Below are 234,319 nucleotides of genomic sequence, written 5' to 3' on the forward strand. Positions count from 1 at the left end.
ACGCTTTTGAAATCACGCATTCTTTTTACCTTGACTCCATGGCCCATGTCATCCAGCAGGCTGTAGTCGACAGACTTGCGGATGTAGCGCACAGGCCTCTCTGGATTGGCTGGGGCGATGATCTTGTGTGTGCGGGATGTGTTCTTGTTGGTGGTGAGGATGCCAATTTCCCGCCTGGCCACCTTCTCTTTGTGAATGTCCACCGTCTGAGTACATGAACATTTATTAACTTTTCTTTTATTTATTTATTTTTACATTGTTACAACCATAAATGCTCATTTGCGGGGACTGACCCTAAGCATTTTTGAGTGGTGGGCCAATGAACCAAGTTTTGGTGGCCCTGTAAGAACCTGTACTGGCCCAGTATATTCATAATATACGTTGTTTTTGTGATTATTTCGTATTTAGTGTCTTTTCACTTTATTATTTAAGCCCGTTTAATAAATTAGTCGTACAACTGCATGCATGGAAATGACTCTGTACTAACCTCAACAAAATCAAGGCATTGTAATTGCACAAATAAATAATGCTTAAAAGAATCCATCCATCCATTTTCTGTACCGCTTATCCTCACTCGGGTCGCGGGCGTGCTGGAGCCTATCCCAGCTATCTTCGGGTGAGAGGCGGGGTACACCCTGAACTGGTCGCCAGCCAATCGCAGGGCACATATAAACAAACAACCATTCGCAATTTAGAGTCTTCAATCAACCTACCACGCATGTTTTTTGGATGTGGGAGGAAACCGGAGTACCCGGAGAAAACGCGCGCAGGCACGGGGATAACATGCAAACTCCACACAGGCGGGGCCAGGATTTGAACCCTGGTCCTCAAAACTGTGAGGCAGTAAACCAATTACAAAATTATTACAAGATTTACTTAGCACTGACATTGCAACAACGCTTCGCTAATGTATAATTAGGGGTGCTTTGATCAGTGTTTTATGCTTATGGTGAGTGCTATTGGCGAAGATTAGGGTTTAGGGTCTAGCCCTTACCCTGCTATTGGCACAGAGTGAAGGCGGAGGGGATGTTAAACTAGGGCTGGGCGATTATGGAAAAAATAATCACAATTATTTTGATGACAGCGAAATCATGATTAATCAATACGATTATTCATTTACTTCAAAACTATTTATTCAACTACCAAAACTCAACTTCAAACATAACTTTAAAAAAACTGAAAATAAATTAGTAACAAGTAAAATAGTAATACATTAAAATAATGGAAATTGGGGGGGGATATATATAGCTAAAAACGTGCCAATACTTTTAGCCATGTGCTCTATTATATTATAAATCCTGTCATTATTCTGACATTTAGAAAATAGAAATAACTTTGGTCATCCTAACTGATTTAAACAGGAAAAATTTAGTCTGATTACAAGTCACAGTCAGGAAAAAAAAGTGTCCTTTTTTATACCTTGGCCTCTTAGAGTCAGTGTGGTGCGATGCATGCATGGAGCTACTCATTTACTGTAAGCTAAACAAATATATAACGTTAATAAACTCGTTTTTCACAGATTAGGTTAGATTTGTTACATTACCTGTCTGTATGTTACTACGGTGTTTGTGTGTGAATATTCGTTATTTGAAGGAAAATCCCTCCCGTTACCAAATCCTAATATTAACTAGCCTCTCAATAGGGTTTTTTCTGACTGTTAGCATTAATCTGCCATTTCCATAATGAAGTGTATCTTGTATTTCAATATAAAATGATGGTAATTATTTTTGTTGTGAGCTTAGTTTAACAGTAAACTCCAACTGGGTTGTCAATAAACAGCTGAAAGCACGCTCAGGAGTACAGAATAACATTCTACAGGCTGCAAAGTACGAGTTGCTGTATGAGGCAAGCGGCATGATCGCTTAGAGCCTAACCCGAATATGTACACTGTTTATCCAGTCAGGTGGTGCTGGTCGCAGTTTCTACTTGCATCGCAACATCCTGTCATGGATGGGATGTTTCGGTGATAAAATAATTTCAGACAAACACTGAAAATGCAGTTTTGGGCCATTTTTCGGTTGGTGAAAATTATTAGTTAATTAGAAATTTGTACTGGCCCAGTGTCTCTACCCACAGTGCTGTGTAAAAGTATTTGCCCCTTCTCAAATTCCCTCTTCTTTTTTTGCACAGTTTCCCCACTTGAATGTTTAAGATCAAGCAAAGGTAAATAACAGACAAAGATAATCCAAGTAAACATAAAATACAGATTTTAAATGGTGATTTTATTTATTAAGGGAAAACAAATCTATTCAGAGCTACCTGGCCATGTGTCATCAGGTGGTGGTAGTGTGACAGAGTCTGGGGCTGTTCTGCTATTGTAGGACCTGGATGACTTTCTGTGATTGATGGAACACTAAATTCTGCTTTTTACCAGAAAATCCTGCAGGAGAATATTTGGCTATCAGTTTATTACTTCAAGATGAAGCACTTATGGGTTCTGTAGCAGGACAATGATCTAAAACACACTACCAAGTCAACTTCTGAATGGCTTAAAAAATAAATTTTTTAGTAGTGGCCAAGTCAAAATCCAAACTTGAAACCAATTGTAATGTTGCGAATGACTTTAAAAAGGGCATTCATGCTCGAAAACCCCCCAGTGTTGCTGAATTTAAACAACTGGAAGAAAAAGTGGGACAAAATATTTCCACAGATATGTAAAAGACTAATTGCCAGTTATAGAAAATGCTGGATTTCAGTTGTTGCTGCTGACGATGCCCCAACCACTTATTAGGTTTAGGGGGCCATTACTTTTTCCACACAGGGTCAAGTAACTTTGAATAGTTTTTTTTCCCTTAATAAAGGAAATCACCATATAAAAACAGCATTTTAAGTTTACTCTGGTTATATTTGTCTGATATTTACACTTGTTTGATGACAAATAAAGTGGGGAAACTATGCTAAATATATATATATATATATAAATATAAGAATTTGAGAAGGGGACAAATACTTATTCACAGCACTATAGGAGGTGGCCCAACACAGCGGCCCTCGACCACTGTTAATGTCGGACCCTGGCCTAATGCAAACGCACTCCATTGTTTTCCTAAATCCTAAAGTTTTATTTTAGGAAACACTGAAGCTAAGCAGAATTTGGAAGAATTTGTAGAGCGAATGCCCAAATATTCACAGTTCGACTTTTGAAAATTCACAGATTTTTTTTTAGCCTGTCCAGCATTATTCACTGGCAAATGTGGATTTTCAACTTTCCTTTGCTGGCATCTTGTGGCATACAGGTAAGGACAAACCCCCTAGAGGGGGGCAATTACGTTTTTTTCACTATTCGTGGCAGGGCTCAATCCCTTTCCCCTGCAAATGCAATAATTGGAAATATCTGCATGTCAGCAGCCCAGTGCCCACCTGAGAGATGTGGTTGATGGAAGACTCCATGCGGCGTAGCTGCGAGGCCTGGATGTCCAGCATCTGCAGGACATTGTTGGCCAGCGTGTTAATCAGGTACGCCACGCTGGCCAGCGACTGAGTGGTGTAATTCTTGGTCTCCTCCAGGGCTCGCTGCTTATCTGGAGACTGTAGGAAGCAGTTTGACATTTTCACACTTGAATTGGCCAGCTGATCACAGGGCAGATAGACAAAACAATTTACATTCAAACCTATGGACAATTTACAGTCTTCAATTAACCTGCCATGTATGTTTTTGATAAGGACAAACCAATTATCGGCACCGGCATTCGGCATTTTGAAGCATAACGCCATCAGCCCTCTTTTAATCCGACGGACGATAACAGATCAATCTAAAACTAGGTATCCTTCAAGGAACTTTTTTTCTGGTTCCCCCCCCCCAGTTAACTTTATAATAGATGCTGCACTTTTTGTTTGACATAGATATTTGAAAGGTTAAAATTCCAGTTATATTGAAATTTTGGAAAACTATTTACTGTAGAAAACTTAAGGCAGCCTTTTGTTTAGTTCTATTTTAATTTAATTTTATAAAACGTTGCTGAGCCTGGGCGCTCCATGCACTATTCGTTAGAAAACATTTTGTTTCAAAACATCTATTGTCCAAGTCAAATAAAAAACCAAACAAACTAATATGTTGCAAACCTGAAAAGCTGTTTAATAAACACATTAAATGGCATTTAAACAAAGTGTTGGAGTTTGTATTATTAAAAAAATATATATTTTATGGCAATAGTTTCCATTGTGATGCAAATGAATATTGACTCCAAATCAGCCTCAGCCTCCTTGACAACTAATAATCCCTATTAGGTCCTGAAAAAAAACATACTGGTCTCTCTCTAGTTTTTAGAATGTGTGAGGAAGCCGGCATCCCTGGAGAAAACCAACACAAGCATGGGGAGAACATGCAAACGCCACAAAGGAATTCCAAATCTGATATTTGAACCTTGTCGGAACTGTGAGGCAGATACTATAACCACTTGATCAGTTTGCTGCCCAAGCATGAACATGACTAATTTTTCAAATTAATCTCTAAATTTGTGCCATAAAGAGTGGGAGATGTCGGCTTCAAGCATTTAAACACGACAATGTACTCTTCTGATAACAGGTAATAAAAACATCGAAACTAACCAGACAACAGTGCTAAAGGAATGATCGGAGGCAATTGGTCTGCCCATGGACATGGTGTAGGCATCCAATGGAAGCAGTGTTTCCACTTTCTTGCTGACACTGAGGGCAGCAATGTCAGGAGTATGAAGACAAAAAAGGGGAACGCCATCTCAGAAGATGCACATTATAAAACTGCCATAAATCAACTCCGATGCTACCGCCATGCTTCTCGACCCATACAAGTCACATTTTGTCACCGAGGGAAGTTCTCAAAGTAAAGCAAATGTACTTATATAGCGCATTTCATACACAAGGTAACTCGATGTGCTTTACATGATTAAAAGCATTTAAAAGCAAAGGGGGAAAACAGCTTAAACATTTAAAACAAAGAGCGAAAACAAAGAGGGGAAAAAAAGAAACGATTCTCAAAAAGTGATCACCGGGAAGTTAATCAGCATGGCAGTAACCGTGTAGTCCTGGGTAAAGCATATAGGGTATGAAAAAAATATATATAATCAGAGCAGCCTACTTAGCAGCGAAACCTGTCAGACCTGCTGTTCCAGGAATTTAAAAAAAGAATAATTAAAAGAAAAATCAAACCTTCTCAAAACCATTTCTGGCGTATCAGCACACTAATCATCGTGACGACATGCCTTTTACAATACGACTGATCGTCAATAACAGTACAGATTAGTTTTTACACCTGTCGGACATCAACAAAAGGCGGGGAGAGAGTTAAAACACAAGTGTATACACAAAGATTAAAATATCACGACTTGATTGTGAATATAAGAATTATGATTTTAACATAAACATGTCTGGTGAAAATAGGCAAAGTGACCACCCCCCTGATGAGTTGCAGTGTTTGTCTACAAGTACATAAATCAGACGACTGCCACTGCTATCACAAAAATCTGTCGACGAAAGCTGACCAGATATTACTCTCGCTTCTCGTCTTGCATCCACCCACTCTCGGTTCATAGGCGGCTCACGGTTGTATCACTGATCCCAGTGGTCAAATAAATGATCACCATGATGTTAGACGTTTTTATGTCTAATGGGCAGCTCCAAGCTATCTGGCTAAAGCGGTAGCCCAAGGCGAGTGTAAGTCATACATATAATTTGTACCGTGGGTACGACAGACATTTCGAGACCGTGTGCGTTAAAACACACTTCGGTACATCAGAGAAATCCTGTGAGTTGGACATAACCACTCGTTGTTGCTGTTTTTTTTTTTTTTTTTTTTTTGCTTTTATCCGAGCTTGGCTAACACCGCATCTCGTCGAAAATATTAGCAACAGCTACACGAGCAGCCCTTGTGGTGCCTGCGAAAACCCGTCAAGAAAACTGGTCTTTTCATACAGAAAACCGCTCACCTGGACATAGTTGCTCTCGCAATACTCGGCGACTCTTTCCAAATTCGTGAAACTATCCAGCAGAGCGCTTCGACCTGCTGGAATCTCCTCTTCCAAAAGCATTTGTAGCTCCGCCATTTTCACATCTTTAGCGGGGCAGCGTGGGTTCTCTGGCGCCGCCACGGTTGCGTGCGGTACTGCAGCAATCGCCATCGCCAGCTGACTGCTAGAGTTGGGAGGTGGAATGCCAGAAGTACAGTACAATGTGGCACGGTAAGTTTAGCGCTTTAATTTGTTATTTGTTGCATTACACTGCAATTATATGACATGTCCATTTAATAATAACTGGCTGATGCGTTCACCTGATATAGTGTCAAAATGTTGACCGTTTTCAGCGTATAGTGCACTAAATAATATGACAAAGCCTCGCCAGCCAAGAGAGGTCTCTCCAGCGTGTCCGAGGTCATCCCCGGGGCCTCCTCCCGGACCGATACAGAGTCCACATCACTGCAGACGCCGCACCGATCCGCATGTCGATCTCCCATTCCGTTCTTCCCTCACTCGTGAACAAGACCCCCAGATACTTGAACTCTTCCGCTAGGGGCAGGATCTCGTCCTCGACCCGGAGAGGGCCGACTGAGGACCATGACTTCAGATTTGGAGGTGCTGATTTTCATGCCAGCCGCTTCACACTGCGAAGCGAAAGTTTAAGATCACTGCTTGATAAAGTAATCAGAACCACATAATCTGCAAAAAAGATGATGGTCACCTGGTCCTTCACCTTGTCATCCATCCATCCATTTTCTGAGCCGCTTCTCCTCACTCTCCTCTCATTCCCACTCACATTCACACCTACGGGCAATTTAGAGTTGTCAATTAACCTACCGTGCATGTTTTTGGGATGTGGGAGGAAAACCGAGTGCCCGGAGAAAACCCACGCAGGCACGGGGAGAACATGCAAACTCCACACAGGCGGGGCCGGGGATTGAACCCAGGTCCTCAGAACTGTGAGGCTGACGCTCTAACCAGTCATCCACCGTGCCTCCTCATGTTGTCATGTTCTGTCCAATTTTGTGTTTTGTTTCTTGCTGATGCCTGTTTAGTTGTTTTTTCTTGTTTCCTTTCAGTGGCGCGGTGAAGAAAGTGAGGAGGCGCACAGCTGGGATCGACTGGTAATGAGTTCCCAGTCTGAAGCGCTGTAGGGACCCCAGGAAGGTGCCCAATCGTCCATCCATCCATCCATTTTCTGTATCGCTTACCCTCACTAGGATCGCGGGCGTGCTGGAGCCTATCCCAGCAATCTTCGGGCGAGAGGCGGGGTCCACCCTCAACTGGTCGCCAGTCAATCGTAGGGCACATATAGACAAACAACCATTTGCACTCATATTCACACCTATGGCCAATTTAGAGTATTTAATTAACCTACCACGCATGTTTTTTGGGATGTGGGAGAACATGCAAACTCCACACAGACGAGGCCGGGATTTGAACTCCAGTCCGCAGAACTGTGGGGCAGATGCGCTAACCAGTCGGCCACCATTCCCAATCGTTTCTCTTGTAATTCTGTTTGTAGCCATTTGCATCCTGTCTTGCTCCAGGAATAGTTAAAGAAATGCTTCTTGTTTTTTGATCGCTGTTCCGACAGGTTTTGGTGACGTCCTGGCGACCCTCCTTGCTCCCTCTTCAAGTCATCTTAAGCCACGTTTTTCAGTTTTGCCTTTTGTTTTTGCCTTGTAACATAGTTTTTCACTTGGTCTTTTCCTACCCGTTTGGTAGTCTTTTGTTCCCCAGTTTTTGCTCTTTTTTTCGTCAAAGGTTTTTTTTTAAATAAAGCCTGCTAAATCACCTCCACGCTCTGTTACTGCTTTGGGGTCCAACTTGTCACAAACCGTAACGTTTTCTTTAAAGAATTGTACCCATTACAAATTCTGCCCTGATAATCAAACATAAAAGCACAACTGTGTTCTCTCATTTACTAAAAGAAGGGGTGCGCATTTCAAATCAAAAGCAAGTAAATATCGAGGAACTTTGTGTGTGTTCAAATAAAGTGCATCAGAAAAATTTTTGTTTCACCTTTTCTGTTTGGTATCTGAATTGACACAGGTCTCAATTTTTTTTTACATATTTCAACAAATCTTAACCGCTTTCGAGGTTATGTTTGTTCAAAACCTTTTTGTTTCATAATGGCGTTTCTCTGTCTTTCAACTTCCCCGCTGAGTGTCTTTCTCTTTCTCCCTTGCTACGTTTCTCGTTTGTGTCTGACTCAGGGCTGCTCGCAGTCAGTGATCACCGCCTGAGATCTGATTTGATTGGCTGAAAGTTCATGCTAAACTCGCATGCGATTGGTCGGTACGGTTCGACACTACGGCAATGCCCGAAATGCTGCGCCGCTTAAAATAGAAGCGCCCTCTTTATCTTTCATCATAACCTTGCTTTTTTTGGCTATAGTGTGGGTCCGGACCCGGACTGCGATCCGCCAGTTAGTGACTACCGCTGTAAAGCATCATGATCATAAAGTTTCACTTTGAATCTTACCTTTTTAACAAGAATTCCTTAAACATTTATTGAAATGTTTTTCAAACACATGGTTTTACATTTTAAGCACACTGATCTTGGATTCTGAAAATTCAAAGAAAACAATGTTAAAATATGGACCACACATAACACTGATTCTGTGGCGATGCAACTGTGCAAGTAAAGTTGACCCGAGCCCTAACAAATAAAAAATTTACAGAACACTAATTTGAATTTCTCCTGCTGACAGTTATCCAGGTTTCATCCTTTGGCGCTGAAACCAGTTCTGATCTGACCTCCAGGACTTGACCCTCCAACCGGTGAAGCCTCAGCTTCCGCACCAATGTGCTGAGCAGGACAGTAGCTACCGTGTACGCAAATCTGTCAATAAATTATATAAAAAAAATAATCAAGTAGATTATAATCGTACATTTATGCTTTAATGCCGATCATTACCTGAGCTCTGGACATGTCTGATTACCAGAGAAACCAAGCAGACAGAAACTCTTTCTAGCTGAATCGTCCTCAAATCGATCGGGGTCAAATCTGAGAGTTCATCAAAAAGTAAATTTAAAATACTCAGTTAAAAAAAAAACAACAACAGAAAAACACTTAACTGGTCAACGGTACTTTGAATCTAGAAAACAATATGCCAGAATTTTTTTTTTATGATGAATGTCAGTCAATTAAGTAACAAACATGTCAAATGAAAAGAAAAACAGACCTGCTTGCTGCGCTCCAGGTGTTGGAATCTTGCAGCACTACACCCAATGCGTAGATCACTAGGGTCTGAAATACGACAGGATAGTTCTGATGTATGATATGCATCACTTTGTTTGTTTTTGAGTTATGTTGAGAACCTACTGCACAAAAATAAGGACCTTCTTCCTTGCACTTGGTGTGAATGAGTTGTGACACTCGTGGACATCAGGAAACAAAATACCATACCTCTTTTGGGATGACATGCTGATCTACTTTTCCATCCAATTCCTGACGTCGAGCAGCAATGGGGGTCAACTTTGCAGTTCTCACTGTCTCATTCAGTACCTGCTGGCAGTATCTGCTCAATGACAGAAATGTTACTATGTCCATCCAGGACACAAATCAACAGCTAACAAATGAATTGTTAGTTTAATATCCATGAAAGGCTTACTTGAGCTGAGGGATTTTGTTTAAGGAAATTGAATTTGAACCCAAAACATCTTCCAGCTCTTGATACAATTTATCCTGGACTTCTTCCGAGGTGGACAGGAAGTGAAGAACCCAGATACATACTGCCAAAGTAGAGTTTTGCCATTTATTTGGGAGAATGAAACTTGAGTATTGGTTTGCATGACATGTGGTGAGACGCAGCACGCACAGTTGGCAGTGATGACGCATCCAGCCAAAGTGAACACCATACAGTCCTCCATGATCTGAAACAAACAACAAACCTTGTGCAAATACTGCACACTAATCTTGTGTGCTTTCTATCAAAGTCCTTGGATCAGTACTCACCTGTCGCTCTGTGAGAGAGGACTTCAGTAGCATGTCCACAAACACCATCTGCTTCTGATTGACTTTTCTCTCCTTGGCCACAGACAGTAACACATACTCCATCTCTGACAGAGCTGTAAAAATACATTTATTTATACACAGTGGCATATCTTGTCCGTCCGTCTGTCTGTCTAGCTATCTGTTTATCAGTGAAGACAAATTTTTCTTTGGCTGGGGACCAACTCTGCCATTTGCCCAAAAGTCAACTGGGATAGTCTCCAGCTCACCCTAATGAGGATAAACGGTATAGAAAATCATCTGGGAGGGAGTCCCAGAATTTCCAAGTCTCCAATAACACCAGAAAAAGTGACAAATTTCATTTAGTGACTTATTTTTCTTTCTCAACAAGAGTTGCAAGAAGGGTCTAAATACTGTACTTGCTAAATATAACGACAAAGTTGCTTAATTGTCAACACTCCGTCACAATTGACAACACATTACAATAAATACAGTGGTAAAAATTGAAATGGCAAAACTAACGATTTCAAAATGGTATCTCAGTTTATTGGTAAAGCATTTCATCCCTGTACTTAACTAACTTTGACGACAAAGACAAATGTCAAGAGTGAGGTTTCCTCTTTTTACTTTAAATAAAAAGCTGAAAAACTAAAAAGTGAAAGTAGCAGTAAAGTATAACACAATAAAACATACACTCAACTTTAACCTTGATGTTAGAGTCCAGGACAAACAAGTTGAGGGAGGATTACTGTTTCAGAGGAGAGTCAGCTCGGCTCTCAAAGACTAAGCACAGTCTATTCAGTGTACATTCTATTCTTCTTTAATTTGTCTTGTCCACTTAGCCATATTCATATGATCAGCCAGAACAGACAAGTGTGTATACCACTTACGTTAAGGTTGGCTCTATGGTTGTTATGACAGCTTTGCATTTAGTGAGTCTTGTAGTGGCATGACAAAACACACACACGCGCACGCACAAAAGCCAAATAAAAGTCAAAACACCTGTGGAGTTAATCCTTTAAATCAGGGGTCAACAATATGGTGCCCGCGGCCACCGGGTGGCCCCCACGAACCACGTGAATAGCCCTCAGGCCTATTCTAAAAATAGCTCAGCAGTAATGAGACATTGTGATATTTCTGGAATGTTGTATGTAGAAGTTATCGTTTGAAAATGTAAACACTAGCAGAGAGTATAGAAATATGTAAAACATAGCATATTGATATTTATCTGTGTAGAAACCTTATTAAATCATTGTTGATAAATATTGTGAGAAATCATAAACATGATCAGTCTCTTCACATTGCTAAATATCATTAATAATAAAATACTGTATAAGGTCATTTGAGAAAATTTATTTCAGAAGTGCATATCAAACTGGTAGCCCTTTGCATTAATCAGTAACTAAGAAGTAGCTCTCAAATTCAAAAAGTCTGCGAAACCTGCTCTACGTGCTCATTGAGCTTAAGTCTGATCAGAAAAGTTGGAGTCTAGATAGTTTTGCTGAGGTCTGATATGTGCAGTGGCCTCATGTGACATTGTGCATAACATGACAAAACATATTTGTATGGCTTGAGATTAACTTTACAGGAAATTTTGGTTGAATTCCCAATTGTATGACTTTAAGGACATTTGACTTTAAAGTTAAACCGTAGACTCAAACTTGAGGGGGGAAAAAAACTCAAACAAACAATTAGCTCACTCACAGTTTGCAGGTAAATCAAGAGTAGGGTTCCAAAGGGTTGGAAGATTTCTGAAACGTTTTGGTTAATTTCCACTGGAATTTAAGAAGGGGAATTTTAGAAATATTCTAAATCGGAAACTTTCCATGGAAATTAATTGGGAATTGAGGGTAATTTAATGGAAAGGTATCATATTCAAGCACATACACAAACATTCTGTTTTGCCATAAGCAGACATCCATGCAAAATAGATAGCTCTCTTTGCCCACTTGGGAGGGCATTATAGTACCTTCATCGTGGGCGGCATGGCCCAGAGGGTAAGAGTAGGCCTTGCAACCAGAGGGTCGCCGATTTGTATCCCTGCCCGAGAGCATGTCGTCTTTGTGTCCCTGGGCAAGACACTTTACCCACGTTCCCGAATAAAAGGTAACCTTCAATTTTGTTAATTCTTGGTTTAATACATTTAATTCCCATGGAAAGTTTACAACTGAAAATTCCCAGTTTTGCAACCCTAATCAAGAGGAATAATCAAGGCAACTAAGTCAATGGTTTTGTAACTGCTGAAGAAATTGAAGACTGAGCCCCATGTGGAGCAACAGTGGTAGGTTGAATGATGCTCACCTGCTGGATAATGTGCCTTCTTGCTGATGCTCTTCTCCTGAGAGTCATCCAAGTAGCCTTTCCCTATTTCTGACCAGATCTACAGGGATGAAAACAAAATAAAACACATCTCCAGCTTTACTGAAAAACAATCATTTGTTTCTTTCTCCAGTGGACTAAGAGGTGGTTTAAGCTGCATTTCGCACCGCGTCATGGTTCTTGCGGAAGGATATGACTTCAGCATCATCCCTGAAGCGCTCGCCAAGGGCAAGCTGGGTGACGGTCTTCATGGAGAGACCCAACAGGTGGGCACATAGTGGCGTCTGCTGAGATTCTGGGAATGACACCCACTTTCCAACCAGCTCCTCAACTAGCTGGCAAACATAAGACAGATAAATGGCAGAATTTTGGGTGAAAACCCATGAAGAGCGGTAAGTGATATGTTTTAGCCTGTTCCAAAAGCCCAACCTTGAGAACCAGTGAGAAGTTTTTCTTCAGACTGTCGTTGATTGCATTGTCATACAACTTTTTTCTAATGACAGACTCATTGCCCCCACCCACTGTTTCTGACTGGTAACCGAGTAACGACTTCAGCATCGTTTCAAACGAGTCAGCTGCGGAGAGCAGAGGAAAACCCATAATGAAGAACAACACATATATCTGTTGTTCTAATGTTTATTGCACTTGTGCACCTACTTGTGTGGTTGGGGTTGATGTGTTGCCGCAGCTGGTTCACAGAGCCCAAGCTTACCACGAGCCGCCGACCGAACCAGAACGACGCCACAGAGCCAAACTCCTCATGTAAAGCCACTAAAAATTCATGCAGACTGCCTCTGTTCACAATGTCTTGCAAGTTGCCATCCCTGATGACACAACACACAAAGGCCCTCACTGACTTCTTTCAATATGTCTGCTATCAGATATTTTAAGACATAAATTTGATCGACATCATGCATGAAAGAACCAGAACAATGACAATCATGCAAGTTGCTTACTTCTCATCGGTGGGGCTCAGACCTGGGATATCAGAGGCTCTTCTGGATGACTGAAAACCGCAAGCCATTAGACTCCCGAATAGTCATCAACAGATCGACATTTAAAATACTTTCCACAAATCTCATACACATACTGAATTGTCGTTACACAAACTCATGCACACTGCATTTAATGCCCCAAATCAGGTTAACAATTATTCTGATGCGCCTATTCAATATCGTTTACTTATTTAAACTATTTTGTGAAAGGAGACATGCAAGTTAGAATTTCATTGCATGTTTTGCATCTTTTTTAAATGTGCACGTGACAATGAACGTCTTGATTGTTGAAAAGACGTTGCATGATTCTGTCCATTTTAATTAAGTTGTTTCTCACTTAAAATTTTAACTGGTGAACAACATTAACATTAACAGTTCTGTGCAGTCATATATAACAGGGATTCTCAAAGTGTGGTAGGCAGGCTCTCTCGAGTGGGATGCAAATGCATCACTGCCCAAGTACAGTTTAGTTCAATACATTTGGATTTATTTTTTTACTTTTATGTGCAATATATTTTAATCTAATCACTAAGTAGTTTTTTTCCCCCAATGTCCTATATTTAAGTGCAGTGTAAACGTTAAAACTGCATGATGTTACACAAGCTAACAATATTATTAAACATACTTTGCAGGAAATATGTTTTAAAAAATTTTATTAGCACGACTATGCCTTCTCCGCTACTATATTTTTGTCATTATGGTAATAATTGTTGTAAAAAGTTTGATAACCACTGTTACAATTTTGCAAAGTAATTATTCCCCATTCAGAGTTATGACAAAAAAAAAAAGGGGGGGTGGGGGGCGCGAATGTAAAACGTACAAGGTCGTCACGTGCTTATATTTCAAACTGTGTGAGCAGAAGAGACTCACCACTAAAGTGATTATTAACACGGGTACATGTGAATGCTGTAGGCTTGGCTGGGAGTTTTCAATTGGCAGTGGACACAGTACACTCGTACAGAACAAGCACAACACAACAGCTTCTTAGCATACTGTCAGCTAATTTCCAGCTAACTCACCGGGTACAAATACACAACTGCACCAACCAAAACGACGATAAAGGTCACAGCAAATATAGCAAAATCCAGCATGACTGTTCCCTTCTATAAGCAATTCTTAGGCAGGACGACCCACTCGAAGTGAAAACAGTCTCCACGTCAACACAACGCGTCAGTCGCTCGATGTTCGATTGGTAAAACTAAGGCTTAACTAATCCATCTCAGAGTGAATCGATTTACGAACAGGATACAGCACATATTTTAAGGATTTGTGTGAGGCGGATTTTAAGATTGAGGAACTGGATTCAATTTGTCTGAAAATGGCTCTGAACAAATCCCCAGGGACACATGGACTCACAAGCAATTTTTATAGAATTTTTTTTTGGGGTGGAGTTGAGAGAGTTTTTGTACACGGCATTGAAGTAATGTATAAGGAAAAGGGAATTGATGCAGACGATGAAGGTTTAATTACGTTAATTCCAAAGCCGTGGCGTTAAAATGACTAATAGGGTTATCAGGGTCACTTTAACACAGGAGTTCTTTCCCGGCCCAATTAGGAGAAAATGTATTATTAGGGAATATAAAACTCTTGATATTAAACTAATTAGAACTAGATATCGTTCATTTCCAGTTCCCCCCAAAATTAAAGAAGTACATTTCAAAATTCTAAACGAGATTTACTCCACTAAGGAATTTCTAAGACTAAAATTTGCGAATTGCTGTGTTTTTTGGGATATGGACATTGAAAACTTGGAACATCTTTTTTTGTTGTTGTTGCGAATCAGTACAGACCTTTTGGTTGGCTATGCAGAGCTGGCTTCACTCTAAAAATATTGAACTGTCACCTGGGGCGATGGAGTCCATTAAGTTTGGTGTGTTTGTCAAGGACAAGAATTCGGATTTTGTTATTATTAGGGAGGTTTTTTATTCACAAATCCAAATATCAAGATAAAACCCTGTTTAAATAATTTGTTTTGGAACAAATCTTTTAAGTTTGTAAAGAATAAGAAAGCCCTTAAACTTCTTTCTCTTAGTAGATTTAAAATTATTTTTCCCCCGATTCTACTGTGAAGTTCGACATATGGCTCATGATGTACAGTATGTGTGATATTTAAGGAATGTCTTACATTGTTCATTGTTTACATTTGTTCTTTCAATTAAAAAAAACAAAACAACTTCTAACGATCACATTGCTAAAACCGTGATACGAAAACGTGTTAACTCTATTCAACACTTCAAATAAACAGTTTGCAAAATGAGCAATTCATTTTCTACATTTTACATAAACATAACCAGTCAACAAAACAGAACAAAAACCGCTCACATTTTTTTTAGCGTCCCAAACATTTAACTGGTACCGCGTATCATAGAAAAGTTATAGTATTTGGTTCACCAAAACTGATCACCTAATTGTTGATTCATTGCTTTATTTGAAGAAAAAAAATGATGAAAAATGGCCTGTTAAAATGCAATTTTTTTGTGATGCAAAAAAATCAGACCAGGACAAATCATTTCAAAACATTTCTTTTACTCCCGCGACCCTCCTGACTACCAGTATTTAAAATGTGTCCTTTGTAGTGGACAATTTTAAACTTGAATACCTCCCACTTACTGCATAAACTGAGTTAACTTCTTTTAGAGGTTTTCACTGATAGCAAATGTGAAGGGGTGGGGCTTTGGTACATAAAAAAAAAAATGGTGATTGGATATTTTTTTTCCTCTGGTAGTCAGAAGGATATACATATACTATAACTTGTACACATCAATTGGAAAACAAATTATTTTAAGGGCAACAAAACAAACTGTAGTATATTTTAATAGTAACACAATCAGAGTTCCTTTGCACAGGACAAATGGTGGGAGACCTGTATTCACTCCAACTATCTTCTCTTTGTACTTCTACATCAAAGGACATCCTTAAACCAGTTATATGGATATTGGGGTTTCCTGCTCGTCCTTGACAGAAACCTGTCTGAGGTTTACAACCGGGGCCAGGTCTTCAAAGAGAACTGTTTTTCATTATCACAGCAAAGGGCCCCAGGGAGGGGGAAGATTGACGAGAGTAGAGACACCAGCAGGGAAATATGGTCATGAGGAAAGGCCATCTCCCGGGTGCCCCCAAGGAGGGGCTAATTCCACGCCCAGAGAATTAAACCTTGATAAACTGAGATCCAGGGTGTGTGATTCTAGTGTGTGTGCCACTCGATACAAGTAAAACTGACACATTCAATATGGCTGAACCACTGACGTATCCCTACCAATAGGCAACACTTTAATTACAGACGTTTCAAATCCACCGTACAAAAGATATCTTCGTTCGGCACAGTTTGCATGTTCAAAAAATAATAGGAGGAAGTAAAACCATATATCGACCTACTCCTTGAATGCAGAAAGCTTTAATGGATGAAATTGTAAAGTATATTCAAAAGACGAGCACATTTACAAATGAAGGATACAAAAAAATGCACAATACATTCAGATTTGTATCAATACAGAGCAAAAACGTGCAAAAATGACAGGTGTATAGTATCAGTCTGTGATAGTCAGGCGCTCATTTCTGATTTGTCATCTTTCTGGTGGGGCTCAATTTGCATGGTAATCAGATAACCTGAGGAAAAGAAAGAGAGTAAGACAAATCCATATAATATTATTACTGGATCTCCTCAATCTCTCACTTCCAGTATAATCCGTCTCAGGTCGGATGGCGATGAAGATCCAGGCCAGGCCCACCAACAGTGCCACCACAAGGTTGACTCTCACCCAAGACTGGAGAATTTGATGCTCCGAACCCGATAACCTTGAGAGGAACAAGATCTGCTAGAGACAACCTTCAGTTTTGTAAATTCCTGGTTTTCTCCTGCATATTCCCATTAATTCTCATGTATAAATTTCCAACTTTTAACATTTTGCAACCTGAGGTACCTTACCATAATGTCGCATTGGTGTCTGGGTAGAAGTTGATGCGATCACTTGTCATCTGTTGGCTGAGGGAGAGCACCAACGCTAAGAAATACACTGCAATGTTGAATGGAAACAGGAGGCAGAGAAACTGTTAAAAAAAAAGTGAGTAATTAACAAACAGAAGTTGAGGGGCAAATACTTACAAAATGAAGCGAGAGCCACTGGTTCCAGTGTGATCAACTCCTGCAGCGCCATGGAGCTCTTGGCTAGGTTGACTCTGACATCAAATGTTTACAGTTTTACTGAGGTTCCCATCAAGAGTTTGTGTTACATTATGTACTGTACATTGTCACCTTCCTAAATTAATGGCCTAAATCATGTTTTGACAAAAATAATTCTTGTTGCCAAAATCATCATCTCATAATGCTGACCACCCCTGCTAAAATCATTTACATCATCAGTTAAACAAATCGTGCAATTCCATCTTTATACATGAAATTATTACTAAATATATTCAGTGTTTGGTTTTCTGGGCAAAAAAATAATGGAGAAAAAAATATATATATTGGTTATTATTTAAGGAAGGTGACAATATATTTGAAAGGTGAGACTAAATGTAATCACAGGAGAATTAAATTGTAACATTACATATACAATACACAATTGTAATATTATTAACATACATTAAATTTAATTTTATTTATATAGCACCAAATTGCGGAAGGGTGGACGACTGGTTAGCACATCTGCCTCACAGTTTTGAGGACAGGGGTTCAAATTCGGCCTAGCCTGTTAGCCTGTTCTCCCTGTGCCTGTGTGGGGTTTCTCCGGGCACTCTGGTTTCCTCCCACATCTCAAAAACATGCATAGCAGATTACGTGAAAAAACTCTAACTTGCCTGTAACTGTGAATGTGAGTGCGAATGGTTGTTTGTCTGTGTGTGCCCTGCGATTGGCTGGTGACCAGTTCAGGGTGTACCCCGCCTCTTGCCCGAAATCGGCTGAGATAGGCGCCAGCATACCCGCTACCCTAGTGAGGATAAGCGGTACGGACAATGGATGCATGGAGAGCACCAAATCACAACAAAAGTCATGTCGAGGCGCTTGGAGACAAATGGAATTACGACAAATGTGAGTAGCTATAAATGCCTCTATGTGCTCATTATTGTACCATGGATACAGAAAATGAAACGGTTAAAAGCTCCGCCCACGGTGATTTTAGTAACAAAAGCACATTGGGCATTGAAATGCATGCGACAGACCGCTCCCCCAAAAGTGATTTCAAGTGGGGTAGTCCAAGTGGATCTTAAGTGTTAAGTGTTGAAATTGTTTATCCTGTGTATTTTGACCGAAGAATGCCATGGAGCTTTAATTAGGATGCCTGCGTATATAAATTGTCTCCTGCATAAGAATGGAAAATGCAACCAAAGCCCATTCTACTGAATGACCAGCAGGGGGCACCAAAATTTATATATAATACTTCTTTATTGTTAGCAGAGGGTACAGTGGGGCAAAAAAGTATTTAGTCAGCCACCAATTGTGCAGGTTCTCCCACTTAAAAAGATACGGGAGGCCTGTAATTTTCATCATAGGTATACCTCACCTATGAGAGACAAAATGAGAAAAAAAATCCAGAAAATCACAGTCTGATGTTTAAAGATATGGTGGAACATAACTATTTGGTCAATAAAGTTAATCTCAATACTTTATTACATACCCTTTGTTGGCAATGACAGAGGTTTTTTGTAAGTCTTCACAAGGTTTTCACACACTGTTGCTGGTATTTTGGTCCATTTCTCCATGCAGATCTCACAGAGAGCAGTAATGTTTTGGGGCTGTCGCGGGGAAACACAGACTTTCAACTCCCTCCAAAGATTTTCTATGGGGTTGGATTGTGGAGAATGGGTAGGCCACTCCAGGACCTTGAAATACTTCTTACGAAGCCACTCCTTCGTTGCCTGGGCGGTATGTTTGGGATCATTCTTATGCTGACAGACCCAACCACGTTTCATCTTCAATGCCCTTGCTGATGGAAGGAGGTTTTCACTCAAAATCTAACAATACATGGCCACATTCATTCTTTCCTTTTCACAGATCAGTCGTCCTGGTCCCTTTGCAGAAAAACAGCTCCAAAGAATGATGTTTCCACCCCCATGCTTCACAGTAGGTATGGTGTTCTTTGGATGCAACTCAGCATTCTTTCTCCTCCAAACACGAAAAGGTGAGTTTTTACCAAAACGTTCTAATTTGGTTTCATCTGACCATACGACAGTCTCCCAATCCTCTTCTGGATCATCTAAATGCTCTCTAGCAAACTTCAGACGGGCCTGGACATGTACTGGCTTAAGCAGGAGAACACGTCTGGCACTGCAGGATTTGAGTCCCTGGTGGTGTAGTGTGTTACTGATGTTAGACTTTGTTACTTTGGTTCCAGCACTTTGCAGGTCATTCATTAGGTCCCCCCGTGTGGTTCTGGGATTTCTTCTCACCGTTCTTGTGATCATTTTCTCCCCACGTGGTGAGATCTTGGGTGGAGCCCCAGATCGAGGGAGATTATCAGTGGTGTTGTTTGTCTTCCATTTTCTAATAATTGCTCCCACAGTTGATTTCTTCACACCAAGCTGCTTACCTATTGCAGATTCAGTCTTCCCAGCCTGGTGCAGGTCTACAATTTTGTTTCTGGTGTCCATTGGCAGCTCTTTGGTATTGGTCATAGTGGAGTTCGGAGTGTAACTGTTTGAGGTTGTGGACAGCTGTCTTTTATACTGACAACGAGTTCAAACAGGTGCCATTCATACAGGTAACGAGTGGAGGATAGAGGAGCGTCTTCAAGAAGAAGTTACAGGTTTGTGAGAGCCATAAATCTTGCTTGTTTGTAGGTCACCAAATACTTATTTTCCATCATAATTTGCTAATCAATTCTTTAAAAATCAGACTGTGATTTTCTGGATTTTTTTTCCCCATTTTGTCTCTCATAGGTGAGGTATACCTATGATGAAAATTACAGGCAAATTAAAATTACAATTGCTCTCTTGTCCAAAATGTGATAATTTAATCTGGTAGAAACCACGGAAAAACTAAAATTTTCAAGTGTTGAGTCTAGAATTAAACCCATTATACCCAAATTGTATGAGTCAATCTACTTATATTCAACAAGAAAGAAAGGAAATCCAGGTCTTGGTACCTGTCAAAAGCAGCCACGGTGCTGATGGCCAGCAGCATGTAAAACAGACACTGTGATGGGTAAGCCAGGCAGTTGTATTGCTCCAGTAGGTTGGACAAAGCTGTGAGGTGCTGCCCAGCTAACACGAACACCACAACTATGTTCCATACTGCAAATCCTGCCAGGAAGCCGTGACAGTAAAGAGCGAAAATCCTGAATCAGATAAAAGAGAAGAAGAATATGTTTGAGTCACACTTGAGCATTAAATTGCTTCAACATCCATCCATCTTCCATACCGCTTGTCCTCATTAGGGTCAAGGGTGAATTGAAGCCTATCCCTGCTGACTTTGGGCGAGAGGTGGGGTACACCCTGAACTGGTCGCCCGCCATTTGCAGGGCACATGTAGACAGACACTCACGTTTACATTCACATCTAATTCAGTCTTTAATTAATTTAACATGCATGATTTTGGAATGTGGGAATAATATGCAGTACTTGAGGGAAAAAAAAAAAACTGAAAACCCACACAAGCACAGGTAAAACATGCAAACTCCACACAGGAAGGCTTGAGCCCAAAATCGAACCCTTAATCATAGCTGTGAGCCGGGAGTGCTAATCACTAGAACACAGTGCCGCCTGCATGAAAACCATCCCATCTATTGTAGTTTCACCTGAAGCTCTCATGCACCCTGATAGAAACATCTCTGGTGGTCCAGCGAGGCTGCATGGGCTGGAAGTCGTTGAGGTTTTCCATCTGGTCACTAGTCTTCCTCCAGTTTGACCGCTCTGCTGCCTGGAAGCGCTCTGGACAGTACCATAGATACACAATCAGCAGTGGTGGCAAGTGTACAAATACCTGGAAGTATTTTTTCATATATCTGTACTTCACTTGAGTGTTATTTTTTTTGGGACACATTTTTACTTTTACTCCCTCCATTTGAAAACGGACTGTACTTTTTATTACTTTGGCAAAATAGGCTAAGTACTTTTTTAAACCTCCGCGAATGACAACATGACATAAAGACGGAAATAAAGAGTGGTTAAGTAATCTTGGTTGATCGAGATCTGAAAATACGGACAGCATTAAGCTTCATTATCGAGCATTAGAGCATTATCAGCATTTATAGCATACATTATACAGCAACATTATTGATTGATCAACTAATCAATTAGCAGCATAATTGATTAATTGTTCCGAGACCTTGTTTAACTTAAAATTGTCCAAATCCTCAGAAATCCAGCCTCTCAACAGTAAAACATTTTATTCATTATAATAATAAAGCAGTAAATAATAATAATTATATTGATTATAATTAGGGGTCCCGCGATCTGATCTTAAGAGATCCAAAATCGGTCCAATAGAAGCAAAAAAAAAAAAAAAAAAAAAAAAAAAAAAAAAAAGTATCGGTTCGGATCGGACTAGATCTAAAATCTCAGGTTTTACCACTTCTATACAAGCAGTCCATTCCATGCGCTGGTCCAGCACTTTTATCCAGCAACGCCTGGACAGCATGCAGAGCCCACGTGTTCACAACAAGAGGTTGCCAAGGTGCTAACATAGTAGCAAGCCGTAAGAGTGAATGTTGCTTGCTTAAAGTTGTTTACTGACACTCCAATTGAAGTTCACTATAAAACTAAACACATAAAATAATTACACCTACTGGATGTTCAAATATATCACAGACTTCGTGTCTTTGTTATCTTTCACAAAAATTGCTAGCTCAAAGCTAACGCGCAATGAATGAACAACAACATTGATGAGGTAACGAAAATTACCATCGAACTCGCAGCACTCATATCTCTCAAAATACATGTGGAGAAAGCAAATGCTGTTCCCACATATACTGACAGTATAAAATAACTGAACCTTTTTTTTTTTTTTGTCCTGTTCGGCTGTTAGGTCGAGCAGAAAGGAAGATCTGTATCCCTTTTATGCCGGAACAGTTTTACTGTGTCACAGTGGACTCTTTCTTTGTATTTCTTTGTATTCGGAGGGATATTTATTGAGAATTACGGTCGTTCAGTCGAACAGAACAAAGTTTTTAAATGGGAGTGACAGAAAAAACAAAGGGGAGCGAATGAAAAGGTGACTAAATAATATACAAAAAGACAAAGCACAACCTGTAAACAAGATGAGGAAAGTAAAGTATTATACAGTGCTATAACCTGTGAGGGAAGGACAGGACTTGACAGGGACTGGAGGGCAAGCATGCAGGATAGGGGTTGTGGGCCCGGCTCTACAGCTGAAGTGTGGTGGGAGTGGCTATGCAAATTTAAAACATCTGTAGGACCAGAGTATAAGGGAGGGGATCACCAAGAAATTTGCATAGTGATAAGCTATTTGTCGCAATGAGTGAGTGCCCCCACACCCAACGAATAAGTCCCAGGGGTGTGTGCCTGCGCACACATCCAGTGAATTGACACCGTTTTGCATGGACAATAACCCGACTGGCAGTCATTGGCCCTACCCCGTGTATAAGTGGCCCCTAAGTGGTGTGTGCTAACCCAAAAGAGCACCGAACTCGCAGCACTTATATCTCTCCAAATACACGTGGAGAAACAAAATGCTGTTCCCACATATACTGACGGTATAAAATAACTGAAATGAACTTTAATCATTAATTTGCATTTAAAAGTATAATTTGTATTTATTATTAATTGAGGTTATTTGTCATGATTTTCTAATTTATTGTTTTGTTGAACTCGCAGCACTTATACCTCTCAAAATACAGGTGGAGAAAGCAAATATTGTTCCCACCATATACTGATAGTAAAAAAAAAAAACTGAAATTAACTTGAATTATTTTGCACTTTAAAGTTATAATTTGTATTCTTTATTTATTGGTTATTTTTCATGATTTTCAAATTTATTTATTTTTTGTTTTATCTATTGAAATGTAGAATGTGTTTATGTTTGAGTTAAGGTATGTTTATGTTGCAATTTAAATGTTGTTAATTATGTTTAATTGATGTTATTTTTAAGGATTTTCTTACACAAGTTTTATTTATTTGAATCAATGGTAGTACATGCTTCTTTTGAAAGTTACTTTATGTAACCCATTGGTTAATAATAAATGGGTAAATTTTTATCATACCTACTGTTGCAGATTATTATTCTCTGAGTAATATCACTTGAGCAAGCCTTTTGTAACATTCCTTACTACAAAATAGTAAAGTATGTATGATTATTGCGGATATCGGATAGGACCGATATCGTTATCAGCCAGAACTCAAGGCTGCTATATTGGTATCGGATCGGGACATCCTTAATTATAATAATAAAGATGAATAATTATCTTTGTGTTTCATCAAAATGAGGCATTTACAAATTTACTTGGGAAAACAATGATCAACATTTTTGCCTTTCTGACATGTTATGGACCAAAACCATAAACTGAATCATAATCATTATATGGTTGTGCATTATTCTGCACAGTCAATTTGAAATAATGTCCTGTTTTTGAATAAAGGGATGGTTTTTGATTTTTCTATCCTGTTCATCGAGTAATTGAAAAAATAATTAATTAACGGATTAATCAATTACCGTAATTTCTCGTGTATAATGGGCAACCATGTATAATACGCACCCCCAAAATTGACCTCAAAATTCTGGAAAACCCTTCTACCTATATATAATTAATTTTTAGAATGCATGATTTTGCTTCTACCCATATGATCAAAACATGAAGTATTATCTGAATTTTGTTAAGTTTTTTTTCAAATAATTATTCTGAAGTTTAGCACTTTATTTGAACACGTAATCCTTTTTTTAAATTTATTTCCTTGCTCTTATTTTGAAATTAACAGCCCTACTTTTATTGAGTAAATTAGAAAAAACACACTTGTGCTCATATGTTTGATTACCCAGGCAGAATTTGTCAGAATTTTAATGGGATTCAAATTAAACGGTCAAGCATTTCAGAAAAGCATTATCATTAAACAAAACATAGCCATAAAGACATTAATGATGGTTGTTGTTCAGTCAGTCATATTTTAAAAAGCAATATTTCACAAACTTTGCCAGGTTATGTAAACTTATGAGCACAACTGTACATATATCCAGTCATACATTCCCCTATCGTATTGGAATGAAAGTGTAGGCTACACGTTTTTTTTATAACCACTAGGTGGCGTTGGCATATTAGAATGAAAGTGTACAGCTTTTTCATAACCACTAGATGGCGACATACATTTATACAATGTGATTTTTTCCCCATTTGCCCCTATATCTATGTATAATGCGCACTATTGACTTTTGACAATTTTTTTTGGGGGGGGGAATGCGCATTATACATGAGAAATTACAGTATTAAAATAATTGTTAGTTGAGGATGGCTTAACCAGTTTGTAGGTAAAGGGGGGAATTATTATTATTTTTTTTTTTTACATACAGGGCCAGGTAGTTTTGAATATCTTTTTTTCCTTAACAAATAAAATCACAATTTTCAAAACTGCATCTCTGTTTTAAAGTGGGATATCTTTGTCTGATATTTACATTAGTTTGATGACCTTAAACATAAAAGTGGGCAACCTATGCAAAAAAAATAATATTTTGAGAAGGGGGCAAATACTTTCTCACGGCACTTCTTTTTTTCCATTTTGCCATGTTGACCAAACGGATGACATAATTGACAGTAAACGTATTTTTACTTTCATACTTAAATACATTTCAGAGTGTACTTTAGTTTTAAGTAAAGGAGTTAAATCAGTACTTTTACCATTTTCTTGTTTTTAAGCATGAGTACTTTTGCCATCTCAGTGTACAGTAGTCTAAAAGCCATTCCATCACTTACTGTTCCGCTCTATGAAGACCTTTCCGACTGGCTGACTCTGTCCTTGTGGGGCAGAGAACAGGGAATGTTGTTGTATATGAGATGCCATGTCAGTGATAATGTCATCCTCCTCTACATCCAGTTCATCAGGAAGTGACGATTCCACAACTTTTGATTTCCTGAAATTATGGAAACAAGATAGGTCATGTATGCAACACCCATCCAAATCAACACAAAATAAGAACTACCACCGCATCTTACTTTTTCTTTTTGCTTTTTTTAACCAGTTCTTCATCAGTGGTCTGATCCACTGCGACCCCATTCACCAGGTCAGCTTGGTCATCTTTAAGATGTGGAAGCGAAAACAAAAACAGCTTGTCAATTTCCATTTCCTATCATTAAATAAGGAAATGAATTGTTGACGGCGGCCAGTGGAGCAACGCTGAGGTTGACTGATTGATTTGGACATAGAAACAAAAGCATATTTGAAAAAAAATAAAATAATAAATGTATTATTGTTATATATTGTTAAAACGAGGCAATAAATTACATCTTTTGGCACAGTTTATGTTCAAAAGGAGTAGGAGGAAGTAAAAACTTAACTATCCATATCCCTTAGTCTCTCAATATTTTTTATCTTATAATATCATATTAATAAATAAGTCATTAAGTCATAAATAAGTCATTACAAAATATAAATAGACAAACTGATATAGGCATTAAATCGGAATTAGACACTTGGCCCTGCAGTGTAAATCCTGCCTTAGAGGTGACACTAATTGAAGATCATTCCCCATATGACTCTACCTATAGTTGCTGTCTTTTTCTTCTTTTTCTTCCTCTGAGGGAGTGCATCTGTCGCAGTTTCAAGTGAAAGATGGTCACCGATCTGAGAGGTCCTTCTGCTGCCCAGGCCATCCATCTCCATTCCCTGATCTAAAAACGATGCATGCCACTTAAATTATGATTATAAATGAATAGTTTCCATTCAATGTGAGCACTGTGCGCACCGTCTGTGTCAAGTGCTTCGCTAGCCTGCTTTTTCACCCTCTTCTTCTTGTGTTTTGGCACTTCAGTGACATTGGCAGAGTTAAATCAAACTCATGCTTTCATTAAAATGGTCAATTATTTATTTTCTGTCAGGTCCTTACTCACCAGCTGCATCTTCACTTCAGTGTCCACATATATGAGAAAAGACAGGGCCAAGTTTGTCAAAGTAATGTAAACAAAGACGCTTTTTTTTTTTTTCTCCTTTCTTGATTTTAAAGAAATGGGTGTGCTTACCTTGGCACTGTGGGAAGAGCCCTTTGTCCTCGCTAAAGAAAGAGAGAGAACCACAAGTGAATTTACTTATGTGTATTTGTATCAATTATTGTTACAGACGATGAAAAGACAAGAAAGAAACTTCACCGGTGTCTTTCTGGGCATTCCACACAGAATCAGCAAGAGTCGAGTGAAGCTGTACATTACGTCCTGTTGTTAAATCCTCTGCTAAATGCTAAATCTGTGGTCAAGCATCTGCCAGGAGTAAGGATTACTCAGGGCACAGGTCAAAGCCTTTGATACTCTGAGTGTGTGTGGGTGGATTAGTGTATGGTAAAAGAAGTAACTACTGTAGTACAAGAGATCTCTGGTCAAATGTAATTTTGATCTTTTTACTTAATAATAATGTGGTGGCCGTGACTGATCTGGGGCAGCAGAACAGCTCACCTCCAAGGACTTGGGCTATGGAAACAGAAGGTCATGATTTGAGACCTATGATGGACATAAAAATGAAAAATGGCATCTAGTTGTAGGAGAGAAGCTAGTCTGCTTCCTGACTACTATCAAGGTGCCTGACAGAAGAGTGTAAACTGAATGTCCCCTCAAGGAATTATAATTAGAAAACTAACAAAATATAGAGCAAATCTCTGCAAACACAAGTAGTTACGACAGCTTTGTTTTGAGGTTTACTAGAGATTGCTATTGTTGAAATGGTGTGTGAATGCTGAAAAGCTGATGATGAACTGAAATACCATGCAATTAATTTGAGTTGTTGAAAAGTAGAATGTTAGATGTCAAGTTACAATATGTTGACTCGTTCAAAATTTGTGAAAGGAAGAGGTAAAGGTCTATGAATTGGCAAATCTTATTGTAAACATTTGCAAATTTGGGGAATGTGATAAAGATTGAAGAAGTTAGATTGGTTTGAAACGGTCAAGAAATGTGGACAGCATGGGTAAGATATCCATTCAATGTTGGACTTCATTTGTGAGAAGTGTGTACTTTTGAGAATGTGGAAAATAGTTCAACTTTAATTTGGAATGGGAACGATGCAGAGCTTTTTTGTTGCCCATCTTTTTCTGGGGGCGAGGGTGGATGCAGAATTCTGGTAAAACTGGAATTTTGGGAAAGTAATGTCAAACATGTCCTGAATAACGTATACAGAATGTGGAATTTTGAATGGTTTGAACTGGTGGAGAAACGTAGAACAGCGAAAACGGGACGAAGAAAAAGGTTTCTTCTATGTAGAAGATGTTTTTCCACCACTGACAAATTAATAAAGGCGAATCAATGGCTTTGAAAATAATAATAACAATGACCTGCGGCAGAGGTGGGAGCTCCCTGGGTCGCATTTCCTAAAAGGGAAACAGAGTACAAGCAATAGCTAGCATAGCCACACGTCACGTCACGTTTAAAAATCAAACGTACTGCACCGACGTAAACCATTTCATAGCGTAATGGTTAGCTACATTGCTTTCATCGAGTTAATTATGAGCCATGAACAATTGAACTAACGCTTTCAGTTTCAATAGCCGGCATGCACGCAATCGAAACTGAGGTTACTCTCTAATAGAAGCGTTACCTTCGAGAGCTCGTTGTCCATATCCAGTTTAAGCAGTTCTGCTGGAGTAAATTTTTTTTTTTTTTTAATTTCATTATCAGATACGGTGTGTGATAACCGCACACGTTGGAAGCCTTACTGGGAACATTTATTTATTATATATTTTTTTAGTTTTTTGGCTACGGCATCGAAGAACAACTATCGAAGCGCACGTGAGTACGACGAGAGGCACAGCGAGGATCCGGTGGGTGTTGTCGAAATAAAAGCGCACAAAAATCAGTCAAACTTGACAGGTTTATTATCATCACAAAGATTTCAAAGTACCAAATCGCCAACGTTGAATTTCACAATTTTTTTTAACAAGAATGTAAACACCAAGTTTTGTTTTGTTATGCGTTGTATGCAGCAACCCATTTTAAAATACAGTATGAACAAAAAACAAGCACAACAAATAAGATAATGTACCTCACAGTCCAAATTGTAAACATTGAACAAAACAAATCATGCTCCCGCAGGTAAGCATATAAGAATGAGAGACAGGAGGTGAAATAATATTACAATGGATGCAGCCATAAATTGGGCAGTGCGGTGATCTAGTGGTTAGCGTGTCTGCTCCAAAATTCTGAGTTCAAATCTCAGCTCCGGCCTTCCTGTGTGGAGTTTGCATGTTCTCCCCATGCTTGGGGAAGTTTTCTCCTGGTACTCTGGCATCCTCCGACATTTAGTTTAATTGAAGACTAAATTCCCCATGGCTGTGAATATCTATAAAGTATGTTCCCTGTAACTGGCTAACGACCAGTCCAGGGTGTAATCCACCTCTCGCAGCAAAGTCAGCTGGGATATGCTCTTTACATTGTTGTGCTGATCACAAAACATCTTTCACAGTAAATTGCTACCATGATAACAGGGGGTACATCTCTCTTTAACCTCTTACATTTTTGTCTATGTGCCTGTGGTGGGTTGTATCCAGTTGGTGGGAACCCACTGCGGCTCATCCTGCGCCTTCCTAACCGCTGTCAGCAACTGGACGCAGGACTCCTGCAAGTCATTGTTAATAATCACATCGTCAAAGAATTGTGAGTAGTGGGACTCCAGTTTCAGGGCGGCCTCCTCCATCTCCTGGAAGTCTTCATCCTATTGGATGGAGGGTACATTAAACACAATCCTCCAACTCTGTACTGTCAACATCTTGCACATAGATCACATGCTTACATTCATCCACCCATCCATCCATCCATCCATCCACTCACTTTGAAGGGGCGATTGACGTAGTAGTCAGTGGTTATGTTCGAGTCTTGTCTCGACTCTCTGAGTTGCTCCAGAGGCGGTGGCTTCACATAGATGATAAAAGCCCAGAGGTCATGTGTTCTCACAGTCGGAATGGCCTAAATGTGGTAAATGTAAAGAAATTCTATATCATTTTGGAAAAGTATTCATTGTTTTGTATGCAAGTATCGCCATCCACTTACATTTGGTTCAATGTCAATGACACAGATCTTCCCACAATTTAAAACTTCTCTCACAGTGTCTCTGCTGGTGCCATACAGATTCCCTTTATACTCGCTATACTCCAAGAACCTGCAGGCCATTGTGAGTGCAAACAAGAACAATTAGAACTTTCTCTTCTAATCTTGATAACTGGGTAAGGAAGGAGGTTCCAGTTGTGGAGCTGATGTTGAACAGATATTATGGTCCCTATACATACCGTGCCATCAACCATTGTCTTTGGTTATCTATGAATATATACAGTATTTGGAGTAATTTGTGGAATTAAATACGAAGCAGTCACACCTGCTTTTGTACACCATGTTTTCAAAGACCTCTCGAGTGATGAAGTGATATTCTCTGCCAGACTCCTCGTATCCTTTGGGTGGTCTTGTGGTGTCTGGCCAGGGAAACAGAAAGCATTAACATTTTGGTTGTAGTCTTTTTCTTTCACTCTGGATATCAACTGTATGTGTTCTTATACAAATATGGTTAATGGTTGGCCACATACAAGGTACTGCTCCTTGGAATGTGTTGGGATTCATTTCAATCAAGCGCCTGCGAAGTTCATTCACACCCACACCCGATGGACCTACGACAAAAGACTTGCATTTTCCAACACTTAACCAAAAACGTTTTTTGTGAGATGCAAAAAGTCATACCTAATAGGGCAATGAGGCGGTGCACATCGCTAGAACTGCGCTGGTAGTGCACCACCTCCTCATAGGCACAGTGGAGAGCACTGTTGCAATTATTGGAACAGTGAGTGGGGCAAGACGTTAGGGCGGTGCTGTGAAAGCGTCTGCGACATAGACGCAAGCTGCGCCTAAAACCAGCTGAGAAAAAAACATCACTTCTACACCACACAATTTCTAATGAACCATTATGTTGAAATGCCAATGAGAGATTGATTACATACCGAGGTACACTCCCTCAACGCTGCTGCTGAAATCATCACCCTCTGTATTGACATGAAAACAATTTAAATGGGAAGTAAATGGAAATATAGATTTCCATCCATCCATCCATCCACCTTCTACCGCTTATCCGAGGTCGGGTCGCGGGGGCAGTAGCTTTAGCAGGGACGCCCAGACTTCCCTTTCCCTAGCCACTTCATCCAGCTCTTCCGGGGGGATCCCGAGGCGTTCCCAGGCCAGCCAAGAGACGTAGTTTCTCCAGCGTGTCCTGGGTCGTCCTCGGGGTCTCCTCCCGGTGGGACGTGCCCGGAACACTTCACCGGGGAGGCGTCCGGGAGGCATCCGAATCAGATGCCCCAGCCACCTCATCTAGCTCCTCTCGATGTGAAGGAGTAACGGCTCTACTCTTGAGATCCTCCCGGATAACCGAGCTTCTCACCATATCTCTAAGGGAGAGCCTGGACACCCTGCGGAGGAAAACTCATTTCGGCCGCTTGTATCCGGGATCTCGTTCTTTCGGTCACGACCCACAGCTCGTGACCATAGGTGAGGGTAGGAACGTAGATGGACCGGTAAATCGACAGCTTCGCCTTTCGGCTTAGCTCCTTCTTTGCCACAACGGATCGATACAAAGTCCGCATCACTGCAGACGCTGCACCGATCCGCCTGTCGATCTCCCGTTCCATTCTTCCCTCACTCATGAACAAGACCCCAAGATACTTGAACTCCTCCACTTGGGGCAGGATCTCATCCTCGACCTGGAGAGGGCACGCCACCCTTTTCCGACTGAGGACCATGGTCTCAGATTTGGAGGTGCTGATTCTCATCCCAGCCGCTTCACACTCGGCTGCGAACTCGTCCAGTGAGAGTTGGAGGTCACGGCATGATGAAGCCAACAGAACCACATCATCTGCAAAAAGCAGAGATGCAATACTGAGGCCACCAAACCGGACCCCCTCTACGCCTCGGCTGCGCCTAGAAATTATGTCTATAAAAGTTATGAGCAGAATCGGTGACAAAGGGCAGCCTTGGCGGAGTCCAACCCTCACCGGAAACGAGTCCGACTTACTGCCGGATATGCGGACCAAACTCTGACTCCGGTCGTACAGGGACCGAACAGCCCGTATCATGGGGTTCGGTACCCCATACTCCCGAAGCACCCCCCACAGGACCACCCGAGGGACACGGTCGAACGCCTTCTCCAAGTCCACAAAACACATGTAGACTGGTTGGGCGAACTCCCATGCACCCTCAAGGACCCTGCCAAGGGTGTAGAGCTGGTCCACTGTTCCACGGCCAGGACGAAAACCACACTGCTCCTCCTGAATCTGGGATTCAACTTCCCGACGGACCCTCCTCTCCAGCACCCCTGAATAGAACTTACCAGGGAGACTGAGGAGTGTGATCCCCCCTGTAGTTGGAACACACCCTGTAGTTGGAACACACCCTCCGGTCCACCTTCTTAAAAAGGGGGACCACCACCCCCGACCACCTTACGGCCACAACTCCGGTCGGCCTGCCTCAGCAATGGAGGCGTGGAACATGGTCCACTCGGACTCGATGTCCCTCGCCTCCCCCGGAATATGAGCAAAGTTCTGTCGGAGGTGGGAGTTGAAACTCCTTCTGACAGGGGATTCCGCCAGACGTTCCCAGCAGAACCTCACAATACGTTTGGGCCTGCCACATCGGACCCGCATCTTCCCCCACCATCGGAGCCAACTCACCACCAGGTGGTGATCAGTTGACAGCTCCGCCCCTCTCTTTACCCGAGTGTCCAAGACATGAGGCCGCAAGTCCGATGACACGACCACAAAGTCGATCATCGAACTGCGACCTAGGGTGTCCTGGTGCCAGGTGCACGTGTGGACACCCTTATGCTTGAACATGGTGTTCGTTATGGACAATCCGTGACGAGCACAGAAGTCCAATAACAGAACACCGCTTGGGTTCTGATCGGGGGGGCCGTTCCTCCCAATCACGCCCTTCCAGGTCTCACTTTCATTGCCCACGTGAGCATTGAAGTCCCCCAGCAGAACGATGGAGTCCCAAGCGGGAGCGCTCTCCAGCACCCCCTCCAAGGACTCCAAAAAGGGTGGGTACTCTGAACTGGTGTTTGGTGCATAGGCACAAACAACAGTCAGGACCCGTCCCCCCACCCAAAGGCGGAGGGAGGCTACCCTCTCGTCCACCGGGGTGAACCCCAACGTACAGGCGCCGAGCCGGGGAGCAATAAGTATACCCGCATCTGCTCGGCGACTCTCACCGTGGGCAACTCCAGAGTGGAAGAGAGTCCAACGCCTCTCGAGAGGACTGGTACCAGAGCCCAAGCTGTGCGTGGAGGCGAGTCCGACTATATATAGTCGGAACTTCTCGACCTCACACACCAGCTCGGGCTCTTTTCCTGCCAGAGAGGTGACATTCCACGTCCCTAGAGTCAGCTTCTGTTGCCGGGGATCGGATCACCAAGATCCCTGCCTTCGGCAACCGCCCAGCTCGCATTGCACCCGACCCCTATGGCCCCTCCCACAGGTGGTGAGCCCATGGGAAGGGGGACCCACGTTACCCTTTCGGGCTGTGCCCAGCCGGGCCCCATGGGTGCAGGCCCGGCCACCAGGCGCTCGCCTTCGAGCCCCACCTCCAGGAAATATAGATTTACGACAGAAATTGACAATTTATGCATGAATAGTCAACCCCCCTGTTGGCCAAATGGATAGGATGTGACCGGACTAGTCAGTCAATATTTCTGACCTCCAAACCTTTAGACCCAGTCTAGACACCCCACTAAGAACGGGCTAGAACCGCCACTGCGCTCACTCTGCCCCGCTGTACTGCATTGCCAATGCTGAGTACAGAAAAGTACACAAAAGTCACTCGATATGTTTTTGCTTGGTTTTTGAACAATAGCTGCTGGAGGGCTCGGATGCAGTGCTATTTGTCTATAACTTTCCATAATATGTCCCCTTTAGGCAGCATGCCGAGAAGCGTAATAATAATAATTTCTGTCTTCCACAGAAACTGTGAAAATAATCAAAGGAGGGAAGGGTAAAAAGTCCTAAAACAATTGAATCCTTCAATTCCCATCTTGTAATTTATCAGGGACACTCTAAATTGAATTACACCGGACATCAGTTTAATAAGTTCAATGAATTGTAAATTATCCATTTGAATTTAGGTCAGTTTTGGTACGCTGGAGTTTAATCTCTCACCGTCTCTGAGTTCGTCTGTTGTTCCGAATTAGATGGCATGTGAAAAGAAGATGTAAAAGGCAACACATTTCACACATCATAACAAACCAGCACTGATTGAGTTCACAAAGATGTAAAATGGCAACACATTTCACACATCATAACAAACCAGCACTGATTGAGTTCACAAAGACTTACCTACCAGATTCAAAGGCCTCCTCATCTGGCAGAAAGAGAGAGAAAAAAAACACGGTGGAATTATTTGACATTTAATTTCACAGCAAATGTATTGGGTGAACATTTACCTGCTTCAACACATTTTTCATCAATGGCCATTAAGTCCGCCTCTGTGAGGAGAAAATTGAGATAAAGATGTCATACATTTGAACTGGCGAGTGTGTAATGTTACATTAAAATTGGTAACTAAGCCTTACCTTCCTCCACCGTGTTCACTTCAGCAAAGCAAGGGAGTGAAAAAACATTTACATGCATTTAGTATGTAGACGTGGCGCCTGATTCCAAGATCCCACATAGCAGGTGCTTTATTGTGTGTTTGCTCTAACAGATTGCGCATGCTTTTGGCAACAGTTGTAAAAGTGGTGGAGACTGCTGTATTTAAATAAGGGTTTTGCACTTTAGGCAGCTCTGATGGATTTCACCATAAAAGATTTGGGAGAGCAGTGGAAGTGCAAAATGAAGTTTGAAGTGATGGAATTGGAAGTGTTTGTGGAAGAGGCAAAGAAACATATTATTGAGTTACACAAAAGAAATTATTGCTCCGATAATTTTGGGGAAGCTGCAGACCGCAAAAAAGCCATGTTTCGTTTAACTTAACTCACCCCGAGTGTGTGGTAATTGGATGTGTCCTGCGAAACGTTGCATTTAAAATGTGAGACAGCACACCTGAAAAACTGCTCTGGGAGTGGCGAGCACCAATTGCCATAGTGCGCTGAATTGTCCCAGGCAGAAGAAAATACAGAGTTGAAAAGCATTTTGTCTTAGGTTATATCCCATGACTCCTTCTTGTGACTGGTTCTACATCACCCCATAGATCATTCAGAAGCTCCAAAATTGCACTGCCAAAGAGACAGTTATGCCACAATAATTTAGTTTCATTTGTAAAATTGTTTACACAAATGGAAAATATCCTCTCATTTTGCTTATGCCTCCTCCGTGCCACAGTTATTACAGTCACGTTAGGCACAGTTTGCACCTGCCTTTCAGACACATTTAAAAACGCAAAATCAGCCGTTGCAATTCTTCTTAGGTTTGATAAATTACATTGTGCCTGCTAAATTCACCTATTTGCATCTACTCCTTCTAGAACACATAAAACGAAGTGTGTGGCAATTTTTCCCGTTTGGCAGACATCCTGGGTGTGCCCGGTTAGTACATCAGTTACCACGTGTTTTCACATGCAATGAAGTTAGAAGCTTGTTTTTGCACTCGCAAACCTTTAGTAAATCCGGCTCATACTGTACGGGTGTATGATTGTTCAAATTGGGTGAACTCACGTATTTGTATTTGGATACAGGTGTGCGGCTGATAAGGCAACAAGTCCCTCTGCCTCCTGCAATAACATGCACATCCACGTTAGGCTAATTTAACGTCTTTGTCTAACATGTTAGAAGCAGAGGGCTGAAGTGACCGTTTAAGCAGTTTGCTGGAGGGAATAAGGCCTGCACAGGCCATGTCGCTGGGCAGTTTCTTGGCTTGCCACCACAGAGCATCTGTCTGATCTACGATTTCCAGAACATCGCCTTTCTTGAAGCTCACGCCAGCGTCTGTGCAAGGGATGGTGGGATCTTGTTGAGGGCTGTAGTCCACCATAGCTCGCACGTAAAGCTGATGGGTAACAAGATAATTTAGAGAAGTTAGAGGATGAGTCAGGAAGTGAGGATGGAAGTGGGAAGAGAGGACAACTCACCATTGTGTGGCTGTGAATCGGCCTGTCGGTGATGGGAACCACTTTGAAAATGATGGTTCCTTGCGCTCTGGCCTGCTGGTTGGAATGAAAACAGTGGAGGAGACTTATTCATACCTAAAGTTTAATGCCACTGCGATTACATCATTTAGAATTTGGCCAAATTTTCTGGGAGGAAATTTGGCATATGTTGCCAAAAAAGTTTGGAGTTTGAACCAACCATCTTTACGCTCGCATGATAGAGAAGGAAGTAAAAATTTCACTTAAAAATGTCCTATACAGTTAGATAGTTTTATGATAGTTTATGATTCCCATCGGAAAGGATTATTTCCGATGGGAAAAAATGTCTCAAAATCGGAACAAATCAGAGTCGATCGGAACGTTGTGTTCAACCTTAAAAGTTTAACGATACTTTACAACACTGACATGTTACTAAAAATGAAAGTTGATAGGATTGTTGTGTATGAAATCCACCAACCTACCACAACTTGAATGACTTGCTCTGGCTCCAAGCCGTCCACCGGAAATCCATTCACTTCTATGATCCGGTCACCCGCGTGAAGCAAACCTGCTCACACAAATCATTCATAATTTCACTGGGGCTTCAGTGACCTTCATGACCTGCATCATTAACACAACTAACTTAACCCTGATATACAGTACTCTTTATTTTCCATGCACCCATAGTATGTTTCGGGCCAAATTTGACCCAGGTGCAGAATATCCCCATCCTACTGTAATTGTTAGTACTGTATATTATGAGCTAAAGTTCATTTCAAAATGTATTAACAGTCTGTCTGACATTAATAAGTAAATGATTAATCCTTAATCAATGTTTCAGAGAAAAGGGAATAGTATTTGTATTTGCTGCATTGCAAATACATGTTTTTTGCAGGTGCACATCTTGCACCTTTGCTAAGGTACCCTATGACCTCGGTATGATTCCCGTTCCTTATGTTTACTACTGTATGTATGGTCATTCCTATGCTGTTTTACTCTTTCACTCTTTCAAGATTCCCCCATGACCCTTCAAAATCATCAGGTTTGAAAGTGTCAAGCTGTTTCCTGGGAACACAGGTCGAGACTTTCAAATTCGCAAGTGAACACCGTCCCATAAAACACACACACACACAAACAAACACACACCCACACAGATGATTTAGTCTTTTACGGTTTCGAGATACCTCCAATGACCCTTCAAAGACGAACAGGTGCATGTTTATGTGAGAACCTGTGAAAATGTGATGGAAACAGACAGTACCTGGGAAAGTGTCAAGCTCCCCCTTGAACACTATTACCACTTTCCCATTAAAAACACACATTTATGGTATGTGCAGTTTCAAGGTCCTCACTATTTTAATCACTGATGGTGTAGTGGTACACTCGCCTGACTTTTGGTGTAGGCAGCGTGGGTTCAGTTCCCACTCAGTGACGGTGTGAATGTGAGTGCGAATGGTTGTCCGTGTCTATATGTGCCCTGCGACTGACTGGCGACCAGTTCAGGGTGTAGTCCGCCTTTCGCCCGAAGTCAGCTGGGATAGGCTCCAGCGTCCCGCGACCCTAACCAGGATAAGCGGTGTTGAAAATGGATGGATGGATGGTTAATCTACAATGCATTTTAGTAGACATGGCAAATATTCACCCGGAACAGCCTGAGTGTACACAAAATATGTTGCAGCTTTACAAAACAATGACATTTAAAATTATGTTCACCTTTGTGTATTTTGGGTCACTTTAGGAAAAGTCATTATATTTCGAGGGGGGAATGAAATTTAGCCCTATAGTATTTTTATCCCATTTATTTTTTTTATTGCTGTCAAATGTCAAAACTCATAGATTTGACCTGAACAGTATGTACCTGTAAGAGTTAAAGGCAGAACTCACCACTGCGATCAGCCAGTCCTCCATGAATCACCCGAGCCACAAAGATCTCCCCAGTAACTTCGTTTCTCTTTATTGTTGCTCCCTAAAACAGAAAGGAGACCAGATAAGAAATGTGAGGTGCAGTTGAGGAGCAATGGCACAACCAATGGATTCAGTTAAATGAAGAGTCCAGAGTGGCTGTAGTAAGATGAAAGAAAGGGAGAAAACAAACACAAATGACTGTCAAGCAGAGCAGAGAGTGAAAGTGGAAATTAGAATGCAGGAAAACGATGAAGATGGAAACTTAAATGACCCAAAAAATATGCAACTAACACAAAGCAGCTTGAAAAGATCCAAGTGGTGGACTTTTTGCTGTCTTGCGCCTCTCACGTCACTGTCTTCTTCCCTTTCTTCCGCTGGTTGGAGCGACCTCCTCTTACCGCGAAGGAAGCTTCTTTGGCTTCTCCCAAGTTACCGTTAGTCAAAGGATGCGATGAAGGAGGATTTTTGGGCTTGAAGTGGGGCGATCCACGGCAGGATCCAGGCAGACAACTGCTAGCTCGGGAGGTGGAGGGCTTATCTGGGCAGCTGCTGAGGGAGCTGGAGGATGACGATATCAGCGAAGGCATGGAGGAAAGGGATGGACGCTGCACTTTGCTCTTGTTGGGCGTCCTTTGCTGCTCAGCAACTGCACATTTAGCTAGTTGGGGGCTCCTCTCTGTTCTGTTGGTATTGAGGACCAGCTGAAGCCGCTCTACAACCTGGCTGAGCAAGTTCAAAGCTTGGGAGTTGCCCTGGACTGTTTCAGACATGCGCTCTGTTGCAGTTGCCATCTTCTCCCCTAGGAGCTGGATGTCCTTGATGCTGCTCTCCATCGAGCTAGCGGCCAGCTGCACTGTGCTCCGCAGTTCGTCCAGACTCTCCTGCTTGGCGAGCTCCACAGGAGTGTCCCGAGGGATCTTTACCAGGCGGTGGGGGCACATGGGGCTGGGGGGCGCTGTGCGAATCTGCGGGCTCTGGTTTCTTAGCCTTGGAGGCAGATTTGGCTGTGGGTAGTGGTCCACGTTGGCGTAGTAGGGTATGGAGAGAAAAGGCGGAGACAGAGCCCATCGCTGGGGCGCGTTGGGGGCATGGATAGGCGGCGGAGACGGTTGATCCTCATTTTTGCCGTCTAACTCTTCAATGAAGTTGTCTCCCAAAAGAAAAGAGACGGACCCCTGTGTTACAATCATTGAACAGTGATGGCCAGCGTGATAGATGATGGAAGAGGACAACGTGGTTGAGGATGGATGATGGTCAGATAATTTCTTACCAATCAGGACCGACCTGTAGACTGAGGGAGCAGAGTGGTTCACATTCTTCTGCCAGAGGAGGTCGGCGTAACAAACCCTGCACTGGCTCATTGGTTTGCAAGTGCGGCTCATGCCCGTGTAGCAACATGGGCGGCGTGGCCGAACACTTGGGTGACACACCACCTCAGCTGATGGGTAACTGCCTCTGTGCACGCTACACACTGCTGAACCCTTCTCATCAGGGCTTGAGATGTGCCTAGACCCCATTACCCCCGCTAAGTGAAGCCTCTGTCGTGTTAGGCGCCTCAGAGTATCCCAGTGACTGCAGATCCCAGTGCTTGTTTTTTTTGCCACAGGAGGGTACATGGCAGGCAGTTGTGAACAAGTTCTCAGATGGTTGCAAAGCTGTGAGACAACAAAAGGACTCAAAGGACACTTGTTTTGACATTTGTTTCAAGCTGGTGGTTTCTGCTGATCACACCATCTGCAGGCTCACAACGCAATCAGGGTAGTGAATGTTAAGAATGATTCGAAACAGAAGCAAACATTGGAAAACACTAATGAATAAATTGAAAAAAGCTAGATTGCATGTCAAAGGGACTCATGCAGAAAACCTGTCACAGGGTGATCCCATCAAAATGTGACCCAGTTCTGCTCTAAATACTGAATCAGCTCAGAGCTCATCTGATTGAAACCCAACCCAAGAACAGTTTTCTCCTGGCAGCTCACCAGCGGCTGTTTGTTCTTGACCAGGCACACGATCCTTGTGGCCTCCTCCTCTTCATCTGGAACCTCAGCTGACATTGGCGGCAACACAGGCTCATAGTTATTTTGGGCCACGGTATCATGTGCAGAAAGCAGAGCCTGCATAGACAACGCAAAATGTTCATACAATTTGCCCAAAAACTAAGTAAATGTATGTAAATGAGTTGGGGTACCTGAAGGTGAGGCTGTCGCAGGAGTCGGTCAAGCTCCTTAGCCTCCTCGGAGCAGCCTGGCAGTGCCTTGATGTCAATCAGCAGCTGCAGAAGAAGGAAAAAATCAGTGTGGAGCAAACATCAAGCAACAGAAAAGCATCTGAAGCAAACTGGAGTGAAACCTGAAATGAGAGTCCGGAGGCATAGTCCAGAACTGCCGCTGGGGAGTCTCGCAGGTACCTTTGAAGACACTCATAAACCTGTTAAAAGTGTGACATCATCATTCCTGTGTTCATGTGGTGGACCAGATATTTCGCCTTCCTGAGTAGAAGGTGATGAGGTGGTGATGCTGAAGTAAGACTGCTGATCCAGTCTTGTTGAACAAAGAGAACTTTATCATCAGCTAGCAAGTATCAGTTTAAGACCTGCAGAACTTGAAAGAGGTCCATTAAGATGTATAGGTTAGTATATGTGGGTACTGAGCTTGGAAGTTCCTGAGGAACTTTCTCTATGAATGTGTTTGTGGTGTTATGGGCCTAGAATTAGAACCAGAGCTTAAAGGTATGTTAATGGGCAACATATCAAGCAGATACTGTACCTCAATAATGAAAGAGTATTTAATGTGTGCGCATGGGTGAGTGTATGTGTGCGAGTGTGCACCTTAAGCAGTGACTGCAGCCAGGAAGCGTTGAGCAGACTGTGGAGAATCTCTGCTCCATCAATGTCCTGATTCAGCGTACACCTCACCTCTTCTACTACATCTGTCAGGATCTGACGAAGGCCTGCAAAACGTGCCCGTACAACCACTCAGTTAGACACAGCTGGCGACAATACTCCATTACTGCGGACAAATATGACACTCTATTCTCTCTACTCACCCTGCTCTCCCAGTTCATAGTGGGGGCTTAACACCTGAGCCTCCACCTCCTGCCTCATGGTGACTGGACCACCAACCTTTGACCCTTAACAGCTGAAAAGTCTGCAAATTTTAAGAACGGAATAACATTTTCACAGCAATATCGAAGAAACTTCACTTCACCACCACATCCTCACAAATGCAACATATTAAATATAATTCCCACACGCCAGGTAGTGATCCTGAAACTTTTGGGGCCTTTCTCTGACAGCTGACCCCTTTATCTAATGGTAATCCATTCTTGAGCTGGTTGTTGGTGTGAAAGGTCATGGGTTAATGGCACACTTCACAGAGGTTACAACATCACCATGATACTATTATGTCTTCATAATAGTATCAGGATGATGCAGACCTCAATCTCTGCTTCATCAAGCACAATAGAATGAATCCAAATCTAGGCTATTTTTTTTCATTATGGGTTTTAATGTAAAAAACAGTACATTGTATTCTTATGCAAACAAGTTGTTTCAGCCTGTCATGTTAAATTGCATTTAAAATGACATGGTCATGCAACATACATTTGAATGTCTTTAACAAAGTGTATTTACCTGCACGTCCAAGAGGATAACAAGATTTTATCTTCCAGATGTTGTGCTCTTCATCACATCAATCCAATTGCATACACACATAAAATATCTGGCGGTAAATCATTCCCAAGCGACTGAACCAAGAACAGAACCCAGCACTGTCATCAAGCCATGAAGACTGACAGAGCTGTAATCTCTCCCGATCCCACTTAATCCCAGGCAAGTGAGCCTGTTGCCTCTGACCACCGGAAGCCAGTTCCTCCCTCACCGGCTGGCTCGTTTGCAGGGAGATGACAAATCTTAACTCTTTCGGAATCGGGTGGCACACAGGCAGAGCTACGCGGACGATTCAGGTGTCACATACTTTAGTAGCTCCACTACTTAATCATTGGTCAAGTTGATTTGTTTTGCCCAATTTGTTCAAGTGACAAGCATCTTATTTTTAAACACTTTAAAAATTAAAGAACAAAACATTTGACAATGAACAAGAGATGAGTTCTGGTTCATGTATTGCCCTTATGATTTAATGGGGCATGTGTTGGAAATTATGTAATAACAAACACGGCTCAACAAAACACATTTTTATTGTCACATCTCATTGGTTTCCATGAGAAAATTAAAGAGTGCTTCATGAACATGTTTGTCTTAAATAGGCCTTAAAATTCGTATTAACCAGAGCACTGGTAAAACTTTTCCTTCATGTCAGTGTTATATCATTACACATTAAATGGACACAAAAACACCCCTGGTCAAACTTTTGTTTTGTTTTGGTGATATAAAAAAATGAGAAAAGGCATTGTGACCTATAATCTATACAACAGACAATAACAACATCTCCAACACGTGGGAAATTGTGTTATGGTAGGATGAAACCAAGGTTGAACTTTTCGGCCATAATTCCAAAAGGTATGTCGGCACAAACATAACACTGCTCATCACCAAAAGAACATCCAGTGAAGCATGGTGGTGGCAGCATTACACATTGGGCTGTTTTTCTTCAACAAGGTGGAGCGAATTATGAAGTTCGAAATATCAGTGTCAGCACAAAACCTTCAGGTTTCTGCTCCAAAGCAAGGAAAATGTTAGGAAATGACTACTAGAACATCTGAACTTTATTTAGGGTTAATCAAAGGCACTTTAAATGTTGGCAGATGTGTGCTGACTCCCATTTAACATGAGTTTGAATGTGATTTGTTGATTCTGAACAAAGCTGCATTCCAGTTATAATAGGGTGTGCACAGAAAAACAACTTCAATTTTTTTGGACAGGTTATAGGTAATATTAATGGTGGAAAAAGCTTTGAAAATGATTTATCTTGGTCTCATTTTTTTTCATCAAAAAAATATTGCATTTAAACAGGGGTGTATCGATTATATCCACAACATGCATCTTATCAGTCGAGAAAGACGTGAACGGGAAATACTGCATCTGTTTTTAGTGTCATTCAAATAAAGGTCTCAGCAGTCGTTGAAATTACTTCCACTGTAAAATCGTCAGAGAACAAAAAGTAATCCCTCTCAAGCCCTTTTAGGACAAAGCAGAGATGCAAAGGAAAGGACACACGACAAAAAAAATTGTGCAGTGACTGCATTCAAAAAGATAATATTTGTGAGTGAATGTGCTTTTAAAACTGTTTGCATGCATCAGGTTTGATTTAGATGAGTAACGTTCCATATCCTCTTCAGGTCTCTTCAGTATGCTTTCTGTACCACTTTTTAGTACCGACAGTGTGGACCTAGACACTACAGTCCATAAATTCCATCATTTATTTTCTTCCCACTGCATTTCTGTTGAATGCAATGGGAAGAAAACAAATGATGTCTTTCTTCAAAGCTTGTCTTGTAATAGAGCCACATGCCACGAAAAAGAACAAATGCTGCATGTCCCCCTTGATTGTTCTTTCTTTACTTTTCCTCTTCTTTTGAATTCATTCGTGGGTGACATTGTGTCACAACAATCACCAATGTTTGCTGCTTGGAAGAAATACACCTTGAACTGTTGTATAGGGTGCAAATAATGTCCACAGAGAGCCTGTAGGAATAAAAATGTCTTCTGACATAATAATACAAACAAAAGCAGAATTACTATACTTAGAATTACTAATTGCACACTCTCAATTGTCGTCCCAGGTAACAATGCTGCCCACCTCCATATCCCACACAAAAAACTGAAGAGACGTCATGGATTCACATATGGACAGTTTGAAGTGGTTCATTTGTGGTGGTAACACTATCACAGCTGCTGACTGTCACAAAGGGGGGAAGGTGGTCTCCTATAAGCAGCAAATGGAATGCTGAGTGACCTCAGCTGAGTTCCTGTGATAGGCTGATGGCGGAGGAGGAGCCACAGCACACGCATCAGTAAAAGAGAAAAGAAGCTGCTGCATTAAGTGATCCTCTCATGCTGGATCTGGTAGTAACAGGCCTGCGGGAGGACAGGGAACATCTCAGTGGGTTGGAAAGATTTTCAGAGAGTGTCAATTAGTGTACAGTGGTACCATGACTTATGAGAGGCCCAATTTGAGTTTTTTGAGATACTAATGCTACGTCCTGTGAGAGAAATCTGACTTGCGCGTCAGCTTCTACCATGAGACGGCGGCAGCAAAAATCACAACATTCGGTCACCGCGGTTCTGAAAGTACAGGTAACTTTTGGTTTAGGTATTTTGCCAAATGTCTTTTACGAACCATGGGTCATAAGAAAGTAACTTCCGAGAGGAAGTGAACTGGGAGAAAAAAGTATCAATTAAGAATACAAAAAATAGATTTTTTTCTGATTTAGAAAGGTTTTTGTGGAATTTTTTTGTGGGGGTGGAATAGAGTTCGACATTAATTTAAATGGGCAAAGTTGATTTGACATACGAATAAATTAAGAGCATCTGCACGGAATTAATTCAACTCGCAAGTCAAGGTACCACTGTATTATGGTGTGTCATGGTTACCTTTAGCGTGGTGAACATGATTCCGTGCTCTCCGTGCTGGATGCAAGGATCCATCAGGTCTTCGATCAAGTTGACCTCTGACCCAAGGTTCCTGATTCTTGTGTTTTAGGAAATCGAAAATATTTAGATGTATGTCTGTCTTACAATTAATTAATTAATTATAATGAATACAAATTTGCAGCTAACCGAGCACGCAGCACCACATAGAGGAAAACAGGAAATAGGTCATCCATGGACCACAGGAAGACCTGCTTCAGAAGTGACTGCACTTCCTTTGTGATCTCCTCGAAAGTCAGCTGGATCACGTGCAACTTGTCTGATGGGGTGAATGTTGTGCTGAAAACAATGGACAAAGTAAACAGCACAAAGGTGAATAAAAAGCAGGAATACAGGGGGTCCTCGGTTTACAATGGCGTTCCTTTCCTACGGCAGCAATGTAACCCGATTCTAGTCTATCGCATATCGCTAACCTACACTAATGCAGTAGCAAAGTCATACAGTAAAACCTTTGTTTGAAAAACACTTCTAGACCATAAATATAGAACAACAACATAAAAAAACAGTAGGCTCAGTGGTAACCGAGCACGTCTCTTTGTGCGATGTGACGATGAATTCTAACACCACCCGCACACTAGTTCATTGCGCACCATTTGCAACCTCAAAATGTCATATGTTGCGACTGCTGGAAACCGAGGACTCCCTGTTGGTTGAATGTTGGAAAACGAAGTAGCGGTGGTACCTTGACTAATGAGTGCCCCAACTAATGTTTTTCGAGTTATGATCCTTCGCTTGTTAGTTTTTTTTGCTTTGTTTTGATCTGATTTAGGAGCGGGCTTCAGCTACCTCGTGGCCAACCTGAGCTGGAATCAGAGGCCACGACCTTTAAAGCCACATGCCAAAACATAAATACTACTCTGTGTGACATTTAGCTTAATTACGTGTATTAAAACAAGTTTATTTCTTTACATTCTCTTTCCTATGGTTTTATATTTCCATTTTGCAATATGGTGCAATTTTGCTTAATAGAAAAACTAGGGCTGTCGCTAAAATTTCTTAATCGCGATTGATCACATGATTTCCATAGTTAACTGGCATTTAATCGCATAGCACGCATATTCCACCTGTTCTAAATGTACAATAAAATAATATTTTTCAAGTTTTTAATATTCCTATCAATATATGAGTGAAAAAAATATGCTTACCTTATGGAAATATAAGATAGAAGATAGGCACGTACTGTAAAACTGTTACTGCACTCTACTGTACCGTTATTGCAAAAGTAAACAACAAAAATAATTATATACATTGTGTACATTTAAATACAACACTACATAAATCGGCATCTTAATCCTGACACAATGTAAAATCCCACTGACGGGCTAACAGAAATTAGCATTGAAGTCTAGGGATAGAGTCATCCATCCATTTTCTGATTTTTTAATGTATTTAATGGCAAATTATGGTGGAAAATAAGTATTTGGTCACCTACAAACAAGCAAGATTTCTGGCTCTCACAGACCTGTAACTTCTTCTTTAAAAGGCTCCCCTGTTCTCCACTACTTACCTGTATTAATGGCACCTGTTTGAACTCGTTATCAGTATAAAAGACAGCTGTCCACAACCTCAAACAGTCACACTCCGAACTCCACTATGGCCAAGACCAAAGAGCTGCCAATGGACACCAGAAAAATAATTGTAGACCTGCACCAGGCTGGGAAGACTGAATCTGCAATAGGTAAGCAGCTTGGTGTGAAGAAATCAACTGTGGGAGCAATTATTAGAAAATGGAAGACAAACAAGATCACTGATAATCTCCCTCGATCTGGGGCTACACGCAAGATCTCACCCCGTGGGGACAAAATGATCACAAGAACGGTGAGAAGAAATCCCAGAACCACACGGGGGGGACCTAGTGAATGACCTGCAAAGAGCTGGAACCAAAGTAAAGTCTAACATCAGTAACACACTACACCACCAGGGACTCAAATCCTGCAGTGCCAGACGTGTTCCCCTGCTTAAGCCAGTACATGTCCAGGCCCGTCTGAAGTTTGCTAGAGAGCATTTGGATGATCCAGAAGAGGATTGGGAGAATGTCATATGGTCAGATGAAACCAAAATAGAACCTTTTGGTAAAAACTCAACTTGTCGTGTTTGCAGGAGAAAGAATGCTGAGTTGCCATCCAAATAACACCATACCTACTGTAAAGCATGGGGTGGAAACATCATGCGTTGGGGCTGTTTTTCTGCAAAGGGACCAGGACGACTGATCCGTGTAAAGGAAAGAATGAATGTGGCCATGTATTGTTAGATTTTGAGTGAAAACTTCCTTCCATCAGCAAGGGCATTGAAGATGAAACGTGGTTGGGTCTGTCAGCATGACAATGATCCCAAACACACCGCCCAGGCAATGAAGGAGTGGCTTTGTAAGAACCATTTCAAGGTCCTGGAGTGGCCTAGCCAGTCTCCAGATCTCAAACCCATACAAAATCTTTGGAGCGAGGTGAAAGTCTGTGTTGCCCAGCGACAGCCCCAAAACATCACTCCTCTAGAGGAGATCTGCATGGAGGAATGGGCCAAAATACCAGCAACAGTGTGTGAAAACCTTGCGAAGACTTACAGAAAACATTTGTCCTCTGTCATTGCCAACAAAGGGCATATAACAAAGTATTGAGATTAACTTTTGTTATTGACCAAATACTTATTTTCCATCATAATTTGCTAATAAATTCTTTAAATATCAGACAATGTGATTTTCTGGATTTTTTTCCCTCATTTTGTCTCTCATAGGTCAGGTATACCTGTGATGAAAATTACAGGCCTCTCTCATCTTTTTAAGTGGGAGAACTTGCACAATTGGTGGCCGACTAAATACTTTTTTGCACCAGTGTATTTGTGACCCGGAAATATGTCAGCTCCATTCTCTGCCTGCATTGCGCCACAGCGCCAGGAAACAACAGCGGCCAATTCTGGAACTAACAGACTTTGTCAACGGCATTTTAAGTGAAAAATGGAAACTATTTTTGGACACATTGTTCAGCCTCGACTGTCTGTTTTATCCGATATCCGTTATACCGGGGTCTGTTTTATCGAGGTTCCACTGTACTTAGGTGTGTTGTGTGCATGTCTGCACCACACTGCCCCTAAGAGGCCAGGCACAGCGCACAGACACACGCGCGCGCACACACACACACACACACACACACACACACACACACACACACACACACAGTACAATGCCTATGAGGGTTGTGCATTAATCGAGCATTAAAAAAAATTATTGCGTTTAAGCAAATTTGCGTTAACGTATTATTTACGCCTTAATTTCAACAGGGATGCTTAAAAAAAAAAAAAAAAAAAAAAAAAGTGCTTTTTTTTTTTCAAGGGGGCTGGAACGCATTCGTGGCATTTGAATTAATTTCAATGGGGGAAATTATTTGGTATACGAGTAAATTGAGTTACAAGCGTGGTTACAGAACAAATTAAACTCGTAAGTAAAGGCACGACTGCAGCAGTGAGTGCTAAACAAGACAAACCTGATTTGCTGGAGTGTGTCTACTGCAGAGGCAAAGCAAGTATCTTTGGTGCTGGACAGAACCTGGATCAGACACATGCCCAGACAAACACTAGTTATTACATTTCTGGAAATGTTATCGAAGAACCAAAAACAAACAACCTGCAGGTTTTCCGCTGCTGCTGGCATAGAGACTGAAACAGGCCAAAACTTCCTGAAAGAAAATGAAAAAAAGATTTAAAAGCGCAAATAAATAACTTCTGTAGTTATCCAGTTACATTGTGAGACGTACTGCTGGACACCCAGAAAGGCGAGCAGGGCCAGGTCGGGTTGCTTGTTGAGGCGGAGGACACACTCCCAGTAGACATCATCCTCTCGCTCCTTATCGAGAGCGTAGAGTGTGAAGAGCGGCGGATAGAGGCGGGGCAAGAGGACAGGAAGCAGCAGAGCCAAGCCGCTCACCACGTGGCTGAGGTGGGACCGCTCCATATTCAGGGTTATGTTCTGTTTCGAGGTCTCATGCTCAGGCGAGCTTTCAAATTTCACGCCTGACTCCTCCTGAAGGTCGGCTGGCTCGCGAATTATACCGCCATCTTCTGGCAAGTCTGGGAACAGAAACCTGCACAGAGTTCACATGCAAACCAAGAAAGAAAATAAAACCACACAAAATAATATTTCAAAACAAATTCTAGTTCTGTTCTGGCGTTGGCGACAGTGACGTTGGGAGCAACCATTATCGTCGTCGTTACTGTCATCATGGGACTTTTACTGTTGTTGATATGGATTTTGTCAAACCTATTGCTCTCTTGTTCTTCCATGGTCACGCAGCCCCTCAATCCTCTTTTCTCTATCTATCCTATTTATCTACTCTCTCCATCTCAGCCCATCTAGCAGAGACAGGCAGTTTACCCACAGAGCCTGGGTTCTGTTCAAGGTTTCTTCCTAAGAGGGGGTTTTACTTGCATCCATTACGAAGTGCTTGCTCGTGGGGTTCAGCTGGTTTTATTTATCGTATGATGAGTGTGGTACTTGACCTGGGGGGTACTCCAGCAAGCAGGTTCAAGATGCTCTTAATCTAAACCTGAGTTCCGACTTTACTTTCTCTGAACTCAAAAACTGGGGTCATTCAGGTCCAGAACAGCTGATCTGAATTAGTTCAATGAAGTCTAAGTACTCACCTTGATCTGAGCTCATGGACTACCACAACCAAAAGACATAATCAATGGAGCCCCGATATGTCGATTCACCATGGATACCGATAGAAACATGTCAAGTTACTTACTACTGGCCCCTTGGAAATGGAGGTGCTAATGCGGGTGTTTAGTGATATGAAAATGTAATCTGTGTACATTATTTTTTTTTGTGTAAAAAAACAAAAAACAAAAACAAAATAAACGAGTAACACTGCTGGAGCAGTGAAGGAAAGAGAAGCAATTGATGCCTGAGGGAATGTGGAAGTTTTAGTGCATTACTATTCAATCCATTGTCTTAACATCTAACCACACTTTAAATTGCAGCATATGGGAATATGCACTACATTGTCAAAGGTATTTGCTCACCTGCCTTGACTCAGATATGAACTTAAGTGACATCCCATTCTTAATCAGTACGGTTTAATATGACATCAGTCCACCCTCTGCAGTTATAACAGCTTCAATTCTTCTGGGAAGGTTTTCCACAAGGTTTAGGAGTGTGTTTATGGGAAATTATGACCATTATTCCTCAAGTGCTTTTGTGTGGTTAGAGACTGATGTTGGACAAGAAGGCCTGGCTCTCAGTCTCCTCTCTAATTCATCCAAAAGTGTTCTATAGGGTTGAGGTCAGGATTGTACAGGCCAGTCAAGTTCATCCACATCAAACTCTCTCATCCTTGTCTTTATGAACCTTGATTTGTGCACTGATACACAGTCATGTTGGAACAGGAAGGGGCCATCTCCAAACTGTTCCCACAAAGTTGTAAATGTCCAAAATATTAGCCCATGAGCTCCAGTGAAAGGGACTCTGAATGCTTCAGTATACCAAGGGATTTTGGACAGTCAAACAGTTTGGGGCTTACCCCGTCCTGTTCCAACATGTCTGTGCATCAGTGCACAAATCAAGGTCCATAAGGACATGGATGAGAGAATTTGGTATGGATGAACTTAACTGGCCTTCATGGAGTTCTGACCTCAACCCAATAGAACACCTTTGAGATGAAGTAAAGCAGCGATTGAGAGCCAGGCCTTCTCGTCAAACATCAGTGTGTGACGTCACAAATTCTGGAAGGATTTGGACTCAAAAACTCTCATAAACACACTCCTAAACCTTGTGGAAAACCTTCCCACAACAATTGAAGCTGTTATAGCTGCAAAGGGTAGACAAACATCATACTAAAACATAGACTTAGAATGGGATATCACTTAAAATCATACTGTATGTGAGTAAAGGCAGGTGAGCAAATACTTTGGGCAATATAGAGTATTTTTAATAATGTGATTTTCATTTATCCTATGTGCAAGCCAACGTCTTAAAGCGTACTTGGAAGCAGATTAATGAAATATAAAACATCATTCAGGCAGGATTGGATGCAGACAGGATGCAGCATTCAGGCATACAATATTTCACTGGGCCATGATTGGTCCTCACAAAAATGTATTCATACTAACTGACAATAATATAATAATAATAATGATAAAGTATGAATCATTTAATAGTCAACACCTTTTTATTTACGTATTTGTGTCATTAATTTGTAGAATCAAATGTAACCGTCTATATGAATATACAGTTACTTAAAAAAATAAGTTAACAGTTGATTCATACTCAGCTAACAGAAAGACATTTTGTGCAGAAGCGGTGATGGAATATGCCTAAAATGTCCCATTCACGTCACATTTGGAAGCCAAAATTACATCCAATCAGACTGCATGAGGGGTCCAAACCTTTTGTGCCCAAAGCGCTACATTGTATTTTTAAAAAGGGCAGATGGGCCAGGTCATTTGTAGATGAGGTCAAAAGAAGCGCTAATATGAATAAAAAAATATTTTCCCGAACAATAAAATAGTGTTAGTTAAAAATAGTTTTATTTTATTTACTATAAATCAATTAACCAATTATTTAGATAAATTAATATAAACAAAATTACATCCAATTAGACTGCATGAGGGGTGCAAACTTTTTGTGCTCAAAGGGCTGCATTGTATTTTTAAAATGGACAGGTGGGCCAGGTCATTTGTAGATGAGGTCAAAAGAAAGCTAATGTGAATCAAACAAATATTTACTCTAACAATAAAACAATATTGTGTTCTTTAAAAATAGTTTTATTTACTATAAATCAATTAACCAATTATTTCGATAATACAAACAAAATTAAAAATTAATAAACGAACAATCTTTAAACAACATTATCCATTCCCATTTTAAATTCTATCATTTATAATTATTTTAATAATAATGAAGCAATTACTGAAATTCTAAAATTTCCAATCGATATGTAAAATTATTTTAGTAATCTTAATTTATTTTATTGAAAATAAATCAATTAAGCAATGATTTAATTAGATAAATGAATAAAAAAAAAAAAAAAAGAATAAACATGAACAAATCCTAACCAATAAAATAATTGATTCCCATTTACAGTTTTATTATTTATATTTCAATGTTAATGAAGCAATTGTTGAAATCCTAAAAGTTCAAATGTATATGTAAAATTATTTTAGTAATGTTAATTTATTGTCAATAAATCAGTTGACCAATTATTTAATTTGATAAATGACTAAAAAGTAAATAATGATGAATAAAAATGTAAAATGGTTTAGTTTTACAATTTATTTTCATTTTAAAATGTAATTATTCATAACTAACAAGCAATTATTTCTCAAAAATAAACAAAACATTGTTAAATATACTGTATATGTATTTAATCGTATTAATATTCAATCAATAATAAGAGAAATGATGACAAAATACATAAAGTACATTTAATCCCAATTTTTAGGAAAACTGGCTTAATGCAAAAAACAATTGTGACTCTTGACAAATGCTCCAGTGGTCAGATTAAACAACGGAGACCCCACTGTACTTTGCCCACCCCTGAGTTAGACTGGTCCCAGTTTGAGCCCCAGCATGTCTCTCATGATTGAATAAATCATAAATTATTATCCATCCATCCATTTTCTGTACCGCTTATCCTCACTAGGGTCGCGGTCGCGCTGGAGCCTAACACAGCTATCTTCAGGCTTGAGGTGGGGTATACCCTGAAATGGTCACCAGCCAATCGCAGGGCACATATAAACAAACAACCATTTGCACTCACATTCACACCTACGGGCAATTTAGAGTCTTCAATCAACCTACCTTGCATGTTTTTGGAATGTGGGAGGAAACCGAAGTACTCCGAGAAAACCCACACAGGCGGGGCAGGAATTTTAACCCCGGTCCTCGGAACTGTGAGGCAGATGTGCTAACCAGTCGGTCACCGTGCCGCCATAAAATATATTATATTTAGATAATTTTTTTCTCAATCAATCACTTGCAATCCTCTGGAATTATTTTTCTTACACCATTACAGTTAACAGCCCTTTAACTGTGACAGTTACTTTTCTTATTAGCGGACACATCATTGCACAAATTTTGTACCAACTTCAGCGCAAACCCATCGTGTTGACTGAGTATGAAAAGCAATAGTTTTTGGTCTGAAATTAGTCTGGGAATACCAGCATATTTTAGATCTATAGTTGTGCTTCAATTCCGATCGGATCACAGAGAAACAGACAAACCGTGTTTGCTTCAGATGGGAGAAGACGCGTAGAAAGTCAGGATTGAGCATAGCTGTTTACGGACTCTGTTACCGCGGTGACCGAGTCGGAACTCCTCTTCCCCAGCTCTTTGAAATGGATTGATAAGGCTTCCCCCATCTCAGGGTTAACCTCCTCTGAGTTTTCACATAAACTGCTTGCTGGAATACCCCCCCCCCCTGATCATGATATAAAATCTTGAATTGGCGCTATATAAATAAAACTGACTCAAGTCCACTTCAGGGTAATACAGTACCTTACGATCCGGAAGATGCGGTTAAGATAAGATTTCAACTCGCTGACAGCCTGCGGCAGGAGCCGGCGGTTGGCTCCGACGCCAACATATGTCATCCTGTAGACCGCCACCAAGGCTTCCACAAGACGGCCTAGTGGGTGCAGCGGTGTGTCACATGCCTGAGAAGATGACAATAAATGTTTTATGCTGGTTTGAAAAAAATTAAGATTTTTTTTTAGCCTGACTTGGGACAATTTTTATCTGCTGAATCCAAATATCAAATTGGTTTTGCTGAATCAGGTCAACTTTATGAACTATGGTCACATGTTTTTGTCTACATGTACAGGTATTTTCGCTTTTGAGGTTCAAATAAATGGAGATTCATGCCCTGAATTTTGAACAATGATGACATAACATTCAATTGACAGGTACTTACTTTTATCAATGTCTACTATTAAATTTACAGTAAGCAACGTTTGTAAAATTTGATGAATAAACTTAACAACTTGGCATAAAAAACATCCTGAACAAGAGAAACTGATGTCATTTTCAGATTCAGCAATGCAAAACTGTCCTCAATCAGTTGGAAAAAAAAAAAAAACAGACAACATTTTTTTTTTGTAACCCAGTGTTATCAGTAGTGTTGCAAAACTAAAGGCCGGTCATATTTTGAAGGTTTTGGTCTTGTTTCGGTTTCGGACTGCGGACTGGATTTTCCATTGAGAGCATATGTTTCTCCAAAACCTCTATGTACCTTTCAGCATTAATGGTGCCTTCACAGATGTGTAAGTTACCCATGCCTTTGGCACTAACACAGCCCCATACCATCACAGATGCTGGCTTTTGAACTCTACATCCATAACAGTCCGGATGGTTATTTTCCTTTTTGGCCCGGAGGACACGACGTCCACAATTTCCAAAAACAATTTGAAATGTGGACTCGTCGGACCACAGAACACTTTTCCACTTTGCATCAGTCCATCTTAGGTGAGCTCAGGCCCAGAGAAGCCGGCGGAGTTTCTGGGTGTTGTTGATAAATGGCTTTTGCTTTGCATAGTAGAGTTTCAAGTTGCACTTACGGATGTAGCGCCAAACTGTATTTACTGACATTGGTTTTCTGAAGTGTTCCTGAGCCCATGTGGTGATATCCTTCACACATTGATTTCGGTTTTTGATCCAGTGCCGCCTCAGGGATCGATGGTCACGGGCATTCAATGTTGGTTTTCGGCCTTGCCACTTACATTGCAGGCATTTCTCCAGATTCTCTGAACCTATTGATGATATTATGGACCGTAGATGATGAAATCCCTAAATTCCTTGAAATTGTACGTTGAGGTACATTGTCCTTAAACTGTTCGACTATTTTCTCACACAGTTGTTCACAAAGAGGTGAACCTCGCCCCATCTTTGCTTGTGAATGACTGAGCAATTCAGGGAAGCTCCTTCTATAACCAATCATGGCACCCACCTGTTCCCAATTAGCTTGTTCACCTGTGGGAGGTTCCAAACAGGTGTTTGATGAGCATTCCTCAACTTTCTCAGTCTTTTTTGCCATCTGTCCCAGCTTTTTTGGAACGAGATGCAGCCATAACATTCTAAGTTAATGATTATTTGCTAAAAACAAAGTTTATCAGTTTGAACATTAAATATCTTGTCTGTGTAGTGTATTCAATGAAACATAGGTTGAACATGATTTGAAAATCATTGTATTCGACTTTTATTAATTTTTAACACAACGTCCCAACTTCATTGGAATTTGGATTGTACATACCGGTAGACTGATTTATTTCATTGGAAGAATTTAGTGGAAAAAATTTTTTAAGATTTGAGATTTTTGCATGGTGTGTCCATCCATCCATCTTCTACCGCTTATCCGAGGTCGGGTCGTGGGGGCAGTAGAAAAAAAACCTTTAAATATTAAAGGTTAACCTTTAAAATTTTTAAAGGTTAAGTGTAAAAATGAGTTCAGGCACTGTTCACAGTAGAACGTAAAAACAATAAGACACTCAACCTTAAAGGTCCCATATTTTACCGAACCAACTTTTTATAATATTTGGGATGTTATATTGGCTCTATGGTGCCTCAGTAAACATGTGAAATATGAAATAAAATTGACCACGCATTCCTGAGATACAGACGTTTTTCTGCCGAGAGGCCTGAAATTAGGTCATTATAATTTCTCGAGCTTATCTACGTCACTAGCAAAGAGCTTTGCCTTCTTTTTGAGCATTCTTCCAGGAGCGCATTTGTGAGGTGGCACACTGATGTTGTACGGGAAGGCCTGGCTCTCAGTCTCTGCTCTAATTAATCTCTTTTGGGTTGAAGTCAGGACTCCGTAAAGGCCAGTCAAGCATAACAAACGTGTGCTCTCACAAGTCGTGAGGGTTGGGTCTTCTACACAGAGGCAACCAATCAGAGGAAAGGGAAATATGGACAGCAGATACAAAACTGGGTCAAACAGAAGTAGCTGTCAGAGGGGTCTTTTCTGGACACTATTATGACAAAAACAAGTTTTTTTTATTTTTTTTTATTAAATTGACACTTTTAAACTAAGTCCATGTTCGAAAGTCACTCTATGGAGGTCAAAATAGCCAAAATATGGGACCTTTAACCTGTACCTCTTAATTTGCACTCATTTTTCAAATATGACCAATGTGCAATGTTAGGCATGCAGTGGTGGGAAAAAGTGCTTGCCCCCTTCCTGATTTCTTACTTTTTTTGCATGTTTGTCACTCTTAAATGTTTCCCATCATCTCACAAATTTAAATATTCATCAAAGACAACACAAGTAAACACACAATGCAGTTTTGAAATGAATGTTTCTATTAAGGGAGAAAAACCTACATGGCCCTGTGTGAAAAAGTGAGTCGCCCCCATTAAAAGATAACATAATTATGGTCCTATTTCTCTAGCCACACCCAGGCCTGATAATGCCACCCCTGTTCTCAATCCAGAAATCACTTAAATTGGGCCTGCCTGACAAAGTGAAGTACACCAAAAGATCCTCATAGTTAGAAATAATGCCGAGATCTAAAGAAATTCTGGAAAAATGAGAAAGAAAGTAATTGAGATCTATCAGTGTGGAAAAGGTTATAAAGCCATGTATAAAGCTTTGGGACTCCAGCGAACCACAGTGAGAGCCATTATCCACAAATGGCAAAAACATAGAACAGTGGTGAACCTTACCAGGAGTGGCCAGCCGACCAAAATTACCCCAAGAGCGCAGTGACGACTCATCCCAGTGGTCACAAAAGACCCCACAACAACATCCAAAGAACTGCAGGCCTAATTTGCCTCAGATAAGGTCAAGTGTTCATGACTCCCCCATAAGAGACTGGGCAAAATGGCCTGCATGGCAGAGTTCCAAGGCGAAAAGCACTGCTGATCAAAAAGAACAGAGGCTCATCTTACTTTTGCAAAAAAAACATCTGAATGATTGACTTTTGGGAGAATATTATATGGACTGACAAGATGAAAGTTGAGCTTTTTGTAAGGTGTATGTCTCGTTACATCTGGTGTAAATGTAGCACAGCATTTCAGAAAAAAAACATCATACCAATAATAAAACATGGTGGTGATGTGATGGTTTGGGGCTGTTTTGCTGCTTCAGGACCAGGAAGACTTGCTGTGATAAATGGAACCATGAATGCTGCTGTCTACCAAAATAATCCTGAAGGAGAATGTCCAGCCATCTGTTTGTGACCTCAAGCTGAAACAAACTTGGGTTCTGCAGCAGGACAATGAGCCAAAACACACTAGCAAGTCCACCTCTGAATGACTGAAGAAAAAGAAAATGAAGACTTTGGAGTGGCCTAGTCAAATTCCTGTGGCATGACCTTAAAAAGGCAGTTCATGCTCGAAAACCCTCTAATGTGGCTGAATTACAAAAATTCTGTAAAGTTGAGTGAGACAAATTTCCTCCACAGCGCTGTTATAGCAAACACTTGATTGCAGTTGTTGCTGCTAAGGGTGGTCCAACCAGTTATTAGGTTTAGGGGGCAATCAATTTTTTTACACAGGGCCATGCTGGTTTGTAGTTTTTTTTCCACCCTTAATAATAAAAAACACTTTAAAACTACATTTTGTGTTTACTTGTGCTGTCTTTGAGTAATAAATGATAAGGGGAAACATTTAACGGTGAAAAACATGCAAAACAAATAAGAAATCAGAAAGGGGAAAACACTTTTTCATACCACTGTACATAAACAGTTTATACACTGTTCGTTAGTGCTTGGGGATTTCACTGCACGTGACTGTAGTGTCAAAGGGGCCTGACCTTGATGAGGTAAAGATGGATAGCATGATATCGCTCCATAGTAATGGGGCCTATATGGTGAGGGATCACCTCTAAACTCTCCAGAGTTCTGCTGTGACTTCGAGACAGCAGTTCTGGACTGAGAGAAAAACAAACATTGTGAGCGTTAAAATGTGACAATGTGACAAATCTAAAGCATCGGAGCCTCATCAAAACAGAAAGTGACCACGCACCTGTCCTGAATGTGTCGTCGGTTAGTTGTGAGGGCCACTGCAATATTGTCCCATGCCTTGCAGTTGTTTCCATGGCCGGGTGCCTCACAGCCTAGTTGGCTCCAACACTCGTCAAATACTGCCTGCCACTTCTCCTCAGCGCTCACACACAGACGGCCTAGCTTCCTGACCCGTTAAAAACACACAAACGCATAAATTAAGTCAAGTCAGCGACTGGGAGAGGGATGAGAAAACAATGGTCAAAACAAGAGCCATACTAACGACAGCAATAGTCAATTTAGTTTTATTTATGTTACACACTTGGCAAGTTCAAGTAATTTAAGGAGAACTTACACAGGACGAGTCTTCTCCTTGTCTGTTTCAAAAAGGTGAGGCTTTAAGTAGGAGCCAGTTACTTTGGGACCAGCACCCCATTCACCATGGAAGGACCCCTCCAGGTAGTCGCCATTGGCCATCGTCAGCACTCCCTAAGGTCACATTTGTGAACATTATGATTGTCCTGGGATTATATTAAGTAAAATGGAAAGGAACAAGAGACATCACAAGTAACATCCACCAAATGATCTATTATGGTATGCTTGAGAAAAAGTAACAGTAGGTGTAGTGAGTATGGCTCGAGAAATAGGAACAGTGTGCTTGATGTCTGTCTCAGACAGAATAAGAAAATATGTTTGAAAGGAAGAGAAAAGGGCACAGCCATAATCCAAGACTAGATGCTACATGCTAAATTACAGTATTAAGGAGGCGGCAATGTTAGGAAAATGCTACGTGATTTTGATGGGAGATTGGAATAGTCTTGTCGTAGAAGGCAGGGATCAAAAACAAGTTGGAGAATACGGCCTTGAAAACAGGAATGAACTGGGGTGAAAGATTAAAATTCTGTACGCACCATAACCTTGTAATAACAAACATTTGGTTCAAACAACACAAGAGAAGGCGGTAAACATGGAAAAACCCTGGCGATACTGGACCATATCAAATTGATTATATCCTTGTCAAACAGCAAAACAGAAATGCAATAAAAATGCAGAAATTTACACAGCAGGTGATGTTAACTAAAACAGTAATTTAATTGTTATGCATGAAAACTACCTCTTTAACAGATTAAAAAAACTACCAGGAAAAAGTGAAAATGTAAATAGTAAAAGAAGAAACTGACAGAAATTTGAAGAAAGGACGAACAAAATATTGAAAAGTAAAGAAGACAGCAAGTTGAATTAGGTTGGGAAAGGGTGGGATAACCTGTAAGTGAGTATAGCGCAAGCTGCAGAGGAAGAAATTGGCAACAGTAAACAGGAACCCCAAAAAACATGGATTAAACATGACATGCTAAAAGCAGATGCACTGGAGGTGTGGCTTTGGAGAAGGACTTTAAGAAAGGGAACTGTAACCTGTGTACCCCACCTCTCGGCCAAAGTCAGCTGGGATAAGCTCCAGCTCACCCGCAACCCTTGAGAGGATAAGCACTATAGAAAATGGATGGATGGATGCTTATTAGTCACCTTCCCGTTAAGGGTCCAGTCATCAGAGAACTCCCCCTCATATGTTGTATCATCCTCGGACAGAAGGATTCCAGTGCCCTGAAAGACAAAATCCCTCACCTTATTCCGAATCTCACATTTTTGTTATCACTGGTTAACATTTTTTTTTTATTGTAGGAAATCAGGTAACAGTGAGACATAAAAAATAAAAAAATTGAATGAATGAACACTTGTGAATGTGCAAGTGGGTGTGCGTGGGCAGGGACATAGCCATCAATTCAGAAGAAGGGGGGGATTGTTCAGGATCATGCCAACTTTTATGAGCAAATGATCATCCTGTATTTTGGCTATTCATACCTCCATGGAGTGACTCTCTAACTTAGTATAAAAGTGTCAATATAATTTTTAAAAATGCCTTGGTTTTGTCATACGAGTGTCCAGAAAAGGCCCCTCTGACAGCTACGTCTGTTTGACCCAGTTTTGTATTTGCTTTGTCCATATTTAGCTAAGACTGCCCCCTTTCCTCTGATTGGTTGCCTCCGTGTAGAAGACCCAGTTGTGAGAGCACATGTGTTTGTTATGTTGACAGCTCTGGCTCGGGAGCAGAAAGGGAAGGCAGAGATCTTCACTAGTGACATAGATAAGCTCGAGAAATTCAAATGACCTGATTTCAGGCCTCTCGGCAGAAAAATGTCTGGAATTTAGGAGTGGATGATTTTCATTCATATTTCACATATTTACTGTGGCACCATATAGACAAGACTACATTCCAAATAATGGAAAAAGTTGGTTTGGCAAAGTACTTCCCCTTTAATTTTTGGAGACGTCCTGTGGTCTGAGAAAACAAAAATTTAACTGTTTGGTCATAATGAGTATCATTATGTTGGAAGAAAAAGAGAGGGAAAATTACAAGCTTGAGAACACCATCCCAACTTTGAAATATGGGGGTGGCAGCATTATCTTTTGGGGGTTGTTTTGCTAAAGGATGGACTGGTGCACATCACAATATAGATACTATAATTAAGAAAGAACATTATATGGATATCCATAAAAAAACATCTCAAGACATCAGCCAGTAAGTTAAAGCTTGGGCGCAGATGGGACTTATAAATCGACAATGACCCGAAGCATTCTGCCAAACTGGTTAGAAAGTGAAAGGATAACAAAGTCAATGCTTTGGAGTGGACATCGCAAAGCCACAGAAAATGTATGGGCACCTCTGAAAAGGCATGTGCAAGCAAGGTGGCCTACAAACTTGGCTCAATTGCCGCAGTTCTGTCAGGAGAAATGGGCCAAAATTTCTGCCAACTGTTGTGAGAAGCTTGTGGAAGGATAAGGTTTGACCCATGTCATACAGTTTAAAGGCAATGTTTCCAAATACTGAAATGTATGTCAACTTTTGACTTTGAGGAAAGTTCAGAAAAATTGTCAAAAAAATCCTTCTGTCATTATTATAGCATTTAGCAAATGCAAACAATTTTGGTTATTCTAATATACCAACAACAAAAAAGTTGGTCTCATTTCACGACAGACAGTGAGAAAAAAAAAAGCCCGTGTTTTTTTTTAAACTTTATATATGGTGAATGTTAACTTCTGGTTTTAATGGTAAATATTCAAACTGTCAAGCTCTGGTTGAGGTAAAACACAATGACTGCAAAGTATGTAGCAATTGCAAATCTGAACACCAAAACAAAAACATGGAAAAGGCAGTGCAAAGGATTTGAACCATTACAAATATAATTTTAAAAAGTCCAAAGCCTCTGATTTCAGCCTCTAAAATGTGAATACTTTCTAATTACTCCTTCGCCACTCCAACCGGCCCCTGGCACCACAGGCCACGTGTCACGCATCGCCCCTCAAAAAATGTACGTATTTAGAGTGTGTGGTATATTTTATGTTACTATATTGGTTTGATTGGACATGTGACATATTAAATACAATTTCATTGGGAAACGTATGATTTATCATCCTCTCATCTTTCTCCTACCATCATCTTATTGTCTTTGAAGGATCCTTCGTAGTAAAGGCCGAATTGCGTAACCACAACCCCGGTGCCTTGTCGCATGTTGTCTTGCCACATGCCAATATACTTCTCCCCTCTGATGGAGAGAACACACACAAAGCTCTTGCTATGAATCTAAACAGGAAACTCCGAGACGCTCCTAAGGACAGTGCAACATACTCAGAGACGCTCCTAAGAGCAGTGCAACATACTTGGTGATGTCGTCAAAGACGCCATAGCCAGTCTTCTTGTCATGTACCCACTGGCCGATGAAAACGCTAGGTGAGGAGGTGTTGAGCTTGCCGCTGCGTAGCATCCCATGGCCATGTCGCAGGCCTTCCTGGTAGGATCCATCGTAGACCTCGGTGTTTGCATATCTGAGCATAACAAAAGCTGTAGTAAATATGCATACTATACAGTAGTACCTTGACTTAAGAGTTTAATTAGTTCCATGGCAAAACTTACTTTGAAATTAATTAAAATGACTATCTGCTCCAGGCCCCAAAAAACTAAAATTGTTACATATTTTTAATAAAGAAATGTAGTACATTATTGTCAAATTTACAAATAAAAACATAAAACACAATAAGAGAATGTAAAGAAATAAAGTGCTTTAAGCCAACTCCGATGGATTCAAGAATTATAAGAGACAGAGAAAGAGTTTCAATTGGATTTTGTGATTGCACTGTGTAATTCCACTCTTGTTTCGCGTTAGTATGTGTGGATCATATTTTAGCTGCGTCTTTTTTGTTTGTTGTAACCCTTTTGACTTTGTGCTGCCGTCTTGGCCAGGTCACTACTGGAAAAGAGGTTTTAAATCTCAATGAGTTTTTTTACCTGGTTAAATAAAGGATACTGACTGATTGACTGATTAGCAAAAACTCAGACGCACTGTAGAACATTCGTGTGTTGATGTGTGGGCTAGTGCGCGATGACAGGAGCTTCAGTCACACGGTTAGTTTAGTGTTAGCTTCTGCTCCATTCTCCTTGCAAGTATTTTCATTTTGTATTTGTATATTTGTTTGTGATGGCTGAAAGTGCATCAGCAACTTTTTTTTCACTTCAGTTGAGTGGCGGCAAATCTTTAGCACACAATGTATCTAAAATTTTGCCTTGCAGCAGAAAGCTAAATATTTGATCAAGTGACGGCTCATAATTCGAAAACCCGTGAGTTGGGGCACTCGTATGTCACATTGTGTCATGAGTAGTGACAACCTGCTGCTGTGCAATTGCATTTTTTTTTGTTTCAGGAGAAAAGAAAGAAAAAAAAACACACACCCTGATAAACATAAAAAAATAAAAACAGATTATTAGACAGAATTGGTGCCAAACGTGATATATTTTGAAAAATATTTTTAAAATGTTTAAAAATTTTAAGAGGCACATATGCACTACAATATAAGGCATGTCCAAACATGACTGGTGCTTGGAGACAATCTGATTGTTTTTCGTGTGATTTACAGTACATGTTAGAACAGCAGAGTGTAAATTTAAATTCTCCTTGGGGTATTATAATAAATATGAAAAATTTACTTGATATGCATATGGACGGTGTTGCAGCAGTATTAATTTAACAATACTGTATGTTTATTAGTGTTGTAGCTTGCACTAATAAAGCACTGCAGTGAGAGGTATCTCAAATATTCTGGGTATTGAGCTACAAATTGAAGAAACAGAGATTTTTTTCAGAGCTCTTGTATATTGAAAACTAAAGCAGAAGATGCCCACCTGTATGTTCCCACACCATGCATTTTTCCGACCTTCCAGAAACCTTGATAGTGATCGTTCTTGTTCAGGGTCTTATTTGGAGCCACAAATTCACCAAAACTAAACAAACAATATATGTTGAGGACAGCATATCACACATAATCTAGGTTTATGTTAATGGCGAAAACTCACCCATCCTCCTGTGCATTCTTAAATGACCCTGTGTAAACCCTCCCATCAGGCCACTTTATCACACCTCTGAAAAGAGCAACAATGCCAATCACCAATCTTGAAAAGCCTCGCTAAAATTTAAACAGAAAAATAAGTCCACGTCCCACCTGCCGTGTGGTTTTCCGGCGAGCCAGCGACCCTCATACGTCGCCTCTTTCAGCCGTCCATCCTTGTAAAACGTGTAGGTGGCGCTCCGACATATGGGAGGTTCAATCTTTTGTCCCTCACCTAAGCTCAGGGCCTGAGCAACCGCTTGGTTAATGCAGCGGATCCACTTAGCCTGCCAAATGAGCACCAAAAATGAGGACTTCCACCACCTCTTCATCTGCATCATTAATTAGTCACAACAGCAACAGTCTTTTACTTATTTATTTCATCTACCTTCTCCATGGCAGAGCTTGCTAACAGGGTAAACATCTCTTCTGGTGTGATCAGTTTCAGCCCGTAACTCCTCCAGGAACAAAGCAATGTATAATTGCAGGGAAACAAAAACATCTTTGATCCTAAATCTACACTTCAAAATAAATCACCCACAGGCCAGTGTCGTCCTCTGGAATAGGCTCAACCCAAAGCGTGGCCAATGGGAAGACATGATGAGTGGAAAACTGGGGGGGGAGAGAAATGATGATCAGCCAGATAAAAAGCATTGAGTCATGCCACACAGACATGCTTTTCCTCATGCTCGTCATACAGGTTCAGGTGACTGCTGTTCGGGTGTTTACCAGAACCCTTACAGTCCTGCTGACCATTATCGGCAGCCCTTCATTTTTTGCAAAGCCTGCATAATATCTTGAGATGTAAATGCAAACGTTGTATCAAACATATCAGGATCGTTTAAATGGAGGTCGAAAGTAATTTAACAAAGACAAAAAACAAAAAAAACAAAACAATGTGCAGCAATATTCACTTCTTCTTTTCCTTTCGGCTTGTCCCGTTAGGGGTCACCACATCGTATCATCATTTTCCATGTAAGCCTATCTCCTGCATCCTCCTCTCTAACACCAACTGCCCTCATGTCTTCCATCACAACATCCATCAACCTTCTCTTTGGTCTTCCTCTAGCTCTCTTTCCTGGCAGCTCCATCCTCATCATCCTTTTACCAATATACTCACTCTCTCGCCTGGACGCGTCCAAACCATCGAAGTCTGCTCTCTCTAACTAGGTCTCCAAAACATCTGGCTGTCCCTCTGATGAGCTCATTTCTAATTTTATCCAATCTGGTCACTCCTAGAGTGAACCGCAACATCTTCATTTCCGCCACCTCCAGCTCTGCTTCCTGTTATCTTTTCAGTGCCACTGTTTCTAATCCGTACATCATGGCTGGCCTCACCGCTGTTGTATAAACACCTGACACCTTCCTCCACCTGTGCCAACCTGCATGGACCAGTTTCTTCACTTCCTTACCACACTTATCATTGCTCTGGACTGTTGACCCCAAGTATTTAAAGCCCTCCAACCTCGCTATCTATTCTCCCCGTAGCCTCACTCTTCCCCCTCCACCCCTCTCATTCATGCACATATATTCTCTTACTTTGGCTAATCTTCATTCCTCTCCTTTCCAGTGCATGCCTCCATCTTTCTAATTGTTCCTCCACCTGCTCACTGTTTTCACTGCAGATCACAATGTCATCTGCAAACATCATGGTCCACGGGGATTTTAGTCTAACCTCATCTGTCAGCCTAAGCATCACCACTGCAAACAGAAGGGGCCCACCTCCACCTTAAACTCCTCTATCACACCTCACCACTGTTCTGCTGCCGTCATACATGTTCTGTATTATTCTAACATACTTCTCTGTCACTCCAGACTTCCGCATGCAGGACTGCTGCCCTGAAACATAAAACCATACTGTTGCTCACAAATACTCACTTCTGTCCTGAGTCTAGCCGCCACTATTCTTTCCCATAACTTCATCGTGTAGCTCATCAACTTTATTCCTCTATAGTTCCCACAGCTCTGCACATCACTCTTGTTCTTAAAAATGGGCACCAGCACACTTTGCCTCCATTCCTCAGGCATCTTCTCACCCGCTATAATTCTGTTGAACAAGCTGGTCAAAAACTCCACAGCCATCTCTCCTTGATGCTTCCATACCTCCACAGGAATGTCATCAGGACCAACTGCCTTTCAATTTTCCATCCTCTTTAATGCCTTTCTAACTTCGCCCTTACTAATCATTGCTACTTCCTGGTCCACCACACTTGCCTCTTCTACTCTTCCTTCTCTCTCATTTTCCTCATTCATCAACTCCTCAAAGTATTCTTTACATCTATCCACCACACTACTGGTACCAGTAAACACATTTCCATCTCTATCCTTAATCACCCTAACCTGCTGCACATCCTTCCCATCTCTATCCCTCTGTCTGGCCAACCTGTATAGATCCCTTTCTCCTTCTTTAGTGTCCGACCTGGCATACATGTCATCATATGCCTCGTTTGGCCTTTGCCCTACGTCACATCTCAATGTATTCCTTTCTCTTCTCCTCGGTCCTCTCAGTGTCCCACTTCTTCGTAGCCAACCTCTTTCCTTGTAGGATTTCCTGTACTTTGAGATTCCACCACCAAGTCTCCTTTTCTCCTTTTCATGCCAGAAGATACACCAAGTACTCTCCTGCCTGTCTCTTTAATCACCTTGGCTGTAGTGGTCCAGTCTTCTGGAACCTCCTCCTGTCCATCGAGAGCCTGTCTCACCTCTTCACGAAGTCGCACAACACTATTCCTTTCTCAGCTTCCACCACATAGTTCTCTGCTCTGCCTTTGTCTTCTTCATCTTCCTCCCCACCACCAGTCATCTTACACGCCACCATCCTATGGTGTCTAGCCACTCTCTCCCCTACCAATACCTTACAGTCAGTAACCTCCTTCAGATTACACCATCTGTACAAAACCTGCATGCTTCTACCTCCGCTCCCATTCTGTCTACCCATTACATCTTCATCACCCCCGTTTCCTTCACCAACATGTCCAGTACAATCTGCACCAATCACGACTCTCTCTCTGTCTGGGATGCTCAGAACTACTTCATCTAGCTCCTTCCAGAATTTCTCCTTCACTTCTAGGTCACATCCTACCTGTGGGGCATAGCCACTAATCACATTATACATAACACCCTCAATTTCAAATTTCAGCCTCATCACTCGATCTGATATTCTTTTCACCTCCAAACATTCTTAGCCAACTCTTCTTTTAAAATAACCCTTTCCACCGGGTCTCCTGGACACACAATATATCAACCATTCTCCTAATCATTATGTCAACCAACTCCTGATATTTTCCTGTCATAGTCCCAACATTCAAAGTCCCCACATTAAATTCTAGACTCTGTGCTTTCCTCTTCTCTTTCTGCCTAAGAACCCGCTTTCCACCTCACCTTAGTCTTCGACCCACAGTGGCTGACTTTCCACCGGCGCCCTGCAGGTTAACAGTGGGCGGACGTTGTTAACCCAGGCCACGACCGATCCGGTATGGAATTCTTTGCCGGATGCCCTTCCTGACGCAACCCTCTGCATTTATCCGGGCTTTTGTCTTGCTGGAGGACCCATGATCTTTGCTTCAAACCAAGTTTTCTTACACAGGATAAGACATTTTGCTCTAAAATGTCTTGATAATTTTCTGATTTCATGGTACCTGTGATACAGTAAAGGCCTCCAGTACCAGTGGCAAAGCAGCCCCACACCATTATTGATCCTTCACCATGCTTGACTGTTGGCAGGGTGTTCTTTTCCTTAAAGGCTTCATTGCACCGCATGTTAACATACTGTTGGCATGCATTGCCAAAAAGCTCCATTTTTGTTTCTGTCCATAAATGTTGTTCTATGGACTCAAAGTTCTCTACAGAAATATTTTTTTTCACTTGATTCCTTTTCTTCAGGAGATAGTCCACATTTAGTACTTAAACTCCATGGGTGTCAATAATGGTGATCAGGACTGTGTGTTTAAGACTGACAAGGTATGGGAGGAAGGAAATGACACCAATAGGTAAAGAAGGGGATGTGCACAAATCACCATCTCTAACAGTGCTTTTAGGAGCATTTTCCACATGAAATCTTGTGCCATTGCTTGGCCACAGAGGTACGACTAATATCCCGAACCCATAAGCAAATAAAAGCTTGAAATTGGCGGCATCAACTGCAGGGTAGCTCAGTTTAATTTTGTCAAATGACTATAAGCTGTGGCATTACACAAATACTGTATAGTGTAGTAAGGTATGAAACAAGGATTTTGTTCACATATGTCTTTGCTTTTCTTCCAAGTTGAGAATTGTATGACAATTCCTTGAAAAGAGGCTTGGAGAAAAATGGGCGCTATTCATTCCAATGTTTTTTTTTTTTTTTAAATAGACCAAAGGTCAAAACATTCCTATCCTTCTTCCTTCCACACAAACAAACACACACAAAATCATGACCCAGAGCTTCATACTTACGAGGTTTTTACAAGGCGCCATGCCCTGAGAGCGTGAGGGCAAGCACACACAAATGCTTGAAAACATACCGGGTTACAATATCTGAAAGAGTGTATGAGTATGTATGTGTATGCATGTGCGGAGCTGACCTGTGCATGGACAAGAGCATCATTAAAAAGGATGAACCAGTTGACGGAGAACCTTCCAGCATTCTGCAGCGTCAGAGCTTTGTTGCTACTCTCGCAGATGAGGCGGCGGTGAGGATTTCGTAGAGAGTCCTAACAATGATTTCAAAAAATAACAACAAAAACACCATGAACCAAACCAAAAAAAAAACAGGCGTGTTCGGTCCATTGAAGACTTTAAACAGCCCATGGGTGTGAATGTGTATCTCTCCAGCTTTTACAACAATTGCTATCTCAACAAATACTTGGCTCTCCAAGTACCACAGTAAGGACCAACATTAAAAGACAATAGAATAATAGGCAAAGGTTTTATTCCTAAAAGTATATTTAATACTATTGTAAGCCACTGTAATATTATGAACAGTGTAAACATTAACACTACAACTTGAAATAGAGTAAAATAAAAAATAATAATGATTAAATGAAAATGTATTGCGCTTTATAGTTCAATAAAAAGTTTACCTAAAATACATTTTTAAAATGAGAACCAGTTTAAAGGATTGAATGCAATGTATTGTACTTAAAAGATAAATACAACTGAACCGTACTAAACAAATGTACTGTATTGGATTAAAAATGTTTTTTAACCCACTGCAACATTATTGAGAATTTCAATATTTGATTGTGATTCTTTCATATACCACTAGAGGGAGACCGCGTACCACACTTTGTGAGTCAGTGGTCGAACAGTACCAGTCTTATGTGTCCTGTGATTGACAGGTGATCATCCACGGTGGACCACACACCTCATCCCAAATCAGATGTGACAGAATCCAGGAATGGATTGATGTATGCACGCTCACTGTGTGTGTGCGTATGTAAGTGTGCGCGTGTAGTCTGTGGACAATAGATGAAATAAATGTAAAAGTGAGGAAATAAATTAATAAGGCTATCAATCAATTCAATTTATTAATCGCATGATTTCCATAGTTAACTGCTGATTAATCCCATGTTAATCGCAAATCTGTTCTAAATGTACAACGAAACGATATTTTTAACGTTTTTAGTACTCTTCTCAATATATTAATGTTTAAACATGCTTTTCTTATGCAAATATATGTATTATTATTATTATTATTATCGCAATATTTAAAACTCATGTCCAAGAAAAGATAGGCACGTACTGTTAAACTGGTACTGTACTATACTGTGCTCTCTACTATACAGTTACTGTAAAACAAAATACACGACAAAAATAATTACACGCATTGTACACATTTAAATAGAACACTACTTAAATCAGCAGCTTAATGCTGACACACACACACACACACAGACACTGTAAAATCCATTTGATGGGCTAAAAGAAATTTGGGTGGATGGATATCTATCAGTCTGGAAAGGGTTACAAAAGCTATTTCTAAAGCTTTTAGGATTCCAGCGAACCATAAGGAGAGCCATTATCTTCACATGTAGAAAACAGAACAGTGGTGAACCTTCCCAGTAGTGGCTGGCCTACAAAGATTACTCTAAGTAAACAGTAATGACTCATCCAGGAGGCCATAAAGGAACTCAGGACAACTTTTAAACTTGCCTCAGTTAAGATCAGTGTTCATGACACAACAATAAGGAAGAGACTGGGCAAAAATGGCATCCATGGCAGAGTTCCAAGGCAAAAAACATTGCTGACCAAAAAGAACATGAAAGCTCATCATACCTTCGCAAAAAAAAAACATTTGAACGATTCCCAAGAGTTTTGGGAGAATATTTTATGGGCTGACGAGATGAAAGTTGAGGTTTTTGGAGGGTGTGTGTCTCATAACATTTGGCGTAAATATAGCACAGCATTTCAGAAAATGAAGATAATGACAGTCAAACATGGTGATGGTAGTGTGATGGTCTTGGGCTGCTTTTCTCCTTCATGAGCTGGACAACTGTGATTGATGGATCCTGAAGGAGAAACTTCAGCCATCAGTTTGTGGCCTCAAGCTGAAGCGAACTTGGGTTCTGCAGCAGGGTAACGATTCAAAACATACCAGCAAGTCAACTTAGAAAAACAAAATTAAGGTTTTGGAGTGGCCTAGTCAAAATCCAGACTTGAATCCGATTGAACTGCAGTGGCATAACCTTTAAAAGGCCGTTCATGCTCGAAAACTCTATTTTTGTTGAATTCAACCAATTCTGCAAGGGAGAGTGGGCCAAAATATCTCCACAGAGACGTGAAAGACGCATTGCCAGTTATAGAAAATGCTTGAATTTAGTTGCTGTTGAGGATGGCCCAACCAGCTATTAGGATTAGGGGGCCATTTCTTTTTCACACAGGGTCAGGTAACTTTGAATAGTTTTTTTTCCCCGTAATAAATGACATCACCATTTAAAAACAGCATTTTAAGTTCACTTGAGTTATAGATGTAGCCTAACGGCTGGCATACTACCAAGCCTAGCCTACCAACGAGTGGCTCTTGGTGACTAATGCTGTTTGACTTAATATCTGTAGGCGATGGTTATGGTAGATTGTCTATTTCCATCATTTTCAACACCGCTTATCCTGGTTAGGGTCGCAGGGCACTGGAGCCTATCCCAGCTGACTTCGGGCGAAAGGCGGACTACACCCTGAACTGGTCGCCAGTCATTGGGCAGCCGTGGCCCAATGGTTAAGATCAACGCCTTCCACCGTGGGGGACCTAGGTTCAAGACCCCGACTAGACCATCCACCAACATCCCCCGGACTCACGGCTGTGGTGTCCTTGAGCAAGACACTGCTTCAGCTGCCCCCTGCTAAAGTGTGTTCCACTAACATGTGTATGTGTTCACTGTGATGGGTAAAATGCAGAGAACAAATTTCGTGTGCATGCATGCATGTTCATGACAATAAAAGGTGATTCTTCTTCTTCAATAGCAGGGCACATATAGACAAGGACAACCATTTGCACTCACATTCACACTGTCACTGAGTGGGAACTGAACCCACGCTGCCCACACCAAAGTCAGGTGAGTGTACCACTACACCCATCAGTGACTGTGGACTATTTCCCTGTTATCTAAAATAAGAATGCTATGATGGCTTTAGCACAACTGTGCTTTTAATGGCACAGATGTACTCCTTTGATGCTAAAATGGATAGGACGATATTAGAGTTGACATTAGCTAGCAGGCTACCCATTGTGTTTTGCTGAATTACTCAAAGATAACTCAACCAAACATTTTATACATGCATACTTGTGAGAAAATGCCTTCCAAAACCCCAATGATGGAGGTTTGGTTCCCAGTGGCTACTCCAACACTGGGCAGTCTTGCTATTGACTCTGTACAACCACATACTGCATTTACGCTGGATTAATACAGATTTTTCTAAAAAAAAATGTAAAAGGTAATTGTAAAACAACAAAACTTTAATAATTATTATTATTTTCAATGTTCATTTACCGTCATCTTTCCAGGGAAGCCTTTCCAGAAGAGAAAGGTGTATTCAGCTTCCTTCCTCCTTCTCTTCAGTAGCAGATCCAAAGCTTCAAACTTGGAGCAGCTCTCCTGCAATCGCTGGTAGTCATTGGAGCACTGAGAGAGCGAGTGTGACAGGCAGACAAACAGACAGAAACATTTTTCATCTTTCAAAATCAAACCGTTTAGAGGCCACAAATTTCCTAACCGTTGACCTACCACTTCAAAGCATGTGGCCAGTTTGAGCAGCAGTCGTCCATACTCTTGGAGATGAAGTGTTGGGAGGCAGAATAGCATTACCAGGAGTTCCACCACAGTCAAGTTCCCTTCACAGCACTCTGCCAACCTCTGGAGCAGCTCAGGGCTCTTTCCAAACAAATCTCTTAAGAGAAAAGGAAAACTCATTAATAGAAATGTACCAAATCAGTCTCAAATGGCATTTTTTCTTTACTGTCTGTAATTTTCGTACCCACTGTATATTGCACGCCTTTTAAATCCCTTGCACCACTATCACAAATCACATAACTCAGGAAAAGACAGATGAACACCTGTCACCATTAATATGTCACTTTTAAAAAATTCTTATCATCTTAAAAAGTCTTATTGTAAATGACCAGATTTTAGACCACAAACCTGTCTGTTTTTAACTGAAACCTGGCTGGGTGCAGATGCACTCTCACTGAGGCCTCACCACCAAATAATTGTTTTTATTTTTCTGTGCGGGATAGTAAGAGGGGAGGTGGTACAGCGTCACTAACTACAAACACACTGGCCACCACACCTATTTTAATTGATATCTACACCACCTTTGAACACCACTTAATTTTGTTAAACAGCCCACCATTTGTATGCATGACACTGTACAGACAATCCAAACAGTGCAGTTTTTATTACCGAATTTGTATCAATCATTCATAAGTAAGTAGTGTGCATATGTATGGCATGATTATTTTAAAGGTCCCCAGCTGCAGAGAACACTGTTTTTAAGAACAGGCTAAAAGCCCACCCTTTTAACTTTTAGCTTTTAACTAATATTTAATTTACTTAGCTTATATTTTGCTTCCATTCTTTAATTAATATTTATTACATTTTATCTTCATGCTGCTCTAATATTTATAGGTCCGTTAGTTCAGTCTGTATAGTTTTAGGTCTGTTAGTAATGTTTTAATTCATTTTAGCCAGCATTTATTTTATTGTTTAATATTTTGTAGTATCTGTTCATTATCTTTAGTGTTTCCTCAGAGGGACCCATCTACACTGGGAGCTGTGACCATGATCTTGGCTCCCAGGGTCCTTAGTCGTCGTGTGTGGCAGTCGCTGTACCACTGCACTGGCGACATCGTGCTGGTGACTAGTGGTGGCAGCTTGTGACCTGGTCCTGGTGGAGATGGCTCCTTGAGTTGGTGTTTCCTCACCTGGATGATCAGTAGCTAGCCGCACCGTAGGTCATAATTGTTTTTAACCTGTATGTGTTAGTGTGTCTGTGTCATTGTGGACGAGTGGCAGGAAAGGTTGACTTTAATCCATGTAAAGCAATATTGCATTTTATATATGAAAAGTGCTGTATAAAAAAAGTTTGATTGATTTGACTAATTAAAAATTGTTTTTTTTACACTCAATTAAGTGAAGATGGACTTATTAGACTATATAATGATGTACATTTCTTGGGACACAGTCTGTTACTTCGGGAACATGAATCACCTGAACATATTCATTTCCTTGTGATGATGTACTCACAGCGAGGGTTTAGTTAGGGCCAGGAAGCCTCCCATCACCTGGAAGTAATCCAAAGTGCTGCAGTATCTTGAAAGATGGGAGCATAAAAACACCATTATTATTATTATTCATATATTTTATACCAATTATAGTTTTGAACAAGACATTAAGGTGTCAATTGTTATGATTGTTAACACATACTCATCATAGGTGTCCAGGAAGATTCTGGTGTGGTTGAGGACAAAAAGACTTTTAATACTGCGGCTGTGCCGAAGGTTGGCAGTGACACTGATTGCATGCTGCCCAGTCAGGTGACACAATTGTCCAAACTGACTGGCAAGCGTCTGCAGGAGCCTGAGGATCATGGGGCCAAGGTTGGAACTCAGAGATTCTAGAATCAATCAATGCAGGAAAATCATTTAACCATCAGATCAGGGGGAAAAATAGTTTTCTTGCATGTATCACTCTTACCAAGCTCAAGCAAGGGGCTCAAGACCTGTGTCTTGATGCTACACAGTTTGCAGTAGAACTTCCTCTCAGCTGATGCCAGCTCATGGAAGCTGGCAATGAAGCCCATCACGTTCTTGTCTGAGAGCGCCACACAGTGTCGGCCACCAGCAAACACGCTGCTCACAAATCCCAACTGGGAAACACAAGCCACACAAAGCGTTACAAACCCAGGCAGTGGCCACTACTACTAACTTTATTTCTATAGCCCTAGGCCTGTCACGATAAATTTTTAGTAGACTTTACACTGATGAAATAGTTTCCAAAAAAATCATGAAAATGAAGGCCCCGCCCTCGTGCTGCAGGACTGTGTGGTCCGCTGGAGAAGACCCCTTCACCTCTTAATCAAATATGTTACCTGTATGTCAACTACTGGCTGAATAAAGTGTGCTGCTGAGGTTATGGTTAATAAACAGTTAACTTTCCCGTGTGTGTGTGTGTTAATTCAGGACTAACACACAACAGCTCAAGGCACTCACGTTTTAAACGATATTGCCGGGGTGTTTTAAACGACATTGCCGCGGTGGAGCGAGACGTTTAGCTCCTCCTCCTCCTCGCTAGCTTGTTAGCTCTCGGGCTAGCGAACATAAATAAACAGTTAACTTTCCCTTAAGTGTCTCAGTTGTGTGCTACGTGCTGCACATAGAACAAGTCTGTAGAGTACTGGACGGAGCCAACACTAGTCAGCCGAGGCACTGACGTTTTAAATGACGTCGCCGCAGTGGAGCGAGCTGTTTAGCTCATTAGCTTGGGGCTAGTGAACAAATAAACAGTTAACTTTCCTTTAAGTGTTTCTCTTGTGTGCTACACGCTGCACATGGAGGAAGGCTGTAGAGTATTGGACAGACGGTCCGCCGGCGTTCCACGAGCCCACTAGCGGCTAATGACACGACCTTCCAACTCGCTATTGCCCCACCACAACAATGACAATTTATCCAGTCCAGAAAACCTATCGTGTCTATTTTATTTATCGACGATAAGTCGATACAGTAATTATTGTGACAGGCCTATATAGCACCTTAAAAACACAGAAACATGAGTTCAGGTATGTTACTAACATTTTCAAAATACCTGTATGTCAAAATAGAAACCTGTATTTCAAAATAAATATCACTGGCTAGAGGAGTAATATACAAATAAAATGAGCCTTAGTTTGTAAGAACTGGATATAGATTAAGGATTATATGCCAATTTTTATGTCGTAAATCGGCCCAAATTTTCTTGCCCAGAAACCAATATAAATAATTTGGAAATTTGTGACCAAAACCATGACTCTTTGGTAGAAAAATGCCAGTATATTAGTCGTATTAGTTTAAATGTGGTTTAAAAAGGCCATTTTCCGATTTTTCAATGGCGGTGTCCGCTCGAGCCATCTCATTTTCACGGTTAAACTGAGAGCAAGCGCAACATCAGAATTACTTCAAACGTCACAGAAAACGTGATTTTCGATGCCGAAATCGAGGAACATTTTCATCTTTGTCAGAAGAGAAACAGAAAATCTCAACTGAATTGCAAATTTCAAAAACGAGGTAGTAAAGAGATTTCCCAACAATGTAATCTGAAAAGAAGAAGTGCTTTGTGTGAAACCATGAGATAACGCAATTTTGGTGGACCTCCGCTAAATTCTTGTGCCCAAAATTAGGAAGAGCAAAATGGAAAGAAAATGGCAGCTGTTTTTCTGGATTTAGTAACATACCAAATGAGTGCATGAATGAAAAAAATTACACACAACCACAAGCACAGAAACCCAAACAAACATTAATATTAACTGCCATAGGACCTATAACATAAAACCCATTGAGGAAACCAGGCAATAGAAGAACCCAGCAACATGTACTGAGACCAGGAGGGCTGACATAGGTTGGTATAAAGCCATTCTGAGAATTATAAAGTCATTTAAAATAACACTTTGTTCTTACATTCATGCAGAAGGGAAGCAGCACCGGCTGCTGGGTGTAGCTGTCATATAGCTCCTCCTCCTCTTTCTTTATCCTACTCTTTTGGGTGTCCTCCTTCACCTGTTCGCCACTGTAATAAATTATGGGCTGGATGCAGTCTCCATCAGCAAGCAGGAGAGTGTGACGCTCTCCGGCGCTCACATCCCAGACCCGGATTCCCTCTGACAGCTGTGGTGGGAGGCAGTAGTGTGTGGTGACACCCAGACTGGCGTTCGATGGAATATGAATAAGAAGTAGCTTCCTCACCTTGGCGAGGCGAGGGACTGTGCTCGGGGACTCCATGTGGCCCAGTTGACCCTGGCTATTACTTCCCCATGAAAACACCTTTAAGACAGACAGTGACTAATAGACAAGCAGCCACATTAACACTTTCACTTCACACTTTCTTCCTGATGGCAAAAACTTGGGGGTTCCCCAATGGCACCACTAGTAAATAAACCCTTAAGTCATTTGACCAATGCAGAGTGATTTAGAAAATAGGGTCAATAGCTTGAATTATGATTTTAGCCTTCTTCTCCAACGTTATTGTTTAAATGCGTCAGTCAAAAAGAAGATGTAACGTGAGGTAAATTGCTCTTCAGGGAGACGGAACAGACATAATTTTCATTTCAACTGGTAAGTTGATAAAAAAAATAGGCATTGTGGAAATTCAGGGATAGTTAGGATAATCCTTGATGGAATCGTGCAATGCCTTAACATTGGTCACGATAGATGTAGCCTAACAGCCAGCATACTACCAAACCATCTAAATGAGCCAAGCCTACCACTGAGTGGCTCTTGGTGAATGATGCTGTTTGACTTAATATCTGTAGGCGATGGTAGATGGTCTATTTCTGTAATCTAAACTAAGAAGGCTATGATGGCTTTAACACGACTGTGCTTTTAATGGAACAGATGTACTATTTTGATGTTGAAATGGCTAGAGTGCCATTAGAGTTGATGTTCGCTAGCTATTGTGTTTGCCGAATTACTCAAAAGATACCGTAATTTCTCACGTATAATGTGCATTCCCCCCCCCCAAAAAAAAATCTTCAAAAGTCAACAGTGCGACCTATACAAACATATAGTCAAAGTCAGAAAATTAATTCAGTGAAATGAGGCATATAAGTAGATGCGTTTTAGAACAGCCATATATTTGTTTTAAAGCTGCAGTGTTAAAACTAAACACTCGGTGTGCCACAATATTAAATATATTATTAAAGAACAGGTCAACCTCAGTATTAAAAATATTACTGATCAGAATTGATTAGAAAAACTAATTAGGAGAGGTGTGCCACTATGTCTATGTCTGCTGACCGTAATTACAGGATAAAAATATGTAACAACCCATTTAGGATGACAAAAAAATACAAATTTACAGTTAAAACAATATAAAGTGCTCCAAAGAAGACACTTTACTCAATATACTATGCATAAAATGGGTTTCTCTTCATCTAATATATGCACGCAATGCACTAAAAATACTCCAGACACCTATTTTCATGCTATATGGGAATGCACATCAATTCAAAGCTTTTGGACTTCGGTAAAGCAGAAACCCTCATACGGTCCCCTCCAAAAGTATTGGAAGGGCAAGGTAAATTCCGTCTTTTCTGTTGTACACTGAAGACCTTTGGGCTCCACATCAAAAGATGAATATGAGACAAAAGTTCAGAATTCCAGCTTTTATTTCATGGTACTTACATCTAGATGTGTTAAACAACTCAGGACAGAGTACCTTTTGTTTGAACCCACCCACTTTTCAAGTCAGCAAAAGTATTGGGACGTGCGACTGATGGGTGTTTCTAGTTGCTCATGTGTTGCCTTTTAGACGGATTGCGTAAACATTAAATAGTGATTGTTTTTGGCCTTGGCTTTTACCTATGAAAACTGAATTTGCTGTTAAGCAAACATGAAGACCAGAGAGCGGTCTATGGGGGAAAAGCAAACCATTTTAACACTGAGAGAAGAGGGAAAATCGATCAGGCCTATTGCACAAACATTGGGCATAGCCAATACAACAATTTGGAAATGTCCTGAAAAACAAAGAAACTACCAGTGTACTGAGCAACAGACATCGAAAAGGGTCGACCAAGGGTATCAACAGCTGTTCATGACAGAAACATTGTGAGAGCTGTGAAGAAACACCCAAAGACAACAGTCAGTGACATCCCTGCCAACCTCCACATGGCAGGGGTGAAGGTATCACAAGCCACTGTTTGAAGAAGACTTTGAGCGAAGAAATATACAGGCCACAGCACAAGATGCAAACCACACATCAGCAAAAAGAATCGGAAGGCCAGATTGGATTTTGCAAAGAAGTACACAGAGATGGGCCACAAATGTTTTGGAACAAAGTTTTATGGACTGATGAAACCAAAATTAACCTCTACCAAAGTGATAGAAAGGCCAAAGTATCCATAAAGAAAGGATCTCCTCATGATCCAAAACACACAAGCTCATCTGTGAGGTATGGTATGGTAATGTCATGGCTCTCAAAAAGAGAGGGTCACCACTAACATTTATTGCATACAAATATAATAGATGAAAAGGTCATGGCTGCACATTATACATGGGAAGAAGGGTTTTTCTGATTTTTTTGAGTCAATTTATACTCAAGGGTGTGTTATAGACGAGAAATTACGACAACTCAACCAAACATTTTTTACAAGCATATTTGTGAAAAAATGTCTTCTAAAAGCCCGGTGATGGAGGCTTGGTTCCTAGTGGCTACTCCGTAACCAGGCAGTCTTGCTATCCTGTCAGTACAACTACATATTTTCACTTTGGGATACCTGGTGGCACAACCCCTAAACACAACACATTTTTGTCATTAATGTATCCTTGCACCCTATTGTTTACAAACATTCTGAAATGCCCTATGTCCCAGTCTTGTGACTGCAGCTATTGACTGACCTGTGATTGGGCAGTAAGAGCGAGGGAATGATGAGCACCGGCTGCTACTCGCACCACCTCCTTTCCATTGAGACTTTTGATGCAGAGCGGCTGGAATCTACAAACAGACTTTTGGTGTTATGCAGAGGTTTGTTTACATAAATGCGCTCACGAACGGAATTCCCTACCTATCCAAGTTGTCCCCATGGCCTAGCTGACCATGTTCACTATGGCCCCAGCTCCACACCTCTGTTTGCAAGGAGGGCAGCACCTCTTGATCTGCCGGGGCTGCCATTCCCGATGACGTCAGCAATGTGGCCCCTATCTTAGAATGCCCAGCCTTACGTAACAGCCGTGGGGACACTGCAAAAACACTAGTCCATCTTCAAACTGATAGTGTGAATTTGTACTTAGTTTTAAGTGTTTGATCACTGCACACTGTGTTTGATGATGGCAATCTGCAAATAAAGTGAATCACTCTTCTGAAAACATCTTACATGCTCATGAATCTGAATTTCCTTGTGCAAACCTCTACCAAAGACCAGGCCTTGTGATTCCCTTTATTGAAAAAAGTCATGACGTGACTCGTGATATTGTTCCACGCCAAGCTTGTAAGTGGTGGTAATGCAAATTATAACATGTTTGGCAGCTGCCACACACAGTAAGCCTTTTTTTAAAACCACACTTTTATGGGTCACTGCCCCACTTGGCCTCATGGCAAAGAGTACAAATCCCACACCTTTATCAGGATCTGCACCAGTATTATGATTTTTTTTTTTTTTTACCCGTGCGCCACCCCTATATTGTACCACATTTTGTGATTACCGTAATTTCTCCTGTATAATGCGCACCCCCAAAGTTGACCCAAAAATTGTGGAAAACCCTTCTACCAATGTATAATGCATTTTTTTGTTTTTACAATGCATGATTTTGCTTCTACCCATATGATCAAAACATTAAGTATTATCTGTATTTTGTTAGTTAAGCACTTTATTTGAACACGTAATACTTTATTTTTATTTACTTGCTCTTATTTTGAAATTCACAGCCCTACTTTTATTTAGTAAATGAGAAAACACACAGTTGTGCTCATATGTTTGATTATCCAGGCAGAATTTGTAAGATGTGTACAATTCTTTAAAGAAAACATGAAGGGCCAGGTGAAACACATTTAATTTTATTTCAATTTGACTCATATTAAACTTGTCAAGCATTTAAGAAAAGTATCATCATTAAAAAAACAACAACCAGAAAGAAATTAATGACGGTTGTTGTTCTGTCATCAGTCGTATTTAAAAAAATAAAATATTTCACAAATTCGGTCAGGGTATGTAAACTTATGAGCACAACTGTACATATATGTAGTCATATGTACCCATGTCATATTGGAATGAAAGTGTAGGCTACACCTTTTTCATAACCTCTAGGTGGCGGTGGTATGTAGGAATGAAAGTGTCAGCTTTTTTATAACCTCTAGATGGCGGCATAAATTTATAAAATTTGAAAGTTTTATTGCCGTTTTCCCCTATACCGATGTATAATGTGCACTATTGACTTTTGACAATTTTGGTGGGGGGGGGGGGTGTGCATTATACACGAGAAATTACAGGATGTACTTGTTTCATCATTCTGCCAACTACCTAACAAACCAAAACCATGGTTCCACCAAGTGCTACCATTCAGTTCAGGTCATAACAGTAAACCCGTCAAGGTTGTGCTTCTACTGCATGGGAAGTAGGCGAGATGGCGTGACAGCATGTAATTCAACAGTTAAAGAATGAAAATAAACAATACGTGGTACAGTACTCTGTGCTACAAGGACCTGAACATAAACACAGTCATACATGCTCGACTGTGAGACAAGCAGGCTAACCGCATGCTTCACTATGTCACACTGTTTTCTTCACATTCAATTAAATTCTAGTAATACGGAACAGCAACTATGTTGGCCTTTCAACAGACAACAGTGCATCTAGCTCCGTCCACATGCAAACTTAAGTGTACCACTGTGACTGGAACCCCATTAAAGAGGTACTGAAATGGGGGACAGTTTGGATATTTTAGGACCCTTAACACTGGAAATGCAATAAAATATGTACCATACCGAACAGAAACTAATTAAAAGGTTAAATGAAGAAAAGTCTGAACCCCATAGTGTGTGTATAAGGAAGTAAACAATGTTATTCTCCGCTGTCTGTTCAGTGAATGCAACATGACAAAAACAATGAAGTGTGACGAAAACATGCACGGGCACGAAGCGTACTTTAACAGCAGTGCTTACGAGGAAAAGAGGTGAACAGCGTATCTACCCTGTGAGAGGAGGCCCGGGAGCGAGAGGCGGCGGTGCATGTGTTCCGCCTCCTCCTCGTGGATATCCCCTGTACTGGAACTCTTCTTGGCCTGCACAGAGTCTTCCTGTCGAACACGCTCGGTGGTGTTGTCACCCGCTCCGGGAACAGCCCCCGTTAGCCTGACTGGCCCGCTTAACTTGCTTGACAATGCTCCAGTGGGAAGATAGAGATTCATCATTTTTTTGAGGGACAATGCCTCATAGGTGGAGGCAACTCTTTCACCAACTGCTGAAGCGCATGAGGCAACCAGGTTGTTGAGAGGGTTGTTGGATGAGGCGCTGATGATTCCGGCTGCTGAAGGCTAAAAGAAACACAAGACAGTTGGTAATAAAACCAAAGCAGCAATGTCTGTAGGACAACCTAGAGATACCATTTGCATTCGTTTGTTTTCTAATACTTATCCTGTTCAGCTGCTTATCCTATCTGGCTTTAGGTGAGAGGTGGGGTACACCCTGAACTGGTTGCCAGTAATTTATAGGGCACACCTGTCAGGGGTATTTTAACCAATATATAAAAAAAATTTCATCAAAACCTCATACAATTTAGAGTCTCAAATCAATACAAACTTCACACAGAAATATACAAAGAAGGTTGTTAAATAGCATTAGTTCAGGGTGTTGTCTTCCTTTCGCCTTAAGTCAGCTTCAGCTCCCCACAAGCCTGGACAGGATAAGCGGTATAGCATATGGATGGATGGATTTTACTCACCCATCCATAATGTAAAAAGCAGGGTTTTCTAATTGCAACACTCACCAGCAGGTTGTGCAGTCCTCTAATTGTCACCTTTGGCGTTCTTTCAGCCTGAGTGTTATCTGAGAGCTTCTTCAGGTAATCTTTGACTGCCTGCTCATCTGGATAAGGTGAACATTTGACACTTGTGGTCTCACTAGACTTAGACCCTGAGGGGTCAGAGTCTGAAACAGGCAATTTCTCCCCAGCCAAAGATGACTCCTGAGTCTCCAAATTTTGACTGTGGTAGGGGTTATTGTTATTGACAGGTGCTGGAGACACCAAGTGAGGGGGTGATCCAGAGGTTTTGGAAGAAAGGGCTGGCTCTGATGGAAACGTCTTGAGCCCAGGAGCTATAGAAGGTGCTTTAAGCCTCTCCTCATCCTTGGGATGCTCCAAGCAAGGCAGGCAGTAGTGACTGTCAGAGATGATGACATGATCCTCCTTGTCTGTCATGGTGTACAGCAGCTGCTTACATTGCCCACATTTGTCTGGAGGGGGCCGTTGGATGTCCTGGGAGCCCAGGCAACGCACCAGTGCCAGGCTGTGCGAAGCCCCGCAGGCCACCTGAAGTACAAACCGGCCTGCCAGGAGCTCAACCTTTTGAGGTTTCCAGACAGGAAAAACTGTGGCACTGAATCCCAGCTGACAACCGCTGCCCCAAGCCCACACTTCCTGCTGGAGCGAGAGTGCCAACGTGTGCTGCTCCCCGCAGGCGAGCTCCACTACAGGCACCGTCAGCAAGGAGCTACAGTCAGAGTCTGCCAGAACGATTGGAGTCGGGTTGGGGACAGTGCTGAGGCCCGACAAGCCACACTGTCCGGCACTGTTGTCGCCCCACATGTGGACGCCGCCGTCCTCTGTGACCGCCCCACTGTGCAAGCTTCCAGCAGCTACAGCGACAACCCGCTGTCCACTGAGTGCACTCTCCAAAGTGGGCGCCTCAAACTCTGCCACTTGACTCTGCTTCCATGGACAGTGCCCAAAAGTGAACACCTGACCACCTAATTGTGCACAACAAGGGCATTAAAAACAGGGACATGGTTTTGAACATTGCAAACATCACCATGCGTACCTTGCACCAGTAAAACGCCATGATTTTTGCCCAGAGCTACATGGAGAACAGACTTTGGAAGGAGCAGTTTCTCGGGGATCACACTGTAAGAGTAGCCCTTCCAGATATGGAGCAGGCCGCGCTCTCCTCCACCGTCATCTCCAAAGCTGCAAGTTATTAGATACAGGACATAGTTGTAATGGGTCAGGTCACTTAATTGTCTAACGTTGTTTTAGGAGGGCTGTTTCAAAATTCTATGAATTTTCAAAGGTGGAAACTTTCCATGGGAATTAACAAGAATTCAGGAAATAAACCAGGATTTTACAAAATTGAAGGTTAGCTCATCATAGTATAAATAAATATATATGAAAAAAATCAATTTGCGCATAATCCTGATTTCATGCAATTACAGTTGAATATCTATATGTATATCTATCTATCCATCCATCCATCCATCCATCCATTTTCTGAGCCGCTTATCCTCACTAGGGTCGCGGGCATGCTGGAGCCTATCCCAGCTGTCATCGGGCAGGAGGCGGGGTACACCCTGAACTGGTTGCCAGCCAATCGCAGGGCACATACAAACAAACAACATTCCCACTCACATTCACACCTACGGGCAATTTAGAGTTGTCCGTAGGTTTTTCGTAGCTTCGTTTTCGTAGGTTCTTAGGACCCAGGGATTGAACCCGGGTCCTCAGAACTGTGAGGCTGACGCTCTAACCAGTCGGCCACCTTGCCGCATGTATATCTATATCTCATATAAGACTTTAAAGGGAGCTTTGTTGGTACTTTTGGATGACTGTTCTATTTTTTAATGATTGGGTCAGGGGAATGAGTAATACTTAACATAGACACATTTGTTCTTCAATCAAAGAATTGATTGTTCAGAGGCATCGTAACAGGGAAGGCGAACCAGGCAACTCCCTTGGGCTCGAGCTAAATGGGGACCGGAGAGACAGCTGACATTGGCCCATATCCGTGTGTCCCCCCCCCCACAGATCAGAATCATCTTTATTTGCCCATAGGTCCAAAAAACACACAAGGAATTTGTCTCCGGTAGTTGGAGCCGCTATAGTACGACGATAGACAGCCAATTGACAGACCGCTTTTTAGACATAAAAACATTGAGAACAGTCACTGAGCAATAAAGGGTTGCGAGTTATCTGGTAACGCCGATATAAATTTTTACAAACATACACACACACACACACGCACGCACGCACGCACACACGCTCACACACACACACACACACACAAACTTTTACAGCCACTTTTACAGGCTTGGTCCCCCCTTGCGGCTTGAGGGGCCCAGGCCCACGTTTCCTCAATGTGCCGGCTCAGCAACTCCGTACACCAGTTGACCAACATGCATGTGATATGGTGTTCAATCACTAATAAGTTCGATAGACACGCTTTAGGCTTTCATTGCTTGTGCTGGGAGCACTAATAACAACACAGGTCATACTAACATATCCACTCACAGGTTCTTACAGGTGTTTAGACACTACAAAGAATCCCACCGCACCACTCGTCAGTAGCACTGCCTTGCTCATTTCCCACATCCTGTCTTTTTCTGTCCTCTCTCATCTTGTTCTCTTGGTTAGTCATTGCATGTCCTTACCGGGTGTGCTTCCCCCCCAATCCACAAATAAGAACACGATTTGACTGTTGTAACATTACTTCTGCTCAAATTTCTAGACTGTCTAACTATTGTTCTGCTGTGGTTCGCACCCCTATTCCCCTTGTCCACGCTGTCCCTCTGTCTGTCCCCTAAAACCCTTTTCTGTCCGGCTGCATTTTCAATAAAAATCTGAATAATTACAAAATTTAAAAATGAGCAAAGGAAGTATTTCAAACTTCCCTGCTGCACAGCAAAACTGTTCCATCACAAAAGGCATACAGATCCACCATTCTGCAAGGCCATGCAGCTGAACAGGACAGGTTATAAAAAAAAATAAAAATAAATCCTAAGCATACAACCACACAGTTGAGGGGCAGATATCATACAAGGACACCATAGATGACTCATCAAGGAATGCTAAAAGGCAGAACTTTTACAACAACTAAACGAAGATGAGTGTTTCTGAAAATGAATGGATGTATGGAAATAATCTAATCCTTAACATAAAAGAAACAATGCCAAAATGACTACCTAACGTTCCTTTAGGTTTTTTTCTTTGGTGCAACGCATGATTTGTGATTTTTTTACCCCCCCAGTCTGTTTCAATGACTAATTGTTCTTTGGTGATGCTGTATCCGTAATTACTTATTATTCCATATATTTAAAAAAATATATATAAGATCCAATCCAGTGTATTTTTCATTGGGGTGTGTGTTGATGTATGGTTCGGATACAACAAAATTAGGGACAATAACACGAAATTGGAGACTGTTTTGTATGACATCAGTGTTCACCGTTATCTTGGTTTTAAATATCTTTATTTAACAACAATATGAAGACATAAAATACGCTTTTAATGTGAGCAAATAAGACTATTTTTGTGTAAATACTATACTGCAGTCACGCCCCATGAGTGATCACATGGTGATCACAAGCAAACATCACATTAATCCACCTTACCCCATCCTCTCGGTTTCCATCCGTGGGTTTGAATTCGCCATGAGCGTGTCCTAAAACACTCCGTCGCTGCCCGTCAAACTGTCCAGAGTGCTAATGGTCTGTCGGCGATGAGAAAATGTGACATGTCAGTCAGTGCTCCCAAACCAAACACGCACTCTGACGTCGGACAGGTGTCATCCAGTTAGCCACCGCTCGTACAAAACACTAGCCGGCTATCAGTGGCGAACTCGTTCAACTAAAAAGACGCAAGCACATACTTACAGGGCTCATCAGAGTATATTGTCACATTTTAATAATCATCCTTACCAGCTCGTTCTTTTCTTCGTTTTTGTTAAACCGGAAAACGTTTGTGTAGCATGCATCTGCTAAAGTGGAAGCTTGGCGAGCAGAGTCGGAGCCTCTTCGTCTGTTGACAAGGCGAACGGCAAAGATCGTCTATAATAGCACAAACTCTGAAGGAACGGTCCGGAGAGGTAATATGAGGTACCACTAACGAGTATAATTATTGTATTTATTTACATTTAAAGCCCTAAATTTAACTTCTTACAGAAGTCTTTGTGTTTGTCTTTGTGTTTCCTTTATTATGCCATGTCTTTTAATGGCGCTTTAGGCAAATAAAACCAAATGTACATAAAGGAAACACAAAGACAAAATGCGTTATCGTTGAGAAAATTATCAGATAATTTATATTGAAATGTGGATAAGAGGCAGGTAAAAATGTAAGGCTGGCGTTGTGTTAAAATCGGAAAACAAAACCCCAACATAGAAACTGAGTGAGATGCTTCGTTTTAGCGAACCTCTTATACTCTTCAAATACGGAAGCCGAAGAGACACGTGAAGTTATAAAAAACACAGCAAATAACCTTATACGACAAATAACCTTGTACGACAATTAGTACTATATAGTACTAATTATACTACTAACTACCATAGTACTATATCCAAACACCAACCTATAGACAAACGAGTCCAATTATAATTATACAATCCATTATAAAATATTCCTCAATTGTATCAGTATCAATCTTAGTCCAAAAATGTAAATGTTGCAGTTATGCTGTGGCCCCAGTTTGAGACCATTTTCATCCTTTAAGCGTTTTATTAAGCCTGCATTTAGTACGAAATGCTGCAGCAAGACTTTTGATGAAGACAAGAGAATTTGATCAGATTACCCCTATCCTGACCAACTTGCACTGGCTTCAAGGTTCTGTTACTTATAAAATATTACATGGCTAGAACCTTCCTACGTTGCTAAATTAGTGGTACTGTGTGTTCCATTCTGCAACTATGCTCGCAAAATGCTGTTCTTTATGTGACCCCGAGAGCTAAAAAGAGGTCTAAAGGTTCTTAAGAATTTTCTTTTGTGTGTGTGTGTGTGTGTGTGTCCTGTTTGGCTGTAAGGTCAAGCAGAAAGGAGGATCTGTAACTTCTTATGCCGGAACAGTTTTATTGTGCCACAGTGTCGTTGGTTCTCGAGCATTCTCTATTCGGGCTTGAGGACTGGAGTGCCCTACCTGCCTAAATTAGAACAGCTTTCTGTGAAGAAATTTTCAAATCTCGACTTACTTATTTTTACACTTTAGCATTTATTTCAACCAAACCTAGTATGCAAATTGCCTTGACATCTGGACAATAGTTAGTTAAGGTGGACCGCTTCCCTGGTGGCATTACTGTGGAGGATTTTGTATCAACCCACTGGGTCAGATTTTGAGGAAGAACCACTTTGCCCGATGTGTCTATCTGCTGGCGTCATCTCATTGACTCTAAAGCTGTTTTAACTAACATTTTACTGCACTATACTGTATTATATGATGAATGTTGCCCACTCGGCATCCATTGCAGCCTGCTCATCCTGGAAGGGGGATTCCTCCATCCGTGGTCCCTTCTTAAGGTTTCTTCTTTTTCCCCCAAATGGGTTTAGTACAGGGGAAATCACCAATCTTTTTCAACTGTAGGCCTGTGAAGCCCTTTTGAGACTCTTTTGTGATTAAGGGCTACTGGAGAACGGGGCAATATGAGTCATTGTGTAATGTGGGTAACCCCCTGTATCTCGCCAACATAACACGTTTGTGGCCATGCGACTACAATCTTTTCACGCCCCTTTCATTTCACCTTAGCCATGAAGAAGAGGACCTCATGGTGCTGTGGTATGTATGTTTTTTTCCCCACAAAAATATATATAAATATTTTTTTAACTTGTGAACTTTAACTTGTGAAAGAAAGCTTTCTTGCTTTCAACTCAATCAATTGCTGTATCAAAGCTAATTAATTCTGGTAGAAAAACTACATTACCACACTAACTAACCACGCTATATAAAAAGACGCTTTTTCTTCTCACTGTCTTGACATGAAAGTAGACCAAACCTTTAATGTTTTAGGTCAATTAGATTACAAAAATGTTTATTAAATTGGAAAAACCCAGATGATGATGATGAGGTAATGTCTTTAGAAGCTTCTGATTGACAACATTTGGTTTAATTAGAAACACACCAGTGGATGTATTTGAAGGCACACCTGAAACACATTGTTCTTTGTCTAACATAATGGGAAAAGTCACCTTCCAATAAGGCAATGACCCTAAGCACACAGCTAAAATAACGAAGGAGTGGCTTCAGAACAACTCCGGGACTGTTCTTGAATGGCCCAGCCAGAGCCCTGACTTCAACCCAATTAAGCATCTCTGGAGAGACCTGACAATGACTGTCCACCACCGTTCCCCATCCAACCAGACAGAACTGGAGAGGATCTGCAAGGAGGAATGGCAGAAGATCCCCAAATCCAGGTGTGAAAAACTTGTTGCATCATGGGCTGACATGGGCTGAAAAGCCACTCTGTCAGGAAGAAGCCATTACTCTAAAAGAAACATAAAAAGACCGATTACGGTTTGCAAATGCACACAGGGACAAAGACCTTAATTTTTGGAGACATGTCCTGTGGTCTGACAAAACTTTAACTGTTTGGCCATAATACACCACCCCTCGCCCAGAGTAAGCTGGGATAGGCTTCAGATTTTGGTAATCTTAATTGACCTAAAACAAGAAAAAGTTTAGTCTGATTTCATGTCAGACAGTGAGAAAAATAGCATATGTGACTTTATCTTCTGATTTAAACTTCACATGTTGATGAATGATGAAGTTTTAATGTGGAAAAAGTCATTTTACCCCAGGCTGGTTTACTTTACTATTGTGCCATGTACATCATCGGTAGAAGTTCATGCTCAATGTTTATCTAATAACATGAAACAAAACATCAACAAGAAATGACATAAAATACATCATACTCACCATAGATGCTGATTATTAAATGTATTCATGTGCACAGATTGCAACAGATGTGGTTTACTAGTCGAAGTTGACTTAAGTTTTGCTTTGACCTAATGAACTAATGAGCTGAACTAATCAGCGAATGGAAAAAGGCTGACGTGATCAAGGGCTACTTCTCTGGCCTGGTGTGGACGACTTTGAAATGTGATTGGACAAAAAAAAAAAAAAAGTTACATTTACAGTATGTACTCCAAGTGGTACAGCCAAGAGAAATGCTACAAAATGAAGAGAATAGGATGTTAGGAATAATGCATTTATAGAATTTCACAGAACAAATAATTAATTTGTAAATGTTGGTCAGCGCAGAGAAGGCCTTGATGGCCCTAACCTCACACTACTGATCAAATATTAGGTTAAAGATTTAACCAAGCTTTGAAGCTAAACTCACTATTTATTGTGCACAAAGTGCATAGTTGAGGTTGTAGAATGTCTAGCAACTGGAAAGGTTCTGGCTCATCTCCTAAACTTGTACATATTTTCTCCCAGTACAGATTAGAACATCCACCAGTTTCTGTGGCTGTGCTGTTAATCAATCCTCACATTTTGCCACTATTCTTCCTTCAACTTTTTTTTACTTTTGACCTTTAGTCAGGAGAATAAACATCTGAAATGTACTCGGGTAAAGAAAATGATTTTTCTACAAATCTCATACTTTCACACTATACCATGAATGGAGGCTTTATTTTCATACTGACCATGTTAAAAAAAAAAAAAGAGGTCTAAAGGTTCTATCGGCGAAGTGTTCATTATCAGAAAAAGCCAGTCATTTTTCAGAATTTGTTTGGAAAAATCTGTCTCAGTGTTATGGTTACATAAAAAAATGAAAGCTAATCTCAAGGCTCGAACAAGCACTAGCAATTTATTTTTGCTCCCACAGATTACACGCATCACAAGAGCAGGATGTCAAATTGATTTCAGGAAAACACATTCTGATAATAGGTATTCTGAACATAGTGATACATTTTTAATACACAAAAGATGCAGGCCCATCGTAAATGGTTTATCACGTTTATCAGTCACCCCAAGAGAAAAATGTCCATATATTTTTTTTAATAAAAACACATAACATAGCATATACACATCTACAATCAGGATTCTGTGGCATGAGTGATGTTGGAGTGAGGAGGTCATACACAAGAGTGCCCCAAGCAGTTTGCTATCTTGTGCAAGAGAGACAAATGGCCATATGTGAAATTAAGAACATTTGTCTTTGTTGTTTAATGGGCATTTATCTTAGGATTCAAGACTTATTTTTCTTAATTTGTATACTGAAGCACCTTTCTCCAAAGTCTCCGAAATAAATAGTTTCTCTTTTGCACATCTTTTGCTTAATTCTATGTGACATCGTCTTAAAAGAGGTTTTCTACTAAAGCTTTATGACATGGAGATGATTACCGAACAGAACGTCATTTACACATCATTTGAGAGTTAAATAAAAACAATGAAAAGTATTTTCCTACTTCACATACAACATTTCTTTTCTTTTAGCATACATGGAACTAAAAGAAAACACAGAGTCAGTGAGCGCAGTGGGGAGCAAAAGGTAGAGCTGGAAGCACACCCGATCCATGATTGAGACTACCATGTACCTATGTCTTGGGTGAGGGGCTGTAAGGGCATGCAGCATGGCAGTGATGACCTTGTCTGCGTTGCTGAAGCCCATCTTGCATGTTGAGACAAAGTACTCGATGGCCAGCTCAATGTAGGCTTGGTTGAAGATTTGCTTGCGCTCATCATCGAACTTTACCCAAATATCGGACAGGGTCTTCATCTTCACAATGTTGGTGGCTTGGCAAAAGTTCCCTGGCTGAATGATGCTAACCTAAGAGGGGAAACATAGTTGAGGGTTCAAATTTTCTATTTATTCATCTTAAGGATACATTTGTCTTGGAGCAAGGCAGAGCTGCATACATAAACACAAACAAACATACATAAACACCATATATATTATGTATTACATCAGTGCAATAGACATTGTTATCCCTGTCCATTCATATTTCAAATAGGTTGTTCATGTTGATGAATTTAATTGCTTATTTCCGTTAATCTTTGTTTAGCTGTATTTTTTATCTTTGGCCCGATGTTACTTGTTTGCTCATACACAGAGTTCAGTATTCATGCAGGGGATCTAATTGATTATTATTATTATTATTTTTTTTTTTTTAAAGCTTCTTTTACAGCTTCTTGTTCAAATGTTACTTGAGGGGTGGTCAGAGGTGTGGGCATACTCATGATCCGAGATCATATGATTTAACTGTTAGGTTACCAAACAAATTGGCAATCCCATAGCCTAAACTAAACCTTCTCATAGCCCATGTGGGTGTCATTTACCATAAAAGTGATACAAAGAGAAATGTAAAACATTTTAATAACGCTGGTTCTCCACTCACACGCCAACAACAAAAAAACATTTGTGAAGCTATGCCAAATTTTTCTTTCCTCAAGGTCGCATGATTTGTTTGTGGTTTTGGTTTGTCAAAGTACCTTCACACCAAAGCTGGCCATTTCCACCCGTAAGCAGTCGGCAAACGCCTCCAGTCCTCGCTTTGACACGCTGTAACTTCCCATGTTCAGACAGTTGAAGAAAGAGAAGATGCTCGACACGAAAACCATCCGGCCTGTGAGTAATCAAGATGAACAATAGGGTAGCACGATACGACTGTGATTGGTGTGGTCTTTACCTTTTGCAGCACGCACCAAAGGCAGGAAGGCCACAGTCATTCTGATGCAGCCAAAGAGGTTGATGTCCACCATGTGGCGGAAGTCTTCTATTGTGCTCCACTCTATCTCTGCCCAGTCTGAGATGCCGGCGTTGTTAACCACTGCCCACAGGCCTGGAGATAAGCAAGTTAGTTTTTTCTTTTGGTAAAAATAATAAAGATGCAGTGTGGTCTCAGAATTGCTCTTTGATGCTCTCCATTTCAAGAGTCAAAAATTAAATAAAATAACATTTTCGTACATAATCATGTTTTCGCTTCTCACCTTTTTCTGGTAGGTTCTCCTTGACAATCCTCTTTGCCTGCTGCACATCTGCATCACTGGTGACATCCAGTTTGAGGATTTTCAAATTACCGGAGCTCTCTCTGGCCAGGTTCTGGGCATCCATTCCCTGTGGAAACAAACAGCCGGCAAAGACCACAAACCCCTTGCGGTCCAAGCATCGAGCCAGCTCGTATCCAAAGCCGCTGTCACAGCCGGTTATCAGCACGGCGGAGCCATGTCCATCTACTGGAGAACGGCACTGCCGGCGGGATAAAAGTTTACCAAAGGCAAGGAGCAGGATAGCCAAGACAGGCATGATGCAAAGGAGTTGGGAGGTGGATAAAGAGGCGTTCATGTTGGCGAGGCGTCAGTAAATCATTCTCTGTGAAGCATCTGTTGGTGCACCCCATCAGCCAGTTCTTTATACTGGTGAATGTTATAACACAATTTGTTCAGGTTAGCATGTGACTTCTGACACCTCATTGCCTCATATCTGGTATTGCATGTGAAATCAAACAGACATGCCTATACTGTACATCCCTTACAACACAATTCCAATAAATAGAGTTGATCTTATCTCACTCAAATGTTTTCAGTGATGTATGTGTGTATGGTGTAAAAGGTCAAGCAATTCCACTGTTAAATGCTTTAAAACTGCTCGTTCACAGCTCTAGTGTTTTGACAGTGAAAACGTAACAGTTCATGTACAGTGATCCCTAGTTTATGGCGAGAGTTATGTTCCGGACCACCCCCGCAATAGGTGAAAGCCGCAAACTGGTGGCCATGTTTTTATTTTTTTAAATTATTTTTTTAGACATTTTAAAGGTGTATGAATCTCCCCAGTCCCACACTTATTAATCTTTCCCACACTGTTATTAAGCTCTACCATACTCATAAACATTTCCTACACGCTTGATGACTTTTTACAGTATACTCTTAAACATAAATAATACTAACAACAAAGTGAAGATGAGCGGAAAACTGGATGGATGGCTGTAACATTTTATAAGGGTACTCAGCGTTGAAGTTGATGCCAATTCTGAATGCGTTGCACAGCTGGAAAGAGCATTACAGCTGTCACTCAGACATAATTTCCGTTAATTTATTTATGGAGCCGTGGCCCAATGGTTAAGATCATCGCCTGCCACCGTGGGGGACGTAGGTTCAAGACCCCGACTGGACCATCCGCCAACATCCCCTGGACTCACGGCTGTGGTGTCCTTGAGCAAGACACTGATACCCCGAAATGCTCCCCGGGTGCTTCAGCTGCCCCCTGCTCCAGCGTGTTCCACTAACGTGTATGTGTTCACTGTGATGGGTAAAATGCAGAGAACAAATTTCATGTGCATACATGCATGCATGTTCATGACAATAAAAGGTGATTCTTCTTCTCTTCTTATGGCACAAACCTCACTTCCTTCATCAGGTCGAGAAGGTGCATCTTTACTGCTAGTTAGCTGTTACAGGTCCCAGCCTCCTCTGCTGCTAACTGTCAGGTACCTTGGCTGGAACAGAACGTTTGGGCGGGATCGTGGGCTTAAAATAAACTATTGTAACATCTTCCAATGATATAGGCCGCAATGTTAGTCGATTTATCTCACATTTATTGATAAAGTAACGAAACCAAGTTACTGTGAGACGTAACTTATGGCATCAACAAACTCCGCTCCCCCACCCCTTGGTTGCCCTCACGGGCATGCAAAGCGATGCGTTCAAAGACACTCGGAAATCTCTTAAGTAATTTTCATTTGGTTTTATTGTTTTAAGCTAGAAAATGTTTATTTTACCACGGCAATTTAAAAAGTATATAAAGAAATACTGTTATATGGCGAAATTAATATGATTACAAAAATCTGCAATTCACTGAATCCATAATAGGTTACCCGTGATATAGCGAAGGATTACTGTACGTATGATTTTTTGTTTTTGTTGCTATTTATAAGTACATGTTTGAGTAAAATAAATTGTTTCTATAAACTACTGGAAACATTCCTCCCAAATTTCAAATACTGTCATTTTGAGAATTTACTTACAGAAAATGAATGATGTTAAAAAATAAATAAATCTGTTCCAGGACAGTGGTCAACGACCAAATTATTTGGGCTTCCTAATAAATGTAAATTATAAATCAATTCGTTAATTTCAGGGGTCAAACTGTCCTTATCCGAATACCTTGATTAACTATAAAGACAATGTTTTAACCATCATACAAGTGTGTAGAGAAGTTAACCACTAAACCTAATTCAAAATGCAAATAAAATTAACCCTGGTGTATGCGTATTGGAGAGTTAATAATTATGGGAGGTTTGGTGCAAGTTAGTCTCCTTCATTCCTTACACTTCTAGTCAATAACAATGAATTTAAGCTAAAGGTCTGGGAACTGGGTAAATGTTTAAAATGTAGTTTGAACCCATCTAATAATTACTTTATTCTTTGTGCAGGAAGGTTGTTTATGCAATTGAAATTGAACTTATGGAACTACACATATTAAGCAACAAAGAGCTCATTTAGCTTAAATAGCTCCTAGTCAACAAAGTTTTGGTTTTATGTAGAAAAAGTGAACATCTGAGGTAGCTGCTGACCATCAATGGTGCGTTGTTAAGATCCGTGACACATTTACTTTAATGGTTTGTTTTGTTCATGGAATTTGAAACGGGTTACATGACGCTTCTAAGGAGTCACAGCAATTCATAGAATTCAGGGAGGCGTGAGAACAGCTTTAATACTGAAACTATTTTATTTCCCCGTATACCGCCTCAAGTGTAAACTTGCTAAAATATTTTGTTGACAGTTTTTTTTTTTTTTTTTTACTGCATCAGTACTGTATCAGTGTGGAGGACTACTCACCTCAAACTCATTAAGTCAGGATGTAGTGGAAGGATGATTCATTGAAATTTAACAGGCCTACTCATAAGATTGAAACCAACAGTGACATCACATGGGTTTTTTAACTAACAAAAATTTATTTGAGGTGATTTTTTTTCCCTTTAAAACGGAGATTTCATGAAAGAGCACGGTTCATTGGGAAAATGTTATTCATCAGTATTATAATGTGTAAACTGAAGAAATAAACAGGCTCACGTACTACTAACGTATCGCAACCTCAGTCAAAAGCCCTGTTTAACAGACAACAAAAAGTTATAAACCCAGTGCCAGGTAAATACTGTATGTATATTTACAGTGTTTTGAGAAATAAAATATTTTTAATCAGCAATGTGGCTTGGGTCAAACAGCTAGTCTGTTCAAAATCCATCTGCACTTTTATGTGCAACGATCTCTTCTTGCCTACCCACGCAAAAGTCTTGTGGAATTCAGTTGCAGTTTAAAATAAAGGAGCACACCCCATCAGATATGTTAGAATACCTTGATTTTCTTTCAAAATCACTCTTTTCTATGCCAGAAGACAATTCTACAAAATACCCCCACAAGCATGGATTGCAAATGAGATTTGTCAATGTGCGCGCACACACACACACACACACACACACAAATATAATGTTTCTACTAAAATTATTTATGTTGCAAAAATGGGTGGATCCCTATGAAAGTCTGGCCAAGTTACATTATAGATATAAAAAAAAAAGTAATTGTCAACGATTAGCTTAAGTCATAAAAAAGTTGGGAAATTGTTCTTGTGTTTACTGTGAAATGAAAGCTCACTTTTCAAAGGGAATACTCATTTACACAAGAAATTATGAAAAAGGAAAGTTACATAATAATAAACATTTACTGATGTGCCCAGCATAGAGCATGCACTCCCTCATGTGGTCATGAGGATTTTTGCAGATAATGCTGCTTTCTCTCCAAACTTTGGGCTGTTTTAGAACAAGTAGCCGCTTGCTTAGTCGCAACGCCCTAGCTCAACCCCCAGTTCCCATGGTAATGAAAGTCCATTGGGCCAGTATAACAAGGCTGGGGAAGAATGACTAAAACATTTGATAAAACAAGTGATTTCAAATCGAGTCTGACAAGTAAGTAACACTATTTTGACTGAAGAATGTCACAGATCTTTTATTTACACCCAGGGAACTGTTTTAAATTATGAAAAAATAATTCATGTCTTGTTTAAAAACAAATTACAAGAAAAAGAATACTGCACAATAAAATGGACGAATGTAACTTTTTTTTCAAGGGATCTAAGCACATTTAATATGCTTGTACATAAGCTCATGGTGAGCAAAGGAAAACAAAATTTCACCACACTTCCACGAATTTGACATAAGTCTATACGTACATTAACACATTTGACAGCATAACTTTGACAAAATATAAATATTTTAGTCTAAATATTACACACGTCTTTCTGCTTCCTGATTGCAACCACATTCCACTGATTTTTAAGCTGAAGTAGTTTTTGGATATGACGAGGAGTCGGGTACATTATTTAATTATACGTTTTATACACCTCTGCAATCATAGGCACTCAGTTGTGCATATTGTGAAAAAGCAACTACAGTGCAGAACATACCATTATAGTCCAGGAAGGCTTTTATGACGAAGGCAGCAGTGAGTCCCAGCATTGCTGGGAACGTGGCGGATGTAGAATTGTGAACAGTGTGAGGTTTTGATGATTTTTACCCTTAAGGGCGTGGATTCCCATCAGGTTTCCACCTTCCCATAGGTGCCGTCGGGTGGCCGGTAGTGTCTCGGGAAAGCTTTGAGTTGCAGGCAGTTGAAGGCGTACTTTCTAGAGCCCACGTTCTTCACAGTGTTCTCACGTCTACAGCCCTCGCTGATGAAATAAGAAACATATCACAGGTCACGAATAAATCACTTACTCTGTGTGTGCTACAAATAGTCAGAGGACATCAACTATTACCACATTAATAGGAAAAGACAGCCTCTTTTCTTTGTCTTAAGCAAAAAGACTTTCCATCTGATGTTTTGTCTGGGGATCCCAATAGATCTTGCTCTTGTGGAAGAAAAGGAAGGACTTTGGACACAGCAGGATATTATTGCAGCTTTGATTCAAATGAAGGATGTTCGTTTCGGGGAAATGCTGACAGCTCAGTTTAAAGTGCATTTTGTGTAATGAGCAGCATTTCACAGCAAAATTCAACATTTTGACTGTCTGAACTGGAAAAATAAACAGCTGGAATGAATTGATAAGAGCGTCATCTGGTGATTTGACAAGCTCACCATTCACAACTAACAAAATGAGTAGGAAAATATTTATGCATCTGTGAACATGACAACTATCTGATTAGAGAATGAGAACTAATTTCATTCTCAAATGTGGCAAATAACAAAAACATCATATAATGGAGCAATAATACAGTCAGCTTTATTGCATAAGCATCATAATACAGCTATCGATCGTATATACATATGAGCATATACTATGTATATGTTTCAAATATACTGTGTTTCAATTTAAATACAATTCTGGAAAACAGCACAAGCACTTTATAATCAATGATGTTAGTGTTGGATAAATCAACTACATTATTGTTTGTTTGTTAGTCTTTTTAAACAATTTAAGGGCAATCACTCAAGTGTCATAACACCTGTAACAAAAGAGATTATAAATCCTATGCATGAATGCACGCATGCATTTACGCAGACATACACATTGTTTTACTTGATTCCTTTGTATTTTCATGGATTTGACACAAACACCTAAAGTGTCTCTCAGAGGTAGTTCAGAACAACCGAGCAGACAAACAAGGCCCACTCGGGTGCTCAGAAATATTTAATTTGGACATTTCAAATGAACGGAAATACTGTGTATGTAAAGAGCAAGATCTTAACCTTTTAGGATGGAGGCAGCTGACGACAAATAATGTTGACTTCCTTTTGCATAAACATACATTAAATTAATTCATGGGTCAAACTTAAAACAAAAAATAAAACCGAGTAAATTCAGCAGTGGCAGTATGTACACAGAGCACAGTGGAATAGTAAGTAATGCTCCCTCTCACTGTCAGGAAATGTGAGTTAGAATCTCTGTTGGCTAGCAGTATAGAAACTGAATGGATGGATCAGATGGAAGCAGATGCTCAATATCTTAAGAGCAGGTTTTCAGGCCACCTATTGGAGGAAGAACACCCTACTGCAACCAAAAGTGCAACTAAATTGCCAAGTTGAACTATTTTCACTTTGAACCTTTGATTTACTTAACTTTTTATTGGTGGAGGTCAGTGTTGGGAAAGTTTGTTTTCTATGCGAACTAGTTAAAAGTTCAGTGCGCCGTTCCAAAAAAGAACTAGTTCAATTCATACAGCAATGCAACATTTTGAACTAAATTCAGCATTTAAAAAAATGAACGAGTTCAGTTCTTTCTCCCTCAGATGCTGATGGAGCGGCACATTGGACGACTGGTTAGCACATCTGCCTCACAGTTCTGAGGACTGGGGTTCAAATCCCAACCCCGCCTGTGTGGAGTTTGCATGTTCTCCCCGTGCCTGCGTGGGTTTTCTCCGGGTACTCCGGTTTCCTGCCACATCCCAAAAACATGCATGGTAGGTTGATTGAAGACTAAATTGCCCGTAGGTGTGAATGTGTGTGCAAATGGTTGTTTATACTGTGGGTACGGAAAGTATTCAGACCCCCTTAAATTGTTCAGTTTGTTCATTGTTTGTTTTATTGCAGTCGAATCATTTGTTCATTTCCCCCCTCACATTAATCTACACACAGCACCCCATATTGACAGAAAAAAAAAGAAAAAATAAATTTTTGCAGATTTATTAAAAAAGAAAAACTGAAATATCACACAGCAATAAGTATTCAGACCCTTTGCTCAGTATTTAGTAGAAGCACCCTTTTGAGCTAATACAGCCATGAGTCTTTTTGGGAATGATGCAACAAGTTTTTCACACCTGGATTTGGGAATCCTCTGCCATTCCTCCTCGCAGATCCTCTCCACTTCTGTTAGGTTGGATGGTGAACCTTGGTGGACAGCCATTTTCAGGTCTTTCCAGAGATGCTCTATTGGGTTTAAATCAGGGCTCTGGCTGGGCCATTCAAGAACAGTCACAGTTTTTCTGAAGCCACTCCTTCATTATTTTAGCTGTGTGCTTAGGGTCATTGTCTTATTGGAAGGTGAACATTCGGCCCAGTCTGAAGTTCTGAGCATTCTGGAGAAGGTTTTTGTCCAGGATATCCCTGTACTTGGCTGCATTCATCTTTCCTTCGATTGCAACCAGCTGTCCTGTCCCTGCAGCTGAAAAACACCCCCACAGCATGATGCTGCCACCACCATGCTTCACTGTTGGGACTGTATTGGACAGGTGATGAGCAGTACCTGGTTTTCTCCACACATACCGCATAGAATTAAGGCCAACATTTTCTATCTTGGTCTCATCAGAGCAGATAATCTTATTTCTCACTATCTTGGAGTCCTTCAGGTGTTTTTTTTTTGCAAACACCATGCGGGCTTTCATGTATCTTGCACTGAGGAGAGGCTTCCGTCTGTGCACTCTGCCATAAAGCCTCGACTGGTGGAGGGCTGCAGTGATGGTTGACTTTCTCCCATCTTCCGACTGCATCTCTGGAGCTCAGCCACAGTGATCTCTGGGTTCTTCTTTACCTCTCTCATTAAGGCTCTTCTCCCCCGATTGCTCAGTTTGGCCGGACGGCTAGCTCTAGGAAGGGTTCTGGTCATCCCAAACGTCTTCCATTTAAGGATTATGGAGGCCACTGTGCTCTCAGGAACCTTAAGTGCAGCAGAATTTTCTTTATAACCTTGGCCAAATCTGTGCCTTGCCACAATTCTGTCTCTGAGCTCTTCAGGCAGTTCCTTTGACCTCATGATTCTCATTTGCTCTGACATGCACTGTGAGTTGTAAGATCTTATATAGACAGGTGTGTGGCTTTCCTAATCAAGTCCAATCAGTATAATCAAACACAGCTTGACCCCAATGAAGGTGTAGAACCAGCTCAAGGATGAGCAGAAAAAAATGGACAGGACCAGAGTTAAATATGAGAGTCACAGCAAAGGGTCTGAATACTGGCTGGAATACTGAAAATATCACAATACTGTGTGATATTTCAGTTTTTCTTTTTTAATAAATCTGCAAAAGTTTTTTTCTGTCAATATGGGGTGCTCTGTGTACATTAAATTATTTTAGCAAATGGCTGCAATATAACAAAGAGTGAAACATTTAAGGGGGTCTGAATACTTTCCGTACCCACTGTATGTGCCCTGCGATTGAATGGCGACCAGTTCAGGGTGTATCCCACCTCTCGCCCGAAGATAGCTGGGATAGGCTCCAGCACGCCCGTGACACTAGTGAGGATAAGCGGTACATAAAATGGATGGATGGATGTTGCTGATGGGCTATTCCCTTAAAATACTGGCATTTCATTTCCCCATTGTTACCACCCATTCATTCCACACTAGTAGCCAGCTGCAGCTTTCACCCCACAATCGCAAAAACATGAGGAAAATCGTGTTGCTTGAATGGTCTTTTTTTAAAATGAGGAATTCAAACAAAAACAGGACTTTTGTCTTTAATGTGCAAACAAAAGCACGCAACACAATATGACATGAGCAAAATAACTGCATTCCTTGCCGCTCTGGCTGACTATATTAAAGAATAACTAAAGAATCTGATACAAATAATTTTCCTAATAGGCCGAATAATTTTTTCCAATTATGTACTGCATTAAAAAAGAACCACTGAAGAACACATTCACTCCCATTTATGCAGTGTCCCTGAACGCACCTCATGTTCTCACGCAGCTGTAAAGTGCCTGTCATGAATGGCGGCCTACACTGCACTGAATCGGTTGCCAAATACAATGTTTATCCACTGACATATAAAGGCTCGTATATAGTGTGTTCAGACGGGTTTTCCTGGAAGTCCGTAACAAAACCTTGCACTCTTGAATGAAAATGAACGTTCGTTCGAAAACCGTTCTTTGACGCCAGAATGACCACGTTCTCAATTACGTTCATAAGGTAGAAATGAACTAAGTTCAGCTCAGTTGTGCCCAAAATATGAACTGGCTCATGAACTTTTGTTCATTGAACTCAATCACGTACAACACCGGTGAAGGTGTCAGGTGCCCGTAAAAATATTTTTTCCTTTTGGCTTGTCCCATTTGGGGTCGCCACGGCGTGCCATCCTTTTCTATGTACGCCTATCTTCTGCAGCCTTCTCTCTAACACCAACTGTTCTCTTTCCTCACTACATCTATCAACCTTCTCTTAAACTCTCTTGCCTGGCAGCTCCATCCTCATCATCCTTCTACCAGTATAGATCTATCTATACAGGGTGTTTCAAAAGTTACTCATGGGTTTTTATTTTGTATTGAATATTTAATTGAAACATAAAGTGGATGAAATTCACAGGATAAAACCTAAATTAACTGAATATTTGTGGTACCATCTTTGATTTGGAATGTTCACCCGTAAGTCAGTGGTACACTTCGACGTATGCACCACCTTTTTCGTAGCAATCAAGCCACTGTTTCTGACCAACATCTGACAACATTTCGGGAGTCACTGAAGCACATGCGTTTCTGATGCATTCTTCTCCTTTCCAGCGCATGCTTCCACCTTTCTAAATATTCCTCCACCTGCTCCCTGGTTTCACTGCAGACCACAATGTAATCTGCGAACATCATGGTCCATGGGAATTCCAGTCTAACTTCATCTGTCAGTCTGTCCATCACAATTTCAAAGAGGAAGAGGCTCAGAGCTGATCCCTGATGCAGTCACACCTACAGCACAACGCACCACTGTTATGGCGCCCTCGTACGTCCTGCACTATACTAATAAACCTCTCTGCCACTCTAGACTTTCTCATGCAGCACCACAATTTCTCCCTCTCTCTAGCTCTACAAAGACAGAATGCAACTCGTTCTGACCCTCTCTGTAATTCTCCGTCAACACCCTAAAGGCAAATAATGTATCTGTGGTACACTTCCCAAGCATGAAAGCATACTGTTGCTCACAAATACTCACTTTTGTCCTGAGTCGAGCCTCCGCGACTCTTTCCCTTAACTTCATTGTGTGGCTCATCAACTTTATTTCGATATAGTTTCCACAACTATGCAGATCACCCAGCATTCCACCAATAAATGAGGGTATTGTTTTAAAATAGTATCTACCGGGCTAATACTGCATTCTATACGTCCTGTGAAATTTAAACTTTAAACTACATTATTCACAAAAGGAGTATGATAGACAAACACAGAGAAAGTTCTAGAAATTAGGCAGAATGGGCAAAACTAATGACCTGTATACCTAACCAATCTCCACATAATGTAAGATTATCTTTAATACTGCACACGGAACCCATGTACAACATATGGAAAGTGTCCACGCTATATTTGAGAGACCGTTAACATCCTAACAACAGAGTTCAAATTTTGAACGTACGTAAGAGTATATCTAATTAAACAGATCCAAGGTAATTACAGTTACAGTACTTATTTTATTGAGGGGGAAAAGGGATGCTTCTTCAACAGATGATCGATTCCACTACTCTGCCAGGAAACATTATCTATCTGCTTGCTGGCTACTGTCGAGGTTCCCTTGAGCTTCGAGGATCCTCCCGACCACACCAGCTCAAGTCGTGCAGCACTCTTTGCGCACTTTTATTCTGAATCCCTCCTTGCATGCCTGCATGTGTGTGATCTGGCTCTTGTGTGGTGTCCAACAACAACAACAGAAAATAGTGTACAGTTGAATTTCCTCTTGATGGAAATCTTTCGGCATAATAAATTAAAAAAATCTAATTGACAAAATTCAAATTATTAAAGATTTCCAATTATAAGACACAGACATTGAAGCAGACAAGATTACTCAAGTTTGTTCTATGCACAACTATGCATCATCAATACGGTATATTTTGTGACGGCACAGTGGTTACCACATCTGCTTAAAAGCTAAACCTTCTAGCTTGGGGTGGGATGTGGGTTCAAATCTCCACTTGGAGTTTTTCCTGTGTTTAGTCTGTTTGTTAGCCTTCTTCCCAAAGTCCAAACCCTGCATGTTAGGTTCATTAAAGACTAAATTGTAAAAAGGTGTGATTTTAAAAGTTTGTCTGTTTCACTGTGTCAGTCCTGTGACTGACAGGTGATTTGTCCAGGTTTTACTCTGCTAACGCCCCAGATCAGATGGGATAAGCATCTGTTTCGCTGTGCTCTTGGGTTTGTAGGTGGCATACATACACCATGGTCATGTAATTTAGTTCTCTCTACATATTGTTAGAGTGAATTCTTAAGTAAAAATAATTTAAGGTGCAGTTATTTAGAACAACAAACAATTGCAGGAAAATGTAGTTTCATAAAATATATCTACCCACATCTGGCATCAACGTAAACCTCATCTTGCATGGAGGTTATGAGCAAAAGCGCATGAGGACAAGACAAGTAGCTATTTAAATGCCTAAATATGAATTTTGTGCAAACATATTACTTTCAATGTGAGTTACTTGCCAGTTTTGGGCAGTCTTCCAACAAGCCATACGCAGAAATTCTGTGATCCACAACAATCCATTAAGGTCACTTGACATCATTTCCTGCATGCTGGCAATATCCAAAGTGCTTTACAAAACCACAGTGGACCCACAAAACAATTGTGAGCACGACCACGGGTAACTCACAGAAAATGACCACACTCTGACAGTAAATAACTACTGTATATTATTTATACTAAGATCTGTCCAGTAAATTTGACAGGAAACAGGATAAAGTTTCTGTAGATGAGGCATCAGTCGAACATGCAGCAGAGTTAGCACAGGACAATGGCACAGATCCTGAACCACATCAACCCACCCTTATGCTGAATATTATTTTCAATTACAAAGAATTGGGCCAGGCGCTACTGAACTAACGATTTTCAGCCACTCAGCTGCAGCGGAGTCTTGCCAAGATAAAAGTCATGCTGAGGAAGATCCAAACCACCAGGAGGTTGGGACTGAGGGCCAGCAGGGGCAGCGAGTACAGGAGGCTGGGGTCCATGCGGAAGTCACGCACCGGCAGTAAACCGCTCAGGTTCTTCTGGATCACACCCTCCCTTGTCCCAATGCTGAGATGTTGGGGGCAGGAGTGGTAAGGACCAATGAATCATGAAAAGGTGTGGGAGGGGTGAGGAAAGAAGCGGGAGGTGTGGTATGGGAGGTGCAAGAAGTGAACGGGAGGAGAGGACACAAAAATAAACATACACCATGTACATACAGGGAGGGGATGCAATGACAAACAACAATGCAAGAAAAATAACAAGAATGTCCATAACGTATCTCAAAAAATGGGTCACACAATAGTTAAACATATAGGAAACAGGAAGTGGGAAAGGAAGAGAGAGAAAATAAGAGAAAATTCAGAAAGATGAATCTTAGTAAATGTAAATATATTGTACTGGTGAGATTTTCTATGTTTATATACCCCAAAAATGTGACGAGAGTGTGAGAGGCTCAAGCCCAAATTTTTTTTATGCTGGGCATCTGATGAGCCAATGTGAAGTAGGGTTGAAGTAAAGGAGAGGGGTGTGAACAAAACAGAGGTGTCGAATACAAAATCAAGATACACAGATTTCCAGCTAGAACACAACATCCTCCTTTTTAGTGATACCAAAGTACAGTGAACCCCTGCTATTATTATTATAGTGAAAATCCGTAACTAAATCATGGTCCCCCTAAAAGGAGTTTGTAATTTCCAGAGGTGCCACAAGATGACGGCAAAGCAGTTAATTCAGAGAGTGGTATGCCATTTGCATTGATTGATTTACTATGGTCTGTTACAACACAATGATCAAAGCATCAACACCATGTATCTAGCATGTACACGATCATGAACCCATGTTACATAAATAACTAGTCAGTAGTCAGTTTCAACAGAAACAAACCACCTTCACACTTTACACAAATCATTAAACTCACCTTTTGGTATTTACACACAATAATACATGTTGGCAAAGTAGATTAAACCGGGAATTAGTAGCTGCATCACGAGAGAAGCAAAAACATACTTTCATTTTCACTGACTGGGCACAAGGTACATTCAAGGATCACCAACAAAAAAGGCCATCTCAAAACTAGATGAAAAAACAATGAATGAATCCTAACAACAACACCAAAATTCCATAAAATGGTACCAATGTAATCTTTTTTTTGCTTTGGGGGTCTGGGGGGGTCCAAGAGCCCCCCCCAGAGAATGTTTTTGATTTTAACATAAATGAAGCAATCTGGTGGACTCTAAAGAGTACAATACGGCAAAAAAATGTAAACAAATAAAAAGTACATGTTGATGTACAAATTTAAGATTAAAAATAAATTTGCCTCATTTCTTTGCTTTTTTGTTCTGGCCTCCAATTTGAGCCAGGCCCATCTCCACCTGCACCTGATGCCACACGAATAGCATCCTCCTCTTTAAGCACTCTCATTCTAGAAAAGAATTCACTAAAATCATTGTCTGTTTCACTTAATTTTTCACTATTAGCAACTTTCAAAGGGTAATCCCAAATATATATTTTTCTGTTTTTATTGGCCATTTCTGAATTTGAAGTTAGTTAATTCTGTGTTGTGACATAATCCTTAACATCGGTCCATCGCTTAATACATTGAACATTAACATCAGTAAACTAATTGTGTGTTGCACAAACTAATTCTGTGTGTTGATGGTGGATGTGTGGAATGGCTCTAGCTGCCAGCGTTCAAGGAGTACGAAACGGCCTATGATGTCAGTGAAGGCGCCCCCCCCCAGGAAGAACTCAGCGGATCTATAAGAGTTACATAAATGGCCTATTTTGAGTTCAAAACGGCCAAATACGCCAAAAGGCGACTGATTTGCATATATGACAAAAACAGTAACGAGGCAAGGTTCTCAGCGAGTAATGGAGGATACGTTCCCAGATCATTTGCAAATATGCCAATTTGCAAATGCCAAATACGCGGGGGTTCATTGGTTTCCTCGTTCAAATCCACATCGGTGATTGCAGTCTTCACTGGGCATGTGAGAGTGAGTAGCACAATAAAAAGCAGGAGTGGAGGAGAAAGTAGGATACAAGGGATTGTGGTAGACAAAAAAATAGAGCCTGTGACAAATCCCCAACAGCAAAGCTCAACGATATCTTTCAGTTTTACCGACTGTGCATGTGGTACATTCATGGACCGCCAACAAAACAGGACATCTCAAAAGAATATCAAAAAACAGCAATTAATTAAACCTAACAACAAGACCAATATTCCATAAGATGGCACCAACATAATAATTTTATTGCTTTGGGCTGAGCACAAAAACTGAATGGGTGAGTTTTTGAGTGAATAACAGAGTATAGGTTCCCCAAAGATTTGCATATATAACAATTTGTGAATGCCGAATATGCGAGGGTTCACTGTTCAATAATTGTTTGCTTGTTCAAATCCACATGGGTGATTTCAGAGTCTCACTAGCACAATAAAAAGCAGGAGTGGAGGAGAAAGTAGGAAACAAAGGATGGTGGTGGGAAAAATGATATAAAAAACCAAATTTAAAAAAAATAAAAAAAGAAGGCCCGTGCCAGATCCCGAACAGCAAAGCACGACAATCGCGACAGAAAAAAAGCGTCATACCTCCGCATACAGTCGAGCGCCTGAGTGAAGACTTGTGGCGCCATGCCATGCTCATGCTGCAGGATCAGACATTGCTCCAGGGTGACCGACATGGCTGTCCGGTCTTTGGCGCTTTTGCAGCTGGTGAAACGAACCCCATTTAGCCGGCGACAGATCTGAGATCAGCAGAGAAGATTGCCGGTAAGAGGAAAGGATCCAGAAAGTCTGATAGCATTGGAAGCATATAGATAGCACACTATTCCACCCAGGAGCAGAACCATTGTGTCCATCAATAGCATGATTAAAGGAATATTTAAAACAGGAAGTTCACCTCGGCAGCTTGCCACAGGATGTCCACATTCTTGTTTTTCCTCGCTTCTACGTTCTTCCCCAAAAACCTGAGCACCTCTGGAAGACAGGTCTGAGAACGAGACCTCGGGAGGCCTGCGGGTCAGAGGACATTTTATTGGCGTCACCATGTTGATGGATTGTGCGGTGTCTTTATATGTATTGCTTACAGTCCTCAGGCAGGACTTCTTTAAACTGTTCATAGTAAGAATTGAGCCTTGTCAAACTCTCCATGTTGATGAGCTCCTGAAGGGACGTGTCTCCAAACCTGAAACATGCACACACACTTTTTTTAGTCCAAAGTCACAAAACAAATGAGGCGCTAGGACACATGCTACTAGACGCATCCCTGTTCATGGCCTTTTTATTTGCTTTCTTCCTGTGTGTCAGCGGAGTTCTTTGATGCTGAGTTAATTGATGGCTGTTTGGCTCTGTGAGACTGATGAGAGCACGGCTCCTTAATAAATATGCCATGCTTGGCTAAATATTTTTCTGCATCATCTATTCATCCAAATGCAACGTTGAGCTGAAACAACAACTTTCCACTGTAATGCCATTTCCAGTTGACTACCGTAAGTGTATCATTCAAGAATTCAGTCCGTCTTGGCTACGCTACGTTTTCAGAGAATGGTTGCCAGCTCCCAAGCTACTAGCGGCTAGAGCAAAACACAGGCGAAAATAATCATCCAGGGTCGACCGGCACCAAACAACCAAACTCCTGGTGGACCATCGCTATACATCTCATCCAATGCTGTAAATAATCGTGCCGAATTGCAAGCTACTCCACTATCACGAACAGCACTCGGGCACTGAACTGTAGCTACTGCAAATACATTCTTTTTACTTCACTCAAGCGGCAGCATTTCTGAAGCACCTCGAATCTTAAATATTGTCTCACAGCACAGAGCAAATATCAAACAAGCGACGGCTCTTCACTTGAAAAACTTCTAAGTTGGGGCACTAGTAAGTTATGGTACTATTGTACAAACTTTTCTCAGCTCAGCCGCCTTACTCACTTTTCCGCCAGAGTCTGCTGCTCGTTGATGCCGACGTTGAAGTGCACCGGCTGGACCCTCAGCAGCATGCCGCTCTGGATCTCCCGTGGCAACGCATCAAACATGGTTCCCGGCAAAGGTATGCGGACATTGAAACCGTCGCGGTTGCCCGTGATGACTGGCAGCATATCGAGGGCAGAGCTGCCTGTCGCCTGTGTGACCTTCAAACACAGTTTTTTTTTTTTTTTTATATATAAAATAGCGCTTTTCTAGACACTCAAAGATGCTTTAAAATTGCACACATTCCTTCACTACACAGTCATACCTGGTGGTGGTAAGCTATTTGTGTAGGCACAGCTGCCCTTGGGCAGTCTGACGGAAGCGTGGCTGCCATTCTGCGCCTACGGACCCTCCGACCACCACGAAACATACCACCACATTCATTTGTGTTGGTATTTGTCATGTGGGTATGTGGCGAACACATATGAGGGGCCATCAAGGACATCATTTAGGATTACCTCTCACAACATACACAACTCAAATACACCCATACACACTACAGAAACACCCTCACACTAAAGGCCTCTTAATATTCCCGCGTTCGCGCTGCCGACAGCACCCGCATTGGATCACGTGACCGTCGCATTGGGCCGCACGGCCCCTCTGCGGCACTTGACGCGCACACGGCACAAATTGTCGCCAGGCGCAGAATGCTGCGGTGATCATCTCTCATGATTGGTCCATTTTTGTCACATGCTGTGATGACGTACTCAGCTTTCCCCTCTGTTCCGCATACCACCGCTGCCTCTGTCTTCTTGATCGAGTTTGCAGTATAATTAAACGTATCATCTGGTCATCTAGGTCCATTTGTTCTAGCAGACACTGTTCCACGGTCGCCATTGTTACTGCTTTGTTCCTTGTTCCGGAAAGAAAAGTAAAAAAGGCTACTGGAAATGGCCATAAAATACAGAGGAAACTCCACCCTGTGGTGTTGACCTTGAGTATAGAGGCAAATTGTGCGCGTGATAGCCACAGTGACGTCAGCACCGTCGCGAGTATAAAGAAGCCTTAATTAACTACTACTGAATTGTTATTCAGTTTACATACACATACATACATACATACACACTGCTCTTACACACAAACAACAAACATTTTCACACGCACTACTGAATCACTCACACACACACACTACTACTGAAAGGCTTCTTACACACACTACTGATTTTTTTGCTCTCGCACACCACAAAATCACTCTTAAATGAAATACTGAAATTCTTATATACATATGCTACTAAAACACTCTCATGAGCACGACTGAAACGCTCTCATAAACACTACAAAAATGCATATTTCAGTTTACAGCGCCGTGAAAAAGTATTTGCCCTTTCCCTCCTCAAATTCTTATTTTTTTTGTTTTTGGATAGTTTCTCCATTCTTGGTAGTGTGTATGAGAGCTTTTCATTTTGTGTGTGTGAGAGGTAATCCTGAATTATACCTCTGACGGCCCCTCATAAACACCAGTCACCCTACCTTAAAGGTAACATTTCGCAGATCCGTGATGCCGACGCTCATGTCCTCCAACATGGCCAGCTCCTCACCTAAAAACATTATAAAACTTACCAAACAGGGTTTATACACTTTTTCATTGAAGCAGGTTTAAGGTAAAGTTTCCAGCTTTTATAGCACCTTATAGCTGTGAAAAATTTATAAGACAAGACCCAGCAATCATAAATATGAATTATAACAAATAATTATGGCATGTCAGGTGATGTACAACTAATATTCTGTAGGTGCTCCTAATGTAAAATGCAAATAAGCAAAAACCCTAACCAATCCTAATTTCCCGCAGCACACTTGATGATCTCTCACGACACACTAAAAAAGACTTCACCCCCACACAGAAACACAGGGAAGGCCCAGATAGAGCGCTTCAATGTCTGGCAAAGTTTATTTTGCAGTCTAACAAAGCAAATGATTCAATCCAAAAGCTATTTGTTGTAACTACAACCCCAATTCCAATGAAGTTGGGACGTTGTGTTAAACATAAATGAAAACAGAATACAATCAGAATACAAATCATGTTCAACCTACATTTAATTGAATACACTACAAAGACAAGATATTTAATGTTCAAACTGATAAACTTGATTGTTTTTAGCAAATAATAATTTACTTAGAATTTTATGGCTGCAACACGTTCCAAAAAAGCTGGGACAGGTGGCAAAAAAGACTGAGAAAGTTGAGGAATGCTCATCAAACACCTGTTTGTAACATCCCACAGGTAAACAGGCTAATTGGGAACAGGTGGGTGCCGTGATTGGGTATAGAAGGAGCTTCCCTGAATTGCTCAGTCATTCACAAGCAAAGATGGGGCGAGGTTCACCTCTTTGCAAGTACGTGAGAAAATAGTCGAACAGTTTAAGGACAATGTTCCTCAACGTACAATTGCAAGGAATTTAGGGATTTCATCATCTACGGTCCATAATATCATCAAAAGGTTCAGAGAATCTGGAGAAATTACTGCATGTAAGCGGCAAGGCCGAAAACCAACATTGATTGCCCGTGACCTTCGATCCCTCAGGCGGCACTGCATCAAAAACCAACATCAATGTGTAAAGGATATCACCACATGGGCTCAGGAACAGTTCAGAAAACCAATGTCAGGAAATATAGTTTGGCGCTACATCCGTAAGTGCAACTTGAAACTCTAGTATGCAAAGCAAAAGCCATTTATCAACAACAACCAGAAACACCGCTGGCTTCTCTGGGCCCGAGGTCATCTAAGATGGACCGATGCAAAGTGGAAAAGTGTTCTGTGCTCCGACGAGTCCACATTTCAAATTGTTTTTGGAAATTGTGGACGTCGTGTCCTCTGGGACAAAGAGGAAAAGAACCATCCGGACTGCTATGGACACAAAGTTCAAAAGCCAGCATCTGTGATGTTATGAGGCAGTGTTCGTGCCAATGGCATGGGTAACTTACACACCTGTGAAGGCACCAATGCTGAAAGGTACATACATGTTTTGGAGAAACATATGCTGCCATCCATGCAACGTCTTTTTCATGGACGCCCCTGCTTATTTCAGCAAGACAATGCCAAATCACATTCTGCACGTATTACAACAGCATGGCTTTGTAGTAAAAGACTGCGGGTACTAGACTAGATGTAAAATACGACAACGGACACCCTGGACTGTTGAACAGCTAAAGTTGTACATCAAGCAAGAATGGGAAAGAATTCCACCTACTAAGCTTCAACAATTAGTGTCCTCAGTTCCCTAACATTTATTGAATGTTGTTAAAAGAAAAGGTGATATAACACAGTGGTAAACATGACCCTGTCCCAGCTTTTTTGGAACGCGTTGCAGCCATAAAATTCTAAGTTAATGAATATTTGCTAAAAACAATAAAGTTTATCAGTTTGAACATTAAATATATTGTCTTTGTAGTGTATTCAATGAAATATAGGTTGAACATGATTTGCAAATCATTGTATTCTGTGTTTATTTATGTTTAACACAACGTCCCAACTTCATTGGAATTGGGGTTGTATTTCAATCACTTTAAAAAAAGTCACACATTTTCCAAAAGCTCAAACACGCATGGGAACCATGCTGACACAAGAAAATGCATGCGTTGCATGCATGAATGTACCGTAGGTGCTGAGTAGGGACTCAAATTGAGCCAGCAAGCCAATGGTGTACAGTTGCCGGAGGAATCCATTATCACGTAGACCATTCCTCAGTTTGATAATGAAGCCGCAGACGAGAGCAGTGAGCTGCAACAGAAAGACACGCACGCACACACACACACACACACACACACACGGCAAGTTGTTGTGTATCCGTGCATACACGCCACACACTTGAACAAACAACTGACCGTCTGGCAGAATACAATGTCACGGCGGTACTGCAGGGACACGTCCATGGCGATGGTCGGGGCAATGTCCTGCATCAGTAGAAAGACCATGGACCTTTTGGCTTTGTCGCTCATCATGGCAACACAGTCAGTCAGCGTGGCGAGGAGAGGGTACAGCACCTCACTCCACTCTCCTGGGAACAACAAATTTAGTGACCATTTCTACCACTACAAGAACTTATTACAGTCAATCACCCTTTTACTTTGTACTTTATTACTGATTGTAATTTTGGGTTTATATGTGGAAATTATGCATACAGTCAGGTCCATTAATATTGGGACATCTACACAATTCTCATCTTTTTGGCTCTAAACACCACCACAATGGATGTGAAATGAAACGAAAAAGATGTGCTTTATCTGCAGACTTTCAGATTGAATTTGAAGGTTTACAAATCAGATTAATGTCGTAGGATTTATAACATTTTGCATATCCTGTATGCCTCCGACTTTTTCAGGAACCAAAAGTAATGGGACAAATTAACAATTATAAATCAAACTAACTTTAAGATGCTGGATTTCTTCCCTGGTGATGCTCTGCCAGGCTTCTACTACAACTGTATTAAGTTCTTGTCTGTTCTTGGGACATTTTCCCTTCAGTTTTGTCTTCAGCAAGTGAAATACATGCTCAATCGGATTCAGGTCAGGTGATTGACTTGGACATTGCATAACAGTTCACTTCTTTGCCTGAAAAATCTCTTTGGTTGCTTTCACAGTATGCTTTGGGTCATTCTCCATCTGCAACGTGCTGTAATATGATTTCTGAAGCATGCCACATGTACGTTATGTATTTCGGACTGCACTTCTTGAAGAATAAATTATCTTCGGTATTGCTGAAGGGGGCAGCACGGTGGTCGACCGGTTAGAGCGTCAGCCTCACAGTTCTGAGGACCGGGGTTCAATCCCCGGCACCGCCTGAGTGGAGTTTGCATGTTCGCCCCGTGCCTGCATGGGTTTTCTCCGGGCACTCCGGTTTCCTCCCACATCCCAAAAACATGCATGAATTGGTGACTCTGAATTGCCGTTGGTGTGAATGTGAGTGTGAATGGTTGTTTGTTTGTATGTGCCCTGCGATTGGCTGGCAACCAGTTCAGGGTGTACCCCGCCTCCTGCCCGATGATAGCTGGGATAGGCTCCAGCACGCCCGCGACCCTAGTGAAAAGCGGCTCAGAAAATGGATGGATGGATGGATGGATTGCTGAAGGGGTAGGATTTAAGTTGTAACTTCTTCCTACTCCAATTCAGATTGTCAGTACATGACAGGATATTTATCTTTTTTTCTCATCTTTTTTTGGTACTTTGGTAAATAAAAGGTTTAATCAAAGGTGAATTCAGAAGGAACAGAGACAAGACAAGGACAGCCATAACAGTGGGTTGGGGTGTGCTAGTGATCCTTAAAGAAAGTTGTTACCTGGGTATGCTTCCTCAACGTTGGGGCTTCCATCTAGAAGATGGGATGAGGTGCAACAGGCATGATTAGCGAGCACTGTAAGCCACAGAGATGCACACAAAAATCAATGTGGAGCAGAGACATATCTACAAGGTTCCTACACATTTGAGATTTCAAAATTGCATACTGTTTCCAGACCCTAGTTTCCAGACTTTGTAGTAAAAAAAATAAAATAATTTGTGAAATTTGAGTAAATAGATGTGGATCATTCAGATTCTTTATATGACATTATCTCACCAAATAATAAACCGACACACAGCGGATGATGGTTGCCTACGCAAAGTCTATTAATCCCTGATAACTGTACACAGAAAGTTTTACTCAATTTCTTTTCCCTTGCAACGCCTGAGGATTTGACTTTGAAGAGTTATTCCAACCCCGTACCTTTCTAGGATAATGTAAACACTATTCAGTATTCCAGCATATACATTTTCTAGTTTGACAATGTTAAATAACAACCACATGTACTAAAATAAAATAAAATCAGTTGGTATTATTACACATAAATTCATTTTATAATGTCATGTACTTCCTGCGGCTTCTGAGAAAGCACAGCCTGCCACAGGAGCTGCTGAGGCAGTTCTACACAGCGGTCATCGAATCAGTCCTGTCTTCTTCCATCACAGTCTGGTTTGGTGCTGCTACAAAAAGGACAAAATCCGACTGCAACGGACAATCAAAACTGCTGAAAAGATTGCCGGTACCCCCCCCTACCGACCCTTGAGGACTTGCACGCTGCCAGAACTAAGACAAGACCTCCACATCCCGGTCACTAGCTCTTGCAACACCTTTTTCCCCTCTTCTTAAACAGCTAACCTACAATGCCATTGCAACATGCTGCCAATTTTTTATTTATTTATTTTTTTTACTGTTTTTCTCAAGGCGGCACGGTGGCCGACTGGTTAGAGCGTCAGCCTCACAGTTCTGAGGTGCGGGGTTCAATCCCCGTCCCCGCCTGTGTGGAGTTTGCATGTTCTCCCCGTGCCTGCGTGGGTTTTCTCCGGGCACTCCGGTTTCCTCCCACATCCCAAAAACATGCATTAATTGGAGACTCTAAATTGCCCGTAGGCATGACTGTGAGTGCGAATGGTTGTTTGTTTCTATGTGCCCTGCGATTGGCTGGCAACCAGTTCAGGGTGTACCCCGCCTCCTGCCCGATGACAGCTGGGATAGGCTCCAGCACGCCCGCGACCCTAGTGAGGAGAAGCGGCTCAGAAAATGGATGTTTTTCTCAATGTCTTTATGTCTCAAAAGTGTTCTCTGTCAATTGACTGTCTGTTGTCGTACTAGAGCGGCTCCAACTACCGGAGACAAATTCCTTGTGTTAATTTTGGACATACTTGGCAAATAAAGATGATTCTGATTATATTTATATGTGACAGTTGATGCAAGCTCTCAGGCTGGCAACGCTGCACTCTCGGTCGGTCTTCGTTGACTGGACAGTGGCATAAAATTGTCACAGGGTTTCATTCAAGACATCAACGGGGAAGTGTTCAGTTCGGATTTGTCAATTTTTGCACCAGGAAGTGTCTCTGTGTTTTAATCGCCTATTTTGTTGTTTTGTTTGTTTTTGATTTTTTAAAGTTTTTTTTTTTTCTGTAAACCAAAAAAAAAAAAAAAAAAAAGTTCTACAATCCTGAAAATAAACACTATGCATTATTTCCTATGTTTAATAATATATTTATTCGACAGTCAAATAGTGTTGGATTGTTTGAACTTTGGTTTCACTGTACATGTGCAAACTGTACAAGGACTGTATTTGAAAATACTGTATGTACTGTGTTGAGAATTAAGAATTTAGGTCTTTTCAATTGACTCTGGTTCACTGGGGAAAGGCTGAAGATCTGGCAACACTCTAGAGAGGTGACCTCTCAGTGACAGATTCCAGAACAGCTCAAGAGGGCACTCGGATGAGGTGAGGGAAACTTGGGAATAGATACACGCATATTGCAGATGCAGAACAAGCACACACAAGTGTAATAAACCTACAGCTGTCTTGTTCAGGGTTTGGAGGGCATACAGATGAGAAGGTAGGCAAAGAGGATGATGATGATGAGGATGATGATGATGATGGGGGAGGCAATGGTGATGATGAGCAAGACGATGATGGAAACCCTTTCGATGGATTTCCTGGATTGATCCAGAACGCTTGTCTTTTTCCATCACCTTTGCACAGCCACATGGGGGAAAGTTAATGATGCCAGAGATTTTGTCATAACCAATTTATTACTTAAAGGAGACATATTTTTCAATTTCTTCAAACTTTAAATCCGTTCCCAGTCTTAATAAATGTCTGTGACAGACTTTCTTCAAAAGACAAGAATGATGCCAAGAATCAAGAATTACAAGACATTTAAATCACAATTTTTGTCTCACTGAAATCAAGCTGTTTTTTTATGAGGGGCCGTTAGGGATATTATTCAGGATTAGCTCTCACACTTACTATTCAAATGCTTTCACACACACATACAAACTACTGAAAGGCTCTCATCAACACAACTCAAACACTCATTCGCGCCAGTCTTGTTCTCATAAAGACTACTCAAATACTCAACACTACTCAAACACTCTCATACGCACGAGTCTTGCTCTCATAAAGACTACTCAAACACTCATACGCACAAGTCTTGCTCGCATTAACACTACCCAAACACTCTCATACACGAGTCTTGCTCTCATAGCCTACTCAAACACTCTCATTAACACTACTCAAACACTCTCATATGCACGAGTCTAGCTCTCATAAAGACTACTCGAACACTCATTAAGACTACTCAAACACTCTCATATGGACGAGTCTTGCTCTCATAAAGACTACTCAAACACTCTCATTAAGACTACTCAAATGCGTTCACACGAGCACGTCAATCACATCCTCGCTCGCACACGTCACTGGCATTCATGAGTTCATGTCAATAATGCTCACGCACATGTCGATTATGCTCACACGTGAATAGTGTATATCTTTTATTAGGTAGTTCAATTCAAAAAGTGAAATGATAGAGATGCACTGCACATTGCACACACTCAAGAGTGAAGTATTTCGTATTTAAAATATGTATTATTTTGATGATTATGGCACATAGCAAATAAAAAAATCCCCCATATTGAGAAACTAAAATATAACATCAAACGAAATAGTGAATTAATTCCAGAAATAAAGTGTTTTTTAAAGTAGAAATTGGGCTGGAATTTGCCCTCTGAAAAGTACTTCAGGTTTTTAATCACTGAGTACTGAAGAAAAACTTTTCAACTAAATTCTGATTTATTGAGATGTACCTATATTGAAAAAAAGTCATGAAATATTTGACTCTGAGTGTGTGTAGTCTGGAGTACATATCTATGACACGAGTTTCACTACGACAATTAAATTCCTTCATTCCCTTTGGCCACCTCATTAGGTAAACCGGCGCAGGGGAGCTTAAATGCGACTATACGGCAATCCTGCCTGCAACGAACCGTATACGTTTCAGATTGTAACGCAGCGGTGTTGAAACTCTGTCTTTAGTCCAGTAGTAAAAACACGTCCACTGCGCTTTAGCCCGATTGATTTTATAGTCACTCGTGAAGGCAGCACTTCATCAATAAGCCGCTTACTTATACTTGACAACTAGTGTTCAGATTTGTCTATGTGGTACATGCAGGTGACACATCGCCAAAGACCCATACTCCTTGCCGCCATGTTGTCAACTTTGGCGAACATTTAGGTATGTAACACTTATCAGAAGCTAACATTGATAACTTTATTAGCTAATGCTAATCGGTGCGTCCAACAAAACTCACGCCGGCTCTGCTTACCATTTGGCTTTTATGTATATAGTGTTTTAGGTCACTGTCTGCAAGTGGCAGAGCTTCGCTCAACCTAGCTGCCAATCTAGCACTAGTTCTATGGCTACTGCTGTGGCAAATTGGACTGTATCTATACTTTATTATTTATTATTTGCTAAGGCCCAAGAAGCAACAACCTTAAATCTCTCTTTTTCTTCCTGCTTAGATTATATGCTACTATTCACTGGGTCCCCCTCAAATGCTGCGTTTGTATTGCTTTTTTCTCTTTTTACGTACTCCTACTTTTTTGTTGGCTTAATGGTGAATATTGCTACTGTGACAATCTCTCATGGGATAAATAGTGTCAATCGATCTATCTCTCTCTCTCTTGATGGGCATTTCGAGAATCTCGACAAAAAAAATTGTTGCAAGTTGCTTGATTGAAAAGTGGTTGAGGCATTGGACAAGTTGCTAAATATAGTGACAACGTTGCTAAATTGGCAATACTGATGTGGGGGCGGTATTATGTAAATTAGAATGGCTTGCTTGGAATTAAAAAAATGGGCAGTTGCCAAGACATTTACTTGATTGTGTAATTTCACACTTAATGGGTGGGTAGTGTCGGGTGGGCGGCCAGGCTACACACATAAGCAATGGTACAAAAAGGTTGTAATTGGCATATGTGGCTGGGTTAATGTGATTGAGCTTAGCCCCAGTTTCAATTCCTGGTTCAACCACCAGAGGTCGACAAACCAAATTAGATCGTAAGGAAAGAGTCGCCAGGTCAAGCATAAGTCTTCTTACGTATATCAATACTATTAAAACCCCTTGTCATAAGTAAACAAACACATACTGAGGTCAACTGCTTATATAATCAATTGCTTGATTTTATATCCTTGAGATAATTTTAATGATTCTCTGTGATGTTATAATTTAGATGATCTTTTGGAAATCAGTGATAAAAAGTACATCAAGCCTAATAAGGCTGTTATATATTATTTTGATTTTTGTATTACTAATGTACAAAGCTTTGGAACAGCTTTTATGCAAAGATTATGACCTGTGCAAGGTTGTCTCTCTCAGGCAACGGAGCACACGAATGCTCTACGAAGTAAGCACGGACCTGTTGAAATGCATGAGAGAATTGTATTCACATGAATGTATAAATATTAACTGATAAACATGTATTGCAGAATGCTTAAAGAGATTAATGAGAAGTGATGAAGTGTATTGATTGTGTTCAAGACATGAAATATGCTTGTCATTGAATGGATGTATTATGTGTGTAGTCAATAGTATTTACTGTGAACCTATTTTGGGTGAGCAAAAGGGGGAAATGGGTACTTTCCACTAGGATCATGTCAGGACACTGGATGAGTAATGGAGAGATAGGTGCTTTCCACTTAGGTCAAGTCAGGACACTGAATGAGTAAGGGAAAAATAGGTACTTTCCACTCAAGTCAAAAAGTTAGGACGCTGAAGGCGGGAACAGAGGTTATAAAAATCCCTCACACGGACAAACGGGGCTCCTGAGTCTCTCGAGATAGGGAGACACACGTTCTTTTTTCCCCTCGCAATGCTCAGGGACAAGCTGGCAGGAGGACTTCATTTTTGAATCTCCTTCTCATTTAATTGGGTAAGACAAAAAAGTGTATTATAATAAGGTAACTAGTAGAACCTCTATTGACATTGCGCGGAATAAGGGAAAAAGGGCTAGTCAGCTGTTCAGGTGTTCTGATGTCCAAATTATCTTATTATTAATTGGCGTTACGGCTCCGTAGGACTTGATCACTCCTTAAAAGCTCACTCAAAAAGGTAAATACTTATTTTGTGATTTATTACTTTTGAACAACTTCTATTTCTTTCTATTTTTATTATTCTTATTATTGTTCATTATATATCGCAAACCCATACTGTCATATTATCAATCTAACCTTGTGTAATCACTGAAATAAATACCTTGCTTTAATTCTATTCTATCTTTGTCATTCTTATAAATGAGAATTAATCTCGACCTTAACACTCAACCTCTTATAAGTGATTGAACTTCGACGATACCCCTACCACCGGGTCGTATTACTATTCCTAAAAAAAGAGTAACTCATCCAAAATCGCCTTCGGCTCGACACCAACACCAATCCGTACGGTCCTGACAAGGACTGTTAAATTTACTAGGTCTTTAACAAATGCCAACGATTTATAAGGGATGGAGCTGCCGTAAAAACGGAGTACTCATTTTAATTATCCTTTCACTCGGTGCGGTTACTCATCAAGGGGTGATTAGTGAGGGCAGACCGGATTGGCTCCGTAAAACTAAAGGCAGTGAGCGCACCTAGGCGAATTCATCTCGACACCGGCTTGACAGCTCCTCGTCCCCTCGCGCTCACGGCGTTGGTGCCGGCCGGGGGAGCTCGACCCTTTAAACGGAGAGCCGGTCAGGACATTTCTCCCGATTAGTCCTGCGGGTAAGCGAAATCTGATATGTGGCGCCCAACGTGGGGCATGTTATCGATTTTTATGGAAAATCGGGATCGATAATAGCCCAAAAAAGAACCCGAGTAGTGGCTTCCTAAAGTAATGGGCACAAGGCTTGGGAAGCGATACTCGTTGACAAAATTTCATGTCAGACGACCCTGAACGGGCACGAAAGTAGTATCTTTGAAGAACATTGATTCATGAAAAAGGACTCTTATGTACGGGTCTAGAGTGTACTCGTAACAAAGGAGATAGCACTGTTTCGTGTCTAAGAAACGACAACCAGCCCCCCTCAGGATATCTCACACTCTAGAGTGAGTGGGAGAGGCCGTTCAAAGTGAAGGGACATTATCGGCGACCTGCTGCTCTGGTCGGCCGTGAAGCTACTCATAGCAAGTTTGTTAGAGCGTGCTGCGAGGCGCTCAAGAGAGGGAGGGGCTGAGTTGGGGGATGGAATAAGCAACCGGTTTAGAAAAAACAGGGCTTATGGTTAAACTGTATCCAACCAACTAACCGAGAAAGAGAGACTAACCAAGACACTGGTTAACTTTAGTACTAGTCTTTCGAAAGCTACCTAGTGGTGAACTAGATTATGAGTCTGAACTATGCTCTAGGATATCTAGGTTTCCCGTGGTGGCTGCGGATACCCATCGTTTGTGTAGGTTACGTTAGATTTCCATTTTTGACTCATTTCCCTTATTCCTTGTTATCCTACTGGGGCGTACCTGTGAACATTTATCGCCCTTTTTCCATAATAGGAGACACTTTAACCCAGTTAGTCGACTTTGGTATTCCCTTGCCGAAGTCCCCTTTTCCCTTACCTTTCCTTTTAGCCATGTTGGACAGATTTTGATTTTTCTACCAACAAGAATCACTTTGGTTTTTCTTCGAAAATGGACAGATTTTGATTTTTCTACCAACAAGAATCACTTTGGTTTTTCTTCAAAAGTGGACAGATTTTGATTTTTCTACCAACAAGAATTACTTTGTTTTTTCTTCAAAAGTGGACAGATTTTGATTTTTCAACCAACAAGAATCACTTTGGTTTTTCTTCAAAAATGGACAGATTTTGATTTTTCCACCGACAAGAACTACTTCAGTTTTTCTTCAAGGATGAACTGAAATTTATTTTTCCTTTTCTTCAAATGAGACTGGACTTCGACTGAACCATACATTAACAGGGTGGGTCCCTGAACGCAGTGAGTAACCATCCCATCGTTTAGTAAAGAATGTTAGTCAATGGGGACAGGTGAAACACTCACGGCTAATTATTCTAAGTGTGTAGAGGCGACGCTAGAAGAGCGGAGCTGAGTAACCAGGAGCTGTAGTACGAGCCCATGACCCTATGCGCTACTGGGGGGTGTCGGAAATAGGCAGCTCCACTCCTACAACAGAAGCGGGCTACGGCCAAGTTAATACGCTGAAGAGTAGCGGGCTACGGCCAAGTTAATACGCTAAGAAGAAATGTTTATGAATGCGGGAGAAGACGAGACCACGGGCCCCTCAGAAAAAAGAGAGGCAGTGGAGGAATCGAAGACCCGACCTCTAGGACAACATGAAATACCAATAAGACTCGTGCTATATAACGGGGGCTTGGAAGAATGGCCGCCCGGAGTAAGGAGAATGGTAGAAACGGAAAATCCATCCATACAACCCTTGGAACTCCCGACAACGGTGAAGAGGGCCGTTAAAGGACAAGGCCAGTTTAAAGCAGAGACAGCAGAAGAAACTGGAGTAATGACAATAATAGTAGACCACCCTAGAGAAGACTACAGTCGTAGAGAAGCTCCCCAGTGGATGGAGTGGTGGATAAGGATGATGGAAAGATACAATGTGGTTGAATTGGTCAGCACCTGCGTTGGGTTAGACCCCATAGTAAAAATGCTGGCGAATACAACAGAGATAAAATGTAAGCTGGTGGACGGTGAAAGGGCAAGGGCAGTGCCCAGATACCAGGAACACCGAGATTACGTTCAGAGAATAAAAATGCTTGCGGAAAAAAAGAAAGTGCCGGGTCTCAACACCTTGAGTGAAGAAGACTCATCAGATGTAGATCTGGACACGGTCGTTATTCCCCAAATGGAAGAGTACCATGAGGAACAAAGCAGAAAGGCAAGGTTGACATGGCAGATGACTCCTCTGATCAGAACAGAATCTTTGCCACCTTTGCCGAAGGAAACCAAGAAATGTAGAGCTGGAAATGGGGTGACTATATGCCACCATGTAGGGAGCCCTTGGGACATTTGCGGAGATGCCCTGGTGATATTCACAAGTAAGAGACTGAGACCCTATAGCAAAACATTTTGGACCGAGTTAGACCTTACAGCAGGAGAAGAATACATAACAGAGAAAGAACTAGAATTACAAAAAAGAGGATCAGACTCGAAAGCAGTTGTGATAACCAGTGGGGGAGATTCATCCTACTACATGATAGTACATGTCCCGGGGGAGAAGTGGACGACAGAAATAGACCTAACACAGTATGTGGAAGAAATGACCGAAGCGCTGGAAAGAGGCATTGACAGAGCTTTGGAAAGCGGAGCCGCTCGAATCGTAATAGATAGAACCATTCGGACAACCGTTGACACCCGAAGGAAGGAGTGGAAACGAGGGGGACCAAGAGGAGGAAGAATGGGTGTGTGTACCTCTCAGGGTCGAACCTGAAGCCGAAGGAAGGGAAGAGGATTTGGAATCACTGACTTCAGAAGCAGCTCCTAAGGATCCTGAGGACCGGCCTCCCAAAGTTGTTACCAGACCAACACATAAAGGAAAGAAAAACCCCCAACCAATATTTAATATATACAAAGCCTCAGAGAAACTCGCCAGAGATTTACAATTGGGATTTGTCCAGACTCAGGATGGAAGAAAAACTTTCGTACCAGAAGCGGGGCAAAAAGAATATCTATACCCATTTGTCTGGCTAGAGAGAATGGATGAAAACATGACTTTAAAGGTAAAAATCACATATGGCGAAGCAGCAAATATTCTGCAAACCCCAACGTATCATACGTTGGTGGGACATATGGAATTCACAAAGAATTTCAGAGAAGGCTTCGTGACAATAATGTATGATATGCTACTCAGAAAACTTAAACAAGCGGTATATCAAAGAGCGCAAACTGAATTAAGAGCTGAAGAGGACTTGGAGGAAGACGCGGGGGCAATAACAGCCCCTGTTCACCCTGCACATCAGCCCTCCCAATACATAATACCGCTAGGAATGACAACGGTTGGAACCAACTCCATGTATCAACCAAACAGCACGGAAAGAGATATGCAAGAATTTAGGGCTTTGAAGGAATTGGTCCGGCCAAAGACTCAGAAAGAAACAGCCAAAGACTATTTAATAGAGATGTGGCCAATGGTCAGAGAAGCTCCGGGAGGAGAAATAGCTAAGAAGATAGGGCTACAATATATTATTGCCAATCCCATAGGACCCAATGAAACATCACAACAAGTCTATGAGAGATGGGTGGATGGTGAAGATGAAGACGAAGAAGCTCACATAGTAAGAGCTAGAGAACAACTCAAACAAGGGGTCACATTATTAAATGTATGGCATAAAACAAAACAGGTCATAGCTCCAAGCAGATATGTTAAAGCGCTACGAATGATTGTGAAAGAAATGGGAAATGAAGCAACTTTCGTGAAAATGGCACCGGATAGCACGGCCCAAAAAATTGAAGCGTCCATTAAGCAGTGGGATCGACTGACTAAATTCTACGGCGAAAAGAGGAAAGCGGCACCAACTGACTACCGCTCGCGCGGGAACAACCAGCAGTCAAACCAGAGAGCGACGCAGTCTTCCCAAAGAACAAACGAAAGTCAGAAACCAGTTTCCCAGGCAGGACAACAACAAACGGAGAAAAAGAAAGAATTTGGAGCGTATATACCAAAAGAAGAATTCCTTAAAATGACACCAGAAGAAAGGAAGGCCCATCTTGAGGCTCGCAAAGCTGCCGCCTCAGGGGGGCCCAAAAAGTGATGGAAACCGAGGCGCGGGTCACCCTGGAAGGAGTCTATCGGACAGGGGATGAGCTCTATGCAAAGCTGGAAGGAGTGCCCTATCTGGTGGACACCGGGGCCGAGGTGTCAATGACCCGTAAAACCTTGAGAAAAATTGGACACCTAAGAGTGAAAGTAGCTGATGGTTCTATTACCGAAATGCCAGTTGGAATTTGGAAAGGAATTGTGTGGATCATGGGACCATACAACCTATTAACACTGCGGGATTTAGAAGGGCTGAATAAGCCTAGGAAAAAAACGCCAAACCGCGAGAAAATTATGGAAGAAACTGAAATTAACAACAGTGAGGGTGGGACCCACCAAGATGATCCCAGAATATGAGTGATATAAACCAGTAGATATCCCGGCAGTAAAGACCCAACAAATTCAAGAATGTAATTTGTCGCCAGAAGGAAAGAATAAGTTAAATGAAATAATGGAGGAAGCCTCCGTAGCCCACTTTAAAAATGACTGTGGAGACCTAGGAACGAAGTACCTCCACACAATAAGTGGAGGAGTGCACCCGGCGGTGAGACAATACCCTCTTAACCCGGGGGCAGTGGCTGAAATGGCAATGATAGTGAAAGAATTATTGGCGCTTGAAATAATTCGTGAAGAACCAAACCCAATAACCAATAGCCCCATTCAGGCTGTCAAAAAGCCTGAATCGGTAGGAGGGGGATGGAGGCCAGTTATCAACTTTAAAGCTCTGAACCGCCGAACGGTGGCTAATCGAGCCAGCCTCATAAACCCCCAAGCGTCCTTAAAAACGCTGAGAGTAAAAAAGTATAAAACATGCATCGACCTGGCCAATGGATTTTTCTCCTTAAGAATTGCCAAAGCATCGCAAGGGAAGACGGCATTTACACATAAAGGAAAATCATACGTCTGGCAGAGACTACCCCAGGGATACAAAAACTCCCCAAATGTGTTTCAATCAGCAGTAATGGACATTTTGGAAGGATTGCCAGTCACGATTTATATAGACGATATATTTATCGCAAATGATACAGAAGAAGAGCATTTGAACCTCTTACAATCTGTAGTTCGAAGAGTGACAGCAGCGGGACTGAAACTCAATCTGAAAAAATGCCAATTTGCAAGGTTCCAAGTGGATTACTTGGGGTTCCAAGTGTCAGAGGACTTGGGACTTTCGAACGCTTATCGGCAGAAGATTGAACAAATCCTACCCCCAACGTCCGAAAAAGAATTACAGAAGATACTCGGACTATGTAACTATGTTCGGGATCATGTCCCCCATTATCAAAAGTATGCAAAGCCCCTTTATGCCCGTCTGCGGAAAAATCCCGAAGAAGAAGAGAAGTCTAAAAACTGGGATTGGTCAGCAAAGGACCAAGAGAACTTAGAAGAATTAAAGAAAGCAGTGAGAAAAGCTGTACAACTAGAACCAAGGAGTTTGGAAACGAGATTGATTGCCAAAGTGGAGTGTGATGAAGACTCAGCTATGGTGAGCGTCAGTAACGAAGGAGCTGGCTTGGTGACTTTATGGACTTATACCCTGAGCAGTGTGGAGAAGAAGTTTCCCCGGGAAGAAAGGGAACTGGCAGTCCTAGCCAGGTACTGGGGTACGTTGAAGGACTTGGCCCAGGGACAAGGAATAAAAGTCATCACACAAAGCCAAGTCCATCGTTTTTTACGCAAAGACACCGTCGAAAGCACGAAGGCAACCAATGTGAGATGGGGGAGATGGGAAGATATCCTACTGGACCCCGATTTGGAAATAGGACCAATAAACCCCTCGTCAAAGAAACGAGTGAAACCAGAAGTAAAAGTTGAAAAACCATACGAATGGATTCTCTATACTGATGGGTCGAAAAAAGGTGAAGACCAGTCTGCCCACTGGGGCTTCATTCTTAGACAGGAGGGAGAAGAAAAGTGCCGTCGCAAAGGCATAACCCCTGGCAGTGCCCAAGCCGGGGAAGTTACTGCAGTATTAGAAGGACTGTTAGAAGCCGTAAGGCTACACGTGCGACGAGTGAAAATAGTAACGGACAGTCACTATTGTGCACAAGCTCTGAAAGAAGACCTGTCCATTTGGGAAGAAAATGGATATGAAGGAGCGAAGGGCAAATCAGTAGCCCATACAGAATTATGGAAAAAAATAGCCGAGCTGAGGTTAAATATGAAAATAGATGTTGTCCACCAAAGAGCCCACGTCAAAGACGGGGCCCATTGGAGAGGAAATGATGAAGTTGATAGATACGTCCAAGAGAGGAGATTAGTTGTTGTAGGAGCAGACGGATGGGACAAGACCCCTGGAGGAAGAGTGGTCCCAGACGAGTTTGTGCGTGAGATTACTACGGCCGTACATGAAGCGCTAGGCCATGGAGGTACCTTACCCACAAGAAAAGAACTGGAAAGACTGGAACTTTGGATCTCAGATAAAAAAGTCCGAGCCGTATTGCGGGACTGCGAGCAGTGTAATAGATACAACGCAGGACGCCGAGGAAAGCGAGCTGAAGGATTAACTATCAAAAGCACTGTGCCATGGGCATCAGTCTCCATGGACGTGGCAGGCCCCATGGGAGTGAATGGCGCGAAAGGAGAGAAGTACCTAATCGTGCTGGTGGATTCGATGTCAGGACATTTTGGATTAAAAGCAGTGCGGAAAGCTAATGCTAGAAGTGTGATAAAGACATTAGAAGAGGGATGCATGTGGCTAGGAATACCAAAAGAGCTAAGGACTGATAATGGAACACATTTCAAAAACGCTGCGGTGGACAGGTGGTGTCAAAAATGGGGAATAACTAGAATTTATTCACCGCCTTACACCCCCCAGGCTAATGGTGTAGCCGAAAGAACCATTGGTTTAGCTAAAAATTGGCTAGGAAAAAATGCTAATGGGAAAGAATGGAGTGAAAGATTAGTAGAATTAGTTAAGGACTTGAATGGGAGGAGCAGGACTGGGAGGCCATCCCCCTCAGAGGAAGTGAATCAACGCCCCTTTGTCGCCCTCGACATTGGCAGAGTGAAGGAAGAGACAAGTCCCCAGAAAGAGAAATGCCCATTACAAAAGGGACAGCGAGTATGGGTCAAGTCACATTGTGCATCTGACGAGCAAGCAGTGAAGACCAAATATGAAAATCCTGACATCGTAGAAGAAGTATTGGACAGAAACACAGTGCGCCTCAAGGAGAGAGGGATCCAAGGGGTAGAGCAGCTTAAACCAATACCAGTCGATTCAGCTAGAAGCCGAAATAGAAGAAAAATATGAGTACTGAAATGGAAGAAGGAGTTCCGCCTTTTGTCAAGTTAGCCATGATGAAAGGTGTTGTGGTCACACGGAGGACTACGAGTGGAATAATGGCTGGAAGAGCATTGAAACTTTTAGATAATGCTAAAAAAGGATATCTATACGAAGGAATAGAGAGTTTGTGTTGGCGCCAGGTGAATCAAGACTGCGTGGCCTGCGGAAGAACCGAATCACGGGCGGACAGGAGACATGAGATGAATCGGAATTGGACCGCAGGATCCCCGACCTTGGAGGAATTGGGACCAGCAAAGGTACTTGACGCTTACATTTGTGAGAGATGTAGCGTAAGAGATTTGCCGAGGCTAAAATTCTATGCTCAATGGGATTGGAACCCGCAAGGAAGCGAGGAACAGAAAAACTGTGAATGTTGGTGGAATGGAGCAATACTACTACATTGCGACCATTGCTGGAGGAGAATCCAGACAGGAGCATTGATATTAGCTGGTAAAGCAGAGGGATGGCAAGTAACCAAAGCGGAGACACCAATAAGCTGGTTACCTCCCATCTTAATGTCCCCAACAAAAAAGGGGATACATAACAGGAAACTAGATATGGGACTATCGAATCTACTTAAAATGAATTGGCCAGAGTGGGCAGAAGACGAACGCCCGGCAAAAGTAGTAGAACACTCGGTACCAGTAGCAACTAAGGTACAATTGGATCCTCAGTACACCTCAAGGAGTGGAACGTCCTGGGAAGTGATAATAGGTAATATTCTAGCTAATGAACATATCCCAATAATCTCCTTGCCCAACATTTCACACGACCGGGAAATGGGAGGAAACGGCTTGTATACCCATCTTACGCTGTTGGACGTAGCTACCAAAAAATTAGAGTATAAAGAAAAGGTGGCCACACTCCAGATGAGTCCCGCGACACCGCACCTGGAGGATCCAGGCCAAACAGCAGTGAAATGCTGGGTGGAAGTCAGAGTTAGGGTAGCCATGGTACCCTATGAAGGAATATACTCCATAGGAATGGAGTTGTCAGTAGGAACAAATGTCAGAGGAATGGAAAGAGATTTAAGAGGGAACCCTACGAGGGTATTAAGTGAATTAAGCAGAAGGACAGAATTGTTAACGCTGGCAGAAGAGGCAACAGCGAAATTAAGAAATTGGCAAGAGCCAATAGAGGCTGCCTTAGACGATTCAGAAGAGGAGATTAATAGTTTAAAAGAAAACCTTGGGGAAAAGAAGACAAGGTGCCCCCACCCTGGTTGTAAGGGGCATCAGTCGCTAAGAGGATGCCCAAGGTATAATGAAAAATGGCCCAAGAAATACCACAGTCCGAGATGGAGGAAAATAGGGCAAGTAATGGAAGCAAGGAAGAGCGCTTCGAAAGAAGACGAGGATTGGACGCCAGAAATGACCAAAAAGAATAAACGACGGAAACCAAACGCGAGGAAATCCTCCCCAAAAAAGGAGGAGGCACAGGAGGCAGAGGAAGACAGCCTAAAACCAACGAGTGAGGTTAGTGAAGAAAAATCTAAGAGAAAGCTCTTTCATCTGTGGAAAAGGCCAAGCGACGAGTTAGATTCCTCGTCAAAGGAAAATAAAATAAAACTAAAAGAAGAAAATTAAGTGCGTGACTCGGGAGATCGTGTAATTAGATTGGAAAGGCAAAAGGTTATATAAAGAATGTAATTGGGGGAAAGTTGTTGACAAATTGCAGGAATTATACGATAAAGAAGAAATAATTGGGTTGAAGACAATTGAATTATAAAAGCTACCCCTTAAAAGGGGAGGGGCCTATGTGGAGGTGGATATGTATAATAGAATCGACGCTACTTGACTGGTGGCAAAACCCTAAAGAGGCACAGTCCCACACAGCAAAAAGAAGAAAGAAAGGAATGGATCAACTGAATGCCCTAAGTGCTCGCACGACTGACTTAGAGGAACAAGCGTCAAACCTGGCAGAAGCGTTAAGACTCACGCTAACCGCACTACAAATAGTACAAAAAGGACAAGAGGAGATAACAGCTCTCGTGCTACAACATCGAACCGCATTTATAGAACAGAAACCCTTTCTCACCACTTTGGAAGAATTTACAGAGAAAACAACTGAAAGGATGAGTACTCTAGCAGCCGAAACAACTGACCTGGCCCACAGGATGGACGAAGTAGAAAGACAACTGGATCATTGAAAGGGATATTCGCCCGATTTCACGAACCTAACAGACATTCAAATCATAAAAGATAGAGCCAGATACCCCAACCAAGGAAGCAGAAAAAGGTAAAAAATAATGGTTTGCTGGAACATATAAATATAAATGAAGTGGATTAATATCTTTATGTTGCAAGTCCTGTTCCAGCCATGTCTTCAGGTCATGTTAACCACCACTGCGGAGCAGACCTCTTATAAGGCCGAGTCGGGAGGAAGTGTGATAATGGGCTGTAGATTCTTCCCCTTGTCTCAGCATCCCTACGAGGACTTGACGGTGTCTTGGCACTGGACCTCGCAGGCTCGGTCTCGAGAAGTGTACCAGATGGAAAAAGGACAGGAGTTGAACTCCTCCCAGCATTCGGACTTCCGAGGTCGCACCAGGCTGCTCATCAAACAGATTGAAGATGGCTGGGCGAAGTTGCAGGTAACCAGGCTTCGTATTAATGACACGGGAACCTACCAATGTAAAATAGGAACAACGAATGGAGCTGACTATAAGGATATTAAGTTATCAGTGACTGCACCGTTCAAAAAAGTGACCAAAGACATTGTTAAATCAGGAAAAGAGGGTGAGCTTGTGCTAACCTGTCAGTCTGAAGGCTACCCTAAATCTAAGGTCACCTGGGAAGACAATCACCGGCAAGAACTCAACGCCAGCACCACCGTTGTGGTGACGGAAGACGGCCTCTTCAGAGTCACCACTCAGATACGGGTGGCATCATCACAGAGAAATAACTACACGTGTAGCTTTAACAGTAGCGGCTCTTCTAGGTCTTTTTTCATTCCAGAAGATACACAACAACAGAAAGGGAATCAACGCAAGGTAGCTGTAATTATTGCAGCAGTAGGCGCAATTATTAGACTTGCACTAATTGGCTTATTGATAGTGCTAATTCACCTACACAAAAAAGGCTTTGGAAAGAACATTGAGCCCGACTGGGCTTCAAGGACAAGACGAATATTCAAGTTACCAGAGTCAACCTCGAACTCGAGGGCGGAGCGAGTGTAAAAAGGAAGTGAGATTGGACCAATTTAAAAGGAAGGACTGCTAGGAGAGAGCAACAGTCACACCCAAGAGCAAGCATGACCGAACCCAAAGCTGAGGCGAATTCATCTCGACACCGGCTTAACAGCTCCTCGTCCCCTCGCGCTCACGGCGTTGGTGCCGGCCGGGGGAGGAAATAAGGGGGGAGCTCGACCCTTTAAACGGAGAGCCGGTCAGGACATTTCTCCCGATTAGTCCTGCGGGTCAGCAAAATCTGATAGTAGGCATTCCAGAGACAACTATTTAAATATAAGCAATTAAAAAGTCCATCAAGCCTTAAATTTTCCATAATGCTTTTTTTCATGTCACGGGTGAGCTCGAGTCTATCCCAGCTGACGTTGGGCAAGAGGCGGTGTACACCCCGAAGTGGTCCATTAAAAAGTACATTTTCCACAATATGTCCCCTTTAAGTGTAATATCTGTCTGTGTGGGCATGTGTTACCCTTCTTAATGCAAGCACTCTGCAGGTCCGTGTGGACTCTGTCTTGAATGGCGTCGTCTGGCTTCCTTTCTTTCTGGAGCAGTTTGTCTACACGCTGGATGATGCACTCCAGAGACTTGTCCACATTCAGCCACACTTTCTCCTGACAGCACATGTAACGAGGCAGACAAATATATCATGCATTTGCCTGCTCATCTTTGAATCCAAAGAGCAACATTCAGTTACATAAATGTCCCCTCGGGGTTAAACTCGAAGCAAAATGGAGAGATGACTCACATCTATATCAGACATGCAAACACTAAAGGCATGAAAAAGTTGACCAAAAAAAACCCATTGTCGGGGGTGTCTGGGGGATCCCCCGGGCCCCCACAGAGAATTTGGGGCAACATTTAAATCATTGTAATGAAGTAAAAGTACCGTTACTTCTTAACAGCAGAAGCAGCTGAAGTTTTTTTCCTGGTCTCGTCAACTCCTGTTACTTGTCCAAAGCAGGTCACAAGCACACAAGCGGAACCTCAGGCCGCATATTAGTCCGCCGCGGAGTAATATTCACAATTAAATCTGTGTGTGGATGGTGGATGTGTGGAATGGATATAGCTGCCAGCATTCAAGGAGTACGAAACAGCCTATGACGTCAGCGACGGCGACCACCCTCCCCAGGAAAAACTAATTGGAGCTATACCATTCACGTAAATGGCCTATTTTCAGTTCAAAACGGCGAATTTCGCCTAAAGGCTGGGCCTACCACAATTGTTTTGTCAAAATGTGGATGGCTGATTAATTTGGCCCACAAACTGCACTCATATGAGAAAATATCCCAAGAGAATATCTTTGAAAAGCATAGCCTGAGAAAGCAGAAGACTAAGCAGGATTTTTATGTAACATAAATACTTAACTAGCTTCAATAAGGCCATGACGAGTAAAAAAATGATTTTTCTATTAAAAAGAAGGCTAATGGAAACACTGACTGAACATTGTGATGGGAGGAATTCATTATGCATTTCAATATGCTTTTCTATGTGTGTTTACTGATCAATTTGTTAAAAGAATACCTGTATATACAGACTGCTAATGAAATGCATGTGTGTTTTTTTTGTTGTGCCACGCACCCACTCCTCCTCATGCCAGTCTACATGTAGCGACGATCGACTGCTGTTCCCGCTCCACTTGGCAAGTAGGGTGTCCTGGTCATTGCGGAGTACTACTTGATCTGAATCAGCAGAAGGAGACGATTTTGAGGCGATGTACTCGGGCCGTGCTGCTTTCAGGGCCTGAATGGCCGAAGCAAGCAACTTGCAGTCGCATACTGTAACCAGCTGTCGAGTCTGAGTGGCAAAATATGATGTGGTCATGTTATCATTTCATCGTGGGTGCTAACAAATAATAGCACGTCGATCAAACACCTTATCAGCCAGCATGGCAAGTGTCCTTTCCAGTCCGCTAGCAGACCGGTCCTTCGCAGCTCTAGAGAGCCTCTCGGCATAATAATTGACCTGCGTCTTCAGGGTGGTGATGTGGGCGATGATCTCTTTTGCACGAACCACGTCCTGAGGAATGAAGACGATGGACTGCGAACTGGAGACGGCGCTGCTGCAGAGAGCAAACATCTGTTCTTAGCAGCTTGTTTGGGACTAATGGCATTGATCTAAAGTATAATGTACTTAGAAACTATCGCAAGGGTGTCCAAACTATAGCCCTGAGGCCATTTTCAGCCCACAGTCTATTTTTTTTAGTGGCCGTAACATAAGTGGAATCTCGATAGTCTCGACTAATCAGGGCAGGGGGCGCCCGAGGTAGCTGATTTGCTGTTACGTTGAAGCGTTTTTTTGTATTTTTAATTTTTTTTATTAGGTGATACGTACCCATTTTACTGTACAGTACAAAATTATTGTTTTGTAGTTTTCTTCCTGGCCTAAAACGCCCAGTAGAGTACAAAGTTATTTTAAATAAGTATTTAAAAAAGATTGAAAATGGTTGAAAGTTTCACATTTTATCCAAACATACCACGCCGGTGTGCTTGGTCATGGTGACATTGTTGACATACACTACTCATCATAGGCGAGTCCCATTCATGAGCTGCAAGGAATTAGTGTGCTTCCTAGTTCCAAATGCGTTGCCAAAGGCAAGACTGTACCCAAATAGCATGTTCCAGACTCCAGAGACTTGTGTTTGTATTCCTCAGAGTTAACATTGTCGCCACGCTGGCTCGCTCTCGTGCTCAGAGTCCATGTACAGTAGACAATAAATATGTCCATAATGACATGGCCAACATCAATGCCCCACATTTAACATGGTCACCACGTTGGCACGGGAGGCACGTCTATTGGAATTGGATCTATTTTTTTTTTTATTTTTATTTTTTTTTTAAATGTGACACATAAATCAGTCCCATTCTCTGCCTGCATTGTGCCACAGTGCCAGTAAAAAAAAAAAAACAGCTGGCAATTCTGAAACTAACAACAGCAGTTTAAGTGACAAATGGAAACTATTTTGGGACACATTGTTCAGTCCCGACGGTCCGTTTTATCCTATATCTGTTATACTGGGGTCCGTTTTGTCGAGGTTCCACTGTACTCAAAATATCATTTGGCATGGCCCGCAAAAGAGTAAAAAAATATATAAAATAAATAAATGGCAGGGGGCAGCGTGAAAAGTGTGGGTGTCAAAAAAGTATAAAAATTTCTCTTCATAATTGCAGAAACAAAATTGGTTTGCTCCAATTTCTGCTCTGTTTCATGGTACAATTTGTGAACATATTACATTAATGATCCTCAAGTAACAGTTTTAAAAATTGGCAGTTTAATACAGATTGCTCTTGTTTTGGTTCTGAATGTGGAAATGTGATTCAGCTGCTGCTTAGAGCAGGGGCAGATGTATTCTAGTGGGATACAGAGCCACGGGCAACCCCAACATCCTGAAAAATCCTCTAAACTACAACCCCAATTCCAATGAAGTTGGGACGTTGTGTTAAACAAATAAAAACAGAATACAATGATTTGCAAATCATGTTCAACCTATATTTAATTGAATACACTACAAAGACAAGATATTTAATGTTCAAACTGATCAACTTTATTGTCTTTAGCAAATAATCATTTACTTAGAATTTGATGGCTGCAACACGTTCCAAAAAAGATGGGACAGGTGGCAAAAAAGACTGAGAAAGTTGAGGAATGCTCATCAAACACCTGTTTGGAACATCCCACAGGTGAACAGGCTAATTGGGAACAGGTGGGTGCCATGATTGGGTATAAAAGGAGCTTCCCTGAATTGCTCAGTCATACACAAGCAAAGATGGGCGAGGTTCACCTCTTTGTGAACAAGTGCGTTAGAAAATAGTCGAACAGTTTAAGTTAACAGTTTTCCTCAACGTACAATTGCAAAGAATTTAGGGATTTCATCATCTACGGTCCATATCATCATCAAAAGGTTCAGAGAAAGCAAGTACAACTTCTTGCCTTATCACCTTTATCAGAAAGCTGTGACATAGGAGTAAAAAAAAAAACAACTATTTAATATAAACAATATTTACGTAATTGCTTGATAGGTTGGATTTTGAGTGTTTTATGAATAAAAGGTGAAGAAGGTCAAAGTTGCCATTGCATCCTTCAATTTTCCTCTATGTGGCCCCCTAAGGAAAATGTTTGGACACCCCACATATATTATATCCTCACGTTAAAAAAACTGAAGCTACTCGACATCTTATACTATCCTACAAAAATGCAATTTATTGTCATTTGTATTTCTGTTGCAGGCACAAAAGATGGCATGCACAGCAATCAAGAGAGTGCAACAACAATTCAAACAAAGACACTTAAATTAGCCTAATTTTAACATAGTTTTAAACATGTATTTGATTTATCATGGGCCTTCCTATTTGGCTTTCTCACTGGTGTTCTTCCCATGGTAGAGGGGGTTTTCTCAGGGTACTCGGGCTTCCTTCATCATTCCAAAAACATGGCAGGTTAACTGAAGACTAAAATGCCCACAGGAGTGACCGGGAGTGTAAATTGATTGTTTTTCTATAATGGATGTGACCTGCAATGGACTGAGATCAGTCCAGGGTGTACCCCACCTCTTGTTCAAAGCAAGCGGGATAAGTGCTCTATTCAACAATCATTTCAACAATAATTTTTATCAGTGTACTAAAACTAGTGAGTCACTTGTGTTGCCTTGCTGATGGACTGTGTCTGAATGTGGAGTGATGACTGAAGAGATGCTTGTTTTTGTGGCACAAACACAGAGAAAAGCAGAGCAGTGCATCAACTCACCAAACCTCCTCATATGCGCTGACCACAAAAGTCACAAAAACAAAACTATTAAAATGAAGCTATAGAATAAATAAAATGCAGAAATAATGCAATAATTCATAAAGGAATTATGACTGCAGTCAAATTATAGATTAAGTGAATATATATATATATATATATATATATATATATATATATATATATATATATATATATATATATATATATATATATATATATATATATATATATATATATATATATATATATATATATATATATATATATATATATATATATATATATATATATATATATATATATATATATATATATATATATATATATACACACCTCTCTCACCATGAAAAGAAAGTCTTTTGCAAACAGTTTCTGAACTTACTGTTTCTTTGCCTCGTCAAACTTCTGAGAAAGTTTCCTCAGGCCACCAGTTTTAAACCCCTGGCAGTGTGCAGCCGGCGCTCCAACAGTGATTATGTCATACGTGTGCTCTAGGAGCCAAGGTAGGAACAAATGTGAGTAGTCTACATGAGTACACAGTATTGATAGCAAGTATAGAAATGCGAGCTTAGCCTAACCGAAGCCCAAATTATCCTGCACCCTCATCCTCTGAATGTGCAGGTTGGTCGGCAAGAACTCCAGCTTCTTGTCGGCCTTCAGGCTGCTGGCTTTGAATGACGGACCTAGTGGGGAGCGGGTAGAGAGAATGTCAAGAGTGGGTACAGTCATGGTCTGTTCATTAAGCAAAATTCCTGACTGATTGCAACTAAATATTGTGGAGGGATGGGGCATGGGCCAATGTATTAAAAAGCCATAAAATTGTAGTGCTGATCCAGACAAAACTGCTGCTTAATTTGATGAGATTTGTTAAAATGGCAAGGAGCATCTTTTGGGATTTTTCTTAATTTCTCTGTGAAGAATGCTGAATCTTCATGACAAATTCCAGATATATGCAGAAGATTGGAGTCTTAGGGCCTGATTACCGTATTTTTCGGACTAGAAGTAGCAGTTTCTTTTTCATAGTTTGGTTGAGGGTGTGATTTATACTCCGGAGCGACTTGTATGTGAAATTATTAACACATTATTATATAATTTCACGTTATTTTCACACTGACAACCGCAAGAGGTTTGCTCTAGGCCTGTGTATCTGTACCTGCAACTGACGAGTCTGACGAAAGCGACGTAGAAGAGGAAGCGGCACATCGTCTACATCCGGAGTTGGCGGAGTGGTTTAGAAGTGACACAGAGGATTGAAGATTTCATTGGATTTAGTTATTTGGAGTGACACTGATGGTTTGGTAAACTTGTTAGCATGTTCTTTATGGTATAGTTATCTGAATAACTGTTAATGTCACGTTAACATACCAGGCACGTTCTCAGTTCGTTGTTTATGCGTCATGTAACGTTAGCTGAATGTCTTACTTTAGCATACCGTACATCTATTCAGCCTGTTGTTCTCTATTCTATTTTTATTTTAAATTGCCTTTCAAGATGAAATGTCTTTTCTTGGTGTTGGATTTTATCCCCCCAAAAATGCGATTTATACTCCAGTGCGACTTATGTTTTTTCCTTCTTTATTACGCATTTTTTGGCTGGTGCGACTTATACTCCGGAGCGACTTATAGTCCGGAAAATACGATAATAAAGGTCAGAGCAAACTTGATTTCTCACGCAAACATATGTGAAAGCCCATCTCCTAAGCGGGCACACCATGGATTGTGTCGGCTCAACGGTTCACTTTGCGCGTTCTTGGAAGAGTCTATGCAAATAGATTGTTGGAGGCGCAATGTTACCTGTATTTATCAAACGAGATGAATTGCAGTGGCTTATTTTGCATCTTTAAATACCGCGTCTGAAAAAAAAAAAAAAAATCTATCTCTATATCTATATATATATAGATATATATCTAGATATATATATATATATATATCTTTCTCTCTCTCACAACATATGGTCCATTCAGCGATGGAATTTTGGAGATTCTGAATTAGCTAAGGGCTGACTTTTTGTCATGCCATATCACCTATGGCAAAATTCCTTTCATCACTGCATTTCCTTGCATTTGCATGGGTCATTTCGGTGCACAGTGGCCAGTGTTGGGAAAGTTCATTTTCTACACAAACTACTTCAAAGGTCAGTTCACCATTTAAAAAATTAACTAGTTCAGTTCACATTTCATAATTAAAAATTTTGAACCAAGTTCACCTTTCCAAAAATGAACGAATTCATAGTTTTTTTTAACAATGTTGCTGACAGGCTCTTCCCCTCAAAATACTGGCATTTCATTTTCTCATTGTTGCCATCCATTCAGTCCACATTAGTAGCGAACTGCAGCTTTCATACTACAATCTCAAAAACATGAGAAAAAACCTTGTTGCTTGAATAGTATTTTTTTATACTAAATTTATATTAAATGAGGAATAAACTAAATAACTTCCATATTATGACAGTGTTATCACACAGTGTTTTAACTGAAGCACAGGGATCTCGTGATGTGCGTCCCGCGGCTGTGACGCACGAAATTAGCAGGGACACATAAAGCACATTAATTCTGTGTGAGCGTGCGTACATGTATTTGTGAAGAGCTTCCACACACAGCGAATCAAAAGTATGAATCATTGGTGCTAGCCAATCAGAGGCAGAGTTGGACGGGTTATCAGTCCATACAATGGACACCGGAGTTTTTTCTGGACTCAGTAAATTGTCATTTTTGTAGTAACACCCGCCGAACCGCTCACAATGCAGCAAGCTGCTGACAGAACAGTGTTTGCAACACAATCACAATTGGGACACTTAGGCGAAGTTAACTGTTTACTACATTTGCTAGCCTGCGAGCTAGCAAGCTAAGGGCTGGAGGTAAAAAGCTCACTCGACCGCCGGGACATCGTTAAAATACCAGCGCTCGGAGTTGTGTGTTCCCCACATAACACACACACACACACATATGGGAAAGTTAACCATTTATAAACCATAACAACAGCGGCACACATCAATATTCAGGCAGCAGTTGACTTCAGCGAGCCAATTTTTGACATCATTGGATTGACAGGCAAAGGTCTCACATCACAGTCCAGCAGATCGAGGGCAAGCCTTATTTTATATTTCATTCTTTATTTAACCAAGTAAAAGCTTATGGAGAGATAAAATCTCTCTTTCAAAAGCCAAGAGCCAGCATAAAGTATACAGGCAGCTGAAATTATACAGTACATAACAAAAACATCCATCCATCCAACCATTTCCTGTACCGCTTATCCTCACTAGGGTTGCGGGCGTGCTGGAGCTTATCCCAGCTATCTTCGGGCGAGAGGTGGGGTACACCCTGAACCACCCAATCGCAGGGCAATCAACCTACCACTCACGTTTTTGGGATGTGGGAGGAAACCGGAGTGCCCGGAGATAACCCACACAGGCACGGGGGGAACATGCAAACTCCACACAGGCAAGGCCGGGATACATTCATCCATCCATCCATCCATTTTCTGAGCGGCTTCTCCTCACTAGGAGCCGCTTCTCCTCACTAGTGCTGGAGCCTATCCCAGCTGTCATCGGGCAGGAGGCGGGGTACACCCTGAACTGGTTGCCAGCCAATCGCAGGGCACATAGAAACAAACAACCATTCGCACTCACAGTCATGCCTACGGGCAATTTAGAGTCTCCAATTAATGCATGTTTTTGGGATGTGGGAGGAAACCGGAGTGCCCGGAGAAAACCCACACATGCATGGGGGGAACATGCAAACTCCACACAGGCAAGGCCGGGATACATTCATACAATCAATAAAAATAAAGACTAAAAAATAACAGTAATACTAAAATGTATGGCATCTGATTTAAAAAAGTGACAAAGCCCAAATGCTTTTGAGTATGTACGGTGTTTTTTTTTTTTTAAAGTAATTCAAATTTGGCTTGCTTTAAGACATTTTTTTGGGTCTCTTCAGTTGGTTAATGACTCTCTACCGATGTGCCAAATGCATTTTTTGTGGACAGAGCCTGAGTCTGATTTATTTATATTGTTTATTTATCTAAGATATTTTATTGATTGTTCTACATTACAATGCCAATGTTCAATGTTCTTTAGAATTGAAAGTTAATTGCTCTTAAAAAGGATGTACTTGAATTATTATGCTTTATAATATAATATCAGTGGCATAAAAACAACAACAACAAAGATACTTTCGTTTATCACGATAGGGGAATGATTGGGGAAATATATTGTCCTCGGATTTTTGCTACCTTGGCAGGCTACAACATAATATATTGAGAGAGAGTAATAGCAATGGATAACAAAAATACTGTACAAATGTACAAAAAAAAATAAAAATCTGCAATATAGTGGGACCGCGAAGCAACAACCGTCATATAGTGGAGGATTACTGTATCTGTACCCCGTGATGATAAGTTGCAGGGACTCATTGTTCCAGTGATAGGACTCATTGTTTCCAGACATGTACATCCTGGGACTCACATAGTGTCAAGTGTAAAATGATCTATGAAGCCTTCTGATACAAATAATTTTCTTACTAATCAATTTTTACAATGATTTACTGCATTACAAAACAACCAAAGAACACATCCGGTCCCATTTACACAGTGTCCCTGAACACATCAAAAATAAAACAAATACGGCGTTCATGGCCGACATATGAAGACTCATATATATATATATATTCTATATATATATATATATATATATATATATATATATATATATATATATATATATTATATATATATATATATATATATATATTATATATATATAGAATATATATATATATATATATATATATATATATAAAATGCAGCCCTATGGGTGGCACAAGTCAGTGCAAACTGTAGGCCGGTCCCAAGCCCGGATAAATGCAGAGGGTTGCGTCAGGAAGGGCATCCGGCTTAAAACCTTGCCAAACAAATATGAGCGTTCATCCTAAGAATTCCATACCGGATCGGTCGTGGCCCGGGTTAACAACGTCCGCCACCGGCACCGTCAACCTGCGGGGCGCCGTTGGAAATTCAGCTACTGTGGGTCGAAGTCAAAGAAGAAGAAGAGGTGGAAAGCGGGTTCTTCGGCAGAAAGAGAAGAGGAAAACAGAGCCTAGAACTGAATGTGGGGACTTTGAATGTTGGGACGATGACAGGAAAATCTCAGGAGTTGGTTGACATGATGATTAGGAGAAAGGTTGATATATTGTGTGTCCAGGAGACCAGGTGGAAAGGCAGTAAGGCTAGACGTTTAGGGGCAGGGTTTAAATTATTTTACCATGGTGTAGATGGGAAGAGAAATGGAGTCGGGGTTATTTTAAAAGAAGAGTTGGCTAAGAATGTCTTGGAGGTGAAAAGAGTATCAGATCGAGCGATGAGGCTGAAATTTGAAATTGAGGGTGTTATGTGTAATGTGATTAGTGGCTATGCCCCACAGGTAGGATGTGACCTAGAGGTGAAAGAGAAATTCTGGAAGGAGCTAGATGATGTAGTTCTGAGCATCCCAGACAGAGAGAGAGTCGTAATTGGTGCAGATTGTAATGGACATGTTGGTGAAGGTAATATGGGTGATGAAGAAGTGATGGGTAAGTACGGCATCCAGGAAAGGAACTTGGAGGGACAGATGGTGGTAGACTTTGCAACAAGGATGCAAATGGCTGTAGTGAACACTTTTTTCCAGAAGAGGCATGAACATAGGGTGACCTACAAGAGCGGAGGTAGAAGCACACAGGTGGATTACATTTTGTGCAGACGATGTAATCTGAAGGAGGTTACCAACTGTAAGGTAGTGGTAGGGGAGAGTGTGGCTAGACAGCATAGGATGGTGGTGTGTAAGATGACTCTGGTGGTGGGGAGGAAAATTAGGAAGACAAAGGCAGAGAAGAGAACCATGTGGTAGAAGCTGAGACAGGACGAGTGTTGTGCAGCTTTTCGGGAAGAGGTGATACAGGCTCTCGGTGGACGGCAGGAGCTTCCAGAAGACTGGACCACTGCAGCCAAGGTGATCAGAGAAGCAGGCAGGAGAGTACTTGGTGTATCTTCTGGCAGGAAAGGAGAGAAGGAGACTTGGTGGTGGAACCTCACAGTACAGGAAATCATACAAGGAAAAAGGTTAGCTAAGAAGAAGTGGGACACTGAGAGGACCGAGGAGAGGCGAAAGGAATACATTGAGATGCGACACAGGGCAAAGGTAGAGGTGGCAAAGGCAAAACAAGAGGCATATGATGACATGTATGGCAGGTTGGACACTAAAGAAGGAGAAAAGGATCTATACAGGCTGGCCAGACAGAGGGATAGAGATGGGAAGGATGTGCAGCAGGTTAGGGTGATTAAGGATAGAGATGGAAATATGTTGACTGGTGCCAGCAGTGTGCTTGCTAGATGGAAAGAATACTTCGAGGAGTTGATGAATGAGGAAAATGATAGAGAAGGGAGAGTAGAAGAGGTAAGTGTGGTGGACCAGGAAGTGGCAATGATTAGAAAGGGGGAAATTAGAAAGGCATTAAAGAGGATGAAAAATGGAAAGGCAGTTGGTCCTGATGACATTCCTGTGGAGGTATGGAAGCATCTAGGAGAGGTGGCTGTGAAGTTTTTGACGAGCTTGTTCAATAGAATTCTAGTGCGTGAGAAGATGCCTGAGGAATGGAGGAAAAGTGTACTGGTGCCCATTTTTAAGAACAAAGGTGATGTGCAGAGCTGTGGCAACTATAGAGGAATAAAGTTGATGAGCCACACAATGAAGTTATGGGAAAGAGTAGTGGAGGCTAGACTCAGGACAGAAGTGAGTATTTGCGAGCAACAGTATGGTTTCATGCATAGAAAGAGTACCACAGATGCATTATTTGCCTTGAGGATGTTGATGGAAAAGTACAGAGAAGGTCAGAAGGAGCTACATTGTGTCTTTGTAGATCTAGAGAAAGCCTATGACAGAGTACCCAGAGAGGAACTGTGGCACTGCATGCGGAAGTCTGGAGTGGCAGAGAAGTATGTTAGAATAATACAGGACATGTACGAGGGCAGCAGAACAGAGTTGAGGTGTGCTGTAGGTGTGACAGAAGAATTTAAGGTGGACGTGGGACTGCATCAGGGATCAGCCCTGAGCCCCTTCCTTTTTGCAGTGGTGATGGATAGGCTGACAGATGAGGTTAGACTGGAATCCCCGTGGACCATGATGTTTGCAGATGACATTGTGATCTGCAGTGAAATCAGGGAGCAGCTGGAGGAACAGTTAGAAAGATGGAGGCATGCACTGGAAGGAAGAGGAATGAAGATTAGCCGAAGTAAAACAGAATATATGTGCACGAATGAGAGGGCTGGTGGGGGAAGAATGAGGCTACAGGGAGAAGCGATAGCAAGGGTGGAGGACTTTAAATACTTGGGGTCAACCGTCCAGAGCAATGGTGAGTGTGGTCAGGAAGTGAAGAAACGAGTCAAAGCAGGTTGGAACGGGTGGAGGAAGGTGTCAGGTTTGTTATGTGACAGAAGAGTCTCTGCTAGGATGAAGGGCAAAGTTTATAAAACAGTAGTGAGGCCAGCCATGATGTATGGATTAGAGACAGTGGCACTGAAGAGACAACAGGAAGCAGAGCTGGAGGTGGCGGAAATGAAGATGTTGAGGTTCGCTCTTGGAGTGACCAGGTTGGATAAAATTAGAAATGAGCTCATCAAAGGGACAGCCAAGGTTCGATGTTTTGGAGACAAAGTTAGAGAGCGCAGACTTCAATAGTTTGGACACGTCCAGAGGAGAAATAGTGAGTATATTGGAAGAAGGATGATGAGGATGGAGCTGCCAGGCAAGAGAGCTCGAGGAAGACCAAAGAGAAGGTTGATGGATGTCGTGAGGGAAGACATGATGGCAGTTGGTGTTCGAGAGGAGGATGCAGGAGATAGGCTTACATGGAAAAGGATGACGCGCTGTGGCGACCCCTAACAGGACAAGCCGAAAATTTAAGTTCTTGCCTGTACGTCGGTATTTATATATATATATATATATATATATATATAAAGTAAAGACTTCGGACGTTCCGCGGCCATGTGGTTCACGGAGACCTGGCTTTGCGACGCCGTACCCGATGGCGCCGTCACGCTTCCCGGCTTCAACATTCATCGAGCGGACCGCGACATGGAATCATCGGGGAAAACAAAGGGCGGCGGGATATGCCTCCATATCAACGAAAAATGGTATACGGACGTCACGGTGCTCAGCACACACTTCAGCCCGCATTTGGAGTCGCTGTTTTTGAACTGTAAACCATTCTACTCGCCACGTGAGTTTGCATCGTTTATACTGGCTGGAGTCTATATTACACCTCAAGCTAACACGAACGCCGCATTGCTAACGCTCGCCGAACAAGTCAACGAAATTGAAAAAAAACACCCGGACTCACCCCTCATTATTCTCGGGGACTTTAACAAAGCTAAACTCAACCACGAACTCCCTAAATACAAGCAGCACATCGACTGTCCTACCAGGGAAAATAATACTTTAGACCACTGCTACACTACGGTAAAAAACGCATACCGTGCTATACCTTGTGCAGCCCTGGGCTCGTCTGATCACTGCTTAATTCACTTAATACCGACGTACAGGCAAGAACTTAAATGTGTGAAGCCTACAGTGAAAACAGTCAAAAAGTGGACCAATGAAGCCAAGATGGAACTTCAAAGCTGTTTAGACTGCACAGACTGGAGTGTCTTTGAAAATTCAGCTGGCAGCCTGGATGAATATACGGACACTGTCACATTACTATATCAGTTTCTGTGAAGAGGTTTGTGTACCAACAAAATCATTTTGGACATTCAACAACAACAAGCCGTGGTTCACTGCTAAACTTAAGCAGCTTTGCCAAGCTAAGGAAGATGCATATCAGAGCGGGGACAGGGCCCTGTATAATCGAGCGATATAAACCAGCTTACTAAAGAAATTAACATTGCAAAGAGGATCTATGCAGCAAAGTTGGAAAAACAGTTTAGCGCGAACGACTCAAAATCAGTCTGGCGTGCATTCCAATCGCTGACTAATTACAAGCGACGATCCCCCCAAGCTGAGAACAATAGCACACTAGCCAACGACTTGAATACCTTCTACTGCAGATTTGAAAAGGACAGTTTCACTCCACACACCCACCTGGCCGCACCCGCGACCACAACCACACCTGCATTAACCATCCATGAACAGGATGTGAGACGCATCTTCAAACAACAGAAGATTAACAAAGCGGCAGGACCGGACCATGTGTCACCATCCTGCCTCAAAGTCTGCGCGGACCAGCTCGCTCCAGTCTTCACTCAGATCTTCAACAGATCTTTGGAAATGTGCGAAGTTCCATCCTGTTTCAAACGCTCCACCATCATTCCAGTCCCCAAGAAACCTGCAATCTCTGGTCTGAATGACTACAGGCCTGTCGCTTTGACATCTGTGGTCATGAAGTCCTTTGAACGTCTCGTCCTGGACCACCTCAAGAGTGTCACAGGTCCCCTGCTGGACCCCCTGCAGTTTGCCTACCAAGCGAACAGGTCTGCGGATGATGCAGTCAACATGGGAGTGCACTTCATCTTAGAACACCTCGATCCTGGTCGTGGACTTCAGCTCAGCGTTCAACACTATCATCCCTGAACTCCTTTCAACCAAGCTTCTCCAGCTCAGCGTCTCACCTGCCATCTGCCAGTGGATTTACAGCTTTCTGACGGGCAGGACACAGCAGGTCAGGCTGGGGGAGGCCACCTCATCCTCACGCAGCATCAGCACTGGGGCGCCCCAAGGTTGTGTCCTTTCTCCGCTGCTCTTCTCTCTCTACACGAACGACTGCACCTCAGCGAACCCGACTGTCAAGCTCCTGAAGTTTGCAGATGACACCACTGTCATCGGCCTCATCAAGGACGGTGACGAGTCTGCATATCGACAGGAAGCGGAGCGGCTGGAGCTGTGGTGTGGCCGACACAACCTGGAGCTGAACACGCTCAAGACTGTAGAGATGATCGTGGACTTCAGGAGGAATCCTTCGCCACAGCTGCCCCTCACGTTGTCCAGCTGCCCTGTGTCAACCGTTGAGACCTTCAAGTTCCTGGGAATTACAATCTCTCAGGACCTGAAGTGGGCGACCAACATCAACTCCGTCCTCAAAAAGGCCCAGCAGAGGATGTACTTCCTGCGGCTTCTGAGAAAGCACGGCCTGCCACCGGAGCTGCTGAGACAGTTCTACACAGCGGTCATCGAATCAGTCCTGTGTTCTTCCATCACAGTCTGGTTTGGTGCTGCTACAAAAAGGACAAACTCCGACTGCAGCGGACAATCAAAACTGCTGAAAGGATTGTCGGTACCCCCCTACCCACCATTGAGGACTTGCACGCTGCCAGAACTAAGACAAGGGCGTGCAAAATCCTCTCGGACCGTCTGCACCCCGGTCACCAGCTCTTCCAGCTCCTAGGCGCTACCGATCAACGCAAACTAGAACTAGTAGACATTCCAACAGCTTCTTCCCTCTTGCGATCAACTTCTTAAACACCTAACCTATAATTCCATTACAACAAGCTGGAAAGTTTTTGACTTTAGTTCGTTGTCACATTTCTGTGGGGCCAATTATGTATTACTCGTGCACTCATTGTCGTTGTCTCGCCATGCTGCACTATTTGCATATACTAGCCACTCATGCCAGAGTAGCACCTGCTCCATTTGCACACTGATTGAGGAGTATCTGTAACATTTGCACAACCATCATTGTCCCAGATGATCGCACTACTCGTCACTTTAAACCGCATACACTCCTTGAAGTCTCAGCGCCCTTTGCACAATGGTCATTGCACCGGACTATTGCAATATTAGTCATTTGAACTGCTCTAAGTGCTAGAGGACTCTGCATCTTTTTGCACAATTGTTTTTTGTCAATGTCTTTATGTCTCTAAAGTGCTCTGTAAATTGACTGTCTGTTGTACTAGAGCGGCTCCAACTACCGGAGACAAATTCCTTGTGTGTTTTGGACATACTTGGCAAATAAAGATGATTCTGATTCTGATTTCAAACTTAATTCTGCACTTGGTGTTCTCTCAAATTTTCCATGGTGAAAATCACCATTTTAAATATGGCTGTATCCACCACTTATACACCTATTGCCAACAGCGTGCAGAATCTGTAGTTACAGAGAGTAATTATGCAGTTTAGCACTTTTTTAGGCACTATTTGCATCTTACTAAAAGATCGCAATCTTATTCAGTCACGAAAAAGTGCACAATTTGTTAGAGTGAATGCAATTTCGCACCCGATTTTTGGGACCTTAGTAAATCAGAGCCTTAATAAGTACAGCTTGGTACTGATCGAAATTAGGATTGGTCAGCCTTAGTCGAGGTCTGCATTTGAAGAGTGCCTTCAAGTTTTACATGTGAAATGCAGCTGCTAATTGGGTTCAAACCTCTGTAGTCACTGAGGTTAGACAGTGTATCCTGGTACGAGACTATGACTGTTTGGTAGTGTGAGACGATCTGTCGCCGTAGGTTTTCCCAGCAGGGTGACAACTCTCCCAGCTCCTCTAGCTCACCAACCCTGCAGGGAAAGCATCTAATGTTAAGGCCGAATATAAGACACAAAACAGTATTCAAGCATCTTCATGTATGCGTGTGTCTTTGTACCGGGCTGCATCCTCCTCTAGCAATAATTTGACAAACTGTCTGGGGATGTTCAGGGACAGGATGCTCTCTGCCATCTGCTCTAGCACCCGTAGGTGGTTGGCATCAGTTGTTGGGAAGCGGTACATTCTGGACATTGTGCCGCCAAATACTGAGGAGAAAAAAATTATAATTTTGATGTGTTCTTCTTAGAACCTAATCATCACTTAAGTAAACACATCCCTGACACTCACAGGAGCAATCAACATGCCTTCTTGATCATATGATTTGTGACGTGACATATTCATCCATTACCAAGCGTTTGGGACAGATTGAGGACAGCAGGGTAGCAATAAGAAAAAAGGAAATTCATCTCAAAGGATCAGGGTGAATCCAGGATTGAATTCTGATGTAGCCAGAATACAGAAACTGGAAAAGTTATTGGGGAGATAATCGTGCTCTACGGCAAAGCACTGCCACTCCGACATCTCTCCCTTGCCTGCATACCCATTGAATCATTTTGTGCATGTGTGTGAAATAATAAGATGATAAGAGAAACATTTCCACTGACTGGTTGCCTAAGAATATCTTTATACCTGCACGCAGGAGAGTGTCTCTGCACAGTGAGGCATACTTGATTCGTAATCCCATCGCCTCTGTTAAGCTCTCGTCAACAGACAGCACCGTCTACAGGGAACAATGAAGGTGCTCAATAGCATGAGGAGCTCAGCTTCACAATTCATGATGAAAACTGAAAATTAAATGATTGCTGTTTCTGAAAATACAGTCTTACCCGGCCATTGATGTTGTCTGGAAGGCGGCTGACCACAAGTCTCTGATCTGCTTTTTCCTCCATCTGCCAAGCGGAAACAGAGATGTTGCCCACCTGCTTGTTCTCTGCTGACCTGTGTGTTGAAATCAATCCAGAAAGAACATAACCAATTCAGTAGCCTGAGCACTTTTGCATGAGGAAGAATGTGTTGCATGTGTTACCTGAGTTCCATCTCTAATCTGTGGTCTTTGTCCTGCAACAGCTCCTTCACAGGGAAAAGTGCTGAGCCCAACATGTACATCTGAACAGACACAAAAAAAGAAGTGTTTTCAGTTCCATGTCAAAGTAGAGATGACTGACAGCATAGATGTCACACCGTGCCCTGGGAGCGGTCCTTCACGTCGTAGACAGCCAGTTTAATTTGTGTCTGATGGTTGATGTTGGAATCATGAAAGAAGGCGATGCTGCTGAGGAAGATGGGGTTGCTGGTACCCTGTTGACAATCAATGGTGATATTTTGTACAATGTGTATAATCTGTACATAACCTTCACCTTCTTGTTCACTGGGGAAAAAACATGCTGTCACAAGTAACTTCCTGTGTGTACAAGTTTCACCTCTATGACTTCTGTCTGGGCATGCTTGGTCCAGAAGGCTTGTGGTGGTGTTGTGCAGCTCACTGCTACAAAACTGTTGGGCTTCCGATCCAAACTAGGATTCAGCAGGTCTGTGCAGGCTGCCCAATGACACACACAGTCGACAATTACCCCACTAAACTAATCAATCATTAAATTTTAGTTGTTTTGCCTCACCAATGCTGAACTCAAGCACAGGTTCATCTGGGTCTTGACTGTTTCCTGTAACACAATGCAATACCTCACAACAGTGCAGCTGCAGATGGTTGCTTATTTAAAATTGTGACCAAAATTGCATGATGGCCACAGCAGGACTAAAACAATGTGCAATTTATGTGCAAAGATAATTGCAAACATTGTTGAAATGTAATCAAACTGAGCATCTTCCTCATTTAGCACATTTATCAATTATTAAATTTGGAATATAGGTAACCCCTGCCTATTCACAGATTTTTGGGGGAACCGTGGCCCAATGGTTAAGATCATCGCCTGCCACCGTGAGAGACCTAGGTTCCAGACCCCGACTGGACCGTCCGCCAACATCCCCCGGGCTCTCGGCTGTGGTGTCCTTGAGCAAGACACTGATACCCCAAAATGCTCCCACGGGCGCTTCAGCTGCCCCCTGCTCCAGTGTGTTCCACTAACGTGTATGTGTTCACTGTGATGGGTTAAATGGAGAGAACAAATTTCGTGTGCATGCATGCATGTTCATTACAATAAAAGGTGATTCTTCTTCTCCTATCTGGAAATTGCTGAAAAACACATGCATTGCTTTGGCACTATCAAGTGGCATCTTAGTGTCAAGGAAGTACTTTATGTGGAAGTGAGAAGAAAGTCCGATGACTAAATAGGACTACAGAATTGAACCAATCTTTCTGTAAGTGTTACTCGAAAACGGAAGAACTATCGGCTGCTACAGTTGCTTGTTTACTTTCAAACTCAGCTTGTAGCAAACGTCAGTGACGTCATGCACGCTGTAATGGCGACATCTATGATCTAAGCGCCCTCATAGTGGTCAATGGAGATTTCAACCTTGCTCTCTCTCATCTCTCACAGCTTCACACTATGTGCAACAAGAGGGAATAAAACTGCACCTCCTGTATGCGAAGTGCCAACGTGAAAGGAGCTACAGCATATTTTGATTGGAGATTTTGATTGGTTATTTATGATGATGTTGTGTATGTTTAGTTATTTTATACAGTGCTTTGATACAGATGTGACTGTTTTGAAAGCATTATATAAAGGCGTTTCATTTAGACGAGATGAGTTTTGAGGCGTTTCATTTAGACGAGATGAGTGTTGCTTTGCTGTCCCTTTTATGGGGCGTTAATTACTCGCAAGAGGGCTCGGTCCCTATCCCCCACGGATAGCTGGAGTTCACTGTAATGTTATATTTAACGTGCTTGTTTCCAACATAATCTTCTCTTCCTTACCTGCTAGGGCCAAGCCAATCATCTCACTGGACAATTGGAATGTGTTCGCCCGGTAGACTGACCATGGCCTCTGGGCCCGGCCAGTGCGCTCTCTTTCCCCTGCCATGCTTTTTTGGGAAGAGGGGGCAATGGCTGAAGGCCTGAACACACAGCCTTACGCTCGGACTGTCACACAGTCCCATGTGACTTGGTCTCGCCCTCTTTCAGGATCCACAGTTCCTCATGGAAGCAGATCACCTTTGTACACAACACACAAGACAAAAAGAACAATGCTGTTGTTGCATGTACTTATGAGCACATTTAAAGAATCACAGTTCCACTCTCAAAGCTCTGTGTCTACTTGCTGTGGAAAAAAAGAGGAACATGTTAGACCACAAAAGGAGATTTCGTCAACAAAAAAAAGAAGAGCTTGTGAAACTGAGATACAGAAAAAGATTTCTTTGGATCGTGGCATTTTGTTGCATCTTTTTGAGAGCTTTTGACTGACTTCCTTTTGTCAGACAGATTCTATCTAAGTGATTTCTTGATTGAGCAATTCTGGAGGTAATCAGGCTTGGGTGGGGTCAGTGAAAATTACTGTAATTTCTCATGTATAATGCACACCCTGGTATAATACGCATAACATAATACGCATGCATAATGCTGTAAAAATGCATTATACATAGGTAGATTTTACTTCTACCCATATGATCAAAATATGAAGTATTATCTGTATTTTGTTAGTTTTTTTTCAAATAATTATTCTGAAGTTAAAGCACTTTATTTGAACACAAAATACTTTCTTTTTATTTACTTGCTCTTATTTTGAAATTCACAGCCCTACTTTTATTTAGTAAATGAGAAAACAGACAGTTGTGCTCATGTATTTGATTACCCAGGCAGAATTTGTAAGATGGGTACAGTTCTTTAAAGAAAACATGAAGGGCCAGCCGAAACACATTTAATTTTATGTTAATTGGATTCAAACTGTCAAGCATTTAAGAAAAGCATTATCATTAAACAAAACATAACCAAAGAAATTAATGATGGTTGTCAGTCATATTTAAAAAAAAAAAAATATATTTTACAAATTCTGCCACGGTATGTAAACATATGAGCACAACTGTACATATATGCAGAAATGAAATGAAAGTGTGAATGAAAGTGTAGGCTACACATTTCACACATTTCTCATAACCTCTAGGTGGCAGTGGCATATTTGAATGAAAGTGTACACCTTTCTCATAACCTCTAGGTGGCGGTGGCATATTAGAATGAAAGGGTCCAGCTTTTTCATAACCTCTAGTTGGCGGCATACATTTATAAAACGTGAAACTTTTTTATTTTTCACCTATACCTGTGTATAATGTGCACTATTGAAATTTGACAATTTTTTGGGGGGAAGCACGCGCATTATACATGAGAATTTACGGTACCTCAGCTAAATTGCCCGTAGGTGTGAATGTGAGTGTGAATGGTTGTTTGTTTGTATGTGCCCTGCTATAGGCGTGCAACCTATAGACGTGCAACCAGTTCAGGGTACTGGTTGCACCTCCTGCCCGATGATAGCTGGGATAGGCTCCAGCACGCCCGCGAGTGAGGAGAAGCAGCTCAGTAAATAGATGGATGTTCTTCTATTTATGCCAGTGAGTCATAGTGACAGACAGAACAAATAAATGCTCTTCTATTAGATGTCAGGAAGTATATACAATAATTAATGTATCCACTTTTTGTGACATTTTTGTTTGTTGGTGTGCCGTGAGATTTTTCTAATGTAAAATATTTGTCTTGGCTCCATAAAGGTTGGAAATCACTGTTCTAGGTTAATAGTTGGTGGCCTACTTCTTGATAACCGGTCGACGCTGATCTCTTGGCGGTGGCTGACTTGTCCCAGTTTGAGACACACAACCTACATTTGTCAAGGCAATTGGACCTACTGAAAAGCATCACTTGTCTTATTTTAGATGAGAATCTTCTTGGTACACATGGATATTTGGGTCTAACTGGTTAAATGCTCACAGTCATCTCATAGTTGGATATTTCCGCAAAAATTCATTTGAAAATGCATTTCATGGCAACAAGCATGAACTGCAAGTGCTACATGTGTCAAAGTGAGGTGGTGGTGAATCAGGGAAAAGGCTAACTACTGAGTACTTTTTGGCTGATAGTAAAAAGGATTTTCTTGTGAATGACATATTTCGAGACCTAAAAGAGTTTACATGATGACTAGGCAAGGCCAAAATGCATTGAAAAATACATTTTTAAATATAACTGTTCAATGGACAAAATTATTCCATGCTAAGGGAAAAGACAAAAGTCGCCATACAAGGGAGCTTCAAATCTAGCTCCTTGTGTCACGTGTGTGTGTACCTTTCAGAGTTGTGTGTGTGCACAGGATTTACGGTCAATGGAAAATCTGGGACAGAGACTCCTGACACAATTAATTTATTTTCTTCCGCTTATCCTTTACAGAGTCCAGGGTGACCCGCAGCCTATCGTAGCTTATTGGTCGGCAATCACTTGCAAATATAGACAACCATTCACGCTCACATTCACACTTATGGTAAACCCATGCAAATATGGAAAGAACACGCAAATCAAAATTGCGATTCATTTATTCTTTTAGAGGTCATGAAGTTTCTCCCTTCTTAATCTAATTTGTTTGACTTTATGAACCTGGTTTGTGACTTCAGCGCTCATCTCATTCATGTGTGTGAGTCGGTGTGTGTGTCTGTCAACTGTCAAGTGTGTTTGGAGCTGGTCCAGTTGACCAAACATGGTAAAGGGACTGGGGGGTTGTCTTTTGCCAGTTGGCAAATACACAAGTTGATTTTTTTTAATTAGCTCAAATCGCCACTTGGATTGTTAATTTACAACAACATTTTAGTTTTTTTTCTCTCTCGAGACAGATGAAATAAGTGTGTCAGTATCTTACAATATTGAACAGCTTATGTCCTTCTGTGTGGCCTCACAGTCTTTTTCAGGGTCTTGAAACAGGATTGTGAGGACAATTGATGAAGCAGGGGGTCACAATCTGATGAGAAAAGACAAGCAAAGATTTAGAGCACATTAGCTTGCCATCTTACATTGAGACAAAACTAAAACTCTGGGGGAGTGGGGGGGGGGGGGGGTGTTTCCCCCAAGAAACTAATAATAGCAGTGTGTGTGTGTCATCTGTGAGCTCATTACAATAAAGCATTAATAATGTCTTGAGACATGATAATGACCATCACCAAGCTCCAACCTTTACTCTCAGTCATATTCTGACTCTCTGTAAAGGACCCCCGTTCAACTGTAGTTTCCATAACGCATGGATTGCTCCTGTTCTCTAAAAGGGAATATCTTGTTTCTTGACATGTATGTCTTGTAGTTGTCTGTATTGCTCTAGATCGCAGCACTTCCTTTCGTTGCAAAAGGGCTGTGTGTATGTTAGAAGCCTTGGTCTGCAGAAACACTAGATGCCGGCAATATCAGTAAAATGCTTTAAGACTTGAGAGCATGTTATACTAAATGAATGCATTTTTGGCATAGAATATTTCCTTGCTTAAAAAAAAAAGGAAATACACTGGCACACATATGCACTGTATAATGAAGTCCGATTAGTATTTTTAAGTCGTAATGATACATGCAATAGCTGTGCTTATTGGAGATAAACAAACTGCCAGGTCTGAAATAAATAAATCAATGAAAAGTCACTTGCCTACAGCTGCTAGCACACACCATGATGTTGCACTTTCCTTAAAATGCCCGAACACAGCTCAGCCTCTACTGTCCGGATGCCAACATGAGGTCATAATCAGTGTTGCATGGCAGCTTCAATTTCCACACGTACCTGAGGATGCCTACTTTTGCTGCGTATGCCATAGACGGATGTAAACAAAGTCGCGTTGCTGAGAGCATCACGACGCAAAGACACAGCTGCAGTCTCAGCCCCTCTCCTATTTCTCTGACACTCCAGCCTGTTAACTCTTTCACTTCAGTAAAACAGCATCACATCTACAAGTACATCTGTCCTGTTGCGACTGCTTACACATTACACAGTACCAAAGTCGTATAACACAGTAATTATTTGGACGAAAACATTTCGAGAACATACAGTATTATTAAAGTTATATTTAAAAAAATTATAAAATAAAGCATATATAAATTGTTTGATTAAATACACTATACAATACTTGTGGATAGTCTACACTTACATGCACCTTTTTTTAATCAAAGTGAGGCACAGTTGAAATATTACAATTGTATACAGTATTCCCCGCTATATCGCAGGTAAGTGCACTGCAGATTTTTTTTTTTTATATACGTCAGTGTAGTGCAGTTACACACCTGCACATCTTTGATACAGTTAGCTTATATGATTAGCTTAGGTATATGATTTTAATATGGCAGCAATGACTTACATAAGGTCAATTGGGCTCTTATTCTTAGTAGAAAAAGAAACCTTACTGAGTAATCTCAACTCATACATTTGGTAAATCACCAAATTATTTGGCGATACAAAGAACATGACTGAAACGCCTTTGTTTTAAACACAAGCCAGAGTCAGAGTTTTATGAAATGAATTCACAAATACCAACATTAGCCCGAGGACACACCTCACTCATAACAATATCGACAGGAAAAAATGCAAGACCAACTTTTAGCTTCATTTTTTACAACTACAATACTATAATTAAAAAACATCACTCTAATAAATTCTAGGTTCCCATAATGCCTTTAGCTGACTACATTGCCAAGACGGTCAGTGTGAGGAACAGTGCCAATGCTTAAGTCGCCAGTGTACACACCATGTCTGCATGAGCTGTTGTCATCTGTCAAGAAGAGCACACCCGCCTTTAATAGGCATGTGCTTGTTTACTGTTTGTGGAAGGTGACCTCAGGTGGACAAATAAAATTCCATGCACTTCTCTAAAGTATCACAAATTGGCATTGAATTGCAGAAATGAATCTTATAAAGTTATGTAACAAATAATTGGTCACTACTTTGCAGATTTCATTTATTGCTGGGGTTTTGTACTGTAAACCAGATATTCTGAAAGTGTAGTTCATGTAATAGTGGAATGCAGGCTACCTGTCATGGCACCCAAAATAATCACTGCCTGAGTACAGTTCAGATGCATCTAACTTAATACATTGCATTTAATCTTTCAAACATTGATTCACATAAAATTTTTATTTCACCTTAAAGTGCAATATAGTTTAAATGAATTGTCATAAAATACAGATTTTGTTTTGTATTTGAGAGCAGTGGTAATGTTCAAATTGTGCGTAGTACAACAGTGGCTTACAATAATATGAAATATACTATTGAGGAATAAAACCAGTCTTGGTTTTTGATGAACACTACTAGGAGACTGTATTTTACTGTTGGTGTTAATGGTGGTACTTGGAGAGCCAGGGATTTTTAAGAGGTACTTGGTGTAAAAATAAATTGACAACTATTGCTGTATACTGGACAAAGTATTTCGTTTAGTGCATATAAACACACTGACAGAATGCTTCACTCTTGGGACCACAGTAACCTCATCTTATTATGAGCATCTACTCATTTTCCACACAAGCCACAGGAAGGCGGCACGGTGGAAGACTGGTTAGCACATCTCCCTCACAGTTCTGAGGACCGGTGTTCAAATCCCAGCCCCGCCTGTGTGGAGTTTGGATGTTCTGCCCGTGCCTGCGTGGGTTTTCTCCGGGCACTCTGGTTTCCTCCCACATCCCAAAAACACGCATTAATTGAAGACTCAAAATTGCCCGTAGGTTTGAATGTGAGTGCGAATGGTTGTTTGTTTCTATGTGCCCTGCAATTGGCTGGCGACCAGTTCGGGGTGTACCCCACCTTTCGCCCGAAGATAGCTGGGATAGGCTCCAGCACGCCTGTGACCCTAGTGAGGAGAAGCAGAACGGAAGATGAATGAATGAATGAAAGTCACAGGAACATCTGGCAGTTCATTTTGTCCAATCTTCAGGGGATGCACCTATCTTTGGCACACATGACAGAGTGACCTACAGGAACGAACGCACACGCACGCACGCAAGCGCGCGCACACACACACACACACACACTCAGCTTTCACTACTCTTTTTTTAATCTACCTCCTTTACCCCTGACGCTCATTAATGATTCATTATACTGGACCCTGAGAGATGCAGTATCAGTGCTCCAGTGTGTTTCTGTGTCACACCCCCTCAGCTTATAGACGTCTTACTTTAAGTCTTGATATCTGTTTTGGGAAATCTTTTTCTGACATAATAAGTAAGGAAGCAATCTGGTCTTTGTGGGTTTTTATTACAAGAAAGAAAGAAATGTATCTTTTCCTCTCTTTTCCAAAGAGAGGAAAAGATACAACTCGTCACGAGTTGTTACCCCTTATTGAAGCGCAAGCAAAGAATCACCTTCGTTGTACAGAAGTGAGAGAGACATGAAAAAAAAAAAGAAATACACTCCTCTCATTCCCACAACATTCTCAGAGAATTAGGTTCTCCCAGCTGCACTTAAACTTATCTTTATGGGAATAGGTGCATGCAGAGGATGAGAACGGAAGAGAAAAACAGGGAGTAGTCAAAACAGTCCTGAGCACATTTGCAAGGACACAGAATTACTATGCTAAGAGCTATGGCACAATAAAACATGCAAAGGTTAGATAAAACTAATGTGATATATCCATCCATTCATTTTCTGTACCGCTTATCCTCACAAGGTTCGCGGGCGTGCTGGAGCCTATCTCAGCTATCTTCGGGTGAGAGGCGGGGCACACCCTGAACTGGTCGCCAGCCAATCGCAGGGCACACAAAAACAAACAACCATTCACTCACATTCACACCTACGGGAAATTTAGAGTCTTCAATCAACCCACCACGCATGTTTTGGGTATGTGGGAGGAAACCGGAGAGAACCCACGCAGGCACGGGGAGAACATACAAACTCCACACAGGTGGGGCCGGGATTTGAATCCCGGTCCTCAGAACTTGTGAGGCAGATGTGCTAACCAGTCGTCCACCATGCCACCCTAATATGTGATGTACTGTATTTTCACGACCATAAGGCGTGAAAAAATCTTAAATCTTTTCCGAAATGGACGGGGCGCCTTATAATGAGGCGCGCCTTGTGCGTGCACCGAGTTCCAAAATCTGTAAATTATGTTGTGTGACTTTGATGAACGCTCCGCTTGACTGACTGGGAGCATTTCCTGCCGACACCCTGCTTATATAGAGGAAAGGCGGACGTGACTGAGGACAGCATGCGGACGTTAAAGGGGGAAGGATGCGCGTGAAAGAGGACGCTAAAGGTACGCCCCCAGTAGGTATATAGTGCCGGTATGTGCATTGTGCAAAACAACATCGGTTTGGCTAAGGACCCCCAGAAATGGCACCTACAAAGACACACGTTTACGAAGCACAGTTTAAACTGCAAGCTATCAGTTACGCGGAGGAACATGGCAATTGAGCAGCCGCGAGATAATTCAAGGTCAACAAATCCATGGTTCGCAAGTGGAGGAAGCAGGAAAACGCCAGCATCATTGCTGAACAGCCCCCTGGCAACGAGACTGACTCAGACAATGACGTGAGGGAACCTGGCATGTTTGATGGAGAACATGCCCAAGTGTTCATTTCGGATACAGACTTTGATGGATGTGTGGATGAGGATTGATTAAAAAATAACATGAGTACATTCTTAAATACTTCAATTAAGTATAACCGAACTCACGGTTTACATTGTTAAATACTTCAATAAAATACAACCAAACTCACTGTTTACATTGTTAAATACTTCAATAAAGTACAACCGAACTCAGTTTTGCTCCCACTGTCTTTTTAAAAGACAGTGGGAGCAAAAGACTAGCGTATGTTTTAGCGTGCATGCATGCTACCGTATGTTTTAAGATAGCATATGTTTTACCATGCCTGTGCCCAATAATACGATGCGCCTTATGTATGTGTTAAATACAGAAATAGACCCCGTAACTGATACTGCACCTTTTAATAAATACGGTGCGCCTTATGGTCACGAAAATACGGTATATATGAAACATGCATTTTCCAAATCATATCTTACACAGATCCTTATAGTTATGTATTTAACAGCTAAGATAAATCCATAAATGTTTTGGAAGCAAGTAACAGTAGGTTGAAATAAATGAAAAAATAAATAATGTCTATGTAATCAGAGAAAAAGATATATCGTTACAGTTGCATATCCCTGTAACAACCAATACGAAAAAGTTAGCATTTTATATTTCCTTCAGGCAGTCATAATAACAATCAATACCTTTTTAAATATGAGCTCCGACCAAATGGTTGGGAAGTCACTTGATGGGAAAAAAAGAGCATAATAATGGCAAAAAGTGGAAGAAAAGTTATTGGAAAAAAAAACAAATAACCCACTCAAACAAAGGTATTTTTGTATTTTTTTTATTTTTATTTCTATCACTATTTTTTTTTCCACTTCATGGAAATAAATGATGAAATATTACCATTGTGACTAGCTCATCTGTGTAGGATGCTAAAGAACACCTTTATTTGAATTCTACAAAACGTATTATAAATGTTAATTCATTCCTTTAAAAACACAGTTTATCAAACAGTTGAGCTGGCATCTATGGTTCTTAATGTGCTCTACTGAGTTGTCGAGCGGGTAGTTAAAGGGATATGAATGTTTTCCATTGATTCTATTGTTACGATCCATTTCAAGTTATACTGTGACAAAACTAAGTCATGACCTGCTCGGTGTGTATAAGCAGCATCCATCTCTTCCTTATTATGGAAGATCAGTTTATAATTTCCTCACCCCGTTTGTTAGCAGGCAGACAGGTGAGCGGTCACACAGCTGAAAACATCTGTCACACGCATGCTTCCTGTCTGTGGTGACAAACAAGATTTTCACAAACTCCTTCTGTTCAACCCTCAGTAGCAGAGTAGCAAATATGATGAGTGCCACAAAGCATCTACATAAATATTAATGATTTCATAAGTGTATGTTATAATGAGTTACTCTGATGATTTAACGAGAAAATTAATGGCCCCCTAAACCTAATAACTGATTGGGCCATCCTCAGCAGCAACAATTGAAATCAAGAGTTTCCTATAGCTGCCAATTAGTCTTTCACATCTCTGTGGAGATATTCTGGTCCACTCTGCCTGACAGAATTGTCTGAATTCAGCAGAAATTTAGTTTTTTCGAACATGAATGGCCTTTTTAAGGTCATGCCACTGCATTTCAATCAGATTCAAGCCTGAACTTTGACTAGGCCACTCCAAAACCTTCATTTTGTTTTCTAAGCCATTCAGAAGTGGACTTGCTGGTGTGCTATGGATTGTTATCCTGCTGCAGAACCCAAGTGCGTTTCAGCTTAAAGTCACAAACTGATGGCTGAACATTTTCTGTTGAAGAGCAGAATTTATGGTTCCATTATTCACAGCAAGTTGTCTAGGTTCTGAAGAAGATAAGCAACCCAAGACCATCACACTACCACCACCATGTTTGACTGATGGTAGGATATTCTTTTTCTGAAATGCTGTGCTACATTTACACCAAATGTAACAAGACGCACACCTTCCAAAAAGCTCAACATTCATCTCGTCAGTCCATATAATATTCTCCCAAAAGCCTTGGGAATCATTCAGATGATGTTTTTTTTTTGCAAAACTACGATGAGCCTTTATGTTCTTTTTGGTCAGCAGTGGTTTTCACTTTGGAATGCTGCCATGGATGCCCAGTCTCTTCTTTATTGTAGTCTCATGTACACTGATGTTAACTGAGGCAATGGAGGCCTACAGTTCTTTAGAAGTTGTCCTGAGATCCTTTGTGGCCTCCTGGATGAGTCATTGCTGTTCTCTTGGGGAAATCTTTGTAGGCCGCCCACTCCTGGGAAGGTTCACCACTGTTCCATGTTTTTTCCATGTGAGGATAATTGTAAAAGCTTTAGAAATGGCTTTTGTAACCCTTTCCAGACTGACAGATGTCAATTACTTTATTTCTCGACTGTTCTGAAATTTCTTTGCATCATGTCATTTTGTTGCAGCTTTTTTAGATTTTTGTCCGACTTGATTTTGTTGGGACATATTTCTTGATTGAGCAGGTCTGGAGGTAATCAGGCTTGGGTGTGATCAGTGAAAATTAAACAAAAATTGCGATTAGCCACAATTAATTAATGATTTAACAAGGGAGGGTAATTACTTTTTCCACACAGGGCAGCAGGGTAACTTTAAATAGTTTTTTTTTACTTAATAAATTAAATTATCATTTAAAAACAGCATTTCAAGTTCACCTGGGTTATATTTGTCTGATATTTACATTTGTTTGTTGATCTTAAACATTACAGTGGCTAAACTATGCAAAATATAAGAATTTGAGAAGGGGGCCAGTGCATTTTCACAGCACTGTAAGTGCAATATAATGAACAAGAAGTGTGCAATGCTATGTGGAAAAAATGTGCAATAGCCATAGGAAAATAATCGAATAACTAGCCCTACTTTTAATGTGCCATAAAATTAGTGTAACTTTCATGACGCTCTCTGACAGACGTAATCAAAACTTGTATAAATCCAAACTAAGTCACCAGAATGACACTTTTATTTACAACCCCAATTCCAATGAAGTTGGGACGTTGTGTTAAACATAAATAAAAACAGAATGCAATGGTTTGCAAATCATGCTCAAACTATATTTAATTGAATATACTACAAAGGCAAGATATTTGATGTTCAAACTGATAAACTTTACGGTTTTTAGCAAATAATCATTAACTTAGAATTTTATGGCTCCAACACGTTCCAAAAAAGCTGGGACAGGTGGCAAAAAAGACTGAGAAAGTTGAGGAATGCTCATCAAACACCTGTTTGGAACATCCCACAGGTGAACAGGCTAATTGGGAACAGGTGGGTGCCATGATTGGGTATAAAAGGAGCTTCCCTGAATTGCTCAGTCATTCACAAGCAAAGATGGGCGAGGTTCACCTCTTTGTGAACAAGTGCGTTAGAAAATAGTCGAACAGTTTAAGTTAACAGTTTTCCTCAACGTACAATTGCAAGGAATTTAGGTATTTCATCATCTACGGTCCTTAATATCATCAAAAGTTTCAGAGAATCTGGGGAAATCACTGCATGTAAGCGGCAAGGCCGAAAACCAACATTGAATGCCCGTGACCTTCGATCCCTCAGGCGGCACTGCATCAAAAACTGACATCAATGCGTAAAGGATATCACCACATGTGCTCAGGAACACTTCAGAAAACCAATGTCAGTAAATACAGTGCGGCGCTACATCTGAAAGTGCAACTTGAAATTCTACTATGCAAAGCAAAAGCCATTTATCAACAACACCCAGAAACGCCGCCGGCTTCTCTGGGCCCTAGCTCATCTAAGATGGACTGATGCAAAGTGGAAAAGTGTTCTATGGTCCGACGAGTCCACATTTCAAATAGTTTTTGGAAAATTGTGGACGTCGTGTCCTCTGGGCCAAAGAGGAAAAGAACCAGTCGGACTGTTATGGACGCAAAGTTCAAAATCCAGCATCTGTGATGGTATGGGGCTGTGTTAGTGCCAATGGCATTGGTAACTTACACATCTGTGAAGGCGCCATTAATGCTGAAAGGTACGTACATGTTTTGGAGAAACATATGCTGCCATCCAAGCAACGTCTTTTTCATAGACGCCCCTGCTTATATCAGCAAGACAATGCCAAACCACATTCTGCACGTGTTATAACAGCGTGGCTTTGTCGTAAAAGAGTGCAGGTACTACACTGGCCTGACAGTCCAGACCTGTCTCCCACTGAAAATGTGTGGCGCATTATGAAGCGTAAAATACGACAACGGAGACCCCGGACTGTTGAACAGCTGAAGCTGTACATCAAGCAAGAATGGGAAAGAATTCCACCTACAATGCTTCAACAATTAGTCTCCTCAGTTCCCAAACGTTTATTGAATGTTGTTAAAAGAAAAGGTGATGTAACACAGTGGTAAACATGACCCTGTCCCAGCTTTTTTGGAACGTGTGGCAGCCATAAAATTCTAAGTTAATGATTATTTGTTAAAAAGTATAAAGTTTAGCAGTTTGAACATTAAATATTTTGTCTTTGTAGTATATTCAATTAAATATAGGTTGAACATGATTTGCAAACCATTGTATTCTGTTTCTATTGATGTTTAACACAACGTCCCAACTTCATTGGAATTGGGGTTGTATGTTCACCCCATCGGGTCATCCAAATGACCTTCACTCATGCACAATGAAACCCACTGAAAGATCAAAACCCGCAGAGGTACATCTGTATACATGCAAAACCGCACACGGTCTCATCCAGCCCACACGCATACACATAATGTCCAATATACACTAATTAAAGCGTGTTGCATAGCATTCCGAGGGTGTAAAATGAACTATAATTGCCACCACGCACACACAGAGAGCAAGAGAAAGTGAGAGCAATGTCTCAGGAGGATAAAACAGTGTTTCCCAAATAAGTTACGTAATGTAGCTCTGACTGTAACCTGGCTGACACAATGCAGGCACAAACTGCAGACTTGAGTCATTTCCTGTCAGAGACTTAAGACCATCTTCCAGGACATTTTGATCCATGTGTGACCTTCCATTCACCTAAGTTAATTACGCAAACGCCATGCAGCAAGAGAATATCTTCACGTGTTCCGTAAAAATAAAAAATACTGAACTTTTCCAAAAAGCTCGTTGTTCCCAAGATGTAAACACCAAAGTAACACCATAGGAAAAGCGACGTCACGTCAATTAAGATATTACTTTAGTCAGAATACTTGTTGTATGGGTATTACTTACATAGTCTGTTTCGATACACAATAGAATATCCACTTACGATATGAAAAAAGACAACCATTCGTCGTCAGAATGTCTTTGCAACTGCAGCAAAAGTAACAGCAGAACAGGCTAGTTCCGCCTTCTGCGTGACATCACGGTGACGTCATCACGCCCGCCTCCGTCGCTTTCTTAATCTTTGACTGGGAGAGTAGCCAAATATTGTATTCAAGTAAGAGTACTGTTACTTTAGAATATATGAATATATGTAATATATAATAATGTAATGTGTATACATACATATATATATATATATAAATCATCATCATCAGTCATTATCTATCCACTGCAGGATGAAGGCCTCTTCTTCACGTTTCGAACTACTACGACATTTTGCAATATAAGTATCCATCCATCCATCCATTTTCTGAAGCGTTTCTCCTCACTAGGGTTGCGGGAGTGCTGGAGCCTATCCCAGCTATCAACGGGTAGGGGGCGGGTACACCCTGAACTGGTGAGAAGCGGCTCAGAAAATGGATGGATGGATAATATAATATATAAGAAAGTACTCAGATAAAAAACTACAAGTACTGAGTAACAAGTGAGTAACTTCTGATTTATTTTTAAAATAAGAGCATGAACATCATTAAAATAAAATAAAATATGAATGTGCAAATACAGATATTACTGAACAATATCACTTATTCTAAACCAATTCATTTTCCGTAATGCGCATCCTCACTAGGGTCGCGGGCGTACTGGAGCCTATCCCAGCTGACTCTGGGCGAGACCCGGGGTACACCCTGAACTGGTCACCACCCAATCGCAGGGCATAGATAAACAAACAACCATTCGCACTAACATTCTCTTCAACGGGGGCAACGTGCAAACTCCACACAGGCGAGGGCAGATTTGAACCCAGGTCCTCAGAACGGTGAGGTAGATGTACTAACCAGTCGCCCACAGTGCCACCCAAATCTAAAGCATAGTTAATGAAATCTTTGTAGAGGAAGGCAAATTCAGCTCCAATAAACATTCTTATATTACATTGTTTCTACTTAAACAGCACAATATTGATGGCTCACCAGGCAGATTACAAAAACAGGAACAAGGATGCAGTGAATATACAAAGTGTACACACTCCTGTTCAAATGTCAGGTTTTTGTGACGTAATAAAATTTAGACCAAGATCAATCATTTTGAAACTTTTTCCACCATTAATGTGCTGCTCTGAGGACCCGGGTTCAAATTCGGCCTCGCCTATGTGGAGTTTGAATGTTCTCCCCGTGCCTGTGTGGGTTTTCTCCGGGTACTACGGTCTCCTCCCACATCCCAAAAACATGCATAGTAGGTTAATTGAAGACTAAATTTCCCGTAGGTGTGAATGTGATGTCATGATCCATGCCCCGCAGTACCTCCTTTGGAGCTTGGGTGGCACCTTGCGCCTTGCCTCTCGCTCTCCACCTCGCTCTCTCCCAGCAATCAGCATCACCTGGGCTGCGCACCTGTCTTCAAGCATCACTCATTACTACCAGGATTTAAAGCCTGTCAAGTCCTCCAGCCTTTGCCCGAGTATTAACACATGTTTGTGGCTCACCGGCTGGTCCATGTACTTCCAGGTTTTGTGGTATGAAAGTAGCTATCCCATGACCGGCATCTGTACTCACCCGATTGTGTTCTTCTCCGTCTCCAGTGTTCCTTCTGTGCCTTCCTCGTCTCGCTGACTACACCAGCCACACTGCCAAGCTACCCCACCTGCTCCCGTTCCCGCTTTCTGCTCGCTCTTTGTTCCCGACGGTCCACCACCTCGCCTTGGATATCCTTACCATGAGCCAGATTGCAATTAACCATTCTAAATGTACTCCCTTGCCTCAGTCTGCTCTTGGGTCCAATCCAACTCACATCCGACTTTGCACCGTGAGATGTGAGTGCGAATGGTTGTTGGTTTATCTGTGGGCTGTGATTGGCTGGTGACCAGTTCAGGGTGCACCCTGCCTCTCAGCCAGAGTCAGCTGGGAGAGGCTCGAGCACGCCCGCGACCCTAGTGAGGATAAGCGGTTCGGAAGATGAATAAATCTAGTTGCACAAAGAGGCACTCCCTCTTATCACCGGCGTGTGGGTGTGTTCAGAAGTAACTGATCACATTCAAACTCATGTTCAATGGGAGTCCACACACACCTGCCACCATTTAAATTTTTAAGTGCCCTGTATAGCACATCCACAAGGCTTTAAGGAAACATTATTTGCTTTATCCACTAAAATGACTGAATGAAGAAGCAGTTTGCTGAACAGACTTATTGATAAAGTGTGTGTGTGTGTGTGTGTGTGTGTGTGTAAATGTGTATGAGGGGAGAGAGAAAGAGACAACAGAATGTAGCCAGAAGATGCATGTTTTACAGTTACTTACAAGTGTAACCATAAAATATGTACAGCCAAAACGACAGTAAAAACATCTGCAACTTACTACAAGGTGTTTTCTGAAATTAGAAGGGGGGCAGTGACAAAACTACGCCGCATGTTTAAGCTGTTGTTTTTCGTAGTTTGTAATGTAAACACGACTCACTTTGATTGGCCCGCGAAGCCCAATAGACGACTTTGTGTGCGGACTTTCTTGTGTCGTTTGGTGAAACATTGTCTAATGTCACTGTGGTAATATTGGATTGGAGCAACGCTGGCCGAAATGAGAGTCTAAAAATAGATCGTAACTATTGCTAAATAAATTATTATTGATAAATAAAAGTAGAGAGTTGCACGTAGATCATTGTAACGGAGTAAAAGTAGCCCTTTCTTCTCAACATAAATACTCAAGTAAAAGAAGAAGAAGAAGAATCATCATCTTTATTGTCATGAACATGCATGCATGCACGTGAACTTTGTTCTCTGCATTTTACCCATCACAATGAATACACATAGTGGTCCTGGCAGGTTGGGGTATTGGCACGATAAAATAAAGGGCATAAATTGCCCCCGGGGGGTAGGTTGGACACCACGCTGGAGGACAAGTGCAAGGTGTGGCCCATATTGAGTAAATGTGGTGCACAGAAAATGGATGAGGACCCGCAAATAGCCCCCAGGCCATCGGTTTGACACCACGCAAACAAAATTGTAATTACAACCCCTGTCCTAAACTCAACAGAAAATGATCTACGGCCTTTTAAATGTAACATTCACAGGACTTAAGAGTCCCACCATAATTACCAACAATACATACAGTAGTGTAGTAGGCCTAAGAGTTCATTACCTTTTTTTTCCAACACCCGCATTTACTTAATATAACCTTTGAGAAGCTTTAAAACTCCTCTGACAAGTCCAATTTATCCAAAATGTTACCTGAGGAAACGTAGCTGAGTAAATGTAACGCGTTGCTACCCACCTCTGGAACTGATGTAAATAATTTTGTCAATTCAAAATTTTAACCCTCAGCAGAAATAAATTTTAGGCATACACTTTTTGGATTTTCCAAATTTGACAAACTTGAGAAAGATAATATATATGTTATTCATCTTCTCTTAATTTGGGCAAAACTTCATATTCACTATGTGAAGTTTCCAACTCAACGTCTACATCTTTTTGTGCTTAAAACATTACTATTGTTATTTTTGGATGACACAAGTTCTTCTTTCAACCCCAAGGCTGTTTGAACCAGAAGACTTTGTAAAGACTGCAATTTGTATTATTAAGGAAATAATCTCAACCCTTTTTTCTTTTTTGTGCTGTTTATTTGTTTACATGTAAGTAGAGTGTTCACCATTATATTCTGTATTTTTCTTGTATATTGTGTTGTATTCAATAAAGTTGTTTAAAAAAGCCAGACAGAAAAAAACAAAAATAAGCAAAAATAAGCTAAACTGAAATACAATATAAATATCGCGTCACTGGCAGCCAGTTCCATAAAACAATAAAAATAAAACCTAACAATTATAATAAATTAGTGATAAATGCTATTTTTCCACCAAATGAAATGCTTGTGATTTCAGTATCAGTGGTTCTCAAACTTTTTCCAACTAAGTACCATAGCATAATTTTTTTTTTTTTAGCTCTCCAAGTATCACCACCAGAACCAACATTAAAATGCAGGAAGATAGTAGGCCTACTGCAAATGTTCTTTAAAAGTTCATAAAGTTCATTTAATATTATTGTAATCAACTGTAATATTATGCAAAGTGTGAATATTAATATATAGGAAAAGTTTAGAAAATGTACTTAAGGGCGATATTGAAATATTTTTTAAAGTAACTTTTTGTCATTCTTGTTAAAACCGTCAGTATAAACCTGACAGTAGTACATTTGTAAAGTGAGCTGTTAAAAAAAATAAAATAAATAATCATCTCTCTCCGGCCTAATCCGTCAAATTTGATTTGAAGGAAACCACTGTGCTGGTGGCAAAACAACCAATTAGATAGAAACGGTGTGACCTACAAGATGTCAATCATTTGCCGTGCACTCGCAGGCACCGCCCGCCTCTGCAGCCTCGTACCGACTGAAGTTTTAGGGTCATTCCCGATTCTTCCCCTTAGCTTTCGTCTTTAAATTAGCCCTCTGTTTGCAGGGCCAAGATGAAGGGTTAAAAAATGCCCCACAGGTAACTTGACTACCCAACTACATTTGTATTTTTCTTGCCATAGGTTGACAAGGTATTTTCATTCGTTCTAGAGTATGTTTGATTGCATTTAATGCATTTTCAAAATTTATATTTAATGCTTAAATGTATTTTATTCTATTTGTATTGTGATTTCTTCACTTATCACTAGAGGGAACACGCGTAACACTATTACAACACTTTAAAAATCAGTGCAATACATTTGCCGGTTTGTCTTGCTTTCCAGTAAATCCTCTTTGAGTCATACTAATTACGCTCCTTTAGCAGCATCCCGTGGACAGAGCTTAATTGGTGTCCATGCTTGATGCAGTTTTGTTAAGGCTTAATTTAAGACTATTTGAACAGACTGTGAGCTAGAGTAGCCTTTGAAATCAGGGAAACAACATAGACTAGAAATGTCACATTGGTTTGCTCCACCCAGTAGGCAAGGCAGCTGTGACAAGCAGGTTGAACAACAGTTGAAACCAGAATTGCATTTAACCTGAGAGAGCTCAGAGAGAGGAGTTTACTTTTTCAATATTCTATTCAAAATGCAGCTATATTATTTGAGTTATTACATGAATGAAAGAAGCACAAATGGGGAATACCGGCTCATTTTGTGATGGTTTTATTTTTTAATGGTTACAGTCGTCTGAAACGGGCATTTTATTTCTTCAAACTTGTGATCTGTTTCAACCTGTGGAAATGTGTGGCCTGATTTTATCTGACAGACCAGTCTTCTTTGCGCTCCTTCTTTTGTCACTCTGCTTCTTTGGAGGGAAATGCGAGGTCCAAAAATTAGAACCTTCAGCATCAACCAGCCTGGAGAGCGTCAAACCTTTCCACAATGAAATTGATCAACCCCAGGCCTTCCCTGATGAGGAGCGGGCCAGTCTTCCTGTTTTTACAATGGACTATCCTCGGATACAAGTCCCCTTTGAAATCACACTGTGGGTACTGCTGGCTTCCTTTGCCAAAATTGGTAAGTTTAATTTTTCTTTTTACACTTGTATCTGTGTATTTAGCCTTGAACACAATGTTTTAAAACAATGTTGATCACCCTTCATATTATTTGTCCTGCATCTCCAGGTTTCCATATTTACAATAAAATCACAATCTGGATCCCTGAGTCCTGCCTGCTGATTTCCATTGGCCTCATCGTTGGCGCCATCATGCACTCTGTTAAAGAGGAACCGCCAGCTGTACTCACATCCAATGTCTTCTTCCTGTACATGCTCCCACTCATCGTCCTGGAAAATGGCTACTTCATGCCCACCAGACCCTTTTTCGAGAACATTGGCACGGTACTGTGGTATGCGGTGGTAGGAACTCTGTGGAACAGCATTGGCATTGGCCTCTCACTCTTCGCCATCTGTCAGTTTGAGGTCTTTGGAGTTCAAGATATCAACCTGCAGGTTAGTAATGAGAACAGGAAGCAGGTGAATCACAACAGAGGTCTATTTGCATACAATAGTCAAAGGTTTAAAAAGCTTGATGCAATAGTGTACGGTAGACTTTTGTCTTTGTTAAAATGAAGTTTTTGCTCACGGCAGGAAAATTTGTTATTTGCATCCATCATCTCTGCTGTGGACCCTGTGGCTGTGCTCAATGTGTTTGATGACATCGATGTTAATGAGCAGACACACATTGTCATATTTGGAGAGGGACTCTTCAATGATGCTGTCACTGTGGTGAGTTTTGCTTTTTGTTTAGCAACAGTGTAGCTTTGCTATTTATTGTCAGTGACACAAAAATATTTTCCTTAGTTCAGTCTGGCAAATTCCTCATTGTCTCAGAGAGACTAAAAAGGTAATCTTTACTCTGGCTGAGTTTCCCTCAAGGAGCTTCCCATTGACTTTCACTGGAATTCTTCCTTACATCCCTTTAGCTCTTGGTCAATTTAGGGCAGAATCCTGAGACTATTTGACTTGGGGAATCATGCAGCTTCATGACTTACTGTCCATTTAAACTTGTTTATGTGAAACCCTTTTTTTTTTGTCATTACAGGTACTTTACAGCATGTTTTCCTTTGTGGCAGACATGTCAGCCTTTGAATCCACCGATGTGTTTCTGGGTGTGGCTCGGTTCTTTGTAGTGGGGGCTGGGGGGCTCCTCTTTGGCCTTGTATTTGGCTTTGTTGCAGCATTCACCACACGCTTCACCCACAGTGCTCGACAAATCGAGCCCCTCTTTGTCTTCATGTTCAGCTACTTGGCATACCTCGCGGCCGAGCTGTTTGCCATCTCAAGCATTCTTGCGTAAGTACAACAAGCACACCACACACAGATCTGCATCTAACAAGTGCAAAAATCCATGCCAATATAATCTGAAAAGATGATGGCAGGAGGGGAATGCAGGAGACCAGAGAAATATTGTTTTCCTAAATATTGAAGATTCCAACCAATTTATTGTCCCACTAGTGTCACACTACTAGTACAATAACGTTTGCTGCAGTATTGAATGGTTCAAGAGATTGTGATGTATGAAACTCCAGATTCTTGTGACCTGACAGAACATGCCAAACTCGCTCTTCCTCTTTCAATAAGGAGAAAGTTCAATGTGATTTGTGAGTGCTGCTTAGATTTACAGTACATGACTAAACATGCACTGTTATGGTTTAGTTAGGTTTTCTTTGTTAGTTTGTTTTGCCCTGCAGTATACACCCACTGGCCACTTCATAAAGGACACATGCAACATTTTGATGGCATCCACCACAAAAGCTGCGTTAAAAACAATTCCCTTTCACACAGAAAAATGGTGCTTTTAATGGCAGAATGTTTATTAATGTTTGTTTGTATTGCACAGTAAAATGATCACTCCTTCTTGTAGTTAGGTATGATACTCCGTAGAGCATAGACCTCAAGTTTGAACTGTGAACAAGAGTAAAAATGTTTATTGGTTTGTCCGACCACATCTTGCAATTTGAGGGAAGTATTCTAAGAGTTAAGTAGACAAGAGACAGGAGAAGCATTTTGAGGATAGTGAGAGATATAGTTTAATAAAATCTTCTATGCAAGGAACTAGTTCAAATACACATGGTGACTCTAAGAAGTGTCTCCCCTATTTCTCCTTATCATATTTTCACACATGAACAAACAGTTATCATCTGCCGTTTATAACTGCCCCCCCCCCAACCACAGACATCTTGCTTTGTCTCACATCAAAGTTCTAATACAATTTTGAGAGAGAGAGGAACAAGGTCTACTTTCTTATCCTTGCACTAAAACAACATTTTAATTAATATAGAATACATTTTCTAAGTGCAAAGGCATATATTTTTCAAACATTCCACAATCACTAATGTGCAGTCTGATGAGTATTAGGTAGATTAATATTTTAATAACTACTGGTGTTTAAAATCTCATAATTAAAGTCAACAAATAATAAAATAATAACGACAAATTATAACCTGTTGTACATAGAGTATGATTTAAGATAATAGGACTGTATTATTATTATTATTTTTGGGTGGGGGGAATCTTCAATCATGAAAAAACAGCAAAAAGAGAAAATATTGTTTGTTTTCCAATAGGGCAGTACATCTGCCTCACAGTTCTGAGGACCTGGGTTCAAATCCGACCTCACCTGTGTGGAGTTTGCATGTTCTCCCTGTTGCCTGTGTGCGTTTTCTCCGGGTACATGCATGGTACATGCGTGATCGATTAATTGAAGACTCTAAATTGCCCGTAGGTATGAATGTGAGTGTGAATAGTTGTTTGTCTATGTGTGCCCTGCGATTGGCTGGCGACCAGTTCAGGGTGTACCCCGCCTCTTGCCCAGAGTCAGCTGTGATAGGCTCCAGCACCGCCGCGACCCTATTGAGGATAAGCGGTACGGAAAATGGATGAATGGATGTTTTCCAAAAAAATCAACATCTCCTCCCTTTGTGGAAACTGCAGCTATTGCATGAGTGTATTTCCCTGTGTGTGTCTGTGACCCTGCAGGATTATAACATGTGCAATAACCATGAAGTACTACGTTGAGGAGAATGTGTCTCAGAGGTCCTGCACTACTATCCGCCATGTGATCAAGATGTTGGCCACCATCTCTGAAACTCTCATCTTCTTCTTCCTGGGGGTTGTGACCATTACGAGTGAACACGAATGGAACTGGGCCTACATCCTGTTCACGCTCCTGTTTGCGCTCCTCTGGAGAGGAATTGGTAAGCGCAGGCTGAACACATGGACTCATTAGTGTGGCCAATCATATTTTAATGATCTGTTTGAACATTTTATTTTCCTGCAGGCATCCTGGTCCTTTCCCAGATCGTCAACCCATTCCGAACCATCCACTTCACCTTCAAGGACCAGTTCGGTTTGGCCTATGGAGGTGTTCGAGGGGCCATCTGCTTCGCTTTAGTCTTCACTCTGCCTGACACCATCAACCGGAAGAATTTGTTTGTCACTGCTTCTATCGCCATAATCATATTCACTGTGTTCATACAGGTGGGGGCTGTAGTTATGGATAGCTGTTTGACTGCTGTTACTGTGAATACGCAGTAAATGTATAATTGTAAATCATAATAAATACTGTATATGTTTTTTTCCTCTTGGAAGGGTATCAGCATTCGTCCCATCATAGAATATATAAATATCAGGAGGACCAACAAGGATTTGGGCACTATTAATAGTAGAAATACACAACAGGGTAAGAATTGTCTGTTAGTTCCATTACACATAATCATAATCATTTGTCTGTTCTGCTTGTTTCACATGATGTTATATTTTGCCAAGGTGATGGAGCACATTGTTTGCGGCATTGAAGACTTGTGTGGGCAATGGAGTCACTACTATTGGAAAGACAAGTAGGGCTGTAGAAATACATAATAAAGGCTGGAATCTTTTCAGTGATAAAATTCACCAATAGTTAGCTATTCATTTCAATCTGTGCCTCAGGTTTAAAAAGTTCAACGATCGCTTTTTGAGACGCATCCTGCTTCGAGACAACAGGGCAGAGTCCAGTATCGTGTCGCTATACAAGAAACTTGAGCTGCAAACAGCCATTGATTTGCTGGACACACCTGTGGGTGACCTGAGTGCAGCACCATCCATTGTGTCTCTTCAGTAAGTTGAGAAAAATACTTATATTGCAACAGTAATGTCTTGAAAACATCACTGGTGAGCTTAATTCAAATATATCATATAAGGTGTTTACTAATAATATTTGACATTAACTAGTACTGTTTTTATTTATTAATTGTTTTAATGTAATAATTGTATTGCATTACGAGTAATCGACTCAATGTCAATTTTGCAATAATGAGTAACTGTCACTAGTTTATAATTTTTCTCACCAGCGACGAGCGGAAGAATTCTTCTCGACCAAAAAAGAACTTCCTGACTGGTGATGTGAGGAAGATGCATGACATCCTGTCAAAGAACATGTACAAGATAAGGGAGAGGGTAAGCTCAGTGATTCCAATTTACAATTCCACTGAAGACAATGTTGACTGTTACTCTGACATACAGTACCTGGTTGCCCCCAAGAACCACATGAGTCGCCGGTGGGCCTGTATAATTGTGAAAAACAATTTACATGATCAGTGTGTTCACATACAGTAGCTGATTATCGTTAATTATTGATAAAATCACATAATTAAAGGTGATTTGAGAAAATGTATTTTTTAGCAGTGTGTATCAAACTGATAGTCCATCGCATTAATCAGTACTCAAGAAGTAGCTTTCAGTTTCAAAAAGGTTTGTAACCATGGCAGTCTACCTGCTTCCCGTGCAGACGATGGCTTACACCAACAAATTCAACCAGCCTGAAAATATCCGAGCCAGGGAGATTTTGATTCGCCGACATGCGAGCATCAGACGCAGCCTGCGGTCCACAAGTTTCCGTGAGATGGTGGGTTTGTTTTTCAAAGAGAAAGACACACACCCAAACACCCACAAACAGTTCCACTTTATACTGTTTTGATTCTTCCTCTTCTAGCCTTCTCAGAATTTGCCTAAATCCCAGAAATACTACTCCCTGCAGCCCGGAGTGGATCCAGAGATTGCTTTTGCTCTCAGAAGACGAAGTCATGGTGAGTTCATAAAGTAAACATACTTTCCCCAACAGTGGCGTTTTTGTGATCCTGAACATGTGTTTCAATAGGCAGTGGTGAATTCGGCCGCCAACAGCCACACTCGTCATCCCGCTCCATAATTCCTATGAGAAGGCTGAGACCCATCAAAGAGTCGACACGTGCAGTAGGTCAGCCTGATTCATCCCCTGAGGTGGATGTTTTGGATGAGAGACATCCAAGGGGTCCGGTTGCAGCCCCGGGGAGGCTCAACTTTGAGTGGGACCAGCCTCCAGGGGAAAGGGAAGAAACTGTGGCTCCTCCCCCATTACCAGTGCCTCCTGGCTGGGTTCCTGACAACCAGAACGCCAGGGAAAATAGGGCTGGAGATCCACTCCTTCGACACTTGTCACAGGAGTCTCAAAACTCTGGGAGGTCATGAAAGGTCGGACTTGGTTAACTTAAGAACCTCTACAAACACAGATTTCAACGGAAACAACTGACAAATTTCAAAAGAGGGAATATGAAAAATATGCCTGTTATATTTGTACATCTTGAAAAGAAAGTGTTTGATAATGAAGTGCGACCATAGCAAGTAAGGAAAAGAAGATTACATTAACTACTGAACAGTGTCGAAAACAAGTACGTCAATTCTAAATGACATCACAGTAAACGGCCACTATTCACGGGGGATATGACTGAGCGCTGCGAAAATAAGTGATTGATGCCTCCCTATAAAGGTTTATAAATGCCTATAGATGCCACAAAATGGCGGCAAAGCGCTGCTTATGTCAAAAGTACTGGTATTCAGTACTAAAGTAAAAGTGCTGAAGCCACTCCTTTACTTAAGTAAAAGTACACGCTTATAAATGTACTTAAGTAAAAAAGTAAATCGACATTTTTCAACCCAATAATAAAATACATGTAGTGAGATTTTTGTATCTCTCCAGATGGTTGGCATGTCTTCTCGTGGGGGCAACAATGACAAGACAAACAAAATTAAAAACATGTAGGCTTAATGTGTCAATTTGTAAAGCGTCTTTGGGTGTCTAGAAAAAGCGCTTTAAAAATTGAATGCATTATTATTAATATTATTATTATTAAATGAAAAGACAAGCATTTATTTGTACTATTAAAATAAAGTTATATACAGTGCAGTACAACATAAATAGTCAAAAATAAAAACGGTAGATAGGGAGGGGGCGCAGGGCTGACTGAAACTAGTTGAAAATTAGAAATTCTGGCCATTTTCAGTTTGGGTTCTTTACCGTTTTATTTTGGCAGTGGCAAAATAAATGTGTTGGAAACATTATGTTAATGCTCCAACGTGACATAATTTACTGCCAGCGAGCCTCAGCTAGAATTCAACAAGCTGGCAAGTGAACGTGTGTATGTCTCAACTCACTTCAACATACTTAGTTGACACCAACATGCCATCAGATGTCGCCAAAGCAATACTGGGTTTGCTATACTGACTTCACGAATACCAAACCTTGAATATGCAGGGGTTCACTGTAAAACATTCAATCCTACAAGAATGCCACCAAATAGAGTGCAGACCTTCACCAAATCCAAGCAGTCCAAAAGATGGATACCGTACCGGAATGGTCATGATGTCCTGTTGATTGTATTTAGTTTTTGTGGCTGTTTCTCAGCTCAATGAACAGATGAAACATTTCAGACCGGTGCTTCACTGTATTTGTACCTTGGAACAACTGGACACCCTATGAAGGCATCTAAAATTGTGGAAACTAAGTACAAATGAACACAAAATCAGTTCCAAGATCAGTTCAAAATACACAGAGGCATACAACTGTCTTTTTATAAGTGTTAAGAAAATCACCGAGTGCCACTTGCCAAGGGAGCTACAGTAATCTAATATTCAAGACTTCAGCTTTTCTTCTTCTTTCTGTAGCTTTAGTCTGTCCTGGACATTGTCTTGAGATTCAGGACTTATGGTTCTCTACTTTGTGTTCGGAAACTCCTCTTTCCAAAGTCTCAGGGAGAACTGCTTTCTCCTGGGACCTCCACCTTTAAAAAGATTTGCTAATAAAGGTGTATGACTTTGAGTTGATTGTGTAAGAACAGATGCTACTTAAACTATCTGCGGATTCACTGCCTCATTTGGCACCATTGCAAGTGGACTGTAACAGCGAAAAGTGAAAATTAATTCCTCGGTCCACATTGTTATCTAGATACAGTAGGCACCAAAACGTGAACTAAAATAACACATGACGATCAAACATAATCTCTTTTGTTACTTTTTCTGCTCTTTGCAAAGATAATAATTGGATCACAAGTGCCCTCGACAACAGTTTCACTGTTTCACACTAAATTTGGAAGCTAAGTGGGTGTACTAACCCAACTGGCTGAGACAGATGGTCACCCCACAGAGTCTGTTGGAGGTTTATCCTTGCCTGCATTGCCAAGTGCGGAGGATCAGTTAGTTTTCTTTCATCTATGAGGGGTGTGGTTCTTGTCCCCACCTGTGTGGAGTTTGCATGTTCTCCCCGTGCCTGCGTGGGTTTTCTCCGGGCGCTCCGGTTTCCTCCCACATCCCAAAAACATGCATTAATTGGAGACTCTAAATTTCCCGTAGGCATGACTGTGAGTGCGAATGGTTGTTTGTTTCTATGTGCTCTGTGATTGGCTGGCAACCAGTTCAGTGTAAATGGATGGATGGATGGATTTGACTTTCTCGAAGTCTGTTGGGATAGGCACTTGTTACCTGCGTCCCTAATTAGGAAGAGCAGTAAAGTACAGTAAATGGACGGAAGGACCTGAACCTGACCGAGTTTCTTATTGACTCCAGCTGCCCCCAACCCCACCATTTCTAGTTAATTTCATTTACTGATAAGAATACAACTGAATGTTAGTCCTTGTAGATTGTAGCTTCTCCCTTTGCAATCATTGTTTTACTGATATACAGTCAATTTAATTAACTATGTAACTATAATTGTCATAAAGCCATGTAGAGTTCACAAGGTCAAACACACACACACACACACACACACACACATACACATTCACAATCCTCATACATTTTTAATGACAATGACAATACTGGAGCTGTTTCCTGTAACATAGTAGGACAAAAGAATCCTAGAAGCATGGAGCTTGAATATTTTTTGAATGTTCTGTCCTTACATTTGACAAATTTGTGCTTGTTTGCTTCTTTTCTTTTAGCTTTCTTCAACAAAACAAAGAGCATCTGGAGTCTGCAGGTCAAACACTTTGAATGCATCACTGTGAGGTTTTCATTAACAGCACATTAGTAACACATGCTGCTGAAATGCATTTTAAACAGGCATGAATCCTGCTGGGAGATATTCTTTCTCAAATGTGTGGATGCCTGCAATGTTTTTGCCTCAAGTGTACATCCTGATCAGAGGCATTTCCAACTGTACGTGGGAGGCTTTGGCCAGCCTTCTGAGTTTTACTCCACATGAACACAAAACGGGAGGGAGGCTGTCAAGTGACAACGATTCACCACTAGAAGGATGGAAGAGTCTGCATTTTGCCTCTGATGTAGCTTAACGACAACATCAGTGGGAAACCTTCAGACCCCGTAGCAGACATCAGACATCTTGCTTTGGTGAAGGAAGAAAGGAAACCTCAATTAATTGGATAAAGTAGCCGTCCATGTGTAATGTGCCAAGATGAACCAAACTGCATCCGTCTCTCATCAGATTGAGTGTCACTCCACCAAGGATCTCAAGGTGGGATGCTTTGTTATTTTCATCCATGCTTATTTTCCAGCCTGTGAAGCACATTTAATCTACTGTATCAGAGGAATCTGTAATGTGCTAAATATCAAATGAGTGTCAGTGTAATTGATTCGATTACCGTAACTGGTGTACAAGCACTGCAAATTTAACTGTTTGGCACTTGTTGCAGCTTCCTCATTATGTAAGACGGTGAGCATCAACATGCTTGATTTATTTTGGGTGTGTCTGGCCAGCGAGTCACGCATTTTTAAAACAAAATAAATTGGTCCAAAACTAAAATATAAAGGTCCAATATTAATGTTGCTCTCCAAAATACAGAGGGTTCCCCAAAGACTCACAGTATTGTAATTCAGTGTCGATACCTGTGAGATACACAGCAGAACATTATTACAATGCAGCTGACCTAGCTATTAAAATAGAAAAAATAACATATTCAGAATCAGAATCAGAATAATCTTTATTTGCCAAGTTTGTCCAAAACACACAAGGAATTTGTCTCCGGTAGTTGGAGCCGCTCTAGTACAACAGACAGTCAATTTACAGAACACTTTGGAGACATAAAGACATTGACAAAAAAAACAATTGTGCAAAAAGATGCAGAGTCCTCTAGCACTTACAGCAGTTCGAATTACTAATATTGCAATAGTCCGGTGCAATGACCATTGTGCAAAGGGCGCTGAGACTTCAAGGTGTGTATGCGGTTTAAAGTGACGAGTAGTGCGATCATCTGGGACAATGTTGGTTGTGCAAATGTTACAGATACTCCTCAATCAGTGTGCAAATGGAGCAGATGCTACTCTGGCATGAGTGGCCAGTATATGCAAATAGTGCAGCATGGCGAGACAACTACAGTGAGTGCACGAGTAATACATAATTGGCCCCACAGAAATGTGACAACGAACTCAAGTCAAATTTTTTTTATAAAATATTTAAAACTACATATATATTTTGTTCCAGAATTTCTCCATTGCATGATTGATAAAGGCTTGTTCTATATCTTGAGTGAAAAATAGACAAAAACAATTGAGCAGAAAATACATTATACAAAAATACAAGCTATGTTAACCAATCTGGATTTTTTCCCCCCAGAAGTAATGAGTGCATGGTGGTCAACAACAACTATTTATGCATTCTCCAATTTTTAATAAGCGTTATGAATGGTACAATGTACCATAAAGGATTTTCACCAACTAATTCAGTTTACAAATTACAGGTCAGCTCAAATTAAGCTAAAATAAATAAATAAAATATTTTGAGTGGCATTAACTCAGTGAGATCAAAGGCATACCATATTTGTCTGATGTTAAACTCTCAACAAAAATGCAGTGTGATCCAAATGAAACTGTGACTTGTGTTGTACTTGCAAAAAAACAAAAAGTGAATTTACACAGCCCACACTGCAAGCTGGTGCATCATTGCCAAGTTAGAGAAGTGTGACAAGAATAAAAAAAAAAACGTACTCACTTACATTTATCACATTTTAGAGATCAACTTTTGCACACAGACTGTAGCATTTCAACTGGCATCTCATCTACTTCTAAAAGCCATCTGCTTCTTGTTTAAATTTGCTGCAGACAAACACAGTGTGCTATTACAGCTACAAATAAAATTAAGCCAGACCCGGGTTCTCTTCCTCAAAATATTATTATCATAGAATAAAATAATATTTTCTAATGACTGTAACATCTGAGATCAGAGGCAAGTCAACTTGAACCCTCCTTCTCGTGGCTGTACTGTACATGAGTTATTTTGCAACACTAGAGGGCGTTCTTGTATAAAGGTTTCAAATGTATTTTTTTTGTTTGTTTGTTTTTGCTTTTTGTGTACTGGTATACAGTATATGAACAGAAGCATTACTGTTAATCATTATGTTCAGACGTCTGGATTGGGCACACTGAGGGAAGCCACTCATCTTTTCACAAGGACAAATATGCAAAATGGCTCAATCTTCTGCAGCTACTTTGAGCAAAATCTGACATAGAATCTGAAAAGCAAGTCAGCTTGTTTTACTTGTCAGCATCCAACTTGAATGCAGAGGAATGTAAAAATAGGGGCGGACAAAAATAAGGAAAGGCAAAACAGCTCTGCAATATCACGGACAAACAAAAGCTTTTTCTTAATCAACAATGAACCCTATGATCCATGGTTGGTCTCCAGGGACTAATACAAAAGATTGCAGAATGTTTTTATTTTTTTGTGTGTCAAGGTTGTAAAAAGCTCTTATCATGATTGATACTGTCATTTAAAGGCTTATCTTCTATTATAGAGGAACCTTTTGGTTAAAGTACACCTGAAGAACAAAGATGCAACAATTACTACTCATCAACGTGTTACATTTCACATTGAACAGTCTTTACTGTGGACAAAGTCACCTTGTGCTTTTGCTGGGTGGTATTCATCTGCAATATCTGACCTCACGTACCACTCCAATTCACTGTCTCCTTCAGTGCAGCAGCAACTCTTATTCTATTTGCTAAATTAGCCTGAGCACACTGGGTTGACTTTGAATGCCTGCTGTAAGTCACATATGACGTCATGTTTGATTCATTCCTTCTCCACCAGACTCCTTCATCTCCATAAATCTGGATTTATTCTGAGTTAAGCAGCTGAAAACAGTAGCTTCCAGATGAGAGTCTTTATAGCTTAATTTAAATAGTAAGTCAGTTAACTTCAATGGGCCTCACATGGCAATTCCCCTCTGACACAGAATTGGATCAGACTGAGGATGCCAAGTGAAACTGGGTTGACTGATTTTACTCATGAATGACACCATTTTTTTTTAAAGTAGTAAAAGCAGCATCGAGCAGGAGGGGTTCTCCCGTGTGTTTACCGAAGGAAGAGCTCGACAGATGCCAGTAACGAGAGCAGGGAGCTTCTGCTTTTCTTTTCTCTGTCATTTTGGGCTTGTGACAAAGGAGGAAAAGAAGAATTTCTTGAGTGCTTCTTGTCTGATTTGCTGGAGACCAAGATGATGGAGCCAGAATTGAGATTCCTGGAGGTGAGGTGTCACTCTGACTTTTTTGTTGTTGCTAAAATGGTAGTTCTTTTTTAGTTAAGGTGTCTTAGTCGTGCAAATGAAGTGTGCCTACTCTGAACCCATCTGAGACAAACACCTCCTCTTGGCTCTGCATACGTCAGATCAGCCGGATCAAATATGTTTTTATGAGATTTGAAGTGGTGCACCAGGAAACTCTCCTCTGGCTTTTGTTCACGGCAGACAGATGTTTTTGCAAGCGAGGCTTAGTGCCTCTTTTATTCAGCAATAAATATGCGAGGAGGTTCTGTACGCAGGTTTTCAGCTTGAAGGATTTGGGAAAATGTGCACATTTGCCTTTTTGTGTTGTGGGGAAAAAGCATTGAATTGTGCCATTCTGGGTAGCTGTTCATACATTGTCCTAGTTTCTTGACACATCTTCTGGGCTGTGATCCCAACATCTAATCTCCCTAGAAAAGCTCATCATCAAGTCTGTTCTGGACATGGCTTCCAAGTGCTTTCTCCAACAGCCACTTGCATAAATCCTAATCATGTTTGACCTCCATAGTTGGGAAACTGTTTTCACGTTGATTAGAAAACAGATTTACAAGTATCTGCACTTTCAGCCTGAACCCCTGCACATGTGTTGCTAATATTCATGAATACGCAAAGTATAATCATGGATGTGGCCAGCCAGTAACCTTTAAGGGTACAGTATACAACTTTCATGTTTGGATTTCGATAAACGAATATTTAAGTACCTGTTGTGCCTTTCCGGTCTAAGTGGTATGAGTTGATGAAGTGAGTCACCATTGATGCTAATTTCCTACAAAGATATTTTGTACCAGGATGAAACTAAACCTAAAGCTCTGTAAAAAAAAAAAAAAAAAATTGAGAGACCAATGCAAAATTAAACAAAAGACAAATAAGAGGACTTCAAAATCAAGGATGGACTTCAGGAGTCAGGACCAATGCTGCTTACTATGCTTGTGTCACAATCTTTTACAGAAAATGACATCAACACTTACAAATAAACATTATTTGCACATTTTGCAGCTGAATAACTATTTACTGGCATAAATTTCAAATTTTGCAGTTATCTTTTATTTTTTTTCTTCAAGGGCTGTTCTGTGTTTTCATTCAGGTGATGCAGAAAACACAGGAAGCTTCTATTACTACATGGGAGAAATTTCACTATATTTCTGTATTAAATAATAAAAAAATACATTTGGAAGTTTTAGTTGGAGAAAATTTATATAGACGTGACTCCCTTGTGATTTTGAGTTGCATCTCTAATCAAGTCCTGACCTGAAGCGCTTAGCATTTTTCTTATCAATGTGACGGCTTTCCCAGAAAACGTCTGCCTTTAGCTTTGAGCCCCTCGGGTCTCCGTCCTGCCCACGGGTTAATTACATTCACCTGCCATCCCAGAAAGAAACCCATCTATTCTTAGGTGGCAGGAGTAAATCCCTGATGGGTTTGATTAGAGAGGTTTTACTACAATTAAGAACCATGTTGCTAGTGTGGTTATATTCAGGTTACTAACATATAAACAAGCTATATAACTTGTCATGAATGTTCACATGGATCACTTCACTTTCCTGCTCCCTCATGTATTTCTACACCTTCTCCATCACCTCCAATTGCTCCCTCTACTCTCTTCAGAGACTTTGATCTGTAGCCATTTTGCTCCCTCTTCCTCCCTCGCTCGCCCTCCTCTTCCTCTCTTGATGCTCTAGTTCAGCTGTTAGTCACAAAGTGAACTGGGATAAGGTCCAGCTTGGCTTTAGCTCGGCCTTCCACTTGCTTGCATATGCCCATGATACTGACACACATTGAATCGTAAATCAATAAGGAGGAGAGAAAACAGGTGAGGGGGCAAGCAGTCAGAACCAATGATTGGCAACCATTGTCCAGGATATATAGCTGCCACCACCATGCTTCAATCTAGGTATGGTGTTCGTTTGGTAATAAACAGCGTTGGTTTGCGCTGCCTGTGTGGAGTTTGCATGTTCTCCCCGTGCCTGCGTGGGTTTTCTCCGGGCACTCCGGTTTCCTCCCACATCCCCAAAAACATGCATGGTAGGTTAATTTAAGACTCTAAATTGCCCGTAGGTGTGAATGTGAGTGTGAATGGTTGTTTGTTAATGTGTGCCCTGTGATTGGCTGGCAACCAGCTCAGGGTGTACCCCGCCTCCTGCCCGTTGATAGCTCTCCAGCACTCCCGCAACCCTAGTGAGGATAAGCGGCTCAGAAAATGGATGGATGGAGGGAGGAAACCGGAGTACCCGGGGAAAACCCATGCAGGCACGTGCAACCTCCGCACAGGCGAGGCCAGATTTGAACCCACGTCCTCAGAACTGTGAGGCAGATGTGCTAACTGATCGCCCACCATTCCGCCTGGATTTTCATTTTCTGGTTAAATAAATTTTTGTATTGATTGATTGATAATCAGAGGACTTTAAATGGTGGCCGCTGTGTGCTACCTCCCATTTAATGTGAGTTTGAATGTGACTGCTTAATTGGTTGTGCACACTTGTACAACCACATTACCTGTTTTTTTATTTTTACTTCCCCTGTTGAAAAGAGAAAAAATACAACTGATTTTCTTATTTTTTTCCAGAACTGAATATAAGTTAAGCTCCGTGAACACATAATATTAAACAGGTTAACAACAAGACATACCAACATACAGCACATGAATAACATTGATCCATCTTTATGCTAGTTTCCTCCCTTGTTTTATTTATAGGCTTCCTGCACAGTGTGTGTGCTTGTGTGTCTATGTGTCCTGAAGGCTTTGTAACACCTAACATACGGCATCCAGTCACTTACAACTGCAAAGGCAAGCGCTAGAAAAGACTAAAGTACATTTTCAGTGCATCATGATACCAGAACTACAAGTCTCTTCTTGAAATGGGTGACTGCGCTAATGAGGAAAATGATTAAATGAACATGCAGAGGGCACTATTATCATTTAAAAGACGGTAGGAAATTAGGCCTGCATTTCAGTACGATAAAGGTAATCGTCGGGTTCTTGTGGTATTTCCTCTTTCTCCTGATTGAGGTTTTCAGAAATCATATATCACACTGGTTTTCATGCCAGTCACTCGTCTTTTTCTGTTTTATTACAAACCCAGTCATCGCAGCAGTATCCTTTCAGCACCTGGGCAGCACCAAATCAATTTAATGATATGCTGTAAAGATACATTGTTTGTGGTAAAGAATTATCAGACCAATTAAGTGAAAGAGGATAATTTCCTATGGCACCCCCAATAAGCTCATTGGTTTGGAATCACTAATAAAGTCCATCCATCCATTTGCGCTCATTAGAGCGTAGGTGAGCTGTAGCCTATGCCAGCTGATTCCTTCTCCCTGAATTGGTCACCCATCACATAAGGGGATTGTCAGTCCTACAGAAAAACATGACACAAACAACTGGTTTAGCAATAACACACTCAATACATAAAAAGCAAAAAAATTAAGTTCATCCAACATTAATACTTTTTGTGAATGCGGACCATTAACATGTATCAAGAGAAGTAGTTTTGTTGCCTTATTTTTATAGACTCAAGGTCCAGGCATAGACAAGAAGCACAATGTTTTGAGTGTAGGGTACACAATTGAAATATCCATATTTACTGTAATATACATTAGACACCAACTAAACACATTTGCACATCGATAAAAACGAGCCTGTGAATCACATTTTTTTTAAAAAGTTATCTTTAATTGATTTCAGAAAAATACATTTCAAGAAATGTGTAAAAGAACAAAGATTTTAAAGCATTAATTGATAAAAAATAAAACCTGGGGCCTCATGTACAAAAGGTGCGTACGAACAAAAACGTAGCGTACGTTCTTTTTCACGGCAAAGTTCAGATGTATCAAGAGTGAAATGAGCGTGGAAACGTGCGGTGCCTTACGTCAACTTCATGGCTGGCACACACACGTTGCTGCAGCTGTTGGTGCTTTGGCAACAGAGCTGATGCTGGGAAACTAATAAATCTGCACATCAGAGACACATGAACAATTAGCACTGATGAACAATTAATGCCAGAAAACATTTCATTTCAACCATGTAATAGATGCAAGGACTCAGAATTCACTTGTTAACCAGTGTATTTAATGAATCATGATATTTCTGAGGACACCTCAAGGTGATCATTTATGCCACCTATTGCCCTCACACTGTTCTGACTCCAGCACATGCACTGGGAAAAAAAATAGTCCTTTGAATTGACTTAATTTTGAACATGTACATAGGTTGCACATGATTAAAATGACTCTTTTTTTGGGGGGGGGGGACGAGGGGTAAATAGTGTAATTTTAACACATTTTGTTCATGTGCAACCGACATACGTTCAAATTAAGTTAATTTGAGAGACTATAAATGCGCACGGGTTAGGACTGGGCCAGGCGGACGGGCAGCAGCAGACGGTTGTTAGAGCGTCGGAGACGCTGGAGGAGACGCCAGGAACGGTGGCCGAATCCTCCAAATCTGTGACGCCAGGAACGGTGGACGAATCCTCCACGTCTGTGACGGCGGGGAATCTTGACGAATTCTCCAAACATGTAGCACGTGGCTGCGACTCATGCGTGACCTCTCCTGTGTATTCAAATAATAAATCCCCCCAAGTGGAGGAGTTCAAGTATCTTGGGGTCTTGTTCACGAGTGAGGGAAGAATGGAACGTGAGATCGACAGGCGGATCGGTGCAGCGTCTGCAGTGATGCGGACTTTGTATCGGTCCGTTGTGGTAAAGAAGGAGCTAAGCCGAAAGGCGAAGCTCTCAATTTACCGGTCGATCTTCTTTCCTACCCTCACCTATGGTCATGAGCTGTGGGTCGTGACCGAAAGAACAAGATCCCGGATACAAGCGGCCGAAATGAGTTTCCTCCGCGGGGTGTCCGGGCTCTCCCTTAGAGATAGGGTGAGAAGCTCGGTCATCCGGGAGGATCTCAGAGTAGAGCCGCTGCTCCTCCGCATTGAGAGGAGCCAGATGAGGTGGCATGTGAGAGCAGTGTCACCCATGATTGCAGCGACTCTCTCCTCGAACAGGGTGAGGCCCTCCGCACCGGTTCCTCTGCCTGTTTTGGCCACACTTTGGCGGTGGGCAGCTGTCCTCCGCTTCACGTCCACCTTAAAGTCTGACCACTTCTTTTTTTAGTTCAGCGTGTGCGCTGTTGTGACCCCACAACATTGACAGCCGCACACGCGCTGTCCCATTCACTCCTCTTTGGCATGTTGTTAAAGCCGGAGGACAACGTGCCAAAGGAGTTTCTTGCACAAATCCACTTCATTGTGCAACTTCACATTTAGAAAAAATAGTTTTCTTCACTACCGTGCTCATTTTCCTTTTTTTTTCTGATCCTGCAGGGTTCATTTAAATATGATTTGCGTATTTAAATGTAGTCGTGGGCAGGGAGGGGTCGGCTCCTCCAACATGTGCGCTCAATTCTACGTTGATTGGGATGTATGAAGGAAATTCATGCGTACGCACAGGTTCATACATCGAGATATTTTTGTGCGTACGCCATGTTTCAGTAGGAAATCTATGCAAGTCTTTGTACATGAGGCGCCTGGATATTTAAAAATCAACTACGGTTTTGTACTAGTGAGTGACGTGTTTTCTCCAAACCTTCATGGACGTACATTTGAAATAGAGTATACTTCACTCTAAACCTTTATTTTGGTGGCCAACTCCGGAAGCGCTGCTCCCCAGTAAATCAGGTAACTTGATGCAGCCGTAAATTCGACTCCGAGGCAGGTTTGGATGTTATTATCGAGAGGATTCGGTGCAGAATTCGGTCTGAGGAAGACTCTGTGCGATGACAGCTTCCAAGGATCCCAGCAAGAAGAAACCAAAGGAGGATCAGCAAGATGAGGTACACAAACGCTCCCATCAACTCGCAGCAGGGATCCGAGGGCTCTCCTTGATGAGAAAATTAATGTACAGAATGTGTCTGGCTACGCGACGGCAGGCTACAAGTGACAATGGCTGTCTGTGATGTTAAACATGAGCGAACATCCTCTTCTCTCGCATTGAGTTGGGTTGTGCCTTCCCGAGCTCCCATTTGGATGATTGCCTCCTGTTGTTGAATGTGAGAGAGCAGGTGCGACAATTGAAAACATTAATCTCTTGTATGACGTGTTACATAAATGCAGATTAAGTCATGAACCGGAGGAGCTGGATGCACCAAAAAAAAAAAGCATCATCATTATGTTCTTCAATACAAAAGGTGGGACGATGATCCATGTATGTGCAATGTCAGCTGCACAAGTAGGCAAACTAATGTAAACTTATTTGTATTGCCTCGAGTGACCTGTTGAAAATGAGCTTCAGGGTTGTGTGGTCATGCAGGCAACATTTGGACCACTTGCATGATTGTCATAGGTGCATTGCAGAGACTTTATTGGGACTTTTTAGAGGTACCAAGCGGATGAATGATGGTTGATAATATGGCTTCTTTGTGAACCTTTTGCATGACAATTGCCTCGTGGTTGCGAGTGTGCTCCAGTGTGCAGAGTCCCACAGATTTTCTCACAGTTTATAGCTCAGACAGTGAGCTTCACACCCAATTTTCTTGTTTAATGCAATTATGGATTGTAGCAGCAGTGATGTGCAGGTGGGAGGTGGTTGCTGTGAGCGAGCATTGCGGTGGGGGCCCATCCAAACGGGTTAGGGTGGTCCTCCTCCCATTGATGATTGCTTTTAACACATAGGCCTTCTACGCCGCTCCTGTAATTAAATGTTAGTTGTGATCGTCATACTTGGAGAGCTAAGTACTTTTTTTTTTTTTGGAGGTACATTGAGGACCATTGCTCTAAATCATCCATAGTTGTGAATGCTTGTTTGTCCACATGTGCCCTTTAATTGACTGTCGACCAAATCAGGGTCATCCAAAGTCAGCCGGGATAGGCTCCAAATCACCCGTGACCCTAATGAGGACAAGCAGACTAGAAAATGGATGGTTGGATAGCTTAAATCAGGTCTTCTTCTTTTCGAGCTCGCAGACTGGGTGTCTTTCACACACTTGAAGGCATCCCTCGCTTTGCAGTCAGCTTAAGTCAGTGTGAGTAGCGATGTGTTTCTCGGAGGACTTTCACACAGCGCGCACGCTGAGAATCAGATCGTCGACCTTGAACTAATAGTCAGAGAGCAGTCCATAGCTCAGTGGTGTGTGAGGCACACACTGCTGTGTGGGTTTGCCCCATTAATTAAATGCTCCACTTACCACCTCGTTGGCGGTATGTGTGATACAGGAGGACACATCTATGCCCATAGACATCATGCTTGTGAATGATAGCAATGGTTAACCCTTAGATACAGTTTGGCTCAAATTTGACTCATTTAGACATTTGACTGCAATAAAAATACCCGAAATATCATTCTTCCACTCACGAATTTGATGACTTTTCCTTAAGTGACCTAAAACACACACAAATGAAAAATTCATTCCTTTATTCTTCTACAGGTGGTATAAAGATTATGTACAGTGAGGCTGTAGCAGGTCAAATTTGACCCGAGTCCACTAAAATGGATTTTGGATTCACCAATATGTCTTAAATAAAGAAAAATGATGGTAAAGGAGGTAATTAAGAAACTGTACGTTCCATAAATGTGTGTATTTTAATGGGACAGTGGTAACAGTGTTCAGGGGCGAGCTTGAAACCTCGACCCTTCCATTTACAAAAACGCACCCCCAAAAAATGCCAACAAAGTCCCGTTAAATTGAAATAGAGCCGCTCTTCCACTAAAATAGTCCCATTCAACATGCCAATAAAAAAAGCATCTTCCCTCAAGTGTCTCGAGCCGAGCCTTTGTATTTTTGCTAAGCCTTTTCATGCAATAGTCTCTTCATATTCAAATTTACCTGCATGACATATTTTTAGTTTAGTCAGGATAATGCTCATACATTTTTCACAACGATACTTAAATTCCCTATTAAGAGCCAACCTTAAATTCTATAAATTGCCATGGAAAGTCTCTAACTTTGAAATTTGAATTTTGGCAACTCTTCTCTCACCCAAAAATAATCCAAAATTGTCCTGTCTGTCTGTCTGTCCATGTCTGCAGGAGTTTGTGGACGTCAGCACCCCGCAGAGGAACTGGAAGGGCATCGCCATCTCTCTGCTTGTGATTGCGGCAGTCTGCTCGCTCATCACCATGTCTGTGGTCGTCCTCACACCTGGTAAGACCGATATGCACCATGTAGAGGAATATCATGAATCCGAGTGGAAGACGATCTGAAAGACCAGTAACTTGAAACTGACATGTCAAAGCCCTGCTTTGAAAAGTAAAAATTTGTAAAGGATGCGCCCCAAAATGTTTCTAATTGCCTCTGGATGCCACAAACTGAGATAATTCACTATTTGTTGGATATATTGTAGAAGTTATCATTTATTTGCTGAGCTTGCATTAGTATTATGGACAATTTTTAGAAAGAAAGATGTCTCGCCTTCAAGAAGATGACTCAGCAGGAATCATCTGAGAGAAGGACGTGGCCGGGACGTGGCAGGTGTTGGTGCCATGTTTTCACCTTGAAACCCTCCCCTTAGTGTGTTCTGCCTTGTAAACTTAGAAACCTCCCTATTTTCAAATAAATGCAGGAGCGACGGGAGAGATTGTTTAGAGCGTGTTGAGAGGCTGTAATCTGAACAATCTCCCATCCGCCCTCCTCATGAGAAAAAGAAACCAGCGTCTTCATTCCTTTTGTGTCTATTTTTTATAATGTTGGGCAAGATAAATCCAACACTATTTTATAATAAACACCTTAACTCACTTAATCATCTTTCTTTGGCACCAAGATGCAAAGTGTTTTTTTTGCACTTTTATTGCTCTGGCCTGAGCACCAAAACAGGAAATAGGTGTGTTTCAGCAAATAGCAGAGACTAGGTTAAAAAAAATAAAATAAATCACGGATACTGCAGGGGCGGCACGGTGGACGACTGGTTAGAGCGTCAGCCTCACAGTTCTGAGGACCCGGGTTCAATCCCCGGCCCCGACTGTGTGGAGTTTGCATGTTCTCCCCGTGCCTGCGTGGGTTTTCTCCGGGCACTCCCGTTTCCTCCCACATCCCAAAAACATGCATAAATTGGAGACTCTAAATTGCCCGTAGGTGTGCATGTGAGTGCGAATGGTTGTCTGTTTGTATGTGCCCTGCGATTGGCTGGCAACCAGTTCAGGGTGTGCCCCGCCTCCTGCCCGATGACGGCTGGGATAGGCTCCAGCACGCCCGCGACCCTAGTTGAGGTTAAGCGGCTCAGAAAATGGATGGATGGATGGATGGATGGATGGATGGATACTGCAGGTGAATTTACAAATGCCGAATCAAGAATATGTCGGGGTTCACCTCCTTCCAAATTGGAAACTTACTGCGAATTAATAAGAATTACCTTGGAATTGAGGGTAATTTAATGCAAAGCTTTCACAATTGGTTTTGTCCTAAGCAGACATTCATGTAAAATAGATGGCTTGCCTTGCTCACATTCAAGGGCATTACAGTACTTTGTTTTCACTTCACTCAAGTGGCGACCCATCTGAAGCTCGCTCATAATTTAAATATTGGCACACAACCCAATCTCCCCCCAAAAAAACAAAAACAAAAAAAATACCAAGTAACATCTTGTAACTTTAAAAAAAACTTGAGTACCAGGTACCATTTGTATTTGCGTGAAATCTAGTTATTCTGTCAGGATTACGCTTAGTTCTCTACTAAGAGCCAACCTTCAATTTAGTAAATTCCTGGTTATTCTCGGTAATTCCTGTAAATTCAAATTCATTCCCACAGAAAGTTTTCAATTTGAATTTTCCCTCAAATCCCAATGTGGCTCCATTTTCTCTCTTTCTCGCTCAGCTGATCTCCCAGGCAGCAGCAAGTCTGCGCTGACTGTAGACGATCTTTACTCTTCAGAGTTCGCTGTGCATGACCCAGAAGCCACATGGATAAGTGGTGAGTACTCGAGAGAATATTCTACATGTAAAGTGCCATCAGGGAATTGTGTCCACTCATGCTACAAGTCTACGTGCAAATGAGGCAAATTCAGATGCCATAATAATAAGCTAGTTTTGCATTCATAGGTACCTTTTTCCCATTTATCCTCTATGATTGCAGCACACGAGTACAAAGCGTAAGAGAATTCTAAAAGCCACCCACATTTCCACCACCTGCTGCAAATTATAACGTTTAATCAGTTTTTCATGGGATAAAAATGCCATCAACCCACACCATGGAACCAAAATGTGTGAACAGAAAGAAGATGATAGAAGATGAAACAAAGGGTGTTTGATGAGGTGACCCCTTCCGATATCTTAGCAGAAGAACACTAGCCTAAATGGCCACAACATTAGGCACACCTGCCGAAACCATATCAAAGATTCTGCCTTTACCATGCTAATAAGGAATTTGATTGGTTCGATAGATATTCTTTTAACATATTTTTTGTGTGCAAAATTTTTTAATCATTCTTAGTGTTATTCATATTTCGGTGACACACACCGGTGAGAAGCACTGATGATATAAGTGTTGAAATGTACAAGTGTTCAATGATACACATTCACTTGCTGAAGGCTTTGCTTTGTAGTTTGTCTCTGCAGGTGACTGATTGTTATAATTAAAGGCATTTGTCATGACTGCTGCTCTTATTTCACACGAGACATGACCACACGAGAGAGTGTGCAGGCATCTCGTTCTGGAATTCACTAATCTCTTCTCCACGCGAGTGCACAGCTTGAGGACAGGTTGACCGCATTCAGTCATTTGATCCAAGCAATGTACTTGATATGCAAAATATTTGTATATTACATGTCAATCAGTCAAGCTATTGAATATGGCTCTGAAGAATGGCAAATAACTTGTTTCCAATTACGCCTCATGTGGTTCCACTCCCTAACTACCATCATTCTGCAGCTATATATTTACATTATGCACCACCATGTGTACATTCAATACCACTGCACTCATAGAGAGAATACAGTATCCTCAACATGATCAGAATGAAAGTTTGATTAGAACAGAAAATGCAGCTGTGTTTCATCATCCTATTGACGATCTGTCCAACAAAAAAAAGATCAATGCGACGTGGCTGTGATGAAGATTTAGAAATACAGAGGCTCCACTAACTTGTGTTGCAAAAAGAGGATTTTTTTTTTCCATGCGTTGACTATAGTTGCTGGTTGAGTTGGATGACGTAATCACAAGATGTGTAATGTCAGCCATATTGTGTTGTGTGAACACAATACAGGGATGAGGTGGATCTCTTTGGTCATCCATGTGTTTTGGATGTTACCTTTAAACTGTTGTCTGTTATGGCGTTTGCTTCCATGACAGAACACATCGAAGTTATATCTTCTAACTATCTAGACTAATCTAATCTAATCATGAGCACAAGATACTCATAGAATAACGCTTCAAAAAGCATGACGCAATAAGCTTTGCATCCCCTCAAGCTAAACAAATCTTGTCCAGGCCCCGTCAGAGAAATTAAGCTGTGATGGTGTGCTCCTTGAAGCCTGTGCAAACTAATCAAAGGTTGAATACCAACAAGTTGTAATATTTCGGCATCACTAACCCTAGCAAAATATTCGCGCAAATCTCATTTCACACTGCACAGAACACATTGTACCACAGTGGATGGTTGTGTTCCCTGTGATTGGCTGGTGAGCAGTCCCTGGTGTACCGAGCCTCTGGCCTAAAGTCAGTTAGATAGGCTCCAGCTCACCCGCAACCCTAATAAAGACAAGCGGTGTGGAAAATGGACGGAGAGTTGGTTGCCTCGAAATAAACAACATCAAAAACACAACTCTGATTGTTTGAATCTCAATTGAGTCTCAGCTTAAAGATTGAAATATGCATGTACAGTCAACAAAAGACTACAATTCAAGGGTGCATTTAGCTGGTCTGGAGCATGCATTAATGACTTAAAAAAACAAAAACACGAATCATCCCGGAATCTAAATCCACTTTACATTTGGCCGTATGTGATTCATCCATCTTTCTAAAAATACAAAATGTGTGCAGAGATATCAAAATGATCAGCATCCGGAGTGGTGAAGTGACTTGCTCAAGGATACCTCAACAGTATTTTAGAAGTATACTAGCATCACTCAACAACCAGTCCCAAATCTGACAGGGGAAACCAAGTGAAATGCCACCTGGAAGCTGAGTCTCTCTCTGCCTGAAAGATCAACACCCTCACCTAGACTCTTCAGCTTGAATCCTTCTGGAATTAAAATAGTTGTCCGTCTCTTCAGTGGTATCTCAAAGTTTGTAATAAACACTGGAGTCTGGCAAAGTTGCATATATAGAGATTTATCCTCTCATATAGTCAAGAGCCTGTGTTTCCCTGCAGGAAAAACTAACCTTTCTTAAGCAATACATCATTTATAGTGTTTAATGGAGGGATGGAAATGCCCAACGTTGGTGTGAGGATACTCGATGATTGTGTTCTCTCTCTTCTTTGACTACCTTGATTGGTCTGCTTTACACTGGTGTCTTGTTATAGCCATACATTACCCACATATTTCCTCATGACCTGTTCTTAATGGTGGCTGGAGGTCTGTATCTATTGGAGTCAGAAAATATTTTGTAAAAAGAGTACTGATAGCAGGAGGCTACACAATTTTATAAAACAGATATGGATATATATTTACAGATTTCAAAGAAACCATACCACAATTTGAGCCTTCGAGACACCAAATGTATAAACATACACCTATTAACTCTTTTACTTGATCTACATGTTTCACTATTTAATGGCTTCACAATGTGCTGACTTAAAATCACATTACCCTAACTTATCCAAAGATACCCCGACTGTTTATGTCTGTGGACATTCAACTAATTTGCTTTTGAGCTACTTTCTACATGCAAGATAATTTGGAGCACTAACTCACCAGGATATTCATCAATTCAGAAGAAAAACTGCAATGTATTTCCACTGGATATTACTTTCACGCAGATTTAGCAGCTTGGAGACTTCTTAAATCTTACAAGTCCATCCATCCATTTTCTGAGCCGCTTCTCCTCACAAGGGTCGCGGGCGTGCTGGAGCCTATTCCAGCCATCATCGGGCAGGAGGCGGGGTACACCTTGAACTGGTTGCCAGCCAATCGCAGGGCACATACAAACAAACAACCATTCGCACACACAGTCACACCTACGGGCAATTTAGAGTCTCCAATTATGGCATGTTTTTTGGGATGTGGGAGGAAACCGGAGTGCCCGGAGAAAACCCACGCAGGCACGGGGAGAACATGCAAACTCCACATAGGCGGGGCGGGGGATTGAACCCCGGTCCTCAGAACTGTGAGGCTGACGCTCTAACCAGTCGTCCACCGTGCTGCCATCTTACAAGTCTTTTCTAATAATTAACACTTCAAAACAAACGGAGTGTGAATACTTGTTAGTGCGTTCTACATTCACCTGAACATTTAAACTGACATTATGAGGTGTGGGTTAGAGGGATGAGCATGACCTTCAAAAATAAAGGACAAACAAATTTGCAGAGAATAAACAAGGCAACATGCTCAAAGATGCCCTTTGAGCTCTTTTTGTTGTCAGCAGCATCACGGATGCCACTCGATCATTCATGTTGCCATAGGAACCATTCACCGGCCTGTCTCATTGGCAGTAGTTTTAGTGCCGAAATCCACTCTTCAAATTTGGAATTGAGAAGTGGTTCAACAAAAATGCTCGGCATAATGTGTAAAACGTAAGGTTTGATGAACCATTTCATGCATACAGGTACTGTAAAATACATGATGCCATAAGGTCCAACCAGATTGCAGAAAAAAGTACACATGGTTACTGTTGTTGTCCAGATCTTATACAATACTGTTTTCTTGTTGTCCTGCTCAGATTCTGAGGTAGTTTACAGGAACCGAGATAATCATGTTGTGAAATTTGATTTCACTCTCAACGAGACTCAAGTCCTATTGAGTGACGCGACCTTTGTAAGTTGCGTTCCCTTTGTTTTGTGGTCTTGTTTTGTTAATCTAGTTCAAATAAATGTGAACACTCCCCTTGCATTTGGCAACCGCTTTGTTTCACTCATCAGATGGCGTTCAAGGTGGCAAAGCACTCACTCTCAGCAGACCTTCAATATGCACTCTTTGCTTATGACGTCAAACAGGTTGGCATTGACATCACTCAGGCTCGCTCTTCATTTGTATTCCCCTTTATTGTCAGAAGTTCTCACTTTGTGCTTCTCTACAATATTCGAATTGACATGAATCAAAGAGGGAGTCTGTTGGGGTATACATTTTTTTTTTTTTATATTTTATTTTTTAAGATAACGATTTGCTACAAATGGAAACACACACACACACACACACACACACACACACACACACACACACACCGGCTGTGAAAACAATACGCCACCTGCGCTCAACAGATGTGCACTGATTTTCTGTGTTTGTGTTTTGTTTGTGTTGTTTATATCTAATTTATTATGTCTACATTTCACAGTTATCTCTTTGTTTGTGTGTCCTTGTTTATTTTTAGTCCCCAAAGCTAAGGCTTTCTTTTCTCCTAACACTATAGCGGTCTGACAGTAAAATCTATGTCTAATGATGTCCTGCACAATGTGGGTTACCTTCATGTCTCTACAACCAGCAGGTGTCAGTGTTTGCTTTGTATGATGGATTTGCCTCTCTTAACAGATGTACAGATATTCCTACCAGGCTTCTTACATTGTTTACAACCTATACACCCGGTAGGTTGTGTGTAATAGTGGTTTCACCTGATCATTCATCATGCATTCTGGCAATTGTGTTGCTTCATATTTCGGTGTGGTTTCAGGGAGGTTTGGGAGCTGAACCCTCCAGAAGTTCCTAATGCTGTGCTGCAGCATGCGGCGTGGGGAAAACAAGGACAACAACTGGTAGGGATGCACCAATACCACTTTTTCTGAGAGAGAACACCAGGAGAAGTACTTACATTTGAGTACTTGCCGATACAAAGTACCAATACTTGATAATGTCATTAAATCTTGAAATTGTGATGAAAATGTTTTATTTTAACAATGGGGCAATGGAATGTTTTCAGAGTCAATTATTGTTGTGATATCCCATCCATCGATTATTCAAGTAATTGTTTGAAAAATTATTTTGCATTATTAAACATCAATACCAAAACAAAATATAGTGGACCCCTATTCACAGTGTATAGGGGCCGGGCCGAACAGTGAATAGCAAAAATCTGCGGATAATTGACCCATTATAATTGCATTAAAAAAAAAAAAAAAAAAATAGATATATTTTATTAAACCCAAAAAAATCTTAAAATAAACAGGGATGAGCTGTCAATAAGCATTTTCTGCCCCCCAAAAAAGAAGAAAAATGAAAATTAAACAAAACAACAAAAAATGGAAAAAAAGGTGGAAAAACCACCTGTGGGAGGGGCCATAGGGGTTGGGTGCAGTGCGAGTTGGGCGGTGGCCGAAGGCAGGGACCTTGGCGATCTGATCCCCGGCTACAGAAGCTGGGTCTAGGGACGTGGAATGTCACCTCTCTGGCAGGGAAGGAGCCCGTGCTGGTGCGTGAGGTCGAGAAGTTCCGACTAGATATAGTCGGACTTTCCTCCACACACAGCTTGGGCTCTGGTACCAGTCCTCTCGAGAGGTGTTGGACTCTCTTCCACTCTGGAGTTGCCCATGGAGAGAGGTGCCGAGCAGGTGTGGGTATAGTTATTGCCCCCCGGCTCGGCGCCTGTACGTTGGGGTTCACCCCGGTGGACGAGAGGGTAGCCTCCCTCCGCCTTCGGGTGGGGGGGGATGGGTCCTGACTGTTGTTTGTGCCTATGCACCAAACAGCAGTTCAGAGTACCCACCCTTTTTAGAGTCCTTGGAGGGGGTGCACTCCCGCTGGGGACTCCATCGTTCTGCTGGGAGACATCAATGCTCACGTGGGCAATGACAGTGAGACCTGGAAGGGCGTGATTGGGAGGAACGGCCCCCCCGATCAGAACCTGGGCGGTGTTCTGCTATTGGACTTCTGTGCTCATCATGGATTGTCCATAACGAACACCATGTTAAAGCATAAGGGTGTCCACACGTCCACTTGGCACCAGGAGACCTTATGTCGCAGTTCGATGATCGACTTTGTGGCCATGTCATCAGACTTGCGGCCGCATGTCTTGGACACTCTGGTGAGGAGAGGGGCGGAGCTGCCAATTGATCACCACCTGGTGGTGAGTAGGCTCCGATGGTGGGGGAAGATGCCGGTCTGACCTGACAGGACCAAACGTATTGTGAGGGTCTGTTAGGAATGTCTGGCAGAATCCCCTGTCAGAAGGAGTTTCAGATTCAGAATCATCTTTATTTGCCAAGTATGTCCAAAAAACACACCAGGAATTTGTCTCCGGTAGTTGGAGCCGCTCTAGTACAACAACAGACAGTCAATTGACAGAGAACACTTTTGAGACATAAAGACATTGACAAAAAACAGTCACTGAGAAATAAGGGGTTAATAGGTATCTGGTAATGCCGGTACATTTTTTTTTTTTTTTTTTTTTTTGTGCAATTCTGCAAAAGATGCAGATTCCTCTAGCACTAAGAGCAGTTCGAATGACGAATATTGCAATAGTCCGGTGCAATGACCATTGTGCAAAGGGCGCCGAGACTTCAAGGAGTGTATGCAGTTTAAAGTGACGAGTAGCGCGATAATCTACGGCAAATGTTGCAGATACTCCTCAATCACTGTGCAAATGGAGCAGATGCTAGTCTGGCATGAGTGGCCAGTATTGGTCAACAACCAGATATGCAAATAGTGCAGCGTGGCGAGACTACTACAGTGAGTGCACGAGTAATATATAATTGGCCCCACAGAAATGTGACAATGAACTCAAGTCAAAAAATTGCCAGCATGTTGTAATGGAATTGTAGATTAGGTGTTTAAGAAGTTGATCGCAAGAGGGAAGAAGCTGTTGGAATGTTTGCTAGTTCTAGTTTGCATTGATTAGTAGCGCCTACCTGAGGGAAGGAGCTGGAAGAGCTGGTGACCGGGATGCGGAGGGTCCGAGAGGATTTTGCACGCTCTTGTCTTAGTTCTGGCAACGTGCAACTCCTCAAGGGTGGGTACCGCCAAACCTTTCAGCAGTTTTGATTGTCCGTTGCAGTCGGAGTTTGTCCTTTTTTGTAGCAGCACCAAACCAGACTGTGATGGAAGAACACAGGACTGATTCGATGACCGCTGTGTAGAACTGCCTACAACTCCCACCTCCGACAGAATTTTGGTCATGTTCCGGGTGAGGCGGGGGACATCGAGTCCGAGTGGTCCATGTTCCGCGCCTCCATTGCTGAGGCGGCCGACCGGCGCTGTGGTCGCTGAAGCAAAAACCTGGGCATGGGAGGAGTTTGGTGAGGCCATGGAGAAAGACTTACGGACGGCTTCAAGGAAATTCTGGTCCAACCTCTGGCATCTCAGGAGGTGGAAGCAGTGCACCATCAACACTGTGTATAGTGGGGATGTGGCGCTGCTGACCTCGACTCGGGACGTTGTGAGCCGGTGGGGAGAATACTTTGAAGACCTCCTCAATTCCACCGACACGCATTCCCATGAGGAAGCAGAGTCTGGCGTCTCTGAGGCGGGCTCTCCTCTATCTCTGGGGTTGAGGTCACTGAGGTAGTTAAAAAGCTCCTCGGTGGCAAGGCCCCAGGGGTGGATGAGATTCGCCCAGAGTTCCTAAAGGCTCTGGATGTTGTGGGGCTGTCTTGGTTGACACGCCGCTGCAACATCGCGTGGACATCGGCGACAGTGTCTCTGGATTGGCAGATTGGGGTGGTGGTCCCCCTTTAAAAGAAGGGGGACCGGTGGTTGTGTTCCAACTGCAGGGGGATCACATTCCTCAGCCTCCCTGGTAAGTTCTATTCAGGGGTGCTGGAGAGGAGGGTCCATCGGGAATTCGAATCTCAGATTCAGGAGGAGCAGTGTGGTTTTCGTCCTGGCCGTGGAACAGTGGACCAGCTCTACACCCTCGGCAGGATCCTCGAGAGTGCATGGGAGTTCGCCCAACCAGTCTACATGTCTTTTGTGGACTTGGAGAAGGCGTTCGACCGTGTCCCTCGGGTGGTCCTGTGGGGGGTGCTTCGGGAGTATGGAGTACCGAACCCCCTGATACGGACTGTTCGGTCCCTGTACGACCGGAGTCAGAGTTTGGTCAGCATATCTGGCAGGCATTCAGACTCGTTTCCAGCGAGGGTTGGACTCCGCCAAGGCTGCCCTTTGTCACCAATTCTGTTCATAACTTTTATGGACAGAATTTCAAGACTCAGCCGAGGCGCAGAGGGGGTCCGGATTGGTGGCCTCAGTATTGCATCTAGGGTTTTTGCAGATGATGCGGTTCTGTTAGCTTCATCAAGCCGTGATCTCCAACTCTCACTGGAGCAGTTCACAGCTGACTTTGAAGTGGCTGGGATGAGAATCAGCACCTCCAAATCTGAGACCATGGTCCTCAGTCGTAAAATGGTGGCATGCCCTCTCCGGATCGGGGATGAGATCCTGTCCCAAGTGGAGGAGTTCAAGTATCTTGGGGTCTTGTTCATGAGTGAGGGATGAATGGAACGAGAGATCGACAGGCGGGTCGGTACAGCGTCAGCCGTGATGCGGACTTTTTATCGATCCATTGTGGTAAAGAAGGAGCTAAGCTGAAAGGCGATCTATGTTCCTACCCTCGCCTATGGTCATGAGCTGTGGGTCATGACCGAAAGAACGAGATCCCGGATACAAGCGGCAAAATGAGTTTCCTCCGCAGGCTGTCCAGGCTCTCCCTTAGAGATAGGGTGTGAAGCTCGGTCAGCGGGGAGGATCTCAGAATAGAGCCGCTGCTCCTCCACATCGAGAGGAGCCAGATGAGGTGGTTGGGGCATATGATTCGGATGCCTCCCGGTCGCCTCCCTGTTGAGGTGTTCCGGGCACGTCCCAGAGGGAGAAGACCCCAGGTATGACCCAGGACACGCTGGAGAGATTAAGTCCTTTGGCTGGCCTGGGAACGCCTCGGGATCCCCCCGGAAGAGCTGGATGAAGTGGCTGGGGAGAGGGAAGTCTGGGTGTCCCTGCTAAAGTTATTGCCCCCGGGAGCCGACCTCGGATAAGCGGTACAAAATGGATGGATAAATCCGTGGATAGCTGTATCAGCGGGTGCCGGACTGTGAGTACATAGGGGTCTACTCTATGCATGTCAGATTCAGGTATTATTTTTGTCCACTGGGGTTGCCATCTTCACATTTTACACTGTATGATCTATGACTTTGAATATAAGTGGCTTTAAAAGGCGGGGCTTGGCCTAGTGTGTGACGTAGGAATCAGCAAAGTTGGCTGTTGTGAGCTCAGGTTAGCAGCTGGATGTTAACTGGCTAGCCGTTATCCAGTCTGCATGGTGAGTCCTTGGGTGTCATTGTTGCTGTGCAGCTAGGTTATGAGTGTGCATATTACGTATTTATTTTGTAACAAGAAAGTTTGTTCAAGAAAGTAATTGAAAGTACACCGGCAGCTGTGTCTATACGTTGACCACCTGTGGCGGGTATTACTGCAAATGTTCTCGGCAGAGTTTTCCCTGACTTTTTTTCCAATTAAATTAATCAAGTTATTCAAATATTTGTTGCAGTCCTAATTTAAGTTTTTCTAAAATTTTAATTCACTGATCAAGTATAACTTTTAGGGGAACGACTTATCATTACTGACATGATTTTTCAGAACTCACTTTCTGACAAAAGATTTCAGTTTTTTTTTTTTTTTTGCAGTCCAGCTTTCTTTGCACATTTGTCTTGCAGCGTTCCTAAGATCTTTTAAAAATGTTTTCCTGGATAATCATGACCTCCTCTTAATCTTCAGATTTATATTTTTGAGAACAACATCTACTACCAGTCGGATGTGAGGAGCAACTCTCTGAGGATCACCTCTTCTGGCATGGAGGGCGTCATCTTTAACGGGCTTGCTGACTGGCTGTATGAAGGTGAGAGTCATCGTTAACTTGTATATGATCCGAGCAACTAGACAAGACCTAAAAAGACATGGTGCCTACCAGTGGTCTCATTCATGTACATATTTAGATATTCCTCTCAGTATCCATAAGGAAATAGTGATGAAGTCTAGTGCATACGTATGTTCTAATGATAGAATATATTTTAACCCTGATAAGCAAACAATTTGCATGTGTTTAGATGAATATCTGTATTGTCTATGAACTATCAAATCAGTATTTAAGAAATACACAAACATATACTACCCTATGTGGTAGTCATGTTAGCTGCCCTACACACTCTTATCAGAGTATTGATTACCGTATGTAATCTTGATTACCTAATTGATTATCTAATGGAAAATAGAAAAGGAAGATAAAAAGAAATTGGGCAACTTTGATCATCCCGAGGGCGGCAAATATTTTATCCGTACTAATCCGATGGACAAACTGAACATGCACCACTCCCCTCAAAGGAGAATTATAACATTTTATTTTTTATGAAAAGGCAACACATTTTTTTAGATATTAATAATTATTAATTGAAATGTATTATACTAGCATGCATACATTATATGAAATTCATTTACAAGTGCAATTGATTAACACTAAAAGTTTCCACATTCAGTGATACATTTCAAAACAGTTTTGTCAAAATACCCCAAAGATCATGAATTACATCAGAATCAGAATCAGAATCATCTTTATTTGCCAAGTATGTCCAAAACACACAAGGAATTTGTCTCCGGTAGTTGGAGCCGCTCTAGTACAACAGACAGTCAATTTACAGAACACTTTGGGGACATAAAGACATTGACAAAAAACAATTGTGCAAAAAGATGCAGATATTACACACCATGGTCTTTGTTTTGTACATACTGTAGCTTCTTATCCCCGCGCCATATACTGCTGGACCAATGACAAGTTTGGGTTTTGTTAACATCACGACTCGGGGTGGAGTTAGGGGGCTGTGTATAGAGTGAAGTCCTGACTCTAAAAAAGAGCGTGCGAATTGCGTAGCGATGTGAGCCCCCACAAAGATGGCATGGATTGGATTCACTGCGTCAAAACCTTCACTTAGCAATCAAGTATGTGCAGCTAAGCAGAAGCTAACACTGTTAGATAATGATGAGCTTTGCATCCAACAAAACTCAATGCAGCACTGCTTACTTTTTGGTTTCAGATAGTGTGGTACAGTGTTAGGGAACGAGCCTTGCCGTGGAAATCGCTGAGTAATTGACGCCCCCTTAAAATGTTTTAAAATTGCCGATAGATGCCAAAAAAACAGTGGCAAAGCACTGCTTTTTATCTACTGTAAATTAACCTCTTCAACTCATTTCAACATAATTCCTCGGCCCCGAGATGCCACAAGATGTCTAAATGACGCTCTTCTACTCACTTTAATATTCAATAATTCCTTGGCACCAAGATGCTGATGATCTGTCCCCTCTGATGATTCTGATTGGGGGAAAAGCACTTTGATACTAGAATCACCCAAAAAAATATTTAAAAAGAGGAGCTTGAGGAAACAATAACGCACTAATGGCACAAAGTTGTATGTCGGTCATCAGAGGAGATTCTGCACTCCCACTTGGCTCACTGGTGGTCCCCTGATGGAGAGAAACTGGCTTTCCTCACCATCAACGACACACTGGTACCTAACATGGCCTTACCCCAGTTCACTGGCAGCACCTACCCTCGTGGACTCCAGTACCCGTATCCGATGGTGAGAGCAAAACACACAATTAATAATAGAGACCTGGGGGGATAATTAGTTTGTCTTAATTTGTGTTTCTATGAATAAACACAAATAAATCAAGGAAAGGACAGCCAAAAATCTCCCTATGATCGACAGCAGTGATTCGTAATGTGTGGTACTGCATGTGCTCCCTCTAGTGGTATGCAAAAGAATCACTGCCTGAATACAATTCAGTTGTATTTAACTTTGAATTACAATACACATTTAGTTTTTAATATTTTAGAACAGGTTGTTTTTAAACAATTAGTTAGTTTTTACTTATGTGCACTACATTTTAATTGAACTATTAGGTAATTACATTTTCCTCTATTTAAGCACAATGTTGATGTTCAAACTTTGCATAATGTACAGTGGCTTATAATAATATTAAATACACATTTTAGGAATGAAACCAAATTTTTTGATCAACACTTGACAATAGTATTATATTTGAATGTTTGTCATGATGGTTGTACTTGAAGTATTTTTTTAGGTGCTACATGGTTTAAAAAAAAAAAAAAAAAAGTTTGCCAACCACTGATCTATACAGTATTGTTCCAAATGCTCCATCAGGCCGGTCAAACAAACTCTGTGGCCAAGTTGTCTGTGGTCAATCTCGTCGGGATAACACATACTGTGGAGCTGCAGCCTCCCAATCAGCTCGGGCTAAGGTAACACAAATAAAACACATACACCCACAAAACACTAAATCATCAGTCTCATTCCACTCTGGGCTCATCCTCTGCAGGGATTTCTATATTACCATGGTGAAGTGGATCAGTAACGAGCACCTCGCCGTTCGCTGGCTCACTCGGGCCCAGAATGCATCAGTGCTGACAGTGTGTGATGCCGCTGCAGGAGTCTGCCTTGTGGTGCGTGCTTCTCATTCCACTCACGTTTCACAGGAATCCTTGCTTCACATCAGCCACTAGTTTACTTTCCGTGTGTAGATTTAGAAAATCATACCCTTACACAGACATCAGGACCCTTGTTTTCACTTATTTCCTGTCAGTAACAATACTAATTCAGAGAGCACTTCACTCTTGTGTGCGTTTAACTCTTTATTTAATTTGGGCCTCAGAGGCTCGAGGAGTCTTCAGATTCATGGATCTCCAGGCAGGTAAGTCTGCAGAGAAGCCATTGTCACCTCTGCACTCATGTTCCTCTTAGGGCATCAAAAATGTGTTTTTTCACCCCTGCAGAACCAGGAGCCTCTTTTTTCTAAGGACACAACCAAGTTTTTCCTTGCTGTTCCTGAGAGACAAGGTGATCAGGGTGGCTTCCACCACATCGCCATGTTTACCAAAAAGGTGACTATAAGATGCAGAATTTAAGCAGGACAAAATAAAAATACATAACAAAGAATGAAGGAAATTTTTGTGTTGTTTCAAAGCTCGGGGGCAACGAGGATAAGATTGAGCACATAACGTCTGGCGTCTGGGAGGTGACGCAAATTGTGTCTTATGATGAAAACAAGCAGGTCATGTATGTTTCCTCTGTGTCTTTGTCCTGGCTCTAAAATGTAACAGGGGCGTCCAAACATCATTTGCGTCGCACCGTCCGTTTTTAGCAACCCACGGTCTATACTAAAATTAACTGAAACAGTCCAAGTCTTTGCCTTAATTGTACTACAGTGTTTACTTTCTACACTGTGTGGCAATGCAGGCGAAGAGAAGAAGAAATTCATTCTCATCTCTTACTTCCTTGTTTTCCGCCAATCACACGTGGCAAGACGCTCCACGGAGTAATGCATTGGCCGTGTTCAGTGCATTACATTTGTGTGGTTATTTTGTCCTTTCCACCATTTTTTTCCTTTTTTAAATAGGTTGGGGGCGTGAGAAGTATAAGTGTCGAAACCTTGAAATGCCCCTGACTACTACTACTACTAATAACAAAAATAATACATTGGCTCGCCTTTCAAGATTTACAAAAACGCAAAAAACTATTTACAACTACAAACCACAATTCCAATGAAGTTGGGATGTTGTGTAAAACAGTAAATAAAAACGTAATACAATGATTTACAAACTGTTGAACCTATATTAAATTGAATAGTTTACAAAGACAAGTTATTTGATGTTCAAACTGATGAACATTTATAGTTTTTTTTTTTTTGCAAATATTCTCTCATTTTGAATTTGATGCCTGCAACATGTTCCAAAAAACTGGGAAGGGGCAAAGAAGTTGAGGAATGCTCAAAAACACCTGAACATTAAACAGTTGAACAGGTTAATTGGAAGCAGGTGAGTGTCATGATTGGGGGGGGGGGGCGCCCGAAAGGCTCAGTTATTCACAAGCAATGATGGGGTGAGGTTCACCACTTTGGGAACAATTATTGGAGCAAATTGTCCAACACTTTAAGAACAACATTTGTCAATGTAATATTGCAAGGAATTTCCTGATTCATCATCTGCGGTCCATATCAACATCAAAAGATTCAGATAATTGGATCCCTCAGGTGCCACTGCATTAAAAACGGGCATCATTGTGGAGAGGATATTGCCACGTGGGCTCAGGAGCACTTCAGAAAACCATTGTGAGTTAAGACAGTTCATCATTACATTCACAAATGCAAATTAAAATTACACTATGCAAAGCAAAACCCATATAGCAACAACACTCAAACGCCGCCGGCTTGTCTGGGCCCGAGTTCATCTGAGGTGGACTGACGCAAAGTAGAAAAGTGTGCTCTGGTCTGACGAGTCATGGACATCATGTCCTCCGGGCCAAAGAGGAAGGAGGATTGTCATCAGTGCAAAGTACAAAAGCCAGCATCTGTGATGGTATGGGGTTGTGTTAGTGCCCATTGCCTGGGGAACTTGCACATCTGTGAAGGCACCATTAATGCTGAAAGGTACATACAGGTTTTGGAGCAACATATAATGCCATCCAAGCAATGTCTTTTTCGGGGACATCCCTGCTTATTTCACCAAGGCAATGCCAAGCCACATTCTGTATGTGATACAAGGGTGTGGCCTCGTAACAAAAGAGTATTAGTTCTAGACTGGCTTGTCAGGAGTCCAGACCTGTCTCCCATTGAAAATGTGTGGCGCATTATGAAGAGCACACAATGACAACGGATACACTGGACTGTTGAACAACTGAAGTTGTACATCAAGCAAGAATGGCCGAGAATTTCACTTACAAAGCTTCAACAATCGGTCTCCTCCGTTCCCAAATGCTGAATCGAGTATTGTTAAAAAGAAAGGTGCACGTAGCACACTGGTAAACATGCCCCTGTCCCAGTGGTCTGGTATGTGTTGGAGGCATCAAATTAAAAATAAGTGAATATTTGCAAAAAAAGTACAGTTTATCAGTTTAAAGAAATATCAGACCTTTGTAAGGTATCCAACTGACTATAGGTTGAAAAACATTTGCAAATCATTGTATTCTGTTTTTACAGTGTCTCAACTTTACAGGAATTTATTTATTTATTTATTTTAAGAGTGTAACATTTCCATTCATAACCCTCCGAAAAAAAGATGATTTTGACAATTTTCAAAGTGGCCCTTACATCCTTCGATTTATTTATTTATTTTTTCTCTGTGTATGCGGCCCTTCGAAGAAAAAGTTTGGACACCCCTGGTCTATAAGGTGTAAATGAGCTGATGTCTTTCATGTACTGTAGATACTTCCTGAGCACAGAAGTTTCTGCACAAGAGAGGCATTTATACAGGTAACTATGGACTCATTGCACTCCCCAACTCTGTGGCCTTTGGCTCCTCCTTCTTCCAACATATGCATGTGCTCTCTGTCAGTGTGTCCACCCTGGGTGTATTTCCACGACAATGCCTCACCTGTGGCCTGCGAGAAACCTGCATGTTCTTTGATGCTAACATCAGCCCTGATGCGCAGCACGCCATCCTGCACTGCAAAGGCAAAACTGTCACTGTGATCTTGGCGGTGACCTCTTCTCATAGAGATGACATGTTGATAATGGCATTGTTGTCTTCATCACAATAACACTTTCACCTTGTCTGCTTTTCTCATCTTGTGACACTCGTAGGTCCGGGAGTTCCATCAGTACTGCTTCTAAGTTTGGATGAGGTGGACTGTGAGTGTTTTGATATAAACAGACAACTGTTTGCTTTTAACACCGGTACCTGGAGCATGGTGATAATGGCCAATTTGTTTTAGGCCGTCTATGGACAAGACTATTTGGACACACTTCGTAATGAATTAATTAGGGCTGAAACTAATGATTATTTCAATAATTATTTGTCGATTTTATTTTTTATTTTTTTATTTTTTTTTGATAAATCTGATTTGAAAAAAAAATCAATCGCTTTATTCAAAAACAGTAGATGATTTCAAATTGACAGTGCATAAAATGCACAAAGAAACTGATTATGATTCAGTTCCAGTACTGGTTTGGGTTCGTAACATCCGTCAGAAAATCAGCAAAAATTATTTTCTGAAGTAAAAGCTGTTCTTTCTATATCTCTTATTTTCATGAAACGCAAAGGTAATCAGTTTGCTTTATTATTATAAAAAAATATAATTATGTTGTACTGAGGTGAAATATAATTATGTTGTACTAACAGTGACCGACTAGTTAGCACATCTGCCTCACAGTTCTGAGGTTCAAATCTGGCTTTCCTTTGTGGAGTTTGCATGTTCTGCCCATGCTTGTGAGTTTTCCGATTTCCTCCCACATTCCAAAAACATGCATGGTAGGCAGGGACGTGCGGTGAGGTTCATGATTGGTGAGGCACTGACAACGTCACGTGACTGTCAGTCACGTGACGTCTGGAGCTCTATGACGCTCAACTCAACACTGCCACATGCTGGTTCTGGCACCGTACATACCAGACTCCACTGTGCAGATTTAGTGGCTTTTCTGGTCGATAAGAGAGACTAAATGTCACACACTTTCATTAAATGCATTAGACAGTCTGTTAAACGTCAGTAAGTGCAGTAGAGTGTGATAAAACGTATATTATTGGCGATGTAATGAGGAAACACCAATGTCTCTTGTGTGAAGCCACGGACCAATCACAGCCTGCCTGAATGGATGTTTGCGTGGTCTCTTGAAGCATCATGGAAGCGATGACTCATCGTGACTCGTAACTGCGCTTCCTATGTATTTGAACAGGAAATATGTAAATTCAGCTATTTTAATGATGAAATCATTGAAATTATAAGATTGAAAAAGAACAATGTAAAGCATGGACCATAGAACTAAAATGGAACAATTTAATGTAATCATAAGGTTTTTTTTACTATTCACATGCAGTGGAAAGGAAAGACCACCAGGGGGCAGTGCAGCTCTGCCTCACTTGCCTACCCTGACCGCATGTCACTGATGGTAGGTTTATTGAAGACTCTAAACTGACTGTAGGTGTGAACGTGAGTGCGAATGGTTGTTAATGTGTGCTCTGCAATTGGCTGGCGACCAGTTCAGGTTGTACCCCGCCTCTCGTCCGAAATCGGCCTGAATAGGCACCAGCATACCCGCAACCCTAGTGAGGAAAAGCGGCTCAGAGAATGAATGGCTGGATTATTTACTGTTTTGTTATTATAATAAATACAATTATTATTTACTTTTGAGAGGATGACATTGAGAGTATTCGGACAATTTTAAGTTAAACAATGTCTCTAAACAATTAATCTGATATTGAAAATCATTATCGATTAGTTTGGCAATCGATTAGTTGTTGATTAATCGTTGCACCTCTACAGTTAATTAATAGCTTGAGTTTATTAAAAATTAATACTCTCAGCAAACGATGAGTTGAAACAAGAATTTACAATGTCAGTGATAAAACTACATGACCATAATTGGACCCTTCTTATAATTCTGAGTTCCCCCTGAATCTGAGTTATTTTTGGACAACCCTATGCTTTCTTGTGCCCCAGTGCGTAAAGTATGGTCCATAATGGCATGTTTGAATGAATTTGGTGTGGAAGAACTTGAGAGCACTCACTTTGGGGTGAACTGGAAAAGCAATGGTTAGCCATCACTAACCTCTGACCTTACAAATGTTCTTTTAGATGAATGGGCAACAATTTCCACAGCTACTGAAAAATTTGTAGGATGACTTTCCAGAAGAGTGGAAACTGATGTCACTAAATGGATATCAACTCCAAGGTGTCGCCAAATGTGCCAATACTTTGTCCATACAGTGTCATACTTTATTAAGATTAAAGGGAAATTTGCAGTTTTTAGCCTCTCTATGCCAACCAGCCCCGCCCAGAACTCCTCCCAGTCTGACCAAAGCCACGCCATCACTAACATGCAAGTGCGCAATTCTCAAACATGGTAATTCATAATGGCATGCAATTATTAAAGTGCACAGTTGGGATAAATAGTCACAGAGAATGCTGTCCAGCTTCAACAAAATAGCAGCGTTAGCAATACTAACCTAGCATAAGCACTGTAAACAAGCTGACGTTAGCCAGGGCTGTTTTTGTTGGTAGCCGTATTTGTAATGGAGAATTACTGTAACACTAAATGTATCTGTTTAAAGTTTTATTTTTTGGAATGTACAATCAATTAAAAAGAGGCGATAAATGAGCAGAAATGTTGCTAATTCCGCATCGCTTCTTAATCCTCTCAGCTGCCTGAGGTACTTTTATCTTGCTTCTAGTTAGTCTTGACCAGTTGTTAGCAAACGAGGGATGGACATTTTTGTTATTTTCCAGAGGTGCATACAGTTATCAAATCTCCTGAAGCCCAAGCTAACAGGTCAGCACAGCAAAACGTCAGTCTCTGGCTGATCTTCCCCAAGATGAGGATTTCTAAAACAAAATTAAAAAATAAATAAAATGAAAACTCCACCTTTGAAGATTTAAACAGAAAGGCAAATCCAACAAGTTGGCGTTCTACTTTTCAGAAGATATCATGTGTCTCTCGTCAGTTTTTTAAATTAATCCTCATCTTTATCATCTTCTGTCAGCCTATTTCGTCCTGGAAAACAATCACCCTCTGTGGTCGATGTTGTCCACCAAAAGAACAGTTCAGACCCAAATCCACACCATCCATCATGGCAACTTTGGTAGGAATGAGATGATGTGCATGCAAGTGTTAATCAAAGGTTAATATGATGACGATGTTAGAGAGCGTTACATGCATCTGCTCTCTCACATATAGAGCTGCCTCTGAAACTCATCCTTCCTCCTGACTTCTCTGAGTCCTTCCTCTATGGCCTTCTGCTCATTGTGTGAGTTTTGTTTGCACTCACACTGCAACCTTCACACTCTGATGCGCCACTATAGCTCCAGGCTTAGCATTTCACGAATCAATCCAAAATAACAGGAATGCCTCATTTTAGAGCTTGATAATTCCCATTGCAGCCTGTGCATCCTTCGGGATATTTTAATTTGAAATGTTACAATATGATAAATAAGTTAGCTGTTTAAGCACAGCATATTATCATTAGCGCTGACTGTAATTTATTGGTGGCGATGCTCGCTAATATCTTGGGGAGAGGTTTCCTTGTACTAATCATTCTAGTATGTCATTAAGGGATTTTTTTTTCTAATTAAGCCCAGTTATTTTTTTAATGATCATGATATTTTTAGCTTTTGTCTTCATGTGCTAAAATGGCTTTGTCCCAATAGTGGCAGCTCTCCTGGTGATCAGGCAGTCACAGAGGAGTTTAGGCTGGACTGGGACTGGGTCCTAGTGGGCTCAGAGCAGGTGATTGTGGCTCGGCTCGATGGTCGGGGTTCAGGGTTCCGAGGTCAAAGGTATGTGGATTTTTTCAAGTTGTCCATGTCCAGTTGGATGTGCAACTCACTGTAGCTTTCACATCACAGGATGTTGCAGCAACTCCATCAGAACATGGGGCAGGTGGATGTTGAGGACCACATAGCAGCCCTGGCGTACGTACACATTTCAAGAAAAAAACGCAGTCTAATTAAAATGAAACGAGGCTCTGAAAAAGAAAAAGTGAAATGTTCAGTGAGTCGTGTGACGGACTTAGACAACACATTTCAACCTGTCTCATACAATTATAAGTTTTTTTTGGGTTTTTTTGCTTTTTGTACTTTTAAATTGATTGTGATGGGAAGTCATTTGTTCTCAAGCAGAATAACAAGGGATGTGTTTTTTTTTTTTTTTTTCTTGGTTTTATTTCCTGAACATCATTAAAAGATATCATGATGGACTGATGAGTCTTTTCTCTCCAGGTACTTGGTGAAACTGCACTTCATCGATCCAACAAGGGTCGGCGTTTTCGGAGAGGTCTGAACTGCTCATATTGTTTCTTCATCTTGACTGTACAGTGGTTTATTGCAAAACGAGTTTAATTTGTTCTGTGACCATGCTCATAACAAAAAACCCCCACTGAAATGAATGAAAATGCCACGAATATGTTCCAGCAACCCCTAAAACAGCAAAATTATTTTTGAACATGTTTCTTCAGAAGAAAAAATGCACTCACAAGTATCGTATGCTATGAAAACACGAGGTATAATAATCCCTCATTTATTGTGAGGGTTAGGTTCCAAACCACCCCCGCAATAGTTGAAATCTGAAGTAGTTTTGTATTTAAAAAATATATATTTTTCAAATTGTATGAACTTTCCCAGACTCTTATTAATTTCCCTCACACTCCTACTAACCTTTACCATACTACTTGTGAACACTTTCTATTCTCAAACATTTTAATCCTTGTAATGTGGCTTAATGACTTGGTTTTCTTTTATTTATTAGTTTTTTCTCACAGTTTTAATGTTTTAGGCTCGGAAGCATTTAATTTACCACAATATAATCATAGCGTACACTCAGTATCCCACAATATTGTAAATTAGGTGCGTTATGAATATTTAAAACAAACTAAAAATGTGCAATGCACTTAATCCGCAATAGGTGAAGCGCGATATAGAACGCTGAAACAACATTTACTCTTTACTAAACTTTACACCGATTTGATCAGGCTGATTGGTATCGGCCGATATTTAGCATTTTATGCTGATCGGCTTTGTCATAATTCGCCGGTCCGATCGATGACGTCATTGATCGTGCACAGTATATTAGAATCTATAAGCTAGTAAATTTTTAGCCTTGTTGTGTCTTTTGACGTAGTACTATAAATATCTGATGGCCAAAGAAGTTATTTATTAAAAAAAAAAAAAAAAAAAAAAAAAAAAAACACCTCGGCGGTGTGGGACAAACAACACGTCGGCAACAATGCCCGGATCAGACGACAAGACAAATTTGCTTCTTCACGATTGCACTGTCAGACTACTGCGATAGAATCTTGTATTCCGCATCCCGTTTTTTTACGATCATTGGGCTTTATCTTGTCAACTCAAATGCGACCGGATACACTTGTTACCAACAAAAGTGGAGCGAGCCGACTGTATTATAAGGACAAAATGGGGAAAAAACATGTGTTGGTGGTCACCGGTGCTCAGGACAGGAGAGGTCCTGTTCGTTTACGGCTTGCTTGAGGTGTGTTCTCGTACTTTTTATACGATACGGCTCACAAGCAGGCAATAGAATGTTATGTAGCCTAGCAAGCTAGCGGTAGCACGAACGGTTGGACGTAAACATACCTGCCGTTCTGTCGAATCATGCTCTAAAGTTTCGGTGTGGGTGAAGTAATTTAATTTAAAAATAAACTAATTTAATTACAGTAAGTTAGCACCCATTATTTCTGTCATGTAATGTTGGTTTGACCTGACTGATTAGAATACACGATCTCACTAGAGCAGTGATTTCCAACCTTTATGGAGGCAAGGAACATATTTTACAAATGAAAAATCTCACTGCACACCAACGAACAAAAATGTCACAAAAGGTGGATACATTAATTACTGTATTTACTTCCTGCCATCTAATAGAATACCATTCATTTGTTCTGTCACTATGCCTCACTGGCATAAATAGAGGAACAAAGATACATTTATTGTAAATATTATTTTTTGAGCAATTAAGTACACAAGTATAAACAGTAAATGAACAGGTCATTTAAATAGACACATTCCTCAATCTTGTGATTGGATCGGTTATCGTTTTTTTAAACTCGCTGATCGGTGATTGGTGATCGGCCCCAAAAATCCTGATCGTGTTAAGCTTGGTCTTTACATAACCTGAAAACACATAATGCAAGCACGAAACAGACTACGCAGTGCAGTTGAACGTGATTGGACCGGCTTATGGCATAAACTTTGGTGTTAAGTCTTGCTCGCTCTATTTAATTTGAACAAACCCAGCGTGGTACCACGTGTACAATTCCGCCACAAGCTTCACTTTTCATCTAAAGGCACATTAGAAACTATACATATAGTTAAGTATTGTTTTAAAACAATATTTGATGCTTTTCTATACCGTATTTATATGACTTGGGGGGCAGCTCAACGGCTGTTCTGTCTCTAGCTCGCTTAAAACCTGGAAATGTATCTTTAATGTGAGTTAAAGCTTATGTACATTTTAATTGGCTGAAATCTTCAAACCAGTATGTGCCGACGATTCAAATCTTGAATCGTGACAGAACGAGACTGATCGGCCACTCCTGTAAACAGCTGCCAAACCACGCACAGTGCACGAGAGGTCAGTCGGGTTCAGCTGCGTCGTTCGGTGTGTGGAAGCCTTTATGTTTTGTCCTTCTTCTTCTGTGGTCGTAATAGTGCAGTGAAAAGTATTGGCCCCCTTCTCAAATTCTTATATTTTTGCATAGTTTCCCCACTTTAAGGTCATCAAACAAATGTAAATATCAAACAAATATACAGTAACCGAAGTAAACTTACAATGCTGTTTTTAAATGATTTCATTTATTAAGGAAAGAAAACTATTCAAAGTTACCTGGCCCTATGATAACCCCCAAAACCTAATAACTGGTTAGGCCATCCTCAGCAGTAACAACTGAAATCAAGCATTTTCTATAACTGGCAATGAGTCTTTCACATCTCTCTGGAGATATTTTGTCCCACTCTTCCTTGCAGAAGTTGCAGAGAATTGCAGAAGTTGTCCTGAGTTCCTTTGTGGCCCATTGAATGACTCATTGCTGTTCTCTTTGGGTAATCTTTGTAGGCTGGCCACTCCTGGGAAGGTTCACCACTGTTCCATGTTTTCCCCACATGATGATAATGGTTCTCCCTCTGGTTCTTTGGAATCCTAATTCTTTAGAAATGGCTTTTGTAACCCTTTCTAGACTGATAGATGTCAATTACTTTATTTCTCGACTGGTCTGGAATTTTGTTGGATCGTGTCATTTTGTTACAGCTTTTTTAGATCTTTTGTCCAACTTGATTTTGTCGGGACAGATTCTGTTGAAGTGATTTCTTAATTGACCGGGTCTAGAGGTAATCAGGCTTGGGTGTGATCAATGAAAATTAACCGAAATATGTCATTAGCCAAAATTAATTCATGATTAGTCACTGATGGTGTAGTGATACCTTCGCCTGACTTTGCGGGGAGCATGGGTTCAGTTCCCACTCATGATGGTGTAAATCTGAGTGCAAATGGTTGTCCATGTCTATATGTGTCCTGCACCTGACTGGCAACCAGTTCAGGGTGTAATCCGCCTTTTGCCCGAAGTCAGCTGGGATAGGCTACAGCGCCCCACAACCCTGAACAAGATGAGCGGTATTGAGAATGGATGGATAATTCATGATTTAACAAGGGGGGTAATTACTTTTTCGGAGGACCAGGTAACTTTTAATGTTTTTTTTAATTAAAAAAAAGAAGGAACTTGGAGGGACAGATGGTGGTAGACTTTGCAAAAAGGATGCAAATGGCTTTAGTGAACACTTTTTTTCCCCAGAAGAAGCAGGAACATAGGGTGACCTACAAGAGTGGAGGTAGAAGCATGCAGGTGGATTACATCTTGTGCAGATGATGTAATCTGAAGGAGGTTACCGACTGTAAGGTAGTGGTAGGGGTGAGTGTGGCTAGAGAGCATAGGATGGGGGTGTGTAAGATGACTCTGGTGGTGGGCAGGAAGATTAGGAAGACAAAGACAGAGCAGAGAACCATGTGGTGGAAGCTGAGACAGGATGAGTGTTGTGCAGCTTTTCGGGAAGAGGTGAGACAGGAGGAGGAAGACTGGACCACTGCAGCCAAGGTGATCAGAGAGGCAGCCAGGAGAGTACTTGATGTATCTTCTGGCAGGAAAGCAGAGGAGACTTGGTGGTGGAACCTCACAGTACAGGAAATCATACAAGGAAAAAGGTTAGCAAAGAAGAAGTGGGACACTGAGAGGACCGGGGAGAGGCGAAAGGAATACATTGAGATACGACATAGGGCAAAGGTAGAGGTGGCAAGGGCCAAATAACAGGCATATGATGACATGTATGCCAGGTTTGACACTAAAGAAGGAGAAAAGTATCTATATAGGTTGGCCAGACAGAGGGATAGAGATGGGAAGGATGTGCAGCAGTTAGGGTGATTAACCATAAGAGAGAAGGTCAGAAGGAGCTACATTGTGTCTTTGTAAATCTAGAGAAAGCCTATGACAAAGTACCCACAGAGGAACTGTGGTACTGCATGCGGAAGTCTGGAGTGGCAGAGAAGTATGTTAGAATAATACAGGATATGTACGAGGGCAGCAGAACAGTGGTGAGGTGTGCTGTAGGTGTGACAGACAAATTTAACGTGGGACTGCATAAGGGATCAGCCCTGAGCCCCTTCCTGTTTGCAGTGGTAATGGATAGGCTGACAGATGAGGTTAGACTGGAATCCCCGTGGACCATGATGTTTGCAGATGACATTGTGATCTGCAGTGAAAGCAGGGAGCAGATGGAGGAACAGTTAGAAAGATGGAGGCATGCACTGGAAAGCAGACAAATGAAGATTAGCCGAAGTAAGACAGAATATATGTGCATGAATGAGAGGGGGGTGGGGGAAGAGTAAGGCTACAGGGAGAAGAGATAAAAATGGTGGAGGACTTTAAATACTTGGTCAACTGTCCAGAGCAATGGTGAGTGTGGTCAGGATGTGAAGAAACGGGTCCAAGCAGGTTGGAACGGGTGGAGGAAGGTGTCAGGTGTGTTATGTGACAGAAGAGTCTCTGCTAGGATGAAGGGCAAAGTTTATAAAACAGTGTTTAGGCCAGCCATGATGTACGGATTAGAGACAGCGGCACTGAAGGGACAACAGGAAGCAGAGCTGGAGATGGCGGAAATTAAGATGTTGAGGTTCGCTCTCGGAGTGACCAGGTTGGATAAAATTAGAAATGAGCTCATCAGAGGGACAGCCAAAGTTCGATATTTTGGAGACAAAGTTAGAGCAGACTTCGATGGTTTGGACACGTCCAGAGGAGAAATAGTGAGTATATTGGTAGAAGGATGATGAGGATGGAGCTACCAGGCAAGCGAACTCGAGGAAGACCAAAGAGAAGGTTGATGGATGTCGTGAGGGCAGTTGGTGTTCGAGAGGAGAATGCAGGAGGATAGACTTACATGGAAAAGGATGATGCGCTGAGGCGACCCCTAAAGGGACAAGCCGAAAGGAAAAGAAGAAGAACTGATGATTTTATTTATTAAGGAAGCAAAACTATTGAAGCTACCTGGCTGTGTGTGTAAAAAAATAAAAATAAAAATTGCCCCTAAACCTAATAACTGGTTGGACCATCCTCAGCAGCAACAACTGAAATCAAGCGTTTTCTATAACTGGCAATGAGTCGTTCACATCTCTGTGGAGATATTTTACCCCACTCTTCCTTGCAGAATGGTTTTAATTTGGCAACAATGGGGGGTTTTCAAGCATGAACAGTCTTTTTAAGGTCATGCCACAGCATTTCACTCAAATTCAAGTCCGAACATTGACGAGGACACTCCAAAACCTTCATTTTGTTTTTTCTTAAGTCATTCAGCATTTGACTTGTTGGTGTTTTGGATCATTGTCCTACTGCAGAACCCAAGTGTGCTTCATCTTGTGGTCACAAACTGATGGCCGAACATTCTCCTTCAGGATTTTCTGCTAAAGAGCATAATTCATGGTTCCATCAATCACAGTAAGTCATCCAGGTCCTGAAGGAGAAAAGTAACCCATAACCATCACACTACCAGCACCATGTTTGAATGGTGTTATAATGTTGTTTTTCGGAAATTCTTTGTTATATCTATTTATTTATGAAGTAACGAGACACCCACCTTCCAAAAAGTTCAGCTTTTGTCTTGTCAGTCCATAAATATTCTCCCAAGTGTCTTGGGAATCAAGCATATTTTTTTTTTTTTTGCAAAAGTAAGTTCTTTTCTTTTCTTTTTTTTTTTCTTTTGTTCTTTTTGGTCAACAGTGGTTTTCACCTTGGAACTCTGCCATGGATGCCATTTTTGCCCAATCGCTTCCTTATTGTTGAGTCATGAACACTGACCTTAACTGCGGCAAGGAGGCCAGCCGTTCTTTAGATGTTTTCCTGGGTTCGTTTGGGACCTCCTGGGTGAGTCATTGCAATGCTCTTGGAGTAATTTTTATCGGCTGGCCACAACAGGTTCACCACTGTTCCATGTTTTTTTCATTTGAGGATGATGTCTCTCACAGTGTTCCTAAAGCTTTAAAATGGCTTTCTAACCCGTTTCAGACTGATAGATGTCAATTACTTCATTTTTCATCTGTTCTTGAATTTCTTTGGACTGTGACATTTTGCTGCAACCGTTTGAGATCTTGGTAGACTTCATTTTGTCGGACAGTTTATTTTTTTAATTTTTTTAAGTGATTTCTTGATTGAGCAGGTCGGGAGGTAATCAGGTTTGGGTGTGGTCAGTGTAAATGAACAAAGCTTTCCCAAAAATGTGATTAGCCACACTTAATTCATGATTCAACAAGGGGGACAATTTTTCACATGGGCCCAGGTAGCTTTGAATAATTTTTTTCTTAATAAATAAAAAACTGCATTTTATGTTTACTTGGGTTATCTTTGTCTATTTCAATTTGTTTGAGGATCTTAAACATTAAAGTGGTGAAACTATGCAAAATAAATACAATTTTGAGAAGCAGACAAATATTTTTTTCACAGCACTGTGCTTTGAAGAATAGTAGTAGCTCAACAGAACACTTTCATCTGTGTCGTCTGAGGTACAAGTAAATATTTATGTGAATGATAACCAGGAAGCAGCTCCAATGAGAACATTTCTCCTGCAGCACTATGGCGGTTACCTGACGCTTATGCTGCTAAAGTCGACCGAGGGGATGATCCGTTGCGCTGCAGCTCAGGCTCCTGTTGTGGACTGGACCATGTATGGTGAGTCTGGTTGAGTCAAATCCTTCACATACAGGATCATTGTACAGTAGATCAGACTGCTTCTCGTGTTGATGCTCTTTCATCTATAAAGAATCTAATACACGAACAACCTGCTTCTCTCCTTCTTTATTGCTTCCAGCTTCAGCATTCTCAGAGCGATACTTTGGCTTGCCTTCAACTGAGGAGAACAGATATCAAGTGAGCTGCTTCTAGCAACCAATTTCCATTGTAGTTCTTCATAAAGGGTTTTGAGGTCAGGGTTCTTCCACACCTAACTAATCCAAGCACGCCTTTTTGGACTTTGCCTTTTACACTGTGTCACAGAAAATGGCCTTCCCCCACCTTAGAATTTATCTGACATGCAGACACAATGTTCTGTGCACATTCTAAGTAGTTGTTGTCAGGTAAAAGAGGAAAATGTGACACATTTGTCCTTTTGAAGAGCGGGAATGCAAGTGGAGTAGACCTAAATACACAATGGCCCACCAAGTGAATTTCGCAGACAGTTTTGTTGGAACTGGGTTGCGTTGAAATAAGCCAGAATGCTCTGATTCTGTGATGGCTGGAGGGTGGGAGGTAGCTCTTCAAGTGACAGCCCACGACTGGTATAAGGTGAATGGGCATTAGTCAGTGGGAGTTCAACCCTGTCTAACCATATGATAGGAAAAATGGGATCTTGAAACAGCAGTCAATGCTCTGATGGAATACCAGCTGTGCAATTTGAGAGTTTGTTTCCCCCCTTCTGAGCAATGAATCCATAAAAAAACGGCTGCTAGTCTGGTCGCGAAACGAGAGCGATTCACCAGCTTGGTGGGCGTGTCACATTGCACTTTTATTTTAAGTCAGGTGGCTGTATGTTGCTTTCAGATTTTTTTATGTTTGAGTTCTATTTACATTTTTGGTGCATTTCCTTTGCACAAGCATCAGGAGGCACCATGTCTTTATAGCACCAGTGCATGAAATTTTAAAAATTGTGTTTTAATTGATTCAGCAAAAGTTGGAATAAAGCTTAATATTGTGCTTTTAATTAATAAAGTTTGTTTTTCATCTGTGCAGATGTCCAAAGTTATTCCAGACATGAGAGGTCTGCAGGGAGGAACTCTGTTTCTTGCCCATGGGACGGCCGATGGTATACACACACATTTCTATTCACTTTGCAAATAGTGTTGCAACATGCAGGCCGTTATGTCTGCTGAGCTTTGAGCTGTCGTCCAGCGGTGGATGTAAACAGTTGTGCTCTTCTCCTCAGCAAATGTTCACTTTCAGCACTCTGCGGAGCTCATCAAGCACTTGATCAGGATTGGAGCCAACTATACCATGCAGGTACCACAGGTGTCAGAAAAGACAGTATGACTAAAGAGTTCCAGGCAGTTATTTACTTGTGAATTTCTGGGACAGATCTACCCTGATGAGGGCCACTTCCTGTCAAGACAAAGTCAGATTCAGCTGAGGCACTCTTTGATTGGTTATTTTAGAGGTTGTCTGTTGGACGCATCGTCGTTACTGGACCGGCAAGCAGAGGACGAGTGAGGAGGAACTCCACAGAAGAATAGTGTGTGTGTCTGTTTTATACACTTAGCACAGTATTTGATCAACAAATAACAGGATTTGGAACAGGGGTGTCCAAACATTTTCCTCCGAGGGTCAGAAAAATTTAAGGATGCAAGGGCCACTTTGACATTCTTCAACTTTCATTCATTTCAGTCATTAAACACGCTAAAGCTAATCCATCAAGCAATTATATATTTTTTATATTTTTTTGAAAAAATTGCTACATCACAGTTTTCCGGTAATGGTGATGAGGCATAAAGTATCGGACTTTTCAGAATTTTGGGGTGTCCTGTGACGCTGAATTCCACAAGAACAGAACTGCCCCTGGACTGAGCAGCAACTTAACATTTCCACAATAAGAGCCAAAATAAGCGCAGGCTGTACTAAGCTGATCATTTATATAGTAGTTAGTTGAGGATCATTGATGTGATATGTTCACAAATCGGACTGTGACACAAAGCAGAAATTGGAGCGAACATGTATTGCCTCAAATGAAATTATAGTGGTGCCTTGACATTACAATATGTTCTATGACCATGCTCATAACTCAAAACACCGGTATCTCAAAACATCTTTCCCCGTTGTAATAAAAGGAAATGCCATTAATTTGTTCCAGCCTACCAAAGAACCCCACCCAACATGTTTTCCAATACAGAAAACAGTACTCTACAATATTATACTTTATATAAACAAATCATAAAAAGATGATTTAAATAGAATGTGAAGAATTAAACTGTCTGTGCATCATGATTAATTCACTTTCATTGTATGACGCCTGGTGTGTGCGCCTTGGTCAACTGATAGTTTAATACAGACATACAAACATGGAGACAGAGGAGATGGTTACCACTCCTCAGTATGCTGCATCAATATTAGTAATTATTCGATTATTGTCTGTGTTCATATGTTGCTCCACCGTTTGTGTTCAAATTTCCTTGCTCGATACTGATGCTATCCGTCTGTTGTTTTGCATTTTGTAGTAGCATTAAGCTAAGTGGACTTCCTAAACCAAAACTATGTGGTTGTTTTAAATACGCGTGTAATGTTGTAATGGTTTATGTTTAGTTTGATAGTAAAAAAAAAAAAAACTGGGAGTGGCATTTAATAACTTGAAGACTCTTTGTTCGAAGAAGAATTGTTCACTATCTGTCAAACTGCTGCTGGTTGTTAGGTGAGTTGAGTTGATTTTACTGCCACCATAAAGCGCTCCTACTAGACTTTTGTGCGCAAGTCAAAGCAAAAGGCTTGTATCTCGAAAACCTTGGGTCACTCGTATTGGAAGGCACCACTATAACTTATATGAAGAGGAATGGTATTGCTGTTTTAGTTGAAAATAGTTTATTTGTATCTTTACAATAAAATCAATTTATTGTTAGTAATGGTAGTCATAAGTGTCGAGGGCATCGCATCCATGGAGAATGTGGGTGTCGCTACCTTACACTTCTACATTTTTCATGCTGCCCACCCACACCTTCTTTTTTGTAATAAATAATATTTCGCCCCGTGACGAAAATTATTGGTAGTACTGGTGTATGCCGCCAGCCACAAAAAAAATGGACAGCAGGCCAGAAATGGCCCTTGGGCTGTAGTTTGGACACCCCTGATTTAGAACCAAAATGAAGATATAGTGACCCTCTTCTGGGATTGATATCACCAGATTCTGTTTTTAGCACCTCAAAAGTAATGTTTAAAAATATAGCATAATGCTTTGTGCGTAGTGTGAGACCAAAAAATGGTTGGTGATCTTGCGACGTGAAGCCACCAACTCTGTGTTGCACTTCAGTCTTTGTCGACTGTGTGCTTGAAAGCGGTCGGTTCAGTCTTCAGACTGTGAATTTAGTTATTTTAAAGAGACTTAATCATCACTCATTGTTAGGCCTTACATTTTTGTGAACATGGAGCTATTTAACTTAAGAGTTACTGTACCGTCCTGCCAGGCTTCCCCGAGTGAGCCGCGTAGAAGTCGTCCAAAAGGGTGTGATCGAGTTTTAGCTTCCGGGAAATCAAAAACTGCTCCTCCGGCCCGTACCCTTCCCAGTCGACCAGGTACTGGAACCCCCTCCCCCTAGGCCGCATGTCGAGGATACGTGACACCGTGAAGGCCGGATGGTCGTCAATAATCCGGGGGGTCAGAGGTTATTCAGATGGAGGGTGCAGGTGGAGAGAGGCTTCAGCAAAGAGATGTGGGATGAATCTTCAAGGACTGTGGAAGCTTCAACTCGATGGAAGTGGGACTGATGATTTTAGTAATTGGCAATGGGCCAATGAAACGGGGAGCGAGCTTACAGGACTCTGTTTGAAGTGGGAGGTTGTGTAAAGACAGCCAGACAGATTGACCCACCTTGTATTCGGGCGCCTGGGAGCGATGACGGTCCGCGAGCTGCTTGTTGCGTGCCGCTGACCGAGTCAACGCTGCCTGGAAGTCCTTCCAAACCGCCTGGCCTCGCTGGAGGTGATCCCGTACGGTTGGAATGGCCACCGCCTGCTCCTGTACTTGGAATAGTGGGGGTTGGAAACCGTAGCAAGCCATGAATGGTGACATACCGGTAGAAGAGCTGGTGAGGGAGTTGTGAATGTATTCGATCCATGGGAGGAAGGAGCTCCATGAGGAGGGGTTGCGTGCGGCCACACAGCCGAGAGATGATTCCATGGATTGGTTAGCCCGCTCCGTCTGGCCGTTGGTCTGTGGATTATACCCAAAGGATAAGATGGCTGCTGTGCCCACCGCTTTGCAGAATTCCTGCCAGACCTAAGAAGAAAACTGGGGACCTCGATCGGAGATAATATTGTTGGGTATCCCGTGGAACTTAAATACATGGCTGGATATGGACGCTGTGTTCTTCGGGGGAGCGGGAGAAAATTAGGATATCGTCGAGGTATACGAATATGAAGCTTTACAGTTCTATTGGTCATTTCCAAAAGATGCAGACAGGTAACAGTAATTTAGCATAGTTTAAATTAGGAATCCCAACCCGTCTCACTAAGCAAGAGAATCCAAATAGATGCCAATAAACTAAATCAAAATAGACATAATAATGAAACAAGAACAGAAAGCTGATGATCTAGAAATATGAAGTTCATTTGTGTTGTGGAAATGATATTTTATGTTAATAATACAGAACAGTATATAATTTAGCGCATGAAAAGTAAAAATGCCTGTACTGGTATTACCCTGGTAAATAAATTATCATAAAAATGTTTTCTGTTGAATGCACCACTTGGAAACTCACACCCTGTTTATTGTACTGTAGTGGGAGAAAAAAAATAGATAATGTTGACTCATCCACACAGATCAAACGGTGTTATTGTGCAGGGGGTTGCCATGCCAACCACTTTGGTATAATTTCTCAAGATATATTCACACTTTTACATTTTCCAATTCAAGACAGAGTAATTCATCCCAGGAACTAACATTTACCTTTTGTGTGTCGTCCTTCATGACCTTTAGAAATGGCCCATCTTTAGCACCTCGAACCAATAACGGAGCCAACATAAGGTCGCCTCTAGTGAACAAGCACAGAAAAAAATACAGCACCATGCAACCTCATAATGTAGCATACTTAGAGGTGGATAGAGTAGCCAAATATTGTACTCAAGTAAGAGTACCGTTACTTTAGAACAGACATGCCCAAAGTCCGGCCCCCGGGCCAAATCCGGCCGTGTTCATATTTCCACTGGCCCGAAGCCTCTGTTATAAAACCAATAATATGTGGCCCGACAGTACAAAATACACGCGCAATTTTATATTTCACCACAGGATGGCAGTAAACTTGTGGCTGAACTCTCGCGGGGCCGTTTTGCGCATGATCTGTTTTTTGCCCATTTCTAAAATGGCAACTGGAAGTAAGAAAAGGAAAGTTGATAGCGAGAGCCGACGTTTCCAGGACAAATGGAAGTCTGACTATTTTTTCACTGAGTTTATAAACAACTGCGTCTACCTAATTTGCCAAGAGACTGTGGCTGTGTTCAAGGAGTTCAATATAAAGAGGCACGACCAGACGGAACATGCTAACTGGGAACGAACGCAGTGAAAAATTGAAGCAACTGGAAGCTGGTTTAACGACACAGCAAAACTTTTTCACAAGAGCCAGTGAGTCGAATGAAAATACAACAAAGGCAAGCTATGAGGTGGCAACGCTGATTGCCAAGCACTGCAAACCTTTTACTGAGGGTGAATTTATTAAAGACTGTGTGATGAAAATGGTGGAGAACATTTGTCCTGAGAAAAAGCAACAGTTCGCCAATGTTTGCCTGGCTCGTAGCACTGTGTCACGAAGAGGCGAAGAAGAAGTTTCTTCTGATATTAAGAGACAGTTGGACGCAAAAGGAGTGGAGATTGCATTTTTTTTGTGAGTCTGTGACGAAAGCACGGATGCATCCGACAGCGCTTAGTTCCTGATTTTTTTTGAGAGGAGTGGACAGTGAAATGAACGTGCGTGAAGAGCTACTTGACCTGCAGAGCCTTAAGGACCAAACAAGAGGGAAAGATTTATTTGCTTTTGTTTGTTCCGCCGTACATGACATAAAATTAAAGTGGAATAAAATCACGGGGACTATTACGGATGGCGCACCTCCCATGGTTTGCGAGCACAGTGGATTATCAACCCTAGTGTGTCACAAAGTAAGCGCAGAAGGAGGTAAAGCTATAAAACTCCATTGTATTATTCACCAAAAAGTTCTATGTGCCAAACCGTTTCCGTGGATCTCAGTGACGTTCCAGCCCACCTGCAGCTGGAGCTCATTGAGCTGCAGTGTGACACGGAGTGTCGCAGCCGGTACCAACAACTCCCTCGTCAACTTTTACCAGCAGCTGGATAAAGACAGGTTCCAAGAGATTCGTACATTTGCTAAGAAAATGTTGAGCTTGTTTGGCTCGACATACTTGTGAGAAGACATTCTCAGTCATGAACATGAATAAGAACCGCGTGAGGACAAGACTAAGTGACTCCCACCTGCGTGACATCTTGCGCATTAAAACCACCGCTTTTGAGCCAGACCTGCCCCATTTACTGCAGTCGAGATCTCAGTCGCACCCTTCACATTAATGCAAACATGTTGTTTGTTGATTCTGATGAATAAAGTTTGAGTTTGAGTCAAATTTCATAAAAATACTTTATTTTGCATTTCATTAATTTTTATTTTAACCTTCATTTATCCAGGTCAGGCAGTTATAAGATCTACCTAGCAGCAGACAGTATAGTAAAACTGTAAAATAAAAATACAAAAAAGCATTCCCCTCGTCGGTAGCATGTAAAATTAATGCTGGCCCGCATGACAATTTTTTTACGGCAATGTGGCCCCTGAGCCAAAAGGTTTGGGCACCCCTGCTTTGGAATAATATGATTGGACTTGACATACATTTCTATATAAGACCTTACAGCTCTCAGGGTATGTCAGAGCAAATGAGAATCACGAGGTCAAAGGAACTGCCTGAAGAGCTCAGAAACAGAATTGTGGCAAGGCACAGATCTGGCCAAGGTTATAAAAAAACATTCTGCTGCACTTAAGGTTCCTAAGAGCACAGTGGCCTCCAAAATCCTTAAATGGAAGACGTTTGGGATAACCAGAACCCTTCATAGAGCTGGCTGTCCGGCCAAACTGAGCAACCGGGCGAGAAGAGCCTTGATGAAAGAGGTAAAGAAGAACCCAAAGATCACTGTGGCTGAGCTCCAGAAATGCAGTCGGGAGATGGGCGAAAGTTCTAGAAAGTCAACCATCACTGCAGCCCTCCACCAGTCGGGGCTTCATGGCAGAGTGGCCCGACGGAAGCCTCTCCTCAGTGGAAGACACATGAAAGCCCGCACTGAGTTTGCTAAAATAAATAAATAAATAAATAACACCTGAAGGACTCCAAGATTGTGAGAAATAAGATTCTCTGGTCTGATGAGACCAAGATAGAACTTTTTTGGCTTAATTCTAAGCGGTTTGTGTGGAGAAAACCAGGCACTACTCATCACCTGTCCATTACAGTCCCAACAGGAAGCATGGTGGTGGCACCATCATGCTGTGTTCTTTTTTTTTTTTTCTGCTGAAGTGGCATGACGACTGGTTGGAATCAAAGGAAAGATTAATGTGGCCAAGTACAGGGATATCCTGGAAGAAAACCTTCTCCAGAGTGCTGAGGACCTCAGGCTGGGCCGAAGGTTCACCTTCCAACAAGACAATGACCCTAAGCACACAGCTAAAATAACGAAGGAGTGGCTGAGAACAACTCCGTGACTGCCCTGACTTAAACCAAATTGAGCATCTCTGGAGAGACCTGAAAATGGCTGTCCACCAACGCTCACCATCCAACCTGACAGAACTGGAGAGGATCTGGAAGGAGGAATTGCAGAGGATCCCCAAATCCAGGTGTGAAAATCTTAACTTAATTCATGTAAAGCACTTTGGGTTGTTTTGCATGGATGAAAAGTGCTACATAAAGTTTGATTGATTGATATGGGGGTAGCGGTCACAATGCAGTAAATGCAGCCATATGAAGTTTGTTTATTTAGGGTTACTCATTATTCACCTGAGTGGTAATTTATTTTATTGCCCAACCCATTTGAAACGTTTTTTTTTTTTTTTTGAATATAAATTGCTGGTGTTGAGTGTAAGCCTCTCCTCTCACAAGCCATCACTTTTCAGGAAACAAACAAAAAAAGAAAATGGCATGTTAGTTGAGCTATTAACATTTCATGGTCAAAGAGAGCAAGCCATTTTCAACACTTAAGATTGGTCAATAATTTGTAAAAATAAGAGACCCACATGGAGACTGGATAAAAGTATAGATTTGTGAAAATAATTAGACCAAATTTGAACATAGGTTTTGACCTGACACCAGCAATATACTTTTAATCTGTATGTATTTTATGAAGTGCTATCTATATCCACTGTATCTAGCTAACAAGATAATCTATTAAGTTTTCTATTTTATCTATATACCTTTTCACAATAATACAATAAGTACACTCTAATAGACTGGGTCAGAAAGCAACACAAGCAAGTGTAAATAGTTTTATTTGAAAAGAAGGTACAAACACATTCTTTTAAAGGAGAGTCATGCTCAAGAAAATCAAACATGATGGGATTGAGCTCTTACATACTTCAGACCAGCATTAATGTTGTGTTTATTAGTTAACAATATACCAGCCATTAAAACGCATGATATTAGAAATGAAGCTGCTCAGTCCACAAGATGTTCGCCTTCCTTTTCTAATACTCCTCCCCGTCTTCGTCTTCTTCCAATGAGTCGACACCCACCTCCTCGTAGTCCTTCTCCAGGGCAGCCATGTCCTCTCTAGCCTCGGAGAACTCACCCTCCTCCATCCCCTCGCCGACGTACCAGTGCACAAAGGCCCTCTTGGCGTACATCAGGTCAAACTTGTGGTCCAGTCGGGCCCAGGCCTCTGCGATGGCGGTGGTGTTGCTCAGCATGCATACAGCCCTCTGGACCTTGGCCAGGTCTCCTCCGGGAACCACAGTGGGAGGCTGGTAGTTGATGCCCACCTTGAAGCCGGTGGGACACCAATCCACAAACTGGATTGAACGCTTGGTTTTGATGTTGCTAATAGCCACGTTCACATCTTTGGGTACGACGTCGCCACGGTACAGCAGACAGCACGCCATGTACTTGCCGTGGCGAGGGTCGCATTTCACCATCTGATTGGCTGGCTCGAAACAAGAGTTGGTTATCTCTGCCACAGTCAGCTGCTCGTGGTACGCCTTCTCTGCCGAGATGACGGGGGCGTAGGTTGCCAGAGGGAAGTGGATGCGAGGGTAGGGCACCAGGTTGGTCTGAAACTCAGTCAGGTCTACATTCAGGGCTCCGTCAAAGCGCAGCGAAGCGGTGATGGAGGAGACGATCTGACTGATGAGTCGATTCAGGTTGGTGTACGACGGACGGTCTATGTCCAGGTTCCTGCGGCAGATATCGTAGATGGCCTCGTTGTCTACCATGAAGGCGCAGTCTGAGTGCTCTAGGGTGGTGTGTGTGGTGAGAATGGAGTTATATGGCTCCACCACAGCAGTTGACACCTGAGGAGCCGGATAGATGGCAAACTCAAGCTTGGACTTCTTGCCAAAGTCCACTGAGAGACGCTCCATCAGCAGAGAGGTAAACCCAGAACCGGTTCCTCCTCCAAAGGAGTGGAACACCAGAAAACCTTGGAGGCCAGTGCACTGGTCAGACTGAAAGAGAAAGATAGATACATTTCCATTAGTTATTTATTATTCTCTGTAGAGGGGACATCTTGTGGAAAATCAACTTTAATTGATTGTATGAAAATATTTGGGTCTCTGGAGTGCCTGTCCACTCATCAAGTGTGAAATTGCATCACCAAGTTAATCAATTGTTTGCTTTTGATTCCTGAGAATGTCACCTTAGGAGACACTTTATGGTAAATTGTGACGAAAAAAAAAAAGTAAATCCACCATGGCCATTGTCCACCAGAGAAAATGTACAGTACATCACTGAAAATGTATTGTTTTGTTCTGTTACCAATATCAGGTGCGGCTATACTGTACTAATAATATCTTTAAAGAACTAGTAGGCCCTCATCAAGACCTCTTATATGAGCTACCGTATGACTCAATGGGGTTTGTTGAAAATGTATTCTTAATCTTGTTACTGGTGTACTTTGATGTGAGACTTCTTCATGGCTGAAGGTTAATACTAAATCACCTGAGCGACTGTTCACCAAGTTTGGAGAAAATGGGATAGAAATTTCAGAACATTTGCAATTTTTGTGCGTTTGACTAAAGTGAAATTACCTTTAAAATGGTAACTGACAAAGTACATTTGGAAATGCTTTGCTTCATCTCACCAGCTTGCGGATCCTGCTCAGTACAGCGTCAATGTGCTCCTTTCCAACTGTGTAGTGACCACGGGCGTAGTTGTTGGCAGCATCCTCCTTCCCGGAGATGAGCTGTTCAGGGTGGAAGAGCTGGCGATATGTACCAGTGCGTACCTCATCTGCAAGAGGATAATTGCAATAACCACGATTTATAGTCCACAGTCTTGTACAGTAATGTAACAATGTACAAATGCTTTGTTACTGCTCTTGAGTAGAATTTTCACACACCTGTACTTTACAGTACTTTTTATTTCTGGCATATTTTGCTTTTACCCAACTACATTTCCTGAATGTATACTTTTATTCTGATACATTTCCCCTCACCATCTTTGTTACTATATAATAAAATCAGAAGAAATTGCTTATTGAGGTAATGCCTTAACCGCCCAGCACTTAGCGGAAGAATAGTCCGACCTATCCAGACTGAGGTACACGATACAAATTGATGGATTTTAGGATGGAAGCCCCTCCTGCTGACTCTGCTGCTCACATAACATCTGCAGCAGCAGAAGACTGCAGTGGTCAACAAGGATAATGTTTTACAGGAATTATATTCATACATTGGAGGGGAAGACTCCTCCTACTGGATGAAGTACCTTTTATACTGTACCTACTCTACCTAAAGTGACAGGAATATTGACATTCAAAAACTCTCCACCAACCTGGTTGGTTAATTTAATTTACAGTATGTTAATCCGGTGAAGTCAAATGGTCAGTATTGTTTTAGGACCACATTCACCCGTGTGTGTAAGCTGCACTATACCTTTTTTTTTTTTTTTTTTTTTAATAAATATTACTCAAGTACCGCTTTCATGTACTTTATACAAGACTGATAGTCCAACTCACCAATGACGGTGGGCTCCAGATCGACAAAGATGGCTCGGGGCACATACTTGCCGGTGCCAGTCTCACTGAAAAAAGTGGTGAAGGAATCGTCAGATGCTCTTGCGGGCCTGGTGTTAGGCATGCAGCCGTCTGGCTGGATGCCGTGCTCTAAGCAGTAAAGTTCCCAGCAGGTGTTGCCCATCTGGACGCCAGCCTGACCAACATGTATGGAGATACACTCGCGCTGCATGGGATGAAGCAAAGAGAACTTTTAAGACAGGCCCATGTTTTATTTTGTTCCAAACCATACAGAACAACTCAATGGGTATCCTGGCTTGCAGGAAGTAGGGGGGGCCTGATGTGTTAAAAAAAAAAAAAAAAAAAAAAAAAGAAAAGAAAAAAAAGCAAGCAATGGCGATTAGCACAAACGGCTATTGGGGCCTAGGCTTCCACACCCTGCTCAAGAATTTTGAGGTTCCTTTTGAAAGATAGGGCAAGGGATGAAGTGGGAGGTGCAGGCACGCTGTGATTAAACAAGTCAAGTCACATCATTTGGGAGCAGTTTGGCCTGAAGCAGTCAGCTATTGCAGTTCAGAATTTTTGATTAAATGAATCCTAAGAACAGGTCTGTGCTCATCTCATCAAAAAAAATTGTAGTATTTCCACTGCAACAGTGCAATGTAAGCCCCTCTCTCTCTCTCAACAATAGTTGCTTTTAACACCAACAAATTGTGAATGTTTTGCCTTTTGTCTTCATTCCCTTCAGAGAGGGCGGGGACGTGACTCACAGAAATGTTTGTGCCATGAAATTCCTCTCACTCTCTCTCTCTCTCTCTCTCTCTCTCCCCTCCCCCTCCCTCCGCCTCTGCCTAAAACATGTCCACAATGCATCTCATTGTGTTTTTCCACTGAAGCCACGAGGGGAGCAACAGAGTCACTGGTGTGCATCCAAAACTTCCAAAGTGCCACAGAATCACTTGCAGGAGGTTTTGTTTTGGATTTCCTAGCCTTGACCTTTGACCCTTTCTTGCCCTCCCATCTGCGGCTTGCTAAGTATGGAGGAAGCAGCCAGCTCAGCTATTTTGAGGGATTCATGGTGCAGCTGCTCCCCATAAGGATGCCATTCTCATCAACAACATCCACCACTCACTTATGTGTCTCTAAAATGACCAAGTACGAATGTAAAATGAAATTTAAAGTGTCAACTTGTCTGTGTAAAATGGTGCCTAAAAAGGTTGCATAAAGAACCCAACAGACACAAAACCATACATCGGTTGTGGAATCAAGTCAACGCAACTTGAATAAGACCTTAAAATAGTATGGTGCAGTAGCAGCATTAGTCAGTTCATAGCTTTGTTCAGTGTGTTTTCAATTCAGTAAAAACTAAAATTAAACTTGTATGTAGTCAGAATAGTGCCTAACGTTTCTTCGTTTGCACATCCGCATGTGGTTACAACACACTGCCTGACGTTACACTTCCAACCCATGAGGGTGGCTGTCAGCTTCTTATATCTCATCCTGGCTGGAAAAAAAATGTTTGAAGTCGTAGTCACATGGACGAGCGATGCAAGACAAAATCCACAGTAATCGCTCTTCACGCCACACACCATTTCCCGACATGTGTCTTGAAAGGCCCAGCAGGAAGTCACCAGATAAAAGTTGCACCAATCATCAGCCTTTGTCAACAAGCTATAAATGTTACAACACACTCTGATCCCGCCTGAAGTGAAGGTCAGTGCCCTGCTCAACTAATACTGAACAATGAATTTAAGACTCTTTTGGGCTTAAATCAATGCTGATCCACCGCTTGATCACATTTACTTGCAAATTGATCTTAGTTGTTTTTGAAGAAATTTATGTGAAAACAGTAAGCCTCTAGAAATCTATCAGGCTGGTGGCAAACAACACAAATAGAATTTGTGACAGCCTGTATAGAAGCCACATCAGCATTCCAAGGCAGAAAGGCAAGCACACTAGCACTCGTGCCAGGCCTCTAGCCCCCATATGGAAAGTGTTAACCTTCACTGAAGCCGCAGTCACATGCCTGAAGGCGCCTTTCCACTGCTGGGCTTCCTGTTCCTTACATACTTGTAGTCTGTGGGTGAGGTGATGTGGCGCTTTTGAGCCAGTAAGAAGAAAACAAACTTCGTAGAAGCATGACATTACAACATCAAACACTAACAATAGCAAAAATGACCACAAACTCACCATTCTGCCGTTTACAGTGTCCTTTTTTTGCAAGAGAATTTAAAACCAGACGGTCCTCACAGTGTACCTATAATGAGATCTCTGTGAGTGAAGTTCCGTCAGTGTGTCACACCACGCATGTACTTATAACTGACGCAGGGGGAGGAGGCAGAGGTGGAGCCAGCAGTTGCATTTCCACCCAGTTTGGCCTCCAGTGCCTCCACAGTGTGAGAACATTTCCTGGATTGCCTTTTCAGACAAAAAGTAACGTGCTGGTGACTTTACTCACAGCTACAGCACATTCAATAGGAAACCTTTGACTTGTATGACGCCTTACTTAAATCATACTCCCCATAAACCATAGAGAACAAGTAAGGCACTAATATTTTTTTTAAAAACTGACCATTTATTTTATATTTGTCTTGCTTACAAGATATACATACACTGTAATTTAATTCATTTATCCCAACTATCAACAGTGCACTTTTTATTAGGTATTTCATTTGTCATGTAATCCTATAGAGAAATGAACACAAAATCTAAATGCACCATTTTTAGTTTTGCTTCCCTTTTTCATGAGCCAAACTCAAAAATCAATTTCATCCATCTATTTCTCAAAAATGATGTTCAATAATCTGTCTAAATGTGTTAGTGAGCACTTCTTTGAGATAGTCTGTCCACCTCAGGTGTGGCATATCAAAATGGCGATGAGACCGCATGATTATTGCCTAAGATTGCCTACAATAAAAGGCCACTCAAAAATATGTGGATTCACTCCATTGTAAAACCTTTACAGTTAAATAAATAATTTGGATACTAATTTGATTTCACTCTAATTACAATTATTGCAAATAACAGTGTAGCAAATCAATGCTAATTTTTTTTTTTGCTCAAGGGAGGATAGAGAAAAGCCATTTTAGGGGGTGCTCAATATTTAGGAATCACTTTTACCACAGCTAAAGTTACATTGTGTCTCAGGACAGCTATATTTTACACAACAATTACATTTGTCTGTGTTTTGTGCAGGGATTATTTTACAGTTCATGTTTGGAGGGCAGAGGGGGTGGGGGCAGCAGAAAATGTCCTCCAAGTCTGGAAGGACCCACACATTGTGTAGCAAGCCTTTGAGACGTGTCCCCTCTAGTGCAATAATAGTTCACTCGTAAATTGCAAGTGACATTTATCATATCTCCAATTGTTTCCAACAGCTTTGTTTGCAGCTGTACTTGTAATATTGCTTACAGCCACCAGATAGCACCATCGTCATTTTTTGTTCCAATTTTCTCTCTCCGCTTTCCAATGGGCATAAAATAAAAAGATGAAATCTCATGCCTCAATTTTTCCCAGGCCCCTCAAGAGATTTCCCTGATATCCATCCATCCATCCATTTTCTGAGCCGCTTCTCCTCACAAGGGTCGCGGGCGTGCTGGAGTCTATCCCAGCTGTCATCGGGCAGGAGGCGGGGTACACCCTGAACTGGTTGCCAGCCAATCGCAGGGCACATACAAACAGACAACCATTCGCACTCACAGTCATGCCTACAGGCAATTTAGAGTCTCCAATTAATGCATGTTTTTGGGATGTGGGAGGAAACTGGAGTGCCCGGAGAAAACCCACGCAGGCACGGGGAGAACATGCAAACTCCACACAGGTGGGGCCGGGGATTGAACCCGGGTCCTCAGACCTGTGAGGCTGACGCTCTAACCAGTCGTCCACCGTGCCGCGATTTCCCTGATATGACAAAAAAAATCATTTTACATTAAAATAGCTCACTAATAATTAGATAGAGCTAGATAGAGACTGGCGCCATGGTGGGCGACTGGTTAGAGCGTCAGCCTCACAGGTCTGAGGACCCGGGTTCAATCCCCGGCCCCACCTGTGTGGAGTTTGCGTGTTCTCCCAGTGCCTGCATGGGGTTTCTCTGGGCACTCTGGTTTCCTCCCACATCCCCAAAACATGCGTGGTAGGTTAATTGATGACTCTAAATTGCCCATAGGTGTGAGTGCGAATGGTTGTTTGTTTCTATGTGCCCTGCGATTGGCTGGCAACCAGTTCGGGGTGTACCCCGCCTCCTGCCTGATGATAGCTGGGATAGTCTCCAGCACGCCCGTGACCCTTGTGAGGATAAGCGGCTCAGAAAATGGATGGATGGATGAATGGATGGATAGAGAGACTTTCATGCCTTGTCCATCAGAGTTGCAGAACTTGGCTGGTGACCTTTGAAGGTCTTATGCCATTTCTCAAGCTGTGAATGGAAACATCATCATAATCCTCAAACAAACTATTTTACTGCTAGACTTTATCCCCTGCATTCCTCTTCAAACACCCCAAGAAAATCTTGTGAAAAGAAGAGATGATTTTGTGATAATCGATGTGTTTGTTCATCCTCTTCTTTCAGATCTAGAGAATACTTTCCATTTGTCAAATATTTATTTTTCATCTTCTACTAAGACGTCAAGGAAACAAATCCCTCCCACACTGGAATGATTATCACCGGTTGGTTTATTAGCTTCAGGTGTAAGTGAAAGATTTGGGGAGCTTTAGTGTCACTCTGGACTCTTTTGTGTGTATGCAATGATAATCCGATCACTTGATTCAAGTGTTTGGACCCCTATTGGCAAACAATTTCACATGTAATTGAGAGACTCATTGAAGGATAATCCATCTAAAATTGAACTCTCCCAATTATTGTTCTGTTCTCTGAAGTGGCCACTTCATCGTAAACCACTAATCTCTTCAAAAGAAAATCCACTGATTATTATTGATAAACCAACATTGCTCTTTGTAGTAATCTCTGTTGGGGGCGAAGTGTAGAAGACAATGCAGCACACCTACTTTGTGGAATAAAAATGTGAATATTATTTATCTTAAAGAAACATTACTACTTTCATTTCTACTGCAGGGCCAACACAGTGCAGCTTTCATTACCATGCCTGCCAGAGGCAGAGCTTGGAGAGTCTGAGGAAAAAAAGCGAGTGCCCATAGCCAATAAAGCTACCAATTATATTTTCACTTATGGAGGCACTTCAGTAAGTCATTTTCCATCATATCCCCGCTTTAAAAGAGAAACTGTACGTCACATTGTTGTTTCCATGGCAGGTGCCATATATTGCCACAACGCTTCATGACAATTGGAATTCACAATCAACACCTTTGCACATTGTGCTTAGCAGGGGTACCGAGACAAATACAACTGCTAAACTGTGTTGACGCCAATGTCCAATTTACCAGACCAGACCTAAAAAAAAGTTAGGTAATGCGCTAACTTTTTCTCTTAGACTACTGTAACTCACTCCTCTTAATCTGAAATCATTCTCTCACTTCCAGCTGGGGCAGATTGCAGCAGCTACTGTATGGCTAATGACAGTCTAACAGGCGGCATCACATTACCTGCATTATAGCATCCCTACACTGGCTTTCAGCTAGACTTAAAAATGATTTTAAGATTTTACTGATCACAGTACTTTTAAAGCACATAAGGGTGTGTTTACGAGCTATCTAGCAAACGTTTAACCCCGTCTCAGCCAGCCTGCAGCCTCAGATCCTTGGTTGAGCGTATACCTGTAAATGTTCTGAAGTCCAGGCCTAAAATCAAACGTGATCGAGCGTTCTCCAGGGTGCCCCCACTTTGGAACAACCTGCCATAGAGATAAGACAAAGAAAAAAAATGGTAACATAAAAAAATTATTTAATTAATTAATTTATTTATTTATTTTAACATATCATATCAGCCCTCCTGGTCTCAATTCCTGTTGTTGTGTTCTTGCATTGCCCGTCTTTTTCAATGGGCTTTATTTGATCCTATGACAGCTGGCATCTATGCCTGTTGTGTATTTACACTTGTTCTGTCTCTTTTTGTTTTATGTGTGCTTTTATTTTGTCAAAAAACTTGGTAAACACGTTCTTAAAAGTGCTATAAAGACAAAATTATTAAAATTGCAAGCTATATGTTCAAAAGATATAGACATTCACTAGGTTGGATGTATCCACCAGGGTGGACCAACTACATTCTTGTTTGCTAGTCAACAAACGCACTTCCTCAACCATCTATGCACCTGATCAGTAATTTGTTCTCATCTGTGATGGATTACATGTTGAAAGTCAGCAGGGGTGTGCGCCTTTTGACCCTTCAGCGGTAGTCTGGTGCTTAGGGAGCTCTGTGCTGGTGCTGATAAGGCTTTAAGCTGTATTGATGCTGGATGGGTGCAGAGATGAAAGTGAGCACTCACAAACTGATTAAATATTATTTGATGTTACTGTGTGGCCACAAGAAGGCCTCTGGGCTGGGAGGTCTCAAGAATCCTAGAGGTAAAGAAAAACCTGTTTTTGACAACCAGAAGCTCACGGAGTGGTGAGTGCTTCAGTTGAACACTACTACTACTACTCGCGTTTGGTACTTTGGCCTTCATTTGGATCGAAATAATCCATCCAACCATCCATTTTCTTTACCGCTTATCCTCACACAGGTCACGGGCTGCTGGAGCCTATCCCAGATATCTTCGGGCAGGAGGCGGGGTACAACCTGAACTGGTCGGCAGCCAATCGCAGGGCACAAAGGAACAAACAACCATTCGCACTCACATTCACACCTACGGGCAATTTCGAGTCTTCAATCAACCAACCACGCATGTTTTTGGGATGTGGGAGGAAACCGGAGTGTCCGAAGAAAACCCACCCAGGCACAGAGAGAACATGCAAACTCCACACAGGCGGGGCCGGGATTTGAAGCCCGGTCCCCAGAACTGTGAGGCAGATGCGCTAACCAGTAGTTCACCATGCCGGCAGACTTAATAATCGACTTCTTAATACCGTCACGATCACATCACAGTTATAGAAACCATCAACATTATAGAAAATTGCAGTACAGCATAACAGCATGCAAATGTGCCACGTAAATCATCTGGAGCAGTTCACAATCAATATTTGTCAAATAACTTCACTTCACAAATAAAATACATCTTTACACCAGAGATACTGATATAAAATATTTTGAAGACCCTGTAAAACCTTTTAAATTTGACACACCACAGAGAAGACTGTTGTAAACAAGTCTGCCAAATTTGAATGATTAAAAAAGATCACCAATTACAGTAAAATTAGGCTCCCAAATCATGAAAAATAAAGCCTGCCCTCGAGCTGCAGGACTGTGTGCGTGTGCCCGCTAAATTTTCCCCTTCAGCTGTCAATCAAAAACATGTCTGTGGCTCTGTGGCTCAGACAGCCACAGGCTGACTGTCACTGTGTCTAGTTAGACAGTTAACGTTCCGTGATGAGTTGATTTTATGTGGAGGCACAAACGACCAAACCAAGTGAGGCGGATGAGCTGACGCCATAGTGACGAGCTTGCTCCCTCATTAGCTTGCTAGGCAGTTAGCTTGCAAGCAAACGCATGTCATAAACAATTATCTTTCCCTGAAGTGTCCCCGATGTCAGGGCCCTTGCAGGTCACGGCTGTGGCAAGTTGGACGGACAGGCCCCAACGCCGCGGGCCGCTACTAACTAGCCACTGGCGGGCTGGCATGCCGTCAGGTTTGCCACGACGTTGCTCCGAGCGCTGCGTGTGGGGGCACACGGCAGAGACACCGTAGCCCAAATAACACATAGCACTTCAGGGGAGGTGCATTTTTTCTGGTTGTAGGCATAGAGTAGTTCGATGGGCGACTGCATGCTGTAGTGGTAGAAATGGGCCAAGTTATTATTAGTAAGGAAGTGGCAATTGTGCCATATAGCCACTAAAGGTGCTCAGTACTAGTGATGATCTTTTGAGTGTACTGAATCATTCGAATCCGTTCATTAAAAAGATTCGTTCAAAGATTCGTTCACCGAATCGTTCAGTTCTTTTTCACAAAATCATTCAAGTGTTTCCTCATTCATTTAATGATGCATCCCCGAGGTTCACATTCAGTCAACACATTCATCGAAGGACTATGCGTTGTTGTTGTCATGTATTGTAAACTAAGAAAGGTCTGTGCTATAAAAAAAACAAAACAATTTAGGCTAAATGATCACCTACATATGTCTCTCACAGGGGAGACACAGGAGAATGATATGTATATGTAAGTAAGAACATTTATTATTAATTTACATTTATTTTAAATATGTGTGCTTGTTTTCAAGTGGTTGACGGACTCAACATTAGCCGTTAGCTTGAAGAAATGGCTGCTAGTGAAAGCTATCCCTGCGAGGATGTCAGGACTTGCGGTGAAAATCACTCCTGAGTACGTTCACTGCGTTCCTTGCACAAACGAATCACTCATCAGAATCAGAACCAGAATCATCTTTATTTGACAAGTATGTCCAAAAAACACACAAGGAATTTGTCTCCGGTAATTGGAGCCGCTCCAGTACGAAAAGAGACAGTCAATTGACAGAGAACACTTTTGAGACATAAAGACAATGGAGAAAAACAGTCAGTGAGCAATAAAGGGTTGCTAGTTATCTGGTAATTCCGGTACATTTTTTGTCGGTACCATCGTACGAGTACATCGCTCCTTAGCAGATCACAAACGAAGAAGTTTCATGAACAAATCACTCGTGTCTAACGGATCGTGAACGATAAGTTCCACGAAGGAATCACTCTTTTGTTCTTCAATTCCTCAGTACACCAGTTGACTGAACGAATCACTCAATTCACTTAAGTCCCTCCCCCGCTTGCACTGCGCTGCCTGACGCTAGCTGCTCATTGGT

The 234,319-nt window shown here is 41.5% G+C and overlaps 10 protein-coding genes and 2 long non-coding RNA genes across 54 annotated transcripts in view; 4 read left to right on the forward strand and 8 right to left on the reverse strand.

The window, feature by feature from the left end:
• Window positions 1-6,335, reverse strand: part of LOC133402797 (abl interactor 2-like) — an 18,398-nt gene extending 12,063 nt beyond the window's left edge. For 12 of the 14 annotated variants that reach the window (XM_061677057.1, XM_061677048.1, XM_061677029.1 and 9 more), the window contains exons 1-4: window positions 6,245-6,335; window positions 5,904-6,108; window positions 3,361-3,528; window positions 30-206 (exon numbers count right to left, since the gene is read on the reverse strand). In XM_061677057.1, the coding sequence (XP_061533041.1) occupies window positions 30-206; window positions 3,361-3,528; window positions 5,904-6,095 (537 nt within the window). In that variant the 5' untranslated portion in view covers window positions 6,096-6,108; window positions 6,245-6,335. Of the gene's footprint in view, window positions 1-29; window positions 207-3,360; window positions 3,529-4,548; window positions 4,648-5,655; window positions 5,745-5,903; window positions 6,109-6,244 lie in introns of those variants that run through there. The other 2 variants (XM_061676959.1, XM_061677020.1) reach the window with 2 other exon arrangements.
• LOC133402866 (uncharacterized) lies at window positions 5,844-7,722 on the forward strand. The gene is made up of 3 exons (XR_009768571.1): window positions 5,844-6,155; window positions 6,278-6,545; window positions 7,010-7,722. It is a non-coding gene; the product is annotated as an uncharacterized LOC133402866 (long non-coding RNA).
• Window positions 7,723-8,617: 895 nt separating this feature from the next.
• On the reverse strand, window positions 8,618-14,382 carry LOC133402857 (cytochrome P450 20A1). Of its 2 annotated transcripts, XM_061677080.1 has the most exons (13): window positions 14,224-14,382; window positions 13,166-13,215; window positions 12,867-13,033; window positions 12,639-12,784; window positions 12,377-12,544; window positions 12,192-12,270; window positions 9,894-10,006; window positions 9,757-9,811; window positions 9,550-9,670; window positions 9,345-9,456; window positions 9,121-9,185; window positions 8,853-8,942; window positions 8,618-8,777 (listed from the first exon to the last, which is right to left on the reverse strand). In XM_061677080.1, the coding sequence occupies exons 1-13, from the start codon at window positions 14,293-14,295 to the stop codon at window positions 8,621-8,623; spliced, it is 1,395 nt and encodes a 464-aa protein (XP_061533064.1). In that variant the 5' UTR covers window positions 14,296-14,382; the 3' UTR covers window positions 8,618-8,620. The 2 variants fall into 2 exon arrangements, with proteins under 2 accessions (XP_061533064.1, XP_061533073.1); XM_061677089.1 differs by lacking the exons at window positions 12,639-12,784; window positions 13,166-13,215; window positions 14,224-14,382 and having other exon boundaries at window positions 12,867-12,912.
• A 1,500-nt stretch (window positions 14,383-15,882) lies between these two features.
• On the reverse strand, window positions 15,883-28,085 carry tmem237b (transmembrane protein 237b). Of its 7 annotated transcripts, XM_061677128.1 has the most exons (14): window positions 27,884-28,085; window positions 27,621-27,656; window positions 26,323-26,354; window positions 26,194-26,207; window positions 26,049-26,108; window positions 25,846-25,974; window positions 25,300-25,381; window positions 25,060-25,217; window positions 20,938-21,070; window positions 20,287-20,478; window positions 17,307-17,380; window positions 17,130-17,217; window positions 16,878-16,999; window positions 15,884-16,810 (listed from the first exon to the last, which is right to left on the reverse strand). In XM_061677128.1, the coding sequence occupies exons 1-14, from the start codon at window positions 27,902-27,904 to the stop codon at window positions 16,746-16,748; spliced, it is 1,206 nt and encodes a 401-aa protein (XP_061533112.1). In that variant the 5' UTR covers window positions 27,905-28,085; the 3' UTR covers window positions 15,884-16,745. The 7 variants fall into 7 exon arrangements, 6 of the variants coding, with proteins under 6 accessions (XP_061533094.1, XP_061533122.1, XP_061533103.1 ...); XM_061677110.1 differs by having other exon boundaries at window positions 15,883-16,999; XM_061677154.1 differs by lacking the exon at window positions 15,884-16,810 and having other exon boundaries at window positions 16,927-17,016.
• Window positions 28,086-28,142: 57 nt separating this feature from the next.
• mpp4b (MAGUK p55 scaffold protein 4b) lies at window positions 28,143-40,998 on the reverse strand. 5 transcript variants are annotated; one of them, XM_061677340.1, is made up of 22 exons: window positions 40,910-40,998; window positions 40,324-40,424; window positions 40,106-40,227; window positions 39,628-39,705; window positions 39,467-39,550; window positions 39,258-39,392; window positions 37,258-37,339; window positions 35,856-35,941; window positions 35,377-35,448; window positions 35,098-35,294; window positions 34,964-35,019; window positions 33,884-33,901; window positions 33,755-33,796; window positions 33,652-33,672; window positions 33,471-33,485; window positions 30,267-30,308; window positions 30,010-30,183; window positions 29,859-29,939; window positions 29,654-29,747; window positions 29,332-29,440; window positions 29,113-29,247; window positions 28,143-28,996 (listed from the first exon to the last, which is right to left on the reverse strand). In XM_061677340.1, exons 2-22 carry the CDS (start codon window positions 40,379-40,381, stop codon window positions 28,805-28,807), a joined length of 1,893 nt encoding a protein of 630 aa, XP_061533324.1. In that variant the 5' UTR covers window positions 40,382-40,424; window positions 40,910-40,998; the 3' UTR covers window positions 28,143-28,804. The 5 variants fall into 5 exon arrangements, 2 of the variants coding, with proteins under 2 accessions (XP_061533324.1, XP_061533315.1); XM_061677331.1 differs by having other exon boundaries at window positions 35,377-35,451; XR_009768597.1 differs by lacking the exons at window positions 28,143-28,996; window positions 29,113-29,247; window positions 29,332-29,440; ... (10 more) ...; window positions 35,377-35,448; window positions 35,856-35,941 and adding exons at window positions 37,570-38,413; window positions 38,549-38,933 and having other exon boundaries at window positions 37,259-37,339.
• Window positions 40,999-43,227: 2,229 nt separating this feature from the next.
• On the reverse strand, window positions 43,228-84,582 carry als2b (alsin Rho guanine nucleotide exchange factor ALS2 b). Of its 5 annotated transcripts, none has more exons than XM_061677178.1 (33): window positions 84,310-84,582; window positions 81,441-81,586; window positions 80,390-81,369; window positions 79,595-79,937; window positions 77,474-77,648; window positions 77,307-77,403; window positions 74,658-74,735; window positions 74,373-74,579; window positions 72,418-72,589; window positions 72,148-72,337; window positions 71,968-72,033; window positions 70,450-70,612; window positions 70,216-70,347; window positions 66,814-66,942; window positions 66,686-66,709; window positions 62,793-62,863; window positions 62,640-62,706; window positions 62,366-62,538; window positions 62,220-62,285; window positions 62,049-62,147; window positions 60,533-60,697; window positions 60,306-60,417; window positions 58,340-58,417; window positions 57,171-57,304; window positions 56,838-57,002; window positions 56,626-56,743; window positions 52,371-52,528; window positions 47,632-47,958; window positions 47,502-47,553; window positions 47,362-47,423; window positions 44,015-44,164; window positions 43,829-43,925; window positions 43,228-43,312 (listed from the first exon to the last, which is right to left on the reverse strand). In XM_061677178.1, exons 1-33 carry the CDS (start codon window positions 84,363-84,365, stop codon window positions 43,274-43,276), a joined length of 5,091 nt encoding a protein of 1,696 aa, XP_061533162.1. In that variant the 5' UTR covers window positions 84,366-84,582; the 3' UTR covers window positions 43,228-43,273. The 5 variants fall into 5 exon arrangements, with proteins under 5 accessions (XP_061533162.1, XP_061533152.1, XP_061533182.1 ...); XM_061677168.1 differs by having other exon boundaries at window positions 62,640-62,709; XM_061677198.1 differs by lacking the exon at window positions 66,686-66,709.
• A 1,507-nt stretch (window positions 84,583-86,089) lies between these two features.
• Window positions 86,090-91,170, forward strand: LOC133402978 (uncharacterized). Of its 2 annotated transcripts, none has more exons than XR_009768601.1 (4): window positions 86,090-86,150; window positions 89,772-89,946; window positions 90,017-90,174; window positions 90,322-91,170. It is a non-coding gene; the product is annotated as an uncharacterized LOC133402978 (long non-coding RNA). The 2 variants fall into 2 exon arrangements; XR_009768600.1 differs by having other exon boundaries at window positions 86,110-86,150; window positions 89,808-89,946.
• Window positions 88,052-90,676, reverse strand: zgc:113142 (uncharacterized protein LOC503524 homolog). Its single transcript, XM_061677365.1, has 4 exons — window positions 90,309-90,676; window positions 90,008-90,160; window positions 89,811-89,944; window positions 88,052-89,148 (listed from the first exon to the last, which is right to left on the reverse strand). The coding sequence occupies exons 1-4, from the start codon at window positions 90,661-90,663 to the stop codon at window positions 88,783-88,785; spliced, it is 1,008 nt and encodes a 335-aa protein (XP_061533349.1). The 5' UTR covers window positions 90,664-90,676; the 3' UTR covers window positions 88,052-88,782.
• Window positions 91,171-91,742: 572 nt separating the features above from the next.
• LOC133402914 (inositol polyphosphate-4-phosphatase type I A-like) lies at window positions 91,743-160,252 on the reverse strand. Of its 12 annotated transcripts, none has more exons than XM_061677277.1 (27): window positions 160,137-160,241; window positions 150,280-150,378; window positions 147,366-147,602; window positions 146,110-146,154; window positions 145,915-146,033; window positions 145,676-145,792; window positions 145,521-145,600; window positions 145,321-145,432; window positions 145,124-145,214; window positions 144,552-144,699; window positions 144,335-144,465; window positions 133,527-133,631; window positions 133,331-133,439; window positions 130,081-130,267; window positions 129,787-130,002; window positions 128,678-128,819; window positions 113,495-113,671; window positions 111,467-111,541; window positions 110,017-110,189; window positions 109,789-109,912; window positions 107,665-107,732; window positions 106,153-106,352; window positions 105,307-105,404; window positions 105,120-105,232; window positions 104,810-104,964; window positions 94,887-95,040; window positions 91,743-91,813 (listed from the first exon to the last, which is right to left on the reverse strand). In XM_061677277.1, exons 3-26 carry the CDS (start codon window positions 147,469-147,471, stop codon window positions 94,908-94,910), a joined length of 3,024 nt encoding a protein of 1,007 aa, XP_061533261.1. In that variant the 5' UTR covers window positions 147,472-147,602; window positions 150,280-150,378; window positions 160,137-160,241; the 3' UTR covers window positions 91,743-91,813; window positions 94,887-94,907. The 12 variants fall into 12 exon arrangements, with proteins under 12 accessions (XP_061533261.1, XP_061533303.1, XP_061533252.1 ...); XM_061677239.1 differs by lacking the exon at window positions 91,743-91,813 and adding an exon at window positions 95,128-102,288 and having other exon boundaries at window positions 94,970-95,040; window positions 160,174-160,252; XM_061677249.1 differs by lacking the exon at window positions 91,743-91,813 and adding an exon at window positions 95,128-102,288 and having other exon boundaries at window positions 94,970-95,040; window positions 130,081-130,264; window positions 160,137-160,242.
• A 4,935-nt stretch (window positions 160,253-165,187) lies between these two features.
• On the forward strand, window positions 165,188-172,770 carry LOC133402982 (sodium/hydrogen exchanger 2-like). Its single transcript, XM_061677392.1, is given in 14 exon segments — window positions 165,188-165,673; window positions 165,781-166,106; window positions 166,245-166,382; window positions 166,699-166,949; window positions 168,636-168,853; window positions 168,937-169,136; window positions 169,248-169,319; window positions 169,321-169,338; window positions 169,425-169,495; window positions 169,587-169,754; window positions 169,988-170,093; window positions 170,425-170,541; window positions 170,629-170,722; window positions 170,794-172,770. Coding segments are annotated over 14 exon segments (2,406 nt in total). The 5' UTR covers window positions 165,188-165,396; the 3' UTR covers window positions 171,144-172,770.
• Window positions 172,771-177,148: 4,378 nt separating this feature from the next.
• LOC133402990 (inactive dipeptidyl peptidase 10-like) lies at window positions 177,149-218,966 on the forward strand. 2 transcript variants are annotated; one of them, XM_061677414.1, is made up of 27 exons: window positions 177,149-177,427; window positions 185,483-185,597; window positions 187,263-187,358; window positions 191,265-191,359; window positions 191,464-191,538; window positions 192,071-192,123; window positions 192,210-192,291; window positions 197,240-197,360; window positions 198,938-199,092; window positions 199,678-199,775; window positions 199,853-199,976; window positions 200,186-200,224; window positions 200,307-200,414; window positions 200,498-200,589; window positions 202,733-202,780; window positions 202,863-202,981; window positions 203,111-203,158; window positions 206,004-206,102; window positions 206,198-206,267; window positions 206,668-206,796; window positions 206,866-206,931; window positions 207,238-207,292; window positions 214,136-214,235; window positions 214,375-214,433; window positions 215,292-215,364; window positions 215,485-215,558; window positions 215,634-218,966. In XM_061677414.1, exons 1-27 carry the CDS (start codon window positions 177,398-177,400, stop codon window positions 215,763-215,765), a joined length of 2,355 nt encoding a protein of 784 aa, XP_061533398.1. In that variant the 5' UTR covers window positions 177,149-177,397; the 3' UTR covers window positions 215,766-218,966. The 2 variants fall into 2 exon arrangements, with proteins under 2 accessions (XP_061533398.1, XP_061533389.1); XM_061677405.1 differs by lacking the exon at window positions 177,149-177,427 and adding an exon at window positions 183,141-183,290.
• A 3,803-nt stretch (window positions 218,967-222,769) lies between these two features.
• LOC133402998 (tubulin alpha-1C chain-like) lies at window positions 222,770-227,766 on the reverse strand. 2 transcript variants are annotated; one of them, XM_061677438.1, is made up of 4 exons: window positions 227,654-227,766; window positions 225,467-225,689; window positions 224,591-224,739; window positions 222,770-223,955 (listed from the first exon to the last, which is right to left on the reverse strand). In XM_061677438.1, exons 1-4 carry the CDS (start codon window positions 227,654-227,656, stop codon window positions 222,981-222,983), a joined length of 1,350 nt encoding a protein of 449 aa, XP_061533422.1. In that variant the 5' UTR covers window positions 227,657-227,766; the 3' UTR covers window positions 222,770-222,980. The 2 variants fall into 2 exon arrangements, with proteins under 2 accessions (XP_061533422.1, XP_061533412.1); XM_061677428.1 differs by lacking the exon at window positions 227,654-227,766 and having other exon boundaries at window positions 225,467-225,695.
• Window positions 227,767-234,319: the final 6,553 nt, after the last annotated feature.

The sequence above is a fragment of the Phycodurus eques genome, chromosome 1 (genome assembly GCF_024500275.1).
Source record: "Phycodurus eques isolate BA_2022a chromosome 1, UOR_Pequ_1.1, whole genome shotgun sequence".
NCBI classification, from domain to species: Eukaryota; Metazoa; Chordata; class Actinopteri; order Syngnathiformes; family Syngnathidae; genus Phycodurus; species Phycodurus eques.

Coding starts and splice junctions, on each gene's coding strand:
- tmem237b (XM_061677110.1), bottom strand. CDS start 27,904: ATGGACAACGAGCTCTCGAAG. Junction 25,218..25,299: donor AAAAAAAGCAAAAAGAAAAA/GTAAGATGCGGT, acceptor CCATAATTTCAG/GAAATCAAAAGTTGTGGAAT. Junction 20,479..20,937: donor AGGGTGCATGAGAGCTTCAG/GTGAAACTACAA, acceptor TATCTGATTCAG/GATTTTCGCTCTTTACTGTC.
- LOC133402914 (XM_061677239.1), bottom strand. CDS start 147,471: ATGGCAGGGGAAAGAGAGCGCACTGGCCGGGCCCAGAGGCCATGGTCA. Junction 130,268..133,330: donor TTTGACGAGGCAAAGAAACA/GTAAGTTCAGAA, acceptor TGCTCTCTGCAG/CAGCGCCGTCTCCAGTTCGC. Junction 104,965..105,119: donor TCCTGTGGCAAGCTGCCGAG/GTGAACTTCCTG, acceptor TGCTGATCTCAG/ATCTGTCGCCGGCTAAATGG.
- zgc:113142 (XM_061677365.1), bottom strand. CDS start 90,663: ATGAACGCCTCTTTATCCACCTCCCAACTCCTTTGCATCATGCCTGTC. Junction 90,161..90,308: donor GGAGAACCTACCAGAAAAAG/GTGAGAAGCGAA, acceptor GCTTATCTCCAG/GCCTGTGGGCAGTGGTTAAC. Junction 89,945..90,007: donor TTTGGTGCGTGCTGCAAAAG/GTAAAGACCACA, acceptor GATTACTCACAG/GCCGGATGGTTTTCGTGTCG.
- LOC133402857 (XM_061677080.1), bottom strand. CDS start 14,295: ATGCTGGATTTTGCTATATTTGCTGTGACCTTTATCGTCGTTTTGGTT. Junction 10,007..12,191: donor GAAGGCACATTATCCAGCAG/GTGAGCATCATT, acceptor GTATTTTTACAG/CTCTGTCAGAGATGGAGTAT. Junction 9,186..9,344: donor AGCATGTCATCCCAAAAGAG/GTATGGTATTTT, acceptor GTCGTATTTCAG/ACCCTAGTGATCTACGCATT.
- LOC133402990 (XM_061677405.1), top strand. CDS start 183,234: ATGACAGCTTCCAAGGATCCCAGCAAGAAGAAACCAAAGGAGGATCAG. Junction 183,291..185,482: donor AGGAGGATCAGCAAGATGAG/GTACACAAACGC, acceptor CCATGTCTGCAG/GAGTTTGTGGACGTCAGCAC. Junction 215,365..215,484: donor TGCCCATGGGACGGCCGATG/GTATACACACAC, acceptor TCTTCTCCTCAG/CAAATGTTCACTTTCAGCAC.
- mpp4b (XM_061677331.1), bottom strand. CDS start 40,381: ATGAGGCAGGAGGTGGAGGCTCAGGTGTTAAGCCCCCACTATGAACTG. Junction 37,340..39,257: donor TCAAGAACAAACAGCCGCTG/GTGAGCTGCCAG, acceptor TTTCTGTTTTAG/GGAGCAACAATAAAGAGAAA. Junction 29,748..29,858: donor ATTCCAAGGAGCAGTACCTT/GTATGTGGCCAA, acceptor TTCCCTGGCCAG/ACACCACAAGACCACCCAAA.
- als2b (XM_061677168.1), bottom strand. CDS start 84,365: ATGCATGCTACACAAACGTTTTCCGGTTTAACAAAAACGAAGAAAAGA. Junction 81,370..81,440: donor TGGCGTTTTACTGGTGCAAG/GTACGCATGGTG, acceptor GTGCACAATTAG/GTGGTCAGGTGTTCACTTTT. Junction 70,348..70,449: donor TGGCCACATGCTTTGAAGTG/GTAGGTCAACGG, acceptor TCGCTCTCTCAG/TGCTCCAATGACTACCAGCG.
- LOC133402998 (XM_061677428.1), bottom strand. CDS start 225,695: ATGCAGCGCGAGTGTATCTCCATACATGTTGGTCAGGCTGGCGTCCAG. Junction 224,740..225,466: donor TCTGGAGCCCACCGTCATTG/GTGAGTTGGACT, acceptor ATCCTCTTGCAG/ATGAGGTACGCACTGGTACA. Junction 223,956..224,590: donor TGAGCAGGATCCGCAAGCTG/GTGAGATGAAGC, acceptor TTTCTCTTTCAG/TCTGACCAGTGCACTGGCCT.